At 46.3% G+C, this 262,199-nt stretch overlaps 8 protein-coding genes across 15 annotated transcripts; 5 read left to right on the top strand and 3 right to left on the bottom strand.

Moving 5' to 3' along the window:
- The first annotated feature begins 15,994 nt into the window (after positions 1 to 15,994).
- Positions 15,995 to 28,587, top strand: LSM14B (LSM family member 14B). 3 transcript variants are annotated; one of them, XM_055814262.1, is made up of 10 exons: positions 15,995 to 16,338; positions 20,897 to 21,060; positions 21,412 to 21,547; positions 22,021 to 22,137; positions 23,947 to 24,117; positions 24,239 to 24,319; positions 25,320 to 25,481; positions 25,651 to 25,804; positions 26,760 to 26,978; positions 27,258 to 28,587. In XM_055814262.1, the coding sequence occupies exons 1-9, from the start codon at positions 16,218 to 16,220 to the stop codon at positions 26,929 to 26,931; spliced, it is 1,278 nt and encodes a 425-aa protein (XP_055670237.1). In that variant the 5' UTR covers positions 15,995 to 16,217; the 3' UTR covers positions 26,932 to 26,978; positions 27,258 to 28,587. The 3 variants fall into 3 exon arrangements, with proteins under 3 accessions (XP_055670237.1, XP_055670236.1, XP_055670238.1); XM_055814261.1 differs by lacking the exon at positions 27,258 to 28,587 and having other exon boundaries at positions 26,760 to 27,071; XM_055814263.1 differs by lacking the exons at positions 22,021 to 22,137; positions 27,258 to 28,587 and having other exon boundaries at positions 15,996 to 16,338; positions 26,760 to 27,071.
- A 2,475-nt stretch (positions 28,588 to 31,062) lies between these two features.
- PSMA7 (proteasome 20S subunit alpha 7) lies at positions 31,063 to 37,442 on the bottom strand. Its single transcript, XM_055814354.1, has 7 exons — positions 37,199 to 37,442; positions 35,851 to 35,977; positions 34,272 to 34,396; positions 32,811 to 32,933; positions 32,298 to 32,417; positions 31,678 to 31,740; positions 31,063 to 31,403 (listed from the first exon to the last, which is right to left on the bottom strand). Exons 1-7 carry the CDS (start codon positions 37,292 to 37,294, stop codon positions 31,311 to 31,313), a joined length of 747 nt encoding a protein of 248 aa, XP_055670329.1. The 5' UTR covers positions 37,295 to 37,442; the 3' UTR covers positions 31,063 to 31,310.
- A 132-nt stretch (positions 37,443 to 37,574) lies between these two features.
- Positions 37,575 to 55,861, top strand: SS18L1 (SS18L1 subunit of BAF chromatin remodeling complex). Its single transcript, XM_005243809.4, has 11 exons — positions 37,575 to 38,044; positions 41,724 to 41,800; positions 42,973 to 43,057; positions 43,893 to 44,037; positions 47,631 to 47,828; positions 48,780 to 48,944; positions 49,856 to 49,957; positions 50,364 to 50,456; positions 51,757 to 51,876; positions 53,380 to 53,507; positions 53,698 to 55,861. The coding sequence occupies exons 1-11, from the start codon at positions 37,976 to 37,978 to the stop codon at positions 53,722 to 53,724; spliced, it is 1,209 nt and encodes a 402-aa protein (XP_005243866.1). The 5' UTR covers positions 37,575 to 37,975; the 3' UTR covers positions 53,725 to 55,861.
- A 736-nt stretch (positions 55,862 to 56,597) lies between these two features.
- MTG2 (mitochondrial ribosome associated GTPase 2) lies at positions 56,598 to 62,839 on the top strand. Of its 2 annotated transcripts, XM_055814536.1 has the most exons (7): positions 56,598 to 56,988; positions 58,623 to 58,770; positions 59,399 to 59,514; positions 60,136 to 60,203; positions 60,293 to 60,354; positions 61,843 to 61,981; positions 62,421 to 62,839. In XM_055814536.1, the coding sequence occupies exons 1-7, from the start codon at positions 56,812 to 56,814 to the stop codon at positions 62,770 to 62,772; spliced, it is 1,062 nt and encodes a 353-aa protein (XP_055670511.1). In that variant the 5' UTR covers positions 56,598 to 56,811; the 3' UTR covers positions 62,773 to 62,839. The 2 variants fall into 2 exon arrangements, with proteins under 2 accessions (XP_055670511.1, XP_005243891.1); XM_005243834.4 differs by having other exon boundaries at positions 60,136 to 60,354; positions 62,378 to 62,839.
- Positions 62,840 to 77,222: 14,383 nt separating this feature from the next.
- On the bottom strand, positions 77,223 to 79,978 carry HRH3 (histamine receptor H3). Its single transcript, XM_005243808.4, has 3 exons — positions 79,753 to 79,978; positions 79,277 to 79,443; positions 77,223 to 78,279 (listed from the first exon to the last, which is right to left on the bottom strand). Exons 1-3 carry the CDS (start codon positions 79,961 to 79,963, stop codon positions 77,395 to 77,397), a joined length of 1,263 nt encoding a protein of 420 aa, XP_005243865.3. The 5' UTR covers positions 79,964 to 79,978; the 3' UTR covers positions 77,223 to 77,394.
- Positions 79,979 to 105,636: 25,658 nt separating this feature from the next.
- Positions 105,637 to 144,847, top strand: OSBPL2 (oxysterol binding protein like 2). 3 transcript variants are annotated; one of them, XM_055813276.1, is made up of 15 exons: positions 105,642 to 105,783; positions 106,600 to 106,696; positions 120,192 to 120,354; positions 127,699 to 127,846; positions 128,092 to 128,167; positions 129,883 to 130,017; positions 131,076 to 131,173; positions 131,874 to 132,056; positions 134,931 to 135,038; positions 136,380 to 136,469; positions 137,098 to 137,221; positions 139,131 to 139,259; positions 140,021 to 140,144; positions 140,830 to 140,920; positions 142,103 to 144,847. In XM_055813276.1, the coding sequence occupies exons 3-15, from the start codon at positions 120,318 to 120,320 to the stop codon at positions 142,203 to 142,205; spliced, it is 1,446 nt and encodes a 481-aa protein (XP_055669251.1). In that variant the 5' UTR covers positions 105,642 to 105,783; positions 106,600 to 106,696; positions 120,192 to 120,317; the 3' UTR covers positions 142,206 to 144,847. The 3 variants fall into 3 exon arrangements, with proteins under 3 accessions (XP_055669252.1, XP_055669251.1, XP_055669253.1); XM_055813278.1 differs by lacking the exon at positions 105,642 to 105,783 and adding an exon at positions 106,080 to 106,098; XM_055813277.1 differs by lacking the exon at positions 106,600 to 106,696 and having other exon boundaries at positions 105,637 to 105,783.
- A 198-nt stretch (positions 144,848 to 145,045) lies between these two features.
- On the top strand, positions 145,046 to 153,226 carry ADRM1 (ADRM1 26S proteasome ubiquitin receptor). 2 transcript variants are annotated; one of them, XM_055813281.1, is made up of 10 exons: positions 145,046 to 145,066; positions 146,813 to 147,023; positions 147,283 to 147,399; positions 147,479 to 147,602; positions 148,027 to 148,113; positions 150,281 to 150,362; positions 150,581 to 150,810; positions 151,112 to 151,269; positions 152,208 to 152,310; positions 153,001 to 153,226. In XM_055813281.1, exons 2-10 carry the CDS (start codon positions 146,814 to 146,816, stop codon positions 153,105 to 153,107), a joined length of 1,218 nt encoding a protein of 405 aa, XP_055669256.1. In that variant the 5' UTR covers positions 145,046 to 145,066; position 146,813; the 3' UTR covers positions 153,108 to 153,226. The 2 variants fall into 2 exon arrangements, with proteins under 2 accessions (XP_055669256.1, XP_055669255.1); XM_055813280.1 differs by lacking the exon at positions 145,046 to 145,066 and adding an exon at positions 145,990 to 146,099.
- A 463-nt stretch (positions 153,227 to 153,689) lies between these two features.
- Positions 153,690 to 247,257, bottom strand: LAMA5 (laminin subunit alpha 5). 2 transcript variants are annotated; one of them, XM_055813274.1, is made up of 80 exons: positions 246,900 to 247,257; positions 240,945 to 241,097; positions 207,107 to 207,224; positions 203,142 to 203,260; positions 202,595 to 202,765; positions 202,021 to 202,118; positions 196,911 to 197,026; positions 195,879 to 195,997; positions 194,970 to 195,060; positions 194,083 to 194,217; positions 193,559 to 193,621; positions 192,108 to 192,248; positions 191,579 to 191,716; positions 191,193 to 191,327; positions 190,562 to 190,696; positions 188,572 to 188,709; positions 188,340 to 188,392; positions 188,041 to 188,140; positions 187,509 to 187,561; positions 187,001 to 187,106; positions 186,175 to 186,274; positions 185,821 to 185,977; positions 183,985 to 184,123; positions 181,014 to 181,156; positions 180,806 to 180,912; positions 179,914 to 180,067; positions 179,423 to 179,583; positions 178,756 to 178,864; positions 178,139 to 178,236; positions 177,400 to 177,601; positions 176,873 to 176,999; positions 176,540 to 176,679; positions 175,670 to 175,785; positions 175,168 to 175,379; positions 174,730 to 174,934; positions 174,380 to 174,524; positions 173,680 to 173,820; positions 173,154 to 173,315; positions 172,861 to 172,962; positions 172,692 to 172,775; positions 172,200 to 172,430; positions 171,515 to 171,628; positions 171,100 to 171,227; positions 170,801 to 170,881; positions 170,150 to 170,364; positions 169,476 to 169,576; positions 168,801 to 168,981; positions 168,377 to 168,520; positions 168,143 to 168,294; positions 167,940 to 168,050; positions 166,810 to 166,921; positions 166,076 to 166,249; positions 164,961 to 165,157; positions 164,751 to 164,867; positions 164,519 to 164,673; positions 164,148 to 164,289; positions 163,742 to 163,844; positions 163,544 to 163,657; positions 163,245 to 163,424; positions 162,708 to 162,850; positions 162,279 to 162,464; positions 161,856 to 161,992; positions 161,242 to 161,395; positions 160,967 to 161,100; positions 160,680 to 160,842; positions 160,058 to 160,189; positions 159,714 to 159,865; positions 159,193 to 159,325; positions 158,768 to 158,908; positions 158,414 to 158,544; positions 158,166 to 158,333; positions 157,938 to 158,070; positions 157,647 to 157,804; positions 157,339 to 157,525; positions 156,934 to 157,086; positions 156,662 to 156,821; positions 156,424 to 156,554; positions 156,239 to 156,329; positions 155,241 to 155,360; positions 153,690 to 155,106 (listed from the first exon to the last, which is right to left on the bottom strand). In XM_055813274.1, exons 1-80 carry the CDS (start codon positions 247,182 to 247,184, stop codon positions 154,952 to 154,954), a joined length of 11,085 nt encoding a protein of 3,694 aa, XP_055669249.1. In that variant the 5' UTR covers positions 247,185 to 247,257; the 3' UTR covers positions 153,690 to 154,951. The 2 variants fall into 2 exon arrangements, with proteins under 2 accessions (XP_055669249.1, XP_055669250.1); XM_055813275.1 differs by lacking the exon at positions 183,985 to 184,123 and adding an exon at positions 183,568 to 183,697.
- Positions 247,258 to 262,199: the final 14,942 nt, after the last annotated feature.

Raw genomic sequence — 262,199 nt, 5'->3', positions numbered from 1 at the left:
GCGCGGCAGGCCGCGGCTCTAGGGGCGGGCGGGGCCGGGCCCGGGCTGGCGGGGCGGCGGGGGCGGCCACGGCTCTTTGTCTGCCGCGGCCCAAAATGGCTGCATGTTTCCCTGCTGCTCCCTGCGTCCGGGTCTCCCCCGCCGGCGCGGGTCTGAAGGGCGCCCCACACCTGTGCCAGCTGCGTGTAACTGATCCACCGGCGGCGGGGCGGGGGGGGGACGGGGGGACGCGGCCGGCCAGGCCCCACGCCCAGCCCTGGGCGGGGGCAGCGGGCGAGGAGGAGCAGCCGGCCCCCGCGCCTCCCTCCGCCGCTGGCAGAGGCGGGCTGCCCCGCAGCGCTGCCCGCCCAGGCGGCCGCGGCCCCTCGGCTCGGTGCGGCAGCGGCCGGGCGGCGGGGGCGGGCGGCGGCGCCGTGTGCCAGGCGCGGTCTCCGCAGGCTCCCGCCGCGGCCTGAGCAGCCTGACTCAGCACGGCGGGCCGCCGAGGGGCCGGGGCCAGCCCCGGGAAGCGCGCCCGGGCGGGGCGGGCGGGGCGCTGGGCAGGCCGAGGGGAGCGGGGGAAGAGAGGGAGAGGCCCATTTCGAACGGGCCACTCGCAGCTCCGACTGGAGCCGTGAGGCGGGGGCCCCGCCGGCCGGGGACGGTCCCCGCCCGTGTAGCGGCGTGTGTTACACCCCCGCCGCCGCTTAACCCTTGGGGGGCAGAGCCGGACGGCGGGGCCGGGGGGCTGCCGAGCTCCGGGGGGGCTCGGCCCGCCGGGCGCCGGCCTTACAGTAGGGAGCTGCACTTTGACCCTGTTGTGCAACCATCGGAAAGGAAGTAAATAAAGTAAAAATCCAACCTGCCTTGTAAGAAACGCTCTCTGCTGCCAGGCACTGTTTCCCCCAGAAAACTGAACTATTGGGACAACATTAATTGAGAGAGAAATCGTAGCATGTGGTAAGTTTTAAGGCGTATCAAGCTTAAAATAGCACCTCTTATTTTAGGACTATAAAATAAGCTTTGCTCTTACGTACTGGGAATGGGTGGAATGAGAGGCTGGGACCGCGTTGCAGCAGGATCCGCTCAGCACCTGCTGGTGCTCGGGGTTGCCCAGCCTGGTAGCCGGTGGCCAGCTGCAAAGGTGGCAGCTTGGAAGAGCGAGAGCTACAAGTTAGCTATGAGAAGGGATTGCTTTAAATAGGTCAAAGTCTTCTCTACTTAGGGTTGCCCCAACATGGGTGTCAACGCTTCCTGCATTACGTCTTTGTGGTGATCGTTTAACTTGCACTGTAACATGAATGAAGCTGCTCTGCGGGCTGGCTGCACTGCCAGTGATGGGAACCGGGCTGGAGTGCCATCCCGGCTCGTCCTGCCCCCAGATACGAGCCGGAGTACCATCCCCTGTCATCCTGCCCCCAGATACGAGCTGGAGTGCCATCCCAGCTCATCCTGCCCCCAGATACAAGCTGGAGTACCATCCCAGCTCATCCTGCCCCCAGATACAAGCTGGAGTACCATCCCAGCTCATCCTGCCCCCAGATATGAGCTGGAGTACCGTTCCCTGTCATCCTGGCCCTGGATACACAAATGTGTCTGAGGGAGAAGCTGTTTGCAAAAGCTCACAGGGGGAACAAAGGGAAGGGTGTTTGTTCTTAACATGTAGGCCTCAAAGAAGAAGGCAAGTAAATATCTTTAAATCAAAAATCTTAGAAATCCACAGTTTATGGTGATATTACCATTCCAGTTTCTCATGTCCTCACGCCTGCTTTAACCTGAGCAGCAGTTACAGCGCTGAGCCTTTCCTAAGGCTCTGATCACTTCACCAGGTGGCATCACTGGAAGGGACTGCCTAAGTCCTCTGAGAAGTTTTATATTAATCTTTTATTATTGTTCTCAGGTGTTTTGTACTCTGCAGCTTTTCTCAGTCACCGTTCAAAACTCAAGGGAGAGAAAGAAAACACATTTTCCTTCTCTATGACTTCCATTTTATCAATTTTTGCCGAACTACAATGCTGCAAAGGAGCTGCAATTTTACAGACAGCGTTGCAGGTTGTGCCGCCCGTTTCTTACGAGGCAGGAGTGCAGCTTCAGGCGGGGTGGTCCCTGCCAGTTTGCTACTGCCACAGTGGAGCACTTTGCTAGTTTTAGCTATGGTGAAATTCTATAAGCAACATACCAAAGAACTATCCAGAATAGAAGTCTGGTCGCATTCCCTATCCAGTGGAAGAGTTAATCTACATCAGCTGCTCAAATGATTTATTAAGGGTAAAAAAGCTAGACTTGAGCTAAAACAGCCCGATGGCGCAGAGCGGCTGCCAGTCTGTCTTTCGTGGCATCTACCCAGGAGTACAGCCCGGTGCTGGGCCACAGCGCCCAAGGAGCGATGGAGGGAGAGTGGGTGACAGGGAAGACGGATGAAATTATCAAGTGGCAGCAGTAGTCAGCATGAAGGGTCAGGGCAGCTTATATTCTTCTCCTGCTCCCATTCTAGGACAGCTTGAATGTAGTTTACAGTTGCATACAAAACCAGAAATAAAAACCTAGAAATCTTCATGTCCTTGTTCTAACACTCTCTTTAGTGTACCATATGGCATATCTACCATACTAGGTAAACAACTTTACAAAATTACAAGAGCAACTGAGATTCGTTACAACTTGTGCATTATAAGTGTGTAGCATTCATTACTGAATAATTTATCTTTTCATACTCTCTGCCTCTTGTTTGACATTGGAAGTAACTTTCTAGACTGGAATCTTCAGGACTGGGATTCCAGCTCCTCTGTAGTCCGTACTGCACACCTTCTGTTTTAAATGGTATGGAAGAGCAACTTGCATAAGAATTCCAGTAATGGATTACTGGTAATTATCAGTGTTGGTGTAGTAGTCATCAGACTCTATATACAGTGAATGCTATCTATTTCACCCATCAGCAATTACACCAAAAGATCTTGAATGTTATAGGCACGTATGGATTCTCTCTAGTGTCAAAGAGTAGAAGGTAGCAGGAGCTATACAGGAAAAATCACAGAATGGTTTAGGTTGGAAAAGACCTTTAAGATCACCGAGCCCAACCGTTAACCCGGTGCTGCCAAACCCACCACCAACCCACGTCCCTGAGCGCCACATCTACATGTCCTAAAGGACCCCCCCGGGGCTGGTGACTCCACCACGTCCCTGGGCAGCCTGTCCCAGTGCTGGGCCACCCTCTGGGGAAGGAATTTTCCCTAATATCCAACGTAAACCTCCCCTGGCGCAACTGGAGGCCGTTTGCTCTTGTCCTGCCGCTTGCTACCTGGAACAAGAGACTGACCCCACCTTGCTACAGCCTCCTATGAGGTAGTTGTGCAGAGTGAGGTGGTGTTCCCTCAGCCTCCTTTTCTCCAGGCTAAACACCCCAGTTGCCTCAGCTGCCCCTCATAAGACTCGTGCTCCAGCCCCTTCACCAGCTTTGCTGCTCTTCATGGGACTGTCAGTTCCTTTACGCTGCTCGTTTTAGTATACTATTATTTAAAATACTTATTTTTTTCCCTACTGCACAGAGCCTGTATCTCAAGATGCAAGTGGTAATGCAATTGTCTTTCTGTTTGTTTTCTAAAAATGTAGTTAACCCAGAATTCATTACAGGAACATCTGACAGAGGTGACAGCAGGATGGATTATGGTGATAAGGGACATACCAGAGAAGCCTACAGATGGTTTGTGAGGAGAGTTGCTTTTGGGTGTCTGTATGTAGCTCCTACAAGTTTTAACCAACCAGTCAGAATACTAAAGTCCCATCAATAAATAGATGAAAAACTGATAGTGATGGTTTTGACTGGTAATTTTTTGCTCTCCTTTCCTGCCCCTTTCTCTGTTCCTTACCCAGCGACTGATCATTTAAAATGCTGAAAGTTAGGGTTTAGCCAGTAACACCTTGATTCCACAAATTCAGTCAAACAAAATGACAGAATCCACGCAAATTTTGGTTTTATTCCGAAAGCTTCACTGTCCTTATAGCCAGTATCCCACTTGACCTTTCTGCCTTGTACCCCATTTCCAATTTTTCTTTTTTGCGGAGTTCAAGAGCTCAATGGACAATTTGGTAAGTACAGAGTGTCAGGAGGAGATAAAGGAGTGGAGCCCTGACTGAAGATGATGCAGTCCTATGCAGAAGCTCCCAGCTGGTAAAATTTGAAAGCCTGTGTGCTGATTCTTCTGCAAATGGCTGTCAGTCTGTGCTAACAAGTGTTCAGTGAAAACAGCAAGGCTTCATATGCATCTGGAATACAAAGGTTTGACAATCTGTAGAAAAAATATTCCTGTTTTAAGTATTTTACTTTGATTTTAGTGGTAAATGCAGCCTTAGTACAGACATGCACATGGAGATAAATAAAACTTCAATGTCTCTTTGCAGTCTATGGACTTTACTGTCTTCTTGTTGGAATTGGAAATTACTGTTAAAGTCTTGGTCTTAAAATCATCCCATGTATTTCAGCTGTCCTTAGGTGAATCCCTGAAGAAGTCTAATTCTCCTAATAGTCAAGGATTAATATTCAAAATTAAGTATGTTATGCTCCAGGAAAACGTCTTAATCCTTGCACTGTAAAATAAAAAGAGATGAACAGTAGATTTGGAAAGCAACTGTACAGTCCCTTTTTATTTTAGGATAATCATACCTACCTAAACTCCTATTTCCACTTGAGGACAGGCTATTTCTGCTAGCTACAGAAGCACCAGCCCTTTGACTGCAATTCAGTGTTCCAGACAGAACACCTAGCACAGTGCTGCTATGGAGGAGGTATGGCAAAACTACCCGCTTATTTAAGTGTTTACAGCTGCATAACAGTTACTGGAAGTCCAGAAGAGGAGCAGAGAAACAAACAACTCTTCTTTTCATAAAATATATTTAATTATAGTGAGATATGATTGAAGAAATATATTACGTGACAACTTGAGGGATATCCTCTTTTTAAAAACAAGGTACTTAACAATACCTAGGTATTAACTGGGAAATACATAGAAAATATCTGTTAGAGAGAGACTACGTACAAGCTTGCTTTCCAAAAAGAAAAGTTAGCTGAGCACACAACTGCCTTGGCAATCTTCTCTAGTTTTTATGAGACAGTTAGAAGACTCTGTCACTAATACATACTACATGCAATTCGTATGGGAATTATTTAAGTATGGCTGTACTGAGGCACACCAAAGTCCACACAACTTAACATCCTGTGCCCAAAAGAAGAGGCCCAGAGAATATACTGTGGGATAAAGGTTTATTCTTTAAAGGCCTTCAAGGCTTTACAGTATAAAAGAGCTGTGGAATATTGTTTCTACTTCCCAACTGCTCTTAATCTAATTTATCGGGCTACTTACTGCCTGCCAAGATAGGAAGTATCAATATCCAGACTCATCTGTAAGGGAAGAGCTAGGGAACTTTACTACAAAAAAAAGAGCACTTGTATAAGGAGATGGAAGTTTCCAAATACACATCCTAGCAGCTAGCAGATGGGTTTTTTAAGTAAATCTTCTGAATGGAGATTACTAGCAAATGGCCAGATTTCTGTCTGTGGAAAAGACAAGAAGCAGGCATGTCATCAATGATTTGTGTTTTATCTGTTCTGAAAATTTTCTTGTGCAAGTCTACATGATTCGCAGGAAAAAATATTATTAAAAGATTGGTGGTCCTTCTGGTCACTACAACTAGCTTCAATAATTTCACATATTTTGAATTTAGCAAATTATTAGAACTGACTGGGCAAAATGAAAATGCTTTCATCTCTAAGCAAATTAAAGTAACTTTTGGAAAATTGAATCACTATTTCCAAGTGATACTCTGACAGAATATGTCAAGGAAATGTGCCTACTGATGGGTCTCATTACTAGAAATCCAATTTGCACATTTTACAGTCAGGATTTGTTAGAATATGTTTGAAGTATTTATTTTTAGTGAGAGGTGACTTGGGCAGTTTTTGCTTCAATTGTTCTGGGATTCTTTGTGAGCAAAGTATTACCTTGCCAGGGATGTTTTACCAACAATATGCCCTCAGACAACCTAAGCAGTATACTAATACAACAGATACTCCAGTTCTGGACTCTTTTGTGCCCTCTTGATTCAGAGCTGTACTAGTTCTTCCCTGAGCCTTCCAGCATCATTCAATATCTAACATTCTCTCCACCAGTCCTCAGTGTTTACTTTTTGAGCAGCGCGTATCACTGGTCCTCTTGGTCCTCTTCCTCCTTTACTCTTCGAGATTCCAATTCTCCACCTCCCAGCAATTTTGAAAAATAACAGATAAATCAGCCCGGTGCCTCCAGACACAAGCTTGGTAGCTGCCATGGTCAGAAAGTTGCTTACAGCTCTGTCCAGCTTCATACATGACATACAGTACTGGTCACTCAGGTCACTTTGAAGAGGTATAGTTAGGATGGCTTCACTTGAGATGTAAAGGCCACAGAAAATTTCCTTGTCTATGTCAAGATACTAACTGGTCAAGTTACTAACTTGTCACTGATTATGCTGTATGTGCTAATAATGTGCACTGCTTCCTCCTCTCCCTAATAATCTTCTGCATATCAGATGAAGCCAAGAGACAGAGAAGATGGGAACGTACATGGTGTGATGCTATTGCACTCCCCGTTATGTGCACTGAGAGCAGAGCAGCATGCACTGTTAACACTGGAACTCCTTACAGAACTGAAGACTGCTTGATTTTTTTCCAGTCAATACCATGATACACCATTCTTAGATCATTGCTTTTTTGATCCAACAAAAAGAGTTTTTACTGGACACTTGTTTAACAATTGACCAGTTATGGCAATCAGTGTTATCCTCTTTCTTTATATGCTTCCCTCCACTCACTCACCTTTACAACCACATAAAAAGAAAGAAATGAAAGAGCTAAAGATAAATCTTCACGTTCTTTGTTCTTGATCAGTGCCAAGAACAGGTACAGTTAATGCCACGTCAGTCACGAAACAGCAGTTGCTGTAGTTGAAAACATTTGTCCTATGGAATTTGATAGGCATGTTTTTTATCACAACGCCTAGAGGTTGTAAGTTATGGGAACAGAGTTGGACACATTTTTTGTCCTTATGCCCCTGTCTAAATCATTCAAAAGCCCTATGGCACCCTTCTTTTAAAACAGAGGAGTTACGTAAAAAGAGGATTTTGTGTGTGTGTCTGCATATATACTTTTTAGCTCAACAATAAGAAATGTCAAATGAAACTAACTGGCTGAAAAGTTGCTAAAACTTTCAGCACACATACAATACACAGGTCAAAATCCAGATTCTTGTAGACTTGAACTGGAAGAATAATCACATGTGTAAGCATTTCTGAAAGTCATCTTCAGATGACAAAAATGGCTAAATCATTTTCCCTACTCCATTTCTAGTTCATAGTCTGCCAAATGCTCTTACAAGTCTTAGGAGACAATAGGATTCCTCAGAGCAACCTGACTGATCTTGGTGACATTATAAAAACAGAAACAAAAGACACTGAACTGGAAAGCCAGTGCAGACAGAAGAGGTATGGAAACATCATCATTTAAAGAAAAAAAAAATTAAATCTAGTAAAGGAGGTTTGTTTTGGTTGCAATGAATTGAGATTGTATCTAAACGTTTTGTGGATTTGGAATGCAAAAAGTATGTAAGCGAGATTTTGCCAAGTTATTTTTTTAATGACTTCTCTGTAATAACTGGTTAAAATAAATCATGCTGTAGCTTCTTCATTGAGCTGCTGCAGACTTAATGAAAACACAGCATGAAAGGCTATTATACAAGGGTGTTTTTTTAATTCTCCAGCAGTCTAAAATAGTAGAATATGACTTCAGACTATAGGTTACTTTCTTACACTACCTATAATATATTCTCACTATCAGAGACAGAGTTCAAGGACTTGCCCTATTCCTTTTAGTGAGCTTTTGCTCATTTTTGAAACTCCAAACAAATCAAGTAACTCAGATATGGAATATGTTCCCACAGTTGACAGAGGAAACTAGTACATGTTTTGAAGAAAGTCAGACAAATATTTTATCTCTCAAAATAGAAGATGGGGAAAACTTCTAACCCAAAGGAAATGACACACCTAGATGAAGGGCCAAGTTTTTTATGTTAAGTTGTTCCTTGTTGTCACTTTGGTCTGTATGGTGTTACTTGCAATACTCTTCCATTACCACAAAAGCGAAACAAGGTTGCTGTCACTCTTACTTAATTTTCTAGGTAAGACCATAAACCCATCAATCTGTGTAAAGTAACCATTTATCAATGACCAGACAAAATGGCAGGCAACAAATACCACATCTTATTTAGGAAAGATGATTAGTTAGGGAAGCAATAGACAATGTGTATGGTTTTGTGTAAGAAAGTCAAATTGTTTTTATGAAACTATAAAACTTGTTGGTCTGAATTATTTTCAGCAGACCAAAAGAGGGAGCTGCTTTTGCTGCTCTCTACAGTTTAGTGGGCCAATAAGTTTACTCATTCATTACTATTACTTGACATGAAGCCATCTAAGTAGAATTGTACAGCTTGGCAGCTTGAAGCCATCCCTGCTACACCTTCATCCCCAGCAAGAACCCATCAAACGTAACATCCTTGGAATTTTAAAAGCTATGTGAAGTTGCATATAGGTACATGTGCTGGTATGATTACACAACATGCTAGTTCTTACCCCTGTACTACTACCAGCATTTCCACTGACTTAAAAAAAAAAAAAAGTCTGTGCAGGGCCATGTTGCTCCCTTCCTAAAGTCCTCCTGTCATTAAAAGAGATTGACAGAAAACAGAACCCTTAAACCTTCACTTGCAGTTCATTGTTCTAAATTAAAACTTTTTAATTCAGAAGGATCATCTCTCCAACAGGAGCCACACCACTGTCTTTTATATCTAGATGGAGTAGTGAGCCACCTGCATCACACACCTGCATTCACCCTCAACTCTACTTGGGGTTCTTTCTGCTTCATCAACAATTGAGATTCTTCAGACCAGCTTTTGCTCCCAGCCATACTTGCACAAACCTTTTGCCTTCAAAACATCTTACTAACAACTGCACATCCCAGATAGCCTTTAGAAGTTTGTCACAGGTGATGTCATGGGCCGAGTAAATGCTGAGGATGCTGCTGAGTAAAATGCAGAGTCCAAGATGAAGCTGTGAGGTGGACTGGAAAAAAAATTGAGCATATTAATATGAATTAAGGAAAAAATTGAAGTGCCAAATGTCAAATGTTATTATTAGGGTTACTTTACAGAAGAAAAATGTGGTTTAAAAGTGCACTAACTAATAAAACCCTTGTCACACATAAAATATTAGAGAAAGGAGGTATGAATTACAAATAATGCAAAGGCTTTGGAACAGTAGATGTCAGAATTTTCAGGTGTGTGTGGAATGTGTGTACACAAATACTACAACAGTAAGGAGAAGCGTGAGTTAGAACTGGTGAGCCAGAGAGACACTGCCGTCTTATGTGAAGATTGATTTATAGTTTAGCTCCTAAAATGTGAAGGAGATTAAATGCCAGTTTATTGTCATACAAAAGTAAATTACTTTCTGAAATGGCACTAAAATCCTATCGCTATGAATTACCTTACCGTTCTTGGTATCTTTAACCTCAACTTGAATTAAAACTTAGAAACTTTAAATTCCAAAGCCTGTTTAGTCTTATTTTTAAAAGTAAAATAACAAACATAAATGCAGAACACCCTAACAGATAAAACAATGTCCAATAATTCACATCCTCAAAGACATTCCTGAGGCATGCCTTTTAAAACAAGTGCAAGAACAAATCAAGCTATGAAACTGCAGCAGACGTTATGCAGGGAAAGAACAGCATACTGCCAAGCCCAGGTAAAATGACAAGTTAACCTGGCTGAACAGAAAGAAGCAGAATCTACTAGTTGTTTGTAAAACAGTTAAGGAGAGAGAGATTCATTTCTTTGGCTCAAGAACAGAGTCCACTGTAGAGAATTAATACAAATGAGGTCTCTGAACTGAAATATCTCATAAAGGAGCTCTTTCCTCTATGTTCTCAGCCCAGTGATTTATGTTGACCTATGATTTGATTTGCACTAGCAAGAGCTGGGCAGAAGGGTCTTGGTTCAACCTCATTCAAGCCTCAGTGCCAATGAAATAGCGTGCACTATTGATAGCCAGAATGTGTTCAGTAATTTGTAGAAAGAAAGAAGTAGGGGGAAAAGGAGGAGCTCTTAAAGAAACACTGCTATCAAGCCTTCCGGAATTTTAGCCAAACCCAATTAGTAAAGATAGATTTCCGTACAGGGAATGGCGAGGTTTGCTAGCGTGCAACATCCAGGCATCTGAAATATGCAGTGAATACAACTGGCACTCTCCAAAACATATGACTTTGTTCTGAAAAGACTGTCCACAGAGCGATGTATCAGGCTGTACTCCCATCTGCTCCTCAGCCTCTCTGCTGAGACTACTGTCAAGTGTACCAAGTAGGTCAGTTGTGATAGTCCTGTTGTAACTTGGACTCTCTTCAGCCTAGAAGTGGGTTTAGGTCATTGGTTATCACTGCAGCTCTTGAACCTCTTGGAAAGCTGGGCATGGAGCTAAATACACAGATTCTTATTCTCCTAGTTAATGCATAAACCTGAAACCCTACAAAATCTTTGTAAGCAGAGTAATCCTCTGCAGCATTTCATCCCTCAAAGACAATTTTTTGCCTCCTTTCTCCATTGATTGTCTCCTATTCGCCGTTCAGTGTGCTCTTCACTCCACCTTTTGCTCACTTCATGCCTAAAGAAATACTATGAAATCCCACTCTCATCCCATCCCCTCACATCAGTGCATCTGTGCGCAGGATACACAGAGGCTTGCAGTTCACTTCAGTGCAATGCTACCCAAGAAAAAGCAGCCTATGCAGCAAAACTCAAAAAAACACCAGGCAGAGATTTTTCCTAATGGAACTTTGTATTTTAGGCTATGTTCAGTGCTCCCCACTGTCCTAGATAGACAACTATCTCTCTTTATGCTCTAATTATTTCTAAACTTAGGTCTGAATTCTCTTACTCATTTGAATGGGAGAGAGACGCCTAAACACCTTTTTTAGAATCTAGGTCTGGCTTGTGAGACTTCATCCTTCAATTTTTGTGACCAAACCGCAAACTTCAGCTTCGTCAATCTTTTTTTTATCACATGCATTATCCATTTACCTGTCTTCATAAAAGGATCTCTTAAAATGATCTCCAGCTTCCACACCCATGAATAAATCACCACCTAGTTAGCCGGGATAACTTCATCTTGCCATTTGTGATTCAGAGAGCCTCAGTATAAAAGGTATTTGCATTTGCTGACTGCTCCATCCCCCCATGCTTCAAAGATGGAATGAATCACAACAGCAGACAGGATTTGGTGTTGTGTTCTTGGTCTTACGTATCATACGAAGTGTGGCTCTTTAGTCTCATTTTCACAGCTTGTAAAGTAGACACTGTAGTGTAGTGATGTGAGTATGAAAGAAGTCTGGAATAACAGTTTGTATTCTTTCTAATAAAAGATGTTATGCATGTCCAAGATGTTTCAGTTTTATAAAAATAAGCAAATGTATGTTCCCTCCTTACTCTGTTGCATCAAAAGTGTCCCAACGACTTCTAACCTCTATAAATTCAGGTATCCAAACACAACTTTTCTAAGTAGGCCTTGTAGATTCATGAAGTACAAACAGCAAAGACTGGGGAGGTCAGAACAGCACTGTTGGCTTATTTAAGTGGATATATTGAACCTACCTAAAAAACTAAACTTCTAAAGAGTTTAGAAGTAAGACTGGTCATTTGAACCCCCATATGGTAATTTGAATCTTCCACATGGAAGTGCTACGCAAACAGAAAAATTCTCCAGTATTTTTTTTTTGTAATTTTATCATTGGATTTTCACAAATACAAAAAGAAATTCTCATTTTGTATTATAGAAAAGAACTATCTTTCACTATAGAAAATAATTGATTTAGCAGGGAAAAGAGTAAAGTGACTACAGTATGAAAATTGGTATTGAATGATACATGGGACAAGAAGATAAAAAATACTATTTTAATGTGAGTGTTTTTATAATAAAGCCGATTAAAAAGTATACATTACAAGCCTGTTAAATCTAGTAGGTAACTCAAAGTGCTTCTTTTTGAATCTCTATAGGTAAAGCTTAATCTCAGATAATGACACCATAACTTATAAAGACTATGTATCTGTATGAAATAAGAAGATTGCTTTCAGCCAAACCCACATGAACACTTCCTCCTCTTATATTTGTATTTCATATAGTTAGAGCATTGAAATAAACAACAATGTCCAAACTGTGGTCTTGCTTTGACACTCACAAAATTTGTGGGTCTGTGTAAGAAGCTGAAGCTCTCTGCCATCGCATCCTTATTGGTAAAATATATTTTGTCTTGACTGTGCAACGCACTTGAATTGGTGAGAAATGCAATGGAATAATGCAGATTTATGCTAGTTCCACTAAGTACACAGTCGAGGCACTAATTAAATAAGCGAATCCCACACAAACCTAAAACTATGACATTTTATAAAATATTTCGTTTAAATCCAGGAGTTAAACTGACTTTAAATTTGATATATGGGGGTGGAATGAAAGACATCAAGATTGAAATGTCTGAGGCACAGATTCAAAACTGAGAAAAAGGGAGAGAGGACAGAACAGTATTACAGGTATTACAACCTGTGTATTTATTTCTGGAATAAAAAAGAAAACAATACATATTGTTTTGATGGAGTTTTTTTCAGAAGAGATCCCTCTTTTCCTGAGATACAAGACAGACTCATGTAATGAAGGATGATTTTCTACATACACCATTGTAGTTCTTTTTCTTAGACTGTGGGAAATGGAGAAACTAATTGTATGAAACACAGATTACCTAAATAGAACTTACCAAGTTTTTTATTTTTTCCTACTTACTAATGTTTCTGTCTTTTCCTTATCCCATTCTCCTTCCCTCTCTCTTCCCTTTATTCTAGCTTCCTTCAGTTGACTTTACATGGTATTTTTTCTTTATTCTACTTCTGCTTGTCTTTATTTAGAACAAAAACACTTACATAGATGGATTATTTTTCCCCCCCTTTCTCATCTTTGCATCTTTTCAGTTTCTCCATCTTTTTCTAGTCTCTCCTTCATTGCTGGGCTTTTTTCTACCACCCATTCCTTGCACCACTACAGAGTTGTATTCTATCCTTGGTGAACTTACTCTCCTTCCCTGCAGCTACCACCTTTCCCTTTGAGGCTACTGGTATGTTTTTAACTTTTCTTCCTCTAGGGCTTACATGTTTCTCCCTTCCTTTGTACCATTTGTTTTGTCTGCCACACCCAAATTCAAATCTCTTTTCCACTTTCACTTCCTCCGTTTTCCATGCTAATCTCTCTTCTCTTCTTTGCCACCAACTGCAAACATATCCCACTGTTCCACAGATGCAAGAGGTGATGTTCAGCAGCCAGTGCCTGGCTGCACGTCACAGGTTGCTCTTTAACTGCTATGAAATGTCACTAGCTGTATTGGTGGTGACCATTCCAAATGCCACAAGCTGCATTCCAACTGTCACTGGAGTCTCCTTAGTTCTGGCAACATAGGTCTTCCTGTAAATGGACCAGCCATGTAGTTACATACCCTGACTGTACCCTACCCCCAGTGTCCAAAGACCACAGTTACTGGTGGTCCAAAATGCAGTTCTGTGAAAACTCTGTCTGCTGCTGTCACGAGGTGCCACTCCGTTAAGTTTCTTCCTAGTACCATGATGAACTGCAATTGGCTTCTTTATATGAAGCCAAATATTCCCTCTTCCTATGAAGGATGCCAGGATCGCACACTTTCCATGAATTTACACAGTGAAAGATGCTTTTTCATTCCCCCTTTCAACACTTAATGGATGAAGAACTGTATTTTTTAGCAGAATAAATAACACTAACAGGGCATTTAAAATGTCAGGTGCCATATTTCTTCTTGCTGAACACTTGTTATCTCTGACTGTTGTCAAACAAAAGATACTGAGGAAATTCATTACAATAAGAGTATCTTCCAGAAGCAGGTCAATTTATGGCCATGATGTTTATAACTAAAATCTGATATGTTTGCATATCTCTTCTTACCAGTGTATAGTTCATGACACTTTTGTGTATTCTTCTTTTTCCACATTGCTTTAATTAGTCTGTATCGGTGCGTGTGATTGTCCCTTTCTCCTTCCTGATATTTAAAAAAAAAATTGAAAGGATAAAGTAATCATAATACCTTTTGCTAAATACAGAACAAAATACAGGAACTAGAGGTGCTTATGAATCAGTGACATTTTGGCATGCGTAAAGAAAAAAACTTGAGTTGAACCAAAAAACCTGGAGGCCCATTTAGTATTTCTAAGAAACATCTTAAGAGTGTAAATAAGGAACATTGGGTTATTGTGGAGTTGGAGAATATAAACCAAAAGAGGGAGTATTGCTTCTCTACCTTTGGTTGCATTGCCTATACTGACATCATTTTTTCCCATTCAAAATAATTATCTGTGACTGCCCCAAATGGAGCATTTTATTATTATTATTTCTCAGTATTTTATCTTCACTTGAACTTTTCCACATTCTTAAACTAGACAGTCCTCATACAGGGGAGCTAGATGAGTTTTTTTGTCAGGGAAGTTTCTAACTAGTAATTTGTCCACTAAAGGGCACTGTTTACTGCAGTAAAAAAGGAATCTTTTCTTGCTCTGTATAGGTTATAATTAAGGCAGAGCCTAAAAAGCTAAAAAAAAATGACTTTAAGAGCTGACTTCCTTATTGAAAAATACTGTTTGCTCAATTAATATATACAAAATAATGTATATTTTTTAGCAACTCTCTCCATGCTAGAACGATGGAAGTCTAATGGGAGAAAGACTGCACATGTAAGTCCTTAAGAGAGACTGAGAAGGGAGGAGCCTTCCCTGTTCAGAGAGGGAGATCTGCTCTCCAGGCCGTATAAACAGCATGAAGGGTAGCACCATAAAATACGTAAGGTCACAGGGCAGACAGCTTGGGGCATTTGGATCTCTGAGCCACGGTGTGCAAGGAAGCAGGTTGTCGTGACATGAGGATAAACCTGTGGACTGCATAGTACTGCGTGGCTGTTTTATCGCTGATATAAGACATGTAACCAAGGCACGGGCACACGCAGCTCCAGCAGACCTCTCTACACTCAGACAATGGCTCCTGCTGTACTCTCTCCAGCTGCGGATTTTGAATCTTATTCATTTGCGTCACACAAATTAGCGAGATTTGCGCACTCTGACCTGCTGCCCCAAATGTAACTGCCCTGCCCGATCCCCATCCGCCCTCACGATGGTTAGTGACTTCGCCTCCCGTGACTCTGTCTGCCAGATGCTACCAGTTGTCTCTCACTGACCCGCAGATGGCGGGGGAGCCGGAGAAATCCCAGGAGACCCTGCAGAGACATCATTCTCCAGCTGCGGCCTACCATTGTGGTCCCTCAGCCGCGGCGCCCCTGTCCTGCCTGCTGAACAAAGGCAGGGCACCCCTGCACGGGCAGGCTCCCGGGGCTCCTCCAGCACAAACCCAGGCTGTTGGGCTGCCACGGGCGAGGGAAAGGGGCTGGGGCCGGAGGCGGCCGTTCCCGGGCTGTCAGAGCGCTGCTGCGGCTGAGGCGGCGGGCACCCGCGGGAGCCTCTGCTGCGGAGCGCCGGGGGGCCTGGCGGGCAGCGGGGCGAGCTGAGCGACCCTCAGGGAGGGAAAGCTCCCCTCAGAGCTTGGGGAGGGGGGGGACGGGGGAGGCGACTGCCCCCCCCCGTCGCGCTACGTGACAAGATCTGTGCCACACGGGCGAGCGAGCAGCGACAGTGACAGGGCTCGGTGACAGCGCCGCGGCAGCGCGGGAAGGACGCGAGCGCTCGCCCCGCCCCGCCTCGCTCCGCCCCGCCCGCAGCGCACGTGGCACCCTCGCCTGGGCGGGTCACGTGACGCGGGCACCGGGCTTCCCCCCCCACTCTCGCCCCCCTCCCTCCCCTCCGCGTCTGACCCCGTCTCCCGTCTGGTCAATAGCAGGCGGCGGCGGCGCATGCGCGGCGGGGCGGCAGCACGCCCCCGCTCAGCCTCCCCCTCCAGCCCGTCTCCCTCCGCCCTATATAAGGCGGGCGCGGCGGGGTTCCCGGCTCCGCAGTGTGTGTGGGCGGACGCGGCGGCTCCGGGTGGCGGTGCGGCGACCCGCGCGGCCTCCTACGCCTCCCTCGCCCTCCCCTCGGCCTGGCGGCCCTGCCGCCGCCATGAGTTCGGGGACCCCCTACATCGGCAGCAAGATCAGCCTGATCTCCAAGGCGCAGATCCGCTATGAGGGCATCCTCTACACCATCGACACCGAGAACTCCACCGTGGCGCTGGCCAAGGGTGAGGCGGCGCGGCGGGGCCCTCCCGGGGAGGCGGTGGCGGGCGGGCCTAGGCTGGCTCCGCCGCGGCCCGGCGCTCGCTGAGGGGGCGCGGGGGGGGCCGCCAGCCGCCGCCGTCCGCTGAACAATGAGCCCGAGCTGGGCGAGCGGCGGCCAGAGCCCCCCCGGCCCTGAGGCGCCCCCTCCCCCGCGCTGGCGGCCGGGCGGGGGGCGGCGGGGTTGCAGCCCCGTGCCTTGGCGCCGCTGCCTTTCCGTGAGTCAGCATTCGGGAGGCCGCTCCGCGACGCGGGGGCTTGCGGTGCCCCCCCGGCGGGGCGCTGCCAGCCGGCGGGGCCCGGGATGCTGAGGAGCCCTGGGTTTTCCCGGGAAGTTAGCAGCCCCCTGAGGAGGAGGAGGAGCTGCCAGCAATGCCGGCTCCTCTTACTATTGTCAGAGGCGGAAAGGTGCCGGTGTGGCGTGGCGGGCCGTGGTTTGGTTCCCCCCCTGTCAGCACACGGGTGCCCGGCGGTGCTCGGTGCCTGGCTGGAGCAGGGCCCCAGGCCAGTGGCGGAGAGGAGGGAGCTGCCGTGGATGTGGATGTGTCTTTGTTCTTTTCCTGATCAATAAGTGGCCTCGGCGCAGGTGATGCGGGTGGGAGCCGCTGTGCTGAGCGCTGTGGGCTCTGGGCGCCGGGCTCTGGCGCTCCCGGCCTCGCAGGCTGCTCCGCGGGGCTTTGAGTCTTGTTTCCCTGGAGCAAAAATGATCTTTATCTCCTTAAATGGTGTCATTTGGATTCAGTTGACACCTTCGTTAGGAACTACCGTTTTTACCGTCAGGAAAACGTGTCCTGTTTAGTCCCTCAGACGACCTTATTGCTGTACTGGTTTTAATGTGCAGCTTGGCTACTCTAGCTAATGTGCATCAGCTTTTTCTTTCCCTCAAGTTTTATCTTTCCCTCTTCTGGGAAGTTCACATCTTCTTCGTTGCCTTCAGCAACCCATCAGGATCGTCCACAAACCAAACATCTTTTGTTTTGAAAGACTTATCTGTTGGCAGGAGACTCTGAGTTGCCTGATTCTCAGCTACTCTCAAGGCAGCCTGTGCCACCAGTATTTATCCAGTGTAATGATGTCTGTGTGATGCTGGACATGAGTATTTGACACCAATTGGTGCGTATTCTGAAGTTAAAAATGTGAGTTTTCACAACCTGGGGACATAGCTGCTTATTAAATGTACAAGTGGAGCTATTTATGTTGGGGTTTCACTTGAAGTAATTGAGAGGTTGCTGGAAGGATGCAGTTCCTTTACTGTATGTGCAGGAAGGTCTTCACCTTTACCCAGCAGCAAGTATGAATGGTTTCTCACATAGTTCTGGCTTACACATAGCACTTGCTACTTCAGAGTTTTAAGTGGTGGATTTCAGAGGCATGTATGATTCAAGTGCTTTATGGTGTGAGAATGCACATGCTCTGTATAAGATTTTTGGCATTTTTTTGTATTTATTGGTCTCATAGTGTTCAGTTTTGATGAACTGGAATACCTAAGAAGTAGCTGTTAAATAGATGGAGAATACATTTTTCCCCACTTAAAGTGCTGCACTATAAACTTTACAGTACAAACCCACTTTTCATTTTAACTCAGTTATTTTTTAAATTTAGAGACTTTATATCAAAATTAGTGTCAGAATTAGGAACATAACTACAATGTTGAAGTCAGTGGCAGCAATATTAACCCTGTGCTTAGGAGGGACAGCAGTTGAAAACACTTGATCTGAAGGGTTAGAAGAACCATGAATTGTTGACATGCAGTTGAAGTTGTCCAGATAGCTAGTCAATTATTATTAGGCTCCAGATGTCACTGTTTAAAGTTCAGGCAACTTCAGGATCTCATGTAAGTGCTATTCTCTTGACTTTTATCAGCTGAGTGATATAAAGAAAAACTTAAGTTGGAAGAGACGTCAGGAAGGAATCTAGTTTGGCCCCTTCCTTACTCAAAGCAGGGCTAGCTTCAATTGATTTGTATTTGGTTCCTGTTAAATCTCAACACGTGCACAACATCTTAAACACTGGATAAGGAGATTCCATGTGCTTAATTAAGCACTGCAAGAAAGTTGTCAGTCTTAGATGCTAAGCTTAAATTGCAAGCAAAGGAAGTTTAAGCCCATTACTGTCCTGTTGGCAGTGAACACCAGAAACTTACTCCCCATTCTGTAGAAGTCTGAAGAAGCTAGAGTTTTTAAGCAAGAAGTATCCATGTAAGCTCTGCTTTCCAGACATCCAGTCATTCTTGTTAAGCTTCCTGACCTTTCAGAGGTCTAGCTCAACAGAGCCCTACACGTGAGTATGAACTGTATTGTAAAACGCTAGCTGCAGCGTGGTGTGGAATTGATTTCCTGTTCATCTGTAAACAATAGTCACTGTAACTCTTCATGGGAGACAGCCCTTCGGACCTCCGCTGAAACTTAAAGCTGTACTTTGTGGTGTGCCAGAAGCTGTTAAACACTTCAAATGCAGGAGCAGGCATGCTCAACTCCTAGAACCCTCTCAAATGTCCTTGCTGCTGTTTTGTTTACAACAAGGACCTCTGTTTTCCATCCTTTTTGTTAGAAACCTTGGGACCAGCCAATTGAGGCTCTGCCTGGACAGCTTTGGGCTTGGTGGGTTGTGTTTCTCTATGTGGAAGCTGACAGGCTGATCCTGGTGGTCAGAGATGTGGTGCTTTCCAAGCTAGCTGTGGGATTCTGCAGTAGTCCTTGGATAGCTTTAGTATGTCTTGCCATGAGCTGTCTGCTGTAATAATCTAATCATGAGCAGGGATATCAGTGGTATGGTTCATGTCTAAAAGGCCAAGTCATTGCTTTCAGTTTATAATCTGCCTCTAGTTGACTAGGTTACAGCTGTAATATGATCAAACAGCAGCTGGAGATCTAAAATAACTGGGAGAGGTTATATACTCTGTGAACTAATGGGAGACAGTCCTTCAAAGGAAGGGACTGACAGTTTGCCTTTGTACCAGTTAAGATTCTTTTCCAGTTAGGTGTAAGCTGAGGTGCTAAATAGCATCAGCGTGATAGGGACAAAGTTTGGCATTGACCTGCTGTATCCAGAGCTTCTTGTGAGCTCACATAAGTGTCAGGCAAGTGAAGACTGCTCACAGCACTAACAGCTGCTTGGGCGGGGGGGGGTGGGGGGGTGGGGGTTGCGGAATCCACCTGGATACAGCTGAGAACAGGGCTCTTGATGACTAACCCTGTCTACAACTGTCAACACTCCCAGTAAATTAGTAATGGTACAGTGTACTCGGGGTGCTCAACACTGGTTGAGTGGATCTGCTTTCTGCCCCCCTTTTTGTGGGGAAGCTGCAGTGCCCGCCATCCCCTATCATCCTTGTGGCAGGGCTGCCTGTGCTTAATCTTTCCAGCTGTGCAGTGGGAGTGGCAGCTGGCTGGCATGTCACCACAGGCTGTGACATGGCAGGTGCTTGTGAAAGGTCTCTTTAAGGATGTAATTAGTAAAGGTACTGCAGGAACTGTGGTGTGTCCTGGCAGAGAAGTTGAGTACTTCTGTGGTAACCTGTTAGAAGCAACTGATGCAACTTGAATACAGAACTCTTTTATTAGCAGAAAGCGTACATCAAACCAGTATGTGGTGGTGCTTATCTGAACTGGCAAAGCCTCGTGAAGACAGAAAACTAGACTAGTAAACTGAATGAGCTTCTGTAACTTGTGGCCAAAATGTCAAGCTTTTGTATGTCAAGTGTCTGATGTAACTATGCTACCTATTTTCCTGCACTAACAATTCAGTAAGTCTGAATCTGACCTCTTCCTCTTTAGTGGCTCAAATTAATTTATGCTTCTACCTGGTAGCTGCCACACAGTCAATTGCAGCCATTTTTCCACTCTAATGTGTAACATCACTGGTTAGTACCTGCTCAAGTGTTCCAACAGCTGGGACTCAGTAAAGCCTTAGTAGGCACTGAGGTTTTAGATTTATCACTAAAAGCTTGCTTTGTAGTCAGTGGATATTAATCATAAAACCAGTGGCATGGCGTAGAGAGAGAATTTTAATAGGAAGTTTTTACTGTTGATGAAACTTGACCTCTATCTGTGCAATAAATGTGTGAAACCAAAGGTGCAGATTTAAGCTCTGAAGCCTGCTAAGAGTTTTCCCCTGCTGCTGCAGGGGCCTCTCCAGTGGTCTGTTGCGGTGGCAGTTGTCTCAAGCTAAATGTCTACATGGGACAGGTGCTGGGGGGGAGGGAGGGGGATTACGGCAGTGTAGCACTGTGAGGAAGTCCTCAGCTTTTGAGTAGGATTCTTCACTCCAGCTGGTCTATGGTCTTTATCTTCACAGCTTGATGTAAACAAAACTGTTTATACAGGCTGCTGAAAAGGTTGGCGTTTGAGGGAATAGATGTGTGCAATGAGGAGACTCAGGGTTCTGGAGGTAACCTTTTCTTCTTGTTACGGTTGGCAAGTATTACCAGAGTACTGTTTAACTGCAGAGATCTTAACTTGCACAATGCTGCAGTGGTAATGTAATACTGCTGGACTAACAGTGATCCTTTTTTTAACACTAAAGTGCGATCCTTCGGTACTGAAGACCGGCCCACAGACAGACCTGCTCCTCCAAGAGAAGAAATCTATGAATATATTATTTTTCGAGGAAGTGACATCAAAGACATCACTGTCTGTGAACCTCCAAAAGCTCAACATACTCTGCCACAAGATCCTGCCATTGTTCAAGTAAGTTAGCCTGAAGTGTTGATAGAAAGCTGTGATAAAACATTGGTGATGAAGGACTGGATTTTGGTAGAACCTTAAAAAAATGAAGGCCAGTAAGCGTCTCCAGGAATCTTCAGATTGTTTGAAGCATCCTTAGTTTCATTGTAATGTTTAAAATAGCAGCAGCATTAAAGACTTCAGTCAACAAAAGCCAGAGCTAGCTGAGAATGCAGGAAACTCATAAAGCGGTAAACTAACCCTTCTCAGTATTTAATTGAGCTTTAGTAATGCTGTACATGAAGTAGAGAATCACTGCCAAAGCAAGTTGACTTCTGGACACTGTAAATGGAAATGTACTTTGTCTTGTTACAGTCTTCACTGGGCTCTGCCTCTACATCATCCTTTCAGCCACATGTGCCTTACAGCCCGTTTAGAGGTATGCCACCTTACAGCCAGCTTGCTGCCAGCTCTTTACTTAGCCAGCAGTATGCAGCTTCATTAGGCTTAGGTAAGTAAAAACTTTACTTGCTAGAATAAAGGTACAGTCCTTGTATGCAGCTACTGTGAAACCAAATAACAGTAACTAATACCGAATTCCTTGCCAAGCGTCAGGCTGCAACAAGCAGTGAATAAGTAGTTGACAACTTTGTGTAGTGATCTTACCGCAAGGAGGCCTGCATTTCACTTACATGCGTGCGCACACACATGCACACAGAAGAAAGAAACAAACTAAAGAGCTGAAGTTTCTTTCTGAAAGAAACATGGATACCTAACAGTTGAGGCCAGTTCATTTCTAACCTAACATACCTTACATATACATCACATGTAAAAAGAACTTGTACTCCCAGAGAGAGCTGTGAATAAGCTGCTCTAATGCTGTTCTAGAGATTCTTGTATCTCTTTCCAAGTCCTTCAGATGTTTCACTACCTTGTATCTTATCCATGTATCTTTGCTTTCTCTTCTTCCCTCTATCTCTTTAGAGAAGTTGGTAAGCCCTCCAGCATCAGCAGCTGCTTCCAGCCCTAGTTCTTCTCCGTCTCCACAACCTGTTTCAGAGCCTGACATGTCTTCAGAGCCCCATCAGCTCTCTTCCAAGGGTAACAGCAGTTTGAGGACTCCAAATATTTGGAAGAACTGCATGGCACTTGCAAACACTCTGTTCTTGTTAACCCCTCAGAATGATAGTGCTTATGGGTAATGCTAGTAGAACTTGTTTGTTCTCAGCTGTTTTTGCCTTGTACATGTCTACATGGGACAGGAGTATATGGAGTACTCCTTCTGTCCCAGAAGTATCAGTTAGAGAGACAGCAGGAAGAAAAAGTACAGAACAGTGGATTCTCTTGTGTAAATGTCAGGAGAGGGCTGAAGTTTAGAGGTATTAATGTGCTGTGCCCTCTCCAGGACTGTGTGTCACCTTGGGGACTGGGTGAGGAATTAATTAGCCTTTCCTGGAAAGACAAGCACACTGCTTAAATTGTGGGTGGCCTTGCTGTTAGAGACCTAGGTTAATAGGAAATCCAGGAGTATTGCTGTAATTGAGGAAATGTCAGGATAGGTTTCATGCATGAGGCATTCTACCTTGTCAAGACTCCTGGTTAGTAAAGCATGACTAACAGTAAGCAATTTGAGTTGTGGTAAGCTGAGATAACAGTTCTGGGTGCTTGCTTCTATGTGTAAAACCTTTTAAAGGAGGAGGTTGAGTAGGGATACTAGACTGACCATCCTCAGAGCAGAGAGACCAGGTGCAGCCTGCATTTAAACATGGTAATTAGTTTCATCTGTTTTTTAACTTAAGCATGTATGCTTGTGTTGGCATGAAACTGGTTTTACTCTTTGGTTTTGGCCATCTATCTGTGCATACTTTCTCAGTATTCTGGCTAAGCTTTGAAACTTTCTCACGTTAAACTTGCACAGCAGCTTTGTCCTGCTGAATAATCCTTAGGATATGTCTGTCTTCCTTGCAAGCTTTCCAGGTGTACGTTAGCTGGGAACCTGCATGATGTTACTTACTGGGTATATCTCATGTGGACTTGGGTGACCCAGAAGTGTCAGTGGCTTGGTTTGTGTGTACTCTTCAGCTTTTCACTGTTCTTGCTCTTTAAGTAGATTCAGTTAAAGTTCGCTTCCAAGCAGTTCTTACGCATAACTACATAAACCTGTAGTACTCCAAAACTTCTAATTAAATCTAGAATGCAGTGTTTCTTCTGAGTACTGAAGACTGTCGCTTTTTAATATAATTGGTGTAAGGTATACCAAACCATGAAAAGTATTTACATGTTTTGTAGTGTGAATAAATAAGCCTGGATGGAAGAGCAACAGAAGTCTTGGTAACACTTTGGCCTTGACCAAGAAGGAATTTGAAAGGGTAACTTTGAGATCCTGGTCTGGTTTCAGGTTTTCTTTGTCTGAAAGCTAACAATAAGCAATGAAGTTGAAGGACTTCTAAAAGCGGCTTACAAAATGGGATGTAGTTGAGTTGGTTAAGCTTTTGCTGCAAAACTTCCCTGACAAAGTGGGGAAGCTTTCTTGAGCAGTTTCAAAATGGTGAATTTTTGCTTCAGATTTAATGTATGTAAAATCCTACATAACCAAGGATACACCTAGAAATTAGATTTTTGGTATAAACTGTCTAAGAGACTGAGCTGGCTTGCTTACCTAATGTGTGTCTAACTTCATTTAAGAAATAAATGGGTAGATTTCCTGATTTTAAGGCTCTGGATTTGAGAGCTACAACTTGTATGGCAGTAGTGCCTTACCTAGTGTGTATGCCAATTAAACATAGCATGTAATGATAAACACTCAAGGCTTTGAGTAATTCTTGACAAAACGGTTTCTCCATAGAAGTGGGTAGGGTTTGAATAGCTTTGGCATATTTTGAGGCACTTAGTCATTGGGATTTTTTCCAGGTGCTGGCTTTCCTTCTGTTCACCCAGTCCGCAAAAGCCCCATGGTGGAGCAGGCTGTTCAGACTGGCCCAGTTGACAACATGAATTCACAAAAGCCGCCCCCAGTGAAAGTAACTCCAGGGGTTCAGCGCAATGGGCGGCAGGTTCCGCAGGGCAACGGCAAGACAAATGGTACGTACGCACCACTTTGTTGTTAAAGTGCTGTTCTGAGGCATCCGTCAAGGGTGCATAGCAAGACTAAACTGTTTCAGCTTTGTTCTTATGCTCCTTTATTTTTATCCTTCTTGTTCAGTCGATACAGTTCAGGCAGCACCTGTGCAAACCCAAGGACAGGTGAATGATGAAAACAGAAGACCTCAAAGGAGAAGATCAGGTAGGTTAACCTGACGCTGAACAGTCAATTAGCCTAAAAGGCAAATATTGTTGACTTCAGTGAAGGGTCATCCGATGGAAGACTGAGAGTAAAATAAAACTTGATGAGGCTTTGGGCGTCCAGAGATGCTTCCCTAGCAGAATAAGTTCTGGAGTCTCAGAAGTTCAGGGCATACCAGGGACAGAATTCTAGTGTCTCTTCTAGAAGCTTGAAAGGTATGTGTTGAAATGACACTGTAAGTTGGCAGCAGCAACTGAAGTACTTTTACTGGGAAAGGCAGCCTGTTTAAGAGTCCCCAGAGCTCTTATAACTGAGAGGGAACTATGGAGCCCTCACTTCCATAGTGCAGAGGCCTTATCTTAGGACTGCAGTTTAAGCACAGGTCAAAAGAAAGTGAAATTAAATTCAAACCAATATTTCTGTCCAAGCCAAATAAGAAAATGTAGGAAACAAAACTTCTGACTCTCAGGTCTTCAAATTAATTTGCCTGAGGGCAGCACTGTAGAAGAGGTTAGAGCTTTTCCCGAAAGGAGTTGATAGTGTCTGAGTTGGAAACCAGCAACTATACAAAGTACAAGCTCCCTTTGTGGATGGATTTTCTGAAATCAGCGACCTGCACCTCTTTGCTGTCATGACAGGTTTGTAGACTAATTACAGTACTGTGCTTGCAGATGAGTAGCAGACAGGAAAGACAGTTTCCCCTGCTTCCATCAGCTTTTCTTGGTATAACGCTTGTTCTAACTTCTTCTCACTGGAAGGAAGGTTGGGTATACTCTTAATGCAGGACTGACAACCAGGAATACTTTTCAGAAAGTTAAAAAGTGTTGCTGTAATATGTCTTCTACAGCCAAGCTCAGAAGTTGTTTTCAAAGAGGTTTGGCCTAACCACAGGACTGGAAGCCAGAAACTGCTGAGTTCTAACCCTGGTTTCCTGTGGTCTTGAGCAAAGTCATTTAACCTCCGTGTGTGTTACCAAGCATTTAAACTCTCCTGCTTTCAGGGAACAGGAGAACCAGAAACCGTTCTAGAGGACAAAACAGACCAACTACTGTGAAGGAAAATACAATAAAGTTTGAAGGTGACTTTGACTTTGAAAGTGCAAATGCACAGTTCAACAGAGAGGAACTTGACAAAGAATTCAAGAAGAAACTAAACTTTAAAGGTTTGTGGCTTCATTAAATATGAATTGCTGAGCTAGCAGTAAATGCTGCATAGACAAACTCATTCTGAGAAACTGCATGATTACATCTCAAGTCTTGTTTGAGGGAGCAAGAGAACAGATGGCTCTTCGGTATGCATCAAGGAAGTGTAATATGTTTTATTATCTTCAGATGATAAAGCAGAGACGGGGGAAGAAAAAGGGGACCCTGGAGTGGCAACTCAAAACAATGACGGTAATGCAGAGGAGGACCTTCTGGGACCCAACTGCTATTATGATAAATCCAAGTCTTTCTTTGACAACATTTCTTCAGAACTAAAATCTAGGTGAGTGTTTTCTAAAGGCTTGCTATTTTAATGCAGTTTTAGGTGTAGAATTCTAGATGTAATTGATGTCACATGGTTTAATTCTTTAAAAGTCTTGGCATACGAGACAGTGAGCAAAACAGTCTTCAGAAGGAAGTATTGCTCTATGCATTTGGTTGCTCACGAGTTATATTAACTGAGCTTCATGCAGTGGGATCAAACAAAAGGCAAGGATTTCAACTGATGCTGATACTTACCTAAACCATGATACAGGAATTTCCTGTTCAGTTTCCCAGTGCTGGGTTTGAACCCACTGATTGTAAACAAATTTCTTGTCTTGTTTGTGGGAGGAGGCATCAGGGTCATGCTGTATGATGGTGCAGCTTGCAGACAGGAGCGAGCCACATCTGGAGCTTGGGCAGATGAGGTCAGGTCTGCCAGTGGAAATGCATTAAATTAAAAGTTGGGAATGTTAAAGCTTCATCTTTTGCTGCTGGTGCTGGTCACATCAGTCATCCCTTTAGTGTCAGTATGTGAAATTCCCTTGGTAGTATTTCTGCTTCCCTTTAGCAAAACGTTCTTCGGGGTGATCACAGTAAGGTGCTTGGGTCTGGGCAGGCTTTGCTAGGGAAGAAATAAGCTGGTGCTGTGGAGCTACCTCAGATGTGACAAGGCTTCCTGGGTTTCTGGAGGGGCTGAACTGGAGTCTAAAGTTTGTAGTTTTCAAGTTTGAAATGCTTGTAAGACTATGTTCAGCCCTTTCCTAGGCCCTTCTCTAGTTTTCCAGTATGAAAGTAGCTTTGACAGCCACCAGCTGTCACTTTCAAATCCACACTTAGCAGGGCAGTTGAGTTGGTGGACATGTACACGCTGGTTCTTGTTGCAATTCAACAAAATAGGGTGCTTGAAGCTTCCTAGCTAAATGAGTTGGTGGCTATTTCATGTTTATATTAAATCTGAATGCAGCCTTGTTCAGTTCTAGGCGTACCACGTGGGCTGAAGAAAGGAAGCTCAATACAGAGACATTTGGAGTGTCTGGACGGTTCCTTCGTGGCCGCAGCTTTCGTGGTGGATTTCGAGGTGGAAGGGGTAGTGGAGCAGCGAGGCGAAACCAAACCACTCACAGAGCTGGTACTGGCAGAGTGTAACTTCAGAGGCAAGTTTTTTGCAAGAATAAATACAGTCTCTGAGCCAGGTTTGTCTTGTATTCCTTGTCTGAACTGCCTGTGCAACCTCTTCTGCTCTCCAGCCTCATGGATATATCAAGAATTGTTCCTTCTAAGTAGTAGAAGGAGATTGTTCTGTTGATTTCTTGGGCTAACCTTTCTGAGGAAGCAAGAGCTGCTTGTTTGAGCTGAGCCTTTCTAGCTAAGCATTTGTGTTGATACCTCAGTGTTAACTTCGCTTCTGTTTTTGTTGGGAGAAGATCCCCATGGTACCATGCCTAATTCTATCTACCTTCTTTTCTGAACAGGTTTGGACATCTCTCCTGAGGATGAAGCTGTATATAGAAAGAAAACATCCAACTGCTGCACTAATGTGGGAAAATGGTTCATATTGTTTACTGTCTCAGCTCAAGCGACAGAACTTCATGTACTACTGCTTATATTCTGGACTTATTTTGGACCAGCAACTGTCAGCTGGAATATTATTTGGAAGAGGGAATGTGTTCAGGGGTACCTTCTTCAGGGTGTCTTTTTTCTTTTGTTTGTTTTTTTACGTGCAGACTAACTTACATGGTGGTTCTTTCTGGGTCTCTCAAAGGCTGCTATAGTCTAAGCTTAAAGTCAGACTCCTTTTCTGAACCCTGAAGAAGATAAATCATGCTATTTTAACATGGAACCAAAGCTCACTTGAAATAAACCAGCGATAATTTGTTTGTTCTGAGTAACCAAACGGTGCTGCTGGTCTCGCTGTTCTCAGCAGCAAGTGTGAAGTAGCACTTGGTATCTGGGAGAATAGATTCCTGGTGCTGAGTTATGTATATTGTCACTTGGGAATACTGGATTGTTGATCATGTAGTAGTGTAAATGACTGTACAACTGTTTGTCGGCTGGTACTCGTGTGCGGTACCGCAGGTTTACATGGAACCGCGTCTCTCCCTTGGGCTGGAGGGTGCTGGGCTGGTTCCTCAAAGGATTGGAGCTCCTGACTGGGTCAGGGCAGCATGGGGGGACAGTGTGCTGTGTCCTGGGGGGACAGGAGCAGCAGGTGCCTCCGCATAAAGTTTTTGGCAGTACTCTGCTGTCTGGGAAGGAGATCGGAAGCCCTGACTTCTTGCCTCAGTTTGTACCTCGCTCGTCGGTAGTACCCAATGCAAACAGTTCTCTGTACACTAGTAGACTGTGGTGGAACACTATGGAATGTTTTCATTAAACTAGGGATGGGAGTCCGTATAATGAAGCTTAACAGATGGGCATGTTTAATTTCTTTCCTCTATACCCCACCTACTGTAAATAGTTTAGTTTTTCTTTTGTGGTTTGTTTTTGGTTTTTTTTTTTTTTAAAACTGTATGTGGGGAGAGGGGTTGGGAGGGAGGGGTTACATTTGTTTGCATGACTAAGTGGGTTAAATTGCTATAGGCATGTGTCCCTTTTTGTTTGGTAGGGAATTTTGTTGAAAAAGCACCTTGATGACTGAACCCCTTACATAGCTAGAATTTTTTAGTTATGCATTGACCTAGGTTACTGTAAAAGCTTGGATTTATTTTTGTAGGACTTTATTGCTAAAAATTAGAACATAGCAGTGGGGCTGCTCTTTGGAGTAATGTAAATTGTAATTATAATAAACATGTAAATGTTTAACGTTTCCCTCCTGCTTTGTTCTGCAGACAGCCCAGTAGCAGCAGTCAGTACAACTTGTCGGGCGCTTGTCCTAGCGTGGCTGCCAGCGATGGCAGAGAACCCTGGCGCAGGGGCCTGGCAGGGCTGCGGGGCGCTTTGCAAAGGGCTTAAAACCCCTAATCCAGGTGCTGACCCCCTGTTGTTGCCATTACCCTGTGATCCCGTGCCCCTGTGCTCTGCCTGGGCATTCTGCCTCGTGGGTGCTGTGCCCCAGCCCCCTCCCAGCTGCTGCCTGGCCTGGCTGGGTGTTCTGGGGGGGCAGTGCTGGCCCTGGCTGGGTGTTTGGGGGGGGGCAGTGCTGCTGTGGCAGCCACAGATGCCTTCGGTACCTGGGCTTGTACCAGCATGAGGGGGTGTGCTGGAAGGGCTCCTTCAAAGCTGCTGAAAGCCTGATGTCTCTGCTGGCAAACAGGTGCTGTGGCTTTAAGTGACAGGCAACTGGCTTGTGTGAGGGGGAGAGAGAAATCCTCGTTAACTTCGGTTAGTAATGCGCTTTTTTTCTTAAGGCAGTAATTTCTGTTCTTTCCGCAGTAAGCCTTCACATCTGATATGTAACGTGCAGCCCGTCACTGGGCTGTGTCCCAGCCGATGTGCTGGATGGGAGTGGTGTGAGGGGACTGATGGCTGTGGCTCAGCCCTGGGCTCGTTCCCCGCGAGCCCTCCCAGCCGCGCTCCAGCCCCTTGCTCTGCTGCTGCCCTGAGCAGCACTGCAGCTCTCCGGGCCTTGCTCCGTCCACGTCCGGCTCTGCAGCACGGGGCTGTTGTGAGCGAGTTGCGGTGCTGGGGCGGTGACTGAGCTCCTGCAGGTCCCTGCCAGCTGCCTGGGGTGGCCCGGCCAGCCTGGGCTCCCTGTGGGCTGCTGGGGGCCCTGGGCTCCTGCAGCCGAGCCGGCTCCAGCAGGGTGCTGGGCTGCTTTTGGGTGCTGCTCTATCTCGGCACCTGGGAACGGAGGTGGGGGGGCCGCAGCAGGCTGGGCCGCGGCTCCCGAGGGCTGTGCCAGTTCCCCCCCGGGTGGATCTAAACAGGGACACTTGTACAGCACAGGGGTCCTGTCACCACCCCAAGCAGGGTGTGAGGGCTCGGGGCAGGCCTGAGGCTCCTGTGAAACAGGGGAACATGCCACAGGGCGCCGCAGCCCAGCCTGGGTGACCGACCCTCCCTGCCCTAGGCGCTGGCAGCAGAGCGATGCCCTTTGGAGCAGATGGGATGGGCAGCGCCTTCAATCGCGCTGAGGGACGGTACGGACTGACAAAGCCCCAGCAACAAAAGAAAACCACCGTTTTCAACGTGGAGATAGGGAGCAAGGAGCTGGTGTCACTCCTGCTCCCCGTGCAGCGCCAGGGACAGGGGCTCTGCTCCGTGCCTGCAGGAGCCTCGGCCAGGCAGGGTGTCCTGCTGCCCCCTGCCCCCTTTGCTGCTGCTGTCACAGGCTGTAGCCACCAGCCAGCTGTCACCAGCAGTGGCCTGCAGCGCAGAGGTGGCCGCGGCAGATGAACTGGCTGGAAAGAGCTTTTAATGGCCAGAACGGGAGAGTGGAGACACCACAATGCAAATACTGACCCGAAATAAAATTCCCTACCAGCTCTCGTCTCCTTTGGGCCACCTCCAATGCATCTGAGCAGAGTTGTCACTTGACACCTTCGAACTGATATTCTGCTAAGTTTATTGTTACACATGTTCATGTCTGCAGTGAGTGGATGGCATGGAGCAGACGTGCCTCTCAGCGACAGCAGAGGCAGGTCCCCGCAGCCCTCGGTGTGAGCAATCCCCCTCTGCTGAAGGGAACTGGCTCAGGCAGTTGCTGGGACTGGGGGCAGTAAACAGGCTCCACCAGAAAATGAGCCAAACCCAGAAACTGAGCTAAACCAAGCTCCTGCGGGCAAGATGGACAGAGAGAGCAGCACGAGGGTCAACACAAGGAAGACTGGAGGTAAACAAAAGGAGAAAATGGAGTAGAGCTTTACAGTTTAACCATGTTGTATGTAATACTTGTCATAGGTATTTTTAGCGTTAGGAAGCTACTGGTCTGTAACTGCCCTCGTGGGCAATCACAACCGCAACACTTTATTCTGAAGCCGATGAATCATGCACTGTCTATGTCAGCACCAAGGCACGCACCTCTGCTGCAGTGACACGCCTGCAATGGTCCGCTCCAACACTGACCACCCCCCACCCCCCCCCACATCGCCCTTCTGCAGCAAGCCAAGCCCCACCACCAGCAGGCTCACAGCCAGACCCCAGCCCTTGAAACCTGAAGATACCTGTTAGGGAAGAAAAAGCGTAATTCCGTATTTGCTATGTTCTGCTGAGGCTGTAAAGTACCCACTGAGACACCTACTTAAAAAAAAAAAAAAAAAAAAGGGGAGAAGCCAACAACTGAGACAGCACAGAAAAAATCATTAAACAAAGTGAAGTGTTCAAGGAAAAAAATGGAAACCAAGTTTTTTGTCCTTTAATGGGTCACTACTGCCATTTTGTAGCCAACCAAATGGACCTAGGTGATTAAAATCCAAGGAAGAAACAGATTTTTTTTAAAATAACAGCTTTAAAAAAAAAATCAGTAGGTTTATTGTAGGTCTCGAGGGACACAGTATGAGTAAGTGGAATGCCTACATCATGTCTATACAGAATAACCCATCACTTGGATTAAAAAGAAAGCAGCTAAAGCAGTTGGATTTCATTCATCATGATGTCTTCTTCTGTTTTTTCTTTTCATTTTCTTCCTTTTCTTTTTCAATTTCAGCAACATACTTCTCAATTTCTTCAGGGTTTAGGATCTACAACAGAAACACAGGTGACCCTCAAGATACTAATACAACTCAAAGCCTTTCAATAAGCAGTGCTAGTCCTGACACGGGAGGAAAGTGAACTGGTGTTTATTGGGACACAGGTACCTTGTGCAGACACAACAACATTCCTTGGCCGCTGATAATAAACAGAAATATCTGTCAGCGTGGGATTAAGGGCTAGAGGCTAACGCAGCTCCACAAGGACAGCACCAGCACCAGAGGGACAGGCAACAAAGGGAGAAAAGCAAAACTAAGACCTTACCTTCAGCGGCTGTTCTCGCCTCATAACTGCCAGCTCGATGTTCTTCCCACCAGATTGCACAACCTTAACATGAGTTAGATGGAGGTATTAGGAGCGTATCCATTAATTAATTGTAACAAAGCCCTTCCAAGTCTTCTTAGGAGGAGAAGAGAGGTAGCTGGGAGCGTTTCACTCATTAGCACCAAGCTCTGGGCTCCAGCAGCAGCGTAACTCTCGGGAAATAAGGGTCTTCCTTCTGGCGTCAATGGGCTCGGTGGCTGGTGAGGAACACCTCACTTCCACCACCTGACTTTCGGTATTTTCTGTATCTTAAACTTCAATACAGAAGTGAAATATTCTGCGTATGATTTAGCGCATCTTTGGTGTGCTTAACACCCAGAACTGAGGTCTGTCTTCCTCCCCAGAGAACCACTAGTAAATTCATTTGTGTAACTACGGAAACTGTTACCTGCAATATTCTGAACTGTTAACTTAATCCCACAGCCTACAACAAACAGCTTTCACAGACCCTTTTACGGTACTTCCCTGTGACATGCGCACAGGTTTTCACAGATTCATGTCCAAGGAGTCAGTCCCGAGACACAGTGAAAAGTCACACAAGGGATCTGAACCCCACTCACCTCAAGAAGAGCCTTGATGACAAGTTTAATAGTTAGATCATCTGTTTCAATAGCTTCATCAGTATAGTTTTTCTCCAGGAATTCACGCACTGATTTGGCTCCTCTGCCAATGGCATTAGCCTGGAAAAAAATAACGAACGGAAGCTTAGGAACGGCTCTGTTTACAGAATAAGCAAAAATTACAAGCTGTACAATTACATAATCTGAAACCATTTTGTGATCACCGTGTATCTTTCAGGAGACTGAACATGTTACTTCCCACATGTCACACAAAAAGACAGTTGTCAGGCACAGGTGGTGGTGGGCTTTTTTTGGAAAACAGGACAAGATTTCCCAAGTAAGGCTGAACTGCAGACTGCCATTCTCAGTAAATTTGATCATTAAGGATTTTTGCAGCTGTGAGCCAGCACCATCTGGCCAGTGAGATCTCCTTTCTACACCAGTACCTCCTTAAAGGGGACATTAACTCACAAATATTTCATTACATCTCCACCAGTGACAGAATCAACTTACCTTCCAAGCATGGTATGTACCAGAGGGATCTGTCTGGTACAGCCGCGGGGTTCCATCGAAGTCGAATCCCACGATAAGAGCAGAGATACCGAAAGGTCTGCGACCGTTGCTTTGTGTGTATCTCTGATCAGAAAGAAGAGACACTTATTTCAGAAGTGGTTCTAAAACCATGTTTACAGTGGAAAGCAGGCGTTGTACAAGTTACAACCAGAAGAGCCACCAGAAGTATTTTCAGCAGGCTCTTACCAATCCACCTGTTAACAGTTATGATTCCACCTCTTACGGAAGACCCTAAGCGAGGCAAGGAAGAGGTGATCACTGCTCCACCCCTGCCCCCAACACCCAGGAATTTTTTTTTTTCCTGGAGTTTGCTGCAGGAATACAGCTATCCTGTTGGGAAGAACCTCCCTCGGCTGCTGAGTGGTGCTGAGAGGCAGAGCTGAGCCTGCAAGCCCAGGTGCAACACTCGCTTTGACAAGCATGCTTAGGAAGCCAAAAAAGAGGATGATAACACCTGAACACTAAGTCAAGCTTTCACCAACGATGTGCAACAATTCCATCAGAAAGCATGGCATGCTGTGTGATGCTCAGCGGGCTACAGCAAGGCCCGTGCTACAGCCCTCCTGCCAAGGCTGAGCTAGCAAAGTTGTTGCCACGCCACGCACCAGAAGTGCCCACAAACTGGAGGCCTAGCGCAGCAACATTACTGCAGCGGGAATACTGTGCGAGACCTGTGGTACGTAACCATTTTAGAGAAAGAGTGAGTGTGCCAGAATGAAAGACACAAATGTGAGAGTACTGTACAGGAACAAAGTGAAACTTTGGGAAGTGGTATTCTGCTCGGGCAGGCTAGTGATTGTCACAAGAATTACACTAGTATCATCATCACTGTACTAACATGTCTGACCATAAGTAAATTATACTTTTTCTGTTCCCTACTAGTTGCTGAAAATCAAGTTTAATACACTGGCAAATGAACAATTTTATCACAGAACACAGCTGGGCATATTTGCATGCTGCAGTCCATTTTCAATTCATGAATATCAAACATAAAGCATTAAGTACTGCACTGATTTGCTCCCCTCTTGCCCCTCCCTGCAGTGGCTTAGTAGGAAGAAAAATGAACAGGAGCCACGAAGACATTTTGACAGAAACACGGCACCGTTGTTATGAGAGGGAGTAGATGAGCAGAGTGGTCCTGCTTATACCACAAATGTCATTACCCACTCCTTGCAAGCACTAATTAATTTCTTCATCTTGGGAAAAAAACCAAACAGTAATCAAGCCCCCTCTTCTATTACCACAGCCCCGTTTCCAATGAACGGCCGCAATGTGTTTTGTTACGCTGATTTTTACCAGCTGAGCAGAACAAAGCCAGGAACAGACATGTCACACACTTAAGTCTGAAGCGCGGCTCATCAGGACACACTTTTTTAAGCATCTCTGTGTGGTCCAACATACCTGTTTCAGACTAGCAATGTAACGTGTGATGTACTCCACGGTGACAGGATCCTCCACGGTAAGTCTGTGGCTTTGACACTCCACACGAGCTCTATTTATAACTATTCTGGCATCAGCCGTCAGCCCTGAAACGACAGGGTATTCTCTGATTCATGCTTTATACTGTATGCACAAATAAAACAACTAGCCTTGCCCCAAAAGGCTCACAAGGTCAGTGTCAACAGCAATGAAAAAAGCAAATGAGAGAACAAGCTTTCTCAGGTTTGCTGAGCAAGAATGTAATTTTTCAGGCAACAGAAAGAAGCTCAGGTACCAAAATAAGTAGACAATTTAGTTTACAGCTTTCATGTTGTGAGTTTCATGTTTGTGAGTTAGGTAACACACGCAATTCTGAACCAGGTAATCGTAATATGACTGACAGCATTCCATCCAACAGCAAATTAGCAAAGCAATCTCCCTTCTCACGCACATTGGTTTTATTTCTTACGCAGTCCCCCTAACTATATAAGCCAGCTTTATCTGCACAGCAAATCTCACGTAGTAGATGAAGCTACAGCAGCCTGATGTCAGTTGACAAAAATGAGTATGACCCTTTGAAAAATATTAAAAAGAAATTTATTTCTTATTGTATTTTTTAGCTAATGTTGCCATTTTCAATTTGCTTCTACTGAATTCTTGTTTCTATTAGGCAACTTTTCTTCAAGCTTTTGCACCCACCTGCACGTACCACAACCCCCAGCTAAGGAAGCAAGGCAGCAGAAGCAGCTGAACCTGTCACTCCTGCACACCAAATCCAAAATCCACTATTTTTGCTGGTTAAATCAGATCTCCCCGTAAAGCACTACTGGCAGTGACACAAAGATCCTGAACTACCTGAAGAGAGGAGAAACCTTCTGAAATACAACATAAATGGAGATTAAATGGTTTTTTTTAAATTTTCATGCCTCCTGTTTAAACTTCAAACAATGGAAATTAAGGCATTTGGAACAGGAAGAATGGAGAACTAGAATATTGATGCTTCAAATTCAGAGCTGTTCATGCAGAAGGAGTCTTCTGAACTAGAACAGAGGAGATTTTTCTTTGTTTTATGCAAGGCTGAAAAATTTAGCTTTTTTGGCTCCACGCACATGGGAAAAGGCCCCCGTAACTGACAAGTACCTCTTATAGTTTCTGTAACATGTATTAATATGAATCCTATATATAATATATAAATATATTTTATGGATTAAAATGAAATATTTTAAGTAATTATATAAAAATTAAAATATGTGTATTTAAATAGTATATATCTTTATTTGTGCCAGTGACAAATCACTTCTCAGTACTCATCCTCACGTTAAACCTAGGGGGGCTTAGTAACTTTAACTCGTATTTCCTCTCATTAGATTATTCGCTCTTTCTATATATATTTACCTATATAATAGGCTACTCTTATTTAAAAAAGAATAAGCAACCGTGGAAATATAGTCCTTCCCCACCATCCTCAGCCAGTTGCGCTAAGTATTTTACATTCTCAGAATCCATAAACATACCCAAAGGTGCTCCGATAACTGTCACAAACCCTGACAGAAGCATATACCTGCAAAAGCCATGCAGACATTGTCATCGAGAGCGCAGATCTTCCGTACAGTTCTTTCATCCTGAAGTTTTGCCACAGACTTCTTTTCCACACCAAGAACAACAATATCCTTCCCTCTCACTCCAACCTTGAAGGCATTAAAAGAAGGAGAAAAAGAAAAACATTAAGCTAGGCCCCAAAAACCTAGTAGTTGCAGACTTTACTGAAATGAGTAGGGGAAAACGACATAAAACCCCACACTGTAAACATTATTTCAACTTGAAGTCACTTTTATTTCCTCTTGCCGCAACCTGGAGAAAGGACTGATGTAACAGAAATGGCACTGAATTCCAGGGTGCAGTTGCATAATCCGCTCATACCAATTTACATCCCTGTGGTTCCCCAGAGATATATTCCCCCTCCTCCTCCCAGCGGCGTTTTCCCCAGCTCTCCCCAGCACCAGCATTAGTGTTTCCACAGCCACAGAAGTGGGACCAACAACAGAACTACCACGACAACTAGTCCACTGGTATTGCTCAAGTCATAACCCAAAATACTGAAGATTAGACCAAGTAACACCCACAAGCAGTGGGTCAGGAGCTGGCCGCCTTGGTGTCCCGACTGATCCTTTGAATGTCCCTCTTCTGACAGCAGGGAGGGGATACAAGCCGATCCCTTACATCACTCTGCTGCTGCTGCTCCCGCGGTGATGGGAATCGTTTGGTCTTAGGGGGTAGCCCTGCTGTTAGCCTGTTACGGATGTCTCCAAAAACATTAAACTCAACATGAGACAAGACAGAAACAGATTGTATTGGACGTTCGCTGCCCTTTGACAGTGTTTTACTTTCTGAAAACAATGAAGAGCTTACTTGGCGTTAAGTCTTGTCACGTTTCTTTCCATCCCAAAGGCAGTAAATTTTCTTCTGGGTATTTTATGTGGAAACGACTGTTCGTTGGGTTTTTTTCTTCTCCCCCAAGTGAAAAAACGCTTCACCGAGGGGAAGCTGGGGACAAGCGGAGGGCGGCAGCAGGGAGGTCGCTCCCGCACGGCCCTGCCGACCCCCCAGCCCGACGGGACCCCGCACCGCGCACCCGCAGCGCCCGCGGCACTTCCACCGCACCGGGCAGGCGAGGCCCGGGCCGCCGCGCTCCGGCAGCTCTGCCAGGCCCCGGGGCCCGCCGGTACCGGGCCTCACGGCCGAGGGCTCCAGCCGTGCGACCCCCTCGAGACCCCAGCGCCGCCCGGGCCTGACAGAGGCGCGGCGGCCACGCTGAGGAGCGCGGCGGCTTCCCAGGCCGCTCCGGCCGCTCCGGCCGGCAGCCCCCCGGAGGCAGGGCCCACTCCCCGGCCCGCCCTCGGCTCACTCACCGCGGTGGAGCCCTTCTTCACCGCCTCCTGGGCGTACTCCACCTGGAAGAGGTGCCCGTCGGGGGAGAAGACGGTGATGGCCCGGTCGTAGCTCATGGCTGCCCCCCGCGCGCCGCCGCGAGCCGGAACCAGCCGCCTCCCTCAAAACAGCACACTCATCGCCGCGCGCCGCTTCCGGCCGCGCGCCGCCGGGGCGGCCCGCCCGCAGCGCCCCCTGGCGCCGGCCCCCCGCGCTGCGGCCGCGGCGGGAGGCGGGAGAGGGGGGCGGGGCGCGGGCGCGGGGGCGGGGCCCGGCCGCGCCGCCGGGCGCTGTGGTTGCGCAGCCCGCGTGGCGCGCGGCCGCCGCAGCCCTCCCCGCGCTGGCGCACTTGGCGTACGCGCGGGCCCGACCTACGCAGTTGGCGCAGCCGGCGGCTGCGGGCGAAGGCTGGGAGCCGCCGCTCGGCTGCGACAGGAAGCCCGGCAGCAGGGACGCACCATGTGCGGCGGGCGGGGAGGAGGCGGCGGGGCGCCGGCGGCCGCCTCCCGCCCCCTCCCCAAATCCCCGCCGCCCCCCCCCCGCCCCGAGCCGGCGGCGCGGGCGGCGGGGCGAGGGCGGCGCGTGCCGGCGGGTGGCGCGGCGCCCGTGGCTCATTGCGGGGCGCAGATCGTACCATCTGCGGCGGCCCCCCTCCCCATGCACTGCGGAGAATCCTTGCACGGCAATAGCGGCCAGATAATAACAATATTATTAGAGCCGGGAACCGATATATTATAGACACGTAAAAAAAGCCCACCATGTCGGTTGCCTTTGCTTCTGCTCGCCCGAGAGGCAAAGGGGAGGTCACCCAGCAAACTATCCAGAAGGTAAAAGCATGCTTTTATCCAGGCGGTTCGAGAGGGTTGTGCCGTCCGTGCTCCCGCGGCTGAGGCAGGAGGCTGGTTTCTAGGGCGAGGAGGGAAAGGAGTGAATTTGCGAGGGCTGCAGAGATGGACAGCTGGAGAGAGAGGTGGGGGAAGGAGGAGGAGGAGGAGGTGGAACAAAGCAAAGGTGTGCAGCTCACCGCAAAGACGGAGCCAGAGGAGGACTCGGGGAATAAAATTGGGATGGCACGTTATCCCTGCCGGGAGCGCTGCCCGTAACGCGTTGGGAAATCGCAATGCAATTTGCAAATATACGGTTCATTTCTGATGGTGTGTCAGCTCCCGGCCCCCTCGAAAATCCGACCTGAAAATTGAACTAAGATAAAAGGCTGCGTTTGCGAGGGCTTTCTTTTGTACTGGGGTGCAGAACCGTAATGTCTCAGAAGATAGAGGGAGCACCAATGGCCGGTATTGCTCACAGGCTGCCCTGTAACCGTTTGTGCTGCGTTCGTTGATGTTTGATGACAAACAATGGTTTTGCAAGATTTCCTCCGGAGCGGACACCTCCGCACGGGTCTCCTGTGGAGGCCAACGCAGAGGGCTCCTAGTTGGGAAGTTATTGTTTCCTATTCCGCAGGATTGACGGCAGGGACCGTACACACATGCCCGACGCCCCTTCCTCCACAGAAGGTAACGGTCAGGAACGAAGAGGCTGCAAATGTCAATAAAGAACATGCATGGTTTTACTTTGACCGCTATTTGTCATTTGTACTTCTGCCGTATTTTCTGCATGTTCCCCACCGCATAGGTGTTTTGTTGACGCGGAGCTGTGCGGCGTGGTGGAAGTGAGGCGTGTATGTTCTGGGGGTCCGTTCCTAAACACTGACCACTGAAGTGCCATTGCTAATACAGCAATTAACCGGCCACCCGTGCAGTTTGCAGGCAAACTGTTATCTGGTGCCGATTTATGACTTCGGGGGGGGGGGGGGGGGAACCCAATTCAGTGGAAGACTGTGACAGAACAGGGATTTAAGGCAGAATAAACTGCCACAAGAGAGACCAAAGAGATGACTTGAATCTCAGGAGGCTGTTTGGAAACTAATCCCGGTTTTTTGTAGCTCTTGCGGCACATGTGCCATTGTCAACTGATTAATTTTAAATACAAAAATATTTAGATGCTGTGGGTAAGTTTTTGTCTGACCTCCAGACTCGTTGGGGTTAGGACACAATTTTGTAATTCAGATAGTTTGTACTTAAAACCATGACTGTATCCACAGACAAAGGACAGCCAAAGTATCCTCAGTTTGATTTTCAAGCCCTTTCCTTTTTGCATATTTATAAACTTTATGGAAGCTTCAGAATGTTGATTTCTTTACCAAAAACATGTGAAAACATCTCCCATCTTAGGGGGACATTTGCTGGCATGCTACTTCAGGACTGTTGTTCAACGTTGGGCTGTTGGCAGCGATTTTCTTTTTGCCAAGCAGTGGTGCTGAGAAAAGAGACTTGAGGCAAAGCAACTGGGTGGGCTTTGCAGTGAAGTACAGAAATGGGGTGGTGAGGAAAGGAGCAGACGCTGGGCTGGGAACTCCAAAAATCCTCATTAAAGAGAGCTTTGTAGAACACATGCCAATTTCATTGAAAAATAAGATTATTCTTGTTTGCACCCGTAATATATAAGCAGCTTATTTTTATTTATTAACTCAGTTTTGATAGTCTTTCAAAGCTGTTACTATTCCAGTACCAGCTATTCCTAAAAGATTTCACGTGGAGGAAGTTAGAGCGTTTGACAACAGAGCACTGATGGTGGTGCTTTAAAATAGTTCATCAAGCAGCATTTGCAGGGCAGTACACTTCAATTTCTTCTGTGTAATGGAGATCAGAACTCGGTTCTTTTTTCCTCCTAACTTACAAAAAGAGCTGTTCCTGATTCCTTTTTCTTTCAGCAAGCAATGTGTTCCTCAGCTCATTGCAGAAGCATAGCCCTTTCCTGAGAAAGGTATCCATAATACTGCTTGGGCTTTTGCTGTTGAATACATGTCTTAACTGAATGTGAAAATGTTGTCAGCGATAGCTGTTGTGGAAACAGAAGAGGACAGATTTATATTCTTTGCTAATTCTGTATATAGAATTTCCACCGACATAGGTGAAAATTCTGTATGACAGTGAGTACAGAGCGTGAAACAAAGAGCTGCACTGTGAAGCAGACAGGAGTATTTTCTCTTAAAATGATATGCTGCACCCCGGTTGCCATGTGAGCATAGGCACGCAGGCAGGAGGAACATGGATTCTTGACTGACACAGTTCTGACGTTTCCTGTCAGCATTCGAGAGAGCAGCCTCTGACCTGCTGTGGCAGGCCACAGCGACGCCGCTCCTCCTCAGACCCTCGCTGACTTGAGCTACAGGGCATCCCTGCAAGTTCCAGCAGTCAGAGCCTGTGATGGACAAGGGTGTCCAGCAAAGTTAAGACCAACTTACAAATGACAAGAAGCAGGACAAGCCGATTTCTGTAAGGGAGTGACTAGCTAGGTTGCAAGGGGATCAGAAAGACTCTTTTGCTCGTTTTCCTATAATCTAACCCTTTGCATATGAATGGGTCAAGAATTCGTTCTGATCAGAATGCATAGCTACACAGATCAGTTCACACTTAATGCACACGAAGACATGTTATTCTTTCCCCAAGAGCTCTTCTGTCCTGATGAGACCGTGGTTCAAAGGCCCAGCCCTGCAAGCACTTAATAGCAATGGTACCTACAAACTGTATCACGTAGGGAGTTTTTCCCAGAGGCAAATCTCAGTTTGTAAATACTGTTGTTATTTTTCCATTCATACACCTGCAGAAAGCTTGCCACATTGACAAGAAAGCTGGGGGAAGAGGCAAACTATTGTATTTGAAATTTTAAAACAAATCAAAGGCTATTTTAAGCTTTTAGTTGTACAAGTTCATTAAATGAAGGTCAGTGGTCATTTTGTCCTGCAGCTCTGGATCTTCTTGGAACAAGTCAGTCACTAGAATTTATTGCATGAAGCTAAGCTAGCAGCCACTGATACACATAAATTAACTGATAGATAATTATGCGGTGTTTTCATTTTAAGTCCTCCCTGTATTAGAACTGAAGTACCCCAAAGGACATATTAGGATGTAATTCTCTTAAGTGCAGTTTCAAGTAGATCCAGTAGTGCAAATTTTATACTTCATCAAGTTCAGTAGTCTGCACATGCTAGTCCTGTGCAGGGAAACTAGTAATTTTAAGTTGCTTGCAAGTATGTTTCTTGTTTGAAAGTTGGCATGTTAGTAAAATCTGAAGTTTTGGAAAGGGTTGGGTGGTGTTTTAGAATGAGGCAGAGGTATTTCATAGAGAAAGCATCTTCCTTCTTCAGCATAAAAATCTTATCTGCCATTTAAGGAGGAAAAAAGGTAAGTCCGTTAATTCTTCTGTGTTGGGTATTTCAACTAACTCCTGTAAAGATAACTGTTCATAAAGGAATGATTCGAAAAGCACAATCACGTGGCTCAGTAACATCACTTGTAGGTATTTCGTAATATCCCAAGGCAACAAAACTGCACAAAACACCATCCACTGCCAGGACAGGTGAAGTGAATGTGGAGTATCACAAAAGCACAGGGCTTTAATATGATACTTGCAGTAACGTGTTTTGATCGTATTTCTTTTATGCAGATGCTAGATGAAAATCACCACCTAATACAATGTATTATGGATTATCAGAGCAAGGGGAAAACTGCAGAATGTACTCAGTGAGTATTATGAGTTTTGGAGTATGTTAGAAAATTTTGGTGTACTTATTTTCATGAACAAGACTATGAAAAGTTCTGTTCACGGATCACTGAGAAAATAGACTATATTTTTAGATTCACTTGTATTAAGAAATTTATATTGTTCTTGGAGGTTTTTTTCTGAAGTATTTGAGTATTTAGTATTTACAGTATGTTTAACAGGTCATTTATTCCAATAATTATAAAAAATTCCAGTTATTGGACCACTTGCTCTATGCAGATTCATTACATACAAGTAGAATCAGGTACAACATTAATAACACATTTTCATCAGAAAGTAATTAAATGTTAAGGACCAGCCATGTCATTATGTATGGCTAAAACAATAATGCATGTAGACGTACCAGTTTGTATCACTGCTTCCTATTCCTAATCATGAAAACAAAATGCCTTTATACAGCTTCTGTGTTAAATCTCAGTCAGGAGGAATTGCCAGTCTGCCCCATGAAAGGTCAAGTTCCCCTTATCAGAAGAAAACTAATCTTAAAAAAGCATTTGCATTTTTCTCTTGCCTTCTTGGGACCCTCCCTGTTTCCAAAAGTTTGACTCTTCACTTTGCTCAGTGGCACAGCTGTTAGTTTGCTTTTGCATGCCCTCCTGTTCTTTATTATGAGTTTTTCCACTTCATTGAGAACTGTGAAGAAGCATAAATGGTTCTGGCGGTGCTTACTTGAGTAAACACTCCAGTTAGAGCACTCTTGAAAAAAGTCTTGTTCTTCTCAGCTTGCTGGCAGGGCAAACAGGTTTTGGTTTTTGGAGTTCTGGAATTTCATTACTACTAGGACCCTTGTTAAACAGGAAGAAAAAGTGGCCGATTGTTACAGCAGCTGTCTGGGTGTCAGCACTCAAAGACTGAGGTCCCAGCTCCACAGTTCACTCAAAGTGCTTTCAGTGGAGAGTGGATTTTACCTCCCCCTTCCCCCAAGTTTACCTATTTGTAAAAGAGGTGTTGAACACACTGATCCTTGATGAAAGCAAGATAGCACAGATAAAGGTCATTACTATTGCTGTTTATTAGAACAGATAGAAAGTGGGCTAATGTAATTTAACTAATCATTTGTCATAGAAAAAAAAGTTCGGAATTTTCTGTATTGTTAACCCTTTCCAAATAAGCTTTACTCCTTATTCTGTAGATACCAACAAATCTTGCACAGAAACCTGGTTTACTTGGCAACAATAGCAGATTCTAACCAGAATATGCAGTCCTTGCTTCCTGCTGTAAGTATCAGTGCTACCATCAGATACATTTACTATGCTAGAGGGAAAGGCTCTTTGATTCTGCTACTGATTGCTGTCAATAAACCACTTTTTACTATTTTCCCATCTAAAAGTTTCTAAGTGGTCAAGTAGACCACTAAACAAATCAGAAGTACTTTTACCGTGTTTAAAACACATTCTTTGAGACATTGGTGTTGATGTCTTGTCTCCGTAGCTCAAGTTCTATATACTGTAAATGGTGCAGTGGTACAGATGGGAACAGCCTCTATTTGTTCCAGATTGTTTATTCTTTACCTCTTCTTATTGTAGTCTTTACTCAGGAAAAAAATGCCACTATTTTATGTCAAAAACCTAATTCAGTGTTTGGGCATTGGTTTGTCTTTAAACATCGTGTTATTGTTGCTAAATGGGTTCATTTTGGAGGTATTACACATGACACAAAATACCACAGAGCTTTATGCTTGACAAAGGTCAATTTATCAACACACTTCTGAATTGTCTTTGCTAATGCATATTCCCTCAGCAGTTATGTTCTGACCAGCATAAAATGAAATTCATGTAGAGTACGGAAGAATGGGCACAGAAGCCAGACTCTATTATAAACACAGTTTTAAGATGTTCACTGTGCTGCCTGCCGGCTTCTCTGTATCATGCTGAATGTCACTCACACATAGTAGTCAAATGAAGAAAGGTTTACGCAAGCAAGCCCAAAAAGCAAAGGAAGGACATATTTAGTTGAGGCAATTTCTAGTCATAGTCAGGCTAATTTGGGGCTTCTTATTTTGCTAATTAAAAACCTAACCAAAAATTTGCTTCTCCTCCTTGTTATTTGCAGCCACCAACGCAAAACATAAACTTGGGCCCAGGAGGAATGACTCAGAGTGCATCCAACCAGTCTCTCCATTCACAGAGCAATCTCAGTGATGCAATTGGGACGGGCCTTCCTCCTTCCTCCCTCATGCAGAGTCAGATTAGCAATGGTGAGCTTCGGTCCCCTTTGTGCTGCTTTGCTGTTGCTTGGCAACAAAATCATTAATGCAGAATATACTTACAGAGCTGTAAAAGACCTCTCCTAACTCACCTTTCAGGCATATAGGGATTTCAGGCATATGCTGAATTCGTCACAAAATGGCTACAGTCAGTAATGATGCTGGCTTCTGCAAGGACTCCAATCTGCTTAGTATTTCTACGGGGGAAATTAAAAACATTTTTCAAACAATGCATCCAAGTAAAGATGCATCCAAGTTTTTAGTAAGAAAAATTGTATATTGTGGTATTTTTCTCTTGAAAGTGGTGTGGTTGGCCACAGTAAAATGGAATTGCTTGCATGACTAACTGCACAACCAAACCTTTAGATTGAAAAAACCTTCCAGGATACATGCCTTCTTAAAAATAATTTGGTGTTGCACCAGTCTTTGTCCTCTACAGAAGCTTGCAGAGATTGTACTACATAGCCAAAGAGTTTGCACAGACTTTTCATATGAATAAGATAATATACTTTGTCTGTTTGTTTTTGTTTGTGCAACTAAAGGCAACTAATTTAAAGACAAATATTTTTTTTCACTGTGTGCATTTTACAGTATGAATAATATGTTTGTTTATTTTGTGGTTTGTCGTTATTTAGTTCTTGTTTCTGTGGGTCTTTCCCAGAGTGATAGAGAGAGAAAACAGTTTCTATAAATAGAAATATCTGATTGTAAAATCACAGACTTTGGCAGGGGGACTCAAGAGCAGATGCAAGCCATGAAATTACTTCTGAGTTTTTAAAAATCCGTTGGTGGATTTTTTAAACTTTTAAACTAATAGATGAGGTACCTACTGTAAGTGAACTTACTTAAATTTATCTGTGCCGCCTTTTTGAAAGATTTACTACCTAGTATAACTATTATAGTAAGTCAGTCAAAACATTATTTTGTGTTACTAAGAATCTCCATTTTCAGTGTGGTTGCTGGTTTTTCTTTTTTGCCCCGCCCCCCCCCCCCTCCAGTTCTTTATAGTAACTTGGTGCTGATGGGAAGAGCCAGACTGGCAGTCCTGACGACTCATCTGCAGAACAGAAGCAGCCAGGGCAGTTTACTCATGTTGCCCCAGCCCAGTCCTAAAGCCCAGCCCGAGCTGTGGGCGTCTCAGGGTAGTTCACTCTCGCCCCAGTCACTGACACTCAGTCACCCGGGTAGCACTGGGTAGTTTATCGTGAGAGTATCGATCCACTGGAACCCAGGCTGAGGACACAGCTACACTGCAAAACGAAGGTGTGACGGAGAGTGCAGTAGCTGGGCTCTTCTGAGCAGCCTAGGTACCAGCAGCAGCGATGGCATGTGCTCTGCTGCTGGGGCTGTGAGAATGGGGCCCTCACATCCTTGGCTTTGGGGACACCCCTTGGTTGCCAGTCTCTACTGCTACTGTCTCTGTGCCTGCTAGCATCAAGCTAGCAAAATGATGCTATGTGACACAGCATTCCTGATGTGCAGGTAGACTCTGAGATTGAGAAATTATTTCACATCGGTCAACAACTGTTGGACAGCGTTTTTTGGAAATTAGGAATAAATAAGTAGAAACAATTCAAATGCATGGGCTCTAGTACTTGTGAAAATTTCTTATCTAATGGCAGCAGAGATGAAAGTCTGTAATGAACAGGTACACCATTGCAAGAGAGGCAAGAAAAGGGAAGAAGTCATAGAAGCTACTACACTTTGTTCTGTATTGTCCTCAGTCAGGACTTTACAGGAAACGGCCTACGGGACAGTAACTAGGTAATTCCCTACACACATGGTAACTGTGTAGTGGCAGCTAGGTGAATTGTAATGACCATTCTGTTATTGGGGACAAGCTAAAACCAACCCACTGAGATTTCAAGTAATCAAGTCAGTGAATCTTCGTGCCACAGCCCTGCAGGTAAACCCATTAGATTCAATAAACGAACCAGTGAAACTTGGCTGCCTCCAGACAGAATTGGGCCCAACTGAGAATTTAAGCTGTTCAGAAATCATGAATGAGGCTGTTCAGAGGAAAACCCAACTGTCTTTATACGCATCAGAGTATGAAAGAGGTTCAGTGCTTTGTATGTATCTTATGGTTTAGTGTTCTTTTGGTCATGCTTTCATATTTTCCCTTACGATCACAAATTAGCCAAACTTTTTTTTGCTTTAAATGCCAAGGTTCTCTTAAGTTTTTCCATGCAGATAAGGCAAGGTTTACCAGCACTTGCTACACTCCATCTCTCACGCAAAGCAACTGCTTGCTCTGTTCAGACACCATGTGGCCTTGTGTTGCACAAGTAGAAGAATCAGCTTTACCAGACACAAAAACTGGAGCAAAACACAGGGCCAGATCTCTGCAGCAGTATATTGACCTGGCCCCACTGATTTCAGTAGAGCCGTCTCTTTATCTCTTGTTGAAAATGCTACTTACATCTCTCCATCAAAGGAAAATATAATAATCCACAGCAAATTTTCTCATTTGGATGTCTATAAAAACCATTAAGAGTAATTAATGAGGTTTGTACTAAGAGAATCAGACACATTTTTCAGAGGCTGTAGATGCACTTAATAACTGTGAATTAAAGTATTGTTATCTAAAATTACAACGTAATTCCTTCTCTTCCAGGGATTCTACATGTCTTCCATTCTACCTAAAATAATTTAGATTGGCAACAATACAGCTGAATTTAGGTAGACAGCAGTACACGCTATCACATTTTATGTACTAATACACAATGAAAACAACTTTCCAAATCTCTTTCATAAAAGTATTTACAGCAACAAACAACAAAACCCAAGAACCAGATTCTCTGCAATTTTAGTTACCCAACAGCAATAGAACTGTAAAAAATAAGCATACTGCCAGGTAAGCAGGATGATACAAACCCAGGATATAACTGGGGCAGTCTGATGATTACATACAGTGATGTTGGGAAGGGTGTACTGTAACAACAGGGCTTATTATGGTGACTTGAAAAACTTCTCTTCCGAAAGTCTGAGCTACTTTCAGTCAAACTTCAGGAAAAGGAGAGACAGGCTTGTCCTCTAAGGAGAGGGTCCCTCGGTACTTCGTAAGCCCCAGCTAAGGAGGTTAGTTGGTTATTGAGGAACCAAAGGGACGGAGCAATGTGCAAGCGTTTCTCAGCCACTACTGTGCCTCCCCGTTGTCACCATCTGTGGGGTGAGGGACAAGGAGTCAACAGCAGGACAGGAGAAAGGAAAGAACACTTTTCAGAAGGCTGGGATGTTTCCAGAGTCCATGTATTTTTCTGAATTACTTGAAATTACTGAAATTTGTTGATTCTGCTGCTGGCGAGGAACTGGTTGTAGGGCATTGCTGCTGGTTTTGTTCTTCCTGTCTGCAATTCTGTATAGCCTGGATTTGGCTGCCAGGAAGAGAAAGATCACTCTAACTGTGCAGTAGACAGTTTTAATTTGTCTGTAGATACCAGGGAATTTCAATAATGAGAATTTTTTTTGTTTTGTTTTGCCTTATCGTAAGGTATTTTAGAAAGGCCGTGAGGGCTTTAATGCTCACTGTACGTTGCCAATAATAGCACAGACTTTCTTGTTGCTCTCTTTAATTTTTCTAGGTCCTAATCACGTGTCTATGCAGCAGTCAGGCCAGAACACTATGCCCACGACCTCTCTGAGTATGACTGTCAGCAGTCATGGAACTGGGCCTGGTTATAGCCATACAGTGCCTGCATCTCAGAATGTGCCAATGCAAGGCCAGGGGTCAATAGGCAATTATGTCTCTCGAACAAACATCAACATGCAGTCTAATCCAGGTAAACTCCCTCTTCCTCCTTCTGGGCCAACTTGACTTTTCAGTGACCTCAGAGGTTTACCACACATGAATTTGTTCTGTAAATATTTTCTGTAGACAGCGTCAAACATAGAAGAGGAAAAGCCAGCTTTAAGACATCTCTGAATTTCAAGTTGTCAGGCACTACTGTAAGTCGGAACGGTTTCAGACTTGCTTTAACTTACACCGACTTGCTATGGTTAGCAACGAGTTGGGGAAAGGAGCGTTAGCTAGAAGTGCAGCACCACTATCTGATAGCCCCCAGCAGCAAATCCCACAACTGTGGGAGGGATCTGAGACGCACCTTTATCCTAGCTGAAAGAGCCTGCCAAAGAGTGTTACACATGTACTGCTTGTACATTACTACCCCGTTTTCCTTATTTTATTGATACTTCACACTGCTTGCAGGGCATAGAGAGACTAGCAGACAACTCAGAATTAATCTCTTAATTTGTAAAAATATTTGCTACTGAGTATTGAATGGGATGTCCAATGCTTAAGAATTCTGTCCAACAATACAAAATCTAGGGATCAAATAAATCCTAGAATGTCAGTTAATAATCAGGTATATAATAAGGTGGAATTAGAAGAAAGGATTGATTAGGAAAGAAATGCAGCAATGAATTAGTCAGGAGCCAGAGAGGAACAAGCATCAGTTCTTAGTTCTTTCTTTAATCCTACCGTGATAATGATTACTAGATGTACTTTTAAATATCTGACTGAAGCAAATGGCAAGAACTGACCATATAATAACATCCTTTCTGGATTACAGTGCAGAAGAGTTAAATACATGCAGTAGGAAAACATCTCCCCCTGTGGAGAATTCACAGAATTACCAGGGTGCATGTCAGTTGGTTTTAACTTGCTTCCAAAGAGACTAGGGAGAGAACTGTCTCATCCCTTTAGAAAACAGTATTTCCCGTGTACATTGTAGTCTCCATGATGCACCAGCAAGCAGCGACGTCGCATTACAACTCAGCACAAGGAGGGAGCCAGCATTACCAGGGGCAGTCCTCCATTGCCATGATGAGTCAGAGCAACCAAGGCAACAGCATGATGGGGCAACGGCCAATGGGCCCTTACAGAGCTTCACAGCAAGGTAAAATCTATTAATAGGTTATTCATACTACTATTATTAGATTGATGATATTCAGTCCATCCTGTGGGGTAGGTAAGCCAACAAAATTTCCAAGTCACATTTATGAACAGGGAATCCCATCCGGTAACACAGGACATCTCAAATGGTGGAAGTATCGTGACAATCAGATTAACTTTAATCTGTTTTCAAGATTTATCTATTTAATTATTTCAGATATTTAGGAAAGTAATTCTGTCTAAAAGGGGTCATATATCTCTAAAGAAAAGATGAACAATTTGATATACAGCTCACTCAAGCCACTGGGAATATTTTCAATTCTTTCAAGTGGTACCGGATCAGCCATAACACAGAGCAGTTAACAAGGAACACATTTCCAGAAATAAGATAATAGTGTGCCACCGATTAGTACGAAAAATTAGGCCAAGGAAAGGAAAACACCAGAGGATAACTACTATGCTCTTAAGACCTCTCTGGAAAAGTTCTAAGAGGTAATAAAGCTGCTAGACAGATTCTAACATAAACTGAATTTGGCTAGGAAACAAATTAATACATTAATTAAAATATACTTAATTCTGACAGTGTTCTTGAGCATGGAATAAATTCCTGTGTTTTCTAATAACTCAGATTAGTAGATGAAATGTAGTCATTACTTTTGATATTGTCACGGAAGTGAGTGGTTTTAGGACATGTTACTGTCCATTGCATATTTCAATTTCAACAGCTGTCTCTGAGAATACAGATTTATTTCCTTTTTCTGGTGAGCAAAACATCTTTGAAACTGCTGTCAATGTACATAGTGTGTTTACTTATCCAGATGTAAACACTGTTTTCTTAAAATAAATCAGATAAGAAAAAAACATCCCTTAGGAGTGCGTGGGCTCAGTTTGCTCTCTCTTGTCTTTGCCTTGCAGGTTCCTCACAGCAGTACATGGGTCAGGAAGAATATTACAGTGAACAGTACAGTCATGGGCAAGGCTCATCAGAACCTATGAATCAGCAATACTATCCAGATGGTAATTCCTCTGAGCTGTAGTCACTGTAATATTGATAAAGTGTAGACCACCACCGTGACTGCCACATCCAAGGACATGGCAAAGCCATTACGATGCATTTCCAATTTAAATGATAGAAAATTCTAATCCCAGAAGATGGGAGCCTGGTACGCAAACATATGCATCAGTGCACCCTGCTATCCAAACTGCTTCAAAAAGAGCACAAAGTCTAGTTTGGATTAGTAAATGTGAGAGATTTATCCATAGGTGTGACTTTCCTTGCCACATACTTGACCTCCTACCTAATGGGTCTGTATTTCCTCTTAGTGTCATCTTTGTGCATAAGCAGCTTCATAAGAAATCATTCAACAATGTATCTATAGTTATATTAACAATGTACGTGATAAAACTTTGCAATTCCTTGTAGGACATGGTGATTATGCCTATCAGCAGTCATCCTATACTGAGCAGAGCTATGACAGGTCATTTGATGACTCTACACAACACTATTATGAAGGAGGTAGGAAAATATATTTGCAATCTTTGTAAACCAAAGCTCTAATCCCCTAAAATACTAATGAAATGCTTATGAAAATGTATAATATGACTTGTAATTTCTGCATCACTAACTGCTACTGAGCTATTACTTAAGGAGTGTCCAGGAAATAGGCTTCAGCTATGTATAGCATTTTTTATACCAAGATTATATCAGACTGTATACACAGTATCATGTCATTAACTGTATTGTGTGGCAGTCATGCTGCGCAGCCTTGTGGGATCACTAACTTGTTTGTAGCCTCATTTTCATTAGAAGAATGATCCTCAGTTGTAGCTGAGCCAGGTGGAATTATAGCTATGGATATTGAACTTTTTTTGTAGTAAGAGAAAAGACTTCCAGGATATCAGTATCCTCCACTCTTACAAAACTGTTTCACAAACGTTTTATATAATGCTGTAGTAAAGATTATGCTGACAAAGGTAAACTAATGTGCTGCAGTTAGAAATGGGGTTCAGAGCCAGAAAAAATTGGCAGCCGTAAATGGAAATTTCTCTAAAATAAGACAGCCTACCAATTAATTCCAGGACCAGCTTTTTCTTGATTTACTTAATTCACCTTACAAAGTGTGAAAAACAATGGGTTAAATGAAACTAATCATTGAAAATCATCAATACTGTGAGTTTACAATTCTACCACTAGAAACCTCCCAACAGTAGTACATCAGTAAATTCAGTGATACGCTTAGGGTATCTGAACTCTAAATTAACTGCAAAATATTAACAATTATGGTACAGTGAGGTGGCATTTAGGAAAAGCAATGTCATCTTTATAGTTTCTGTTCGTTTTGTTGTTTCAGGATACTGCAAATGGAATTTCCATCATAGGTGTTTCAAAAAATACCAGTAACAACTAGATAAGTGGTCTTTCTGGGATATATGAACCAACATAATTATCTAGAAGATAAATACAGTGGGAGAGCTTCTTGAGAAACCAGCTATTTACCCTGGCACCTTTATCTTTGTGACTCTTGTGTTTTGCTTCTGAAACACTTCTGGGGTAAAAAAAAATCTTTCTGGGAACAGGGTGCTTGTGTTGTTTAGTGATCTGTATAAATAAACAACTCTCTCCTGTTCAAAAGAACAAAAAATTGCTGAAGTAAACATCCTGATGGGCAAAATACAATCATCTGTTTCTGAAAAGAGTACTTGTCTATGAATTGCAGACCAAGGGTCCTTATACCTTTGTTTTCCTTATGATTTGCATGTCCAGTGAAATACCTGCCTTATCTATAATCATACTGTTTAACTTTTTCCCTCTTTAGGAAATTCTCAGTACAGCCAGCAACAAGCAGGATACCAACAGGGAGCTGCGCAACAGCAAACATATTCCCAGCAGCAATACCCAAATCAACAAAGTTACCCAGGACAACAGCAAGGATATGGTATGAAAACTGTCACTGACTGCTCAAGCGTTTGCAGTACTTCATCCTGGTGCCTCCATTCCTAAGTGAAAATGTGCTGTGAACTATTTCCTTGATTAACTTTGGACATCCACATACCAAAACTAGCCAAAGAGCACAGCATGTAAAGGGATTCTGGGCAGTAACATACATTAGTATAGCACTGCATTCGATACCGTTATGTGAGCATCCTGAAACCCTCTCTCTTTTGAAAGAAACTTAGAAAATACACATTTGCCTCATGTTGACTTCTTGGGAAGTGTCAGCAGGAGGTCACCGCCTGGATTCTCAGGCCTCGTACACTTCTAATAGTTCTGCAAGTGACATGATAAAGTAACATCAACAGTCCAGAGAATCACTACTCCCTTAGATTTCCTGCAACATCACAGGGGGTTTATTCCTTGGTGAGGGAGTGAGGTGAAAGGAGAAAAGTGGAAGTGCTTTGAACATGCAGCTAACAGTGGCACAAGGCTTTTGAACCCTTCAGGTCACCAGTGGCAGAGTGCCCCACTGTTACCAAAAGCATCCAAGTCTGATGGCTGTCTTCCAGTTTTCTGACCGACTGGAGGCATCTTGTATGTCTTCTCAGGCTTTGAAAGAAACTATTTCAGGTTATTTAGTACAAAAACAGGGTCTGGAGAGGTTAGAATCCTAGCTTCAAGGCAAGGGATTTCTGGTGGATCTCCCAGATGTGAGGGTACTTGACCTTGAACTGGCAATGCTAACCAAAGTCAATAAATTGATGTTGATATCAACAGCAAACCCATTTTAGAAATGTGAAATCTCATGAAATAGAATCTACATGCCTAAAATTTTAATTAAATTATTAACACCTGACTCTGCAGTACTAGTAGATAGCCTAGGCCACTAAAACCAGACATATTCTGTGAAATTAAACCCAAAATTCAGTTCACGATGTTAAAATCTGGCCTCTTCTTTTTGAACGTACTCCTTCATAAAAATCCACTGATAATGCCAAAAAATGCACATAGCAGTCTATACACACAATATACAGTCCCAAATAAAGGGAAATCAGGATCCCTGTGCAGCTGTGTGTCTGATTTACACGTGCTTTTAAATTATCTATATATACATGCAAGAGATTTCTTAGGTTCTGCCTGGTCAGCAGTGCTTACGGTGGCACAGCCAGATTAAATAGGAAGTTAAACGTACAATTATTACTAAAATAAAGGCCAGGTAGCTTGCATATAGGTAATAATTGAGCTGTGCCAATACAGGTGTCAGATAAAAGTATATCACAATTTCTGAGCAAAGTTTAAAACCTGAAGTTTACATTGCTGCAGCTAGATCGTTATTAGTATTAACACTTTCTGCTGTAAAGCTAGACGGGAGGTCTAGGCAAAATTTACTCACAGTTCATACCCACAGAGCTTACTTGGCTACCATCATGTTTTATGTTACCTTAACCCTAAGAACTCCTCCTAGTAAATCAAGCCTTAGTAGCAGATTTCACTGTCTTCTCAGGTCCTGCACAAGGAGCCTCTTCACAGTATTCCAGCTACCAACAGGGGCAGGGGCAGCAATATGGAAGTTACAGAGCTTCTCAGACAGGCCCCTCCGCTCAGCAACAGAGGCCTTATGGCTATGAGCAGGTAAATTGTCTAAATCTCTGCTATGAAAAAGCACTCTGCATATAAATCTATCTGATAATTTGGTGCAGGCATATTGGTGATACTTCAGTGGGTCTTTCAAAATTGATAGACCAAAAAAAATTGTCTAACTCACTGTTTGTAAACCTCTGCTATGTTATTCTCCAACATTTTTATTTCTCTTTTTTTATAGGGACAATATGGAAATTATCAGCAATAAAAGAATACGATCCTGTGTCAGATTAATTTCAATAATATCTCCATCTTTTGAACTGGATGTACAGGCAGTTTTGATTAATTGTAATATGTTGGTTACCCCTTAGCACAAAGCAGCGTCTGTATGTGAACAGTGTTCATTTCATGCTGGATATGAAGCAGTGCACTACTGGTAACAAGACAATGCTTTAATGGTTTGATATTTGGTGCTGTGTATAGTACTGTATGTTGATACAATGCAGAAGTTTTTCATTTAGCCCCCCGGCCCTTGCCCCATTCTTGATGTTTCTAAATAGCTTTAGGATCATTTGATCACAGTTGTACCCCTTTCCGGAAAACAGCCAGGTCATTCTGCAGTCTGGCTCAATACAAAGCCATTCAGTCATGTCTCAGTCCAGGGAAGTATCCCGTGGTAGTTGATCTTTTTTTAACTGAATGCATTGGAGATTACCTGCCAGCCTCTGAAATCCACGCCTCTTTACTTCTTAAGTATAACGAGATGGATACATTCCTTACGTGAAGACAGTTCTATGCTGTATGATAATTAACTGCAACTTCTGTAATGCCTACCTACCCAATACCTACCCAAGTCTTAAAATGCAGTAATCTGAGTAAGTCCACATTTCTGTTGTAAGAGGTACAGGAGGATCAGAACCTATATTCAAGAAAATAGTAATTACTAGAGGCACCTTTTATATATCCATGTAAACGAAGGTATTTCTGTTGTGGAAGTAAAAAACAGAAGGGAGCTGTGAGATCTGCAGTGTCAGCCTAATACACGTCAATATTGCTTCATATTGTGCTTAGCTGAGAAAAACATCTGGCAAAAACTCCAGTCTTAAATACGCTACTCCAGATTTTTAACTCGCATAAAATTTTCATGCCAAATTTTGCAAGCAGGTGGCTGGCATCCTTCTTTATTTCTGATTCCTCCCTTGCCCTTACTCAGATTTTCCAGCAAGCATTATAACCATAAATATTGTCAAATTTTTTGGTCTCTTGGTCTTACAGTTCATTGTCACTTTTATTTATCTCTTGTAGCTTGACAAATAGTCCAGAAGTAAAAAATCCATCCAAATTCAGCTTTAATTGTGAAACAATATTATGCATATAGAGAGGGGAATTATTAATGGGGTCAACCAGTGAGAGAATACCTATAGAGGGAGAATTTAGAAATAAAAACTAGTGGTATGTAAAAGCCAGTATGAACAATGTAAGTCACTTCAGTTTTGTATGTTCTTATAAAGTGTTGGAAAAAAGCACTTATAAAGTGCTTATATAAGTGTTGAATGAAGTACCATGTCCAGATTTCTCTGAGGCAAAAGGCTAGGACAAATATGACTATACTCCATAAGCATTTTTAATACGAGGTTAACTCAAACTTTACAATATGAAGTAAATATACCTCTGTAGGACTTTCTCCTTTTCTTTGTCTGAACTGATATATTAATGGGATTTTGAGTTCTAGAACTTCATATTTTGAAAAACGAAGACCACAGGGAAAACAAAAGATGTCTCAATTCCTTTTTTTTCCCTGTAAAGTCTTTAACTGGACAACTAAAGAGTTTACTATTAAATATTGTCAAGCATTGCCCTTGATACATTAATAATTTAAATTACTGATAAAATAGAAGACTTTTTTTAGTCGGTCCTCATTTCTCTCATCTTTCCTGCTGGTGTTTTCATAGTCTGAAGTAACAAGGAACAGAAAGGAAGAAAGATCGTTTTCTTTACAGTATATAAAAATTACAGGTAGCCATTAGAATGCAATATTGCTCTTTGCCAGCGTGAAAATATGCCTTTTATGTGGTTTTTGAAAGTGCTGAAATACTTTTGAGAGAATGAGCAACACTTAAAATGAAACAGCAACATTACATCAATCTGAAATGTCTTACATTAAGAACTTCTTGAATGTTGTGTATATAATGTATTTGAAAGAGCACTTTGGAAATAGTTTGTACATTTATTTCCTAATTTATACATGATTTTGGGTGTTAATATTTCTAATTGTTAATAACAAAATGTTTATTTAATGTGTTGTCCATTTTTATGTATTAATGTGGAAACAAAGTGATGCCAGCATTTTGAATTCTTCCATTAATTGTATCATTTTCTGTTTTGTAATACAGAATGCTTGAAAAATTGTTTAGGTTAAATATTATTTGAAAATGAAATTGGTGGTACTTTTCTTAGAACACAGACTTTTGAATGGAAACAACAAAGGGAGATTCTTTGAGTTGTACTTTCTCCCCTACTTCTCTGATACAATTCATAGATAATTATAGATGACAAAAGCTCTTCCCAGCTTTCAGATTATTTGGTATGTGATGATCAAAGGCCCTGTGTGAGCAGAGCAAGTGGACGCAGGGAGCGCCTCACCTCAGGGGTAGCAGGGCAGGGGACACACTGTCTGGCAGCTCCTCACAGGGCCAAGGCACCCCAGGCCTAACCCTAAACACATACACTCACACACACACACACACACCCATTATTTCAGCTGCTGCAGCCCGCTCCAGGCTCACTGCGGGGACAGCGGCTTCCAGCCCCGTTAAGACCGAAGCGGCCAGGACCCTCGGCACCACCCTGAGCCGGGCAGGACCCTCAGCGCCCGACCGTTCCGCACCGCTCTGCCCCGGGACGCACAGGACTGCTCTTCCACCGCCTAATTTAACCCACACGGCAGCGAGCTGTGTCCGCGATATTCTACGGTGGGCCACAATATGGGCCTCTGTGCGTGCCCACGGCCCAGCCTCGACGCTCTCCCAGGAGTGGCGGCCGCTGCGTGAGGGGGCGGCAACACCGAGCGCGCAGGAGGCGGCGGGACGCGCCTTCCCGCCCTTTCTCCTCAGCGCTGCGCATGCGCGGGGGTGGGGCGCGGCCGGGGGCTGGGCGGCTCCCAGCGGCGGAGCGGGGCGCGGCTGCGCTGCGGCTCAGGCCGGGCTGTCCCGGCGGCTGCCAGCGTCTTGCGGAGCCGTGCTGGGCCGTGCTGTCCCGGTGGTTGCCAGCGCTGTGTGGAGCCGTGCTGGGTCTGGCTGTCCTGTCAGCTGCTAGCACCGTACTAGGCCGTGCTGCCCCGGCGGCTGCCAGCGCCATGCTGCCGCCGTGCTGGGCCGGGCCGGGTGGCCGGCTCCCGTGGAGGCCGGCCCTCCTCCTCCTCCTCAGCCCGGTGCCGGTGAGGGGCCGGCAGCCGACTTTCTCCACAACCTGCGTGAGGTGTTCAAAAAACAGGCGGCTGAGGCAAAAAAGAGTCATTTCGGAAAGGAAACTGGTAAGTGCTAAAGTCAGTCAGCTGTTAGTGGCGCTTCAGGAAGCGGAGGTTACCTGCGCCTTACCGTTTTCTCCTGGCATATATATTCTGATGTGAAGAAATATTTTTCTAAAATTTGATAAATGTGCAGAATAGTGAGGAAATAAGCCTGCCCTGTGACATTATCGGTTGTAGTAGCGGTCCGTGTTGCTTTAGCTACAGCAGCTCTGGGCTGAATGCGTACATAGGTCGAGAAAGCAGAAAGTTACATAGCTTTAAATCTAAATTGCAGTTTTGTTTCTCACTGTTTTCATAGGCTTGCGTAGTAATCAGCTGCCAAACAGCTTTTTGTGTCAGAGAAACTGCGGGGTCCTGGAACTTTTTCTTCACGTTCTTTTTCTAGTTACGCATCTGTGGGAAATGTTATTTTCAAATGATCAGTAAATCGCTTCCCATTTAAAGCCATAGTTTCCTGTCTCGCCGTGTGGTGGTGCCAAATACTTCTCAAAAAGGCACTTTTTAAGAAATCACTGGTCATAGTATAAATTTAATTATCAAGAGTTAGGGGGTTTTTTTTGAGTTGTTTGTCTTGGTATCGTAATACTAGTAAGGCTTTTTCTCTCTCGCATAGTTTGAGCTACTTAAGTGACCCTCATTGCTCATTCTCATTATGAAGTCCCTTAGTGATTGACAGAATTTGAATGTTACTACAGTCAAGGTCAAGCTTTCTCTCTCTCCATCCCAATATGGAAACGATTTCATCTGCCTATATGAATGTATTTCTCTAATATTTTCCTGTGGGGATCTCAGACCACTTTCCAGAGATAGGTAAATACCATCAAACCTACTTTGCTGACCAAAAAGCTGAAACATACTGCAGTGTAATTAGTTTGCCAGAAGTCAAATATGAAGTTAATGTCAAAAATGGAGCCAAGCTCTGGAATTCTCTTTATATTTATTTTTTTTTTTTAGCCCCTGAGCAATTGGTTGTGGCATATATTAAGATTTCCACCACTTCCTCTGTTTACAAATACTTTCTATTCTTTGTCTTTAATTCTTTTCTTAATTGTTAGAACAATGAAGTTTGCCTTAATTTTATCACCTAGTATAGAAAGCAATGAGTCAGTATGATATCCCTCCTACACATGCACTATATCCTTTTTGCAAATTTCAGTTCAATTTAAAGATGTAATCATTGATTTAATTTTTTTAAAAGTTTGGTTTTCATGAGTAGGGACACAATTACTGAGTGAGTTTAGTTTATAGTGTGGTAGCTGTCTCGAGCTACCTGTCAACTTTATATAACTGTTAAAATTATACTTTTCCTGTTATTAGTTTCTTTAAATGTGAATGTTGTACTTCTGGTATCTCAGCTGCTGCATTAGGTTCTATCAGCATAGCCTCAGGCATGTATTTTTAAGGGTGTTCTTAAAAATACTTGAAAAACGAGAACTATTTTATTATACTTAGTATGCTGTATTTAGTTGATCTTTGAATGGCAGCAGAGTTCTGTGGCGTTACTTGGTTTGTTTGGGTTTTTTTACTGTTGAATGGAACTCATCATGACTAAAAGTAGTAGGTCTGCATATTACTAAGTTTTGCAGAACAATCAAGTTCTAAGAAGATGATTCTGATAAACTATACCCTTGTTACAGACACGCTATTTCGTGGATCACCGGAAAGTGCGTGTAGTTGGAGGACAAGGAGGAGGAGGTGGTTATTCTTTTAATAGTGAACCCAGAAAAATATTTGGAGGTCCTGATGGTGGAAATGGAGGTGATGGGGGTCATGTCATTTTGAAAGGTAAGACTCATTAAATCTGTTTTGTTTCATGTTGTCTTACTGCTTAACACCCCACCCCCTAGCAAAAACAGCCTTGTATGTACGGTAGGAAATGGAAAATTTAAATGTCAAAAATATTAAAAATGTTATTTCTGTATGAGATGCTTTTACTTTTTAAGCTTTGTCCTGAGCTGTGGTAACAGGGATGTAAATGACACTGACAGCCTTAGAAATAGTTTGGAAAATCAAGGTATTTTGCAGACACCTCAGTGATTGGTGCACAACTGTGTTATAAGGCTGGGATCTGATCAAATTTTACTCTTAAGATGGGTAAAGCTGCTTCTGCCACAACCCTGCTGCAAAAGCTGCTAATCTAGCAAATGAATTTTCCAGAGTATTTTGTAATGGATGATTTTGGAAATTGACCGCTTAACAAACTGCATGGTTACCAAGCCTAGGCAGATCAGTATAGGCAGCTAAACTTCATCGCAACTTACATTAGTATCAGTCTTCCCTGATATGTTATTGTTAAGACATTAAATATGATATGCATTCATGTAATATTCAAAAAAGAACAGACAAGAGGTTGCTGCTCTTTGCTTGTTCTGTTAAAACAATATGTTAAAAATATGCATCTTTTGCTTTACAGCTGACCAGCAAATGAAATCACTTTCTTCAGTCCTTCCCTTCTATCAGGGTTTTCATGGAGAGAGAGGAGGAACCAAAAACTGTTATGGAGCTAATGGTGCATATATGTATGTTAAAGTAAGTAAATTAAGGCTGCATGCTAGTATGTTAGCTTAGTATTAACATCGCTGATTTTCAAGCTGGTTGTGTGTTTTTGCAGGGAGCCTTGCGTGCTGTCTCTGTTTAGATGCAGCTGGTTGTCACACAGGCAGATCAAGCTGCTTTAAGTTGTTTATAAAAATTAGACTTTTTTGGAAGGTACATCTGGCCAAAACAGATACTGTCACAGTTTACTTTACTTCTGCAGGTCATAGCCTAGAGCAGTCGGAACACAGAACTTCTTAAATAGGAGCAGACTTTTTTCTTTCATACTTTTTTTCTTCAACATGCCTAGTTTTGTGCATATCTACAATGCATTTCTTAGCTCACTATGGTGCTTGGGCTTCTTTTTCTTAAAAGGAGAGAAAGAGGGTTATAGTTCTGTTAAAACTTCAATGAAGTGTAAATGTCTGACAGTACTGTTTGGGTTCAGAAAATGAGCCTCATGGAGTATGCTTCTCTTTTTGGATTCCTCAACTTGAGAATACGGAGGAGTGATTTTCAACAAATCTGAAATCAGCTGCTAAAGGATCTGCTGAAGACAGCTCTGCTGCAGACTTTGAGCTTCAGTGTAATGCTAGCATCTCTGTTCACTTTAAGGTCCCTGTAGGTACGTTGATTAAGGAGGATGGGAAGGTTGTGGCTGACCTTACTCAACATGGTCAAGAGTATGTTGCAGCTTATGGAGGAGCTGGAGGGAAAGGTAATCGCTTTTTTCTTTCCAATGAAAACCGAGCCCCAACGTTATTTACTCCAGGAGAGCCAGGTCAGGAAAGGGTCCTCCATCTGGAACTCAAGACAACAGCTCATGCAGGATTGGTGAGTATTGCTGTGGTTCTTCCAACTTTCTTATCATTTTATGATGACACTTGACTGATTGAAGAAATAATGTTTGATAACATTTTTGTTAGCCTTTTGGCTTGCTTGGTTAGAGATGCAACTCGATGCTTTCTTGCTGTTACTTGGTAGAAGGGTGTCCAAAGTGATTTGCAGAGCTGTCACACTCTTGCTACTTGATGTCATCCTACTTTTGCTAAAATCAACACTATTAATAAAAAAGCAATGTGCCAGATTCGTCGGTGATTAACAGACTCACTGATAACGTACAGCAACTTTGTCTGCTGGTTCTGCAGATGAAAAGTACATCATGGAGAGTTCTTCTAAATTAGTTTCTCTTTTCTTGTTTTTTTTTTTTTAAATATAAAGTTCAAATAATCTTTTATTTCATCCCTGTATTTTTCTTTTTACAAATATTAAACATTTGACTTTGTTAGTTCCAGGTTTAGCATCCTCTGAAATGAAAAATACTATTCAGACATGAATGCTAAGTCAATTTAGGGCTTAAGCTGTGTTCATTTTTAAGTATGGAAATGTGTTAACACCAGCTGGTAAAGCTGTTAGAATTATACTTTGCTGCAGAGTGTTCTTGCTGTAGTTCAGCAGCTGCAGAGCAACTGTCTGGCCTAGCAGAATTCTGTGAATATATTTAGACACTAAGAAAAGAGTTGGCATTGGTGAATCAATACACTTAATTCTCTGACCAGCTGGACACTCTCAATCCACTTCTCACATTTGTAGCAGTAATTTGGAAATCTGGCGTGAATCTGTTTTGTACTTTATTTCCTCTGACAAAAATTCAGAGCGCTGATGTCAGCAAATAGGAGAATCTGGGATTTGATCTACTTTCCTTTGGGGATTATTGGCTGTCTGTGTAGCTATCATATGTCAGCTGTAGGGTATCCCCGAGTAACTTCATTTCTGGGATAGGTTTGTTTAAATTTCTTGCCTTCTCCTCAGGAGGCCAAGTTTCAATTTAATTCTTTGATGTCAAGTCTATGAAGAGCTGTAAAATTTCAAACTTAGAGGCCTTCTTGTTACTTACAGGCCAGACTGTGTTACTGAATCAAGGACAAAGCCAATTCTGAATTATTTTCGAAAATAGTGTATCTGTTAGAAAACACAGATAAAATGGGAAGTGCAGGACAAAGTGTCAAAACATTATTTCAGAGTCAAAGAGATCTTACGGTGTATACCTTTCTGGCGCTGAACAAAGTGAATACTTAAGATGGCACAAAAAAGTTAAGGGGCTTCTATGTTTGATCCATTTAATGTTCATGAGAAAATATAAATAAAACAGGGTTTAGGAGAACCAAAAAAGGGAAACCTGGCTGCTTTTCAGAATGAAGTACACAAAATTAATGTTGATGTATTTATGCTGGAAGAACTTTGCCACATCTGCAGAAGTTTACTTTTTTTTTATAAGGATTAACCTAGAACCTGTGGCTTTAATAGGTGTTTCTATTCCAGGTGGGCTTTCCCAATGCTGGCAAATCATCACTTTTGAGAGCAATCTCCAGTGCAAAGCCAGCAGTGGCTGCCTACCCGTTCACAACCCTAAATCCCCATGTCGGCATTGTCCGCTATCAAGACTACGAACAAGTAGCAGGTAAGAACTGTAGTATGTTTTGTGTACCTTGATAGCAATTTGTGTCACCTGGATTATTCTTTGTAATGCTGTAGAGGTTTGGTAGTTTTTCTTGCTAGTTCTTAAGAACTTCAAACAAAACAACACTGAAAGCCCATTTCACATTCACTTACATGTGCCCTTAATATCAAACTAGCAACCTGTATTCTGCCTTCGCTGGAATAATCTAAATTCAGATGTTTTAAAAGATAATAGCAGTCAAACTTAACATGAGGTATGTTTTAATATTGATGCATTGAAATGTAATTCTAAAAGTACTTGCACTGGCCAGTAAAAGACTGGGGCAGTTTGTTGTTTGGGTGTGGGTTTTTTGTTGTTGGATATGTGGGGTTCACTGTGGAATTTCTATCATTGTAGTTGCTGACATTCCTGGCCTAATAAAAGGTGCTCATCAAAACAGGGGCCTGGGGATCGCCTTCCTAAGGCATATCGAACGCTGCCGCTTTCTCCTGTATGTGGTGGATCTCTCTGTGTCTCAGCCATGGATTCAGCTGCAGGACTTAAAATACGAACTGGAGCAATATAAAAAAGGATTGTCTGAGAGGCCTTGTGTTGTCATCGGGAATAAGATTGACCTTGCTCAGTCCAGGATCAATCTACCGCTCCTTAAAGAACAGATAGGTGAGCGGGTCATTGCTTTGTCTGCGTTGACAGGAGACAACCTAGAGGAACTGTTGTTGCATTTGAGAGAACTGTATGACACTTATGTGGGGACAGAACAATCACGAGGGCAAAGCCCGGTCAAGTGGTAGGAACCAGAAATACTGTGAGTTGTACTGGAAGGAGAGAAAAAAAATAAATCATAATTTGAATAGATTGCATCTGTGTGGTTTTGGGGTTTTTTTTGAAGCAAGGGGCACAGCATGTGGATTTGATCTGGACTGCTGCATTGGAAAGATTTTGTTCATCTTTGAGGTGTCTATGTTTTACAACAAAATTTTTGAAAATTGTAATCATGATGGGTGTTGAATTGGAAACCTGGTTCTTGTTTGGCATTAGGTAGTCCATTATGGAATGAAGAGAATCCTGTCTAGTAGAGAAGATGGAAATTCAGGATCTGTAGGAGATGCTAGCTTGCTTTCTAAATTGAAGTGAAATGACTTCTCAATCTTCACTGATCAAAAATTATGAAATAAAAATAAAGTGGTCCCATGTTTATGTGGTTTTATACCATAACCACTTTCAGTCATCTTCTCTTGAACTTTTCTCCTGTTTTGTTGTTTGTTTTTTCTCAGAGGAGGCACAGATGCTCAGTATTTTTAGGGAGGAAAAGCATAAACCAGCTGTAATTAATGATTGAAATTATTTTCTCATTATTATAAGTAATAAACTATCTTTAAATGCTGGCAGCAGCTATGTAGCTGTATAAACTAGCCAGGGAGCAGTAATTTAAGACTAATTTCTGAGTTCTCCAGTTTCCCTTGAGGAAACGCTCTCAAGCAATATTTTGAGAAATTCTTGCCTTCAGATATTCCAAATAAAAGAAAAATACAGTTCTTCTTCCCTTCCCCCCTTTTTTAAAAAAACTATGTCATTTTGTGGGCAGAAATCTTCATTTAGAACAGTGGGTCTCTGCTGTCTCCTCATGCTCACTGCCTGTGTCTGGAAAGGGTCAGTCGTGTTCAATCTCTAAAGCTCAACTCACACCCTCCTGCTGTATCGGTGTTGGGATCAGCTCTGTGATTATGATTATGAATTAGAACTAACTTTCCCTGTATAAGAAGGCAGGCACATACCTCTTCTTCAGAGCAGCAGGTTTTTGTTCTGAAAAAGTGCAAGGTCAACTCAGATGTCTAAATTATTAAATGAAAATATGGGCCAAACAGGTAATTACCTCTCCTAAACTCACATGCTGAGTATTTCTATCCATGATCAGATATGGAAAGTAATCTATGCAGTGTAAGTGGTGATACTGGCATAAAATATGATCAGGAAAAAAACAAAAATATTAAATCCCAAAGTCGTTCTCATGTTTTGTTTCATACTTGCTTCATTCGTGGCATTTACCAAAACTGAAATAGGTAGAAGTTAATACTTAGTTCTATCCTTGTGTTTGGTTGTGTGTACCATTTGGGGGCTTCACTGTTGATTTTCCTCCTACTGCTATATGTTTTTCAGCCACTTTTAATAAAACCAGGAGAAGATTGCCTGAACACAAAAGCTAGTGCAGCTTCTCTGCAGAACATTTAATACTTATAAATACTTTGTGCTTTCTCTGACTGTATTTTAGTATTATTTTGGCAGTCTTTGAGAATGACAGGCTGTTTTAAAAGCCTCTGTATTCACAGGAGCTTTCACCCTCACTTCTTAGTGTTTGTGCAACCTCAGTTCTCAGAGTGGAGAGTATTTTGTGTACTGATGTGGAAAAAGCACAGCAGGTTGCTATATAGCTTAACAGAATGTCCTATTGATCATTTAATTGGTTTCTTTGTTCTTAATGTTTCAGCCACCTTTTCTGACAGTACCAAGTTTCTAACCACATGCTTATAGGGTTCAAAGAGGCTTTACAAGAGCATGTACTCCTTCATCTGTTGATGAAAAGTGCTAAATAGCTCCAGCTTTGGTGTTGGAACAACTGTTGTAGAAGCTTGAACTTACTGTAGTCAATATACATCTATACCAGCTGAAGTAACCTAATGCTAGAGGTCCCTGTGTTCATGCCAAACAAAAGGCATGGCTGTGTGCTGCTCAGCACAAAACTGAGTGTTTGTAGCTTGGGTCACATTTCTCCATAATGCTCTTTCAGTTTCAGCGTGAAGATCTGTTGCATTCATTATAATTTTGAGGTACAGAATTGAGGAGTAACCTCTGGTTCTGCTCAAAGTAAGGTATGTGTGAGGCTGCAACCTGCTCGAGGTGAACCGGCTTTAGCAGGGGCTTGGACCAGATGGTGTCCAGAGGTCCTTCCCAACCCTGGCTGTTCTGTGATTTGCGAAGGAAACTTGTTTCACGTCTAGGAACAGAGAAGAAAATCAGGTTAAGAAAAAAAATGAATTGTTTCAGAGAAGAATTATGTGCTACAAGATTTCTTCACACTGATTTTTTTTGGCTGAGGTTGGGGCAGGTGGGCTTCTTTTGGTTTAGGTTTTCAGGGGTTTTGGTGTCATTCTTCTGTGTGACTTTCCTTACCTAGCTTTTGGTTTCCTCTGCTGAAGCCTTTGATGTTGTCCTTGCTTTTTCATGTTGACAAGAGGAAAGAAGGGGCATGGATTTTATTTTGCATTCTGACAATTCACATTAAAATATGGCTTAATGAAGTCCAGTCTATATTTCCTAGAGAAGCTTGAGCCATAATTTTGTTTAGTGCCATTTAGAGTTCCAGTACTCAACTTTTTAATACATGATTACACAATATTTTAGTGCTAATTGTGGGGGTTTTGCATTTATTTGCAATCCTCTCCCCTTTTTAAGTTCTTGGTAAATGTAGGTGGTATCAATTAAACAGATAAAATGAAATGTTAATGTAAAAACAACCATGCTTTTTAGACATACTGATATTGAGGACTCATTGCAGTACATTAAAACATTGAATGTGCATGTTTAAGCATGGTATGTTTTGTAATCTGCTTTACTTACATGGTTTTGTAAAGCACTTTTTTTGTATTACATAATATTTTAAAAGGTGAATAAGAATGTGTTTGCAATGAACTGATGTGGCAGCAATAAAAACGAGACCCTTGGTGAACTTGTACTCCATGGTTCTGCTCTGCTGCAGCACCATGCTGGGAAGAGAGCAAGGCCTGCCACAACCACCCTGCTTCCAGTACTGGACAGACTGTGGGGACAGCACTGCTTGGTGCCTCACCACAGGGCAGGAGACGTAGGACGTGACACCAGGTGCTGTGTAACGTCTGCCTGTGTTCGTTCTGGTAATATGTATGCTTGGAGTTGTCGTATTGAAATAGTGCCGGGTCACCAGTTGCTCAAATGCAAGGAGAAGTGAAGGCTGCCAGAAGCATCAGATCCCACTTGGTTTGGTTTTCCATTGCAAGGGAAATTTCTTTCGCTGTTGTAAATGTATTTATTAAGCCTCTTCATAGTGATTTTTATATTTAAGTAGATTTATGGTGAGTGAATAGGTACTCTGACTGGAACACGTTTAAAAACTCATAACTGTTGTTTTTAAACATTGATTCAAATGACAGAATTACAGGAATGGCTATGAACCAGAGATGCTAGTGCTGATTCAACAGGACCTTGCTGTGGTTTGCACGTTTTGTACAAGCTACTGGATGCAGAACACCAGTCTGACTTTGCTGTCTTTGTCTTCCACAGGTTATTGCTAACTGGGCTCAGTGGCTGGCACCTGTAATGTAAGGTTAATGCTGGGACCAGAGGTTAGCTGTGTTACAGGTGTGCAACTTAATGAGTTATTAATTGAATGACAGGTGGGACATAACATTCCAGCAGCCTGTCTGCTCCCTATTTAATGTATTGTTTGAACTGTTAACTCTGCAATGGAAATTAGAAGACAATGAATATATGTTTTGGCTTAATCTTTCTACAAATATTGTTGTGTAAAAATGGATTTTTACTAGTAGCAAGATTACCTTTTTTCTTTGGGAGCTGTCGTTTTTGGGGATGCTGTAGCCCATGCTCTGGGTTGCTGTCTTGCATGAAAGTTACGAGAGATGGAGGTTTTTGGGAGAGGTGGTATATTGTGCCATGTGTGTAGGGAGAATAGTGAAGTCTGGAGCTCAACATCTCTTCAGAAGATCTACAGCTCCATTGTTCATATCAAAGTTATATTTTGGGTTTGGACCACTTCTGTTAATAATGAAGCTCATCACCACTGTGAAAATGGCTTTGATATAAATTAAATCTTCATCCTGATACTGCTAAACTTCATCCCAAGTTAGTGATGTATGCCCGGCCTTTAAAGAACAGCTTTGTTTTCTTGCCTTCCATACTGCAGTTTCCAATGCTGTTCCCCATTAACAAGTTTCCCCATCTTGTTAAATAGGGATTAATTGTGCTTACACTGCAGAGGTCTGGAAAGGCTGACGTTATTAATATTTGGAGGGAAGGTTATATATGTGTGCCAATATGATAAGGGATGACTTTGCAGCTGTTGATAATAGAACAAAGCTACCTTCAGGCTGCACTCTCGATTTTTCTCTATGAGGTTCTGAAATTTATTATGTGGTATGTTTCTGAGACATAAAGCATAGCTAATAGGACAAAAGCAAAGAGATTTTTATCAACCTTGTTTTAATATTGAGATTGTGTTTGTCCTTCATTTTCCCACTGAGAGTGATTTTTCATCTCCTTTTTCCTGGATGAAATAGAATTGTCCACGGAGGCCTTAGCAGTGTCTGCTTTCTTATCCACAGGGTTTTGTTTTTTTTTTTCCTCTGACCTTGTTTATATGAAATATCACTTTGGCTCCTTGAAGTGTGCATTCCTGGCTTGGGCTCTGTTCTTTGCTTGTTGCTATACTGTTAGGTCAGCAAGGTGGAAGTGTTTGTGTATTATGTATGTGTTTCCTGAATGATGAGTGAAGACAAAGACTAGCCACACTACCAAACTAAATTATGGTTTAATAACTAACTCATGTCTGCATGCTCAGTTTCAGTAACACGTGATGGATATGGCTGGTTACTTTGTTACCATCCATTTTATTCTGGTAGCATGCCATTAATTTTAATTGGAGGCACTCCAGCAAAAAGCAGTGGTGATCCAGGCTCAGGTTGTTGTTCCTTTTTTAACCTGGATGTAGCATTGCAGTATAGTCAAATGCTGTTATTTTATGTCATGGTTATTGGGTAAAATAAAACACAAAACATGAAGAGCCTTGTGCTTGTTGACATAAGCTGAAAATGTTTTATACAGACAAAATCACCTTTTAAAATGCATACTTTAGAAATTCACTTAGATCCAGATTTATTAGCACTGATTGAAAAGCAAGACTAAAAAGTAACTGCAGAACAAATTCTCTTTTGTTATTCAAATCCTCAGTGGGTACCTTTTTGTCTTTGTAACTGGAGAAATCGATAGTCAATTATTGTGTAGGTAAGAGTTGATATTTTAGAAAACATCTATGGTTTGGGAACAATTTTAGCATATGGAAAAGCTTGGTGATGGTTTTAAATATTTCTCATTTGATTCTTGACATTTGGTTCCTCACTGCTAAATTACCATTGAGATTAGAACATCACTGTTTTCCAAAGACATGTGAATCCCCACCCAGAACATCCTTTGTACACACACTAATCAACCATTGACAGAAGTTAGCTATTCACTGTCTAAATCTAGATAAATTAATCTTCCACTGAAAGTGGAAAATGCTTATGAAGAAAAATATTTGCATCAGGCAATGTAATTGCTAAAACACTAGTTGTCAAGAAGACATTTGTGATACCGCAGATGAAGTGTCCATATTTTGATTATCTTATTCATGAAATCATACTGGTTTGTGACTATTTATTTCATGTTGTTTTCCTCTGTTACAAATCAGGATGATGAGTTTGGGCAGATAGTTTGCTTTGTCCAGACAGGACACACATCACGTTTAAAAAATAACCTGGTAAAAGGTCACCATATTAAATCAACATTTTTTTAATGCATTATTTTAGAAACCATTTTTCTTCACTCTACCCACCCCCACACCAGACATGTAATGGAAGTTTAAAACGGTAGTTCAAATCAACAATTACCGAAACAGTGAGCTCTGTCTAGAAAAACAAAACCTGATAATGTTTAGTAACTTCAATGCCAGAAGTTGCGGTTTTGAAGCTTACCTATCTATGTGATGGGCTAAGTCCCATGCTAGCTGTGCAAGGTCTTATGGCCCCTGTAACTATAGATGTAAAAAAATGTATTTTATTTTGGTAAGCTAACTCATCTCTGTTTCTATATCAACCGAAATTTTCTGGCTTCATTAAATAATTTATCACCATTAGGAAAATGGCTTTAAAGGATGGAAATTTAATGTGTTTTACAGCTTTTTTTATATATATGTATATATTTTACAGTACCTTATGTTTCAGAGTCATCTATTAACCTTCTTTCACTGGTAGAAACTGAATCACAGGAGGCTCATGTCCAAATCTAGCCATGCTGGGAAAAGCTGATGTCCTACTGAGTTTTAGAAATCTTGAATTTAGGTATCTGTCTGGATTTGGACCTCAGTGAGTTGCACAGTCACAGAGAAATTCTGTGGCAAGGCAGAGAACCTGGAATTTGGAAAAAATGTAGTGTAGTATTAGTCCTGTAACACTACTGTCTTTTTTTCTAGGTGCCTTGTACAAGCGTAACTTACAACTAACTATAGTCATATTTGCATTTGTAGATTCCAAGTGATGCCCCGTTCAACATGCTGCTTCACATTTGCCCTCTGCAAAATCCTCCAGTATCCATGTTACCCCCTTCATGGTATTGCAGTCCATTTTAGTGTTTAGGAGCTTTCCATGAGCCAACTCAGTTAACTATATCTTTTTTTTTTTTTTTTTTTTTTTAAGGTATTCAGGATTTTTTTCACAGTAAGTAAAAACTTGATTTGCAGATTGGTAACAAATTGCCACATGAAACACATACATTTTATTAACTGGTGCTGCTAATTCATGTAAATTAGCAGTAATTAAATGTTCTAAAGATAGTGGTTTTTTAGTACTTATTAAATGTATTGATGTGGCTTATGAAACTGATCAACACAGAACGATTCTAGAACTCTATATTAAGACTAAATTAAGTTAGTGCTACAGACATTAGTTTCCTAATGTATTTAGTCTGGAACAAAACCAATAATAAATTTAACTAACAAGGTGGCTTGGTGAATGAGTATGCAGTTGGAAATTTGCTTTTAGTGAATATTCAAGCTAAAACCCACCTATATTCCCACTTCTGTGCTAGTAAAGCCTGAGTACTTAGATGTTGATGAAGAAAATAATTGCAGAGGGTGACAAATGTAATTGAATAAAGAAGGAACTTGTTCAAATTTTCTCAGAAAAATATTTTATCCTTGTGCTTGTCTTTGATAGTTAATATATGGTTTTCTAAGGCAATTTGGTAGATCCTGTCAGCATGCAAATCCTCTTCAGAGATTGTTGTACTAATGGCAGGGCAGTTAGCCTAACTAACATTTGTGGGTTTGGGTTGCTTTGGTGTGGAGGAGGCGATTCCTCTGTTGTATTACCTCTTGCTTTGATAACTTGTCATAGCACAGCTGGGAGCGATTAATATTGATTAGAAACTTTTCCTATTTACAAACTGTGCTTGAAAGGCACTTCACTAAAGTGGTGCGTAGCAATGGTACTCAGTGAATTAACTGCTGAGGTGAAAACATGGTTATTAAGATGAGTTGATCAATCTGACCTTAAATAGTTGATTTCCCAGTTCTTAGTCTTCTGTTCAGTATTTCAGCTGGGGCAGCCTCTCAAGAGGAGAATGAAGGAAGGTTCTATTTCTAGTTTTTTCAGAGGAAATCGGTGTAAACCCCATGTTCTCAGAAACCGTTTTTGAGACTGTCACTTTGCAGCAGAGGTCAGCAGTGTGTGGGGCTTCTGAGGGGGGATTTCTAGAGGATTTCAGCTTTTTATCTTTCAGAAGAACAGTCTGCGTGAGTTCTTCCCAGCGAGAACTTTAGGAAGGGTATGTTGGGCATTTTGGTCCTTGTTGCTGTATACTTGCGATGAGTCATCCATTTCAGTCTTTCCCTTACTCTGGAACTAGCTGTCAGTATTCTTCTGTCAGCAACAAAGAATCTTCTTGCCACTTCCATGAAAGCTTTTGAGTAACAGCTTAATTCCCAGTTATCAGAGTGCTTAACATAGGCTTCATGCAAATATTATGTATGTTATTTTATCCCTGTATATTTTGTATGCAAGCTGTATCAGAGATACTAAACAGTGCTTTAGCTGTAATGGTCTGTTAAATTTGTGCTTCTTAGAGTTTAAATTATTTTCATAATGGAGGTAATTGCTCTGCTTTGTCAATCCATCATCAATTCATGAACACTGCAGGGTGTATGTGCAACCTCATGTTCAAGGAATTATATATGCAACTCCCATCATTGTTGGTTGTTCAATAAACAGCTTCTAATGATTAAAGCTGCGTGTAAGCTGTTACTTAACAGCTAAAATATTTGCCAGAATTTTCATTGCCCTTCTAGCAGACAGCTTGTTGTTTGTGAATGATCAGAGATACCTTTACATGAGATTAACAACTACTTTGTAGTCAGTTTTCCTTCAGTGTTAATTGTGCTACTAAATTCTAGGGTATTGTGTTTAAAATCATTCAAAAGTCAGTGTTGCATTACAGCTGCATTTTTGTGCTTAAAAGAACAGATACCTAGGTTGTGGGAACAGACTGCCTATAAAAATTGTCATGAATTGTGCATTTACATGCACAGGAGGGATACTGGTGATGTTTGCACACAGGCCACAACTACCTACCTTCATACCCTTTCCTTACAGTGATTACAGCATGTTATGGTAGGGGGTCCTAGGAATTGTTGACAGGTATTTGATGCATAAGAAAAGCCTTTACAATGCAACAGAAAGTCCTGCTTGGTGCATCTGAGTCATTTAAAAGAATGTTTCATGTAGAATTATATAAACGAAAAAATAGTTGTCGTCTTCCCCCACAAATGTGCATACATAGCTCTACCTAAGATGTTTGGTAATTTGATTAATTATCAGTTCCCTTTTGTACCTAGAGTGTGCAAGCAGCTTGTAAATTACAGAGAGAAACTGTGGGGCTTGTAAATAGCTAGTAATAAGTAATACTCATGCATCCTGTACTGTAGCAATAAAAATGGTGCTGATTTAATGAATCATTAGCACCCCTGAGCTCAGAACAAGAGGTTTAGGGACAAACCTGGTTTTCATGTTTTTGAGGTATGTACAAGTCTTCCTCTCCCAGGTAGCAGTGAGTTTGTTGAAGTGAGTTTTATATCTCAATAAAATGATGATTCCAGATTATAGATAATACCTTTTTCACCCTGTGGCATTCCTAGTTGCTTCTCTAAACGCCGTAATTCCTTAATCCTGCAAATACAACTGTATTGGCAGAAAAGTATGTTGTGCAATGGTAAGGAGGAAAGAAGGAGATTAAGGTTGAGGTTAAGGGAACACAGGAGTGCTGTGAGTTCCCTACTATCCACAAGGACATCCGTGAAATCTTTCATGAAGTGTGAGCTTTGTGGTGTTGGCAATCGAGAGCACTTTTCCTTCTTGTGGCACTTAGCTGGGGTGGCTAGCGAAGTGTTTTTATTCTTGTCTGCAATTCCCACATCAGAAGTAAAGATAATGATACCTCTTGTTGTGTCCCATCTATTTGCAGAATGAGTTCTTTAGAGTGGAAAAGGTCTCATACCCTGCCAAGTTGTGCTGGTGTCACTGCATGAGAGGTGGGGATATGAAAAATTAACCCTCCCTCACAGAAATCATGTTGTTAAACTTCTGTCTAGCAAGGATACTTACCTACTGTCCTTCCATCCTGGTTCTGCTATGAAAATCAATGTTCATTTACAAACATGGAAGGAAAACCATCAAATCAAAATACAATCACATCTTCCCGACTTCAAAGCCCACCCCTCTCAGCGAATCTCATTAATTATCCCAGACAGGTGTTTTTCAACAAAAGCTGCTTCTTTCATTCTCTCTTCTTTAGCCTCCTACTTGAGCTAATGAAGCTTCCAGTGATGTCTCTGGAACAATGGAGCAATTTATATAACTGCAGGTTGGAGAGAACAAATAAGAAATGGTAATTGAGGAAGGGCGCTGAAGAGAGGCTGTGGGAGCAAAGTCCCTCTATCTGTGTGAAGAGATCTGTCATTATCGGTGATTAGGGAGGAAGCATTACAGAGCCAAAAAGAAAGTAGCTGCACTGAAAAAGTGTTCTTTGATAGTTTATTGATATGCAGATGCTGCTTTATGAAAGGACCACAAACCTCATTGTGGTGGCCTTCGCATCCTCAAGTAGGTTTGTATGAAGAGCAGGGAACTGGCATTACCTCCGCATAGGTCTTGTGGGAAGTCACTTAGCCTCTTTCTTTAAAAAGCTCCCGGGTGCGATTTAGAGCTGTGTGAATGTTGTTTGCTAACACTCTGTGCATAAACTGGGTCCTTCTCTCTGGAAATAGCTGTTTCTTTTCTGTGTGGAAGCCTATGTGCTTACACAAATATCTGATGCATATTTGGAATTGCAGCAAGTCGTCTTTCACGGTTTTTGAAAACGGGTCCTGCCTGCTTGGTTTATGTCTAGGCAATAGGAATGAGGCTTTTTTTTTTTTTTTTTTTGAGCTGGTACGGTAGCAAAAAATAGACATAGGTGTTCTGCTAGGCTAGTTGACAAGAAGCCCTACCTTGTCTAATGGTAATGTATTTTCACAGTTCATATTTGATTATGCCTAGAAGATGCCTAGTCCCTGCCTCTTCCAAATGCATATAGACATTTACATTCTGAACACTAAAAATCAGCAGAATTCAAATACTCTTTTAAACATATTTGAATTAGTCATCAGCTACTCTCATACCTCAAACCAGCTCATAACATTTTCAGTATGAAAACCAGGCTCAGGTGTGACCTCATGTCCAGGCATAAGTAGTTATTTTTCTTTTATATTTGGCAAGGCAAGAGCTCTTATTTCGAGAAGGAATATAAATATCTTCCCTGCAAAATCCACCAATGAATAAAATTACTTTCAGCCAAGTTTAGGTAAATCTGCCCATGTGGAGGTCAGAGACCATAAAAATACTGCGCGAAAAGCTCACAGTGAAATGTGTCCATTTCTTCACTCTTTAGGAAAGAACTTTAAGACCACAAGTTCACTCTGAGAGCTCAGAGAAAAGTGCCATTAGGACTTTAAAATATACAGGATTACATTGTTGTCAGTAGTGGAACTCCAGGAGAGCATGGTGCTTGTACAAATTGTGTGTGCTCTTCAGGGCAGGTACATCATGGTCTTAACGGATCACTGACAGTAAACCAGTCTCCACCAGCTCCCTGTGAGTATTATGGGTTTTATGAGTGTCTTAAAACTGGGTATTTTACTTACAGCTTTAGCTCTTTGGCTGCGTGAACATGTGAAAGGAAGGAACTCCTAGCCCATGTGCTTGCAAAGTCACCTCGAAATTTAAAGCTGGTATCATCACTTTTGAACAGTTACTATCAGTGGATATAGTGCCTTCAGTACGTAAATACTTAGTCATAAGCTATTGGAATTCGAGGAAGTAACACATACCCCACTCCCCGTCACCCACTTGTCATCTTCCTATTTTGTTCTACTAGAAAGCCCCGTTACCAGTCCCTGCTCAGGCAAATGCCTCGTATAGGAAAGACTGATAAATTATTTGTTCATTTGTTTAATCAGAAGTAACATAACCATGTTATGGAAAGTATTCCTAGGTCTAGTGTGTCAGAAATTCAGCTGTTAACCACAGAAAGCTGTGAGAGTTTGCTTAGCTGAACTGTTTTTTTTATTTTCTGTTGAGTTTCCTCTCTTAAAATGGTAGAAGTGTCTGTGCCAGTAGGATTCCTGGGCTTTCAGTTATGTTTTGGAATATATCTGTGAAAAAACAACCGCCTCAAAAAGGCAGAAGGGAAGGAACCCAGCAAGGTGCGTTATGCTCTAAGCTTAGTTTTGTTAAATAACTGCTGTTTTGACTTTTCAGTAGTTATGTGTAGCATCATACTCATTTTGGTGCAGTAGATGGCACACAATCAACATTTATTTGCAAGCATGCTGAGGACTGGTGAGCAGAAATCAGGCTATCAGAGGGATATGTGCTCCACAGGTACAAGAAATAGAGTTCTGTGTCATGTAGAGGCAAAAGAAGTGGTACAGGAGCAAGCATGGGCATGACTTCAGAGGTTTATAAAAATTTCCTGGAGAAAGCTGGTTCTTTGAGTGACGGAAGACTGCACGAAATGGGGCCTATTTCCCATTTGCAACCAATTTAGTATCGTTTTAACAGTTACTTGGCCTCTACTGTATTTCAAAGGCCTGCCACTTATCCAGTGAAAATCATACAGGGTAATTTTTACAAGAAGAAAACAAAATCCTTTTTCTGGAGTCTGAGAATGTGAAGTAGGTAACCACTATTTAATATCAGGTCAAAAAGTAACAACAAAAAAAAGACACAACAATTTCTCCATCCTTTTCTTAAGGTATAACACAGCTGATAGCTTTTCTTTTTATCAGGCTGAACAATCTCATAGTCCTTACCTCTCTTTATAAACAAATGAAAAGAACCGCAGCTGGAAACAGGTACTTTGTTCACATAATGACTTTGTCACTTCTAGGCGGGCTGGGGATTTTGTAAGTCACGGGAAGAGTTAGTGTTAATATAAGTAACTTTTTCAGATCGAAGTTGCACATGACATGCTCTGGAAAAGAACCAAAGTTGCAAAGAATTAAGTGATGTGCACTCACCACGCTGTCAGGAACCTGCTCATCAGAGGTAAGAGAAACTCAGCTGTTCCAGGAGCTATTTTTTGGTGAATGCATAGGCTTTAACTATCTCCTCAGGCAAATCCATACATGGTTTTTTTTCAGTTGGATTTTATCATTTCCTGCAACACCCTGTTTACCATAAAATATTTGGCAAGCTTCATATGAAAATACTTTATTGGGGTTTTCAGAAGGCAGCAGACACAAGGAAAGGTACAAGCAGACTCAACAGTACACACCGTCAATTCTTAGTACACTTATTGCAAAGGATATATTTTAACCCATATATAATGGCTTGACTGAACATGTCACAAGACTGAAATACCATATACACAAAACAAGACATCATTTAAAACCTGATTTCACATGACAATGCTGATCTACTCAACAAGTACCACTGGAATAAAGTTGGATAGCATTTTATTTTATTCCTAGCAGCAGCCAAAAAGCAGTTTGCTTACAACAGCGAAATGTAATTGGCAATCACAACATCATAAGCTTCTGGGTGCTACTTTGCAGCATTTGGGTTTCTATTTGCAAATGTCATTTTCAGGCTTACAATCTTGAGCTTCCCTGTACAATGCTGTTAAATATGAGCATTTGCCATGGCAACTAATTACGTATTTGTATTATTGTATCACTGAGCAGTGCCAACAGAGATGGGCAGTTGAAGTATTTTGCTTTATGGTCCTATCACCTCCGATCCCAAAGAGGTTACAGAATAAATGCCAAGTATAATGAAGCAGAGATAAAATGCCTAAGAATTTATGTTAAGACTGAGGCTAGAGCCCCATATCTTGAATCTGGTGCTCTATCTGTGGAATTAGTTGACTGCTTCAAAAAATTTAAAAACTAAAAAAGAGAAAAACTGCTTTTGTCACCTGGATTGGCTCAACCCAGGACTCCATTCAAATTATATATTTTAAAAGGAAGCATGCAGAAGTTCTGGAACTTGCTAAAATTAAGAGTTCTGAAACTAACTTAAAAAAAGAAACACAAGATGCAGTTCTCTCAGTGTTTGTCATTCCCTGACACATTCCCAAAAAAGTATTTTGGAGATCCTGCAGAAGAGATTTTAAAATGTCTTTGGGTCATTATGAGGGAGGCCATGGAGAAGGTGATGCTCTGCTGGCGCCTTTCACGGAGCACAGCAGCTCCGAGATCTTCGGGTCTGCCAGGACTCCCAGTCCTGCAGGGCCAGGGACTGGGCTTGCTCCTGCCGCACACCTCCAGGCAGCAGGGAAGCTCCCGTGTGCTGTGGGACCACTGGTTGGTGTGTGGCTGGACGCAAAAGAAATGGGATCGGTTTTGAAGCAGGGATCCAGGGGTGCTCAACAGGCTGCTTCAGAATGCTCAGTATCTCTGAGTCTGGCTGTGACCTCCTTAGGGCAGAGATGTGCCTCTTCCTGGGGGGTGGAGGGGGGATCTCTTGCACCACATGCAACAGGGCTCCAGACTGTGGCTGTAGCTGCTACAGCGATGAAGATAAATGAGGTGTTTTCCTTCTGAGGTTGGTTCTTTTCTTTCTGTATCACCACATACGTCTAATATCTTAAGTGCAAGGAAGAATGCTTCCATTTATGGGAAAAATCAGGTCTGAAAACAGGTAAACTGTAGCTTAGTCCAGTAGTTTTAGATTAGATATTTATTTCTGTTAGCTTTTGTTTTTCAGTTTTTATTTTTATTTTAGCAAAACGCCAGTGCCACTTGGCTGACTAGGTGGCAGCAGAGGTCTTCTGTGGCACCTGGAAGTGGCGGACACAGATTTCACTGTCTGTAGTTAATGTCAAAACCCCCTTGTCCTGCTATTCTGCGTGCTTTTTGTTGTTGATGAACTAGAACAAAATAACAGTGGTCTCAATGCTGCCTTCCTCGCATACCCCAGACCAGTGCTCTCAGGTTTTTCCAAGGAAGCATGCTACTACTTTTCCATAACATGGGTGTATGAAGCCAGGGCTCGTATCCACACACAGGGCTGGCTTCACTTCCAGCAGTTCTGCAGGGGATCGTGAGGTTGAATCTTTAGCTTCTTGGGACAGAAGAGTTTAATAAAAGCTCTTCTGAAGCTGTAGTGGCAGAGAGGGTATAGGACAGGGTTGACAGCCGAGTTGATCCACAGTAGCCAAAAGGAAGTCTCGTACCAGAAGTCAGAAATGCAGTGGCCATGGCAGCCAGCACGGATGATCATCAGGAGTGTGTATGGTGCCCAGCAAATCCCAAAAATGCCCACAATGATTGCCAGTGATTTAGCCACTTTCTTGTCTCTAGAGAGCCTGAAGCGTTGAGTCATGCTCTGGGACGCTATCCTCATCCGTTTCTCTAAGGACAGAGTGGATGCTGAATTCCTACAGCTCTTCTTGTTGCTACACTTGGGCTTGCTGGAGCTCTCGGAGCTTGTTGACAGTGGCTCTTTGGCATCCAGGCTGGTAGCAGAGGCTGCTGCTTGAGCTTTGCTCTTAGAGAGGTCGAGGGTTTCAGCTGGCTCGTTCTGCTCCCACTTACAGCATTTCAAAGAAAGCTTTGCTTCTGGGCTCGTTTCCATCTCTTCAGTGAAGGACTGGTTGTGCACTTCATGGAAAATATCCAGGCGTATTTTGGTACGCTTCTGTATGTTCAGGTAAATGCTCAGGTTGAAAAACATTACACTGATGAAAGGAGTGAAAAACTCCAGCGTAGAGGCTGTCATGAGAAAATACCAGTTGTAGAAAAATTCAGCGTAGCATTCCCCTGTGGGTATGATACTCCGGCCTGATATGTACTCCCAGCTGATAATGGCAGGTCCGTAGAGCAGGAACGCTAATACCCATACCATCACCATCTTCAGCACCGCTTGCTTGGTGTTGCCTTGCTGAGCTCTGTAGGCGACCTGCAATGGGGAAACCTTTTCATAAGTATGGTCACGCACCCTGGCTTGTTGAGGCTCCTCACAAATGACCTGTTAGCGTTTCTGGTAAAGTTGCTAGGCAATATTCCTGCGGTCTAACAAATTCATAGGCCACAGGCAACAGGAACAATTGCTAGATAAATCACGCTCCTGCAGGGTAGACTCACGAACCCTCATCTCGCAGCTCCGAAAGCTGACACGGTGTCTGCTTGGTGGAAATGTACTGACTCGGTTGGAGCCCAGCAGCCTGCTGCACCCCACCGCTTGCCTGAGCTGCCCCCAGCGAGGCTCTGTGACCCCTGCGGAGAGGGATGCCCCAAGCCCTGGGCCAGCCAGGCACACAGCCTGCTGCACGCACGCTTGCCTGAGCTGCCCCCAGCGAGGCTCTGTGACCCCTGCGGAGAGGGATGCCCCAAGCCCTGGGCCAGCCAGGCACCCAGCCCTGCTGTGCTCCGAGCCCCGTCACCCATCCTTGTTGGGTCAGGGGACGAGCAGAGGCAACAGCTCGGATCTGTCCGCAAACTGCTCGACACCTCCTGTGAAAGGCTGAGCGTTCTCTCACCATGAACCCAGAGACCTCGGGGCTGTGCCCTGCCAAAGTCGGTGCCACAATCTACTGCCATGGTAGCCAGGGAGAAGCCGGTGGTCCGACTGCAATCCGCTGCTTTGCCCTGGAGATAATAAGCCCCGCAAGTCAGTAACAGGGCTGCTCTCCTCGCTGACTCACCCGTCCGCTCCTGTTCTGCCATCTGGGAAGGGCGCACCTGCACGATGGGGTCTGAACCTTCAATGATTTAATTACGCCAGAAACACTAATCTGAAACCACAGCTGAATGATGTATTTGTGGGTAATTAGTGCTTTCCATCACCAGGCTGAAAGATTCCTAATTTCTGGAGGATTCAAAGAGCTTTTAATTATTGGCGGGGAATAAAGCAGGAGGAGAGTTATTCCCCTCTCAGCTGCCATGACAGGACTCACCGCTCTTGTCACCGAGAGGAATCTGTCGTAGCTGATCAGCACGATGTTGAAGACCGAGGTGGTGCAGAGCAGGTAATCAACTACCAGCCAGAGTTTGCAGAGGCTTCTCCCGAAGATCCACCTCCCCGTCAGGACATAGGGCACGTACAAAGGGATGCAGAAGGCACCTGCAAGCAGAGGGCTCCGTCTCCATCGGGACGCGGGGCGCGCCCCGGGGGAGCGGCGGCGCCGGGCCGGCTCCTTCCCGCACCCGGGAGCGGCCCGGGGGGGCGCGGGGCTCCGCCGGGGGGGACCGCGGGGTGCGGGAGGGGGAGCTCAGCGCGGCCGCGGGGGGCAGCCCGCGGGGGAGCCCAGCGCGGCCGGAGGGGAGGACAGCCCGGGAGGGAGCAGCCCGGGGGGGGACAGCCCGGGCGCCCAGCGCGCCCCGCCGCGGAGTTGGTGCCGGTCCGGTCCGGAGCCCCGCGGGGCCACTTTACCTACTAGGAAGTCCGAGATGGCCAGGTTGAGGAGGAAGAAGTTGTTCTGGGTGCGCAGGCTGGAGTCCGCCACGAAGGCCAGCATCACCAGCGCGTTGCCGGCCACCGTGACGGCGATGAGCAGGGCCATCAGCGCGCCCAGTGCCGCCGTGCCGGCGGCGGCGAAGCGCCCGGCGGCGGCGGAGCCGTTCAGCGCCCCGCCGCTATCCATGGCCCGCGCCGCACCGCACCGCGGGGCTGCGCCCCTCCCCGCCCCGCCCCCCGCCCGCCGGGGCCGCTGCCCTGCGCCCGGCGGGGCCGCCGCTCCAGCCCCCAGCCGCCCTGCGCCCCCCCGCATCCCCCAGAGCATCCCTGCATCCCTCCGGAGCATCCCTGCGTTCTCACTTCCCCTCTCAGCTCGGCAGCATCCTTGCATTGCCCCAGCGCATCCCTGCACCCCCCTAGAACACAGTCCTCCTTCCTTCTCATCCCGGGAGCATCCCTGCGTTCTCCCTTCCCCTCTCAACCCGGCAGCATCCTTGCATTGCCCCAGAGCATCCCTGCGCCTCCCTAGAGCATCCCTACAGTCCCCCTTCCCCCTCAACCCGGGAATATCCTGGCATTGTCCCAGAGTGCCTTTGCATTCCCCACAGCAGGAACATGCCTGCTTCTCCCCAAAGCATCCCCTCCGAGACAGAGGCCACGGGGAGTGTTTATGGTTCCTGCCCCAGGCTCTCCACCTCAATGGAGAGGAGTGGAGGTCAAGGCTTATCTTTCAACCAGAGGTCAGCCAGGATCGCTCTTTGCGCAGGCAGGGCAAGGAGGGTGATGCTCCTGCCCCTGCCCCTCACTGGCAGCAGGAGGAGGAGGTAAAGCTGCCTGGGAACAGGCAACTCTTTAGCAAGTGGCCCTGCCACTTGTTCTGCAAACCAGGGACTGCTTGCCCACAGCCCCGGGCTCCAGGGAGGGGATTAATGCTCCCTCCTCCCTCCACTTGTTTAGCTTTTCATAGTTAAAGGGAATAACTTTTGTTTGAATGCTTTCTTCATTTGGTGATACTCCCAGATGATGTCTACAAATATCTTAAGGGCGAGTGTCAAGAGGATGGGGCCAGGTTCTTCTCAGTGGCGCCCAGCAACAGAACAAGGGGCAATGGGCACAAACTGCAACACAAGAAGTTCCTTTTGAATATGAGGAAGACCTTTTTTACCTTGCGGGTGACAGAGCCCTGGCACAGGCTCCCCAGAGAGGCTGTGGTGTCTGCTTCTCTGGAGACATTCAAAACCCACTTGGACACGACTCTGTGCAACCTGCTTGAGGTGAACCTGCTTCAGCAGGGGGTTGGGCTAGGTGAGCTCCAGGGGTCACTTCCAGCCCTGACCAGTCTGTGGTTCTGTGATTCTGTGAAGTTACCTACCACTGTAAAACCTCTGTGTGCAGTGCCTGCTCCAGACCGCAGGAGTGAAAATGTCTTCACAGGTGCTGTGTCCCCAGGGTAGGATCAGCTCACCACAGCCACCACCTCTGAAGAAGGGCATGGGGATGTGCAGAGCAGCAACACTGGAAACCAGAGAAGGATACTGGCTGGAGACCCTGGCCAGGAGCCTTTCTTTCTGGGGAAGTCTGGTAAGCTGTGTACATCTCTGAAGAACAGAGATCAAAGAAAGCAAGGCAAGAAAATTGTGTGAACTCAGAAACATGCATGAACTTAATGCCCAGGGGGTTTGCTGCCTTCTGATCACTCCAAAAGCTATTTTCACATCAGGAGTTGTTACAGCCTCGCAGAATTCTGCTTCAAACCCACTACCATGGCCACTGTCTTGATAGCAGATGCTGATCCTGCTGCGAGGAGGCTGAAAGGGCTCTTTTAAAATCATGGTGAATCATTCACAGCCAGCAAAGCCTGGAGGTGAGAGCACCTCACAGCGCAGCACAGGCAGGGAGCCCGCCAAGCACTCCCACAGGGGTGGCCTTTGGTGGCACCCACCAAAGGGTGGCCTCCAGCAAGGACCAGCCTCATCCTGTCCCTTGACTTGCCCAGCACTGAGACAAGTTGCTGGCTCCACGTTTACATCCTGGCTTTTCTTTATCCAGGGGCTGTGCAGGGGCAGCGCTGGCAGGCTGTGCCTGATGGGCAGGCGGCTGGGCAGGCCTGCAGCTGCCTGATGTCCCCTTCCTCCAAGGAGCCAAGTGTCCCCGAGCCACCCCAGTCCACTCCACGGAGGGACCGGCCCCTGCTGCTGCTGCATCCTGACGGAGGATGTCACTGTGGGCTCGTGGGAGCCACGGGTGGGAGAGCAGAGGATGCTGCGTGTGGGAGAAAGTCCTGGTCAGTGGGATAACGGCTGGAAGGTGCTGTGTGCCCGTGCCAGGCTTCACGGAACTTTGTGTGTGACTTCAGCTGTGCTTTGAGGAAGATCAGATTGAGCAACACACCTGACTGAATTCCCAGGAGAGTGTTGAGCAGCCCGGCTGTGCAGCTCTAGCGTGGCCGCAGCAGAGAGGACCTGAATTTTGTGCATATCATCTCAGATGTGATGGAGAAAGGGCTTTTTTATTTCCCCCATGATGTTTAATGAACCCAGAGACCACTTCCATTCTGTCACTGTTTGTGATCTGGTCTTAAATGTAATCTCTAGTTATTCAAACAAACATTAGTATTAATTGAAATGTTTACAAATTCCAAATTATTGTGTGCATGTTGCAGCAGCATTATCACTAGGAGCTGTTTGCCGATTGTTAGCTGTCATTCATTATTCAGACTTTTCACCATCCAGACAGAAAGCAGAAACCGTACCTTGTGCCTAAGGTAATTTAGAAAGTGATTTGCAAAATGTAATGTGGATAAATCTCAATTATTGTTTATCCAGAGTAATTTGCCAGGAATGTTAGATAAATATGAGATGACAGAGCTTAGCAGACTATAGTTTTCCTGGTCCTGATGTTTCTCTCTTGCTTCAGCAGAAGAGCAAATACATTTTTAATTTATTTCAGGAATCATGCTGTCTTGGTGATAAAGGAAACCACCCAGCCTAGAAGGGGTAGTTAAAGCAGGTTACATACAAACATGCAAGCAGATGCTGTGATAACTATTGTTTTGACCTGGCTTACACTGTACATATGCCACAAGTAGATGCCCTGTATGTTTATAAGTGCTTATATACATTCATATAGGGTATATTGACCACCCTGCAGTCAGGACCTGGGGTCCTTTTCTGGGCTAGGAGGCCTCTGGAGACTCAGAGCCTACATACTGCTTAATCCGTGCGTAAATACAGGGGCCAACACGGGACCTTCCCAGAGCGCCAGAGCTATAGCTCAGCTATAAGCTCTCCCAAGCCTGGTTTCTCTTTATTCTAAGGTTGTGACAGAAGCAGGGACTGGTGATGGCAGATGCAGAGGTCCCAGCCCAGAGCTCCCTCCCAAACTTATTCCCGAGGTCTTCTGCCCTGCTGCAGGGACATCCCAGCTGGCTGCAGCAAGGCACTTGGAAGAGCCACAGCTCACAGCCCGGGTGCTAAGGTAATTCGGTGTTCCCTGAACGCACACCCATGGTTCAGCCACACTAGCAGACAAGCCTTAGAAGCCCCTGGGAAGGGTGAAGAGCTTGGGGCACCCTGCTGCCGCTGCTTGCAAAGCAGCTCCTCTCCTGGGGGGTTCTTGAGCAAGGAGTTGGGAGTTCTCTTCCCCTCTCTGCTTCCTTCCCCGCTTTATTTTTGAGAAGCGTTTAGCTTGAACATTAATTCTGCAAAACTTCTATATCTTTAAAAATGAGGCAAGGGTAATATGTGGCTTTTTGAAGGCTGCTTTGTACTAGAAGAGAAGCCTGCACTTGAAAGTCATTTTGCATTCAAGCAGAGAGCAAGAAGTGAATAAACCTCTTGTAAGATGTCTGTTCTGGGGAGTTTCTCTCTGATGAGAAGCCTTCAGACTAAGCGACAAAAAGCTTCTGCAGCCTCCTGGTGTTTAGGGAACTCAAGCTTTGGATGTAATTTAGCTGTTGGCCCTATCCTGGACTTTGGGCGCTGCAAAGCCTGTGCAGTGCCACATCACAGAGAAGTGCCTGAGGACCACCGAGTGCTTCTGGCTTTGCTGAGCCTTGCTGGTGACCATTGCCACTCTGCTTGGTACTGGTTACTGTGGGGAAACAGGCCATCAGTCTGACTCATGGGGTGTTTTGTACATGCTTTGTATGCATATGGCTTTATGCCACTTGCTTCTGTGTCTATTGTTCATTATTTTAGGTTGGAAGTCCTTGAGGGACCAATTTGGAGTTCCCTTTGCACAGATACATTTCCTCTGTTCAGCATCTCATTTATGTTTTCTCCTGTGACTTGTAGAATTGCACATAGGTTTACAAGGTGGGCAGAGGAGGTATGGAGAAGTTCTGTCTTCTCCAAGAACTTGCATCCAAATAAAGTTTCCATGTGAACTCATTATGTTGGCCACTGAAGACACACTGCTGGGATCTGCGCTTCCCAGTGGGGCATCTTCTTCTACAGGTCAGGTTTGATTCTCCTTCTTTCTAAAATTTAGCCTCCTATAAATTCATTAAATCCCCATAATTATGATATTATAAAAAAGCTATGGTTTTATTAAATGTGTAATTCAAGATGTTTTCCTTGTAACACAAGGTACAAGGCATATGCTATAGACCCTGTCAAATCAAAGTCTGTTATACATGCATCTGTTTTGTCTTGGACCACTGTCACTGGTTCCTCATGCATTTATTTGCAATTCATTAAGATCTCGAAACAACATAAGCCAAAACACTGCATGTGGAGAACCGTGCTACAAGACCTGTTTTCAGCTTCTTGGGGCTGTAGAGATGCTGAGATTTTGTTAGATGCTCCTTGTCTTTCTAATGAACCAAGAAATCCAGATGCAAGGAGTTGGAATGCTCCTGGCTCTGGGAGGCATGTCAGCATGTCTGTGATGAGCTAACCATTGGATTGCTTTGTTATTTTTATGTCATCCACTGAAGTTTTATTCCATGAGATATCTTCGTAGCTCTGAAGAGCACATTAAAGAGCTTCTTAAAGATGGCACCATCTTGCCCACAGGTAGCTCTGTTATACAGTCAACCTGGAGCTAGGGGGATATTCCTTTTTTGGTGGTTGATTAAATATTGATACATAATTGACTGCATGTCCCATCTTCAGAGACTGTGTTGTTCTTCTATAAATGACAAAGTGATAATCATGCCTGAGTCATTAAAACAAAAACAAATTTATACTTAATACACACTGTCTCCCTGGAGTTTGTCTTGGAGAGTACATGACCTGAAATCACTTTCACACACATCCCAGTCCAGACCAACCGAGAAAGTCACAGCCAAATTCCATGTACAAATACTCGTGACTCCACGAGGCAGCAGATGGCTGAAAAGGTTAAAAAATTTGCTGCCCCTCTACTCCAGGCACATCAATAATTCAGTGCTTCCACTGATGCGCTTGGCTCCAGCCAAGGAATCACAAAGTGCACTGACATCAGGAACAGTGCCTCCATCGCAGGGCACAGATGTCTGGGCAAAGCATCCCGCCCGTGGGTGAGCTCAGCTGCACCGGGGCACAGATGTGTGCCCATCTGAGCGTTACTCTTGCTTGCTTCTTCGTGAAGGGGAGAGATGAAAGCTCCTGGAATAAATCAAATAAAACCAGTAAATCAGGTGCTAATGACGAGGGGGTTATTCATAATCCATAGGGACAGAAGTAACGTCCTCGGGATGTTGATGGGCCTCCTTCCACCCACCATGGAGGAATTTGCACTTTGGCACAGGTTTAGATATGCATCATTGCGATTACACAGCGAGAACAGCTGTGTGCTGAAATCAAGGGTTATGGAAATCAGAAGGCACATTAGCATCAGTAACATTTAACGGGGAAATGGGAGTGTTCTTGACACCTTCTCTTTGATGTCTGTCTGTCTGTGCCATGAGGGCAGAGCTCCCACACCGAGGAGTTTGCTCTTCCAGGGAGCAGGGCGGTTGTGCAGGGCTGGAGGCAGTGCAAGCTCCAAACCTCCAGGAGAGATGCTGTTATGGCTGTGCATGAATTATGGTTCTTCCATTGCTTATTTCTGTCCCATGGAGCCAGTTTGTCTGTGAAACTTTAAAGAAAGAGTTGATTAAAAAAACTCTTTTATGTTCATGTCTTTAGTGATGAGAATTGAAAGTGCTTTGGCATTCGCGCAAGTATCTGTCACTGTGAAACCCATCCTTTGGTTTATTTCCTTTTCTTCTGCTTTTCACCATGGGAAATCTTTATTGCATTTGGAAAATGCCTTTTTTTGAGATTCTCTCACAAGTTACCAGCACATGTGGGTGAGGGTAAGGGCAGTGCAGCAAAGAAAAGAGATTCCAGAATGGCTGAAGAGGAAATCTCTGGAGCAGCCTTTGAGCTCCTTTGCCAGACCACTGAGCTACTGCACAAACAGGGACACCAACCCTCAATATAAATATTTTACAGGTAGCATCAGAGGATAGGACACAGAAAATGCCATGGGAGCGTTTCCTATTCTAGAGATGCCTTTCCAGTGAAGCGCTACCCTTTGATATATATTTCTATTTTAAAAACAAACCCAACAACAAGCTGTCTGTCAAACCTGGGGAGCTATTAGCACTGAAAAATAGCATGGCAATCCAAACCTGGATGGGACGTCAGGAAATCACTTGTTGGGCGTGCTTCGTCCTGCTGCTCAGCCAGATGTCAGAACAGCTCCTGCTGGTGGCAGGAGGTCTTTTCCTTACCATACTGTAAGGGATTTATAAGTTTGATGTTGGATAAAGATGATGGTGACTGGAATAGTCCTCAGGAATGCTAAGTATCCTGCGAACCACCTTTCAAAAAGGTAGGAAGAGCACTAACGTCCCTGCTCCCTCAAAGCAGCATGTGCTGGGAGCTGCACTGCGCAGCTCCAACGGCAGCAAAGCCACCACGTCTCTGAGAAGGACCACAAGTGCTGGAGAGGAATTGCCCCCAACCTGGGCACAGTGTATGTCCATCTGTGTTCAGAACAAGTCCTACACCTTTTCAGTTCTTTCTTTTCCTTCCTTCTTTCCTCTCCTTCCTTCCTTCTTTCTCTACGTCCCAGCTGTAGCTGCAACCTGCAAATCCAAATTCCCAAAGTGTCCAAAAACTGCTTGTGGTTGGGTCTGTCCCCAGCTGCCGTGACTGGTTTTGCCTTCTTGGGAACAAACTCCTCAAAATGACAAATCACCTTCTCATCAAAGAAAGTCACATTTCTAGTCTTGTGCAAACGAACTGCACTTTTGAAAGCATGGAATTGCTGCATTTAGCTGCCCTGGGGGAGGAAAACACAGAAGAGCAGGATGAGTAATATGGTTAAGTAATGAAGTAACTGTCTGATCAGAATAAACACCTGGTTCTTGTCAAGGCCAATTCAATATTGCATTTTGAAATGAAAACTTCAGAGCACAAGGGGAATAAAACCAAAAGGCATCCAGCATCGGTCAGCTTGGACCAAGATGGTGGCTGCTGTTAAGATCAAGAGATGTTTTCAGAGGCAGCAGGGTCTGACTAACAAGATGTGATATCCATGTACAGCTGCTACCAAGGGTGCTGGAAGCATTGTGGCATGTCGAAGAGCAAACGTTAAAGCTCTGTTGAGAAAGTATCTGTTAAATTTGGTACTTCACCAGGGGAGGGTTTAAGAAGCAGTGCTGGGCTTTGTCCCTAATACTTTTAATGGCAGTAAGCGGTGTAGGTTAGGAGTGATGTGAGGACGTTTAGGAAGGACTAAGCAATTTCTAATTGAAGCCAGTGTTGTTCCCAGGCAGATGGAAAAACGGAGCAGCTGTAGAGAATGAGCTGTGTTTCCCTGGGCTTTGGTGCAAGCTGCAGCACAGTGTGCTCCTTAATGTTTCATCAAACTTTCTAAAACTTCTTGACAGTAAGCAATTAGAGGGGCAGAGTTTCAGCCCATTTGTGGAGTCCATGGTGTTCTTCAGAGCTACCACCAGGTTCTCGGGGGAGAAGACCTACAAATGTCAGCTCCTTCGCTTCCTGCAGGGGCCCGGAGGCGGGCAGCTCATTGGTGAACTCATGTTAATATTTAATAGACTTCCTGGGTTAATTAAGTATATTACTTTATATAGTAACTAACATATCTCTAATATGTATCAAAATTTAATTCCCTTTAATTCATTACCGCCGCTCAACGTGGGCCCAGTTCTCCCTTACACAGATACAACCCCGCTAATTCCTTGTGTGCACCAGGGAGGACAGCGTGGCCCTCGTGCTGCGAGATCCTTTCCAAGCAGAAATAGAAAGAAACTTCGCTCTTGTCTCTTCTCAACTTGACTAAACCAAGAGAGTTCCTTCAGAGCCACGCCAGTGTAGCTGGGAGCAGGAGCTGTCCCCAAAACTCCCATCAGGTGCTCAGTGTCTTAGAAGCTGGAGGGTCCCTCAGGCACGATATCTGAGGGGTGTTTCTCTAAGTCAAAGCTTGGATTCGCTCTCTGGTGCTTATTCCCCAAGCACATATGGTTGCAAAAGCAGCACAGTGTAGAAAGAAAAGTATTTCTCTGAAGAGCAGAAGGCAAACAAGGTCTTTGTTGCTGAGATTAGGAAAATCAGCAGTCTATCTAGCTGTAACTAGATTTTTTTGTTTATTTGACTTCTGCAAAGCCCCTGGTAAGGAAGCCTGGTGCCTCCAGGCTGCTGGACAGTGTCTAGCCGAGAGGGACTGAAGCTTGTTGTTCTCTCCCTCTGCAGTGGCTCCTGTGAAATGATGCGGTGGCACCTGCCCAGGTCCTATGGACAGCACTTTCGTTCACCAAGACCCCCCTCTTCAGGAGAACCCCCTCTCTCACACGGGCAGAGTCCCCTGCGCTGTCCCAGGCTGGGCTGCACCTCTTCAGAGTAGGGGACACTTTACTCGAGCCAGCTGCGAGAGACAGAGGAGGGTCCTGTTGGCTGCAGCCCCTCAGGACGGCCCAACAACGCGCTGACAGAGCCCTGGGGGGGCACACAGCTTCCCACCGGTGACCTCTGCGGAGGGATGCTTCTCCCCCCCGCCTGCCTGCCGCAGCCTGGTCCCTTGTCACCTGCAGACTCCACATCAGTCTCATTTAGAAAGACCTTCATCTGTGCAAGGGTTTTCCCTGACTTCTGGCTTTTCTCATCACACCCTGTCACAACCCCATCCCTGGCTGTCTGTGACAACACCAAGCCTGCCCTTAGATCTGTCTAACAAAGGCAGATGGAAAATGTATTTTATATTGAGCTTTGGTGTGCCTAATGTATTCCCTTCTATTAGCTGTTGCTCTAGGTCCTGAGCTCTGATTCATCATCTTTTCAGGCTTCCTTTTGATGTTCGTTATAAGGCAGCAGGGACTAACAGAGAGTATGTCAGGCATCCAGCTGCAAAAGCATGGGGGAAAGGGATTAAAAGGGACACAGTGACAGGAGGAAGACAAAGCATTTAGGAAGCATCAGCACGCTGCTGGTAAAGATGCAACGATGCTCAGGGTGTTTTTGCTGGTGTTATCTACCATCCAAGCCCAAATCTACATCCCTGGAGCTGCTTTGGCCTCTGGTCATTTGGAATCAGATTTGGGCAAAGAGAAATAGGATGGGGCAAAGGAACCAGAGCCCTCCCGAGCCCAGAGAGGAGCTGAAACCTCCAGCAGGTCTGTTTATTGAACTGGCTTGCAGCAAACACTGTTTTAGCAACAAAATCCATCTCACCCCCAAGCCTGGTGTTTGCTGAGGTTTCTGGCGTGTTCCTCTGTGAAGAGGGGGAGTTTGCTGCTGCTGTAAGTGACGGGATTCTCATTTTCCTGACTGTTTATGAGATGCCTCTTCTTGTGAAACCACCCAGCTCAGCCGCCTTGGGGGAGTCCAAATGCTACGTAGCTGCCACTGAAGGTAACAGTCACTGTGATCTTAGCAGAGTTCAGAACATCCTAGAACAAATCAGGGGGAAAACAGGAAAGCTGAAAGTCCTCCCCTCCGCAATAAGTGATGATGTCCTGCCAGCACTGACTGCACCAAGCAGAGTGCAGCTGTGCTGGAGGTGGGAGGCAGGGTGCTGGGAGAAGCTGTGGACAAGGAACAACGTTAGACACCTCTGATATGAACTGAGGAACTGAATCACACAAGAGCTGTAAGAAAAGCAGATGTGCAGGAGCTGGGTCTTCCTTCCAGAGGATGTTTGCTGTCACCCCCCTGGCTGTTGTCTGCCTCGGGATGGCAGGGTCACGGATCAGATCCTGCCCCTCCAGGGGACGATGGTCAACCAGAGATTTTCCTACGTGGTGTAGTGCAAGAGTGTATAGGAGCAAGGATTTGGGGGATGCCAGGAGCCAGGTCTCCTTTTAGCCTGCATGATAAACCCTGCCTGCTTATCCCAAAACCAGCAGCCACAGAAACTGCTCTTACTCTGTCGCTTACCACTTCCCTGCTGCACCAAGGCTGTGAAACATCGCCTGTTAACAGCGACGGGGAAGCGAGAAATAATTCCCCACCTGTCTCTCTTGTTCTTGCCTTTCTTTCCAAGGGCCTAAGAGGCACAGTAAAGCTTGAAAATTAATGGCAACTCGGCACAAAATTCCATCATGCAATTTTTGCTCATGTTTCTAGCTGATGAAGGCTGGGTAGGTGCTAGGTGAGTGCAGGATTCCTCAGTAATTTCCTTGGGAAAGAGAGGAGAGCAGCAAAAATGCAGCAAAGATGCATCTGGAGTGAGGATATTGAGGTTTGCTGTGGTTATACAGCTCCCACAGAGCCCAGGGGGATCTCTGGTCACTACACAGAGGTGGTTTTCCTATTTCCCAACCAGATGCTGCAGGAGAGAAAAAGCAACAATCCCCCATGAGCAGAAGGGTGCTCCGCGCAGCTGGGGCTGGCTGGAGAAGGGCCATCAAGGCAAGTGGGAACAGAGGAGGGGACTAAACTGGGGCCAGCTGCCTTTAGTATTTCCCTGGTGGCTAAAAGCTTTGGCAGAAAGTGAGGAACTGGGATATTCACCTTCCCCACCTCTCACCAGGTCCCACCATCCTGCCACCACCTCCCAGCCAGGACCCCAGTGCAATTTCTCTTTTAATTCCCCCTTGCCTCACTCTGCTTTAACTCTGCGATGGGTTAGGTGGTTTGCAGGAAAGGCTCTGCCTGTCACTTAGATGCTATTTCCCCTTCTCTGCTTCCCACCGTCTGTCAGCATTGTCTGACGGCATGACATGCTGCGATAATGGGAGGGATGGCAGAGCACGGCGATAAATTAATTGCATTTACTCAGGTACAAGATGAATTGTCCAAACAATTTTGCAAACAATTGTGTGTAGAGGCACAGAACAGTTTTCTGAAATGGAGTTAATAATTCCAGTTGTTAATAAAGCATCACACACAGCTGATGCTCTTCCCAGCGCCCACAGACGGGCTTTGCAGATCCCACTTGTTTGCAGGCAGGTTGGGAAGGAGAGGGAAGCGATTCTGAGTAACATTTTCATGTGACACTTGGCATTTAAGAATATTATGGCACTGTTTTAAAGCACTTCACCAGTTTCAAAGCAATCCCATCTGAGCTTGCAGGTGTAAAAATGTGCTTATGTGTTTGCATGTGTCAACATTATAGGTGTGATCTCCCCAGCCTGTCACAGCCCTTTTTTGAGCATCAGCATACACTGACAGACTTTCACATCCAAATTCATTGTGCAAAGTGCACAGTATTTTGAAAAACAGTTCCTAAATAGATACTTAGTATTAAGCAAGAAGTGAAAGCAATTGGGAAAGTGGATGGGTTGCTATTTACAGCAGCTAGATTTCAAAAAGTTTTAGCAAGTTACGGACCCTCTTGAAAGCACGCAGTAAATATTCCATAAAATTCCTTTAATACAGTTATCATTATTAAGATTTTTTTTTATAGTGATACTAATTTTAGCAGCTCAGACCACCTGAAGTCAGCCTCCCTCTCCCTTCCCTGGCCATGCAGTCCTGCAGAAGCATGCCCTGAAGAGATGATCAAAGCTGATGGAGCTTCGGGGGATGTGCTTCAAAAAGCTTTCCTATTGCTCTGCTCATCATCTTCACAGCTCCGGTCGCTGTGTCAGACTCATGGCAAGTGCGGAGCCGTGGAAAAAGCAGTGCAAGGACGAGGAGAAAGGATTGTGTCTAATTGCTCGCCTGTAATTATCTGCCATTGTGCATTCTGTTAGCTCTTCCTGCTTCTCATTAGCATAGAGCGGGGAAAATATTTAATTGCAACACCGCTCTGTCTATGACATTATCTGCGAGCAGAGCAGATCAAATCAGCCTGCCTTGTGGGGCTAAGGGAGCGATTAGCTTCTGCAGGGCAGCGGGATACAGCTGATGAAGATCAAGAGGCAGAATACAAATCATAGGGTGCTGCGCACCAGCCTGCAGTTGCACAAGTGCTGCCTTGAGCAGGCTTTTCTCTCCTTTCTGCTGATCACTTGGTGGTGGCAGAGTCCCACATTCCAGTCAAGAACCCAAAGCATATTGCAATGTAAGGCTGATTTTGCGAAGCATCCACTTCAGCTTGCACGCTCTCAGTAGGACACGGCTGAGAGCAGAGACACGGAGCTGCAGCGCGGTGGCTGCTAGAAACCTGGGTTTGAGGTGGGCACACACTGCTGTGCCTTGTCACCATGTCCTCTGTGCGGGCATTGCACACTGGCATCAAAATGCAATCCTGGGGTTGCGCAACTGCAGCAGCTGGGTGGCTGGGAGAGGAACAGACCTCTCCTCTCAGGAGGCTGTGAGAGGAGAGGTGAAGAATGCACCAAAATAAAGTTGCATTTGCCAAGAAAGAGGTTCTGTCACGGTGAAATGCAGCTGGTCACAGACTCTAATTTTATTGATGTGCATGTGAAACTACATGCATTGGAGCTGCTTCACACAGAGCAACCAGAAGTGGAGGCAAAACTACCCAAACTTGACCCGCCATCTGGTTTCCAGTGCAGTGAGAGACGCTAAAGCCACACGTTCCTCAGTGCCTGCTCCTTTTGCCCAGGCTGGAAGCTCAGCTCAGGGCCAGTTTGGCTGGGCATGGACCAGGAGCAGCCCAGGATGTGCGGGTACCCAGGTGCCCAGGGCAGAGGTGAGTTTGGCTTTGAGCCGGCTCCATGCTGCAGGGAGACACCTTGGGACCAGGGGATTTCAGAGGCGGCTCTGGCAGGACTTTTCCCTACAGACTGTGCCATAAAGTGAGGAGGTGGGTTTCAAACCAATGCTCTCGGCTCCCGGCCACCCCTTCTCCTGCAGGCAAAGTTCTTCCTTGGCCGTCGGGATCTGTGCTCACCAGCTGATCTGATCAGCGAGGCTGGTAATATTGACGCTATGACTCTGGCGTAAATGTCACCACACAGCTCTACAGGCACCTGATCTCCTGCGCCAATTCCCACAGCCTCCACGCTGCCACGCTGCCACCACGTTAGCCATAACAGCAGACTTCATTAAAGGGTGGCAGCCTGCCAACCTCCAAGAGGCAGAGCTGAGCTGGCTGTGCTGCTTTCAAAGGGGTACTTTTTAAAAAACCACTGGGAAATAGCAAGGCAAGCCCTGCCGCGCCGGTGTCGATGTAGGTCAAACATCTGTTTTGCCTCAGGTCCATCCCCTGGGAAGAAGCACTGCGGGGGGCTCGGCCGGTCCCCGAGCCTGTGGCTGACCCTGCTCCCAGGATGCGACCCTTGCCAGTGGGGTGCACAGCCTGATGTTCAGTCCCACCTCCATCCTGCCCCGCTGGAGAGGGTGATGGAAAAATGGGGTCCCCCATTTCTGTGGGCTGGGGTGGAGGTCAGGGGAGCTCTGGGCTTTCCCCCTGTGTTGCTCCGTGTGTGACAAGGGCTTGCAGGCGATGGCCTCACACTCCAGATGTGTGCTGGCAGGGAGCTGAACATGCAGACCTGCTTCCCTGCCCAGCTTGCCTGCATCATCCTCAAGGCAGTTTGGCCAATTCCTCATTTTTTTGGAGCCTCAAGTTTATTCACTTCTGTGACAAAGTGAGATGGAACAACATATTTCCATAGCTTTCAGGGATCTAAACATCTCCTCCCCAGAGACCCCAGCAGGAGCAATGGATGGTGACCACCTAACTTCGGTCCCAGCCCTGCTGTGGGGTTGTCATGGCATCTGCCCCGCTGGGCCCTTCCCGAGGCCACGTGCCATCTGATAGTGCCAGCGCAATCTTGATGCTGGCTACCCCCATGGATGGATACTCGCTGCCCCTTCTCAGAGGACAAAAGCCTTTTTGCATCTGGAACCGAGTGTGAGCCGTCACACAAAAGCAGGACAGGGACAAACCAACTGCAGGAGGAGAAAGGTAAAATCCTCGGGTACCACTTTGAAGCAGTCAGATCCCTGTGGCACATGTGCTTTGCAGCTCTAGGCAGATAACAGACAATACCCTGATCATGGGAATGCATTTACCATTGTGCACCAAATTGTGTGAACGCCTGGTTAAAGAATAGCTATTCCAACAACAACAAAAAAAGACCAGAGAAAAAGAAATCAGCCTTTGGTTCCTGAGTCATCGCTTTGCTTCGCACTCAGGATTTGGTCCACTGTGTGTCCAGAATAATTATTAAGCAAGTTCTGATGGAAGAACTTTATTTACCCAGCCTCAGAAAGGAAGAAAAGAATCCTTAATAGTTGATTAGATCAAAAAAGCATATTTTATTTTTCAATAAGTGCTTTAGATGTAAGATCAATGGCTTGAGGTTGATTGGTAGGAGCTGTTTGCAAAGACCTTAGATCTAATTGTACGCAGGCAATCACACAGACTTTTTCTTTGACTAGACACCAACCCTCTTGTACTGATGGGGGAGGTACCAGAAAACAGCAATACTTTGCATTGGAGAGTTGCTCAGCAACTGCCCCATATTATTTTTGAGTCGTCCCCGAGTACAGCTTCCCTTCTCTTTGATCTTCACATAATTTTTGTTGCTGTTACTTCTCAAAAAAGACAACATTTTAAAAGAATTGCACCTCTATTTGCCACAGTCTTTTTTTTTTTTTTCCCCAAGCGCAGCCAAAGCCTGATGACACCAGGGAAAGCAGTGCATTTCTTTGCAGAGGGGACGTCAGAATTAAGGTCCATCTACTCTGCTAGAGCCTGTCACGCGGTATTGGGGAACCTGGTCTCCTACAGAGATTTAGCATCTGTACATTGTCCATATATGATATTCAGAGGCAGAATGATGGTGCTTAGCTTGCGCCACCGAGCAGCCACCCAGCTGGGTTTGGGCAGATGAGCTGGTACTAGCGCTCCCATCTTGGCAGTATTTGGTTAAGAAATGGAGATGGGGTGATTTGCCTGGAGAGAAGCCTGCCAGGGCTGGGATTTCTCACCCCACTGTAATCCCAGACAGAGCTTGCAATGGAAGGCATTACTCCATGGTCCTGATCTGGAAGGAGCATCACACCTTGCCAGCCAGTTATTATCAGCCCGGCTGACAAATGCCTTTATGTGATGCAAAACAGTGATCCACTCCGAGCTGCTCATCCTGAACCAGTGCTCCTCCTGTGCTCTGGATGACACAGACCCCTTGTGGGGCCCAGAAGAAAGGAGCTTCTGGTTATTGTGGTGTATCTGATCCTTTTCTCTCTCTCATTTATTTTCTGCTACTGCCACACGCAAGTGGGTAAAAAGAGGTTTGCACCGTGTTTGGTCTCTCCTGGGTACCACACATAGAAGAAGAGCAACAAGTAAAACACCAAGTCCCTGCAATATGAAAAAAAAGCCTCCAAGACCCCTAGAATAGAAAATAACTCATGGATTTAAATGACATTTGCAAATATGAGTTGGGAGCATCTTTTCTGAAATCTCTAGACACCAGCGTTGTACAACTGCTGCTGCTGCAGGGACTAAAGCTGGGATGATTCAGTGAGAGCTAGCACAGTCCCCGCTGCAGGAGGACACACGCAGCTCCTGAGCCAGGTTGCATCCCAGCCGGAGGCTGTCATCAAGGGAAACAACCATTTTCATCATTTCTCTGTGGTCTCAGAGTGACCCCATTAGGCAATCAGTTACCCGGGCAGAGCTGCTGAGCCACGCACGGGGGGTTCCTTCATTGCTTTCCCCAGTGAAGGGTGGCAGAAAACAGCTGGTTTGTTTTGCTGGTGTTTGACCAGTTGCCACCCAAAAGTCTGAAAAACAAACCCCTGAAACATCTCATGCAAATTAACACCCGAGGCAGCAGAAGGAAGCAAATTTCTACATCCAGGAAAAATTTCAGCTTGAAAAGTCTAAAAATAGATTTTCTTGCTTCAGGAATTCTAGCCTTGCCTTGTAACTCGTGGTGCTGCAGATTATTGCATTTATAATTTAAATGTTGGATGGGTATAAAATTACTCGCGTGGGAGTTATTAAATTTCTGGTAAGTACACTTACATTAAATAGCGGCTGCACATACAAAAGATAGGAAAAAGCCCTCCCACTTCTGTTTGCCTGAAGCGGTGAGAACATGCACAGCCTCACAAGGCTGCTGTTGTGAGCAGATAATCTTTTTTTCCTACTGAAAACCTGATAAAGTTCACCACGGCTGAAAAGGCATTTGTGTCCCCTCTCTGACACTTGGCATAAGGCTGCTCTGGACTAATCCCTCTCCGGGCTAGGAAAAACCCCAGCGCTGATCTGAGCGCTGCCAGGGATGGCTCCTTGTCTAGTTTCCAACCATGCATTTTGTCACCTCGGTGCCTGTGAATCTGGAAAGCCCTATTTCACAGTGTCCCTCTCCTGGGAGTGTGTCTATTCCCCTCCACACGCGGATAGAGGGTTGAGCTTGCTGGGCATCATCAGGTGGATCATGTACGGGACAACCCAGGGGAAGGGTGGGTGGCTGCTCCTGTGCTCACCCCTGGTGGGCTGAAATCTCTTCCTCGACTGTCCCCATCACCTGCCTGGCTTTCCAGCTGCCTCTGCGTGTTTGGTTTTGCCTGTGCTCACACAGACGTGTGCAGGAGACCCTTCTCCAGTGCTGCCTGAAGAAACAGCAGTGGGATATCCGTGGGGCCACAGTTTGAGGCCATGCACCCAAATTCATGAGTTTGTATTGGATCGATGGGAAGAGGAATAGACGGGGAAAGGGCCACCTCGCAGCAGGCCCTGGACGAGTGGAGGGTTTTGACAAGGCAGAGATGATGGTGAGTTGCAACCAATCTCATTCCAGCCTTTAATTTGGAGGCAGGAGTTGGGATTCCCTGCAAGGTCCATCCTTCCTGCTGCCTAAAATGCTCCCACATCTCTGCTCAGTGCTTCTGGAGTGGATGCTCTGTGTTTACGGCAACTGGGTTGGGGTTCTTCAGCCTGGAGAAGAGAAGGCTCCAGGGAGACCTTACTGCAGCCTTTTGATGCATAAAGGGGGCTTATAAGAAGGATGGGGACAGGCTTTTTACAAGGGCCTGTAGCTATAGGACAAGGGGTGATGTTTTTAAACTAAAAGAGACTTGATTCAGACTAGATATAACTAAGAAAGTTTTTACAATGAGGATGGTGAGACACTGGCACAGGTTGCCCAGAGAGGTGGTAGATGTCCCATCCCTGGAAATGTTCAAGGTCAGGTGGGAACAGGGCTCTGAGCAGCCTGATCTAGTTGAAGATGTCCCTGCTCCTTGCAGCGGGGTTGGACTAGATGGCTTTTAAAGGTCTCTTTCAACTCAAGCCATTCTATGATGCTGTGATTCATTTGAGGAAATTGAAGGCTCATTGGTTGTTGTTCCTTCCTCACCCCACTCCCTCCTGCCCCAGCCTTCATCCTCTCTGCCCCTGTGCTCCCAGGGAAGGGCTGTTTCTGGTCTGTGCAAAACCACTGCCAAAACGGCAGTGGTGCCATCTGGAAAGCTGTTGTGGGAGGATGGTTCAGCTGGACCCAGCCTGAGCTGCATCGTTGGCAGACCCCAGCTCTGCACCCGAGGGGCTGCAGCAGCTCCGGCACTGCAGCAGCCTGCCAGAAGCCCTGGCCATCCCCCACCGGTGTGTCAGTGTTACTGGGGCACTGGCTGGCCAGGCAGCCTGGGGGGTTCAGTCATTTTTTCTTTTTCTTTTTTTTGGTGATGCTGTTTGAATTCAGACAGTGCCAGCCTACTAATGAATCGCATCTTGGTCAATTAGAAATTTCCTGTGAGTCGTGGCTTCTTGGACATCGCTCATGCCAGTGTAAATGCCATGCTTGGAGACAAAATTGAGCTCCGGCAGCCAGGGAGAAACCATCCCTATGTGTAAATGAGGAGACAGTACCTGCAAAATTCACTTCTGCACGACAGGGCTTGAGAAACGCAAGCGTGCTTTGCACCCCGAGCGGCTGAACACATGTAAAGTGGCTTTTCCTCCTCCTCCTCCTCTCCCAGCCTGGTTCTCACCCCCAGTGAGGAGGAATCAGTGGACATGTGGAAGGTGCTGTGGGCAGCAGTGCAGGCATTGCTGGAAGCCCTCAGCCGGTGGCCAGCTGGCAGGGCTCCCTCCTGCCCGCCGCTGCCCACAGGGCTGCGGATGCGGGCATTCGTGCCCGGCGCTTGGGAAACGGCCAGGCGGGCACCCAGGAGGGATTTCTCTCTTCACAAAGCTCAGTGGCTGTGTTTTCACCCATGGTGAACACCTACCCTCAGCACAGCTCCCTGGGCTGGAGCGGGGATGTCCTTTGGGGTCAGGGCATCATTTATTTTACACAGAAATGGGGACCAGGGGGGATTTTATCCTTCTTTCATCATCAGGGTGAGGGAACGGTTACTTGCCAGCTGCAATTTCAACCAATCTGCCTTCACCATTAGAGATGTCTAATTTGGCATTTAGCTTAGTTAAGGTAAAAAACTCTGTTTTTTCACAGTGCCCAGACTGAGTCCACCTTACTTATGTGTTACCAAATATACACACAGTAATCTAAACGATTCATGGTACTTTAATACACAGCGTAACAGAGCCCCTTCCTCCACAACAGGGTCCTTTCTCCACTTCTGATGGCCATTCTTCCACCTAATCGCTTGTTTTCTCCCGTTCTCTGAAAGAGCTCCCTTGGACAAAAATAATGCTGGACATGTAAGACATCATTGTGAATATCAATGAAGGGGTTTTTTTCTTTTCCTTCTGCTCCCAGTTCCTCCTCTGGGCTAAAAGTAAATAGAGTCAGCTGTAGCTGACACAGAAGCTGATGAGGGAGGCACATTAGTTTCTCTGCCTGTCGGGGATTGCTTGTATAGCAGACTTCAGATCCAGAGCCAAACTTCCCAACTCCATCTGGGACAGCATCAGGGACAGGATCTGATTTCTTTTTTCATGCTCAAATATTCTATCTATTTAATTACTCTTTTTTTGGGTGGAATTTCACAATGAGACCCTTTTAATACTTATTTTTTAAAGCAGTCTCTAAATTGGTGTCATTTGTTTCAGGGAAGTTTAGATGCTAATTTGCAAGCACAGAAGATACTGAGGCGAGATAAAATTAATCTGGAACTTATTCTGATGGATATGTGTGAATTTGTAGTTACTAATTAGTTTGTTCTAGTGGTTGCCTAGGGACCAGTGAACAGGACTTTGTTACTTTTAGTACAGGAGACTGTCCCAGCAAGCAGTATGTGCATATAAATATTTGCTGGATCAAAGGTGCTAGTTTTACAGAGATAAAGGAAATTACATGCTGAATTGATTTGGAACAGTCTATAGTTTATCAGTAAAAAAAACTTACAGTCTGCTCTACCCAGTGGTTTTGGTTTTGTTGGTTTGGTTTTTTTCTTTTTTGCAGGTGTTGCTTGCAACCACAAGTGCTAGGGTTAAAATCCAAGGATTTTTTACAATATTGCAGGGCTGAACTGGCCTGAGCCCATTCCCAGGGTTGGTAGATGCCTCAGCTCCCTGGTACATCGTGAGGAGGTGGTACCCTGGGTGTGATGGCAGTTGTCCTTGTGCTGTGATCTCTGCCAGCCCTGGTGGCTGCTCCCCATGCTGTGAGCTGCAGATGTTGTGCAGGAACACTTGGAAAATACATGTGCATGCCACAGGAAACACTCCTCCGCTGTCCATTCATCCACAAAGCCAGCAAAATGGAGAGGGAACTGGTGCTGACTTGGGGAAACACCAAGCTACTGAATTAATAACATCCAATTCAGTAAAGAACTTAATGAAATTAATTTACCCAGCATCAGCAATACTTCTATATTACCTGGGCAGTAGAAATCTGTTTGGCTTTCTGACTTGGCATGGGGAGTATCCAGAAGAAATTATCCCTTATACTGTGCCCTGCCTCATTTGTGCACACCCATCCTGTTCAGGCGCTGGTGATGCGTGAGACCCTGGAGACAGAGGGAAGTCACTAAGGAAGCACTGGGACAGGTCTCATTTCACTCACACATCAATTCTTATCTTGCATCAATACGTATAGTTAGCTTCTGTTGTCTTGAATTTCCAGAAAGCAAGCATCATGCAAGCCACCAAATTAATCTCTGATGTAAGTACTGCCATCCATAGATAGAAATTTGGTCCAAAGAGCACAAGGGTAACTTCCCATGCCACTGTACACATAGCTAAAACCCCAGACATTGTAATTAATTCTAAATAAAATGCTCTTGTGGCCAAGTTTGACAAATAAACCTCTATTAGGGTATAAAGCATCATTGATTGTTGGCAGATTAACTGGCAGCAGCATGGTGGTGCATGGGCACTGGGAAAATAGAGCGTCTTTAGATCTGCTCCTGAAACAGAGACAGCTGAAACCCAGGGGTACCCAGCCCACAGCAGGAGTGGGTTTCTAAAAGTCGAGCTCCACAGCATCCCCTCTGGTGCTTCCCAAACCCCATACAAGTGGGGGGAGGGAGCACAGCGATGACTCAAAGCTGATCTACCCCATCTTCCCAGCTATGGAGGTGCATGAAAGCCATCGACTTTCATTCCAAGGAGGATGAGACGGGATGTAGAAGTGACCTAGTTTTTCCCAAGTATTTTTATCCTGAGCATGACCTCCTGCTCATCTCTACTCAACTCCAGGAGCGGGAGTTTCCAGCTCCAGAAGTCCTATCTGGAATTAGAAGAATTCAGGGTTCAGCAGAGGGTAACATCTAGACTTTGTGAGAAAGCATGTTTTTTTAAGAAGCTTCTGTGGAAAGCCCCTTGTACACTCAGCCTTCAGTTTTTAAGCTTTCACAACTTTGACCATGGAGATTTTCAAAACTTTATTTTATATTGAAGTGGCTCAGACCCTGAGCTGCCCTCAGCTGAATGGGTGCAGCTCCCAGGGAAATTATCACTGAAGCGGAGGATACAGGCTGTTGTGTCTTTTCCTTTCCGTGCCGTTACAAAGAACATGCTTATTCAGCCTTTTTACAGACTGGCTATTTCTACTTATTCAGCTTTTGCCATGTTCCTCATTATTTATGGATTCCTTTTTCTCTTGAATTGCTTTTCTTCAAGATTCTGGTTAAAATTCATGTGGCTTCAGCATAACCATGTTTTTCACTAAAGCCTTATCAGTGGCTTATCAGTGTTACCAATGTCTGCTTTTTCAATGTTATCACTAAAAACTTACCAGTATTACTAATGTCTGCTTTTGTAGTTTCTTTTTTATATTAAATAAATCTATGTGACCCTAGCTTTTTCACAATATCTTCCCTTTTTTTAGTGCCAGCAGCTCAAAGTACACTATCATGGTCAATAGAATTCAATATGTCTGTCTTTTGAGATGAGACAGGCTATAGGAGAAAATCTTTGTTATTCAGATTGTGGAAGATCTGGATGTTTCCCATTTTGCCAAGTGGTGTCTGCTTCACTTGTATCCGGGGGAAGAGGGAGAGCCTGCCACCGCAAGCTCTTTTAAGGCAGAAGGTTTCTTTCTCTTTTGTGTTTGTACAGCCTCTGGCACAGTGTGACAGGGGTGTGCCATCTTATAATAAGCACAATTAATATTTAACAAGAAAGCTGCAGAGAACGGGACATGAAAAGCACCGTCTCCACCTGGGCTTAGCGTGGCCATCCAGGCTGGTCCCTGTGCCAGGCTGGTGAGCTCCTGCCCAAACAGCCGGTACCACCCGATGGCAATAACCAGACGTGGGCTGTGCTGCTGGCTGCAGACCTGCTCATCCTCTCACCAGGTCTGCTCCCTCCCCACATCCCACTTCCACGGCCACGTCTCCTGGTGGCTGAGGGCTGAAGGCAAACCCAAACCTGTTCCATCCCTGCAGGTGCTGGGACACGCGACCTCCTTCCGTGAGCGCGTGTACTTCCCTTTTCCACTGATTTTGCAATTAGTGATGGTGTGTTTAATCAATTGTTTTATTAACTTGGGGCTTGTTTGCCCAGAGATATTTTGGGATTCCTACTCCGCTTTTAATTCACACCCATCTTTAGTCCAAATTAGCTTTCAAGTGTGGACAAGCCCTGTACTCCTCTGAGGGAGGTTAAGCTGTTAGTAAACAGGAGCGGGAGTGTTTCCAGGCACACTCGGCACAGAACCGTAAGGACAATGCCGTGTCTGAAACGTTGTGGCGGCACGGTGTGCTGGGAACCCCTGCCTTGTGCTGCGGGACGGTTACAGCACGGAGGAGGGACCAAAGCAACACCAAGCAGAAGATGCTGGAGCAGTTGCTAAACAAATGGGTTTAGTTTTGAAGCTCCCTGGCGATGAGTTGCTGTCTGAAAAGAGCTTCTTGTGGCAGAGGTGAGCACTTGCCCACACACGTTGGGACTGAACGGCTGCCTTTGGCCACTGGCTTATTTGGAGGCAGACAGGAGGCGTTTGTCTCTGCCTGCACACAATTTGTGAAAGATGATCGCTATTTTTGCTGCAACATACCACATTTTCTTGCATTATCTCTAGATCACAGGATCAATGTGTTTTGCTTTTCCATTTTGCCCTTCCTTATTCTGTCGCAATTTAGGTTTTGTAAATCTGCTGCAGTGACAAGGTTTTCTTGGATTAGTTTTCTAAGCAGATTGTGTTGTTCTGCAGGAGGGAAATGGTTGGGTTTATTATAGGTGGAGCTGACGGTTACACCTATGCCTGAGACAGTTGCTCAATACTTTCCACTGTAAAACCCTGTTTTAATTACTTTTAAGGTTGCAAAACTTTTGCCAGTAAGGCAAATTTTTCCATGCCATCTCCTTGAAAAGGTAACTGCTCTGTCCCCTCATTGCCAACACAGGAGGGAGACAAATACGGAGCTAGATTCTTCTCCCTGTCCAGTTTTGAGGTTTTGTGATTTTAGATTGCTCGAGAGTGTCCTTGCATAGTTAATAAAGGAAGAAATTGTCAACTAGCCTTGTTTTTGCTAAGCATGGGCATTTAGCCCGTGGAGAGATTAGCCTGGGAGAAGGATTTTATGGCAGGCTCAGAATGCGCGTGCCTCACATTAAGACTGAAAAAGCTACACAAGTTCAGTATTCCTTGGTCATCTAACCAGTGGATTTCTCTTTCTACCATCCTTTTGGAGAACTCTGCCAGGTTTTTTTAAACAAAGGCCTGTTTAGTCAGCAAATAATTTAAATGTATGCTTACTTTCTCTTTGTGGGCCTTCGCTTAAAAGCTGCAGTAGAAATAATTCTGTGCTTCATGTTGAGCCTATAATGTTGAGCAGTCCAGAAGTGGGTTGCTGAATTAGGGCTTACTGGGGAAAAAAAACATCACTCTTCTAGGCAAATCAGGAAAATCTTAAAACCAGATCTGGAGTGATACAAATAATCCTCTACTCCCAAATATTTGTATTGCCTAAAGATGAGGCAAACAGCACCTGCCTTGCAACTTCACCTGGGTGAATGCAGGGGCAAAATAACACGTGGGTTTAGCAAGACTGGATCCAGAAAGACTGACAGACATCCTCAGAGCCAGCTGTGCCCACCCCAAAATCCCAATCCGTGTGAGAAATTCTCAGTGGAGATTTCATTTAAAACCTTACATTTGTGCCAAACCAAGAAGTATTACAATTGTTAATTTGTTCTTGTATATTGTCAGCGTGTGGCTGATGGCCAGGAGCTGTCAGCTCATTTAGGGGTGAGTAATACTCCAGAATCAACAGACAGTGTGCCAGGTAAACTGTTTGGGGAGGGCAGGAGGGAGCCATGCAGCAAAGGAGTGGTTCATATTTTTGCCGCTATGCCTCTGAAAACAGGCTTTATACAAGGGAGGAATAAACCCCATCACGATGTGACCCTTTGCCGTCATTGCTACCTGTGACCACCACCCTTCCTCGCAAGGCTGCTTTGGTGCCTGCAGCAGATAACCAGTAATGAAATGGGTGTCCCTGGCGCTACGCCTGCAGCTGGACTCTGGTCTGTAGCAGGAACCCTTGTGTGCTGCCAAAACCTGGGTTACCCCCTGGAGATGCAGCCACCCCCAGGACGGGTCCATCCCTGCTGTTGTTCTGGTGGCAGAGGTCCAGTGTATCCATGATTTCCCCCACTGGCCTGCAGCCATTCCCCTGTCAAAAACAATTTGCATCCACCTCTGATGAACAAGTTCCATACTACAGAATTAACATGCTAATTCCTTTATTTGCTTTGCATGGAGAAGTGTATCAATGGCAGGAGAAAATAACTTTGAGGGGAAATATTTCTGTGACTCATCTCCCTCCTTTACTCCCAACCATTATTCAGAACCCAGCTCCTCACTCCAGAATGGTTTTCCTTCATTCTTGCACTGGACCCTCCTGGCATGCCACACAATTCCCTGCTTAAGAGGACAAGGTCTTCCTCAGCGATGGTATCACTGGGTTGTTTTTTCTTACTGTATGAGATGTCACCCAAACTTCACCCTCAGGATGGGCGCTTGTCACTGCCGTGGCCAATCTCCCGAAGCACCTCACCCTGTGCATGCTTTACAATCTATTTTCTTATTTTTTTTCTCCTTTTAAAGTGGTTGCTGGATCCACTGAGACTTCATTTGATTCTTAGCTTGCAGATATGAAAAGGGAGAGAAGGAAACAGGACATTTCAGTAGAGAACAGTTTCAAACCTCTGATCATGGAAGAAGTGTAAGTGTATGTGAAGGAAAACACCTTGCAGACTCTGAAATTACTAAAGAGCGGGACGGGTGTAATCTGAGAGAAATAAGTCAAATTAATTTTCAACTCCTGACTCACAGTTTTGATACTTGCAAACAGTCCCGACCGCTCCAGCATGCCAGGAACGTCTCTGAACGGGTCATTACAAACTTGCCTCTGGTCACCTGCCGTGTATGAGCAAATGCAAGTCCAGGGCGAGAGAAATAGAGGCACCTGGCAGCTTCTCTCCCAGCAGGCCAGGGCGCTAACCCGGCAGCTGCCAGCCCATGGCTTTGCTGGCCCTTTCACCGGGCTTTGCAGGCGTTCCCCAACCCGCCCAGCGCAGCGGCGCCGGCCGCGGGAGGGACCCGGGCTGCCGCAGGTAGCTGGGTGAAAGGCATGGCCTGAAAAGCGAACTGCTGCGGCCCGTGGCCAGCGGGTGACACGTCCCAAAGATTGCGACAACATAAAAAAAACCCAACCAAACAAAAAAGCCCCCAAACCCCACAACTAAAAATCCCTGGGCTGAATTCGTGCCGCTGCACAGCTCGGCCCCGCCCCGAGCCGCAGCCCCGCGCTGAGACAAGCACCGACATGCAGGAGAGCACTTCTCCTCTCCCCGCGGCCAGGAGGACATTTCGTGCTACAAAGGTTATGGTGAGCCAAGCTCACGCTCCGAAGCCAATTTACAGTATAAGGGCTCCTCACAGCGCAAGAGCCCGTAGTGGCTACAGTACGATCGTATCCATCGGTGTAGCGGGGACTACACCGTCCCGTCTGAAAGCGCCAGGTGAGGCCCCACAGAGCAGCGGGGGATCCCGGTGCCGCCTATATTTGCATAGTCCCGCCCCCCAGCGCGCTATTGGCCAGCGCTGGCCACAGCAGTAGTGCGTCCCGGGCCGTTGAGGTTCGGCTCCTAATTAGCATCCGCCCCGCCTCCGGGCGAGTGGGTGGGGAGCTGGTTCGTCGCTTCGGCGACGGCGGGGCGCGGCCGCGCTCTACGATTGGCGCAGCGGCGCGTCACTCCGCCGCGGCGAAGGCCGCACTTCCGCCTCGGTGTCAGCGGTGCCGGGCGGGGGGGTGTTGCGGCGGGGCCGTCGCGGGAGCGCGGTGCCAGGTAATGCCGCCGTGTCTGCCCCGGGGCGCGCCGCCCCGCTCGGCCCTCCCCGCCGAGCCGCTCCCCTCAGGGGGCTCGGCTTCCCCCACCTGCCGCAGCGGCGCCCCGCTGAGGGAAGGGCGGCAGCGCCTCCCCCAGCCCCGCCCGGGCCTGGTGCGGCCCAGCCCGGCGCGGGGGTCCCTCCCAGGTGGGCCGCTACGGCTCTCCTCAGCGCCGGCGGGAGCGCGGCGGGGGACCCGGCGGGGCACCGGCCGTCAGCGGGCCGGGGCAGCGCGGCTCGCCCGGCGCTGCGCTCTCTTCCCCGGCGGACGCGGGGTTCGTGACCCGCACGCTCGCTTTCTCAGGGCGCTGAGAGCTGCAGGCCCGCGCTGCTGAGCCGGGAGCGCGTTGGGTGGCAGTGATGTGCCCCGGCCCGGGGGCGGCGGGGGCGGCAGCGCTGGGGGTGCCCGGGCCGGGGGGCACAGCCGCCCTCTCAGGCGCAGGGCCCTTCCCTGCGGGCCGGCCCGGGGGCGGGGGTGAAGGACGCCGCGGTGCACAGCGCGGGGCGCGGGCCGGCGGAGCGCTGTTATCCCGGTGCAGGGATTCTTCTGGGTTCATCCCATCTCCTGATGGATTTTGGAGCTGGGTGCTTCAGCAAGGGGCTCTGCTGACACCCGCTTCCCGAGGTGAATGTGTTGAGCTCAGCTCCGGCGCGATGAGCCTCAAGGGGCCCTTAGGCTACAGCTGAGGTGCAGTGCGCAGTTAGGATTTATTTGAGTTTGGCTTTTTTTAAATTTTATTTATTCTTCAGTTACCTACTCAATGTTTCTCTTACAGAGCTCCTGAAAGGGAGACAAGCAAGATGGGAAAAATAGCAGGAAAAAAGGCTTTTTTTTAAATAACATGCCACCAGAACTTCTGCATGGTAACAAAGGTATAAATTATGTTGCCATTTTTTAAATTTGGGTATTAGTCATGTCTGTGCTGTCTGTATGTTTGGATTCAGGACTTCTTTTGGAAGTGGTTTGTTACGCTGCAGCACTTGCAGGCCAGAATTTCAGATGCGGGTTCAAAATTGCCTTCTGTTTTCGATGTCTGCCATAGCCTTGTGTTTCCTCTCAGAAGTATCTGCCAAAGCATGTTGAATGCAAGCAGATATTGCTTTCATTTACTGTGAATGTTCTCAAAATATATAGCCATCATATATGATTTCAAAAAGGAAAAGTAAAAACGAGGCATCAGATCTGTAGTGTAGATTAGCCTTACTGTACTACTCTTCTCATAGTGTTGCCTTTTTCAAAGCTTGTGTGTGCAAGAAAAAATAAATCTGTTCCATTCTAACTTAACATTCCAAAGTTCTGTAACTCCACGTTCATGTTAACATCTGGGGACAACCACATATATGTCAGCTTAACAGACTTTATACCACTGTGCTCTGGGACCTCACAAACCTCAGGGCAATTTCTGGAAGCAGTGACTTGGGTAACTTCCAAGCATAAAGCACTGCGCCGTGGGATGGAAGTAGGAGAACTGGCTAAACTGGCATGGAAGCATGATATTCTGAGTGGTGATTTTCCCCTAACTAACCCCCTGGGTTTTCAGTTACTGTAAACATGGCTTTTCTTAAAATAGTTGTCAAGTCATACAAATGTTTGACCACGTGACAGAAAGTTGAGGGCAATCTAGGATAAGATCAGGAGCGATCTTAATGTTGCTTTCCTGAACCAACAGCACCTCTAACTTCAGGGAGTGCTTGAAAGGAAACACTGAGACATCTGCTGTCCAGGAATAAATATGCCATTTTTCTCCAAAACTAGCTTTTCAGCCATGCCAATATGATCTTCTATACAGAAGACAAAAATTCAAAGTAGAAAATGATGATTAGACAGCAAACTCTGTGCCTAGTTGTTGAAGTGCCTCTATGCGAGTAGTTGAAGGCTAGATCAGTTAAAGGTTTCAGGTGATGCAATACTGAAAAACAGTGTGGTACAGGTAGTTGGTTGTTTGCTAACTTGTCTGCAAATGTACGTGATTTGGTGACTGATCATGGAGGGTGATTTTCACTGTTGGATGGTTTCTTTAAATGTATTTTAATACTGTTACTGCTTTCTATGATCCATACTAGCTTAAGCTGACAGGACTTGTGATTGAAACTGGTATTTCTTTCAGTCTTTCTTCTTGTGAATTCTACTGTGTAAACTTCACACATGCTGACCTAGAACAAAGGTGGAAAGCTTAGCTTTCTGTTATTTTAATGTTGGCTGGAAAACATACCAGTCAGGCTTTTTTGCTTTGATAAGGCTATATTTTTAGATCACTGTTTGTAGTGCCAGTCAGATGATTCTCTTTTTTGTTGTTGTTGCTGTTGTTTGGAAGCGAGTTTCGCATGCAGGTATGCTGAATTTTTAAGCAGATAATTCATTCACTTTGGTATTTGAAGTAACTTGTCCTTGAACGATGCAATATTACACCATGCTACTTGATAACTAGAACTTTTGTTCAGTAGTTGGCGTTTTCTAGTCTTTCACTCAGCATCAGTTTTGTCACCTGAGTCACGAAGATGCAAAAAATGTCTGTATTTCATGCTAATACGATGTTTTTAAAATACTTAGTGTTTAGTCTGGTCTCCGTGAAATAACTGCAATGTTTGGTTCTCTTACATTTTTTGGAAGAAATGCACAAAATCAGAAGCTCAAAGAATATGCGTTAAATACAGAGAGCTTAACGTCTTGAATACTTTTGCTGAGTTGGAATATGTAACTGATCACAGGGGCATCTTCACTTAGCAGAATAAATTGGAAAGTGAGAGAATGGACAAGTTCTGCCACTTTGGAAGATACGAGATTTTGATGTTTCCTGTTGCAAAAAAATACAGGTTATACGTTACATCAATTATTTTATGGGTTTTATTATTTTATGGAGTAGACCACTATAGAACTTGGAATTAAAGAATACATTATCTCAGTCCTTGAATTCTTGATAATTACTATGCAGAAGAATGTATGATGATGTAATTATTTACTTTGTATTCTTAAAGGCTTATAATAGCATGTTGCATGAGAGCAGTAAGCAATTAGAATGTGTCATATGTGGCTTACCATTACTTTCAGTTATACTCTTCAGAAATTTATTGTTCATTCAGTGCACAAAGATAATGTCTTAATTTTCAGGATCAGTAAGTTACAAGAATAGACTAAGCTTACTTAAACTTCATTTTATTATTATGTTTTTAATACACTTACAATTGGAAATTCATTTGCTGGTCTAGACAGATCCTTTAGATTACTTCAGTATATTTTATTACGCACATAATTTAATGAGACAGATTTTTAGTAAATTACAGCAGCCCTCCATTCAGAAAATGCAGGAGGCTGGACAGGGCTGTCTTCCTGTGGTTGTTTATAAATCCAGTGGGAAGGTGCACAAAAGGTGAATTGTCCCTGCAGCTGAAGAAATAACGTCTAGACCCTTTAATCTTGGCCCTCTTGGTTTTATGGTCCAAACCTTAAACTGTATATTGCTCTGTTGGACACGTAATATCTGTGCTTGGCGTTAGACTGAATGGAAGCCTTGACCTGTGGCATTCCTGTTTGAGTTTGATTCCTTTGCTGTTTAGTTCTAGATGAGACGAGGCTTGTGGCTGTTGGGATGCTATGAACCTCTGGGGTATTACAAAGCAGTTTGCATGCTTATGATGCTTGTCAGGAAATGTGTTTTTCTGAATGGTAACTTCATTATATTTTTGCTAGCATTATTTTTACTCTCTGGAGTTTTTTGTGGGTGGCTTTTTTTTTTTTTTTAGGGCTCCCAAAAGAATCCATTAATATATTTCATTGGGTTTTGATTCTAGTGGTAGTTCAAAGTAATGATGATGTGGAAAGTTTGAAGACGGTAAGTGTTTGAATTCTGAGGTGTCTGTGGTTCCCATTACTCTAGGCCAAACCAGCTCTGGCCACTGAGGTGGCAGAGGCTGATGTAGCCTCTCTTCCCTACAATGTCTCAGTGCAATCAAGTGAGAACGAGAATCCTTTTAATAACTCAATTATAAAAACTTGTACATGCTAAGGCTACAAAGAAGTTAACTCACTTGCCTGTTTAGAATGGTCCATTTAGCAGCATGTTTGTTTACTGGATGAAATGAGAACTTTCTTAGAAGAACAGAACAACTGCCCCATACAGGTGTTCTCTCTAGGTTTTGTACAGATAAGTGAAACTCTTGAAGGGTTATTTAATAGTGAAACAAAAATGCCTTCTGTCTTCAGGCATGCAAATAACTTTATTTACATGGTCTTATTTTGTCTTAAACATAGTTTGAAGTGCTGTGCAACCATTTTATTATCCAAGTGGGTTAATGTTACTGAGCACATAGCTAGGTGGATTCTTTATTAAAACTGAACTCTAAATGGAATTATTTGTCCTGTCTTGAGAAGTCAGTGTTTTTTGGTTCTAGGGTTTTTTTTCCCCTCCCAAATTTCCTGACAACAGCAAACACAGTAACACCCTTATACTGGAATCCATGATACATGGATAAAGCTACACATGTAGCTTTAAAGGAAATTCAACCATAGCAGAAACTCTGACTTACCATAAATTTGCAAAAGCTTTAGAATGACCTCAATAGTCTGCTAGCTGTATGCATGAGCTCGTGCTCGAGAATTCAAGTGTGTGAGGAATTGGTATAAAAATACAGCGTCTTATGCTGCAGGGCTTTGCACTAGGTTAGTCAGCTGTTGTCCTCTTGCTTTATTTGCAATATGATTGTTATCATCATTGTTTGAGAGTCCATGAAAGCGATTTCTAGGATACCTTGAACAGAATAAATGTAAAACTACACCTGCCTAAAGAGAACAGTCTACAGAGACAAAACTTAAGAAGTGCCTTTGAGTAGGAAAATCTGTAAACTTAAACCTGTAACTATTTTTACTGTTCTAGGGGTTTTCTCCAGGGGTGTTACATGCTTTATTTGTCTTCACGTGCATGAACTTACATGATCAATTTGTAAGGGTGGCTACATTATGATGAGAAATACTCAACCATACTTAATTTTACCTTCTAAGTAAGGTTTGGCTTAAAGATAAGTGTTCGTAAATGCTTAATTATGTATCTACTGACACTTGTGTCCAGAGCCAGTGTTCTTGGAGTTACTGATTGCTTCCCACCTTGACTCTTAAACACAAGATAAAACAAATCCTCAGGGAACAACTAAGAAGTAACTAGTCTTACAATACAGTATTGAATTACTTTTTTTTTTTAAACAGTGTGCCTAGAAATGAGCTGGTTTATCAGTCGTGATCAAACGTAGCATTATGCACCGTGGGTGGAGAAGTCATATAAAACAGAATTTTTTGTTCTTTTACAGTTGTGGGCAATCAAACAGTTTTCAAGGGAAGGCTACAAAGTCCAAAGAATGCTGTACCAGATGCTCTCAGGTGGAAAAATGTCTCAAATATTGATGTACTGTTAAGAAAAGAGAACATTTACAGAATTGTGTGGTAATTTCAGTGAAGTGTTTTGCATCAGAAAATAATAACCTGCTGAAATCAAGTTTCCTTGGTCTTTTTGTTTGTTTGTTAGGTTTGGTAGAAGTTCTGCGAGCTGGTATCCTTGGCTGTAGAACAGAATTTTTGGCTGAAGTGAAACTAGGGATAGCCATCAGTTCCATAGGTAATTGAGCACTATACTGTGAAGGTATTTTCTGTCCAGTTTCATCTTTACAATTTTTATCTTCAATAAATAATACTTCTGATATCAGCACTGTAGCTTTGTTCCGGGGGTAATACTTAGTGTGTGGGACAATTATTGTGGCTTGTTCTGATGCAGAAACAAACTGTGTAGCCAGATTTCTAGCGTTTCAGTTGGCTCTAATTCCTGTGAAACATCACCAAAATCTGTATTTCTGAGAGAACAGAATGTGATTTTTCCTGCCATAAATCTGTTTGGCTCATGTTCAAAGCTAAACTTTCAGTTGTTCAGTTTGCTGCCACCATTGTTTCAAGCGCTTTAAAAATAAGTTCAGCTAAACTATCAGCTTAGGATGCTTTGGTGCCTTGGTTCTGTTATGGGTTGACCCCAGCAGGCAGCTGAGCCCCACGCAGCTTCCCCTCTCTGGGGGATGTGGGAAAGAATCTCAAGGGTGAAAGCAGGAAAACTTGGAGTTAGAGACAGTTCAATGATTAAAGGCAGGTCAAAAAGCCAAATAGAAATAAAGAAAAACAAGACATGCAAAAGCTATCAGCTGACCCGTGTCCAGCCAGTCCCCAAGCAACTGCAACCCCTCCAAAACTCCCTTCCAGTTTTATTGTTGAGTGTGACGGTATATAATAGGGAATATCCCTTCTGTCAGCTGGGATCAGCGGTCCCGACTGCGTTGCCTCCCACCCCTGGCCTACTCGCTGCGGTGGCAGAGTGAGAAAGGGAGAAAGCCTTGATGCTGTGTGAGCACTCTTCAGCAGTAAAACATGGGTGTGTGTTATTAACACTGCTTTGGTCACCAGTCCAAAGCACGGCACCATATGGGCTGCTAGAAAGGAAATTAGCGCCATCCCAGCAGGACCCAGTATGGGTACTCAGCTGTCCCCAGGGCATTTAATAACTCCTTGCTACATTAAGGCCTGTAATAGGGGTAGCTGCAGTCTTCAAAGAGATGGAAAAGTGACAGTGGGCCAGGTCTTCAGCTGATGCTCTTCACTCAGCCTTGCTGTGCTTTATGACGCTTGAGATGGAAGTTGCACTTCTCTTACTGTGGGTGCAGAGTGAGTTTCCTTTTGCCAAGACATCTTGGTGGAAGATGCTATTCTATTCAAACTTTCGAGTAAGAAACAAATCTAACTTGGTAAATAAAATCTGGATTCTGCCATCTGTGTAGCTGTTCTCTGGTTGAAGAGATTTTAAGTGCATAATAATTATAGCAGGTATCTAAATTGCCAATTAAATTGACTTCTTGGCTAATTTTTATAGACATTTTAGATTCAGTGTTGTTGGTAACCTAATTTCATGACTCAATTAAGATTCATCCTTGCTGAATATTTAGAGATGAAACACTGCAGTTTTATGCTTTCAGGAGAAGTGTATGAAGCAAAACCACATTAATATTTATCCTGTAGTTCAAGCTATTTATTTTTGCCCCTTGAAGTACTACACCTATGTTTTATTTCAGCTGGCAACTCAAGGAAAGATGGGATTGGCTCTTACTCCACCAGTCATGCTGTAGACTGTTGAGGTTTCTGTTCTTCTTTTAACTTATATATTATTTTTAGTGGTAATATGAAGGGTGTGTATATTTGATCTTCCACTGACTCTTTTGGAGTCTCTTTCTGGACAGAAGGTGCTTCCCAAACTAATGAAATGTTGCTCTTTGTTAACATATGCTGTTAAAGGGATTAAACAGAGAGAGCTTAGAATGACTTTTGCCTTGTATTGAGCTAACTTTAAATTCTGTCAATAGTATTTCTGTTAAATTGAGCTTGTGCCCTTGTGACTCATTAAGGAAAAGCAAAAACTTGAAAACTGAGTGTCTTTTCAGAGTTTGTGAGATTTGCTCCTTCTCTTCCTCCCCCTGGCAATACTTGTGCAGTATTTTTATCATTTCAGATTTGACAGAAAGTTTTCTTATTTCTGTGTGTGTGTGAGGAAGGCCTCAAATGACTTTTTTCCTTTTTTTTTTCCTTTTTTTTTTTTTTTTTGTTCTCCTTGCTTGCTTGCAAGTATTCTCTTTTCAAGTTAATAGACTTAATTTGTTTTAAAATTTGCTACAGAAGTGCACATCCAACAAAAACCTTGTTAGGCATGTGAAAAAGCTGATGAATGTGCTAGTTCATTAATTCTTTGGTGGCACTCTAATTCCAGTGTATTGCACTTCTAACACCCTACCTGCTCATGCTGGTGAACCTCTGTTTATCATGACTGCTTACTTTTTCCGTACTTGGCTTTACTTAAATGCTCCTTGATCTCACAAGTGGACTTCTTGTCTGTATAATGAACATGACCTAGTATTTTATATATGTCTCATAGAGATAGAACATGTGTTTTCAGAGTGAAAACAGGATTTGTAAAGGTAGAAGGATGGTGTATACAAAGCAGTGGCTTTCCAGAATTGCTGCTTGATGTTTCAGGTCTGGAAGAATAAGACACTGCAGCTGTAGTCAGGCAGACAGACTTCAAACCCGATCTTGCTGAACCGCATTCCAGTCAAATTAGCTACTCTAGCTGTAAATGCTTCCCTTTCTATAGAAATGTAAATGTTTCTTCAAGGAGGAGCAACTTGTGGTTAACCAGCTGGGTCTTTGTAGAGGGTTAACAGAAGAACAAGTTAGTATGGAGTAACTAGTTCTGTTGAATAAACTTAAGTCATAGTAATTGCATGTTTAACCTCTTAAAGGTTGTTTTGAAGAGATACTAGTGTTTGGGGTTCTTTAATTGGTGCAGAAGTTCTGAGGATCCAGGATCTTAGTGACACAATCATAACCTTTTTTTTTTTTTTTTTTTTTTTTTTTTCTGTTGAGGAATGGAATTTGAGAAGGAGCAAGCATACGTGGTGACAAATTTGAGGGATTACTAACCTATCCAGATAAAAGATGTAGGAAATTTCAGCTTTTTGTGCTTCGTAGAGCTGTAAGCAAGTGAAATGATGTTATGGATTACCATTACAGGTCATCTCTGCAGCTTCATCTGGCATATAGGTGTGGAGGACAGCTGCCAGAAAGCAGCCTTCGACAGCGCAGCAGGTGGCAGATCTCCACACCTTTGGTTTCAGAGAGAAACTATGAAGGAACCTCATTTTACAAGAAGTGCATGCATCTCTTCTCATGCAGATGCTAACATGCATGTCACAGAATGCATCGAGCAAATTAGATACTTCATGAAGTGATTTGGAAAGTCTTGCACATTTGTTGCCCTGGTTTTAAAAATAAACTCAAGTGGGAGGAAATGGCTTAAAATAGGTGGGAACTGTGCAAAGTCTGGGAGAGATCTTACTGATACCGTATGGGTGGAAGCATTCCCTGTACCCTCCACTGCTTTGAGCTCCTACAGGACCCTCCAATCTGCACAGAGTTAAGCTTTTGAAAGCAAAGCGTGCTATCAGAAGCCAGATCACCTGGTACATGTCACTGTTGAGTTACAGGTTGGACGCAGTGCTTGACGGAACACTTTGTTTGACATTATTCATAACCAGCTGATCGAGGTACGACTTTGTTCTTCCTTTGTCATGGGACCTCAGCTGTTGCTGTAGTGTAGGTGGTATGAATAGTTACATTCTCTGCATCAAGGCTGTGAAGATCACTGAAGAGGCATGTTTTCTCCCGGGACTGAGCCTCTCGGAATAGGTCTTGGTATGCCTTGCAATTGTTGGTGTGCCATGCATGTTTAGGAACAGCCCTTTCTGTTTGTTCTGCCTGTCTGTGACGGGTGCTTCTGCAAAGTGGTATGTCAATCTTAGTAATTCCTTCCTCTCTGTAGAACCTACTTCAAGGTGTGCTGTAGACTCGGTGCTGGTATTTTCTTGTGTTTCTGCAGTATTTGTTGCAACTGCGTGCTTTGTTTCATCTTTTGCCTTTGCAAAACATCTTTGTGTCCTCTAAGAAAAGGACTGTCCATGGTCATCAGTCATACAGGAATGTGTGAACCTTTTCTGATAAACTGAGAATTTAAAGGAGTTCTAATGAGTAACCTGCTTTTGACTTAGTTGTGCAGCACCAATGAGACCTTTTAATAACAAAAGGATAGAACAGTCTTGCTTGGGACAAACACGGCATTTTTAGTTCGGCTTTAGTATCTGCATTTCTAAATTTGTCATTCGACAGCATGATATCTTGTTTAACCTATTTGTGGATGGGTTTACAACATCACCAAGATGCAAAGCTTATTTCAGAGGAACCAAAACGGTGGTCTTTTCATTAGAAGATATCAGAAGCTTTTGCAGGTTTTTGACTTCACATGCTATGTTTAGCTTAACAGTTGCTAGTCTGGTTTTGTATATTGTAGGCGTTGGCATGCAAGTAAGTAAAATGACCAGAAAAACTAGGTTCTGTCCAAATAACTTTTTCAAGATTTGCTTCAATAAATTTTGTTAAGCTTTGTTGTTTTCTGTTAATTGCTTTGACACTCACTTGAAATGTAATTTCAAACAGTAAAATCATGTTGTAAATAGTGGACAACATACTACAGAGAATTTCTCAGAGCAAAATCTAAGGTAATACAGCCTGCAGTACAGATTTACCAACCAGTTATGAAGCTGTACTGTTGTGAGGGTATTACCCTTTTTTTTGGATGTTTTTGTCTGTTGTCTTTCAGTTTGAGCTTCAAAAATAGCATCTGTCCTGTAGGGAAATGAATCTGTTATGAAAACAGAAATAAATGTGGCTGTCCTTACTCATGCACACTAATCCCGTAATAAATCCAATTAGTGTCTACCAACCTATAGCTTTAAAATATGAGGAAATAGATGAACTTTGTTGCTTATCTTGTAAACCACAAAGTATGGGCTGCTTGTGGTCAGGGGTGTGATGTCGTTATTAAATTATGAATTTCCAGTTCTCTTAAGATGCCTCTACTTGCAGCTTTTCCCTGTTATTTATAAAATGATTTATACACAGTTTTCTTTGGTCATCAGGGTGGCAACGCAGCTGGGCTGCAGTCCCCAGGCAAAAGCACTTTTCTGGGTGTCCATGCCTGGAGTATCCAGGCCCAGCCCATTAACACTGGCTGTTAAATTGAAGCTCCCTAATATCATTTCAGTCTGTAAACCAGCAGACCCTGAATGCTGAAATAGTGTTCTGTACAACAAAGAGTGAGTGAAGTCCGGTATGGAAAATCCTTTATTACATTCCTAATGATTACTATGTCTGTAAGAAAATATGTAAATATACTTCTTATTTCTTCTGTGCTCTGGTACTAAAAGATGTGAACATGATGCAACACTTATGCTTTATGTAAGGTTTTTCCAGGATGGTGGTTGGTTGTAAGCTCCTGAAGGTCTGTCAATTTTGATAAAAGCTGTTAACTACAATTGCTAGTGTGTAAGTGAATTCTTTTGGGTACATCATGGACATGAAGCAGAAAAATACAGATTATAAAGGCTGAATATGAAACAAACAGGATGTTTTTGTCTTCTGGCATTTCACCCTAGTTGAAAGGATTTTTTTGCTGTTGCTTTTAGTAAAAGGGCTTAATCCTACCTTTATGGCTCATGAAATCTAAATGCTATTATCATTGTGTGTTTGGCTACGTGCAAATTCAGTTTAATCTCTGCTGAATAAAATAACTGAATGTAAAAGGAGTGATAGGGGGGTTAAGTTATTCCTAGTGTAACTGATGCAAAATGTATCATTTTATTCTTTTGAAAGTGCTCCTAGCACTTTAAGAGAATTTTCAACTATTATTTAAAGTGACTTCTGTGAATGTTTTGGGGTTTAGGTAATCGTTACAAAGCTTGTGTGTAACTTACAGGGATGTGACTGAACTTTCATCTTCAAATAACAATGAGCTTAAGGTGTGGTGCGAGGTGTGTATCAGGGGAACGCAGCGTAACTCTTCCTTTCAGTTAACTCAAGTCTTTGATTCTAGTTACTTCATTTGTACTTGGTGAGTATTTTTTATAGGAAAGCTTCATTGTCTTTGTAGTGAGGCTGCATGCTGTGCGATGGAGTTCCACTTCACAAGTTCTTTTGCAATGCAGTTATTATTGTGCAGGAGCGGGGAGAGAAGCTGGCAGTCATCTGTATGACCTTGTTTAAGGCTCTTCATGATAACTGATGTTTCCTAAGTCATAATTTTTATTTCTTAGTGCCTTCTATACAAGTCTATAGCATGCTGGAGCTGCTGTTCTGAAACATCTCTGGAACTTGCAGGCTCCTATGTGACGTGGCTGTGCTTGGACAGGGACCCTGAGAAAGTGTGCTCTTTGCATTTGCAGTAGATGGGAGTGGGTTTTGAACTAGCTCTTTTTTTTTTCCTCCTTTTTCTGTGTTGCAGATAGATGTAAGGCTGTTTCAGAACAGAATCCCACCACATGAGCTGTATGCAACAGTAGGATGCAAGGGCAAAAAAATAGAGAGAAAACATGTGAAGGGAGGATGCAAGAAAACATGGAAAAAATGAGGGAATTGTGCTGGTCGTGAGAGGGCTGTACCTTGTGTATATACATTGTAGAAACAATGTCTGCTGTTTTGATAGAAGGGTGCAGTACTTTCAGACAATTGAAACCTTAAATGTGCCTTGGAGGGTTAGAGAAGCCCTCTAATGTAACTTACTATTTTGGAAACTAGTGGAGTCATTCCAGCCTGGTGATAATGGCTTCTGGAGTGAACAGTTGTCCAGAGGTGTCGATTTCCTGTTTTCTGTTGCAGTAATTTTCTTTGGATTCCTTCTTTCTGCCCCTGTTGAAAAGTTTACACAGTTGTATCCTCAAGGACAGATTTTCCAAAAAGATATGACATGGAAGCCTTGGAAGAGATAGTTCCAGTTATAATGCTGGTGGGGCTGGAAAGTTTGGAGAAACTGACTGACAGCAGCTTTGGTATGAACAAGTGATTTTCTAGTATTTTTTTTTAGTCAAGGACAGGCTTCCGCTAGGCAAGCTAACAGAGAGGGATAGGTACGCTGACTTCTGCTTACAATACAGTTTAGAGCAATGTTTTCAGTGCTGTTATTTAGTTCACCCAGAAGTCTGAGCTAGCTGGTACTCTTGAACCAATTGTTAGTTAAGAGGATTTCTCCCTGTCTTTGATTCTGAGGCAGCATGGTTGCTAGTGGCCTGAGCTGCCTGTATCTTTTTGTAGTGAAGCTGCTGCTCCTTTCCCTTCCACAAGCAGAGCAGTTGCTGATAGCCTTACACTGGAAGTCTTTGTGTATCTGACTTACTGATGTTTTGAGCTGTTGCATCCTTGCCTAGGAGAATGCAGCACTTTGACAAAAGTGAGTCAGAAACTTTTTTTCTGATGAGCAGGAAAGTTGAAGAAGGTTTAAAGGTCACTGACAGGAGAATGGCACAAGAAAAAGGGAAGGAAACTTATCAGCTGAGAGCAATTGCAACAGCACTGTGGCAACAGTCAAGCAGCTTACAAAGTTTTCTCCTTGTGGAGGTGAGAACTTGTAAATAAGAAATTACTGAGGATTTTGTGGAAGCTCAGATGATCGCTGTGATGCAGAGATTGATGTAAAATCCCATCGTGGCGAGGAAATGGGGCGTTCCTAAGGGAAAAGTGACAAACTGAAATACCTGGTCATGATAGACTTAATACTTCTAAGTTAATGAATGTAGCATTCACCTTGATGAGTTCCGAAATAGGCTATTTTAGCTCCTTCTTCTGAATGGAGAATTGGAAGGACCATGTGTGTGTGAGACATCCAAATAGCTTTTGCTCTGGGCAGTGAGGTAAAAAGACTTGAAACACAGGAGGAGTTGTGCAGTTTGATTTCTTGCAGAGAGGAAGAAGGAATTGCCTTCATACATGGCAAGCTCTTCTGCAAGGGCTAGAGTGCGCTTCTGGCTTTGTTTGTCTTAATTGGAATGGAATTGTGCAAGTTATAATTACTCTGGAAAAACTACTGTCACAAAGGCAGCGGTATCATCAAGGATCATAAAAAATCGAGACTGACAGATTGAGGTTGTCTTGGAGGCGATATTGACGGCATTGCCATGCTGTCATTTATCATTGTGTACTTGGTTCATCATTGGTACCTGACAAACATTTTTAAGAGTGGAAACTAAATTTTCTCATTATTCTCCTTAGACTAAAACTGGGTGAAGTAAAAATGTTTATGTTACACCATTGCCAACCATCTGGAAAAAATCTAATTTAGTCTATCCATAAAGTAGAGCTGGAATGCTTCATAAATCTGTAAGTTATTTGCAGTGTGCTTGGTTTTACTGAGAAAAAAGTTTTTTCTTTACATTCTCCCTCTAGAGGGAAAAATCTCCAGTTGTCGCTTCCAGAGTTCATAGCAGTAGCCTGACAAAACTTCTCCAACGGTCACTAGGTGAAGCCCAAGATTTTTATGCAACAGTAAGATTCTGAGGTTCTCTTGTTCCCAGCTTTCTTGGTTAAGGATGCGTTAAGGCTTATCTTCTTGCTGAAGAGGAGAATTTTTGTTTTGCCAGCTGTCTTTTTCTTCCTTCACTTTTCTGCTTTTTCTAGCTGTACTTGCCTGAAATTTAACTTGCAGTAAAATCAGATACATTTTACAGTAATCTATATGATGTATTTATATAGAGAAAAGTGTGGCATAGCACATCAGCTGTTCTTCTGATAGGTAGCATTCATCTTCAGAATGACTTTGAGATCAAAGAAAGCTGTTTACTTATGAATGAAAAAAAATCCATCTTTTTCCATGGGAAGAAATACGAAAATTAGTATTTGTCAAGTGTGCATGTTTGTACACAAAAAGAAATGTGGAAGTTGCTAATTTTGTTTCCTTGTCTTGTCAAATAGATCATCTAAAGCAGCTGGGTATTTGCAAAAGAAGACTTCGACAGCACACATATTTAATCTCTAAATCAAGTTCAACAATGCATTAGAGGAAGCTGGATTGGCTGTACAGAGACTTCGCACTGAAGGATGAATAGTGAAGAAGAGTTTTATGATGCCGTTACGGGTGAGTGATGGGCATAGTGCCAAGGAAAAAAAAGAAGCTATAAACTGCATTGTGTGAGTGGTGAGGGGCTAGTAATTTATTGCTGTTAATAAATAAATAAAAAGTAAACTTCTGTTGGTAAAACTTCCAGTGCTATCTTCTGAAAAGAAGAAAGGGAGAATAATAACTCAGGTTCAGACTTGGAAATGAGGGTTTTTGTGTTAAAGCTTAATGCTGGCTATGATTTTATCACTATAATGATCCTTTAGTGGCCAAGTCTTGCTTTCATTTTCTGTAGAAAGCAGGTAATTTATTAGCAGCTTGAGAAATAATGCTTTTAAGACCCTTTGAAAGGTGAAATATGTTCCATAGGTTATTTTATTGTCATTTTATTAATTTATTTTAATGGAAAACTTATCCTGAAGAATTGAAGTAGAAAATGTTTTTCTAGTCAGAAACAAATTACTGTAAAAGTATGCTTTCAAGGTAGGGAGCCAAAAGGCTTTGCAATCCAGTGTTGTTTCTAGAAAAGCAAATGTTAATCACTTCACACTTGAGCAGTGTATTAAATAGTACTTTTCTTTGAACTAATAAGGGTGAATGGTTATTTATAAGAGCCTTACATGGTTTTCATGGTGAAATAAAATGCTTGAAGTATATTAATTAAAAAAAAAGAAATCCTTTCAAAGATCTCAAACAATTTTAAAGTCTTCCACTTACATATGTCCTCAGAAATCCTGTAATAGAGGTGAAATGAGAAATGCTGGCAATAGTGAGTGTAGAGTGCTTAATGTAGAGTCGTGAGAATGAAAAGAGAATAATGGGAAGCGTGAAAGCTGAAGGAATGGAAGTAGCATAGTAGATACAAGTGGGTAAGGTAGACTTAGACATGGTTGGTTGGAAACTCATAGGAGGAGTGAACAGAAGGGGTTGGGTGAAGCAATGTGACTAACAGCAGGCTGTATAGGACTTGTCACAATTATGTCACATTGAAGAGAAGGAAATGTGGGTTACATTCTTGCTAGCTAGGAGTGATAGGGGGTAGTTCTCCAAATTCAGCTGTAAAATCAATTTGTTGTACCATAAAAACGTTGAAAACACAACAACGGATTGTTCCTGTATGTCTTTAGTAATCTTTTCAGTTCCAAGAGCTTAGGACTGTGGCCACAAATTAACTAGATACTTTTTCCCACTTAAAAAGGTGAACAGAAACATGCCTTTAAGTATGACATCTGTGTTGTACAGCTTTGATGTCAATGGATTCCTTTGCCTTGCTGCGGAAATACACAGTCCCCGGTGTTTGAGTCATCTGTGTTTGAACACTCTGGTTTTGTCCTCTTTCCTCTTCTTTTTCCCCTTCCCTCAACCTCAGAAGGTTGATTCTCCCTGCAAATGCTCAAGGTGGTAATGACTGCTGAGCTGTTGTGCATGAGGTGTTCTTGTACCTTGCAGTCTTGGCTGGCTCTGCTCAGAAGTGGGATGTTGTGCGTCAGTTGTGTGAGCACTCCTTGTCCTGTCCTAATCTTATTCTTCCACAGGGAAGAGTATGATGGCAGGAGAGAAGTTTCTAAGCAAAAGAAGAGCTGGTGTCTTTATAGGCTCTCAGCACAGCCCTCTGATGGAAAGCTTTTGGTCTGCAGGAGCCACTCCAGGAACTAAAGGAGGCTGAACTTTTTTCCCTTATATATGTTGCCCTGGAGCATGCCCCACAGGTACTTGATTTAAGAGGAGTGCTAAGTTTAGAACAGTTTGTTCAGGATTCTTTCTCCCTAAGGACTCTCTTTACAGACAGGTTTCTCCAGCTAGATGCTTTAGAAGATGCCAACAATTTGATGGATTACTTGCACAAACTTAGTGAAGTCTAGACCAAGTTCTTTGTAGCTGTGTCTTGTCCAAGTCATACATAAATGTGATGCTAAGAAAACTGTAAATAGGTCTTTCTGCATTCATGTTCATCAACTGCTGGTGCCTGCAGCAACTCTGCTTCTGTTAGCACCATGGACTGTGCATCCTTCAGACAGTGGTTTGCTGTATTTTTTTAGGTTCTAATGGGTGCTGATCGTGCCTGCTTATCTCTTAGTTTTCAGATGGTCTGGGCATGGTAGGTGTAGACCCTGTACACTCTAGGAGATCAAGTTTAGAATTGAGGGCCTTTCTGAGCCAAAGTGAGCTTTCAGGTTCCACGGTGAAAATGTCACGATTTGGGGTTCCAAATTTTCATAAAAAAATGAAATGCCCTTGGCAGACTCGTCAGTCTGTTAATTTCAAGGATACTCTCCTTTTAGGTCAGATCAGTAGATGGGCAGAAGCCACTTCTAGACGTGTGCTTGTTATGCTCTAAATCTAGGATTGGGACATGGGTTCTGGGAATAATCACATTTTCAGCCTTGTCTTAACTCCATGTTGAGATGAAAACAGTGTGTACACCATATTCTTCATGTTCCCCTAGAGTCCTGGGCCCTGGTTTCCCCAGAGGGAGCTCCAACGTGTTCCCACAACTTCACTGATTGTAGTAATTGGCAACTGTGGTTTGTGTCCTGTAAGTAGCAAACCAGGCTTAGTGGAGCATGTGAACTCTGTGGGAAGTTACACTTCAGAATTTGGCAGCAGTCTCAGCAGCAACACAAGTAGTATGCTGCCTCCTTTAAGATACTATGAGCTCACTCCTTGAAGAAGCCGCAGCTTTTCTGTAGTTGTTAATTGATGACATCCATTTCTAGAACGTGAATCTACCCTAAGGAGACCCCTGTTTTTTGTTGTGGTGGGTTTAATCTCTTTGGCTGAGAAGTTTCCTGCTCCTGACACACTCCCCATGGTATCCAAAAGACATGCTCATGTGATGGAATTGCGTGCTGTGTGGCTGGGAATCATCTTCCTGGCAGATGCTTTGACCCTGACTGGACGATGATTATACTTGTGAATGTACAGGATGGACTGTGTTACATAGGTGATGAATCCAGTTAGTGACCAGAAAAGAGTTTCCATGGAGAGAAGTTTCTTTGCATTCAGAGGTTATTGGTATTGGTGATTAGCTGGACACCTGACATCCTTACTTCATGAATGAGTACTCCCCTTGGGAATCTCTTGGGAATGTTACCTGTGGTCTCAGTTAATTCTCAACAGCACAGCATCTGTTTTTCCTCAAATACAGGAGTAGATTGGATCAAGTAAAGTGATCTATCCTTTGATGAATTTCAGATTCTTTGAAATTTTATGTGAGATGAGGAGCATATAACTTCGATCACTTGCCTCTAGCCTGTGTCACCTTGGATTTATTAATCCGATCACAGGTTTGTTAGACTGTGTGCCATCAGGTTCTGCTCTGTCAGAACTGTATCCTTCATTAATTCTGTCAGATATCTGTTTACCACTGTGTTTTGTGAAAGGATTGCCACCAAATAGGGAAATGCTTGGCTAGTTACCAGGGTAATTTATTTTTGACAAACAGGAATGGTTTAGTTTTGCCTTTTAAATTATTAACCTGCAGTTCCATGGAAATTGTTCAGTGCCCATGAGGTTAATCCAGCCTAGTGTATTTGTGAGGCTCTTGCTCTTGTGCTTCCGATGGTTTGGCTGTTGTTCACTGTAAAGTGTTGCTTTCACTTGGGGAGGAAGAAATGAGGTATCTGCTGCCAAATTTATATGTTTTCATAATGCCTGGATCAAAGTGAACCAGCGGATTCTGCCATCCTGTTTCAGTATGGCAGAGCTGGTGGAAGGCCAGCCTGCCTCCCGTCGGAGCAGTGCGGTACAGCTGCGTGTTGTGACGATAGCCTTGTTCTGAAAAGTGGAGAACGGTAATTTCTGGCAAAGAAGAAAAATACCTCTTGCTTCACTTGCTATCTACACTTCCAGCGTATTTATCCCTGTTCATTATGCCCTTTTTAGGTCTGAAGGTTCTCAGTACTATGCTATTTTTATTCCCTTTCTGTCTTGACTGAGGAGGCTTAATTAGTATTTAAGGAAGTTGCTGATTGTACGAAAGGGGTGGCCTTGTGCCTTGGTACATGACTCAAAGAGCAGCGTGCGCCTCTGCTGCCTCGTAGGTTGATGTTAATAGCGTAGTCTGAGCGGGTTTGTTTCGTTTGCAGGATGTGGAAGAAGAAGGCTAAGAAAACTAGAGTCACTGGCAAGTCACTTTTCTTTAAGCTCTTTAAATAGATTAATGTCGGCACCCAACTTAAGTGTTTGACTTTGAAAATTTAAGACTCTTTAAAAGCTTTTTTTTCACCCTTAACAGACATAAACTGGGACTTCTGATTAAGCTGATTTTTGATGTTTTATTTTTGTGTGTGGTCTCCTATCCCCCTTTTAAATCCCCATTTTTATCCTCTCTCCCAGTGGCTTTTCACTATAAAAACTGCCCTGTAAGTAAAACATAACTGCTCAGTTTTGCAAATTCAAAGTTTTAATGGCAGCTGGAGAAAGGCTTTTTTTTAACTTATTAAAACTACAACAAATCATTTCAGTAAACTGTTTTTATTCCAGATCGGTACTTCCTCTGTGAAAAACATTTTCTGGATCATTCTTTACAGAACTGTAATACTTAGAACTTAGTTTTAAAAGTTGTTTCTCAAATTTCTCAATGGGCTTGTAGTGGACAAGCCAGCTGATACTTAAGGTTGAAAGTACAGTGATTATCTGTGTACTCTAGTGGGTGGGGGTTTTTTGGTTTTGTACTTGGTGGTTTGGGTTTTGGGTTTTTTTTTAGTAATTAGGTGGAGGTGCACTCTAAGGAAGCAGACTTTACACTTCCGATATATCTTATTATTCTGGAGTAGGGATTTAATTTTTGTTGTTTGTATGCAAGACGCTTGTTTGAATTGGCATTTATTTACTTGCCAATGACATATATTGTTTTCCATAAATGACATATATACCTGAATCTAAGTTCCTGTTGTGCTATACAGAAACAGGGCAAAACAATTCTGAATCATAGAGAAACAGAAAGACTAGTGTGGATAAAAACAATGAACATGTGATAGAATTTGCAAGGTTTCAAGTACAATGTAGAGACTGTAATTCCAGTAACATTTTTCATGACTGTTCCTCCTATAAGCCCGTTGACTATTCCTGTTATGAAGCTTTACTTTTACATTTAGGTGTGCTTGTGTCATTGAAGTGCCTGTTAAATGTGATGCTGTTCCTTACGTTGTGTGCGCTTGATCAGCTTTCTGAGTGAGGGCACATGTACCAGAAAGCTCGTCTGTTTTTTGTCTAACTTAGTCAAACTAATAAAAGTTATTTTGCTGCATCCTACAGTACTTGCCTTTTCAGTTTCCTTCTACTATAACAGGTTCTGAAAAAAGCTAGTATGTGGTTAGAAATGCCATTTTAAAATTGTAAATATTTTGTTGTGGCTTGACTGAAGATAGGCATGCGTTTTGGTTTTTTGTGTGTTTTGGGTTTTTTTGTGTGTTTTGTTTTTATAAGACAGGTCATTCAGGGTAGTCTTCATTTTAATGACCTGAAAATACATATATGACTATCATACTTTCCAATTAAGTCCTAAGTCTGCTAAGGTGTGGTTATTGCTGTATAATTACATCCTTGTGACATCAAAATGTAGGAGATGGTTTAATACATGACGTCACCCATTACACCTGCTGTTTACCAAATAAGGTCATATCAGTGGTGCTTCTTGTGCAGTCTTGAATGTTGTCATGGTCTGTATCCCTGAAAAAAATGTAGCTTTTTATTTGAGTGTATGCTTTGCATGTATTGCTCTAATAAAGTAAAAGCACACTGTTGGAGATGTTAACAAAAATAAAAGTTGAAGTACTACTGGTGATACTCTTTATTTTTAAAAAGTTAATGACAGAGGATCGCAACACTTTATTTAAAATTGAAATAGTCTTTGTCAAAACTGATTTCTTTACTCCATTAGAGTACTTACATGCTTTGTAATACTTTGGAATCTTTCTCTGTCCACAACTGGACTTTGGGCTGTAGCTGAGTGTGATGGTGACTGTCAGCACATAGGGAAGTGGTTGCCCAGATTGTGATAGCTGGAATGAAAGGAATAGCAAAATTATGTTAGTGGATTCCTTACAACTGTGGCAAGAATTGTACACCAGCAAATATGCATGTTTTCATGTTGCTTTTGGGTTCTGATTCTTAAACTGGAAGACTGAAGTAGTCTTGTGGTTCTTGATGAAGAATTGACCATTGTGTCACTCAGAAAGGACTTGATGCTCTTTTGAATTATTTTCAACAAAAATGTTCCTTTATTGCACTGAACGATCAGCAGTGCTTGCTGTTGTGACACCGTGACAGTTGTGAAGGGGGGGGTTGTATTAATGCATCGGTTTAGGGTGATCTGTGTTGATGCTGCAGCTGATCCTTATTTGTTAACAATTGTTTCATTTCTGCAGTCAGTCTGTGTAGCAGCATTGACAAGATGCCTGTTGCTTTTGATAGTGACCAAGTGTGTGTGTGTCTGTATGCATAAAATGCTTTTAAAATTTTCTTATTGAAAGGCAAATGCAGAAATAAATTGTTGTTACTCTAAGTGTGTGGAGGGGAGGTAGCGTGACTTAAAAAGTCAACTAAAACCTTGGGTTGTTGGTTTAGTCCTACTAGTACTTGGGGCTGCCTGATTACAAAAGCTTATCTTCCTGTAGACTCCTGTTGGTTTAACTTTTTTTTTTTATGGTTAAAGCTGTTCAAAGCATGTTGTTACCAGGGGTGCTGGCATTTAGTTACAACTGGGTTTCCAGTAGTTATCTACCCAAGTGGATGGAATTGGGTTATAGGGAATGGAGCCACCTATAATAGGTCATGCTTTGGGTCTCTTGCAGAGCTCAGGGAATGATTCAGTTCATCTTGGTGTCCACATGTTCTTGCTGTAACCATTAGGGAAGTGTTATATGGTTTGTATACATGGATGGCAAAAAAGAAGTTGGATATCCTTCATTTCTGTTGCTCTGGTAGTTTGGATGATTGCAACTGGATTGTAAAATATCCCTTTTCTACCTGCCCCAGCTCCTTGCCTGTTAGCAGTATAAGTAGGATAAATTATTTTTTTAAGGTCTTTGAGGAAAGCTACATAACTGAAGAAAATTACAGTAATCGCACTGCAGCTCTGAAGAAGAGACAATACAGCTAATCTGATTTAGGAGCTACTGAAGAACTTGTAAGGTTCTAAATTGGTTTTATATTCAGCAGTGTGAAAAATTAGTTGAGCATGCTTGATTCTAATGCAATACTTGGCTCTAAATACTCTTGGAAATTAGGTCACTTAATAATGGGTTTTCACTCATATCCTTTAAAATAACTGGTGCTGTGAGAGTTACACAGTGTGAGTGGCACTCTGTGGCATAATAAGGTTCCTAAGAAAACTGTTGCCTTACGGTTTTTATACAGGCTTTGATTCTGACAATTCATCAGGAGACTTTTCAGAAGCAAATCACAAGGTTGCAGAAATGCTTGATCTCGATCCACACCAAAGCAATAGGACTGGAAAGCATAACGGAGAGACAGAGATTCAAGAAAATGGAATTAAGAGACACAGGTAAACACATAGTACTACGTAGTAAATGAGAAGTGGGTATGTGCTGGCTCATTATTTTTAGGGTGTTACTGTCTCATTGGCAAAGGTTAATTCTCTGGAACTGAAAAGGCATTTTACTTGTCCGCATCTGTGTCAACTCTTAAGTTAATTCTTTGCTTCCTTCATAAATTACTTCAGTACCTATGAGTGAAAGTGTCTGGTTGTTTAAGGGGCTGATAATGACAGTTGTTTTCTTCCAATTACAGGACATCATTACCTGCCCCAATGTTTTCTAGAAGTGATTTTAGTGTGTGGAGCATATTAAAAAAATGCATTGGACTGGTAAGTTAGCTTGGGTGAAACATGCCGATGTTAGGTCTCCTAACTTTAGCTAGTTGGTTTTATTGCTTAAACCTTAAGACACAAAATAATACCTGGTACATTTTTCTGTAGGGAACATCACCTTAAATTGCAGCTCTAAATCTCAATGTTCCTTATGAATGGTGCTATTTCCTTACCTTCTTTAGCTGTTGAAGCATGTGGATTGGTGTTTCTAAGGCTGTCCTGTAAGAAAGATGAAGGCCATTAAAAATATATGCAAATACAATATATTTGATTAACACAATGCTTTCTTCTCTGCTTTTTTTTATTCTTTACTTAGCAAAATGTGATTTAGGGCTTTATTTTGGTGTGATGGTTTTGGTTGGGGATTTTTTGTTGTGTTTGTGCACTCCTCTCCCCCCTCCATAATTTAAGCAGCTTATGCCAAAAAAAAAAAAAAAAAAAGCTTTTGTCTGACTGAAGGGACAGGAAACTTCTCAGGAAGCCCACTGTAGGCTTCAGGTATTAATGGTATGATATAATTTGGTCACAAGATTTACTCTTGGATGCAGGGACACAGACCTTTACATTGCTTTGTGTTGTTAAAGGACACTGATGCTTGCATAGTTACTGGCCATCACTGCTGTTCCCTTTTAATCCTTTAAGAATTCAGCCACATGTTTGATTATTTCACTTTTATTAGGAATGAAAATTATGTTCTGCACTGGAGGGCCTTCCTGCCACAGTCACTTTTTAGAAGCATTAAGCAATTACATTCCTATCTAGTCTAGGTCTGCCAGTACAGTCCTTTGTGAACCCAACAGACAAGTCCGTGAGCCCTTCTGCTGGCTTAACTTCTGTCATATAAGAGATACACCTGTGCTGTCAAAACTCCTTTTGTTAGGATGAGTGGCCTATCTGCTAGAATGCTTTGCTTGGACCAAATCAATTTAAGTCAGTTAGGGGTAACATTATTTTCTTTACTTTACTGCCTGTGGCAATGTGAGGAAAATACTGCATCAACTTAATCTGGTGGCATTATCCTTTTTGCTATATTTTAAGCACTGAAATGATGTTTTATTGCTCACTCATGAGTGCAACTTTGTGATTAAAGAGCCAGATTTGCTTGGATATAATAAAAGACATGGGGAACTGGAAATCTCTGTGTGAGCTTCGTGTCTGTCTTGTATCCACATTTGAAATGAGAAAACATCCTGACGCAAATAACAGGTTGCTTAAATAAAGCCAGTAAAATTTGTTAGAGCAATTCAAATACTATTCTTTATATAACTGTTCCTTTCAAAAAATAATTTGTGGTTACTGCAGTAAAATAGTTAGATTTTATGCAAATAGTGTGTGAGGATTTCAAAGGAATGCGTGGTACTTAAATATCAGTAATGAGCTGGTTGGCACATTATTGTTGCTATCTATGGAAATTTTAACCTCTTCTGGTTTATGTAGACCACAGAATAGAAGGTAACATTTTTCCTGAATTTACTAGGTTAGCTGGATTAATTTTTGAAGTTGTTCATTCTTTCTGATTGCTAGTAGGGTTCTACTGGGCTTCTAGCCCCTTTCAAGCTGTAGCAGTTAGAGGTCTACTGTAGGCTTGCCAGATGTCTTTTGGAGAATGCTATAAATAAACTAACCCGCTACTTATTTTCAAAATTCTTGTTGTTGTCAGTTGTTAATTTCTTAGACACGACATTAAGTTAATTTATCCTTTTGTTACCTAGGAGCTGTCTAAGATTACGATGCCTATTGTCTTCAATGAGCCATTGAGTTTCCTCCAACGAATAACAGAATACATGGAACATATATACCTCATTAATAAGGCTTGTAGTCATGCAGACCCCCTGGAAAGAATGCAGGTAAGTAACAGCTACCACTTTCTGGTTAGTTCAGAAGTTTTTTTTTCTCCCAGAGTATTTAAAGACAATTTATCGCTTGAATGTATCTCTTTCTCTGGAGCTATTACAAGAATGCTTGTATTTGTCTAGAAAAGTTTCTTGTTTTGTGGTGGCTGTATCAGATATTTGTGATACTTTCACACCTGATGCTGTGTACAGGGCTTGAACCAAAAGTCTAGTGCAGGAGAGTGCCACAATTGATGATGCCCAAGGACCTGAACCCTTTTAAGGGCTGCTTTAACTGTGTCTCATTTTGTGGTTTTATGTGTTGTGAAGACGCAATCTTGGCTTTAAGTCGTCATAAATTGATTCGTTGAGTGGTTCCGTGATTTTTAAGTTACTGGGTGAAAAATTCCTGTGACAGAGACAAGCTTCACTACTATTTTCTTCCCCAGAGCTGTTTGTTGTTGGGAGTAGGATATGGTACATGGCTGGTCTTGCAACAAGGAACCGAATATGGTGAAACCAGGCCTGTGTACATTAGGTTATACTGGTATTGCTCAGAGCTCTGTCTTTAGTTAAGTGAAACTGGAATATATCTTGTATTCTGTGTTTGTGTAATACATAGATCTACTTAGCAGCCTGGAGGAGCTTCTAAGTGTCATGTGTACCTGCTGGTATGATTCAAGAAATCTCATCTGGGTTAAAGTGATGCTTGCCTGGAAAAGCAAGACTGTTCCCAATGAGCTGAGTGTGGGGGACAGTCAAAATAAAGGAAGAGTAGATTTAAAAAAACCAGGCTCTTCTCTTAGAGGTGGGTGTAGAAGTATGGGGCAGAGTGTAACCTGTCAAAACTTACTATGGAAAATAATTCCTTTTGGAAATGAGATTAACTGCTTCTGTTTCCCCACTTCTGTATCACTTATCCTATGTCATACAAATGTTTTGGCCTTAAGCAATATATAGCACTTTCTTTTTGGAAGAAATGAAATACTGTAATAGGCAATGAATATAATATGTTAAACTTAAGAGTTCTAATATACTATTCTCATAACAATGTGTTCTTAATTTGCTTCTAGGCTGTAGCTGCTTTTGCAGTTTCTGCTGTAGCTTCTCAGTGGGAGAGAACTGGCAAACCATTTAACCCGCTGTTAGGAGAAACCTATGAATTAACCAGGTAATAATTACTTTAAACTGGGAGCTGGGGCTGTCTGTGTTCTTGAGTTAGCAGACTCTTGCACTAGTTTGGTTTTTTATTCAGTGAAATAAATAAAAATTATTAAAATGTATTTGTGAATATAGCTAAAGTTCTTTTCCCCAAACTATCTCAAAATCTTTGAGAAGTTGTTATAAAAGCTAGAATTTTATTTCTAGGTTTAGGCAGAGTATTCTTCAAATTATTCAGAGAAAAATTGGTCTGTGGTCTTCCCCAAAGACATTTCCTGACATTTAATTAATTTAGATAGTGTTTTGCTGGTCATGTCTGATAGAAGGGTTCGTCTGTTAGAACTTCCAGCTTGCTTAAGTGGGTGATATGTCGGCAGTTGGATAAAAGAATTTTCAGTCAGACCTTCTCCTGCTACCCAAAGAGTTTCACTGTTTTCATGAGTTATTTCAGTTAAACTTCTTCAGGTGCCTTTTTGGGTAGAAAGTAATTTAGGTGTTTGAATGTGGGTTGATTTTGGGTATGAAGAGGAAGTGTTCAGAGTACAGATTCTTTCATTTCATTAATTGTAAATGTGTCATGGGACTAGGAAGGGAAAAGTCTCACTTTCAGCTTAACTGAAAAACGCTTCAAAATTTTTTAAAGTATTGAGTAACTCTTTTAACATTAAAAGAAATATTTACTGTGTAATGCTCTCTTTTGTTGTTGCTAGGGAGGATTTAGGATTTAGGTTTATATCTGAGCAAGTCAGCCACCACCCACCTATTAGTGCATTTTATTCTGAAGGCCTCAATAAGGACTTTATTTTTCATGGATCAATCTATCCCAAACTAAAATTCTGGGGAAAGAGTATAGAAGCGGAGCCTCGGGGAACAATTACTTTGGAGCTTCTGAAGTAAGTATGAGAAGTAAATACCTTTTTTATGTTGATCTCCTTAATATTTACTTGAATAAAAAGATAGGTGATAATAATTCTGTTGGCTCTTTGTAGGTGATTACTAAAAAAACTTGCTGAAGAGGTTGTAAGAGTTTTTTTACAAGTTAATTTGAACTGCTTACTTTCAGGACTCTTTTTTTTTTTTTTTTTTTTTTTTTTTTTCCACATTAAATCATAGCTGTAGCACTTTGACCCAGTTTTTCTACTATAAAAATCGGCATTTCTTAAAAATTGAATGCTTCTGAAAGCTAATTCTGTGAAGGCATGTTAAAATTAAATAGAGATATAAAATTCTATTACCGGCTATTCAAGCTAATCTTGCTTTTCAGTGTTATTGTTGGTTTTGATTGTGTGCATATGGTTTTGTGGAAAGAACTGCATCTTCAGAATAGCTGTTCTATGTGATAAAGGCACATGAGAAACTTGTTAGGACTGCGTTGTCACCTCTTTAACACTGCCTGTGTATGATCACTTTCCTATTAAAACCAAGAATGCCTCTACAGATTACTCCCCGACTTGTGGCTAATTGCATATGTCTCATAAATTACATGACTTTCCGTAAGCTGGTTTGTGCCCTGGTGATGCAGAGTCTTGAGCTTTCCCAAGCAGGACATAAAGATGCACTAGATAATAGTTGCAGAAAAAGTATTCTGCAATTGAACACTTAAAGGTGCTTTTATAAAAGCTTTCCTCAGGCTTAAATGAGGTTGTTTTGAAATGTTGCCTTAGGAATCTTCTAGACATTTGGCTTTGATAGAGTCAACTTGCCTGCCGTATCCAAGCATTGACTTTTCCCGTAGTTTCTTTTGAAAGTATAGTTTAATTTTTGAGTTGCTGGCATCTAATCTTCCAAAGCTTATAAAAGTATGAACTTGGATATAAATGGTGATGGAAATAGAGGACATTTCTTCTGAATGTAGAACTATGAATGTTAGTGTAGAACACAGACATGACAAAAAAAGTTTGCTTGAGAGGGAGCCTTTATTTAGAAGACTTATTAAAATTCTTGTTCTACCTAATCAAATTACAGGGCGCAGACTTAAACTGGAATATAAATGATGAAAGCATTTATTTTTAATAATTGCATCAAGCTGGCAGCAGAAGTTGAAATCAAATTTTGAGACTCCCAGTGTTGTGATTCATACTGTTCTGTCGGTTTGAGTAGCCTGAGAACTGCTCAGGGCCAGAGTGAACAAGTAACTGTTCAGGAAGCAAAATTGCAAGTCAGTGTTAAGTATTGCATCTCTGATTACCATGGCCCTGTTTTCAAAACATGCGTTAGAAAACACTTTAATTAATCAGCACTGGCCATGACTGTCTTTTGTTTTATGCTATACAGCTTTTGGTATCAAGTAGTTCATGAATAAAAATGTGTGCTAAGGCTGGTGGGATGAATTTAGGGCGTGCTGGTGAGATTTTTTTTTTCCCCACTTGAAGAGTAGTCATTGTTCTAAAGTATGCTTGAAGACAAGTTGCTATGGAATATGGTCAGATTTCAATGATCTGGTTTTTTTCTGTACTGGAAAATAACAGGCCAGTTAGAAATATTAAATAGGAGTGTGCTTTCCATACTTACTGGAAGTAGAAGTACAAGGCATTTGTTGTGAAGGGGGATGCAGCTTGTTTCTAGTTGGTTTTTTTTTAATATTAAAATAGTTTGCCATCTTTCCTAAGATGGACTGATTGCCAACCGGGTAACTTCAGCATTTCTTTTACCAGCATGGAAAGATGAGTGAGAGTAGATGGCTTTGACTCTGCTGAGCTACTGATAATAGGAATCCTGTTTAACATTTTGACCACTTTTACAATAAAGTCTTCGTAAGGTGTTTAGAATCTGTTAATTCATCAATTTCACAATACATTAAAACCAAAATGAAGCTAAATGGAAAATTCTTCAATTCTAGGACTTTTCCTTCTTAGTAAATCTTTGGGGAAAAGATGGAGTTGAGTAATAAACTGGATTGTTAAATACCATGTTCATGAAGCTTGAATATAGTGCTGTTGTGTCCCAGTGGTGTTAGCCAACCAACTCAAAAAAACCCCAAACCATACACACGCCCAACGTTGACTTCAGTGACACGAGAGCAGGCTTCATATACCAGTGTGGAAACTTGTGGCATATTTGTGGAAGCCAGTTACGCAGTTTGCTGACTCATGTCAACTCTCTTCAGGTTCAAAAGCCTTTTACCACTCAGTGTTTGTAAAATGGAAATTTGTTTAAGAGGGTTATTCTGACTGGTCCCTGGGGAGGAGTGTCTTCGTATCAAATCTTTGTCCAAACTGGTAGTGACTAATCTCTGCTAGAAAATGTAAATATTTATGTTCAGTGCTTTTTTTATCACAAAAAGTTACTCTCTAGATTATGATAGATGTTTACAAGAAGGAGCTTTAAGAAGAGGTTTGCGGTGCTGCTGCAGTAGCCAAATAAAAGACACTCCTAGATGTTAGTTTGTCAGTCCAGTTCTCCTGCAATACTATGTTTTATCACATATAACTTTAAAAGTGCAAATGTAAAAGATGAATTCCTGGACTGCTGTTTATGTTGGGCTGGAATTTGTAATCAAAAGCACAGCAACTGTAAAACTTACTATTTCAACTCTGTGGGAAGCAAGAAAAATAAAGGAGATACCACTTTATTAACTCACACTAATGTTTAGATAGAACACATTGTTGACTTATAAAGAAAAGTCTGTTTCTTTTTGGTTTTGAAGTTAACTTCTGGCTGTTCATAGGAGAGCTAAATACTTTGCCCTACCATGAACAGAATTGAAAACAGGCTTACATTCCATCTCAAACTCAAGAAAATAATTTATTTCTCTGTTTTCTTTACAGACATAATGAAGCTTACACATGGACGAATCCAACCTGTTGTGTACATAATGTAATTATTGGTAAACTGTGGTTAGAACAATATGGAACGGTAGAAATTGTAAATCACAGGTAATGCTAATCATGACACTCAGGGTTGGCTTGTAGGGACTGGCGCATGCTCGCTGTTGTTGCACAGCAGATAGTTTTGATTTTTGTCAGATACCCAGGAAGCTTTCTTTTGTAGGTCCAGTCTTGTCTCTTTTTTTCTTTTTCTTTTTTCTTCCCCCTCCCCCCCCCCCCTCCTTCTGACAAATGCAAACTATTAGTTAAACTGGACTTGGTATCATAATAATGTTAATGAAAAGGGACAAGGCTAAATGGCTTATGGGATGCAAAAATTTTACATTTGTGAGTTACCCATTCAAATTCAGCCCTGTTGGCAGAGAAGAGAAATTAAATTTAACTCAGAACCATTAAATGGAATAATTGTCAGAGGCTTGCAGTGGACCTCCATCATATTGTTTGTGATTTGGCACTCTCTTTAATTTTGATAATAGAGAATGTCTTAAATTAAGGATACAGCACAGAAAAATGACTGCAGAGTAGGGTAACATGAACTTAGAGCATGTCAATTGCTCTGCATATATAAAAGCTTTTTACCTTATATAAAATAAATTATGTCCTGTAATGGTGAGGGAGAGAATTTTGTGACAACTATTAATTCTGCACATGTTTTTCTGTCAGTAAATGGGAGCTTTAATTCAGCAGGGCTGCTGGTTTGATACTTGCCACATCAAACCTACAATCCTTTCTCCCACATTTGCACAGAAGACCCAGGTTGGTCTCTGTATGCTTTGTGCTTGACATAGAAACTTGGCCTGATACCTCCCTGGGAGAGATTATTTACATATGTGTACATATCAATGCAAGGAAGATGCTGGACTATAATACTGGTTTCTGTTTGTAAAATGTTTAGTTCAGAATTTTTGGTAGACAATTTAGAGGTAACTTCTGAATGCACTTAACTAGACTTTTCTGCGTAGGTCACTTGTAAAAGTTATTTCTTGTTACAATTAGCTGTAAATATATATTAATGTGAAATGTGGTGTGTTAATAGTGTGAGTTAAGTAGCATGTGAGACTGCATTCAGTTTTATTCCTAGTACTTTTGATAAATTTAAGACACACATGCAACTCGGAAGTACGGTCGCGTTTTCAGTTGGCTTTCACAGGCTGATGTCTTCATGTGCACCTTGACTTCTTTTTTGTGGAATTTTGAAAGTTGTGTGCCTTTTTTTAATGCCCTTGTCAGACAATAAGCCATAGTTAAAGAAAAATAATGATATAAATAACTACCCCCTAGCTGACTGTAACTATACAACAAAAGCTGAATGAGGTAAAAAAGTAAACTTACTAATACATTTAGGGGCTTGCTTCTTTAAGCAAGCTTATGTACTTATTTCCTCTACAGTACTGGAGATAAATGTGTCCTTAATTTTAAACCGTGTGGACTGTTTGGGAAAGAGCTTCACAGAGTAGAGGGATACATTCAGGACAAAAAGTAAGTGATAAAAGCCTCTTGGCTTCTCTGTTTCTGAGCACTGTGGCATTTCTTCTGCTGGCATAGTGACCACCATTGATGTGATGCTGGCAATGCAGATTGTAACCCATTTCTGTTCTTTGTGTCCGTATTAAACCCCTTGATTCTAGAATGATCATTTTAAGAGCATTATTAGAAAAACTCCAGTCTTTGGAAATAAAGGTGTCCAGGGAAAATGCAGAGTAGTCGCAACTGATTTCGCTGTTGTACAGTCACGATTCCAGTCTTCAGTTTAAAATAATGAGAATATGGTTATTGGAAGGTTTTAATCAAATTTAAACCTGTTCCGTGACTCTGAGTTTCTGTATTGTAAACTGTTGGCTTTTTTGCACCCAGACTAATTTTAACTGTGGCAAAAGCACGTGACTAATTCACGAGTGTTCTGCAGGACTGAATGCCAGAAAGACTGGAATAGGCTGAAACCTTTTCTTTGCATTATCAGATAGCTGGCTTCTAAGAAATCTGCAAAGAAACATAAAATACAGCAAACTAGGAAGCTGGGTATTTAATATAGACCAGAATCTGCATGCCTTTTGCTTCTTTTAAAGCCTTCTAAGCCAAAGCTAAGTCTGCTTTGCTTTCTCTGCAGCAGAAAGAAGCTGTGTGTGATCTATGGCAAGTGGACAGAATGCTTATGGTGCACTGATCCCACTACGTATGAGACTTACAAAAAGAATGAAAAGAGAGGTGGTGAGCAGAAGAAATTGAAGCCGGTAAGGTTCAAGATTCTTTAGGGAGAAAAGATACTGAAATATGAGAAGTGAAAGGAAAACACCTTTATGGAAATGGTCGGGTGGTGGTGAATGGAGGGTTAAAACAGTCTGTGTTTTGATAGGGGTTGGATGCGGGCGCTGTTCGTCCCGTAAGAAGGCATTGCACTTTGAACTCGTATAGCCTTTCGTGTGAGCTGCTGGTGTTGAAGAGAGCCCATAGGAATGGTGTTTGCTGGAGATAATGTCAAGAAGTCGTCCTCAAATACCAGCCCTCAAGCTGATGTTGTCCAGTCCTTGAATGAGTAAAGTGGCTCTACTGCCAACTCCACATGTAAAAATACTAGGATTTGGGCATTAAAAAAAAATCTACATGTTTTCTAAGTCAGTTATGGCTTTTGGTGATGCAGCCTTTCTGAGTTTATGATGTAGTTTTGACAACAAAGGGATCTGGAAACATGCAGGGCTTTTTCATCACATCTGAACAGTGTCAGGTAAGTTACTGCCAAAGCCTCAGTGTTACGTGGAAAATGCAAAATGTTGCATGGTGCAGCAGAGGACTACTGGGTTTTTCCTGATACCAGCAGGGTTTTGCAGACCCTGATTGCTCCTTGAAAATGAAAATAAGGTAAACAGAAGCTAATCGCTTTTAACGTTAAGAGACTCAAACTTTTATTAAAAAGTATTCCCATCAGAAGAATGTAGAGCGACATCAGGCCTTGCTTTCAGCTCTGGAGTCTGTCATGGTACAGGCTTATATTTTGACGACTTTTTTTTTTTTTAATAATAAAGTTCTGTTCATCCTAAAAAAAAAAAAATAAAATAAAATTCAACTCTTTCTTTCCTTCCTTCCTGTTGAATCTATATTTAGATGTGGAAATATCTAACAGTAAACCAGATGTTGATATGGAAAGTAGCCTAAAAGAGTCCTTTTAAATAATGAATACTCAAACCAAATGATTAAAATTAGACTCTTAACCATATGGAGCTGTTTTCTAGTGTATAAAACAGGCCCTGTTTAACTTAATAGGGTATTTTTGAATGAAATAAATGAGTCATGTCAGAGGGGGCAGAAGAAAATAGCAAGGGGGTGTGAGTGAGGGGAGGGATGATACTGACTCTAGGATGTTACTGCCTCAGACTTTCCTTCTGGCTGTTGTGGTTTTAAATGGTTTCTCATGGTGAGATCCTCTGAAATGCCACGGTGTAGCTGTCCTACAACAGTCAGATTCTCTCAGATTCTGAGAGCAGCCTCTTGAAGAGTACTGCATTTGATTTTATATATGCATTATAGCAGTGCATCTGGTAACAAAGGAGCTTTGAATAAAGACACTGTATTTATAAACTCAAGTACATACAGCCTTCACAGGAAATTGGCAGTGCTAATAGTTGTTAGAATCTAGATGGCAGGAAAACAGACTGAAACAAGGGCATAGCTGGGTTTTTTTTAATCATACGTCCAGATCTTTTGCAAATGGTGAAGCACTACCCAAAAGCAGGCATGCCTTGTTTATCTTTGTTATGCCATTATAGGAACTGGTTAAATTGCAGTCTTGGCTCATTTCAATCTGAAGAAGTAGTAGTCAGGTGAAATTAAGCTATGGCATGGGATAGAAGGGAAGCTAAAGACTTACGAAAGACACTAATTTTCTAGTATTGTTTTTTTAAAACAGACAATTCAAGTTGTACATAGGTGGTGGGGGACTATTCAGACGTAGCAGGAGCAAGACATTACGATAAAAATTTGAGGAATAGTATAGAGTGAGGAAAAGGAAATGAGAGGTGAGGCAGAAGTACAGGAGAGTGTTTAGTATCTCAAATTTGAAAAGATTCTTCAACAGTCACTGTAGAACTCCAGATGAAACTGTCCAATTTCCCTTTGTTCCCCTGCCAAATGTTCTCTCTGTTTCAGAGTGAAGATGTTATTAAATCCGAAAACGATGAGGCTGATGATATGCCAGAGGTTCAAGATACAGTGCAGTTTATACCAGGCAGTAAATTGCTTTGGAGAATAAATAGTAGGCCACCAAACTCATCACAGGTAACTGTTTCAATCAGTCTGTGTATTGCTACCACTAGTGACTTACCCAAGAGAACATGAGTGGCATGCAAGGGAAACCTTGTGGAATTGTCCGTCCTTAAGCGTTCACATTGACAAGCTCTGGCGGTTCTTGCTGCAGCTGTAAAATTATACTACAGTAAGCTCTCTGCTTCGTTCCTGTGCTGAAAGCATCGCTGCTGTGTTGAAGTTGGTGGAAAGAATGTGTGCTCTGACTGCAGCTGCTTCAGTGTGAGCCTGGTGCGTTAGGTTAAACTGTCTGTGAGATCTTTGCACTTAGAGTGGCTAAAATATGGATACGCATTCCCTTCTGCTGACCCTGCTGTTAAAGACAGGCTTCCAAAGAATGTGGTAAATGAGCAGCCAGATATTAACTTCAATATTTGCAACCTGATTTTTTTGTCTTTTAGGTGTGGGTGTTTGGGGTTTTTTATTTTTTATTTCGTAAAAATATCACGATGTTAAATATCACACGTGGAGGTTAATCTGTCTTGATTCTCTGAAGCAGACGGCTTAAAAAACAAAAGCTGTGATTTCCATCACCTTCTGCCCTTCCTTGTCTCCCTCCACGCCAACAAAAAAACCTAGTTTTGTATGAACCTAACCTTGCTTTCAGGGTAGCAGGTGGGAGAAGGTTTGACTCTGTAATTTCTCTTGGAAATTCTTTTGCATTCATTCAGTATAGGGGACCCAGTGCCACTTTGCCAAAATAACTTGTATGTTATCTTTAATTTCCTTTTAAGATGTACAACTTCACCAGTTTTGCTGTGAGTCTCAATGAGCTAGAAAAAGGCATGGAAGCAATATTAGCTCCCACTGACTGTCGGCTACGTCCAGATATCAGAAATATGGAAAACGGAAACATGGGTATGTGTTTGCTGGAGGAAATATTTCACGAGTTAAATTTTGAGAGGGGTGACTGAAGGGAGGGTTGGTTGACAGAGGAACGACGTCTTCGGTTTCTCATTCCTAGAGAAGCCTTAACTCTTTCTCATCCTATGTTAGTGAACATGATTTTGAACAATGTATGATGTCTGTTTTCTCCCAGAAAAGTCTGGGAGAGCAGATGCGTCCAAGATGGATCCCAAGGCTGCTATCCTATGTTATGGTGTATTTGCATGTTTGTTAACCTGGGGGGAAGTGGCAGACATGCTCTCTTGCTCTGGAGTTTGTCTGGAAAGACATGTGGTGAACAGACATGCTCTGTTGCTCTGGTGTTTGTCAGAAAAAAACTCATGGCCAAATAGTGAAAAAAAAAAACTTTCTCTGTTATGCCTAATCTAAGTTCTTTCCTGCTGTCTCAGTGCAGTTTCTGGTAGATAAAACATCAAAGTTTCAGTTTTGACTTTGTGTTTGTAGTAGCAGCTTTCCTGAAACGACAGTTTTAGATTTTTGTTGCCTGAGATTTTCATTGTTCAGTGAGATTGTGTACAGCAAATGCTTTCTCGTGCTTAAATGAAATATATTTTGTTTCTCTGCAGTCTTTTCTGTGTTTTCTGTATTTTTGTTTCTATTTCACTAAGCAACCGATTTCTCTTGAAATGTTTGTTAGATGTGGCTAGCAAAGAAAAAGAGAGACTAGAAGAGAAACAAAGAGCTGCTCGCAAGGAACGTGCAAAAGATGAAGTGGAGTGGCACACACGGTAAGGGGGAAGAAGTTGTGCATTTGTTTAATGCTTGGAATGGTTTGGTGTACTGCTTAAAGTGTTCTTATTCAAGACAGTGTGTGTTTGACTTCCTGCATGACAGCACAATTTGTAGTGTCTGGCTGGGTCAACAGTTAAATGCGGGAGCTGGAAGCCAAAATTGCTGATAACTTTGTCCTGGACAAATTATCTAATAATAAATGCTGAAATCTGTCATAATCAACTATTTTGGTAATACTGAGGGTTTTTAGTTTTGTTTTTAAAACCTACAGAGGTCATATTTTTGTTAGAATGAGTAAAACATTAAGCCTCATCTGCCCTTTAAGCAATTCCTGTCCAGCTTTTGACAGTGAAATAAGACTTTGTGGCCCTCTGGGGCCTTTTATTTTCACACTCTTAGGACTTCTTGGCTTGGATACTTCAGAAATTGCTTTTTTGATTGCATATTCAAGTGACTGAGAAGTCACAGAATGCATCACGGAGCAATGTGTGATTTGGCTCCTGCTCCTGCTGGTTGCTTTTCACAAATGCCAATGCTATCCAGTTAAGCGTATGCTCATGGCCAGTTCCTGCAGGTGCTGCCTTGAAAGGCAAGAACTTTGGGATGCTCCCATGATTTCATGAAATTCAGAAGAGAAAACATTCTCTTCCCAAAGCCTGGAGGAGCAGCTACAGACGAATTCCAGTTAATGCCTTTGAAAATCTCTTCCAGAGAATATAAAATAGTTTTCAGTCAATGTGGCTAAAAAGTGAGCATCTGTTAATGTTCTGTGCAAAGTACAGCACCGTAGAACAAAACTGTTTCCTGTTTGGACAGATTTCCAAAAAGGATTGTGTAACTGATTTGGCATTCTTTTAAAGTAAAAAGTAATGTATCTAATCAATGTTTAAACTAGAGTATTTATGTTACTTTTATTTGGAGTAGGATAGCGATTTTAAAATCCATGTCACACTCCTTCTTGACTTTTATGTAAGAAAATTTAAAGATACTTTTCACGGTGTGATAATAGTGTAGGAATTTTAATGCCTTATTTTTCATGTGCAGAGTATTTTTTTTCTGAAAAGAATTCACAGTGTTTTACGAAAGAAACAAAGTAGTTTCCCCCCCGTTAATAAATCTTCACTCTCTTTGCTTTTTTCTTTTATTGTTTCTTTCCTTTTTCTCTTTTATTTTTACAGATGGTTTCATCAAGGCACTAACCCATACACTGGGACTTCAGATTGGCTGTACTCAGGTGGCTATTTTGATAGAAATTTCTCAGACTGTCCAGACATATACTGAAATGACAGAAGCAATTGCTCATCTCATCTGGACATTTAGTTACTAGATTTCATTCCAAGCCAGTTACTCTGGTTTTGTTGATAGCAAAAACCAGCTTTTCTAAGTAAATTTTAACAAAAATTCTATTGGTCAACAATCAAGGATTTAATTATCACTAACGGATTGCCAAATATTTAAATACTGTTGCATTCTTTCCATAAAGCTGCACCTGAAATCATCATGTTTTCACTAATTTTCAAAGGGACCTTTGGTTCTTCATTCTTTTCCCTAGTTTCTTTGTCAGGAAGATACACTGTATCTGATAGAGCACATAACATCCTTGAAAACTGCGTAACTTAAATAAAATAGAGATAATATCCTTGTTACTTAGTACAATAGTGAAGAATCTGAAGTTTTTGGAACTCGGAGTAGGGATGAAAAGCTAATATGGTACCAAGAGGATCAAATCTAGTACTGTTGATACTCCCCGTGAAGAGATGCATGTGAACTTCCATACGGTATGTAGCACGCCGTGGGGGCTGGAGCCCCTGGCCCCTCTCTCGCCATAGGATTCAATACTCGAGAGGCTCGGGGAAACAAAACCCAACCTGAGCTTCTCGCTGTAGTTGTCTGTTACAGAGTCTTCACAACTTTTGGACACTGTGAGCATTAAACTGTATACCTGTGATAAAATTACATAAAGCATACGTTAGGAGAAGGGAAGGGTGCATTAAAAAGTGCACTTTTTCTGAAGTCAAATGCTGTTCTTAAAATACGAGAAGCTTCGGAAGCAAATGCAGGAACGTAGAGGTGGTTCCAATGTAAAATATATCGCTTGCTACCACTTGGAGGCTTAAAACTTCTGCACTACCTTTGGCAGCTTTGGCACTATGTATGCTTCTAGACTAAAATTTTATTTGGAAGCACTTTGGTATGTATATCCACACAGGCTCATAACTTGGGGAAGTTTTGGTTTGCATGTTTTTCATTTTTAGGTCATGTCTGTTTTGTATGTTGTGAAAAAGCAGAATCAATTTAAAGCTTTGGCAGAATTATACCTATTACAAGTTTTCTGTGAGTACGTGATGTCAAAAAGTGGGAAATTTTTGTTCCGTATCAAACCATCGAAGCCATATAATACTGGAAATAACCAATTACCGAATGGACATATTCATTTTCTTTCAAGTGGTACACTTTGGGGGTAAGGGGGGAGAGAGGCTTGAAAAATTAGGTCCAGTAATTAAAACTAATCCTAATGTTGCTTCTTGTTTTATGAAAGTTTTTAACCGAGTAACCAAGCAAAAATGGAGAGTGACTGCATTGCTGTTAAGTTTACAGTGATTCAGAAATTGCTGGTGTTAAGCACCAGCAGCTTGAGGACTTAATGGAAGAGCTGGTCTGATTTATGGACAAAACATCTGTGGTTTCATCCAGAGAGTAGATTTTTGAAGTGCTTCTCTCTCAGCCACAGGATTAAAAAGCAAAAGAAAATTAACATGCTCGTGAAGAAATATTTTTGTATTAAATCATGCATCTAATGATTACATTAAATTTTTTTGGAAATTTAGTTGTTATCTTCACTGGAAAAATAAGAGCAGCTGTAAAACTTCAAGGCAGTAGGGGCCTAATCTGAAGAGTGCTCATGGCAGCTCTGTTCAGTTGCCAGAAATTGTACTTTGTGTTGGTGGCAAGTCTTCAGGACTCACAAGTTCGAGAGGAAGACTTGGTATTACAGGGCAGACAGTAGGGTTGTATTTGTTCCTAGTAAGTGCGTAGACACTTGACTTTTTAAAAATGACATTGCTGATCCATATGGGAAAGCATAAAAATACTTTTTATAAAAAAACTTTAACAACTGTGCCAGGCACTGTAACCCCCTTTTCAAACTTGCTGCAGGCTGTGTAGGGAGCCCTTTGTTGGGTGAGGATTGAAAGCCAGTTTAACGTCTCATGGGAGTTTAAAACTTGCTTAAGCTAAATGGTATGTTTAATGCTGGAGTAGCGTTTTTAAAATAAATACCTTTAATATTCCTATAAATAGGAATTGCCTGAATAGGAAAACTGTAGAGTAATTGCTAAAGAAACTCTTTTTATAAGAAGAACTATACAGGTTAGCATCCCTCTCATCTAAGTTATGATTTAAATTCAAAGATCTAAAGCCTTGGCACTATGTGAAAGCGTGAAAAAATCATAACAATGTGTTTAATCCAAACTTCAGTGTAGAATCTTCATGGGATTTGAAGAGAAACTGGGAAGACTTTTAAAGTGAGAACACTTCATTAGTTATGTCTTTATCCCCTTCTCCCTTTCCTTTAGTGTAAAGTTTTTAGTAAAATTTCAGGTTAGTTCCAAACCCATTCTTCTAATTTATTGTTCTTCATTGACAACACTTACAAAATACTTTCCCCTCACTGCCGACATGTCTGTGCTTGGCTGGCTGTGGGGCTCCCCAGGTGGAAAAGTTTTATTTTTGATGTGGATCTCGCCTTGGTCGTTTACGTGTCAAAGCATTAATAACTTTGCACCTTTTGAAAGAATGTCACTTTTATAACTTGATTAAACACTGTATATAAGATAACTGTGTTAGTATATGTTAATACAGCTATGTAGAGAAACCACCTAGAAAGAAATTATAATAAATACTGAATACCCTTTGGGCCTCTAGATGGTGAGAGGGAGGTTTCTGTGCCAGGGCAGCTGTCTGGTAGGGCTGGGGGGGCTGCAGGTGCCTCTGGCGTGCCTCAGCCGGGTCCTGCCTGCACCGTGAGCTCCTTGGATGAAGATGAGGATGATTGTGACGTCCCAGCTCTGAACGCCTCGGGGCCCTGGAAGCCTTTCCCCAGCCCTGGGGGCCTCTGTTCGGCGGCAGCCCGGTGCCCTGCGGTACGGCGGGTCTGCGGGCGGTGGGGCGGGAGCGGGGCCGGGAACGCGTGTGGCCGGGATGGGGAGCGGGGCCGGGATGGGGAACCGGGCGGGAGCGGGGCCGGGATGGGAACGGGCCGGGAGGGGGGGAGCGGGGCCGGGATGGGAACGGGCCGGGAGGGGGGGGAGCGGGGCCGGGATGGGAACGGGCCGGGAGGGGGGGGAGCGGGGCCGGGATGGGAACGGGCCGGGAGGGGGGGAGCGGGGCCGGGATGGGAACGGGCCGGGAGGGGGGGAGCGGGGCGGGCGCCGTGGGGCCTCCGTGGCCCGGCGCTGGGCTGGCGGCGGGGGGGGGTCTCCCCTGCTTGGGGCGGGCAGCGGCCGGCGCTGTGCAGCGTCTGCGCGTGTCCCGCAGGCAGCGCCGCAGGGCAGCGGGGAGCAGCTTCTCGAGGCGTTTATGGATCGTTCCCGGTGCCCGGGTTACCGAGGACGGGAAGCCCGCAGCCTACGCTCCTCAGGGCAACCACAACTAACTAGCAGTGTTTATTCCTGTTTAATAATTATCAGTAATTCCTCAGTGAATGCTTTGCCGAAAAATGTTTAAAAAAAAAAAAAACAAAAGCAACACTCTTCCCTGAGCAGCGGGCGAGCGGCTCGGCGCCACCCCCCGGGAACGAACCGGCTCCTGGGCTCCCGGGCTGCCTCGGCCGCACGCACCGCTTTCTGTGCCGCTCCTAACACCGCTGCCCGCCGCCGCCGGCAGCCCGGGCCTGTGCAGCTGCCTCGCTGTAAGGCCGTAACGGCCGGGGAGCGTCACCCCGGGGGCGAGCTGGGCCCCAGGCTCCGCCGGGCGGGGCCGCGCCGCCGCCATCTTCCGCCGCCGTGACACAGCAGCGCGTCGCGGGCCGCCGCCCCTGACTGACGGCCGCGCCGGCCAATCGCGCAGGGCCGCGGGGGCGCGCGGGCCGCCCTGCCCCGCCCCGCGGCGGGCGGGGTTCCGGCGCGCGGAGCAGGAAGCGCGGAGCGGCGCAGGGCCTGCGGGCGGCGGCGGCAGGTACCGGGGGCGCGGGCCCGGCTGTACCCCGCGGGCCGTGTGTCGCTGGCGGCGCGCTCGCTGGGGCTGGCCCGGCGCGGGGCGGCGGCGCCTCTGCCGAGGGGGACGGCGCGGCGGCCTGGGAAGGGGCCCGGCGGGGGATGGCGGGCGGGGGGCGGCCGGGGCCGCGCTGGGGCCTGCCCGGTAGCCCTGTGCCGGCCTTGCGTCAGGGGTCGGGCCCGGCGGCCGCTGGCGGCGGGGAGCGGGGCCGGCCGGCGCGGGGGGTTAGGCGGCAGCGGGAGCTCCGCGACAAGTGCCGAGTCACGCAGGCCGGGCCGGGCGGGCCGCCGCCGTGCGTGAGGCCGGGTGCGGTAGCCGCCGGGCTGCGGGGGTCCCCCGGGCCGGTACCGGGCAGCCCGTCCTCCGTGCTGTGGCGGGAGCCCGACGGTCAGCGCGGCGGCGGGGCTGCGCGCAGGGAGCGCCCCTGCGCCTGCGAGCCGGGGGGGGCGGCGCTCCCGTGCTCGGGTACCTCGGCAGGGGTCCCGCGTCGCCGGGGGGTCTGCGGGGCGACCCGGCTTCCCCCGGCCCCCGCGCTGGCTCCTCTGGAGCGCCCCGGAACTGTCGGGCGCTGAGGCTGTGCCCTGTGCCGAGCCGCCCCAGGGAGGCCGGTATTTGGTGCTGAGGAGAGAGAACCGGGGACAGTTTCTCATCGCGGCTGCTCGCTCCTTTCCCAGGATGTCCTCAGGTGCGTTATTTCCAAGCCTGGTGCCAGGCTCCCGTGGCTCTTCGAGCAAATACCTGGTGGAATTTCGAGCAGGGAAGATGTCCCTGAAGGGCAGCACTGTCACCCCAGACAAGAGAAAAGGCCTCGTTTACATCCAGCAGACTGACGATTCCCTCATTCACTTCTGCTGGAAGGACAGGACTTCGGGCAACGTCGAGGACGTGAGTATGGTTTTGTGTTTCAGTGCTGAGGTGTTAAGTCGCGGTCTGTCGTGTTCCGCTGGCACTGCTGAAAGAGCTTCTCCCAGACAAATCAGCATGAGAATGCTGCTGTGGCCTGACAGCCCTGCACTTCCATATTCTCTCTGCTATGAGGAGCAAACGGAAGAAGGTTTGGGGAGGAGGGCAAAGGTCTTTGGGAGGCTAAAAGGAATATTCATGTATTTTCTCAAACATCTGTTCCCGCTGCCACATTTTCCAGGATTTGATTATTTTTCCCGATGACTGTGAATTCAAGAGGGTACCTCAGTGCACTACCGGCCGTGTGTATGTATTGAAGTTCAAGGCAGGATCAAAACGACTCTTCTTCTGGATGCAGGTTTGTGGGAAGTCAATAAAAAGGGTCTTGGAACAAAATATTTCCAGTTTGACTTGTACCAAGAGTAATTTTCTTGCAGGAGCCGAAGACTGATAAGGATGAAGAACACTGCCGTAAAGTGAATGAGTATCTCAACAATCCACCAATGCCTGGTGCTTTAGGTGGAAATGCAAGTGGAGGCCACGAGCTCTCGGCATTAGGAGGTACAGTCCATTCTCTGCTCCTTCACGTGAGAGGCTTTTTTTAAAAAAATATTTTTAGAATAAGCACTTAATAGTTCCCTAGGAAGAAATTCCTGATGGCTGTGGAGGGTGAGCTGGGGACAGTGTTAATACCAGAAGTGTAAACGTGCTTGAGCAAAATAAACTGTGCTGTTACAGTAGGTGCAGGCTGAAAGTTAAGACTGCCAGAAGAAATCTCTCTTTGTTTCCAGTAGATTCTCTGGAGTCTTACCTCCTTATGAAGCCAAGTTGCATTTATCTTTTATGAGCATCATGAATCAGTAAACACTTGAAACTGTTTTTTCCATACAGAATGTGATGCCAATTAATCTCCTGCTGTTTGAGCCGGAGTGCTGTGAAAAAACCTATGTGAATATGTTGTGTTTCAGAATGTTTTTGTTTTTAGGTGAGGGTGGCTTGCAAAGCCTTCTTGGAAACATGAGCCATAACCAGCTCATGCAGCTGATCGGACCAACGGGCTTAGGAGGACTTGGTAAAATGCTTTAATATCTTTATGCCAAAATGGTATTTTCTCCTGCCAGGTTAAGTCTTACCTGACAATATTTTCAAGTAGTGCTATTGATTTAAATAGCGCTGCTTTCACGTGAGAAAGCAAGGCCCTACCTCAGAGATGAGCTAAGGGGCAAAAAAAGGATGCAGGAAATGAAGGGTACCAAATTCTACACGGCACTCGTCTTAGGGCTTGATCTGCAAGGAACGTTGGTTCTGCTCCTTCCTTGCTCCACTGAATCTTCTACTTTTTTTTTTCTGCCCCCACCCCCCACCCCCCCTGTTCTACCCATTCTCTTCCTCCTAAATATTCACTGAAGCAGGGACTGAAACCCAGGGTTTTGTTCCTGGTGAATGTCCCGGTTACCAGGTTGTGGAGTTGCTTGTGTTGTCTCTGATCCAGTGAATATTTGTGTGCAAAGCAGAGTTCAGGAGGAAGGTTGGAGCGTACCCACCCCACGGCACTCTCTGGTCAGAGGAGTAAGGCTCAGGTTAGGGTTTTCTCTCCTGGGCGACGCTGGGGAGAGCTTGAATCGCCACGCTGTTTTTCTGAAGGGGATGAGAGGCATGTTGGAGTCTCTGCTGTGGTCTGTTCTTAATGCTACCCATACTCCAAGCCCATTAGAGCATTTTCTGAGAGGTCAGACCCTCGAGTGGAAGTAGGTACAGGAGCACTGGCAGGTGGCAGCGGCTAAGGTTCTGTGCTTGAGCTCCAAAGTCCTTTCTTGTGGATCTAGCTCGTGTCTTTTCAGCTTCAGATACAAATCTCATGTTAGTGTTGGAAGATTCTGGCTTTTTAAGGTGCGTTTGGAAAAGATCTTCCTTCTTGAAGCTTCACATAATTCCTGAGACTGTCTTCCTCTTCTTCTCAGCACACTGTCTCAGCAGCTCTTCTTTCTTTGCCTTTACATCTAGCTACGGCAGCTTGACATGAAACTCGCTACTATAACGCGAGAAAACCATCTGCTTGCCTCTGCAAACGGTGGTTGTGGTGAATCTGTGTGGATCTCTTCCCTCAGCAGTGTCTTGTTCCTTTGCATCTGGTTTGCATCTCTCTCAGGACTCTGCCTTTAGTGTGGAGCTCCTGCAACACCGGAGCTTTCGTGCTCCTGGTAAACTTTCCTAGCAAGGACAAACAGAGTTGAGTAGTGCGTGGTACAGTCCAGTTAGCTTCACCCAGCTGTTCTGCTGCTGTGGGAAGCTCTGTCATTAGTGAATGGAAGTGTTAAGGGCATAGGTCTATAGGAGCAGGTCCTATATAAAGGAGGGAGTTGGTGGCTGGTGCTCACTCTGACCTCTGCAGCTTCAGGTAATCACCTGTTAGCTAATAGAGCGCTGTCATTCTGTCCTCTGCTTGCAGATAGTTCCCAAAAGGTGGGTGATGAACGCAGATGCTTGTGTAGGGTTGTGTATCTAATCAGATGCGGTACAAGAAACCGATGGATGTGAAGTGTGTGTGGTAAATGGAGCGTTTGGCTGATGCAGCTCACAGGAATTGTAGAGGAGCAGTTTGAGTCACCGACAGCTCCGGTGGACCTAGAAGCCAAGCCTTGCCCCAGCTTTTTTTAGCTGATGTTCTTGATGCTGCAGTAAGTCCCTGATAGTTGGGATGTGTGGATGAAGGAGGCTGATTCTGATTTCTTTTGCACGTGGCAGTTGGCTCAAAGGCCAAGTGTTGGTTTCCTGATCGCTGCTCTACTAGCAGCACTTTGTGCGTGAGGTTGTCTCTGCGTTAGGTTTGAAGCTGCAAAACCCTGGGTATATGAGGGAGATGGTGGTGGTGGTGACTTGAAGACTGTCTCTGTGATCTGCTGAGGGCCTTGGCTTTATTTTAGAGAAAAGTTGGAATTTTGGGAACCAGTAGATGAGAGGGGGCTGTGTTACAGTGATTGTGTATGTACGGCACAAGCTGAAGTAATTTTATCCTTGTGAACATCTAGAAATTGAGTAATTTCTAAAATGTGCAGGTCTCTAAGGCAGTTTTCTAATAGGGATGCAAGAGCTGTTAATTTACAGAAAGGGGTGGGGGGGTTGGTCTGGGGTCTTTCAGAACCTTTCAGGTACAAGAGTGCCCTCTCTGGAGCAGAGAGGTGCAAAAAAACCTGAAGAAATAAATTTCTAAACCTGTTCTTCTTTTATGTTTACGGAAGGTGGGCTGGGGGCACTGACGGGTCCTGGGCTGGCCAGTCTGCTTGGAAGTGGGGGACCCCCGACCAGCAGTTCATCGTCAAGGTAGGCTGCCTGCTCCTCAGTGGTGGTAGTTTTGTAACGTAAAGTTGTGCTTCTGTGGGAGGAGCTGTGGCCTACTGGGCAGGAAATGTGAGGGGAATTAAGACTGCTTACGACCTCTCTGAAACGAGGTAGGGGCCCTTCGTATTGTAAGGGCTTGAAAAGAAGCATTTCAAAATACGGTTTTGGAGGGAGTTAATTATACTAATTGTCTTCTCCAGCTCTCGCAGCCAATCAGCTGCTGTGACACCATCTTCCACAACTTCTTCTACACGTGTAACGCCTGCCCCATCCGTTCCTGCGGCTGCGTCTGTGACCAGTCCGAGCCCCGTACCAAGTTCGGGTAATGGAACCAGCTCAGCCACAAGCCCAACCCAGCCCATTCAACTGAGTGACCTTCAGAACATTTTAGCTACTATGAATGTGCCATCTGGAGCAGGAGGACAGCAAGGTAACAGTGTTCTGACCAGACAGCTGGTGGATCCAGGAGTCCTTCGGAGCTGTTTTACTGTCCTATCGTGCTCCAGATCGGTTTGAAACATCTCTTAAATTTTTTTGTTCGTGTTTTCATTTGAGTGTTGTGCTTGGCTGCTTCAAGAGTCTTATTCTCGCTCCCAAAACAGAGGGAAAAAGGATGTGAGCAGTGCGCTAACTCCATTTCCCTACTCTTCTGACTAGATCGTTTGGCTTACATGAGAAAAACATGAGGTTTTGCGCATGGTCTAACAGCCAGCCCTTTATTTTCTTCCTAGTTGACCTGGCAACTGTTCTGACTCCTGAGATAATGGCTCCCATCCTGGCCAATGCTGAAGTTCAAGAACGGTTGATGCCTTACCTTCCCTCGGGGGAATCTCTGCCGCAGACTGCAGAAGAGATTCAGAATACCCTGACGTCTCCTCAGTTTCAGCAGGTAGATGCCTAACTGTCACGGGAAGTACCGTTCTCCTCCCCTTCTCCCCCGTGCGTCGCCATCGGCCTTGCCCTGCTTTTTCAGGTTCCTGACACCATTCAGAGTAGGAGGTTGTCAGTAGAAGTGGAAGGGAGGAGGGAGATGGTTTAATGGAACACTGTTTCTTCCTGCAGTCACCCAGCACCAGATCAGAATTTTTATTTATTTCCCTTGGAATTGGGCTTTATCTTTCTCTTTATTATAAACACTCTCTGGCAAATGGCAGGAGTAGTAGAAGACTCATTATTCCCTGTCAATGAGTGGCTTGGCAGCAGTTGCCTTAAAGGGCATTTCAAGCGACTGATGGGAAGAGATGCTTGTGATTACAGCACTGCAGCCCTTGTTCCTCTTGAAACACTAGTGCTTAATTCCAGGCCTGTCTGCATGTGATAAAAGCTGATGTATTACAGGCCAGTTTGAGCTATTAGACTGATTGATGGAAACTCGCCCATTTGCAAAATTTCGGTGGCTGAGAGGACTATTTTTAGTTTCAACTATAGCAGCTCTTCTGTGTAGGCAAGACTTGGAAATGAGGGCTGGTTTTAGTTGGCAATTTGATAGAGTGTCTGCGTCTAGGTGAAGATGGAATTTTTCCGTGCGCTAAACTGACTGGAGGTTATGTGGCTGTGGTTTGGGGCGTTGCTCGGTCTAGCAGGGCTTACCAGCTCGTGCTTCCTGGCATCTGGCTGGCCAAGAGCAGGCGTTGTTCCTGATGGCGGAATCTGCGCGGGGCCTGTGCTGCAGCGGCGTTTTGAACCCTGCCCATAGTGCCGGGGTTAACAGAGGGGAGCGGCTGCCTCCAGGCCCGCTCTCCTCGCGCGGTTATTGCGCAGTAGCCACCTGATGCTGGAGGAACACGATGCAAACCTTTTCTTGATGCTGTTGACTCCAATTCACAGGCATTGAGCATGTTCAGTGCTGCCTTAGCTTCAGGACAGCTTGGCCCACTAATGAGCCAGTTTGGCTTACCCGCAGAGGCAGTAGATGCAGCAAATAAAGGAGGTGAGTATTGGTGCTGTTGGGAACAGGATGAAATGGTTGTTTGGGTTTGGTTGTTCGGGTTTTGGTTTTGGGGGGGAAGGCGGGTGTTGTTTGTTTTTGGTGTGGTTTGGGGGTTTTTTTTGCACTGCACACAGCCACTGAACGTGGAATGTAATGATGACCCTCGCACTGTTCCTGCAATGAAAGGCGAGTGGCTCTGGTGTCCCCTGGCAGACACAGTGTGTCAGATGTGTTTGGAGAAGTCGGGGCTCTGCAAAGAGATGTGCTGAGCAGCCTTGGCATAGTTTTCTTGATAAAGGAAAAACCCTTTTGCAGAAGGCTCTGGAGGTGGTGTAGTTGCCTTGTTCAGGAATGCCTTTTTTGTGGGAGTCTTCAATGAGTCATCTTTAAGTGAACACAGCTGGGGCCCGTAGCACTGGTGGGAGGAGGTACCCGTTTTCTCTAAGGAGCTTTCAGGACCCGTTCAGTTACTGAAGTAATCCTGGTCTTAGGCTGCCTCTGCACAGTTAAAAGTGCATAAATGCTGGCGCTGTCAGAGCGAGCCGAATATGTGTTGCAATTTTCTTCCCTGCTAATTGAGTCTTACTAAAGCAAACGTTTACTTCCTGTGTAATGAAGCTTAACCTGGTACAGACAGCGGACTCCCCCCCGAAAGTGCAAAGTTAAATAACCGATGTGTTTAACTTCTAGATGTAGAAGCGTTTGCCAAAGCAATGCAGAACAGTGTCAAGTCAGACCAAAAGGAAGGAGACTCTAAGGACAAGAAAGATGAAGAGGAAGATATGAGTTTAGATTAAGTTATTTGCTCTTCCTTACAGATACTCCTAGATACTAACTTAAGCAACTGCAGTAGGATTACTAACTTCATATTATGCTTATATAAATCTACAAATAAAGGAATTTTCTTTATCTGCCACACTGTTCATTCTCAAGTCTGTTTAACATGCACACTTAAGCAGTACTTGCTATTTTTTTCAGTGGAGTTGCTTACTGTTTGGTTTTGATGTTTTTGCTATCTAATTCTTCTGATTTCCTGTGATAGAGTTGTGGGGCTCAACGCTTTTATGAGTAATGAGCACCTCACGGCCGCTGCTGCCTGCCGTCCAGCCTTGGGCCCGCCAGGTTGTGATCCGCAGGGCTGCCAGCTCACCAGCGCCGTCCCACGCGTGCCTCTGCACAGGCCATCCTGTCCTGGCTGCAGGACTGGCCTTTGAACACGAGGAGGGAGGGTCACCTTCGGGAACACCAGAGCACTTACCGCTGGCGTAAGGAGGGAGCTGCTTGTGGCAAATACAACTGTAAGGTCCCTGTTGTGCCACTTCCCGAGGTGGTGATTACTCCTCTTCCATCGGCCTCATACTTGCTCTTCACCAGTAAAGTGAAAGAGAGTAACGTAAAACTTTATTCAACTCCAAAGTATGTACCAGTGATTTACAAAGACCATCTTTAATACTACAACTTAAAAACAGGTCATAATTACACTTAAGATGGACATGTTAAAAACCCATTTTACAATATTTACCCCTCATAAAAAAACCACAATATCATGATATAAGTTACAAGTCCATTTCAGAAGCAAGATTTTGTCCCCAAGTGGCTAGAGATATATTTATATATACACACACAAATATATATATGACGTGTAAGTGCACGAGTGAACTAGGTGTCCTGGGAGAAAAAGCTTGTTTCAAGTGAAGACTGCGCTACGACAGGCGGGAGTGAGGCTGAGCAGAAGGCAGCAGCGGGCTTGCCCGCCGGACTCAGAGGTAACCTTTCCTTGTTTCTTCCCTTTCAAGCAAGTTTCTTGCTTCACACAACAGCACTTTTGTCGGGTTTATATACTAGCACTGAATGCAACCGCAGAGAGTCAAGAGCGGCATTTGTGTCTTTCTGCTTTCCCTCAGCAGTTCTCCCAGTCTAGTTTGTTCCTTTTGTTTTTCTTACTATTATTCTTATAAATTAATCTGATAAGATGCTGCTAATTCTGTGAACAGAATTTTGTCCAAGCTCCCCCTTGCAAAGCTCTTAGCGTAGCAGTGGCAAGTGACCTGAGACTGCCCTTGGGGGGAGGTTAGATGCGTCCTTGCTTATAAAAACACAAAAGTGACGGAATTAATCCAGTTTGTCCTAATTGCATTTATCATAAAACTGTCTACAGCCTTTAGCAGAAGACAGTCTGTGACTTATTAATAGCCTCAAGTGTTCCGTGAACTAAATATGTGCATTGTAAGTGTGGGGTAAAGGGAACAGGATTTAGGACGTGATGCACGGCTGCCGTGTGCTTCAGCGCACGCTCTGTAGAGGACACTTGCTCTTACCACGAGCAACGTGGCAGCGCGCGTCCTGTTGCAGATGCCTGACCACTGGGGAAGGATGCAGACCCAGACCTGTCTCCACATCCTGCTCCAATTTTTTGGTTCATGTTTGTGAAAGATGTCCTCGAAGTGGCCCCTTCTCCCCACCTGCCTCCCCTGCCCTCCTTCCCCTTGGATTCGTGGCCCCTCTCTGGTTTTGGCCCCAGGCTTGTGCCTGCTGTCACTGGAGATCAAGTATGTCTGACCACGGTTAATGCTATGGAGTAGGTGACGCCTGGGGCGCAGGAGCAGCGCGGTGTTGTGTCGGTCAGGCTGCACGGGTGCACTTACTGCACGGGGCAGCCCTTAAGGCCAACGGAGCCCCTGACAGTCCCGGCTCGTGGCAGGTCCACGTGGTGCCGGTTAATCACCAGGTTCCTTATACAGCCCACGTAATGAGGGAGGGGAGGTGATGGTGACGCTGTGCTGGCCTTGTCTGTCTCTGCAGAAGGAACAAGTAAAAGCAAACGTTAGCCTGGCTATTAACAGGGTGAGTAAGTACCTCTTACGTGCAGCGGGAATAGTATCTCTCTTGGCTTTGGGGTATTCAGTTCTGGAGCGTCTTTCCCAACTCACCCGGCAGCCCTCCCATGTAGAAGGTCGCTCTGGCACTGGGTGCAGAAGGCTGGCTGGGTCCCACGGTGTAGTTGCCTTCTGTGTCCACATCAACCTGGATTTTGTTTTTCCGTTTGGTAACTTTGAAAGAAAACAACAGTCAGTGCCGCTTCCTTACACAGAGAGCAAGTCCACCTCCACCCTCTGGCCCAGAGCAGTGTTGGAGCACAGCAAAACTACCAGGAGGGTCAGAGGACCTGGCCTGGATCTTTGGAAATGCCCAGAGGCTGGACAGTGGCTCCCAAAATCCCAACAGCCACCCAAGCAACACCAACAGCTCTAGCGAAGGGCTGCCCTCTGCCAGCGGCGTGGGACAGCACACGCGCGGCAGGGAGGGGATGAGCTCAGACCAGCTCTGGCCGTGGCTGGGAGGAGGTCCTGAAAATGGCGAAAACGCACCAGGAGCACCCAGCACCAGTGCTGGGCCGAGTAAGATGAGGGCTTAGGATAGAGCTGTGCTGAGATGGGGGCCGGAGCTGTGACCCCCACCCCCAGAAAGGGCTTGATGCAAAACTTCAGCACTTGCTCAATGGCAGCTACGTTAAAGGCTGAGTTTCGCCTGTACCAGGTGTGAATCCTGCAACTCCTCGTCCCAGCGGTGGGCTTTGAGCCCTCTGGACACACTGCACCGGAGCAAGCTGGGGTTTCACTTTCAGCAGGACGTGACAGTCCTGGATGGAGCCAGTGCTGTGGGACATCCCTGGCCTCGCCAGCTGCTCTGTGACCTGGGAAACACCCCGTTCCTCCTGCCCACCAGATCTGACAGCACTAAGAAGATTAGTCAAGGACCCATTAATTGGGAAATGACTTAACGGAAGCTACAATCTCTCAAATTAATTGCACACAGGTGGGAGTTGGTGTTTAAATCCCCAAGGAAGGGCCCCGAGCTTCCCCCAGCTGTAGGCTCAGCAGCAGGAGTGGAGCAGCATCCCAGAGCCAAGTGCTGGCTGTCACCTCACCTACAATGGTGTGCCACTGCCCGTCGCAGAGAGATGGGCACGTCACCGATGCAGAGAACTCATCAGACCCAGCATTCGCTCTCGCAGTGACCTGGTGTGTGAGACAAACCCGTTAAGAGCTGAGCAGGATGAGCAGGAGACGGCCACTGCATCTGCAGCCTGTGGGGAAGCCACCCTCCCGCTACCTTTGTCTCCTCCATGTACAGCAGCAGGTAGAGGCTTCTCCTTGTGCCGATGTGGAAGATGAGGCCAGAGGCGCTGTGGGGACGGACCTCCAGTGTCACCTCCAAGTCCTGCTTGGTCACCACTGCATCAGCTGGAAGAGAAACGCCGCTGGGGAGGAGAAGGACAAGGGACTTCCCGGTCAATGCGTCCCTCCCAGTTGCAGGGCTGTGGGAGCCAGCCCAGGCTGCTGTGGGGTACCTAGTGTGATGGACCCGCCCTCCGCAGCGAAGAAGACCCCACTCTCCAGCACGCCCTCGTAGCACGGTGTCACCCCGAAGGTGCGGGAGGGGGGACCCAGAGGCCTCCCGTCCAGCTGTGGGTTCCTCAGGCAGCCGTCGAAGCTGGAGGCTGACGCAGCCTGTAGAGAGGCCACGGGAGTGAGCACAGAGGGGCCAAAAACTGGCAGGCGCAGCATGATGGCTGGGAACTGGCAGAGACGGGGCAATGCCACGGCACCACCAAACCCTTACCGGGATGTGGGCCTTGGCTTTTCCAGCCAGGACCCCCCCAACATACAAGGGGGTCCGGGCCACAAAGAGTCCTGTGGTGGCCACTGCAGCATCCTGGGCTCGCAGCCCATCAATGACCAGCTGGGCTCGGCTCTGGTCTCTGCTGAAGAAGACCTGCAAGGACCAAAGGTCAGTGCCAGGGCTGGGGGCTTCCTGGGTCAGGAGGAGCCCCAGGGCTATGCGCAGGGAAGGGAGACCTCAGCTCGGAGGTTCAGCCAGCCCTGGCTGTGGTTTTGCTGTCCCCTGTGCGATCAGGAAGCGATGCCCTGAGCAGGGCTGCACCCAGCTAACCCCTGCAGGGGCACTGGCCCGGGGAGGGGGGAGCGATGTGGCTCAGGGGACAGGTCCTGCCGAGACCCCACTCACTGTGTGCCACCGCCGGTCACGGTACTTGTCTTTGCTGCGGATGCGCAGCCGGTGCCCACCGACGTCCACCAAGAAGACAAAGCGCCCGTTGGAGACAAAGAGAGCCATGAAGGTGCCCCGCTCACCAGCCACGTAGAAGAGCAGCCCGCTGGAGGAGTTCAGCTTCACCTCCAGGGAGAAATGGGACCTGCAGGGACAGGGGGCGACGGGAGCACCCTGCTCTCCCGCAACTGCAAGGGAACACCTGCTCTCCAAGCGATGGTCCCCGCGGACAAGCTTGTGTGGGGTGGGCACGGGGTGAGCCTCACCTCTGCCCAAATGAGGGTGGGATGTCCTCAAACTCCCAGCGACTGCTCGGGGTGCCGCCGAAGCGGAAGGTGCCCCTGGCTGCGCGGGGCTGTGGGTGCAGCTGGCAGAGCCCATCCCGATCGTGGCGGCGGTCCTTTGAGGCAGGCTTGCCCAGCACCTGCACAAGATGCACCAGGGAATGGAGTGTGGGGAGCACCCCTGTGGGTGGCAGGGGGCAGAGGTGCTCAGTGAGGGGGCAGTGGTGGGCACCGGAGGAGGAGGATGTGAGGAGTTTTGGCAGCAGCTGCTACCTTGGGTTTCTGCCTGTCCTTCTTCGCAGTGACTCTGAGCTGCTGTGGCTGCTCCCCCCAGGGACAGCTCATGGTGACGTTGATGCTCTCCACATTCTGCTGCAGGTCCACCACCATCTGTGGCTCTGACATCCTACATGCAGGGAGAAGAGGTCCTGGTCACTGAGCCAGCTGGGAGGCGGGAAGGGGCTGAGCCCCGCTCTCTGGAAGGGGCGTGGAGATGCTCACCGCTTGACGAAGACGTTCCCAATGCAGCCGGTGAGGCTGCTGAGTGCACCTGGCTCCGGCGAACCCCCGAGCTGGAAGAGCTGTCGCCCATCCTGCCGTCGCTGCCGCCGGCTGGGCCCAGTGCCTGCCGCAGCGTCCTGCAGCTCGTCGTCCACGTACAGCCGGAGCCTGCGGGGATGAGCAGCACGGGCTGAGCAGGTCCCTGTGGCTGTGGGCACCCCACCCCCACACACTGTCAGGACACGTACCCATGGGCGTCGCTGTAGAAGGCCACGTAGTGGGTCCTGCCATCCGCATAGGCATTTTCAGTGGTGACTTTGGTTTCCAGCAGGTTCAAGGCCAACTGGCCCCTCTGGAGGGACACCTGGCACATCCCCTCCTGCAGAAAGCACCACCCCATTGCTGCTCAGCAGCTGAACCCCAAGGAAGGGCCCGTTTCCCCACTGCCCTTCAGGAGCTCAGGGCGCAGATCTCCCTGCAGATTCACCCCCTGGCCCCACCAAAATCCCCGCCTTTCCCAAGGGGCAGCAGCACCACCCCTAGAGCAGGAGCCAACGTTCCTGCCCGCTGCTGGGATACCCAGGGGGCCTGCGGGTGCCCACCTGGGTGGCGTGCTGGTAGAGCAGCCCCTCGCGCTGGCTCGTCTGGAAGCTGAAGCCGCTGTAGAAGTCCCGCAGCCCTGGCACATCCTTCAGGGCCAGGGTCAGGTAGCCATGGCCGTGGATGCTGACAGAGCGAGCCACCTGTGAAGGACACCACGCAAGCGAGGTGAAAGCCTGGCCCTGGCGTTGCAGGGGTGCTGGGAGGATGACCAAGGTGCCTGAGGTCCTCACTGGGCCTGGCTGGTGCTATGGCTAACTACGCAGAGCACCTCACCATGACCCCTCCGCACTGAAGACCTGGGGTTTTATGTTTGTTTTTGTGTGAACAAGAGGAGATTGGGTCTGTCCTGGGGGGCCTGTGCTCCATTTCCCTCCCAGACCCTTTCTCCAGCATGCTGGCCAGGCTGCCAGGGCTTTGTGCTTACCAGGAGGTCCGAGGTGCACCCATAGCTCACGCCAACAGTGCTCATACGCTTCAGATCAACGTATTTGCCAAGAGCCTTCAAGCCCTTCATGCAGCCCCGGATGGGCCCACCCGTGGGGAAGAGTGCTTTCAAGCTGCAGGAGAAATAAGCAGTGTTATGAGGACAGCCTCAGGCAGGATCCAGCACTGGGCAGGATCTGGCCCTACAGCCCTTCCACAGTGCCTGGGAAGGACCCACGATGGCCACAGGTATGTCCGGTGCCCCAGGCACAAGGCTGCTCCAAAGCACCCAGCACAGCAAAGGATGACTCAGTGACACCCACTGGCACCTCATCCCTCACCAGAGATGGAAATGTCCCATCCTCAAAAACTCATGGTGATGGGCAGGAAGAGGACATCTTCCCCCAGAGCTTCAGACAGGCCCCAGCAGCCTTGGATGTGCTGAGAAAGGGCCAGGGCCACCACCAGGGACACTGGAGGGGAAGATGTGGCCTGTCCCACCTCACCAGGGGCTGGACCCACCTGGGGGGAAGCACAGCTGGGGGCACCCCACCCAGGTAGTAGGAGACGGCGTTCTCCAGGGAGTTCTCCTGCTCCACCATGAAGATGGTGAGGCGCTCCAGCCGCACCAGGATGCGCTTCTTGTTGTTCATTTTGAGGAGGAAAATCTGGATCTGGAGACAGAGGAGAAAAATGATCTGCCAGCCTGGAGCAATTAGGTCCATCACAGAGGGCAGCACGAGGTTCACAGCTCTAGTCAACTTCTTGAAGCTCTCCCCCTCCAAAAACAAGGGCTCAGGTGCCCCCAGTACCCTCTGGATGAGGAGCCCTCCAAGGGAGCTGGGCAGGTGGCTGTTCCCCCTTACCGCTTTGTTCGTGGTGCTGCTGATGGTGAGGGAGGAGGTGTTGCTGCTGGGTTTTGCCATCTCCAGGCCCGTGCTGAAGTCATAGTAAAGCACCAGCTTCCCATCCCGGATGGCCAGACACAGGAACTGCCCCTGGGGGAGGCAGGATGGACGCTCAGCCCCATGTCCTGGTGTCCAGCATGCAGCTGGGGCACTGAGCCCAACATGCCCTTTCGTACGGGTGGAAGCAGGTCCTACTGCCAGTGGCCCCACATGCTGCTGCCACAATTATTGGGGATTTATCTACAAACAGCAGCGCTCAGCTGGGGCACAGAGATAGCACGGCCAGCTGAAAATGCTCCTTGGCCAGTGAACCCTGGCCCAGCTCGGCGGGTCTGTGCGTGGGTGCTCTCCAAGTTCAGGGGAGTCCCTCCAGCACCAGACAAGTGACTGCTGTGAGGTCCAGCTCCAGCCCTCCTGCGTCTTTCAACAATAGTGCAGAAATACTGCTCAAAGCAGCTCTGCCAGATCCAAAGCCCCCTTCTCCCCAGTGTCCTGAACTGGGAATGCCTGCAAGTGGGGCTGGGATTACCCCAGGCCACCAGCTGAGGGGTGAAGGCTCCCCAGGGGAGCAAGCACCTGCCTGGTTCTCCAGGAAGAAGAGGATGCCGTTGTAGGAGACCACTCGGATCTCCTGCTCGAAGCGCTTGGTCGTGCCAAACTGGCTCTCAAACTTGATCTCTGCATAGCCAGTGCCATCAAAGTAGGAGCCATCCGTCAGCCAGGGGTCTCCTGTGGACTTGGACCTGAGCCACACAAGAAGAGGCCCAAGGCATCACTCCAAAGCCAACCGCCATGCTCTGGGGCTGCTGAGGGTCAGGGTAAGTGCCATGGATCAGAGCTGCCCCTGGCCTGGGTGCGGTGCCCTACCTTGCACAAGGCTTCTCAGTGGTGGTATCCAGCTGGAAGGTGCGTTGGAAGTTGTACAGGCTCACCACCTCCTCATTCAGCGTGTCCAGCTCCAGGCACCCGCGGTAGTTGGGATAGCGCAAAGTGGGAGGAGGCTGGGAATGAAACCAGACACTTACTGCAAGTTTGATCCTGGCTTCCCCATAAATTCAAGGGTTCCCCCCCCCCCAAGATTCTCCAAAGGTATCACTGATACCCCCTAAAAACCGTGCCTCCCTCCCTGCTGCCTGTCTCACCGTGAAGCTGGAGGGGTAGCCACCCACGTAGAAGACCACGTTGCGCGGGTCAAGGTTGAGCAGCCCCTGCTCCCCCTTGGCCACACTGTCTCCCTTGGTCTCGTGCACCGTCTGCCTCTCCACGATCACTGACATGTGCCCGTACTGCAGGATCCTGCAGCAAGGAGGGATGGTCAAGACAAGGGGAGACCTTCCAAAGAGAAGCAAACTCTGCCCTCCTTGAGCAAAGGGCCTCCCCACACAGCTCTACCAAAAAGGGGTGCATCTCCCAACAGAGGAGCCCCACAGCAGCAGTGCACTGAAAGGAGTCAGCACTCATGTCATCAGCACTGCCACAAGGCTGAATGGACCCTCCAGGATGAGCTTCACCTTTCCTCTCCTGCAGACACTCTTAGACCTTCCATGACCTGGTAAGACACTATCTCCCTGCTATTTTTTTTGAGGTATCTCAAGGATACCTCAAATGTTGATCATTTAAGGATGACTGGAGATGGAGTCCACAGCACTTCTGCAAGCCCGTGGCCTGTCTAGGCTTGGGCACAGCACTACCCACATCCACTGTAGGGGCAGTCTCCTGCTGAACTTCCTCAGGATGTGTCCCATCGGTCTCCTACCTGTTGATGCTGATGGTGGCAAACTGCTCTCCAATATCCTCGTCAACGGTTAGGGAGGCTGGCTCCTCATCGCCCAGTTTGTAGACCCACTGCACTTTGCGGTCCTTGAGCACGATGCCCAGGTAGTCTCCCACGGCCTGAACGCAGGGAGAGACAGTGTCACATGCTGGCATTTGAGACAGGCGGGAGCACCAAGTGATGCTCTCCCTGATGCTCCCAAAGGCTGCGCTGGCCAAACATCCCCCGTTCCACACCCCATCCACCTCCGGCCAGGCTGACAGCTGCATCCAGGGCCTGTTCGTGTTCCCACAAAGACACTCAGGGACAGGGCAAGGGGAAGACAACCAGGCACGATCCCCCAACATTGATGCTACCAACATAGTCTCCCACTGCCCTTGTCCTGCCTGCATGGCCCCGTCTCACCTCTCGGCTGCCCAGGTACAACACGAACCGCCCCTCCTCTGCCCCATCCTGCCGTCGCTGCCGGCTCCTGGGCTCAGGGTTTTGGATGTAGAATTTGAGGGATGTATAGGCTGCCAAATCCTGCAGGTTGCTGGGCATCCGGACCTGCACACCTGAGCTGCCGTTGAACTTCATGGGGACTTTCACCTGGAGGGAGAGAAATCCAGCCCCACGGCACTGAAACCACCACTGTTGCTGCCTGTCTCATCCCTGCCAGCTCTACCACATCAAAGCATTTTCTGGAAGCTTCCAATGAGAAAGGGACCCTGCCTGGTGGCCCCAGAGTTCTTCCAGATACCCCTCCCATTCTCATGCTGCTCTCAGCTAAGCCCAAATTCACCCCAGGCCCCCAGCACCCTGTGCACAGCCCTCACCCTCCCACGCGACTACCTTGCTGGCAGCGTTCCTCGCCTGCATGATGAGCTGTCGGATCCGCACAATGTTCTCTGACACGGTGGCATTTTTATTCCTCCTGTTCTCCAGGCTGCTCAGCTTCCCCAGGAGCAGCGGGATGGTGCTTTCCAGGCTGGACACTGGGGTTGGAGAGGAGACAGGGTTTTTGAAGGTTGGTGACGAAGGGAGATGTGAAGCTCAGGCAGTTTTGAGACATGCAAGTCAAAGCAGCAGCTGGGAGCACAGTCACAGAATAATCCCCTAAATCTAGCAGCCTTGATGGGGGCTTGTGAAAATGCTCTAGTGAATGCAGTATCCTGCAGTAAAGGTACAGGTGATATAGATGCTGCAGGGAGAGGAAAAAAAAATAAAGGGCCAAGACTTAGAGTACCCACTATTGGCTGCTACCTCCCTCTACTCTTGACCTGAAGCTGCAAAGCACAGCTTCCAAAAGCACAGAGCTCTCTGGGGTCATTTGTCCATGCACTGGCTCGTGCCAGACAGCCCTGGCAGCCCAGCAGGCTCAGCACACACCAGATTTCCTGGCATCCTGGACTGCCCGGTTCAGGTCTTCATTTCGAAGGTCTCCGTACTGCTCTTTCCACTCATCCAAATTCTTCTTCATAGAGCTCAGGGTATCTTCCACTCTTGCAGCTGTTTCATTGGCCTCTGCAGCTGCTGCTTTGGCATTCTGAATCATCTCTTTTGTGTCCTCTGGAAAGAAAGGAGAAAAATCTTTGGGATGACAGGAGCAGGGAGGGAGCACCCTTGGGTTAGAGCCTGGGCATGAGGAAGGGAGCAGAAAGAACCAGTCTAGCTACCACAGAACAAACCTTGGTCCCTGCCCAGCATGTTCTGCACAGACTGGAGCTGGCTCAGGAGCTGCTCCTTCTTCACACGGAGGTCAGCTAGCTTGTCCTTTGCCATCTGCAGAGTGCCTTTAACAACTACAATTAAAGAAATGTGTATGTTGTGTGATGGATCTCAGTCCAGCCTGAAGGACATCACACCCTCCATGGAGCATCCCTCACCCTCGTTGAGTTTTCTCTGCTCTCTCCTCACAGCCTCCTCCAGGTTGCTGCTGTTCCTCTTCAGCTCTTTGGAGATGGCCCCAAGATTTTCTGATATGACGCTCTGTAAAACAAACATGTGTTGCCTGGGAGTCTGAAAAGAAATTCAAATGTCTGGGCCTGACCACACACAGAAATGCTTGTTCAGACAACTACAGTGAGGTGTGCTGCTGGGGCATGATGGAGAGACCCAAATGCCCAGCTTCCAGCCCAAGCTGTGGCAGCAGCTCTGCTCTCTGGCACAGAGCAAAGTGCTCGTGTCAGAGGGAAGGGGCAGCAGAGGCCTACGTGTGGGTGTGAAAAGCTGGAGGACTGTCAAGGGAGCCTGGCTTTTGCTCATCCTCACAGGGCTCCCCACAGCACGTACCATCAAAGCCTCGCCGGCTGCCTCATCAGCGTCATGGGCTGCTCGCTCGGCTTTTTTCACAGCTTCAATGATGCTGGCGTAGGCATTGGAGGCATCGATCGCCCGCTGGATGAAGCCATCCTGGTTTGTGCCCTGGATAATGCTGTGTTGGAAGATGAAGCCATCAAGTCTGCAGAGACCACTCAGGCTAGGCTGTTGCCCATGCCTCCACAGACAAATGTCTTTGGGCTCCTCATCACAACATGTTCTCCAGGATAAAACTTTGGAGATAGCACCCCACTGTTCCCCTCCCATGGTGTGGGGCTGCAGTTTCCCATCCCCAGCTCTGTAGGAGATGGCCTGACTACTGAGTGTCAGGACCAGTGCCTCACCTGGACAGGTTCCTTGCGAGCTCATCCAGGAGCCGGGCGTGCTCCTCCGCCTGCTCCACGATGGGGATCTTGCTGCTGGCTGGGGAGAACTTCTTGACTCGCTCAGTCAGGGGCAGCTTCGCCCCATCCAGCAGGGCCGCCAGCTTCTCATATGCCTGCAAGGACACACGTCACTCCTGAGGGCTGCCACCCCCTCGTGCTCTGCCCAGGCCAAAGCACCTCTGTCACTCACTTCCTTCGCACTCTCCATCTTCTGTAGAAAGTCGGAGACCTGAGCCAGGGAATCCTTGGCCATCCTCAGGGTCTCCTGCACCAGGGCATGCTGCTTTTGGAGTTCACGACTCTTTTGCTAGACAGACAGACACGGGGTTAGGCACCAGCAGGGCTGGGGCAGACTGCCCCTCGCTGCACAGCAGTACAGGACCACCCAGCAAAGGTCTACCTGACTCTCCTCCAGGTTGTTTCGGTTCAGGCTGTTCAAGTCCTCTGTCTGCCTGGTTTTGTTCACAGCCTCGTTGAGGGCATCGCGGAGATCCATCAGCTGGGAGCTGTGCTGAGCCAGCCGGTCCCGGATGCTGTTCACCAGGTCCTGGTTGGACTCCCAGTGGGCATGCAGCTCACTCTTCACCTGATGCAGCACTGAGGATGGAGGAGACGAGAACCGTTGCTAATTCATCCTCCTGTGTCAAAGAGCTCTTGCTGTGCTTGGCTGTGGAAAAGCCTGGTTCTGGTGTCACTTGGCAGGTATCAAGGCCAGAAGTGAACTTCTTCCGTCCCTCCCTCCCTCTTTCAGCCTGGATAGCACAGGATCTCATCCAAGGTTTTCTCCAAACCCCCAGTGCTGGTGAGAGCGATGGGATCTCTTTCAGAAAGACATCCAGCCATGCCTGAAATGCTCCGGATGATGGAGAAACCTCACCTGAAGCCTGTTCCAGTGCTTGATTATTCCTACTGTGAAAAATTACTTATCTCTAGCAAGAAACAGTTGAAAATTCCAGCTTTAAGCTGCTGAATTATGTTTTGCTAATCAGAAGGGCTTGCTTCCTGCAGTGCCAGCGTGCCTGGTTATGCAGTGGTGCTCTCTCCCCTCGCTCCTGCAAAGGATGCCCTCAGGACAGCAGAGCTACCGTGGGTAGTGGGCTGCTGGTTGTTACTCTGAACCCCTTCCCTAGGGGACAGCGAGTATGAAGAAACATGGGGTGACTTACTCACATCCACATGTGGTGTGAATACATCACATAATAATGGTGTGATGTATTCTAAGTGTTTCTAATGTTATAATCTTTGTTCATTGAACAGAACTACCCAGTTAGTACTAACTGCTCTAAAATTTTCCTTAAGGGAAAAGGAACCACAAATGACCCCACTGGAGTGTCACGGGGGACTCTGAAACTACTGTAAAACTTGTGAGTGTGTCTGTTTATTAACAGCATTCTCCAAACGTGTCCATGATGCGTAGCATCCACATGAGCTCCAAGCCAAGCTATCAGGAATGGTTAGACCCAGCAGGATCTGGGTTAGACCCAGCCCTATCCCATGCCACTGAGCCAGACTCACACTTCTGAGCCTCCTCATGCTCGTGCCTTGCCAGCTCTGCCTGGCTGCCCAGACTGCGCTCCTTCATCTCCCGCAACATTCTTTCCACCTCAGCCATCTTCTGCCGAAACTCCTCAGTGGTGGTGGTGGTGGTGGCATTTGCTACCCCAAATCTGGCCATCTGCCGCACCAAGTCTGCAGAAAAATCCAGATCCCCTGTTAGCATTGACCAACCCAGGTCCTTCATAATCCCCAGAGATCTTTCCTCTCTTACATCACAGTCAACAAACTGCAGCCACCTTTCATGGAGTACTCAGGCATCCAAATTGCCTGAGATCACTCAGATGTATTGCCCCAAGTTTCTGCCTCTTCGGCTGCTGCCAGTAACTCATGGTACATAGCCCAAGCATCATTTTGTGGCTTTACCTCCACTCCTAGATCCAGTCACTCCCTATTTGCTAAATGTCTCTTGAAGCTGTAAGTGTAGTCTGCCCCCGTTTTATGCATTTTAATAACATTTGTGCAAGTTCAATGTGCTTTTTCCAAAGATTGTGTTTAACCAAACAGCTAAGACTCACAATAACACTAGTCAAAATAAAAGCCAGAATTGTGCAGGGATTTTAATTTAATTTGTATTTCCCTTGTTTTCCCTGTGGCTTTTTCTAAGTGATGCAATACTTGGTGCTGTTTGAAAGCAAGAGCATGGCATTCCCAGCAGGAAAAAAACCACAAAGCAGAGACCCTTCTTCACCTACCTGCAATACCCTTCTGAATACTTCGGATATTTAGCAGGAGCTGATCTCCCCTCTGATAAGTCTCTCTCACTTGCTGCTCAATACGGTTTGCTTCTCTGTGAGTCATTGTCATCTGCAACAAAAAAACACTGGCTTCGCTGAAGTACAAGATTACTGTTTATGTAATTTCTCACCAGGAAAGATGTTCCCAAAAGGCACATTAAGGCTTGGGAATGTGCAGCTTCTGAGGCCATTGAAACATGTCTCCTCCAACAGCCTGCCCTGTGCTGCTCACCTACAATGCGTTCAGGGATGGTCTTACTTAGCGCCTTCAGAGAAGCACAAGTAATAAAGGCAGCTCTGATGCAACAGGCTCTGGATCCTGAAACTGTCCTAAGACCACAGAGGACAGCACGGTCCTGCAATCCTATCACACAAAAAGCCCCATAGCCTGGAGCTAGGCCCACCTGGGTCCTGACCAGGACGCAAGAAGAGATGGAGGGCTGCAGTGTGGCCATTCAGAGAGCAGACGTGTAGATGTACATATACACAGAGGCAGTTTGTGCAACTGTCTGGGGACGTACGTCATCAAGTAGAGACTTTTCCCTCTCCCTTAGATTAGGAGCAGGCAGTTTATAAATCAAATCTTGCTCAGTTTATCTGAAGACACAACTGATGTCTTTAGACTGTATATAGGTTGCATCCTGTAAAAGCTGTTACTGTACTGAGGCCTCCAAGGATCATTACAATAAAAAGGGTTGACTCATTTGCTCACGGGGCACAGGCTCTCCCTACTACAGCATGGATAACTCCAGGATAGACCTAGATGTTTATGTTCCTTCCTTGTATGCTCCTTCTATAAATGAATTTTTAACAAATTCATTTTTACTGGTTAAAGTTGGAGCTACCCCAAAAGCAAATAATAAATCAAGAAACAACCATCAATATCACAAGATGTTTAACAGCCCTTCAAGGAACACAGGTAATCCAGTTTGGGCATCTAAGTAAGAGACCCTGACACCCAAGCTTAGTGCTGGCTGGGCAGCAGATCCATCCTACCCGAACTAGGGTCCTCACAGCCTTCGAAGCCCTCATTCTAGGTAAAAGGATGGACTCATGCTCTAGCAAAGGAAGATGGAGAAATTCCCTACTTTGTGCTGCAGCGCGTTCAGGTCCTGTGTGAGGTCCACGTTCTCATCCTCCAGCTCATCAGCCCTTTGCCTGACCTTGTTCATGGCTCTCTGGTACTCACGAAGCTGGTTCTGAAAAAAAAAAAAAACCAACCACAAGAGACAAAATCAGGTCAAAGGGCCAGGAAACATGGGCAGAAAGTTATGTGAAACCTTCCACGTACAGCAATAGTGGCCATAGTGCTGTTGAGACCATGGAGGCGAGCCCAGGCAATGGAGCTGGCGTTCAGGTTGACCAGCTGGCTGCGAATGGAGGGGAAGGACATCTCGATGCTCTGCAGATCCTCCAGCAGAAGCAGGACACAGCTGTCGCACACTGCCAGGGGAACAGAGCGGTCAGCACAGGCCCTTTCCTGGGGCTTCCCTCACCTCTTGCCCCAGGACCACAGGATACAGACCTTCACACCTCATGCTGTCTGGGCCGTTTGCCACGGGGATCTCATACTCGTGCACGCAGATGTCGCACTGCTTCCCTGTCAGCCCGTGGGAGCAAGTGCACTCGCCAGTGCGTGGGTCGCAGGAGCCCCCTCTGCACTCACACTCTGCCAAGTTTAATAACAGAGAAATGCCCGTGGCCTTATTTTGTGCTGTTACCACCCAGAGGGAGGGGAAGGAGTGGTTTTATTCCAGCTGTGGAATAAAACCTCTGCTTATCTACATGCCACTGCTTGGGGTTTCCCTGTGCAACTTAGCAACACGCACAGGACCTCAGACAGCAGCCAGTTGTTTTCCACCTTTAACAACTCAACAAGCACGTGTGCCATCAATGCCTTGTCCCACTCCTCCACACGCAGGCCCCAACACCCAGGAAGCAGGACTCACTTGTACAGCCGCTCTCGCTGAAGCCCCAGTAGCCCGGGGCACATTGCTGGCAGCGTGAGCCGCTGATGCCGGGCAGGCAGCTGCACTGGCCAGTCTGTGCATGGCAGCTGCTCCCCACAGCACCAACATCGCAGTCACACCTTCGGCAGCCGGAGCATCCCTCAAAGCCATAATATCCCTCCTAGGGAGAAGTAGGACAGTGGGCACTCTGTTCAGCAAGAGGGCACGCATGACTCCCTCCTGGGGCGCACTGAGGTGACATGGGACCTCAGACTGGCTTTCTAGGAGTGTTTTAACCACCACAAAACTTCGATCAACATGGCAATGATGTGGAGCTGCAACAAGGACCCACACACACCACAGCACCGCCCTACAAACCTGCCCCCACCCTGCAATGCCTATGCTGCATGCACACAGGAAAATGGGGTTTATTGCAGTTTCCCAAAGGATACCACATTACTGCTCAGGCTGCAGCTGAATGCTGCAGCCATCGCTGGCTGCCAGATCTTTAATATTTAATAGGCTTTTGCCATGTATTAGCAGATCATGCAAATCCAGCCTTACCCACCTGGCTGCCAGCACCGCTCTGCTCACAGGCCTGGGAACAACAGAGGGAGCTGTCCCCCATCCCCACACCAAGGACGGGCACCATCCCAGGACACAAGTGGCCCTTACCTCGCAGCGGTCACAGTGCTGGCCTGTCACTCCGGTTTTGCAGAAGCACTGGCCTGTTTGTGGATGGCATGAGTCAGTCCCACAAGGCGAACAGTTGCACTCTACCAGGGAAAAATACACCTAGTTACACATTGAAGAGCCTGCTCAGGCGCTCACAAACCTTATTTCCAACAGGAAATCCTATTTTCCCCCTTATCTATCACAGTCAGAGCAAAGACAGAGCCTCTCTCCTCTTGGATTTGCTTCTCCTGACAACTTAGTCCCATGACACCTGCTCTGGGCAGACTGCCTTTTGTGAGCTGTAATTTGTCTGCTGTTCCTCAGGGGGAGATGAGCAGTGCTGGGAGTGGGCTGCGCAAACCCACATCCCTAGGGAGTGCCAGTACCACCGCTGCAGTAGCTGTCTGGGGCAAGAGTGTTCCAGCCTGGGTGCGGTTTGGCAGCTCGCATTCGGGGGTGGATTGGAGGTTAGGGAGTTGCGATGCTGGAGAGCAGGTTTTTGGAACCAACTTTTTTCTTATTATCGCCATTAGAGGATGCCTGTAACGTGTGCAACCAAGCATGTGACTCACTGGGGCAATGTACCGCCTGGCTAAGGCACTAAACACACCCACAGTCAGTCTGTCCATCTTCCCCCCCACCCCACCCCAGTGCTTGCTGCCTGGCCCACTCACGTGTGCAGTTCTTGGCTGCCACTGCGTCCCCATAGTAGCCAGGGGCACAGACCTCGCACCGTGCACCAGCTGTGTGGTGCATGCACCCCGTGCAGGCGCCTGTCAGGGAGTCGCAGCTGCTGAACAGCATGTTAGGATCGGTATTCCCGCTGCAGTCACAGGGCTGGCATGAGCTGCCGATCACCAAGGGATTGCCATAGTACCCTGGGGCACAACTGGAGAAATACAGCAAGTTAAAACAGTCAGGGCATCAGGAGATCCCCACAGCTCACGCTTGCACCGTGCTTGAGTTGTACAATTATAACAGTGCGAGCATCCAACACTTGTAATGGCTGCAGCCTCGAGGGATCTCAAAGCACTTTCTGTTTTGCCGCACAATATAACAGAAAGGTGCCTTTATCACAGACTGCAAGTCAAGGCAAAGCACAGCTAAGTAATACACCCATGGTAACAGTATTTCAGCAGCGGAGACAGCAATAGGGAAAAGCTGAAAAGGATCGAAAGAAATGCTGCCAGAAAAAAGCACGCTGGGGTCAGACCCAACCGTTTCCTCTGCAGCCTTTACTAGGACAATTTATCTTCTGCCACAGCAGTGGCTGCATGGGATTAGTGTGTCTGAGGCCCCAGACACACGCGTGCCATCACCCTTACCGCTCACAGTTGGGTCCAGTGTAGCCAGGTTTGCAGAGGCACTGCATGTTGGAGCCCTTGTGAACACAACCGACAGCAAAACTGAAACGGTAAAAGGTAAACAGGAAGGTGTAGTTACCCCTGATGTGGTCCCAGGGGAGCTGATCACTCAGTGTGGGCTGCTGGGACCTTGGATAAGAGGCCATGGACATGGTTTGGGGCCACAGACAAGGCTGGCGTTGGGACACCTGCCAGTGCCCCGATGTGGCACAGCATGGTTCCCAGTGGTTAAACAGGCCATCCCATCTGAGGGTGCTTACTTGTTGGAGGCAACTGACAGAGGGCATGGACATCCAACACACTGCAGGGGTTCTTCAGCAGAGTGGCTGCCCATGTAGCCATCCTTGCATCGCTCACAGTGGTCTCCTTCTGTGTTGTGCTGGCAGTTCTGCAGGGGAAAAGGCAGGCTGTGGGCTCAGCACTGACAGCAAGAAATGGTGGGTTGCACAAAGAATTCCCCACCACCTATCTAGACGCATCGACCCTTCCTCTTTCCCAGAACTGTCTCACACCCTAAGCCAACCCTGAGCAGGACCACCTCTGAAACAGCACATGCAGCTAATGCTCCAATTCAGGCACAGTCCTTCCAGCTCATGTAGTATGTGAAGAGCTTCTTAATCACGTGCTACAGACCTTATAACTCCAAAATATCATGCTGCTTTGCGATTTACTTACAAGGCATATCCCAGAGCCTGGCAGGCACTGATCTGAGTGGCCATTGCAATGACATGGGATGCATTTTCCCAGAAAGAGCCCCTTGGTGTCCCTGTAGTAACCGGGAGCACATTCCTGAGGAAGGAGAAAAAGATGAAGATCTGAAAAATAGCCCGATACATTCAGACAAAGCACAGAAACTAATTTAATTCCCATGACAGAATTCCCACAGGGTTGAACTGACGAAGAAGAGATTAAAAGCAACAATGAAGACTTTTCAGTGCAGCTTTCCTGCTCCTCATCACTAGGAGATAATTGGCCAGGCAGAGGGATGTATTTCAAGGTACTGCATGCACGTAATTTTGGTCTGCAACACCTGAACAATTTCCCCATCATGTCTCTTCCAAGACAGCAGATAGAGCCAGTGCACCTCTCCCAGGTGCATTGTGTTGTGGTGGAAGGGGAGCTGGAAGTGGGCTGTCACGGTGCAGCCTGGGAGATGTTCCTCCTGCACAATCCTGAGCTCTAATTTCAACTGAAGCCTGCAGGGGTCAGCTTGGAAACTGGCACTCTGGCACCACTGCTTTGCACAAACATCCAAACCCCGTGGCTGCCACCCACACCAAGCACAAGATGTTGCCAAGACCCAAAACATGACTGTTTGATGCCCCTCTGCTTGGAGCAGCACGTCTGCTTTCACCCTTACCTGGCAGGAGTCCCCCTGGTAGTTAGCAGGGCAAAAGCACAGCTCCACATTGCTGGCACGGATGCCCGTAGCCGTATCTGTTGTCATCTCCAGAACCACGCGGCGCAGGGACACGGATGAAGACAGCTGGGAGAAGAGTGCCCGGATCTGCAGTTGTTCCAGGTTTGCCAGCACCATCATGAGCTCTTCTCTAGACACAGGGTTGTGCGTCTCTGTGTGCCTGAAGTTACCCTAGTGGGAGAAAACCTGACATTACTGGCAGGAAGCACAGGCACCTGAACATCCAGCCCAGCCTTCACAACCCTGCTGCTGGGATGCTTCCCCTTTGCACAAGTGAAACAGTCCTGGCTCTTCACAGCCAGTTCTGCTGCAATAAACAGCACCTAAAATACTGAGCTCAAAGCAATTATCCCTTCTGCCTACATGCTAGTCTTGTCCTTTTAGTAGCATCTGAGCACTTCACTTGGTACACACTTGTGTGTGCAAACTCACCTCCACCAGCTGCAGCTGGCCTTCATGTACCTCCCCTGGGGATGGGTAGGTGCCTTCCAGAAACATGATGCTCATCTGATTTCCCTGGGGAAAGCAAGGAAGGTGTCGGTCACTGCCTCATCCTGCTCATGTGTTAGCAGGGGGCACCAGGGGATTCCTTAGGCTGCACCTTCAGGATCACATCTGGGCGGGACTCCATGGGAATGAACACGTCACCCCTCCGCGGGTCGGAGTGCAGCTCATATCGCAGGTGCCCACCATAGGAGGAAACCTAAGGAAGAGGCAAATTACATATGTCGCTGCAAGTCCACACCACTGAGATAAGGCCAGAGCTGAGCATGTTCAACTGCAGTGCGAGCAATGCCTGCACATCGTGCTTGCATGTCAGGCATGCTGCTGGCACACATTTTGGTGGGTCAGGGATGTGCATGACTGCTTGTCCAGCTGCTACCGGGCTCTTACCTGGTCTCCAAGGTAGGAGCTGGGTGCAACCCAGTAGAGCTCCTGGTAGGCATCTGGGAGGTTCTTGAGATCAGCATGGAGGAGCTGATCCTGCAGGCTCAGAGTCGTCGGCACTTCCTGGCGGTCAGTGCTCAACAAAAGCCACCCATTCATGTCAACAAACTGTGGGAGAAGAGCAACCGTAGAGCTTCCAGTGAAGCTACAGAAGAGCAAGTCCCAGAGCAGCAGAAAGGATGGTAACAGGCTCACGACCTCACACACATCCTGATAAAGCCACTGGAAAACTGAGCACCACCCCTGCCTCCCACCTGGCACAGTCCCCCCATGCCAAGACTTTCCACCCCAGAGATCAGGAAAAGGGGCTGGAAGTGGAAGACGGGCACAAGGAGACAAAGATAACCCTCCTCACAGTGTATCTTCCAGAGGGGTAGGATTAATGCCGGATGGAGACCCAAGGGCAGCAGGGAGCCAGGTGGATGGGAACACAAATGAACTGCAGGCTCTGGTGGCCCCTGGCCCCTCTCACCTCAGCTCGGTGCTTCTCAGCACTGCGGCAGCGATCGGTCGCACCAAAGCAGAAACACTTGGTGCAGCCCTTGGGGTTGCTGGCATCCAAAGAAAATGTCCCCAGGCGGCACTGGTCACACCTCGGGCCCTCCACATTTTCCTGGAAGACAAGCAAAGCTCAACGGCGTCAGCAGCTTCCCATGAGGCCTTAGTGGAGGACAGAGACAGCTGTCCGACTGATCAAAGCACAATGATGTGATGCTGAAAGATGATTAAGCAGTCCTTGAACAGGTTTGCATGCACAGCACCCATCAAACATTAAATTCACCTGGAGAAAGCACTTGTGAGCCCTGCAAAGGGGATGGAGCAGGCAGCTCAGCAGAAGTTTGTGTTACCGTGCTCTCGTGCAGGAGCAGAAGTAGTCAACAAGGCTGGCAGCTTTACCTGCAATGGGCTCTGACACGGGGCTGGACTCAGACTGCCCATCTCCCCGGTGACAGCCCAAAGAGTAAGCCTTCGTGTCCAGGAAAGATGGGGAGAAGGAGTCTTTCAGGGTGCTCTGAACCCACCACCACATGGGGCAGGCTGGCTGCTGCTCAGGCACACAGGCACTCTCCTTCTCCAGCCCTGCTCCCTCCCAGCACACCAGACACCCACAGCCAGAGCAGGAGAGTTGAGCCAAGGAGAAACACACCACGTGAAGGCATCAAAGGACTGACCTTGCAGTGACACTGTCCTGTGACCGGGTCACACACACTTGCTTCGGTGCCAGCCTGGTGACAGTCACACCGCCGGCAGTTAGGGTAGTGGTAGTAGCCAGGGGCACAGAGGTCACACTGTCGCCCGATGATATTGGGCTTGCACCTGTGGGACACAAGAGCTGCAGCTTTAGAAACCTCAGAGCTGCTGGGCTTTCAGAGCTTCACCCACGCTGGCACTGACACAATGACAATGAGGATTTCCCCATCCTGCATGTTTCCTCCCTGCAGCCTGCTGACATGTCCCCTCACTCCAGCAGGGACCAGGGATGCTGCTAGGTGTGCCCAGTGCCAGGACAGGGCTCCCTCACCTGCACTGCCCGCTGTCCACATCGCAACCTGGCTCCGTCAGCTCCTGCACGCCGGGCCGAGAGCAATTGCAGTCCTCGCAGCCGATGAGGGGGTGGCAGCCGAAGGTCTGGGGCTCGCAGACAACACACTCTGGCTTCAGGGTGTGCGGAGGGCAGATGCACTGCCCTGTCACTTCGTCGCAGAGACGTGTCCCACAGTCACAGGCTGGAAGGGGCAGAAAAGGGACTGTGTTTTGGGGAGCAAGACCCAGGCAGCCCAAGGAGAGCACAAGGCAACAGATGCAGAGCTCAACTGCTCTGCAGGCAGCCGGGCTGTTTTCATGTAAGCAGAGCCCTTACAGGGCTGGAAAATGCAACCATTTCCCAAGCCAGCCTCAGCCCTGTAGGAGGCAAACCAGCAAGTGCTGGGAATGCAGAGCGGGAGATGGGACAACTCACGCCTACAGTTGGGGAAGCCCCAGTAGCCAGTGGCACAGCGGGAGCACTCTCGCCCGATGACGTTGGACTTGCAGGGACACTGCCCGCCGAAGGGCTCACACTGGCTGCTCCTTGCGCCTGCCTCGTGGCATCGGCACGGCTGCGCCCCGTTGTTGTAGAAGAGGGAGAGGGAGATGGCAGAGTCACGGCAGAACCTTGATGATGTGCTGGGGCTGCAGGGGAAGGCAGGAGGAGTCACTGTGCTGTAAACCCCTCCAGCCTCCCCCCCCCCCCCCCCCCCAAAATCCAGCAGGATATCCTGCAGCAATGGGTACTGAGTTAGTGGGAGGGATTACCCCAAGACGCTGAGATCCCCCCAAATACCCACAGGCTTGGTCATTAGATAAGGAAAGCCTTAATCAGATCCCTCCCCTGCCATACATGAAGGGAATGGGGTTTTTGCTCCCTGAGGAGTGTGCAGCCCATGGACAGCAAAGCAGCCACCCAAAGCCAAGTGTCTCACTTGATGTAGAAGCTGTTGATGCCACAGCTGCTGATGAAATCATAGGATTTGTCCAGGGGTTCCTCCTGCAGGTACTGAGAGCTATAGCTGTCCTCAGGCACCACAAGGATGTAATCCTGCAAAGCAAGGACAAGATGGGTGAGCCAAGCTCTTTAGCTGAGCCAGATGCAGTTCAAACTAGCTCTCTCAGAAGTCCAAATGCACCCTTCACTTCTCATCAGCTCATCACTTGCTGGGACAGAACATGACACACGAAGTACCCAAGTACTGGACAGACCAGGGGTCACCTCTCTATTGGGAGCAGCCCACACTCACTGGAGTTAAAAAAGGCAGAATACCCCGAAAGGGCAGCATTGGCTGTGTTTCAGCAGAGAGGCATGCAGCCACTGTCATCTTAAACTTCTAGACATGAAGGCACCTGGGTTCCAGTTCTGTCTTTCAGCCATTTATCCAAATTTTGGTCAATGTGCTAGTCCCGTTGCCTGAGGATAACAAGTGCTTCCTGCTCCCATGATAAGACCTGCCTGGACAAACAATGCAATGCAGGTGCAAAATATTGCTGGGGCAGGAATAAGGTTTATTCTGGATTATCACAAGCTACGTATGCAAAGCAACAGCTTCAATTTCTGCCTTGTTTTGGTATCAAAATCACACAGTGAAGGATAACTGTCATATACAGATGCTGTCTATGAATTCTGCCCTCAGTTCTATACCACTGAGGTTAGAGATTGCAACTTTCTCGGGTAGTTCAGAAACTCAAAATTGGGAAACTTTCCTGCAATCACACAGTGACAAAAATCCAAGGACAAGCTCCACCCCTGCTGGAGCCTGGTCTAGCATGCCCTGGGAGCTTCCCGGAGAGAGGCTCACCAGCCACAGCTGCTTGCCCTCTGGCACTCGAACAACCACAGTCAGATCATTATCAGTAATATCCAGGATAATCTGGTCTTCAGAAAGTACCAGGCTCCGGCATCCATAGCCATGTGGGCAGAAATTAGCATTGGTCTGACCTGAAAAGACAACAAATGTATTGGTCCCACATTTGCCTTGCAGTCCCCATTACACCCTCCCAATTTGGAAGAGAGGAGTCGGTCTCGCTTCATCGTTGCGATCCTTGCAGAACCTGTGGTTATCCTCCGGTATGAAACACTTCCCAGGGCTTCTGCCAGCCAATAACTTCCCCCAGATCCCCACTCTTCTCACCTTGCCAGATGCGCCCACCGTTGATTAACACTTCCACAGGGAAGGTGGGGTGATTGGGCTGGTAGTAGTGTAGGATGAAAGCATAGCGTCCCAGTGTCTGGATCCGGCTGTTAAACACAACAGCAGCCTGGCCCAAAACAGAAGAACAAAGAGACAAAACCCGACATCTGACGCCTGTACTCACAGCTGGGATATTTTTTTCTTATTGCACAAATTTTTACTCTTACTGCATGACTGTCGCGTCTTGAGACTTTTGGCAAATCAACCCCCAGTGCCTCAACACTCCCCCCTCTAACTTTGCAGGTGCCACCTGCAAAGCTTTTCTGGAGAACCAAGCAGGGTTAGATGGAGCTAAGACAGGAGAGTCCTCAGGAACAAGTTTAAAGTCCAGATTAAATTCTGAAAATGCCAATTGCTAAATTGCTAATTGCTGAAACTACTCAATAGAGAAGGAAAACTTCTCCCTGCCCCAGGTGTCCAGTGTGACAGCACCAGCAAACTGTCCCAACCCACACCCATGCCGCTACCTGTGGTGGTTGCAGGAGGATGAGCTCTGCAGTGGGGTCCATCGCCGTGGGAGGCCGAGGCGCAGGCTCTACTGGGACCCCAGCTGAGGCCACATGAACAGCCTGAGCCAGGGGGACATCAGGGGCAATGGGCAGAGCCTGAGCCCCCTCCAAAATGATTGACTGAGAAAGCTTCAGGAACCTTGAGGGAACACAGGAGCTGCTGCAAAACAAGGACAAAACAGGATGTAAGACCTCCAAGGACAGAGAGATACTATAGAGTCCTGGCAGGAGAAGCACACCCTGCAACACCTAGCAGATTACAAAATGTGCCTGTCAAGGGAGAGCTTTCTACCGGGACCCCTGTGGCTCTCAGATCTGGGCTCAGGAGGAACAGGAACATTGTGCAGGCTAATTCCTGTGCAAATATTTATCCAAAGCAGCATCAAAAATTGGGATACAGCAAACGTCTCTCACTGTGTGCGAGCAAGCACAGGAAAGCCTTTTATTCAGGATGACACTTGGACTGCCACAGGAGGCAGTGGGGTGTTCAGATAAAGGACCAGCAGCCTGACTTCCAGTCCTTATTCCATTGCTGCCTGCACGGTGGACACAGGCAAGGCACTTCACCTCAGCCAGAGATTTCTTTCTACTGTGTCAAGAACTCAAAAGGCTCCAAACCTGTGGGAAGGGGGGGAAGCAACTGCTTTTGGAAACAGCGACATCCATGCTAAAACCCTGAGGGACCCAAGATATTTACCTGTTGGATGAGAACATGCCATGGACGCTGATGCAATGCACCCTTGGCTCTATGAACTCCATGGTGAACTGTGCAGCGGGTATGAGGTACACTTTGTGCTGCCATATGTGAAAGAGAGACGCTTGGTTACATGACAACCTCTGCCACTGGGAGCCTGCAGCTGTTTCTGTGCCTACCAGCAATCAGGCTGACCACACAAAATACCTCCTTATCAGACACTTCAGCTAATGCATGGCAGGTCAACGCCTCTCTTTACTGCCCCTTCTTCCTTGGCACAAGCCCTAAGGCATTTAGGAGCTCCACATAGTTATGGGATTTTTCTGTCTTTGGCTAAGCAACTGTGAATGCCTTCAAGGTAAAACAGGAAGAGGCACTGCCACAACGCTGCAGAGCTCCCTCTGCAAAGAGCAACTTCTCACTGTGTCCCAAATCCCAGTCCCATGTTCTACTTCAAAACACACCACTGAACACATTCTCCACCCTGGACTGCTCATGACATCGACTAAGTTCTAACATCTAGTCCAAAGAAATTAGAAAACCCCTCTGCAGTCTAGGCACCACTCCAGCCTCTCCTCCTTGCAACCAGCCAGCAGAGCTGCCCTTGTGGGGAGCCTTACCAGGAAGAAGTCAGCCAGATCAGAGGTGAAGCGAATGGTGGCCTCTGAGGTAAGTTCAAAAATTGCCGTACGGCTCTGGGAATCCACAGCAATCCCTCGACAAAGGAAACTGTAAGAGAAACACAGATTTTGAAGCCAGCCTTGAGTAAGGTCATGACCCATTTCTTGTCTTGCCGGCTATATGTCCTGAAGGTATTTACACAAAGTCCCTGCAAATCTTTTCACGTCTTTTCTGGCAAGTCAGAAGAGTTAAGTTTCCCAAGGACACCCCAGACATTTGTTTCCTATTGCAAAGGTTGCAGTCTGAAGTCGGACACTTCTACAGCACAGGACAGGGTCTGACTTGCACCAACAGCTCCAATAAACCTGCCTGTAGGCCATTCCCTCCATCAAGGCCCCTACCAATGTAGCTAGCAGCAAATGGAAGCAACAGATTATCTCCTGGCAGAGGCATTGGAGCACTATGCTGGCACAGGTACGTATTTCCCAGGGATGGCCAGTCACTAAAATCCATGTCCAGCTAGGAGGAGTTTGGATATACACAGCCTAGATGTACAACACTAGGGCATTGCTTTGTTCATGTGATAAAGCAGAAGAAGCTCAAGTAGGGGCAGCCTGTCTTTGCCATGTCAGAGGACGACCGAACCCTTTCTCCATCTCACCATACCTGTAGACACAGGGGTAGAAGATGAACGTGCCCTGCTGCATGGCTAAGTGCGGTGAGGTCACAGCAATGCCCACCATCTGCAAAGCATTGGTGTTGGCGTACTCCACCACCAGCACGTATTTCCCAGGCTGAGCAATAGGCAGGGACAGCTGGACTTCCACCTGGAGGACAGAGAGGTGACTGAGTGAGGGTCTCCTGTCCCACTCCATGAAGTGAGCAAGTGCAGGATGCCCGCGTTACAAACCAGCCTCGTCTGCAGCTGAGGGGACAATGGGACAACTCTTACCACATCCTTGCAAACCCTTTGCATGTGCCTTGAACAATAGGGCATGCAAGCACACAGCTGCAAGGCTCAGGGGCAACAGTGGGGTGTTCACGGGTCAAAGCCCTCCTGGTAACCTGCCCGGGTGCATCTAAAGCACCAGATGGTGGGAGCAGAGGGATGAGTGCTGCAGTGCCCATGCGAGGGATGAAACAGAAGTGCCACTCACATCACTACCGCTGCATGTTGCCATCCGGGGATGGGAGGGGGTGAGCTGCTCTGTGGGACATAATCTGGGTAACCGGTTGTCCAGCCTGCACACCGCATCCACCCCTGACACAGCAGGGAAGCTGTCCACAGACAGGTACTTATACAAGAGGCAGCTAAAAACATTAAGAAAAGAATTGCAAAGTACAGTTGTTACATCACAATTTTAAGAGTCAAAAGCACCCAAGCAGCTTGATCCCAGCAAGATTTGCAAAAGGCTTTGGTTTAACATGAGGGCTCCACTGCCCAAAGGAGCACCTCTGGTTAGTGTGGAACAATGAGTTCAATGAGAATAATATTATAGGACCAGTGAGGGCAGTAACAACAAAAAGCTTCTCCTCTTGCAGTGTGCTTTATGCTGGGGACCACTGCTACAGTGGAGGGGACAACTGGTGCCCAGAACCCAACCAGCCTTCTTGCCGACATGGACAGAGAGGTCCTGCACAGAGCAAACAGATGCAGAGATGCTCTAAGCACTAGCAGACTCCACCCATCCATTTTAAATAGTCCAGAAAGACCTAACTCATTGTAGCCATTTTCCAGAGCTATTGATTGGCATACAGTTCCCACCTGGCACTGGGAACCCGGCCTAGCAGAGGAGAGCGCTATGGTCTTACTGGGTGAGTTGGTCCTCCAGAGTCCTTGAGAACACACAGACTGCCTGTGCCATGGATGAGGAGATCTATGTGTTAGCTTTCCAGGTTCGGCAAGCTTTATGAATGACAGCAAAGTGCTCCACCAAACAGTTTACTGCATCCAGACCCTCACAGCGTGTGGACTGTAAATATTTTTTAACCCCAGGCCAAGCAGAGCTGAGTAGGTCCCACACAGCATGAAGACATGGAGATCCTTACTTCTGGGTGGCTTGTTCAGGGGCTGGCTGGTAGGTACATGGCTCTGTAACCTTTAGCTGCAGTATTGGTGCTTCATAGTATGAGCTGGGCAGCAAAACCAGATAGTCCTAGGAGGAGAGACAGGAGAGTTGGTTACGTTTGGGACACTTGCCCCCAAGGAGCTGCTGAAGCCCCCTGTGGTGTATGGAGCACAGGGGCTGGTCCTTACCAGCAGCACACCCTCTGCTTCAACAACCAGAGACCAGGTGTTGGGGTTGAGTACGAAGGGCTCCCCAAAGCTGTTCTGGGGGACAGTGACGAAGGCTGGCTCCGTGCTAGGAGCAAAGACAATCTGCTTGGTCTGCTCTGTACCTGGAGCGGGAGGGATGAGAGGCTGTGAAAGGACTGGGACGGAAAACCTGGGGCTGCAAATTGGAGGCTACACTCAGGGAAGCAGCTCTGCAGTGCGCTGGGAAGTCCCGGGCTTCTGCTTTCTCAGCGCTGCCATGGGAGAGGCACCGCAATCCCACAGTGTCCTGTAACAGAGACATCCACTCTGAATCTGCTCAGTAGCTTAATGGGAGAAAAAAGAAAAATCACTGCAAACCTTAATGCTAATCCACAGCTCTCACAGTGTGCTCTGCATCCCTAGCCTGCAAAGCATGGAGTATTGCATGCCAAGGAGCGTTTTGGCAGCTAGAGAAGGAAAGAATTAATCTGTGAAGAATTTATTCTGAGACAGACAAAAAGAATTGCCCAGTTATGTTCTTCCTTAGGGATATTCTGACCCCAGCTCCACAGGTGAGATACCTGTCTTCTGGCAAATTCTCAGATCCCCAAGCTGTGCTCCTGCCTTTCTTGCCAGCCACAGATTCTGCACCCAAGATTTAGACGTTAATTTTAACTGACAGAACAGGTTTAAGGCCTGATCCTGCTGCTGTTGAACGTTTCCTTGGCTCAGCTGACACAGTTCCATAACCTTTGAATTCATTAACTTTAGATGCAAGAATGATACAGCACCTAGAAGCAGACTGTCTGCCTGTCTAGCAGTCTCAGGAGTATTTTCAAGAGGACGGGTGAGAGGGATTCACCGAGTATGGCTGCATGGCAAGCACATGAGATGAAAGAGGGAAGTGGGGAATGTGGCACACTGACTATCCTGGTGTGGTACACGGACATCAAGGCATAATGCAGAGGGCCAGAAGCTAAAGCAAGGGCTTGTTCTACTGTCGGGATGGGTCAGCCCCTTCCCATGTGTGCTAGCTCTGCCACATGCCTGGCATCAGCTGAGGCCAAGCCCCTGTTTTCTCAGATGGGAAGCAGAGGTGAAGATGCAAAGAATGAAGAGATTTCCCTGAACAGGCAATGGGGTAGATCCCTTGACAAGCTGAAGCTTCTCATCCCTTTGAGACGATACACAACTCAAACTGAGATGGCTTCTGGATGTGGGGCAGGAGAAACCGGTCTGAAAATCATATACTCAGAAAACGCTTCCCTTTTTGCAATCCACATCCTCCAACTTATTTCCTTTCCAGGCTGCTTTCTTTTACCATGTGAAGCCCATTCCAGCCAGGCAGAGGGTGGCTCAGCATTTTTGGAGCCAATCTGGCCTATCAAGGAAGTTGCCCTCCCATTGTTGGTGCATCAGTCTGGCAGCTTGCCTTCAGCACTAGAAAAATCAAATGCTGCTTCTGAGCAAGGAGGAAAGCACATTCTAAGGGAAATAAGCTCTGCTGCTGGATAGGACAGATGAAATACTTCCTGACCTTTGGTGGGAACCTAAAGCATAAGGATGACTCATGCTTCTCTTGTGTTCCTGCTGCATAGTATGACTGGCCATAAAAATAACAAGCTCTTTTTCTCCTCTAAAAAAAGTAGGATAATAATATCTTGGCAATTCAAACCTTGCATACTACATTCAAAGGCAAAACACCTTCTATGTCAATTGAAGACAGAGGAGAGAACTCCACATACTAATAAATTAGCTGGTGCCCACAGCCTTGTGCTGTGCACATATGGTCTGGAGGAAGAGCTTCAGCAGGATGATGTGGCTATAGCATCAGAAGGAGCAAAATCAATCAGCCAACCACTGACTAGGGCACTTGCATGGCCTCAGGTCTGTCCCCATGCAGATTTGCTCATGTTGATTCCCAGAATATTTGTTGTTCAGTTCTCTAGGCTTGTTCAGCCATCTTCTGGTGGCTCTTCCTCTTCTCCAGTAGCTCATGGCTTGATGAGAAGACATTGCACCAGAGTGCAACGCCTGTGTAACACATGCAATTCCACACCACTTCCAAACCCCACAGCACGTGTGATGCCAGCAGCCTGGTTTGGGAGAAGGTGGGAGAAGTGCAAGGCAAGGGCAGGACTGCCGCATGAGGGCACCTGCGAAATAAAAACACCTCCGGCTGCCAAAGTTTGCATCCAGTTCCCAGCACTTGGCCCATTCTGGTTTTGTGGAAACTCAGCTCATTTCTGCCTGGGGCATTGTGGTGATCTTGTTCCAAGCTGGAAAAGTTCTTTCAAATGGTACAACAGCCTTATCTCACATCAGCCTGGCTGATAACACTCCAGCGCACAGCCCCAGGACTGAGGCCCAGCTTGCTGCTGCTTTGTTAAACAAAGCAGGCTACAACCTCAAATCAGCCTTTCAGTTGGAAGGGCAGGACTAATGGGTAAAGCCATATGAAAAGTGTCTTCTGGAAAGGATGATGCAGAAGGTTGCCTGGGATGGGGAGGAAGTGGCGATGGTGCAGGGAAGCAGAGCGGTCTGTGATCCTTACCTCTCCTTCGTGGCTGATAAGCTGTAATTTTGCCATACACAGTGGCCCCTCCTGAATTAATATACCTCAGGATGACATGGAACAGATAGAGCTCTGCCTCCTTCACGTCTACAGTGACTCTGATTTTATTCTGTAAAAAGCAAAAAAGCACACGGGGCACACATCACTGGGGGCCACCTCCTGACCACCCACCCGCTCTGCGGAAGAGCCTTACCCGCCTGCCTGCCTACCTGCCTGCCTGCCTCTCTTCCCCCTCCCTCGCCATCCCATGGCACAGCTCTGGCTGGCCACCTGAGACGGGCACACTTGGGATGGGCACACCTGGGACGGGCACACCTGGGGCAGGAGAAGGGGCAGAGGAGCAGTGTTGCAGCATGGGATGCTCTGAGTTAGTCTAGAAGTGAAAAATGCACTTACAGTTGCCACAAACATTAAACTTTCCTTCCTCAACGACCGAGACCCTCCCTTCCACACTGGCGGGCCCCCGGCTGACGTAGCGGAAGACGAGGCGGAAGAGGTCGGGGGAGGTCACATTGAGAGTCACCACTACCTTGGGCTGGTGGGAGAGAGAAAGGGGAGAGAAGCAGAGCACACCTTCAATTACCTCCACCGCCGACAGCTACCAGCCCAAGCGCAGCTGCTCGGCTCACTGCTCCCAAAGCAACATGCCACAGCGCAAGGAGGAGACAAGCACACTGGCCCTACTGCACAGTCACGGCATGGGCGCCTCGCGATGCTGTCCCTTTTGTGACCAGCCACCAAGGGAACAATCTGCCTGCGGGAAGGGGGTGGAAAGGCTCTGACCACATCTGGAAGATGCTGTGGCACAGCAGGGTGGAAAGGCTATCCTGAGGCACACACCAGGCCAGAGGAAAGGTTTTAAGAAGTTCTTGCTTTTGTTATCAGCATGTTGCTTTTGGGCTTAGTGTGCCATCACCAGCCAGCGGGTACCAAATGCTGAAGCGCCTGCCCTTGTGTTTACAGGGCTCTGCTCAGATGCCTACAGAGGAGGCTGCAAATTGAGCTGGTGCCTCACCCTTGGGAAACTGCAATCCTAAGGACTAGTGGTGCTAATGGAGTGTGCCACTGATGGGTGCATCAGCCCTCTGCCTGCCTGGACACTAGCAAGACCCCAGTTAAGGAGTTGCTTAAGTCTGACCCATTTCAAACAGATCTAAGCGTCTCCTTAAATACGCTCCTGCCTACAGGGCAAAGCTGGGGTCTGCCGGGGGAGACTCCTAACGAGGGTGTTGTGTTCTTCAAAGCTCTGGTTAGAAAGAGTAGAAGGATCTTGCCGAGAGCAAACTACAGGCGAGACCTGCCAGCAGAAAGCCATGTGCTAGCCCCTATTCAAGGCCTATTTCTATCTCAAACACCAACACTAGACGCAAAACAAAAGCCATGAACTTGAGCATGAGCTCCATCCCTAAGCTTTAAGGCTGGGGTTTTCTCAAGGGAGCCCGCAGGACCTCATTGCTTAGTTCCTACCTACAGATTCAACGGGAAATGGCTAAGGCATTTGGCCCCTCTGTTATTTTACCTAAGCATGAAAAAGTGAAGAAAACTGCAAGTACATGCACCACAGTAAGAAGCATCTTACATAGAACAAGACTGTCAGGGAATCACTGCCCTGCACCCCATCCCCAAACACAAACACAGGTGACACTTCCACAAGGGCCATGCAGAAGAAGAATCCACCAAAGAGAAAAAAGGGTCAACAGATGAAACAGCTTCACTTCTAGGGCTTAGATGACCCCCAAATAGCATAAACCATCGTTACAGCAAACCAGCTAACGGCAAGAGCAGAGGCAGAACGGTAACAAGAGGTCCAAGCTGAACACGGCAGCTAAGAAGGAGCCAGTTTATTTCTGGAAAAGGGAGGGAAGGTTACACAGAGAGTTGCAGGAAAGAGCAGAATCAGATGAAAGAGCCATAAGGAAACCCAGAGACAGTGTTTATAGACATCCCTGTAAGTAATCACCAAGCTACCACCTTTGTCTAAATGGATCAGGATGTCAGGAAATTCCCAGTTTAGGACCTTTCCCCTCATCAATCTCTGCCGTCCCCAGCGCTACAGGAAATATCTGTGCAAACAGGCTATATATATACTGTGCTGTTTATGTTGGCCATCATGTGACTTCGGGGGTTTGAGAAGCACTTGGGGTGAAAGATGCGTGCCAAAAGCACGTTGGTCCTCCACCAGCAGCATCCTCCCCAGGGGGAGCTGCGCTGGGATGGAGACACCAGGCATACCTGGATGGAGGACATCTGTGCATATCCTCGCCAGCTGAAGCCCTCAAACTCCAGGGGGTTGTAGCCGAAGCGCACAGCCCGGCCAGCCGGCGTGGTGCCTTCCTCCAGCTCAAATTTCAAGTGGTGAAGGTCAGGGAAATAATGGTCCCGCGCAGGTCTGTGGAAGAGAAGGAGCACCATTACCTGCTGGGCTATCTGGAGAGGGAGGCAAGAGGACACCCCTGCCAGGCACGTGGCTGATGTGGCAGCAGCCCAGACGATAAGGCGCCCATCTGTGGTGGCAGAGGACACCATCTCCAAGGGAGTGAACGGGAGGCAGTGCACTCCAAGGTGCATCTCCTGCTAGCAGCTTACTGGGTGCAGGTGGGGCCACGTGTGCTCTGCCGGCAGCGACAGGCTCCGCTCCGCTCCTCACAGGATGGACCCAAGGACCCACCGACGTCGCATCGGCAGCCTGTGGGCAGGAAGCGCTTGTTTACATTCCCACCACACTAACAAACTCCTGGTCACTAATCAAAGGCACACCCCAGCAGGCAGGGAGGCTGGGGCCACTATTTTTATTCCATTGTATCCGTTTTCATATTGGCCCCAGCCCCACTTGGATCAGCTCCTCTTCCAGCTCAGCGCTGAGCTATTTCCAGACGGCTGACGGCTGCGGGAGGAACAAGGTCTGCAAGCCCTCATGGCTGGGCGCCGCAGCCCTGCTGCCAGCAGCAGCCTTGCTCCCTCTTCCCAGCCCTGCCAGGACCGCATGGGCTGGCTGAAAGTGGCTCGACCTTCTCTTTTACCTCTTCCCATGGGCATGATGGAGAGCAGCAAACCCCACAAGTCCATGCCCACCTGTTCCCAACAGGAGGAAGGGGTAGAGCTGCAAGGACATAGCCAGCAGCTAAAAGCATGCCAGTTTCTGGCACTCAAGGGGGCACCTTTCCTGGCCTTTCATTCCCCAGTCTGATGGACCTCTGTCCAATGGTGGCAAAAGCAGGAACTTGGGTCTCCAGATCCACAGCAACACCCGGCCCCTGCTCTGGGTCATGGTATGATCAAAAGCAAGAGGCGGGAGATCTCTCACCCCTTCCCTCCAAGGCCAACAGTCACTTGGTATAGGCACAGCTGCCTGCTCCAGGGTCAGCTCTTGTGGCCCCCCCATTCACCCAACACATCATGAAGGGGGGCTCACCTTGGCAGCCAAAGTAATTTGCATTCTCCATATTGAAGTAGCCATCTTTGCACGTCAAGCAGAACTGGCCACAGATGTTCGGCTTGCAGAAACACTGCCCGTCACCCTAGGAGAGAAGCAAGCATGGAAGTTTGTTCCCTCCTGCTGCTCGTCGTGGCTAGTCCATTTCTCATTTATTTGCATCCTACTCTGAGACATTGGAGAAGCATTTTGAGTTTCTTGCTCTACACGGCTTCCTGTGCGTGGGTGGGCCAGATAAGTTAAATTACCCAACAATGGAGGCAAACAAAAATCCACACATCCTGGGCCAGACCCAGAAATACTTAGGTGCCTAATTTATGACAGGTCTTAATCCTACGTTCTCATGCAAGCCCAGATTGTGGTGCAACCTTCGAGAGCTCAGTGTCAGGACGGGCCTCTCCAGCAGCTGCTTGGAGAGATGGAGCTGAAACATTCCCAGCATAGCACGTGGTCAGAGGTGCCTGCAAGCAGAGAGGAGCAAACCCACCTGCTGGCACTCTGCGATTCTGCTCATGGTGCCCTTGGTATCACACTTGCAGCCTGGAGAGAGGGAAATGAACAAGAAATCTGGAAGATCAGTCAGCCCCTGAGAAGAAGCCCTATGGGGGACAGAACCCACCACACCAGAGGACACTGGCTGGGATAAGAGGAGCTGGGAACTGGTCACATAAAAGGTAGTGCTGCACAAGGACACACGTTTCATTTCAGACAGTTACTGTAGAGGACCCAACTACCTTTTCTGCACATTTGGCCATGAAAAGTTAAAATGTGCAAAGTTTGCAAGGAGGACTAAAAACCCTGTGTTTCATCCCAGCAAAAAGCTCCAGGCTCCAGCATTTCCCCGCTCCAAGTGAAGGTTACCCAGACCACTCGGGTTTTGACATGCCACTAGAGGATGAAAACGGAAGGAAAGCCATCACTCCACCAGTAGCGGTTGTCCCCACTGGCTTGGGTTTGGGTCCTGCAGCATTACAGCAGGAAGGGGACTTCTGGGGGCTGTGCAAATGCCATTTGCTTACTCAGGCAGCCATAGGGGTTCTCTGGAGTCAGGTTCCAGTATAAGGGTTTGCATCTGTCACAAGCTGGGCCTTCAACGTATGCCCGACATGCACAGGAGCCCTGGGGAAAGGGAAGGGGAGAAAAGAGCAGGTGAGAATTTGCAGCACAGTAGCTGAACATGGTGTCTGCTACTCTGGCATAGGTAATGACTGCGTTCAGGCTGAGCTTAAGGAAGGACTTGGCCCAATGTGAGAAAAAGGGGATCATGCAAAATCACACAAAAATCCCGCAGGGGCCGGTGGGTTCAGTTGATACTCACCGGGGCCAGCGAGGGATCTGCTGTCACCAACCCTGCTGGGTTACAGGAGCCCACTAGAAAAGAGAGGCACAAGGATGGATTTATAAAGAGATAGCTCACATCCTGGCTCTTCCTAAAGGGGGTTATTTCTTCCCTTGCAAAGCTCCTGGGGGATGAAAAGCCCATTTAACAGCAGCACACCACTGTGTCCCCAAGGCACCAGAGTCCCCTCCAACAGAGAGAAGGGGGCTACCTTCACAGTGCGGAAATCCATAGGCGCCTGGCACGCAGCTATCGCAGCGCAGTCCTGTCACTTTGGGCCGGCAGCTGCACTGCCCTGTTTCCTGGTCGCAGGTGCTGTGCAGAGAGCCCTCCTGGGAGCACTGGCAAGCTGCAAAAGAGGGGAGAGCAACTGCTGGAGCTGCAGGGCACAGGGACTCCTGCATTCAAGGCTTCCCACCAGCAACCTCTTTTGTCTGTCTGACCTTCACCACCATCAAAGCAGCCAGAAACATGGGTTATAAATAACATACACACTTCTTCTTTGCTTTTGGTTAAAAACACGCCATCTTTTCAGAATAACAATAGAAGCTGCAATGTTTATCACACTTATTCGTGTACATTTATGTGTATTCCCGGAGGCAGGGAGAAGCTTTGGTTAAGTAAAAGGAGAATGTGTGATCTCATCCCCAAAAGGTCAGCAGCCAGTGACAGATCAGACCTTACAAAAGCCCATTTCCACCCAAACACCCAAGAGCATTTGGCCATCAGGGTCTGCCCTGTGGATGTTGTATGTGGGCAGCAAGCCTGCAGCCCCGGGTCAGCAACACAGCCTTGGCACTTCTGGCAGCCAAGGGCAAGGCAATGGTTCTGCGGCTTCCTGCGTGACCCGCCTCCTGCAAACGCACATGGAGATTCTGCTGCCCTACCACATGAAGGTCAGCAAGCTGTCAGGGAGTTGCCCATGTCCTCCTTGCCCAGCCAGCACTCCTCAAAACCTTGCCAAAGGGGACTTTTCAGGCTGACACCTCCAGACTGGCTAACAGCAAAACACCGTTCATAAAACAACAGATTCAAAAAATCAAATCAGGTTGTCCTTTCCTTGCTGTGACTCCTCTACAGCTCTGCAATTTGGACACTGCTTTATTAGACACATAAAAAAAGCGACTACCGAACCCCTGCGAGACCATTTCATCTATGCCTCCAGCCTCTTCAAAGGCATATTGCCGGCATCAGCATTTGCGAGCAGCACTCTGCCAGCTGGCCACGGCTCAGGCGTCTACATTTAGTATGGTGCAAGGGGGTGATGATGCTCTTTTGTTGCTTCAGGGAAATTGTATCACAGATTATTTTTTAATGAGCAGTAAATTCTTTCTGGGAGACTTAAGAGTACATCTGGCTTCCAGTCGGACTGCCAACAAGGAGGGAGATGGGGACACGCTGGCCAGGACTGCAGAGGACTATTCAGAGTATCTGGGGCCACAGGCACCTGCTGTAGGCACTGCTCAGCCCTGGCACCAGCAGCTCTGCTCCAGAAGCAATGCAGCACACAGGGAAGTGACAGAATTACAGAGTAATTTAAGTGGGAAAAGACCTTTAAGATCACCGAGCCCAACCGTTAACCCAGCACCGCCAAGCCCACCACTAACCCACGTCCCTGAGCGCCACATCTACGTGTCCTTTAACCCCCCCAGGGCTGGTGACTCCACCACGTCCCTGGGCAGCCTGTCCCAGTGCTGGGCCACCCTCTGGGGAAGGAATTTTCCCTAATATCCAACCTAAACCGTTCCCGGCCCTGGACACGCTCCAGCCCCTCAGGGTCTGTCCTGCAGGAGGGGCCCGAGCTGGGCACAGGGTTCGAGTGGCCTCAGCAGGGCCGAGCCCAGGGGGACGGTCGCCGCCCTGGCCCTGCTGGCCACACCGTCTGGGACACGAGCCGGGCTGCTGCTGGCCGCCTTGGCCACCTGGGCACACTGGGGGCTCCTGCCCAGCCGGCCGGCGACCAGCCCCCCCCCCGGCCCTGTCCCGCCGGGCAGTTCCCCCCGCTGTGCCCCCGGCCTGGGCGCTGCGGGGCTGCGGTGCCCACGGGTAGGGCCCGGCACAGGAAAACTGATTTGTGCTGCAAGAGCCAACTATATTCATATATACCCCTGGGAGAGGGGTTATGAAAAGGAAAACCACTACAAAGCCAGTGGCAGCAGCTATTCCCTTCCCTGCCCTGAGATCTGATGGTGGTTACTCACGTGTGCAGCTGGGGTACCCGTAGAAGCCCAGGGCACACTGGTTGCAGGTGTGCCCCGCAAAATTCACGTGGCATCGACACTGGCCAGCTGGGCTGCAGTTGTTGTCCACCGCACCCCGGGAATCGCAGGAGCAAGCTGTAAGAGCAGGACTCTCAATAGTCTGATAAAACACATGACTCATGGCCAACTGCTGCTGGTGTGAATTGTCATTCAGCCCCACAGAAGTTAACCATTCCCATCAGAACTAAATTAATTTCTTAATTCCCTGTAAAGATGGGCAACATTTTCAGCTAAGGTTACGGCCATACCAGGAAAATGCCACTAAGGGTTTTTTTACAGTCCATTCAATGTTCCTCAGCAGTTTAGTAGGTTAATGCACTAAAAAGACAGATCAAAAAAGGCATAAACTGGGACACGATGTCACAGCAGGGTTGTGATGAGGAAGCGTGACCGATAAGAACTGCTTTGTCTTCCAGGATTTGGCACGATCCATGACCTCCAAAACAAGCCTACCAAATTCAAAATGCAAACCACACGGGGTTTGATTTTGAGAAACACCAAAGTCTTACAGTAATAGGCATGTTTTTCATAACATGACAGACTAGCAAGAACTGAACATTAATGTCCTTACCGTAGCAGTGGGGGTAGGAGTGGTGCCCAGGACTGCAGTGCTCACACCGTGGCCCAGCAAACTCAGGTCTGCAGAAACACCTCCCGACAGAGTCGCAGCCTTCCGGCAGTGTCCCAACTGCGCTGCAGCCACATACTGCAACAAAGGGAAACTGTTTTCCCTGTGCTGGGAGCATGGGGCAAAGCTCATTGCAATACAAGTTTTTTCCTGAAGTTCTCAGATGGGCACTTAGGTGCTGCTCTAAGTGTTCAAACTGTCGATCTCTGCCCATTGCCTATGTCATTCCAACATCTACAAACCCGCTTTCCAGTCCTCCTTCAAAACCCTGCCAGAAGACTCTGGCTTTGTGTGCACCCACCCAGGCCCACAGGAGGACAGATACGCACGCTGGCACAGAGGGTAGTTGAAGTAGCCGGGAGCGCACTGGTTACACAAGTGCCCTTCAAATCCCGTTCGACACAGACACTGTCCTGTCTTGCTGTCACAGGTGCCATCGTACTGACCAGGGCCGGAGCACTGGCAGGCTGGAAAGCAACAAGGGCACTAGTAAATAAGCAGCTTCTTCATGTATTTCCCCTTCCTAGGATCCTAGGAAAGGAACCAGAACGCCTCTTTATCTGGGGTAGCAATGCACTCGCTCGAGAAACCATGGAGGACACAGCTGATAGCAAGCATGCCTGGCCCGTAGCTCACATCCATAGGGAATTTCTCAAGAGCCCCCCCCAGGCTGGGTGGATGCTGGAGGGTCAGAGTGGGGTGGAAAATACTAGCAGAAGTCATGGGAATTTGTCACTTGGAAGTGGGGCTGGAGAATTCCTCCTCCCCAGCGCAAGCGGAGGACAGGGACAGGCACGCTCCTCCCCAGCAGGGAGGCAAGCAAGGCGAGCTTGGGGCCACTAACCCCGAGTTACTCACGCTGGCAGCTGGGTCCATAGTGGCCTGGGGCGCACTGGTCGCAGTGTGTTCCTTGGAAGTTGGGTTTGCACACACACATCCCCACCCGAGGGTCTTTGCGACAGGCGTTGCCTTCTGTCCCACCGGCATAGCAGTCACAGTCTGGAGTGGGGGCACACAACAAGCAATACCACACACAGCTGTCAGTCCATCTCTGCTGCTGGGCAGAGGTCCCACAAGGACAGGGAAGGAGTTGCCATGAAAGGCAATGGCTCAGGCATTTGCCTTCTAATAACCTTCCTACTAGATGCAAATGTTTTCCCCAAACCCTGCTCAGGCAACCTGCATGGCTGGCTCGTGGGGTTGCAGGCTGGTTGGGAGATCTCAGCATCACACAGATGCACGAGGTGCTGGATGGGCAGCAGGGCAACACACAGGGTGAAAAATTCTGCTTGCACAAGCCCAGACAGAGCCGATTTGGTGCAGTATTGGCCCCAAGCTGTGTGGGAATAACCACAGACTTCAGCTAACCAGGGTGGGGTTTCGGCTTTCCCCATGCTTAGCTGCACCCAAGACCTTCCCCCTGCCAGGGCAGGGCAGGTGGGTGCTCCAGGCAAGCAGCATGGGGTGTCGGGCTGGGAGAGGGAAGGGCAAATGTCATCCAAGAACCAGAGGAAGGGAGAGGTGGGGAAATGAGAAGGGAAGTGAGAAATTCCAGCTCAGGAAAGAAAAACCTGTCTGGAAGATACAGACTTTAAAATATCAGAAGGAAGGAAAAGGTTATCTGGAGCGTGCTGGGGAGCATGAGACAGGGGAGTACTCGGTGGGAAAAGAGACAAGAAAAAACACAAGGGAGATGAACGGAGAGGAGTGAGCATGAGAGAGGAGGAAGGGGTAGGGGAGCAGGGATGAGGGCATGGGTGAGCTTTCAAAACAACAAAGTGACACAGAGCAAGCAGCTGCCTGTGCATGCTGCCCAGGCGCCCACAGCAGTGCTACCTGCTGCTCTGTGCAGAGGGGCCATCGGCACAGACCTACTATGCTGTCCGCCACACGGAAAATGCAGGGCAGGCAGGTGTGGCAGGACAGGTTTGTATCTGGACCCAAAGGCTGAGATTTGGGAGAACCCAGCTCGTGCTCTGGCTCAGCCACAGCCTCTCTGTGATCTTAGAGGGGGTTCCTTACAGGGAGGCCAGAAGGGACAACCCCACATGGCCTGGACCCCAGAAAAAAGCCCATAATCACATGGTCACTCTGGGCTAGAGTTTCCCTGTCTATAAAAAGGGCATCATAAAACTTCCTTTCGCTCACTGCTCAGCTGCCTCCTCTCTCAGAACCACTCTGTGTCAGGGCTGCCTCTTACAATGTACATGCCCAGTAAGCTGAAGACCTGACCTTACACTGAACAGAAGATATAACAGAAATAATGGCACTGTGACTGCCAAAGCATCAAGGAAAATTGCACTACTTACTTATTATCTGTCCTGCAGGGAGCACTTGTTCTCCAGTATCATTGCGAGCAAAAGCTGGAATGGCTAGGCAGAGAAAGACACATTGCACAGGTCATCACATACGCTCAAAGAAATCTTGTCAGCATATCAAGGGGTTGATAGTCCCAAAGAACAGGCTGAATGAAAACATGGAACAAAGCGGAGAAATCCCACTAAAAAAAAGATCAATTACAGCCATTTTTAACCTGGGCTCTGGAAAGACGTCTTTCACAGGAGGTGAGAGATGAGACTCCAGCCAAATGGGAAGCTCCCATTGACTCCAGAGAGCCGAGCTCAGTCCAGCTCAGCTCTGGTCCAGCTTCCACCCAAGCCAAATGTGGACTTGACTCCACTTGCAAGAACTCTTCTTGGGACAAAATTGCCATGTGGCACAGGGAAAAGACACCTGGTGAGCAGCCCCAACTGGAGCTGTTGGCCCTTTCTGCACCCACTGGTCTGTGGGGTCCCCAACCTGACTACTCCAGAGTCCCACACCCCCCACTTACGGTAGCAGTGGGGGAAGTTGAGGTATCCCTCGGCACAGGCATCACAGTGCTCCCCGGTATAATTGGGCTTGCAGTAACAGCGGCCAGTGAGGTCCTCACAGGTGCCATCGGTGAAGTCAGACTCACAGTTACAGCCTGCAGAGAGGGACAAGCTGGCAGTGGTTGTCACTGACCAAGACCCTCGCTAGCCATGTGCGCCACAGAAGCATCACTACAATACAGAGCCTCTGTAAGAGACCCCACCAAATACTCTCCAAAAATAAAGAGATTTTGCTTCTTCAAAAGAGGTCTGGTTTAGAGGAACCGCTGCCACAGTATTTGTCCCACTGTGGGGTCCCAAGTAAAGCAGCACAGACCTGACTTGCTTCTCCAGGAGACACCAGCTGCCCCCCAAAGAGGTGGTGGTGGCACACTGCCACGAGGACGCAGTGCAGAACAGACGATGTGTCATAGCTCCCCAAATGAGCTGGGCTCCCCAGCAAAATGGATATAACCCGCTGCTGCCTAGAAATCCCTGTCTTAGGGCATGGAGGCCAATGGCCTGCAATTGCCAGCTGAAAAAGCACAGAGATGACGGCTAAGAATGGATTTCCCTGCGGGCACAGCAGCAGCGAGGACAACACGTTTTTAGCTCATTCCAGCCTTGGAACATGCTACCACTTCTGACTTCATGGATGCCGCAGACACACATAGTGTCTGCATGCACACATACATTTCCATGGGCAATACCAGCTGCAGCAGGAACCATCCACTTGGCCACATCTCTCATGGTGCCAGACTCCATATACCACAAAAATCTCTCAGCCCAGTCCTCCAGATCACCCTCCCCAGTGTCATCAAGTTCAGGAGGGCATCTATCTACAGCCTGCAGGAGAGATCACACTCACGGTAGCAAATGTACGGAGAGTCGATTGGGTGGTCAGGGGACCGATAGTATCCTGGGATGCACCTCTCGCAGTTAATGCCGGTGGTGTGATGCTGAAAGACAGTGGGTTAGAGGGGCATCAGTTCATCTGCCTGCAGGATCCATGTTCATCTGCCAGATTTACTAACAGCTTCAGGGGCCAGAGGAGACAACTCAGGAGTGTCAGCAGACAGAAGACCTAAATCTGCTCAAAATTCCACATACACTGATTTGAAAACAAAGCATTTCCTGCAAACTGTATCTTCCCGTAAATGCAGTATGAGCTTCAGATTCATATCTGACCTCGAGCCCATTTCACTTGCTTCACATGGTAGAATGTCCTGCCTACTTTGCGCTAGGAGGATGGGAGCAATCTGTTTCCTCCCAACAAGAAAGCACAGCTAAAAGTTTCATGCCACTGCATAAATTAACCAGCTTACAGTGACCTTGGGAGCAAAAGAGCTAACTTCCCACTTTCACTGGGAGCTTCAGAGACTGAAGAGACTAGCATTTTGGTGGTCAGAGAGAGATCCAGAGAGATGGCAGCACCTGAGCACTGCAAACCAGGCAGGGACTTCCCAGCGTGCTTGGCACCAACCTGTCCCTCTCAATGCACAGTGCCTCAGCAGACCCAACCCTAAAGCAGCAGAACAGAAAGGTCACAGTACTACACAGGGAACCGCTAGGAACCCAAATGCTGTTTTCATTACTGGTGCACAATCCTTTAATCTACGGCAAAGAGACTAAATTTCCAGGGAAAGACCTAATTATGATAACAGAGGGTATATGAGGGGGTTGGCAGAGCTGCCACCAAGGCTGAACTCCAGGCTGACAGCAGAAACAAACACAAAAACCTGCAACAACTTTTTCCACAGGAGTTCTTCAGGCCTACCTGACAGTCAATGCAAACACCTCCCCCTTCAAACTTGTCTTGGCGACTTTTGCTGGCTTTGTGGTGATCCACCTCTGGGTCATAGTAGCAGTCATAGGCATGGCCATTGCAATTGCAAGCTGAAAATACAAACAGATGTTAGCTGAGCCACCAGCCCACGGAGGTCTTTCAATCACTGGATGGATCTCAAGATAAGAACTCTTCCTGTGGGTTGACATTTCAATGAGGAAAGATGCTTGAATGCATCTGGGGGATTACATGATCACCCAAGCTCCCAGAAGTCTCCCGGTTCAAAAGCACAGAAGCAACAACTCTCTCATAAAGTCTAGTCTGCAACCAGAAGAACGCAGCAGGCACAAAATCAGAAGTGAAATATGTGCAGGCATGTATAGACGAGAAAGAGAAATTACCCAGCTTTGGGGCCTCAAATAGTCTGGTTGAGAGGGCAACATTCTTGCCTCTTTTATCCCATCCAGGATAGAGGTGAGCTGTAAAATTCAGCACCCGGTGAGGGTGCTCTTTACAAACCCACAGGATTAAGATCCAACTGTCCTTTGCTGCCCTGCGTTTGTAAGAGAGCGTGTGATGTAGCTATGCTCCGTGCTCTGCATTCCCAGTGCAGCATAAATTCCTCTGTTGGCATTTACTAAAGGTTTCTCTAGACAAATAAAGATGTCCTGTATGTAAACACATCCAAATGTAATTCATCTTCGAGACAGAATTGAGCAACGAGACTTGCCTGCACAAACCCTTGGACACAGAGGAGGAACTGGAACATAAGCAGAAGCGAAGTCCCACACAGACCTAGTGGGCCTCCCTGTGTGAGCCTTGACTGAACACAATTAACCACTGTGCAAACTGTCCGCTCTGCAGTGCCAGCGATCTCCCCTGTGCCCAGCACCACACACCATAACCCCCACCATTTCAGTGAACAGCTTCTCTGCACTGCAACATCAAGGGGCTGGTGAAGCACGGTCAGTCTGTGCTTTGCAAAACAGCTGGAAAAGGAAGGGAAAACCCAACTTCACTTACGCTGGCATTCATTTGCGCTGTCAGCAGTGGCAGGCTTCCATGGGAACTGGTTGAAGCCAGGGCAGCAGCGATCGCAGGACCCGCCGCAGGTGTTGTGCTGGCAGTCACACTGCAGCCTGCAAGGGAGAGGAACAAGGTACAGCCAAGCCTGTGGTGATGAGCTGCGATGTGTGTGATGGGGAGCCACTGCATAACCCTGTCATGCATAGCTATCACTAGTCAGACCCAAAACCGAGTGATATTTGTTAATCCAAGTATTCTGGAAAACAGGCTTCTAAGGCGTTTTTTTTTCAAATTTCTGAACTGCTGATTGTATTTTTCTGAGCCAAACACCAAACTTTGCTTTTCCAGTGCCATTGTCTCCTTTCGTTTTCCTCCACCATCACTTCTCTGTCCTTCACAGGCAGATAAGGGTTACAGCAAAATCAGTCTCACTGCCTAGCAGTGACAGCTAGAGACAGTAAAATGTGAAATGGTTAGCATTGGTAGAAATTGGAGCTGAAGCAAATTGCTTGAGAGGCAGCAGTGTGGTGCAGGGACACAAAGATGTCCCCACCACCATGCAGGGGCAGCACGAAAGGAATAAATAATAGCCCAGAGCCAGAGAGGGATAGGGTCACACGGGTCCCATCTGCTCCTCCAGGTATACCTGTGCTTGCAGAGAGAAAGCCCATGAAATTTGAATTAAGTCTTTTAGTAGATGCTGGCCCCGCACACTCCCTGTGAAATGCAGCTCTTGCATTTCTCAGCCGGCACAGGCAGGACCAGGCTGGGTAAACAGGCGGCTCCGGAGGCGCCAGGCAAAAATCTCGACAGTTGACCGATGGATCTCATCCCTGCTCGACCGCAACGGTGATTCATTAACTTCAGTGATATCATCTCCAAAACTTCCACTTAGCAGAAGGCGATTCCCATCCAACACAAATGCTTTCTGTTGTATTAGACTTATGGATAATACAGCATGTTCCAGCTTTTATCTGTACAATTACTCATTTCCCCTCAGGGCCAGTCTGCCACTCCCATCTCTCCCTCCTCCAATGCTTTTCCATTCAAAAGCATTTAAAAATAAAAGTAATTTTTTTTAAACATTAGAAACAAATGGATGGTTATTCTGAGTGAAATGCAGGACTGCAGACACACTTTTCCATGGCTGCAGTGAACTGAGTGTCATGGTTTCCACCTACATGTATTTTTAAGATGTGGCACCTGAGAGTATATGGATAGTGAACAGCCAGACAGAGGCAGCAGCATGGGACAAGTGAACTCATTTTAATGAAATATGGGATGATTTGAAAGTTCGAGGGAATGCAGGCAGATCCACACTCAGCACGTTTGCTTCAGCCAGAGGGGCTGAGAGGCAGGAGGTCCCAGCCCTGCTGGTGGTCCTTCCCTTGCAGACACCATGGAATGCTTGGCCACTGTCAGCTCTGTGAGCACTCGTGATGACCCATCCCTACCCACATTCACAGGCTGGGCTGTGGCCAGCAGGGTACAGGCATGAAACCAAGCCCCTGAGAGGCTGGCTGGAGCCTAAGCGGCAGAAATGAGCCCTGAAACATTCACCAGGAACTTTCTTCCCCCCATGTTTTGCAGACCCAAGGGGGAGACTCAATGACAGGCAAACCTTGGCCATGCCCCTGTAATGAAACCACCCACACAGCTCTCACCTGGCTGACTACTACTGAGCAATTCCAAGAAAACCAAATTTCATGGGGTTTTTTTTCCGTGCCAATAGCTGGAGATTAAGATTAACATCCATATACACATGTGTGCAGAGAAAGATGGTCACTGAGTCAGGGAACTTATAAACCTGCTGAGCACCATTAATCTCCCTGGCTAGAGGATGTGGCTCCAGCCACACATCCCAGACCTTTAATGTTCAAGATGTTTGAAAAGCACTGGTTCAGTTCCCAGAATGCAAAAAGACGTCACTCAGTAAGTAAGGATGCATATTTCAGGTGGAGGAGGACTTATTTATTTAGTCTCTGCTGTCTAGAACTAGCAACGACCTCTCAAGAGAGCTCATCTATCATAGTAGCTTTACCACACCTTGTGCCGAGTCCACGCTGCTAATGAGTTATGGACAAATGTGCATGAGCTACAATATTTACATGTTTCATTGATTGAATATATACAAGAAAGAAGAGAGAGCGGCTGTGTTCACATAGCACATATTTCCTGGTCATCCTGCCATAAAAAATAAAATCACAGTCTTCCCACTGGAATTGATGCTCAGTAACAGAGACAATAAACAGTTTCCAGTGAGCGGCTGTATCAGAGCTGAGAGCAGCACACCAGTGCTACAGCATCTTGGATTTGGCCAGGACATCTGAGCAGCACAATCAAGAAAAAAGGGAAAAAAAGCCCCTTCCTTTAACTGCTTCTGACTGTACTGAGGGAAAAAAACACCTGCAGAAGGGACTCACAGGTGGCACAAATCTACCAGAACACATGGTGCTTTCCCTTCCAAAAAGGGAAAGAGCAAGCTAGTGTTCAGGATCCAGCAGTGGGAAGGCATCCTTGACCTCCTCCTGCAGATCTGCTTCTGACCAGCCAGGCTGCTGTTATCTTGCTGGTTATCTTCAGCATCAGGCACAGCAGCAGCAGCTGGACTCTCCGGTTGTCTCCCTCTTGCTTGTGGCATCCATGATGGGCCAGTAAATCCATGGAAACAGTTGCTCTTATCAGACAGATGCAGAGCACTTGCAGGGTTCTCCTGAGCTCACATCAACAGCAGTCGCATGTTAACACACGATTCCTGTCTGGGCTCTCCATCTGCAAAGTGCCAGGTCCCCACTGATGCTTATCCCACTGCTCACAGGGTTTGCCAGGAGAAAGCTTTATGCTTGGTCCTGCTGGTGTTCACTTTTAATCAGCAGAAGGTTCCTTCCCTCTGCTTAATTCAGCCCACCTGATCTTGGGGCAGAGAGAAAGAGTTGTGACAAATGCAAAGACCCTTGAAGAGGCTGTATCTGCCTGCACACTGCAGGCCCCTGCACATACACACTCACATGGGGATCAGCCGTGCTGCCAACTTAACACACAGCTGGATGTGCAGGCTCTGTAACTTGGCACTTCAGAGAAACTTTCCAAAGCTGGATAAACATTATCATTTATGGCCAGGAAGTCAACTCACGAACATGCTCCATCACGTCCTAAAGTCTTTGCCAAGATTTCTAGCTCACCTCACCTCTATCAAAGTGCTCATCCTGCCTTTCTGGGCAACAGACACACGAAACACAGGCATGTACAGAATGGAGAGGGAGACCTCCCAGACAGGCTGAGACATAACTGGGATTTTTAATGGGGTCGGGCCAATTCACATTCCTTGTTTCCCTCTCTTTGCATTTCCTTGCCCTGTTGCTGTCACACATCGGCATCTGAAGAGGCAGGACATGTGCAGAGGAACACACCACACCTATTCAGACGGGTCACACAGATTTGTGAAGAAATGACATGTTTCTGACAGCTGGGGCCCATGACATGAAGGGACAGTGTCAGAGCCCCAGCTGCTTCTGAGATGCTGCCTGTCATGCAGCATTATGGCAGGTATTATTGTGCTGGCTCTGTGCTATGTCAAGGCAGGAGAAGTGGGATGACTGCCCAGCGCTGCCCGCTTCAGCAGGAAGGCCGGACCCAGCTGCTGCTGGAGCCTTGGAGAATGGCAGCATTTCACCAATTACTCATTTTCTCAACTGTAAGTATCATATTTCTGCCGATTTCTCCGTGCTCCTGGGATTGCTAAAAGGGTACAGCTATGTATGAGAAATTCTTCTGTTTACCCAGCACCTTTGTACTGATGTATCCCAGAGGGCTTTACAGATGTTACATGCTGACTGTACAAAGCACCCAAGTAGAAAATGTTTTCTCCTCCAGACAAGTGTGATCTGCTCTGGGTGAAATGCAACAGCTGCTTACAAACATGTGCTGCAACATTAGATCACAGTTTGGGACCAAGAGCAAAGATGCCAAATGCATGCAAATGAGAATGGAGGAGAGGAATTCTGGGAGGCAGAGACAGTCATCAGCAGAAGTGGCATTGAACAAAGATTCCCAACACATCTCTCCTCCCTCAGTTTCCCCCCCATTTCTGGAGAGCCCCAAGCCACCCATACACCCAAGAAATGTCATGGTGTTCCTATGTTAAAGAATCACTTTGCACCATGAAGCCCTTTTGCCCTAGTATACAAGTGTACTGTGCATCCAGCAACACCAAAGTCTAAAACAAAACCAAGGAACTGTACATTCAATTATTTTTGAACTTCCCTTTGTCAGAGAGTTTGGCACACTAAGGCAGACTTGCTTACCAATACATTTTTGTTTTAATACTTAGCAGCTTTAACCTTGGCTGGGACTCACTGGAATTTTATTTTAGAAGATCCAAAAGCTCTACATGATCCTGATGAGAAAGAAATATAAGCTTCCCTCGTCCAGCTGAATCTACCCATCCCTTTCATAAAGGCAACATTCAGGCTGCAAACAGATGGCTAAGAAGCAACACTTTCGTGGTTTGAAGCAGCTCTTTGGCATTTCAAGTTGCCAAGGCAGATGGAAAGAGTCCCATGAGCCAAAATGTAACTGCTTTGCATGCTCTTGTTCTTTTGCAAAGATTAGTTGTTCAGCTACATACATAACCAATTTATGGTTCTTTATGAGAAGTGGGCAGTAAAGCCTCTGGTTTCTTGGAAGTCCATCTATTTATGAAAGCATTGCCCCAAATCTTAAGAAGCCACATGGGAAGCAAGAGACTTCTCTGGACAAGTTCAGAAACCAGCCCTGGGCTTTGACAAGAAACTTCCATGCTCAACAACAGTATCGGCTTTGTGCACCCACCCTCACATTCCAGCACTCTGCTTCCACGGGGATGGCAAAGTTGTGGGCAGGGCACCCAGACCAGGGAGCTGATCTGGCTGAAAAATAACCTAACAAAACTTTTGATTTTTGCTACTTTGGCTGGACCAGTTTCTGATTCATCTCAGAGCAGAGCCACAAACAATACTGCTGGCACAATTATAAGCTCAGGACAGGACACAACTCACACTGGTATCTTTCATTCTTAGCACAACAATTCAAATGCTTTTACACAGAACTGACACTTTGAAAAACATACCTGTATGGGTCATTAGGGTCTTTGGCATCACAGACGTCTGCATGGCCATGGCAGACACAGCGCCCTCCAATGCTGATATCTTTGATGCTGTAGTAATACTGGAGAGCAGAAGAAAAACTGTCCATTAATATATTTATGAATAAGCTTCATAACTGCTGTGCTTGGGATTCAGAAGGGCTTTATCCAGTAAAATGATGTGTTGGGGTATTTCCCTTACAGTGACAAGCTGGACCTTGTAGGCTGCAATATCTGCCTGTGGTAAGACCCACCACCACTAACAGAGCCCATTAGCTACATGTTGTGTCTCCCAGCACAGCCAGAAAGCCACATGTGACACCAGCAGGTGTTTCCCAGTTTCACATTGTTGATGCTAAAGCACTGCTCTTGCCAAGCAGCCTCCAGCTCCAGCCATGGCAGCAGTGGCATCTGCTGCAGACCTTTCAACTTGGGGAGCACAAGTACAGAGAGAAAAAAATCCCCCCACAGGCAACATCCATGGATATCTTCTCCCCAGAGGTAGCACGCACAGCCCTCAAACACTTCCACCTCATTAGCAAGAGGTATTTAGGCTTACCCTTCTTGTGACCGTAGGGTCCCTTAAAGCTTTGCCCATCAGGTGCCCGAGCAGAGTGTTTGTCTGCAGGAAGCGCAGTCTGATGTTTGTGGCTTTCGTGAAATTCCGCAGGAGAGGAGAGTAGGAGAAGTTCATGGCTCCTGGGCGCCCATTTACCAGAGAGACAACAATCTGTGAACGCGAGGAGGGAAAAGACCGGGTTGGATGGGGCTTTGAGCAACCGCTCTAGTGGAAGGTGTCCCTGGCCATGGCAGAGGGGTTGGAACTAGATGATCTTTAAGGTGCCTTCCAACCCAAACCATTCTGTGAAATTTCTATGAAAACAAATCTTTATAATCCTGTGAAGTAGAAGGAAACCTCAGCCAAACCCAAACTCTACCTCCACCTCCCTTCAAGATGACTGAATCAGTTCCCTGCCAGTCTCATTTGGTTTAAGTGAGTAGTTGAAGTGGCATCCAAAAGTCAAGAGGGAACCAATTAACAGGAGTGCCTACAGTCACTGAGAAACTCTGGAAATCTCAGGGGATGAAAACACGCGACTGCTCACCTCCCCATTTTCTAAAGGCACGATCCGGGAGTATTCAGTAGTGCAGATGGCATGGTCGTCCTTGGTGATACGATCCACAGTTTGCAGTCCAAACTTCTCAATGCAGTCCCTCTTGGAAGCTGTTCATCAACCAGAGATAAGGGCAGTAAGAGAAAAGGAACAATTCAGAGCCCTGTATTGATTTTCCCACACTGACAAACAGGAGAGAAAAGTATATACTCTCTGTTAAGCATTTACTATGTACAGATTGCTTTGTATCATTAACTCAGTTGCTGCTAACAGACACGTACTCCACTAAGGGAGGGAGTCACTATGAAAGTAACAGGCATGGTAAGAAAAGCCTCCAAATCACCTCATTGTAGTAAATGAGGAAAGTGAGAATGGCCATTGTACCTACTGTGATCACCTGCAGAGACACCCACCCCTTCATTTGGCATTAAACTCACAGTTTCACCAGCTTGGAATCTAACCCTGGTTTGAATTTGCTACACTGGCACTGTATTTGCTACATTGCTTCTGCTGAACTGAGGAAGGGCTCTTTGCTGCTAGAGGTTCTGCTCCTGATGTAGGAGCTTGTACCATCACGTTCATAAGGCTCCTTAACTTCTTGGGTAAGTCCTGAAAAGTGAACCACACAACAGGAGCAACCATAAGCCACAGCCACCGCTGCGACACCTCCCACCAGGCAGGGTAGACATGCAGGTGTGGGGAGGAGACCTGCAGTGTTTGGAAGAGGCAGAGCAACTACCTGCAGGATGTCTCCTCCCACCTTACTCTGAACTCTACAATGGCTCTTAAACCAGCCCTACAGAACAGAAATGACAAAGTTGCCCAGAACCAACCCCTGGGGACAGCAATCAAGGGCTCCTGCCACTAAGTGGCAATTCCAGGCTGGCTAAAGCCAGGGGACAGGCACCACCACGCAGCCACACTGCTGGTCCTGCAACCTGCTTTGGGGACACTGCAAGACAAGACTCTCCTTGCAGCTGTGGGAACGGCCTGGCTTCCCTGCACAGCTGTTCCTGCAAGTCCAGCACCCTCATCCCTGGGATGTCTGACATCCCTGTGCTGGCAGTGTCAACCAAACCATGGTGAACGTGCTGGGGCAGTTCAGGACTTGATTGTGCAGAGTGGTGAGCACCCGCATCTACCCATGCAAAAACCTGCACAGTGCCACTCTCGGGGCTGTTCCCCCGGGGAAAAGCCTGGGACAAAGGCTGCTGGATCCTTCCCACACCCATTTCACCTGCGCCAGGAGCAATCAGCATAGGTTGCTGCAGTGCTCCTGAGTGTGTTTCCATGGGGAGAAGGTGGAAGAAAAGGCAGCCAACACAACCTGCTGCTCCTGCCAGCCAGCCCTGCTCAGCTTACACAGGAAGCTGATGGGAAAACATTAGCCTAATTCAGGGGAATAATCCTCCAAAATCTGTTGCAATGTGCCTCCAGAAGGCATGCTCCTCACTCCACATGCTGCACTGTATGCTAAGCCAGGCAGGAGGAACAGCAAGCAGAGAGAGCTGCTGCCTCCCCTGGCTTCATCTCTGGCTTGCACCCACCCACATCTCATCTCCAGACGTGGCCTTGGTCCATGAAACACTGTTTTGGCAACAGTAGGAGCTCAGTTGCATCCACAGGAAGATGATGTGGAAACATTTAACATCAGGTCTCTGGCCGCCAAGCTTTGCTTTGCCAGGTGCTTTTTTAAAGCCAATTTATTCTGAAGACCCAGGCGAGGAACCTGTCACCACGGGCTCAAGATGATTGATTTCCAGAGTACTGCCACAGCCAGGCATGGAAATAGGATGCTTAGCAGGAGCAGCTACTCAGGAAAACGAAAGAACTCCTCCAGTTATTGCAGATCTACACAACCGTATGAGCCAGAAGCTGGGAACTCTAAGCTAAAACAAAGTCACCCATCAGCCTTAAACCACAGCAACTCTTTAAGGAAACAGCATACTGTGGAAGCCTACCCTCAGCAGAGCGGACAGAGCCTTGCTCTTTGCCCAGCAAAGCAAGATGAAAGAGGCTGATCCTGCACAACACGATGAGCTGGGGCAGGCAAGGCTCTGTGGGCCTGGATGGACAGCTGGGACCGGGCAGCTTTCACGGCCTGTCCCCATTTGAAACGCTGTGCGGGGAACCCTTCCCGCAGATAAACACCACCTTAAGTCTCTTCCCGGTGTTTCTGCTTCTCCTTTGGTGGCAGAGGAAAGCACGTGCCTCCCCGGTGCAATGCCACGCATTGCCACGGTCCTTCCAGCTCCCTCCCAGAGAGGCCCATCAGCTGCACTGGCAGATGCTTTCCATGACAGTCACTTCTTCCCTCCTCCGGCAAAGCTAAGCCCGAAGGCACTTCAGCAGCCTGGCTGGGAGGCACAGGGCAGCCTGGGGAACTGAACATCTCCCATGATGAGTGGGGCTCGAGGGGCAGCGCTGAGCCCATGGGGACGGTGTCACCCATGGCAAGGCTCACTGGTGTCTCTGGAGAATGCTTACATTTCTGCTGGCTGCTTTTAACCCAGTTACTGAACTGACCAGTGCTTTTATTAGACCACCTACAGAATTCCCTATGCCAAAAATAAACCTCTGCAAAGGACTTCTTGTGCTAGTGAATCTGGCAGGTTTTGGAGCAGTCACCTCTATTTTCATGGGAATTTTCCACTTGACTGTGTCATTGATGTCACTTCTTTGGGGGAAGGGGGGGGCGGCAGGGGGTGGTAACAGGGCCTGATGTTGCAGGAAGGAAAAGGACTCACAACGCTGCAGTGTTGCCACTGCATGCAGGAACAAGAGAGCAGCGCAGTAACTCACTCCCTGCTCAGCCCCACACCATGCAATAATGTGACAGTAACGAGCCCCACGAGAGGCTTCAGAGCTGGAAGAGAAAGTCCCAGAGAAGACAGAGCAGGCAACTTGACAGCAGTAATTCCCCACTAGCACACAGCAAAGGGGAAAACACCCGCACTGGAGAGGAGCTACCACCCTAAGGCAACACAACAGGTAAAATGTCTGCAGCTCTTTCCTGCACAAGAAAAAGCCAGCAAATCTCAAGCACAGGCTAACAGGTAAGTCAGAAATCTGTGCCTTCAGAGGCAGCCCAGGGCAAGGCCTCCGAGTACTCTGAGGTCTCTCCTTGCCAGGTTTTAAGCTCTGGCTGTAGATCTTAATTCACATCATTTCCCAATTACTGCTGCTGCTGCTTCTGGGAAGGGCCGGGGGTTAACAAGTTCCTCAGCATCCAGCTACCCCATAGACCTTTGGGGAGAAGTTTTGTAGAACCAGCTGTTTCCAAAGGGACCAGGTTTTAATCAGAGAATGGGGAAGTCAAATGTGCAGACTAGATCCTGCAGCTACCTTTTCCAGCTGGCTGACTCTGATCCCCGCTTGCACAGCAGCACGATGGTGGTTCCCAGCCCTGCACAGGCTGTATCCAGTCTCTGGTACTGGTAAATGCAAGGGGACTGTTCACTGGATCCAGACTTTTCTGTTACAGCAGCCACTTGGAAGTAAGCCACTGGTTTGCTTCTAGAGGAGCTGAAATATGCCAGTCTGGATGTGGTACAGGGCAGACAGAGAGAAAGAGGAGGGCAGGGAGGACACAATAAGGAATCTCATGTTGCAGACCTAGATCAGCAATGTCCAACAATTTGACACTGGTGCCAGCTTTGGCATCCACATAGACCTGGGTGGGCACCAACGACAGTACTTTAAAAGTTAGATTTAGTCCCAGAGTGCAAAGAATTTCTCCTGCCCTGAGGAGCACCACAACTTCACCCAGCTGCCCTGATCTAAGCTTCAACTCTTGCAGCCTTATTGGGCAGAAGAAACAAAGCACATGTACCACATCACAGCAACGACACAAACATCTCCAAACCCAGCCTCATACTTGCACAAAGAGCCGTCTTCACTGTGGCTTCACTACCTGGCACTAAGCTGCAGCTCTCTTAGAACACTGGCATACTTACAGGCAAAATATTGCCAGGGCTCATAGGTAAGTCCAAAGTCAGTAGAACGCTCCAGCACCCAGAGGTCAGGACGAGGGGAATTGGCAAATTTGATCAGGACGTAGGCTACGTGGAAGAGCTGAAAGAAAGGAACACAGAGTTAGTTGGCTGCATGAAGCATCATGAAAACGAGGGAGAACTTAGTGGGATCCAAGCTGAATAAACGAGCTGGCACTCTGCAGGTCCTGCTGCTCACAAGCAGCCTGTGGAGCAAAATCTTCCACATCTAAAAGGATTGTGATACAACATGGCTGCTGGAGAGAGCCAGATTAGGGAGCTCAGCTCCCACCAGTCTGAATGCAAACAAAACACAGACTTTGTGGCTATGGGCCATGTTCAGGAGCTTGTGCTGGGCAACACCTTACACTTAGCATTGATCCAAGCAGGCAGCACTAAAAAACAGCTACGAAGCTGTTGTAGTGGCTTTTGGGCTGTTCTTAGAGTAACAGGTGACACCCTGGACTGCCAGCCTGGGAACATCTGACTGCACCTTGCATACACTATCACAAAATCCTTCTTCTTTTTTTTTTTTAAAGACTTTCCACATGGCAGCCCTGCTCCATCCATGCAAACCTGTGTTTTGAAGTCAGTGGCAGAAAAACTCCAGCACAATTCCTCTTCCCCAGGTGCCACAGGGAGGGAAGAGCAGAATACCCATTTGGCTTCAGCACAGCTCGAACACTGGGCTGCTTCCATTTGTCTGGACACTGATGTGTGCACACACACACCCCTGGCAAGAGTAAAATAAATGTACTCTTTAAAGAGCTAAAATATCAGCACTAGAGAGAAACAAAAGCCCCAGCAGAATTTCCCTTCCCGGGCTGGCACAGGCTCGCTCCAAGAATCCTCACTCCATCATCCTGTCACAAAGTGATATTTAAGGGCAAATAAAGTTCTCTTATCAGAGAAAATTCCTAACGTCAAAAACAACCCAAAAGGGAGTTTAGTGCCTGAAAAGCAGAGATTTATAGCTCAGCAGTGCCTCCTCATACTAAGCTGCTGCTGTATGAGCATACATCCCCCAAAGACTAACAGGTATCCCGAGGGACACTTCTACCAGGGAAGGAAAAGGACGGCTCTGTGCCTGCCTCAGCCCACCCGCCCCAGCCCCAGCCCGCTGCAGGAGTGCCAGAACAGCAGCCTGCACCTCGGCCCTGCCCCAGCCACACACATCGCTGAGCCAGAGGATGACTATTAATAATAACATGCCTCCAAAACAGCCCTGACGATCCATAGGCGGCTTTTTAAAGGGAAAGAGAGACAATGAAGAGGCATTTAAATCTATCAAGTCATCTTATGGTCATTCAGACAAGGGGGTCTCAGTGCTGTTGTGTGGTTATGGCACAGGACGACAGCTGTAGCCCTGCGGATTGGCACCAGCTCAGTCTCCTCAGAGGGCTGCACAGGCAAAAACTTCCTCAGGCTCCTGCCAGACAGCCCTCCGGCTCCGGGGCAGCCTCTTCTCTACTTATCGAGGATTGCTCTGGTTCCGGTCACAGGCTGGTGGCATCTGAACTTACACCTGGATGTAGGCTAAGGGGGCTTAAGAGAGATGCCTGGGGAGGAGTGACCTAGATCCAGCTGGGAAATCTGCATGATCCTGAAGCACAGCAGGTCAGAGGCCATTCTCTAGCTGTGAAGGGGAAGAAGTGTGGGATTCGTCACCACTCTTGGGGTTGCACTGGTAAGGACTGGTGCTATCCAGAATGAAGAAGTCAAAGCAGGCACCCAACACAGTTCCCTACTGCTAAAAGACTCGAGAGCCCAGTCAAGGGCAAAACAGACATCCTTTTCAAGTTGCTAAAACCTGGGGAAAACCAGACCTACATGCTGCCTCAATTCCCCTCTGCAATCTACGTTTGTCCAGGCATATGAGACTAGGCTTTTTCAGAGAAGCAGCATTTTCCGCCTGCTTACACTCAGCAGATCTGTTATTTGTTAGTGAAGCCCAAGAGGCTTCAGCTCAGACAGATGCCTTCTCTGCAGGACCAGTTCTCACAGCTTAACATCTGCCTCCTGGCATGGGAACAGGGCCAATTACCAGCCAGTGAAGTTACACCTTCCCTCCACTGTAAGTCCTCCTCCAGCTTTATTCTACAAAGAATAAATTAATACTCCTGCTGGAATCTGACACAGCCTTTAGCTGAACAAAATTCGCTGTGGCTCCAGCATATTTGCATCTGTTCCAGTCTCAGGCACTAAGACAGAGCCTCTGCTCTGAACGAACAGCAATCACAATAAAATTAGAAATGTGAGGCATATCTCTATCTTCTGCATTTATATTTTTGCAAAGCCAGCTACAAGTTTATAGTCAGTAAATCCCATGGAGTTTCTGGGGGGGGCCCTCCTCACTGTCCGGTTTCATAATGGAAAGAAATGTTCCTAATTAAATATCCTTGAGTCCAAATTCCTCACACGCTTCTAGCTCTCAGAAGTCCCCTGCCTCTGGAGAGCGTGGGTTATGATCCAGTCAAACTGGTGCATGGTGAGAGGCGGGTTTTGTACAAACACTGAAACTCAATGCAAAACCAAGCCCAGGGCTCAGTGCTTTACAAAGTCAAAACAACAGCCAAAAAAAGAACTTGTGCTGTTGGTTGCAACTACTGTGTCTGTGCTTGCTGGGAGCTCTCTGGAAGGTCAGTCCCAACCCCACTGGCAGGGTTAAATACCCAAGACCAGAGTTAACATGCCAACTTTTTGTCTTTTACTGCTGCTTTTTACAGGAAAGAACAAGAACCTCTGGGTTCTTACTGGATATTGCTGGATCAGCCACAGTATCTCAGCTGAAGCCCAGTTCAAATATTCCTTTCCCGTTGCTGCTCTCAAAGCCAAACATGATTCCTCCACTCCATACCCATCATTAGCGCTACTGCGCGCTGTTAAACTGCTGCTGAATTTTATTCTGGTTGTGACCGCAATTTTAGAACACAAAGAAGTCAGCCAACACTGCACACCAACTCCCCTCCAGCACGTAAGGGTTAGGGTCATTCCTACGCAGGGCACAGAAAATATTCAGGAGTCTGTGACCACAGTGAACCCAGCCCTGGAACAGGACCTACATCCTGGTATTCAGAGAATTTTTTGTCAGATCTTACTCCCCTGTCCCTCCATCCAATATCCTTATCTTGCAGAATATCACAGCCTGCTGGAAAAAAAATAAAGGCAGACTGCCTGCCTCAATTGCCTATGCTGAGAAAACTCAGAGAGATACAAAGATTGAACAGTAGCTCTAAAAATAGAGCTGGCAGAAAAGCCAGACTTTTCATTCCGTGTTTAGTTCCAGTACGGTTCTGCCCAACCAACACTGCAAGAGAAACGGTCGTGCTTTTTTCCAAAGCCTTTATTTAGCTCCTATTATCAGTCAGATGAATAAAAACCTCTATGCTCCCAGCCTCTTAGGCAGTTTTTTCCCCCCTTCTCTATGGAGGAAGGAGGTGAAGCACCAGATCTGATGCACACACTTGTCCCCAGGCAAGCAGATCCCTTGCTCTCACCACTTCTGAAAGTATACCAGGTACAACTCAACTTTTGACCATTGCCTGGGATAAGTTTTCAGCCAGGAAATTCTGAAATTTTAATTAGCAACCAACTTTCTTTGAAAATAGTAACGTCCCTACATCTAGCTGATGTTGCTGTTAGCGGTTTTGAAGCATGTTCCCTAGTAACTATCACTTGCAGCTGTCCCAGTGCCTGGGACAATGGAGCAAGTCCCAGAGCCAGGAGAGGAAGATGGAGATGAGGGCATTTCCTCCATCTCCCACCCACTCCATGCCTTTTGTGCATTTGATGGTTGGTGCTGGATAAAGCTGCCCAAATCTGATGAAAATATAATTAATTCTGATTACTGCTCAGTGTGACAGTGCAAGGATTTGAAGAGTAAAACCAGGATCCAGAGAGGCAAGAGAAAATTGCTTTCAGAACAGCATGTTTGCTGTCTGGCCGTCCATTTATCCTCCTGGGTAAACAGCACACAGTGGCAAACTTGCACATTTCTCCTCTATTCTCTCCCCCAAGACACTGTAGTTTTCCAGCTTTAGGAGGCACATGTGGAAACAAGACAGCAAGCTGGACTCAGCCACACCCTATGTTTCTTCAGTGAGGGCTTTTTGGTGAAGTCTCACTGATGTTCCTCCAAGGTGCCACAACACCATACAGTAACATTTAATAAGCAAAATAAATCTTCGCATTCTTGTAATACTGGCAAGTACATTTTGACAAACAGCAAGAGAGGCCCTTTTTTGGTCCTTTGACAAAAGGTACAAGCCTGTGTGTAGCTCTACTCTCAGCCCCGGAGTGCACAGGAGTAGTTTATATAGTAAACCACTATCTAATTTTCTGTATGACAGATTCGTTACCTTTGGCATTGACTTATTAAAACAGCAGCACCACGTAAAAACAAAACAGTCCATCTCTTCCTAACTGCTGCTAAATATCCCCATGGAGTGTGTCTGTGGACAGCATTACCAGCACTGCTGTAATTCCTGCTTGGGACTTCCTGAACGGATCAGATGGACCAGGAAAGCGGGTGCAGCTCAATGGCACAGTGCATGGGCAACAAATCCCACTCTCTAGCAGCACATGAGGCCTTCCTGGATATGCGCAGCATCACTGGGAGGGGTGGCCAGCCCCAAAGGGCTTCAGCACATGTGGAACAGGCACCTGCAGCATTTTGGGGCATACCACACCCCAGTCTGCATCACTGCACAGCAGCTCCAGACATCCACAAAACCTAGACCGAAGCAGGGAAAGTGGAAAATACCCAGATGAACCATTTCAGAACCACCACAGAAATTGTGTTGGGGTTTTTTTGTTGTTGTTTTGGTTTGGTTGGTTTTTTGGTTTTTTTTTTGTTTTTTGTTTTTTAATTTTTCCCCAAAGCTTTCAAAAGTGATCAATGCTTTTGCTTCCTTCCATGCGCATCCATCCCCCAGGCACTGTCTTCGTCCAACACTGCAGCCACAAGCCCACCTGGAAGACGTGGTAGAGACTGGAGCCTGGATGGGGTTACCAGTCCATAGCACCAGGAAAAGCAGCTCCCTGGGAGCACAGGTCACCTCTGTCCGCAGCCCAGGCACGAACATTCAGGCAAGCAGCTGTCCAGCTACCGTGGACACAGAACACTCACCAGGCTTGGAAATGCTCAGCACTGCTGGCACCATATCTGCTCTTCCTAGCAGTGGCAGGATAGTAAGTGGCTGATAAGTGATCAAGCCTCCTTGTGCACCTTTTCTCTCTGTAAACAATATGCGGAAGGTGAAAAAGCCCTCGAAAGCCAGAGAGCTTCTGACTTGCTTTGAATCTCTAGGTCAGTGATCTGCCCCCTTTTGCATCTTTTGCCTGTAATCACTTATTCTCATTGAAGCAATGGATTTACTCATTAACAGTCTGCCTATCCCCCTGCTGAGCTTCTCCCGTCCTACAGCAGATTTATCTCTTGCCAGACCATACATCAGAATATTTTATTAAAATCTCTCACATTTAGCTTCTGATAAGTATGTGCCTACCTTTCTTGCAACCCTTCTAGGCAGCAAAAGGAGGTGTTTGCCCTCCAAGCAGTATGGCTTTTTATCCAGTAATTTTTTACAAAATACTCAAGTCCCTGAGACCAAACAAACCCCTCACCAAAAAAAAAGCACAAGTCAGTGCTTGAAAGATGGATGTGTACCAACACACACTTTGCCCTCATTTCCTTCTTTTACTCACAGCACCTCCTGCCTTGTTCTCTTATGTCTGCGTGTCACATCTCACTCCTAAAAATGTTTTTCCAAATTATTCATGCAGGGTTACAGGGTTTTGAGCAAGAGGGTCCCCTATGCTTGTATCCCAAGATTTTGATAACCAAGTTTTAGAAACAACCACCCATCCCCTTTCACCATCTGCAGAGTCTGTTGCAACTCATCACACCCATGCACAGAAATTCTTCGCGATGCCCCACGACTCTCCGAGAGAAACCAGAGCTGCCTGCCCCAGTAGGCAGGTTAGCTCTTCATCTTCCCCCACAAAGCCTGGGACAAGGGCAGAGGCCTGAGCCCACAGCTGCTCCAGGAGGCGACAGCCAGCCCTTGCCTGGCCCAGGACACATGCCAGACAGCCAGAGCCCTGCACAGACCCAAGCCCAAGAGGAGAGGACAGAGCTGCAAAGCTGTAGCTATTCAAACATCTCTGCAGGGCTGGGGAGAGAAGCGAGCACTGAGACTAGGGAAAGCACTAAGGAAAGGGACTGAGCTTTGCACCAACCCATTTTCAAGATTTTCTCTCAAAACCTGAGTTTTATTGAAAGGGATCAAAGAAAATGCTCTCTGGAAACCACAGATTCAGAACTACCAACCAGCATGAAACCTGCTCAGTGTCATAACTAACAGCAACAGCAATCCAATGTTCTATGATGTTATTTTCTAAACAGCACCTGTTCCCTTTCTAAGCAGTTTGGCTTAGATGAACAGCTGATAGAGCATTTTCCACAAAGGGTTCTTTTCTTTAAACACCACTTTCGAGAAGGATTTGGCTCATTCGCTAATTTCACACACAGCACTGCTTTACCTTCATAGCATTCTCCTGTGCAAGCTGTCCCTCCCCAGCCGGCACCGTATGCGCCTCCTGCCAAAAATCCTTGGGGGACCAAGCCTTCAGTATTTGGCCCGAGGCAGAACAGAGCAGTGCCATCACTTGTGGCTCAACAAGCCTGCACAGTGCTGAACTGAAGATTTGGATAGCCAAATTTTAGAAATTACCACCAACAGGGTACCAGCCAGAGCCTGATCGGCAGCAGGTTCAGCCAGCTGACACTAAGGAGACAGGCACAGAGGAGTATGGGCAGGACGTGGGGTCTGGGGAGCATCCTGTTAAGTCTGTGCATGCCTAGAGCTGCAAGCAGCAAGTGCCACACAGCTACACAGGCAGCGTTCAAGGGATGCTGACACACCATGAACATGTTAAAACACAAGCTTGTGCTTAGAACCCAGCAAGCAGGGTCCCTTCTGAATTCAGAATCAGCCCTTTCTGTGTCTGCCCAGCAACCACCCAAGTGTCACTTACTGGAGCCAGACATGCCCACGGTGGGTGTAGGTAATTGGAGGCATCACAGCAGAGTGAAATGCAGTCAAGACATAAGGGGGTGGCTGGAATTCCTCGGGATGAGGCATCAGTCACTTACAGATAAGGACTTCCACCACAGCAGGCTTTCACTACACATTAGGAGATATCCTGCATTTGGATGAGATGGCCTTTGCAACTTTCTAGATTGCTGGGAAAACATAAAGTAACCCCTTAGAGACAAGACTTAAATATTTGTCTTTTAGCCCAAACTTGAACTAGCACACCCTCAGGGAAGTGCTCAGTGGACTCTCCTGCCCCCACAATGCAGACAGCCTTGTGCACCCCATAAAGGGGGGCAAACACTGCCCCGTAAGGCCAGCCCAGCCTGGGAGCAGACTGAGGCCACAGAACAGAGAGAAGAGCACATGCCCCAACCACAAGGACCGCAACCCTCTCCAGCTGCTTTAATCCTCTTGCAAACACCAGCAGAAGCCCAGCACAGAGGTGGCTATAAAGATGCCCTTAAAACTTCCTAATGCTTCAGAGATAAGACACAGAGACTATTGTGTGAAAATCTGAAATCCTGACTGTTTACCTTGAAGTGTCAATTGCCTTTGTCAAATACTTCTAGGAGCTTCTGGGAATGTTTTTGGGAAACTATCTGTTCTGGGAAAATTTCTGCATCATAATTAGTTGCTGGCAGCATTAGCGGCAGTTCATACCAGGGGCTAATACTGGTATAGTACAACTTGAAAAAAGGAGTAAGGAAAAAAAAGTGACTCAAAGGAAAAAAATGGAAAATGAACATCAGTCTTTGGGCTCACAGAGGCACACTAACCAGTACACATCGATAGCCCCACTGTGAGGTAACGCACCCTTGTGCCATGCTGTCTGATGCGCAGAAGCAAAGCAGCCAAACTGCCTGCAAGCAGCTTCATGTAGACAAGTAAGCAATGAGCAGATGCCCAAGAAGACTTGGGTTTGTAGAGGAATTTAACTGGAAGTCACTCAAATCCAGGTATCTGAATAAACCTACCCACCTACATGATGATGACTTTGAGCAGAAAAAAATACCACGTGGTTCTTGGGGGTGGTTTTCAAAGGCCCTTGGTCTATTGCCTTAATTCTCCTCCCTTGAACTAACAGGAATTTGTGACTAATTTCAGCAAAATGAAAACTATACCAGCAAAACCTCTACTAATCCCAGAACATACAGGAAAAAGATGCTTTTCTATAAACAGAAAAAAATCAGGGAGTTCCTGCTTGCTAATACTAACTAGCATGCTTGCATCCTAAATCTGAAATTGCTAAGAAAAAGCATGTCTTGAGGAATGTAATATGACAGCAATTATTTGAAACAGCAAGAAGCAGCAGTCTCTTCAGGGAGCTGTCACTTCACACACAGGGCAAGTATTTTTTTTTTTGTGTGTGTGTGTAACTAACAGGGAAGAACTGACTCAGTTTTTAATGCCAGCTAGGCTTCCAGAGGATAAGGCAGGGGGAATCTCCTTAAGTGACTCACCCTACCATGGCAAACTTTAGACAATGAACACATCTCTGGCCTGAAAGGACATAGCCAGTCCCCATGCCCAGGATCAAGGTCTCAGTGCCTCACAGTGCACTCCAGCATGGCCCTGCTCTGCAAATAAACCTTTTAAGTCCACTTCACATTGCATTCGTCTAGGTGATTGTCCAATGCTCCTGTTCACATGGGCAACTTCCCTCAGGTGCAGCTCACCCCAACACCACCTTTGCTCAGGGAACCAACATTACACCAATATTTCAAGAACATCAACTGGCTCTTTGTGAAGGAAGACTTGGAACAAGAGACAATACACACGTATGAAGGAGAGGATGTAACAGTATGTTGCTACAACCTCTTCCTATATGGCTAAAAGACCTCACCTATCCATTACTTCTTGCTGTGCAGAAGGGAGAAGGTCCAACTTTAGAGGAAAACCTGTCCCTCTTCCCCATGACTGACCATCTCTGCACAGCAAGCACGAGCATGGCTGGCAGGAGAGCCCAGCCCAGGCCCCACCTATAGCCAAACCATCCCAGCAAGCTGTAGATAAAGTCTGTAAGGTCTCCCTGGGCATCCACTCCTGGGACTGAGAGAGAACAGGCTTGAACTCAAGGGCTGTAATACTTTTAGTAACAATGGCCCTGCCTGGTACCTCCTGTTTATCAACATGCAGTCTAACAGAGTAGAAACTATGACCCCGAGTACAAGGAAAAGAAAGAATCCCATTAAAAAGACCATGTTAATCCCTCTACCAGCCAAGGACAACATTGCCACGAGAGGATTTCACTAAGGGTTTACCAGTCAGAGCTCAGCGCTGCTCCCAATCTTTCCCATTTCCTCCGAGTATAATTTAACAGCTCTCAGTTAATTTGGTTAACTGTTCACCCAGCTGCATGTGTGCTGAGATGCAGAGAATAAAGTGTTTGCAGTCACGGATTGTTTGCTTTTAAAACATATAGAAGGAATCCATGACTTTGGCAGCAATCACAACAAAATCAAGTCATTAAAACACAGCACATTCCAGACCCAGATGTATGGGCACAGCTGTGAGAAAGCACAGGTCCACAGCCCAGCACAGCAGAACTCAAAGCCTCTGGTGTACTTTGGTCCTCCTGGCTCTGCCCATGCTCCAGCCTGTTCTCCGTGAACCTTCCCGGGAGGAGGCTGGGGAGAGCAGAGGGGCTCTCCTGCACGGCTCCTGATTCCCACTCTTGCAAGCCACCACTGGTTCAGGCAGGCACCATACAGCTTGCAAAATGCAAAGTGTTTGTGTCCTTATAAATAAAAATTCAGGCGAAGCCTCAATGGATTTGGAAGCAGAGGTACCTCCCCCGAGCTGAAGCTCCCACACAACCAAGCAGGAATTTCAGCGTGCACTGGGCCAAAATTCCTCAACTCAAACAGCTCCTCACTAAGAAACCTGGTCTGACCTTTCACACCACTTCACTTCTGCTCCACAATTAACAAGCAGCAGAGCAGTACAGTACAGCCATCAATTTTTGCACAATTTCTGTATGGAAGCAGTGCAGGCCACTGAAGACCACCTTGGGAGTGCTGAAGTAAATCGCTGCGTGGCATGGTATGCGGCACCTACATGGTACTGCTGATGTCAAAGCTTAGCTAACACTGTAGTTAAATTACACCCCAATAAAGATGGAACATCCACCTATGTGGAATCCCTGAAGGCATTTCAAGGCAAGCGAAGAAACTGGCACAGTCAGAAAGGAGAGTCTTCCTGGTTTTCAGTTTGGGTCCAAACTGAGCAGGATAGTAGGTAGCCCAAGCTCTCTCTCAAGCCCCTATAGGATACAATGCTCAGAAATTTTCAAAATCATCCTTCAAGAAAGGACTTTTGCTTGAAAAAAGGTGTCTTAAACCTCTGAAGCCTGTGCAACCCTGCAATCAGTTCCTGTAGCTCATTCTATCTCCCCATCATCGCTCCACCTTCAACACTTTTCAAACTCAGGCAGTTAGAAAAAGAAACCTGCAAGACAGGCAGGAGACCTCTCTCCATTGGATTAACAAATCCCTAACAGTATAATGCCAACTTCCCAACAAGCTGGGGGGGTGGGAGAGTAGAAGATCAAGACAAAATGCACCGTGATTAATTTCTCCTCTTTGTAGAGGTGTCAGACATCACAAGATGGATTTGTGGAACAAGAATGCAGGGGAGGAAGAGCTGAGGAAGGTACATGACAGACCTTGTGATTTAGGTCAGGTATAAGAGCAAAATCCTTTAAATAGACTAAGATTAAAAAAATAGAAATTCAGTGAAGTAATATACATGATATCATACAGCTCTGAACATAATGAACATGTATCTAATGGGTAGTCCAAATTAAACTAGAAGCTGCTTTAGGTACATCACAAGCCAAACTGGCTGTGCAGAGCAGTTGGTGAAAAAGCATCCTGGCTGGCAAGAAGTTTAGATTTCCTTGAACTTTCCAGTCTGCCAGTTCACCCATATTCTCTGAAGTACATTAACTCTGCTTGCAGGGTTTACTCTAGCCATTTACTGTCATCTTATCTCCAGCCTCTTCCTGTCCCAGCTTCAAAAAGAACATGTACATCATAGAAGCATATAAATGAGCTAAAAAAGAAAAAAGAAAAAAAAAACCAAACCAAACATATTCACCAGTCCGAACTTTGGCAACCTGGCTTAAACCAGCACACTTGCAGAGGCAGGATGGGATTTTGCATGCTGAGATGAGGAGAAGCAATCTGCCCTGGCTCATGAGGACAGGGTAATTACAAAATTCCTCCAGCACCTTCAACAAGCTTGCTAAAGCAGTGGTCAAACCAGACTGACCCATCTGCAGCCCACCACAAATCTCAAGCTAGGCAGCATCCACTGGGTTCATGGGAGAAGAAAAAGCAAACATCTCAGCTACATTTGCGCTATGACCACAAAACATGGTCTGCTCTTGGGTATGATGGACTAATTAAGCAGCCTATCTGCAATTCATGTTGCAGCCCTTTTTGGGCAACAACTGTGTAGCAGTTGATCCCTGCAATTGTATTTGTAAGAGTGCTCTGTAAAGTGTTTCCAAGAAGCTGAAGAAAACAACCTTCTCTGTCTGGCTGAGGAGACCATGTCCCAGCGAAGACTTTCTCTATGGACAACATGCATTCATGACTACTGAGAGAAATCTCCATGCCTGTCAGACCAGCGAGATGGGACCTAGGCAGCAGGCAACCCTCTCCCTTGATGGCACAGCAGGATGCACACATCTGCGGGGGCTCAGACCCACAGCAGTAGTCAGGCACCACCGAGATGCCTCCAAATGCAACTGAGCTGCCCCACTCAGTAATGTGCAGGACAACAGGCCCTGCAGCTCTTCTCTGCCAGTTTAAAAAATGAAAACAAAACCAAAAAGACCAACAGAAAAAATCCCACCAAGCCAAAAAGCCCCAAACTCCCTGGCCCCAGTACCTCCCACACAGGCTGTGACTCATAAGTCACAGCATCAACCACAGCACAGCCTGCCACTATGGGATTTTTGCTCAAGCCTGTATCTGCCCAGGAAGAGCACGGTTATGACACCAGAGGTTCCATTCGAGACAAACATAATCTCCCGAGATAAGGCTTGTCTGTGGTGAAAGGAAATTGGCTGCTTTGTTTCAAACCAGACCTCTGTTGTAAGTACCTTTTTGCATACGCTTGCATCTCCTCTGCTAAGCTGCTTGGCCCCGTGGGTCAGCACTGGGGCTCGTGCAACAGCAGAGCCCAAGAATAAATCACTGCAGTGGGCTCCCCGCCAGCACAGCCAGCGGCAGCGAGGTCTGTGGTCTTCTGTGAAATAGCCCTCCCTGGGACAGACTTAATTGGACCCTTTAGACTCACTTCACATCTCCAAGAGAAGCCACTGTTCCCCATCACTATTTGCTCATTGCAGAAGCAAACTCAGGAGTCCTATCCATCAAAGCCTGATGCTAACAAAGACCAGTAACCAATCAGCAACCTCCCAACTGCCTCATCAGGGGTTTGTGAAACTTAGATGTGCTGCAGGGTGTTCACCTACTCTGGCTACAACTGCAAGTCTCTCACAAAGCAGCTTCGAGGTCGCCAGGGCTATTCAAGTTTTGTGTTATTTTTAGGGCTCCAAATTATGTAGGGATATCCGGGAAGACTTCACAGATCTAGTCCAATTCCCACAGAGTTCAAGACCAAATTGCTCACAAACTCATTTTATCCTCAAGGGTTTTTTCTTAATGTTTGGCTTATGCCCTTCTGCTTCTATTGGTATTTTAATTCTTTTTTTAAAAAATCTTATTAAACATTATTTTAAAAGGGAAAAAATATGCTGCAATCTTTGTGAGCGAAACAGATATTTTAAAGCATTTCCCACATTGGAAATGAAGGTCTAGAACATCTGAAAAGTCCCATTCACATCCTGCCTTTCCCATTAGCTTTGGGCTGTTACCACAGAAAACAGGAGAATCAAAAAGGATGGGGACATCTTTAAAGGTACCTAGGAAGGAGAGAGCATGACAGGTGATTTAAACTCCAAGTTTGTTGTTTAGGGTTTCTTTTGCAGAGATGGCAGTTACAACACACATTTGTTAACTTACCCTAGTCCACAGGCAGCATTCACACCCGTTCCCACATGGGTATCTGTCTCCCTACATCCCCAAACAACACATGGGCTGCGTGAGAGCCATCTATCCCAGCTGCAGAACAGGGACTGCACCCATCTCCTGGGAAAAACCTCAGCTCCGTGGCTCAACCACTTTCCTGCCTGCTGGGCTAACTCCTTTCCCTCCTGTCCGAGAAATACTTCAGTTCCACTTTCCAACTCTTTCTCCTTCAATCATCTCATCTCCCAGCTGGGGCTATTGCCAGCTTATCCTCCTTTGAATTTCAATTAGCACATCACAACATTTTTGTTGGGTTTTTTTCCTGTCACACCACAAATTATCTACAGCATCAGCCACTGCTGTTCTGCTCCCAGTGCTTATTCATGGATGCCCCCTGATTACACCATCACTTTCATAAGCTGATTCAGATCATGGGTTGTTGTTAACCACCGATGACAGCCCTTTCTCTCCATTTCTCTGTCTTTCCAAGAAGATCCTCTCAGATCTAGATGCTGCCATTGCAGTCCCCAGCATCACCACCTCTGTAGGACCCCCAGCTAGATACAGCAACTCTTGCAGGTGCCCGAATGTATCTCTTATAACCCCATGCACCTTCTCGACCAAAGAGGGAAGGTATACGCCAAATTTTGGCAACTTAATTACCTAAGATTAGCTGGATTAAGTGCAAGGTGGTGTCCTGCAAACATTCTGTTTGTGGAAGTGCCCTGGCCACGCTGGCCTGGCCAAGATCACTAGAAGCATGCAAGCTGGAGCATCCTTGCTATGAGCAAAGCCAACGCTGGCAGGGAAGGGAATACTCTGCGAAGCTGGAATTCACCTCTCTTCCTCTTAATCCAAAATAGACCCATTGCTGGCTCATCAGGCTGACTCCAGAACTCCACTGCTCAGGGGTCAGACAAGGAGAAAGGAGTCATAGGCTGAAGATGCACTGTGAAGGCAGCAGCATGTTTGCTGAAAGCGGCGGCACTGTAAGGTTAACACAAAGGGGCTGCTAAAAATTGCTAATGATTTCTGCTTTGGTTTTAGGGGTTTTTTTAATTAAGGCAAAACAGCCTGAAGGCAGAACAAGACACTTGACTATCAAAGTGACTGTGCATAGCCTGGGGACAGTGATGTATTAAGGCAAGACCACAGCCTCATCACACCAGCGTTAGCTCCCCAGTGCAGCCAGCTCAGCCTGCTGCACGCTTCTGTGTGGAAAACAAATGATACTAACTCACTTGTCTACAGCATATTATGTTTTGAAATATTTATTGCCACCCTAATCAGAAGAAAGAAACATTACTCTCTTGGACATAATGAAGAACACATTTCCAGTGCTTAACAGCTGGAAGCTGGAAAGGTGGCCAAAGAAAATCCCTAAGTGGTAGGTTTTTGGTTTGAGGGGTTTTTCGGGGTTTTTTTTATTTTTTATTTTTAAAGTAAGCATCTGGAAAACTCATTTGCTGGGGAAGAAGAACCCTACCAAACCAATCTGGGGAAAGAGTCAATTAAATTTGGTCACAATTCACAGGCAGGAGCTGATAAGATCGTATCATGAGTGTGGTATCAACAACATTTTCTGTCTGCCCCTGGCAGCTCAACTCCAATAGGATGAAAAGAGGCTGCTTTTATTTAATGAAATGCAGCAACTCCTCCAGGCAGAGATTTTCAGTATGGTTTCAATCAGCCACTGAAATAGCAGGGAATTCTTTAATCTCCACCCCACATCTCTTCAGCCGATATACTCTGGGAGATGCTAACACATTCCTGGCCCCCCTGGGATGCCAAGCAAATCCTCCTCCACACCCTCAGCTTCAAGCTGTCCCTGGAATCAGCTCCTCCAGCCCAGGTCCATGAACGCACCAAAAGGAATGACGATCAGCACACATGCTTACAAGCAATATACTGCTTTGTCCAGGCCAGACCCTCACACTAACCCTTCCCAAATAACCAGGGAAGGTCTATTCCTTTTCTTCCACTGTTACACCACCGTTCTCTGCACCTTGAGTGCACCCCAAGGTCTGGAGCCAGTCATTGATTAAAAGTCAGAGTAGCAAGAGGGAGCAAAGCTACACTTCATTCGCTAACACAGATCCGTGCCCTTCATCATGTCTGAATTGCAACACCTTACAGCTGGCGCGAAGCTGCCCAAACTTGCCTCTGCTCCAGGCACCTCTGCCCAGGAGGCTACAGCAGACCCTGCTGGATGGGCACCCCCAAGACAGTGCTTCTCACCCCCACACCCCAGGAAAGCCCTGCCGTCGGGCACAAGGATTGCTTTTCCCAGAAGCACAAGCAGCTGACAAGAACATAACTGCTCTGCTTTGGACAGGCGGGCTGGGAAAATGTTTCTCCTCTAAATTTCATGACAGGTTCGAATTCTTTCAGAGGGAGGATTAACATGGGGTTGTTTTTAAACACATGCTGTGTTATTGTAACTAGTAACAGGAAATTAATGGCTCCCTACGTGGTGGGACAGAAGGCAGTCCCTCTGGGGCAGGCTGCTGAGTGTCCCCACCGTGGCCATATCCTGAGTGCCGGCTGTCACTGCTGGCTGTGCAGCAGAGACTGCTGAAAGCACTGGACACCCCTCAAAGGACCAGCAGCAGATACAACGGAAGAGGGAAGGCACAATCCAGAGCCAAAACCTTTCCATGCTCCCATCCAGCGTGCTCTGTCCCCTGTAGCTGTGGGGCAGCTGAAGCCTAAAGCCTTTGCCAGGGTTCGTTGCATCTACCCTGGACACCAAAGGCACATCCAAGATGAAGTGTGCCACCTCCCCTGCCTTGGGGTCAGGGAAAGAGACTCCCCCCTTCTAGATCCCTGGCTGGCACATACCAGCCACTGGGAGAAAAGCTTCAGGCAAATACGAGACATTTCTTTTTGAGAAAGAACTAGCTCACACTGTTTTCCAGCATTCAGTTATCTATCTCAGCAGGCAATCAGGCTCTGCCAGAACAAACAGGACATCAAATAAACAACACATTAAGACGAAGCACGCTGCAGACACGTGCGGTCACTCTGGTCTCGAGCCCCAGTGGCTCCCACAGCTCAGATATCTGCAGCTGCTTTGCTTTGCTTGCTGTAGAGCCCTGCTTTTCTCTGACCTACCCCAGGGCTGCTTTGGAGGTACTTTGCTGCAGAAAGGGAGTCTTGCTGCTGACAGACAAGCCCAGCACAAATGCAACAGCTTCACTTTAGCTGAGGACTGATGCTTTCAACACACCTCCAGCTAACCTCATCAGAAAGGCACGCAGTTTCAGCACACAAAGAGGCGGCAAACTGCAAACAACATTACTTCTGTTAAGTGCTTCTGTTCAGACTGCATTGAGCCAGAAGCAGCACTAATCCACCTGCTCACATTTTTAACACCAAATTTCTGGCTGGTGAGGCATGCACGGGGCTCAGTAGCCAGGACCAGAGGAAGAGGTGCAGTCCAAAACTTCTCAAGCCAAGCGGTGTGCTCCAGGTCATGTTTCTGACCTAGTTTCAAATCCGGGCAGTTTCTATTCGCAGATGGTGGGGAGATGCACTGCAGCACCCAGCCATGCTGCCAGGAACACACCTGTCAGCCCCTCTCCCTTTCAGCAACCGGACCCAGGGCAGCTACGCCATGAATGCGCTCACATCCTGTCCCAGCCCTGGGGACACAGGCATGCAGGGCAGGAACACTGAACCACACCAGGTCTCACTGCTGACGTGAGATGCAGACATTGAGGAAAATAAACTCCAAAGTTTTCCCAACACTGGCACCAAAGAGTGTCCCAGTCTACGTGGCAGCCATCTCATGTTTCCTCCTTCCCAGTGGTGTAGATACATGATAACTGATCAGTCCCACCACTGCAGAAATCCAAGCCCTTATCCCCACTCCCTGCCCAGAAGAGAGAGCATCACTGGGGGTATTTACTACCCCTCAACACAAGAAAAAAGTGGACCGCAATTCAGGTACTAGCTATAGCTACAGCATAAGCACAGAATTACAAACTCAGTGTGCCCTGAACATGTGCATGTCGCCCCTGGAGAGGCTTTGGACCACTAGTACTGCAGGCACAGGCAGCTCATCTCCACCAGGTTTCAGGATTCGGTCTGCTGTTCAGGCAGGGATGATGAAACAGGCAGTACACAGCCACATGTGGAGAGGTGCACACTACCCCGTACTGCTGCTGATCACCACCTGCATCTGTACTGCTCCTCCGAGCCACAGGGCAAGAACGAAAGACACAAGGCTGTTATTTTGGAAGTGGCAGAAGTGTTGTTGTAATGTATCACACTACTATGAGATTAACAAGAAGCTTTTAATGACCTAGTGTGAATACCTTGAAACACCTTCAGAGCAGCTGCAGAGAGCAGCTGTTAAACTTCTATCCTTTGCTGACCACTTGCAGTTCTTCTAGAGGCAGGGTAAATTGTGAGTAGCAATTTAGCATTGAATACAGCACAGTGTATAACGGCGATACAAACACCATGGGGTCAATAATAAGTGGCTGTTGGGAAGAAGTGGTATCCCTCAGCAGGATGCACGTTGACCTGAGCGTGTTTGGCTCACAAGCTGTTAGATAGCTGTACTTCACAGTCCAAGGGAGGGCACTGTACTGTACGGCTCTGCTCCCAAGGGGAGCTTTATAAATATTTTCCAGGATAAACATTTGTAAATAGTGTCTTTCAACTTGTCTGAGACCAGATTCCTGATCTCTTGTTTTCAAAGAGAGTCATCATCTTCAAAGGAGGGGAGGCAAAGCCATTCATACGAACAGGGTAGCTACAAGCAATCCACAGTTTGGCACTCACCTCCAAAGCTGTTGGCGGTGGGTGTTTATACTAGATAGTGTGTCTACCAGGCACAGCCCAAAGCCTCCTGCGATGCCTCCCAGTACCGTTCCCAGGCACGGGGTACATCGTTCTGATGGCCTCCAGAAATCAGATCTGCCTGGAGAAACATGATCGCCTCCATACCTCTGCTGTTGAGGGACAGGGGTCACATTCTGCTAAGATCACAGCAAAGCAGACTGGCATCTGACTCTGAGCCTCACGGTTCATGAAATCAATATGCAGACCGTTGTAGTAATTTCGCCTCCTCTGCTCTTTGAAGAGTTTCCCTCCCTTCCCCCTCTGCTGGCCATGAAACCAGACTCTGGGTGGTCCCTTCCAAGACTGTAAATTGGCTTGTTGAAAGCCTTAGCAAAAGAAAGGTCAGGTGCCTTATAAACTGAGCAAAACTAATAGTGCTATACAACTATTTGCACATTATTCAAAGGATATGAACATCCACACAGCTGCTTGCACCACAGCAGGCATCATACCTCATCCAGATGCACCCATGTTGCACAGGTTCCCCCCAGAACAGCATGTGAAGAGGCAGCTCTTAGCACCATGCCCCAAACCTTCAGCTCTGGCTACAGAATGGGGCAAAGGTGGTGTGAGTTGTGGAGTCGCTGTCCTTCGCTATGGATAGTAAATCCCAGACAGAAAACAAATCTGCTGGGAAGCAGAGCTCAGACTCAGCACTCTCCAAATGAAAGGGTCAACAAGGAAGTAAGATGTCCTTGCAAGGAGCACCCATAACACCCACAGCCTCTTCTGCAGGTTCAGCCACAAGAGGGCAACAGCATATACACACACGGGGACACACGCGCACACACGGCTGATCCCGAGCCTGGGGGCTACCAAGATGCAGTGCATGCTGCAAAGCCACTGCTGAATGCTTACTGTAGGAAAGGGGAGGAAAAAAACCCAAACAAACCAAAAAACACAGAAGCAACTGCAATCCTTCTCATCAGAAACAGTAATTTTAGGAGCTGCACAAGACACCAATTGTACTGTCCTTACAGACAGCATTACATGTGACCACAAGGCACAGCAGAACGCGTGGGGCTGCCCAGCCCAGCTTGGCTGGAGCCACTGACCGCATGGACAGCAGAGCCCTGCCCCAGCACCCAGAGCACACCAGGTTGTGAAGGGGCATATGCTTACTGGTCCTACAGTCTGCCTGGAACCACTGAAAGCACTTCCCAGGACTTCAGAGCATCCTTATTCTGATGGTTGGAAAGAAGGACAAGGCAGAGACAAGGGGACAGAGAGCAGAGACAAGACCATACAGATACTTGACAGTGACCTTCACACCAGTTTTCAGCTCCTTTCCATGAGCTGACATCCACATGAGATACTGCAACTTTGTGCTGCACAAACATGCTGCAAATCCTACTGCCTCAGATGCTGAAAAAGGAGGAAAAAAAAAAAAAGCAAAAAGCATTGCCTTGCAGAAACTCCCACTGCTTAGCAATTTGGAAAAACCCAACTGTCCTACAGGTGCTCCTGTTGCTCTCAGTCTTGCCTGCTGCTGTAAGCTGTACAGCATCACTGCAGGGCACACACACATTTATAGGCTGCTCAGCCCCTCCTGCTTCCCTGCTCCCAGGGCCCAACCCTGGAAAGGAACAGAGATAAGGGGAGTGCTACAGAAAATACAAGGGCTTTAGAAAGCTGTGATTTAGTAAAGATAAAAGGTCTGGGTGTGTAAGTACACACCACTGAAAGAAAGACCACTGCTGAAAGAAGGAAGGGCATGTGCAATGGCATGTGTCCGGCCAGGGTAGGGGCATAGCACAGGTATGTCATTTACTTGGGAAGTTAAAAACAAGTTTTTAAGCAATAGCTGCATTGTCATTCTCCCAGTGCCACAGCCCGATACAGCATGTCCAACTGGCCTTCCATGGAAGTGGCTCTCTGCAGATGGCTCATGGATGCCAGAGCAGCCCAGCACGTGCAGAGAGGCACCCCACAGCTCAAATGAGTGTCCTACTTCTCTGCTCCATGGCCTGGGGTAACCACTCCAGCACGTCAGGAAAAAAAGTAGCAAAGAGAGAAACAAAGCCACATAGGTCTGGCTACAGCACCCATCCACCCTCCTGGAAGCAGAGCTCCTTCTCTGCTGGGCAGGCTACACCACCTGCCTTCACAGGCTGAATTTCCAGCTGCATTTCTCAGCGCAGGAGGCCCAGATGTGCCCTTTGCTCACATTAAAGGTAACATGCATCTGACTCTCAATTTCTTCGTGCAGTCTGATCACCTCCAGGAAATAGTCTCCAGTCCTTATGCTCGTGGTGTGAATTTAATGCACTCTGGATCGTGAACACAATGGTAGTGACTGGGTGCTGGACTGGGGGAAGGAGAGCACTGGTGTAAAACAGAGTGTAGAGCAGCAGCATCCTTTGACTGGGGCTGATGGCGTAATGAACCCAGCCTTGCCAAAAGCTCTCAGCACACTGTTCTAAGAGGTGCACAGGCCTGCTAGCAACATTGTTTGCTATAGCCTTCTTCAGCCAACAAGACAAGCTAACAACAATTACTTATTTTTTTCCCCCACCACTTTAACTGGATAGAAAAATCCAAACAATGCAGGATTTCCTACATCAGGAGGCAATCCCATCTCTGCACCAAGCTCAGAGCTCGGTAGGGAGCATGCTAGAAATCAAACTGCAACAACTGGGGCTCTGCAGAGTCCAAACCAGCTCTATTCTCTGACCCAGTAAACCTGAACCAAGAATTTCAGCTGCTAGCCCCAGGGACAGAGTCAGCCAGGAATAAGACTTCGGTGTGGTCTTTACTCTAAGCACACAATTCCCCAGGCTTCTTCATAAGACATATTAATTTTTCACACTGTTAAGGGGAAAGTAAACAGCTTGGACATTTCTGTTCCTACATTAAGCTCTCAAGCACATTTGCTGCATATCTTATCAGCACAGCTTTAGCAGCCTTTCTAAGCTGTTTCAAGACTTTGGCCTTCAGAAACCTGCAGAGGGGGGTGAAAAAAACCTCTATTCATACTTACCAAAGCATAGCACGTTTTCAAGAGGACATTCCTACCATCCAAAGCAAACAAGCGTTCCCAACTGTACATTCTATGAGTTAAGTTACAGCAAGTAATATCAATCTAGGTTCACGTACAAGACAATTTAAATATTCTTAGGAGTTCCTGGGACAGTTTACAATTGAAATTGAGAAGCCAGACAAAAGTATACTTGTCTCCGCTTTAGACAGCTTGCAGGATGGTTTATACCCAGAGTTTTACAAGCACAGCTACATCAACTAGGGCCACAAGCTTGTTGGGACGGGCTCTCCAAAGCATGCTAGGAGCTGTACAAATCTGTGACCTGCTGCATAACCAGACATTCTAGGCCCTATGGTACTAAAACTAAAAGCACTACTATAAAAGAGCTATAATAAGACCATTTTCACTACTGTCAAAGCCTTGCTGATTTGCTAAGTTTATTCAGGAAGCCCTTGGCTACATCTGGGGCTAAAACCCAAACATTAGAGTCCCCCTTCCACAGAGTAGAAATAGGATTTTGCACTTTAGAAGCTGGATGAGACTTGAAACAGCTCCTGCTCTTTCTGTGGTCAACCGTGAATTAGATGTCTGTGAAATTCCCATAGCTTTCTCAAGAGCCTGGGGCAGTGATGTGACAATCCCACCACAACACAGTGTGCACACAGGTAAATGCCACCTGATCTACCATGACAAACAGAAGTGAAGTCTTCTGTCTCTCAGGGCACAGTAGGCAGAGCAAGGTATTGGAGCATCAGCCCAGGCACCAGCCCAACACACTACCTGCTTCACTGAGGAAGAGTCATCTCACCCTCCCTATACAGCCCATAACCCCAGAGCCCTGGACATCAGTGCTCTCACCGTACCAAGGAGTTAAAACCCTGACACTGCAAGTCACTGCTTTTCTTGCCACCGTCATTACAGCTCTGAATTTGTTACCAAAAGGCCTTCTGCAATCATGGCATGGCTTGGGTTTCATGAAGAAGAGCCTCCAGCTACAACATGCTAAATGGTGCAGGGGCAACCAGCTTAACTACACAACTGAAATCTCCCAGAAAACCCAAGACTGTTGCAAGCTCAGTTCTTACTTCACCTAAAAAACACCCAAGAATGATTTTGACCTTGACGAGGCACAACTTGAATGACTGTGACACAGCAGCTTCCCATCAAAGAGAGGATTTCAGACCCAGCCTGTCTGTAGCTCACCCAGGTCCTCCTTTTCCTTGCATTTATGGGATCATTAAAAAAAATAAAATCCCCATGTCATGCATTTCACTTCCAGAGCTGCAGGAAATCCATTCCAAGTCACAGGCCAGCTTCAGCTCTGAGGGTTTCCTTGGGCTGTCCTTTCAGTGACAAGGAGAACAAAGCAACCTTGGCAACTGGCCACACTACAAGCAAATATTTCCCCCATTCCCTTGAATGGAGTGGATATCCTGTCACAAACCTGCATGCATGGGAAGGGTGAGGAGGGGAAGGAAACGGAAGAGGATGAATTAGCTAAAAATTGGCATAAAGTGAGAGGTCTCAGCTTGCCACCAAAGCCACTGAAAGGCTTTTCATTTTAAATGGCCAAATGCCAAGGACGAATAACTCACACAAACCTCAGAGGAGCCCCAAGCCCTCTGGCATCCAAAAGCAGTATACCTAAATCCTTCCTCCGCTGGATTTGGAAGAGGATATGGATGCTCCAGCTCTGACACCTTATTTCTGTCTGCTTCTGAATCCAGTTCTAGAAGGTGGCAAATGATATTTCCTTTCTCCTCTCCATTCCCTGTCTTCCCTACTTCCACCTTGTCCATTCCCAGGGCCAAGTGGTTTCAGAAGATCCTTTTCCAGACCACCATCAGGCAGCAGCTCCAGGTCCCACACATACAGAGAAAACCCAGCTCCAACAGGAATATAGTCTCCCTTGCACCATATATTAGGTCCCTGCACCAAACCCAACCGAATCAAGCTTCCAAGCATTTCAGCAACATTGCTTTTCTGTAATTCTTCTGCATGGTTCCTGCATGCCTTGACAACACTAGGTTTAAAGCTATAGTTGTTAGCAGATTTCAAAGCCAAACCTGACACGTGCAAGCAGGTTTATTCTTCTAAAAATCTGCATTATAGCCATGCACTATGTTAGCATTTGTCAGCAAGTTTCCCCACCATGACACTGCCATTCATAGCTGGGTTAGCTGACCCAACAGCAGCGCATACCAGGGCCACAGTGGGATTAACATTCCCAATGCCACTGCTAACACGAGCAGAGATCCGCAGCTACAGAGTTTGTGTGGCAGTTCTTGCTGCTGTTTGGACACACAAAGCTCACAAGAACACAGGTTTTGTATTCACAATCCCCCAGGAGCCCCCTTGTATTTACAGTCCCATTTACAGAGACCTGAAGCAAGCCTACTCCAGGGCAGAAAGCAATGACTGGTGAAGAAAGAACAAATGAACAAAACTCATCCTGGAGTCCAGCCAAAATCTTCATGCCCACTAAGTTTGGGTGGATGCAGACTTTGCAAAAGCCTGGAAAAGGATTAAGGAATAGCTTTAGCAAACAGCCAGGACAACAACAGTGAAGTCATGATGAAGCCAACGATACAGATTTCTGTTTGCAGTCATGAGTCTGTGTTTACAGTTTGCAACTATGTGCAAATACCAGAGAGCCCTTCTTTTCCCCTTCCCATCAGGGCCTGGCATCATATGCATTTAACTAGATGCAAGAGATGCCTACAGCAGCACGCCAACTGTTTTTTGGTCACAGGGCATGCTCTGATCCACAGTGACAGGAACTCGTAGGAACCCATAAATAGAGCTCAGCTGAGTGTCTGTGTGCGCGTGAGGGAGAGCTCTGTATCAAAGCAGGCAAAGAAAGAAACAGGAAAGAGCAACTAAATGCATGTGTGAAAAATTGTGGAACTCTCAGGTTTGGCTGTTTACTTGTCACTGCATGGGTTATGCAAACCACCACTGAAAATACTCAGGACGTCAAGCAGAAGATGCAAAATTACTCTTGGGCACAGCACACAACTAGAACAGAGTTACATGCACAGGCTTTGCCAGTAAACCCGCTCCATCAGACATGGTTTTCCACACACACAGGTACAATGGTAAAAGCCAGCAGTGAGATGCAAATCTTCTTGTATCTTAATGCAAATTGTTCTGACTTCCAGATAACTGCATATACCATGCAATGAAGACAAACACATCCCTGCAACAGGAGTTCAGCTAATTTAAACCTGCTGGCAGCAAGTCGCAGCTTCTCAGGGTAAAGGTGACTGGGAACAAGAGGTATGATGCTTCCTGCCAGATCCAGGAGACTCACTCTTCCCATGAATTTTTTTTATTCAACGGAGGGAAGGACAAGACAGTCAAACTACCATCCTAACACTGTCCTCCAGGAGCTCTGACTGACAAGCCCTGGCAAGTCTTGCTGTGGCAGCAATGGCTGGCCAGTTACCTGCGCATCCTCTCTGCCAGAGGCTGTCACCTCTGAGCTGACCTGTTGGGAAGGAGCATGTCCCCATCCCTGCTGCTCCAGAGTCATCTGGCATCCTAGCAGTGGCAGCACTGCGCTGGCAGGCAGTTTACTACACACCCTTGCTGACATCAGGCAGGTGATACCCAGTCCACCTAGAGACCATAACAAACCATCTCAGAAGAGGAATGAAAAGGGAAGTGGATGCAGAGTCCATGAACTATACCAACAGCCCCACCTCTCTCCTCCCTGTCACTGGGTGGCCACTTTTCCACAGCAGCATTCACAGGGCCAGGCTGGGGTGCCTGGAGGAAACAGGCACCAGTGCTTCCTACGCTGTGCAAACAGGAGTTGGCACATCCAGACCCACCTTCCATCAGCAGTGACCTCTTGATAACAAAGGCCTTTTTTGTAGTCATGTTTGGGAAGTCCTTCTATGAAACACAAAATAACGCCATTCCTCCCATTCTTGTCAGAGTCTCTGGTGACCAAAGTAGCCCCAAACCTCTGTACTGTTCTCACCCTGTGCACAGTCATCCATGTGCCGCTCTCAACACCTTGCCCTCCTCCCTGGATCTCCCAGTATGACAAATCCTTGTTCCAACCCCCCTCTCTAACCATCCCCTCAGCACGGCTCCAGAAGCAAAAACTGTTACCGGGTCTGTGTGAATAGGCCACATTTCCCCAATCAGCTGCCACTGATCTTGAATCTACTCATAAGACATTTAGAAAGATTCTTCTATCTCATCACACCAGCCATGTGCCTCTCGCCTTGCATCTTCCTACTAATGTCCCTTTTCTTTTTTATCCAATGGGAAGCAATGTACTATTTATTGCACTGCTTGGCATCACACATAGGAGGGGAGGTCTGGTATTTGAAGAGCACTGAATCCAGAAAACAGGAAACGGCTGAGGATCAAGGGTGGGCACAGCCCAGAGGCCCATGTTTATGACATGTAATAAAAGGATAAGGCAGAGATGAAAGCAGGGCTGAGCCAGGCTTGGTAAAGCATCAAAAGAAAGGTGCAGGGGGCTAGAACAGACTTGAAAGAGCAGAAAAGCTGACTAGGCAGATGATCAGAAGTGTATTTCGCATCCTCCCTGCCAGCCCAGTGGATCTGAGCCAGGACATAGCTATGCCAGAGCCGTGGAGGGCAAGGACAGCTCCCGGAAACCTGTCCCAGGAAGCAGGAATATCCTACTTGAGGGGCTTCTCACCGTGATCAGGACAAGCATCAAGAACTGAACCAACTATGCAATGCCACAGGATGAGTGTGTCTCCCAGCCCACGGCTGGCTCAGGTGAAGAGCAGGACTGGCAGCACCTCCAGGCCCGCAGCCCTCAGCTGCAGCAGCATGCACTTGGGTATATGTTCAGGGCACAAGCACATGGACAACCAAGCACTCTCGCAGTGGCGAGGGATGCTGTCACTTGCTGGAGGAAAACAACGGACAGAAGAGAAAGGCTGCACCAGGCCAAGCCAAGAACTGCCCTGGGGGCTTGACTCAAGAAATTCTCTTCTGCAAATGGTTTTGTACTCGTTGGCCTGGTACTGGGCAGGCTCCAGCATACAGGCTCTGCACACAAAATGATGGAGCCAGACACAGCATTCCCATTTTGGAGATGGGACATGCCAAAGTGCAGAAAATGCTAACCCGCTTACTCAGATGCCGGCACACTCCACGTTGGAGCTGTGAACCTCTCTGGTTCCACTGCATACAGTGACCTTCACAAAATGCTCCCTGTGCAGTCTGCCTGAAGGAAGAAAACACAACTCTCCAGTAAACAGAGGCCTGACCTAGATGGTTCTGGTCTGTTTTAACTTGCCTGGTACAGCCACAAACAGGCTGGACAAAGCTGACCCCTGCAGCACATATCTGCACACATTCACACCCGATTCAAGGCACGCTCTTGTTTACCAGCCCAGCCAAGCAGACACTTTCCAGGAGAACAGCAAGAAATTACAAGGCTTGCCTTCCAGCTATTCATTACAAACTAAAGCCTGCCATACGCCAGCTTGCAGCTTGCCTGACCTCTCCCCAGCTCATGCTTGCCTGAGGCTTTCTCCTAATCTTTGAAGAATCCCAGGGAGCTGAGCAGGAACCGGCAGCCTGGAGGGAAGGGGGAGCTCCATGGCAGGAAACCTCACCATCAGCCTCCTTGTTTCTCATCACGCCAAAATTAAAAATAGGCAACAATATCTACAGACAAAATACAGTTGAAATCTTGCACGCACTTTTTCGAAACGGAGTAATTATCCTTTCATCAGTCATTACCTGGAGCTGTTCTAGGAGGGGAGGCTGAGGTTTATTTTAACACCTGAATTCTCCAGAGCTGGTTCAGGTCTAGGCAGAGCAAGCCCAGCCTCTGGGAAGATTAAGCCATTGAAGCACAAGGGTCATTTGTACACGAGGCAAGGGATGAGCAGAAACACCCTCCCTGGAGACTGCAAAAGGTGCCACAACGCTGAGTGATTTGCCCCGAGCCTCCTGCTCCCCTAGGAACCTTCTTTCTGTGCTCATAGCCTGGCAGATGTGAGGCACAGCAGGTCTTTTGGGAATCAGCTGTTACCAGTGAAACACCACCTACTCATTGCATGAAAACTGATTTTAAGCAGCAATTCATGACTTAAATAAACATAACATACAATAAAAACTCATGTGTCATCCATGATTTACCCAAACCGATATTCCGCACAACTTTTCCCTTACAGCAACCAACAGCCATAACAGAGAGGAAAAACATCTCAGCCTTGGCTGCTCTGGATCCCAGAGAAGAGAACTTGGCATCCAACTTGGCAAGGCTGTTTGAAAAGGAGAGGATAGGTTTGCTCTTGCTGCCAGAGACAGATCTCCACCTGATTAACAATCAGGCACTCCCTTCCTGCTCACCTGAGTGGCTCCCACGCAGCCCTTGGAGCCAGGAATCTAGTGGGAGCTGGCAGAAAGCACAGAAAGGTCAAGAAGGGCCAAGCAAAGGCAAAAATCTCCCCTTATCAGGGCATGCATGACACAGACACACACACACACACACAGAGCTGCTGGTCTGGGTCACGGGAACTGCAGCTCTGAAGAAAACAGAACAGCCTTCACAAGCTAAGTTATTTCAAACAATAAAGGAGAAAATATATTGGGAGAGAAGATCCATACACCAGGGCTCAGCGCCAGCTCCCAGTGCTGCGCACTCTCTCACAGTCACACCTTTTCTGCTTTTCCCAGAGAAGCATTACAAACACACACGCTGCTTCCACTTGCCAGTCATGTTAAAATACAGCAGCACTGAACAGGCTCTGTAGCTAAAGGAGAGCCACAGGCCATTTCAGATTGGGGAGCTAGGATGCTGAAGCCTGCAAACAGAGATCTTGATCGACTTCTGGAGGATTTTATGGCCATTGCAGAGGACTACACAGGAGAAGAGACTAGGCTCAGTTGTTGAAAGCAAAAGGAATTTCTGCTCAGCCTGCTTAACGTGCTTTATTTTTAATACTGCTTTTGCTCCAAGAGCCAGAGAACAATTTGGAGAAAGAAGGCCTTTGTTAGAGATTTCATGCCCCAACCCTTTAACTTCAGGTGCAACAGCTCACAACAGACGTCACTAAGCTCTCCTACCCCTTTCCCACAGCGGTGCCCCAGCACAGTGAAGACCAAGCAGTCCCCACAGTAAAAGAAATTAAGAAAAGTAAAAGTAGGTACAAAAAAACCCAAAACCTTAAATCTTCACCCATTCTTGCAGTGCTCCATGAAAAACACATGCCAAGCAGATAAGGCAGCCTGTGGTCCCAGGAGAAATCAAAGCTGTGTATTTCCCAGTGATGTGTGCTAGGGAAAACAATGCAGAAGACATCCCCAGCAAGGGGAAGGAAAGGAAGAGACACATTTCAAGTTTCCTCCTGTGTATACCAAGAATGAACAAGGATGCCTCAGAGGGAAATGCAGGCAGCAGCTACATCACCCAGAAACAGCAAGAGCTCTCACAGCAACTGAAATAAATGAAGGTGCAAAAGGAAGAAGGTGAAAGAAGGGAGAAATTTATCTAGTCTTCAGCAGAAAATTCTTCTTGGATGACCATGACCCCTATCCCACACCAAGCTTAGGGAAAGCAGCCACTAGGACAACAGCTCCATTCAAGAACAACCATGAGCTTTCTCTTGGGATTTCATGAGTTTACTCATGAAGGATTTTTCAATTAGTTAAGCTAGGGAATAAACATCAAATTCATCTGTGTGCTGAAGGCTTTTGCTGGGGACAGGGAGGTAAACCTCAGCCCATTGGTTTGCAAGGCCTTCCTACCAGCTGCCTTTCAAAAAGGCCTCCTGAAGATCTCCACCCACAGCTTCCATTACTATTTTAATTACATGAAAATGAATAGGAGGCTTGAAACTGAGGTGAAAGATTTCAGAGCACTGTAACATGCAGGGTACTATAGTCTGCTTCAGTGGTGTTCCTTTAGCATTAGGCCAGGTGGCATTTTCACCTGTAGAACCTAGCCCAAATCTGCCAAGGACGAGTAGGAGTTTAACATTCATTAACAAGAAATCCGTTTGCACAAAGAAGATTGACTTGTTCATGCAAGTCTGGCCTTCAGCCACATTTGCAGAACCTGTAAGTGTCCTGTACATCTAACTGTTGTGCAAAGCTGGTCCTGAGAGGCCACGTTTGTGGTGCAAGAGGGAAAGGAAATAGGCTTATGCCCTGGAAATCCACCACAGGAAGAACACCCACCTCTTTTTGAAAGAAGTTTCACACTGGAAGAATAGCAGCCTTTTGGCCATGGGCTGAAGTGTCTAGTGTGTGTTGTGCCAATGAACACCTTTACTTTGGAGCTAGAAGAGCCTGGCAAGCATTAAGTTAAACAGTTCAACAGATGCCAGAAAAAGTGGTAACTCCCATTATAACTATTAGAAAACTCAAAAGGTACTTCTAAAGGCACCCAGGAAGCTATTGATCTACTCCCTTGCCCAGATGTATCTTACAGTGACTACACAACACACCTTCAGACTGGCCCGGGAGCTCAGCTTACAAGCCTTTTCATTTCCTTTCTATCTTCATGAGTTACCAATGAATGCAATTCTTTTTTCCCCCCTTTTAACCCTAAAAGGAGCTGCATTTTAAGCAGTTACAGCCTGGAGCTCTCCAAAGGAAGAGGTTTAGTCTTCTTGGTGGCAGGGGTGAATGGGCATAGGTGTTTCTTGCCAGTGACTAGTGTGTAGGGGAGGCTGTATGCTCTGTGCAGCACTGCCAAATTAAATACCTTTGGGGTGTAAATCAAAACTCCCTGCAAAGCTTCAGTCTGGAATTCTGCTGTTCTCTGGTGTCACCGGGGCCAGCAGACTCTGGGGATGGGGGTGGGGGGAGAGAGGGGGGATGCTATCCAGCCACCTTCTCACCGCAGCAATTAACCTCAAGCAAGCACTGGCACGAAGCTCCTGCTCTTGCATGACTGCAAGCATTCCTCTCCACGGAGTTTATCATAAAGCACCAACTATCCATAAACATCTCTGGGAAGGGCTGGCCTGGGTTCACCTTCATGCAAGGAAGATGTCAGGTTCTGGCCAGAAGCCAGCCATTCATGTTTCTTTAAACCTCCTGATTTTTGTCAGCTCTGACTCAAATGACCTTCTCTGAGAGAATAAAAAAAATTAAAAAAAAAAAGAAAAAGGAAAAAAGAATCTTCCATCACACCCTTTCCTTCCCTCCACCCACTGTGGCACTTAATCACAGGAGAATCACAGGGGACAATTCCCATGGTGGCAGTGAGTCATGGTCTCCTGCCCCTCTGCTCCCTGCACAGCCCCTTTGCAGCAGAGGCACCTTCCCATTTCCAGCTGGTCTGGAGGCTCAGGGCAGGAAAGGAAAGAGCTTGGAGCTGAGCAGCTGCAGGGCAGGTTTAGGAGCCTCCATCACAACACAAGCCACGCAGGATGGCCAATGCTGGGGACAAGTCCAGATTGTCCTGCAATACCACAACACAAAACAGTGTCCTCCCAGCACGTAGCACCCTTTGATTCTTCCACCCCACGAAACCTGAACCATGCTTCATGATGGTGCCATGATGTTGTATTTTGCAGCAGGCCCACACAGTGGCCCATCCCTTCATCCTAAACATACTAAAGCTTTAAGCACATGGTCATGACTAAAAGCAAGAAAAAAACCCCCAACCTTTCCATATTCCCCTCCGCAGCAGCTCCTAAAATCCATTTAGCTTTCCTGCTTGGAGCCATTCACCATATTTCTGGTGCTCAGACCCAGGTTTGACACGGGAACCCTCAAGTGACCCCTCCTCTTCCAGTTTTTGCACCCCACCCCCCCCCACCCCCCCCCCCCAGTTCTGAAAAGAATAATTACTCCTCCACAAGAAGGCAGGAAGACATGGCACCAGCAGGAGCAATTCAGATCAGACCCCCCCCCAGCAGATAATCAGACACAATATCTTCTTCCCATGCTGTGCTGGGAGCTCTGATCTGCCTTGCTGATGAAGCTGTTAAGATTAGGCCACTGCTGGCAGTAAGATAACGTGATGTGAGTGTTTAATACACTCACACCAGCTGGGTGGCCAGCCTAAGCCATCCTTTAACTTATTTGCTGGTTGTGAATATTCCTCCCTCTCTCCTTCCCATAGGATTTTAACATCCCTGTGAGGAAAGCAAGCTCCAAGCCAGCAAAAGCAAAGACCAACAGGCTGCTTAATTAACTGCCCCTCTCCCAGTTGCCACAGCTTGCCAAATGCTGGAGAAATCCGATTCCACCTGGTAATTAAGCACTTATGGCCCGAGAGGGACCAAGACAGCAGGGAAGCACAGCAGGGAAAGGAGGGGATCGACACCATAACCTCCTGTGACAGCCCCCACCACAGGACCATGCCATTAGCACCAGTGCTCCACACACTAACGATCCCCCAAAGGGACAAAAGCTTTTAAATGACCGTCAGTCCCTTAAATTAAATCTTAATTGGTCCAAGAGCTCCCTAGAGGGTTACACAGAGCAAGAGAGGCCTTGTTTGCCAGCCAGAAAAAGCCCTGCTCTCAGACATGCCTTTGAGTGTTACCTGCACTGTTTAACAGGTATCCAAGAATTTGCAAAGCCTGGCTGCCAAGTACTCCAGCCTGATCCCCCACTTGCCCTGCAGACCCTGCTGGGTCCCAAGAATTCTTCTTTTTATCTTCCATCCTTTCAACCAGCCTCAACTTCAAAAGGAGGAAATTAGTGATTCTATAACATTTCATCTTGTTTCTATTGCCCGACGTACCAAAACAAAGGAGGGAAAAACAAAGAACTGACTCTCACCAGGAGCATAAACAGGTTATTATAGCAATTACATACAATAAGGGCACGTATAAAGAGGAAGCCACTAAAAATGGGCTGAAGCTTTAGGTTTGTGCTCCCGTTGAGACCAGCTGGGCAACCACTTTGCAAAGGTAGTAGAGAAGCAGAGGATCTGTGAGCCCAGAGAAACTCCCCACCAGGTGAAGTACGCGTGGTGCTGGTTGCAGTTGCAAGTTCTGCTGCCAGCCTTGCAGAAACAATGGTGCAATCCCACACCCAAGGGTACAGAAAGTAAATACAGAGTCTTGGGAGAGGAGGGCAGGAGAAAGAGGGTAAAACTTACACAAGCTCAGTTTTAGCCATACTGTAGCCCCCACCCTGCATTGTTCCAGGCTCTGGCTTCCAGCACTACAGCTCTGAAGGCTGCAAATCCCCAGGTGAACCAAATGCAGCATCTTGCAAGCACACAGCACAGCTGAGTTAGCTCTGGCCTACAGCCAGAAAGTTGCCACAGAGAATGACAAAGAGGAGAAGCTCTCAAGGAAAGTTAGTCTTTGAAAATCCCCTTCCAGAGCAGCAGTGAGCCATCAGAAAGCTGCACTGCAGGCTGGCCCTTGAATGGAGGAGGGAGTACAAGCAGTCCACCCACCCAGCACACCCCTGCCAGCTGGGACGTTTCTAAGAGACACAGCAGATGCCACCTACGTTGGCTAACAGATCAGCACACTGTGTGCGGCCCCGGGAGGCTTTTGCCCACACAGCTATTATGTGATGCATGATGTGCCCCGGGCGTTAGGAGATATTTTGCTGGTGCTGTGTATAGATAGCTGGCACTCATGGGAGAGAGCAAATTTGTGGAGGGTGTTTGAGAGGCTCCAAGCAAGTGTTACAGTAGGACAGGGAGCAAACCAGAGACAATCCAGGGGACTAAAGCATGCGTTTGAGGCATCCGTCATCAATACATCCCAGGTATCTATAGCTGTAAATCTGGAGTCAGGCGCCTTACAAAGAGCAGAGACAAACAAACCCTTACTCCACCAGAGGGTGAAAAAGCCTCCTGCAAGGCCAAAGCAGAGCTTCAGCGCCCAACAAGGCTTGAAATCACTGCAATGAGTGCAAACTCCCAAACACAGGGGCAGTGCACTCAGCCCCTGAAAGGCTGCCTGAACAACCACAGCAGCCAGGTTTCCAAATGCAAGATGTGAGCTGTCCAGAGCTGCACAACTGTCCTGTCCCACAGACCTTCCAGCGAAGGAGAACCCAAACTTGGCTTGTGGTGCTGCAGGGCTGGTAGCAGAGACTGGAGAAGTGCAGCAGAGAAGGTGAAAGCCCAACCCTACCTATTCACAGGAGCACTTCAGTAGTTAACAGCTAAACTGCCACAGATTGCAGAGCAAATTCCCCATACAGGAAAGCAAATGCATATCTCGCAAGCCCTTCATGTCTTTGGCTTATAAATACCTTCCTGCTTCTGCAGCTTCAGCCAGGACTTCTTTTCTGCTGCTTTCCTCTAAGCTGAGGAAAGTCGGAGGGAGCAACCCATTTCCAGAGGGATAGCTTTGTGGATGAATAGGAGCAGCAGAGGAGGCGTGGGGGCTAGCAGCCATGCTATTACAATGTTAATTCCCTTTGACTTGCCAGCATTAGAGACCAAACACTCCTTGTCATTCTTTGTCTTTCATAGAAAGACCTTCAGCATGGACTTAGAGTTTTTTAAAGAGTTTTAAACATACCAGCATAACCTTAAAATCCTCAGGGCTGTATTTGTGTGTTCTGGGGTGAAGCCTTGTTAACTTTCCCCCTTTGGAAGTCAGGTACCTTCTTTAGGGGAATGGCACCTGCATAGTGTGGTAGGTTTCTGTGAGTGGCTCAACTTTTAGGGAGAACCTACACAGTAACCGCAAATAGCACAGACTGCAGTTAATACTACAGACAGACAACAGGTTTTTGCTTCCATATTTTAACCAGAGCCTCCTGACCTAACATTAAACGAGCAGGTTTTGTCCCACCCTTCCAGCAAGGGCTACTTAAGGAGTTTAGAAGCTGAGGGACAGGTCCTTGCCAGCACTGTCTACAACGTAACCAAGAAGGACTTGGGTTACCTGTCCAAGGTCCAAAGTGACGTTGACCTGGTTGAACTCCAGCCCCCGGGAAAGAGGGGGGCTCTGCCACCAGCGTTCTGTCCCATCAATGGCATTTGTTATGGGGTGAGCCTTGTTGCTGTTTGCAGAGGAGCAGATGTCACAGTACTGGCCCTGTTGGAAAGTACAAAAATAACATTTAATTTTAGCCAGAAAAATGAGGCACCAACCAGATAGGTATCACAGCAATTCAGAAAATATAGGGTGTAAGCCTGCTAATGCAAATCAATATATAAAACTTTTGTTTGCACCAGTTTAGAGCACGGACAGAAAAAGGTACAAGAAAAGACTCAAAATCCCCACAGTAACAATCCAGTGTACAACTGGGCTACTCTAAGAAGCATTCCTTCTGTATTTCAGATATGCAGTAAGCATTGGCAAAGGGGCCCAGCCACAAAGAACTAGGTGCAAGGTGCAGAACAGTACGCAGATGGAGAAGCCACACCACAATGGGAAGTGGTAGCTCAATCTCCAGGGCCACCAGCTCCTCCGCTGAGGCTGCCACTCTCACCCCTGTTGACACCCTGAGATCCTGACCCAGACCATTCAGTCATTCCTATGGACCCAGACTGGCAGTTCTTCTGCCCAACTCCCTGCAATCTGTTTCTTGTCAACCTATTCATTTCACAAGTATAGTCCTTTCAGCCACATTTTCAAGCTTAACAGTCTAGCAGCCAAGTTCCTTTTGCTGTTGATGCTGCAGCACAAGGCCAGAAAGGGACAGCCTCTGCTGTCAGCTGGCCAGGGACCTAGCTGCAATAACTTTTCTGCCTTGCTTTTGTAGCACGGGTGGTTTTGTCAGCTCCATGGACACACTGCCAGAGAAAACAGCTCTGCAACTTTAACAGCACCTCCTGAGCAGGATCAGACAAAGACCTAAGCTGTTAGGGGCAATTCTTTCTTTCCCATTTAATGCACAAATGAATCTGACCCCTCTTAAGGAAACCTGCAAATAGCCCTGAAAATTGGCAAGTTAGTTCTTTTGTGGAGCCACTATTCTGTCACTTGAATTGCTGTTACAGTCGAAGGAAACTCTGTTACAGGCAATTTTCCTTTTAAAGGTGCAGTTATCCCCAGGCAAGCAAGCTGCCCTTGCCTGTCCCAGCTGCTGCCAGCTTTAATAATATATCAGGTACATGATCTCAAGACAGGTAATCTTCCTGCTTACTGCATCTGCATCCCCTACAAGGGCTGAGGCAAGACAGAGCCACCGCAGAGGATGTGATTTTCCAAATGCCCCAAACTCTGGAGGAATCTCAGTGCAAAGGAAACAGATTTCACAGCATTCTTCCCCACAGCCACGTGCTATATTATTTGCAGGTAATTATGCAACACAAGTTGTCCTGAACAAGAACACCTTTTAATTAACTCCTCTAGAGATTTGAAAATAGCAGATGGGCAAGCACAAGGCCAAAGAAAGGGCAGCTGAAACCATCCAGGTAACCCTGACAACCATCCAGGGAGCTCCTGCTGTACAGAGAGGTCAGGACAAGGCTCGTTTGAACGTGCATTGAGCGAGGAGGGAGAGCAGACCAGATAAAACTGACCCAACTCTTCAGCTCAAACCTTTAATGGGAACCGGTGCAACAGGTTGTGTGGAAATTTCTGCTGCACAATACACCACACTGAGGCAGGGGGAGAAGCAAGACAAGATTACAAAATGGGAATAAGTAACAAAAAAATAGTGTTTTCATACTTTAAATTCTTGCCACAGATGTGAAAACCATTTTGAACCCAAAGTTCACACTGATGGGCAACAGTCAATTCAAGTTCAGTATGAGGGAACTAAAAGTTAGGATCAGCTGCTCCACATTTGTAATGCTGCTGTTATCCCTCCCCACTGCTGTGCAGCCTGCATTCGTTAGTGGCCACTGGGCTGGTTAACACATCAACAGCTGAACTAAGTTTGCTGTTAAAAGTGCAATTAGGCCCTCTGATGCACCAGTTGCTCATTAGTTGTCTCATTAGAGCCAGACCTAAACCCAGTGAGAATCACTTCCAGCTATTTGTATTTTAGAGCTACTCAAGCTCCTGCACAGCGCTTCAGGTCTCTACAGGAAAGAGAGAAGTTCTGACATCAGCAGAGGATTTTAATTAAAAAGCAATTGTGAGCTGCAGGCTTAGTGGAGACAGCAGGTTGCCAGGGCAGGAGAGGCTTGAACATCACTAAGGTACACCAAAGAAAGAACTTCAGCAATGCAAGAAGTTGCAAGGCCTTAGAGAACATAAAGCTGCCACTATCAGAACCCTGCAAAGGGAGGTAGATAAGGAAGGAGGTCTGAATGGAGGGCAGCTTCCAGAGACCTGCAAGGCCTGATCGTGTTCCTGCTCAAGTCAGTGGGAACTTTGAAGTTCCCCTGAGCATAAAGACTAGCTCGGCACCCTGCTGGCACTGCTTGCCTCGGGGAAAGCTGACGCTTTGTCCCCGTTTATCTGGCCCTGCCATGACCCAACCTCAGCTCTCCCCACCTAATTTATCCAAAAACAGAGAGAGTGGGGCAGCCTTGGCTGCTGGAGATGAGGTAAGAAGGGCAGGAAATGGGGGGCAAAAAGTCCAATGCTACCATATACGTAAACATGGAAGAGACACATACCGAGAGGTACAGCACCATCACCCGAAGCACAGAGAGCCCTGGGCTGAGCCAGCTTCCCCCATGCTGCACAGCACCCCGCACGAGACAAAAAAGCACCAGGCCAGATGGTCACTGACTACTGCAGGATATCAAAAGAGGCTATCACTTAACTCAGAGACATTCTGGTAGGAAACAGCTTCAGACTTCATCTCTTACCAACACCTGGAAGAGCAAGAGGACAAGACCTGTGGTTACCCCCAACACTACTCTAGCAAGCATAGCTCAGCACTGCAATTCAAAGTGCGAACAAGTGCTCTGCAGCAGCAGTGCTTAGGTGAAGACGGGCTTCAGATGAAAGCAAAAGCAGCACCGATTTGAAATCCATGAGGTTTGTTGCATATTTTTAAATTCTAAGGTCTGTAATTACTTCAATTAATGCTAGTAACTTCCCTTATCGTTATACTACTAATCTCTAATTACTACTAAAGTAATCATCTACAACCCTGTCTCACTCAGGGCAGTGTACAATCCTTGCCAGTTTTGGCAGGTCTCTTGAGGAGCCCCCAGGCAGCTGGATGGGATGGGGAACATGAGCACACAGCTATGCCTTTGCAGAGCTGTCTGTCTTGGAAGACAGCTACAAGCATCTTCAGTAAAGCTTGATCAGAAAAATCAACCTATAATCTCTTTTTTGTCTCATCTTCAAGACATTATCATTAAGGTAGGATTGCCCCTGCTGACTAGCAAGCGGGGCAAGGGAACCAAACCTCCATGGCAAGTCGCTTTCCGCACACCTCAGCATCGCTGTGCATCACATCCTTGCAGACTGAAAAGCCCCCCACAGTTAAAAATGCTGTCTTCTGCCAAACAGCCCTGAATAAAGCAAAGGAAACTCCTTGAAAAGGTTTACAGCCTTCCCACAACCAGTGCCAAAAACACCGCAAGTGTCTTTAGGGCAGCATTATTTCAGAAAGCTTAACAATTATCAACATTTTAAGACTATAAAGTTTTTTTATGTCAATGAACTCCCTTTCCTGAAAGTCTTCTACAATGTCAAATGAAAAAAGCAGAAAACTGAGAACTGACTGAACTCACTGACTAGATGATTGTATTAAAGTTTACACTAGATCTTTAGCCAAGCAAATGTCTCTCCACCACCACAGCATGTGGAAATCTTTTGAGTGTCCCAAGAGGCATTCTTCCAGAATTCCTGACCCAAACCCCCTTTACACCACAGCCACACCATGCACGAACACCACTGAGCAGGTGAATGGAGAAGGGAAGGGACTCTGGTGGGACACGCAGGCAGTGAGGACATACATGTGGAGTTTATTATTGCTGTTTCAGTCTGCTCAAATTGAACACTTCCCTCCCACCTCCCGCTTTGCTTTAGTCACCGGGTGGTGCCAAAACCCCTAAAGGGGATGAACTGGGAACTCTGACCTCTGCTCTGACACCTCCTGTTTCCTCCCCTCTCTTTTAGGTGCTCCCTGTGGTCATGGAAAGGAGCCACTACAAAAGGATTTTTCTAAGGCTTTCAGACTGACCGAAGACTACTGGCCTGGGAAGTGGTGCTCTGATCAAAGTGACCCCGTGCCAGAGCTGCAGAGGAGATGGGAGGATGGGAAGGGGTCGCTGCAGAAACCCACAGCTGAGGAGCCCTGCTTGGCAGCGGGGCAAAGCCAGGAGGATGTGCACACCCTGCGGTGCCAGGAAAGGGCTGCGCTTGAAGGATGAGTTACAACTGTTCCCAAAGCTGGTACAGCCTGAAGGGTTTATTTGAGTCACCAGCATCCTAGTGCAGTGTGCCATGCTAAGCTAGCAGCATGGCCAGAGCACAGGTGTAGAGTGATAAACATGTGCCCACATTTGCTAGCTTTTCCAGGCAGTCTTATCCTCCCAGTTTTGCTTGGCAGATCATTCACGTTTGTTTTCAAGTGCACACAGTGGCAGTCACTTTTTCACCTTTCCTTACTACCTTTACGTCACCGTAGGCACAATTACTACATCGAGGTCCCTGTAAGTCTCCTGCTACTAATACTTCAAGCTTCTTCAAGTTACATTATTTTATAGTGCAGCAAAGTGAAAGCGATCACTTTAACAGTGGCAAAACTCAAAGGAGGAAAAGTCAGCTTTTTGCCATCCAGTAACGTCTTCAACAATTTCTACTACATATGGAGCAAAATTCCATGTCATAATCACACAATAGCCAGAAAAGAATGTGGCCAGAATGAGAAAAATGCTTCACAGAACATCTTATGACAAAGCTGTCCTTACAAAAAGGCCAAGAAAGGCTTGATCTGGGAAACTGAGTTTTCCATGGCTTTTCCTTACTTTCTTTACATACAACACAGACGACCCTGTTGCTCCATTGCAACAGGTGAACTGGCACTGTGAACCTCATAAGCAACAAGCAGAAAATGCTGGCAAGCAGCAGCTGGCAGCTCCATGGCAGGCTTCAGGCTGCAAGAGCATTTCAAATCAGAACTGTTCTTCCCAGACTGGGCTGCCCTGGGAGGGGGCAGTGGGTCTGGAGTTCCTGCAACCAAAACTAGTGTTTTACAAGCACGTTTACAACTGTTCTTTCCTTTTCAAGAGAGCCATAGCTGTTAAACTGCTCAGCAGTTTTTACCATCTGCATTCCTGGCTGCAAGCTCCTTCTGGTCCTCTTAAAATGGGACCCCTGAGATAAGTCACCTGACATTCGCTTGTAAAATTCACCCTCTTAACTTTCTCTTCTGCTCATCCCAACACCACACTGAAGACACAGGGAATGGCGGTGTTAAGACCCATAAAGGTAATTATTACCACATTTATCATAACGATTCCCTGACTGGCAGAGGAGCTGGTTTGCTCAGGATTTCATAAACATAAGGAACCGACAACTCTAAAAATAATGCCGCAGAACTCGGCAAGCCGCATTTCACATGTGCGGCTCCTGACAAGGCACGGAGAGAAAGAGCACGTGCGTCTCATCGCCCCAACTGCTCCAGATGGGCTCCCGGCGCCGGTGCCCAGGCCTAGGCAGGGGAGGACGCCCTGGGGACCACCCCTGCCTACCCTCTGGCCCCCTCTCAGAGCGCCCCCCGCTAACCCAGCGGGCAGGCCGGCTCTGCCCTGCGCGCCCGGCTCGGAGCTGCCCCGCTCTTCGCTGCGGTCTCTGCTCTGCCCAGCCCCGGCGAGACCCAGCTCTGCCTCCTCCCGCACCGACGACTGAACAGCGGCGGGGGAACGAGGGCGCGATGGCCGGGGGAGCACAAAGGGGAGCTCGGCTCCGCCACCCCAGCGAGGCTCCACAAGCCGCCCGCGGGCGGGTGTGTGCGTGCCCCCCCGCCGGCCGTACCTGGATGGTCTGGTTGGGGTCCCCCCCCGCCACCGGCCCCCCGACCAGCTTGCAGTACAGGTCCTCCACGGCGCGGCGGCTGCCGGCGCCCACCGCCTCCTCGCCGCAGGTGGCGGTGGCGGAGATGCGGGTGCCCTCGGCCAGGTTGAAGTAGGGCGGGTGGAGGCTGTGCCCGTTCACATCGCTGGGGAAGGAGGCGGGCGGCCGGGCGGCGGCGGGCAGCGCCAGCAGCAGCAGCCGCAGCAGCCCCATCCACGCAGCGCCCCGCTCCGCCGCCCTCGCCATCTTCACCGAGGCTGCCCGAGCGGCAGGGGCGGGCGGCAGCAGCACCGGCCTCCCCAGTCCCGCCGCCTCGGCACTACGCGCCGCGCCGCCGCGGACGCGCTACTTCTGCCCCGGCGGCGGGGAGGGGCCGCCCGCCCCGTGCGCAGCCCCGCCGCCCTTAACCCCTTCGGGGGCCGCCACCCGCCAGCCCGCCTCGCCCCGGGAACCCCCTGGCCCGCGGGCAGCCGCAGCCTCGTGGGAGGAGAGGCCAAACGGGGTGAAGGGATTCCCCCCCCCCCCCCCCAATATGCAAGGGGGACAGGATCCTCAGGGAAACAATGTGCCTATTGTATCTGCATTGCCTGGGTCTCACCCGCTGGTATTTCAGTATGTTAAACTCCATTAACCGATAGATCGGTTTATGTCCAGGAAAAAGCTCGATTACTAATTAACAAAACAGTAAAAGGCTCCACAAAAGCCATTTTCCTCTCCTCGGGGTATGCTGTTGGTTCTCATTAAGTTTGGACAGGGAAAATTTGCATCCGCTTTCCCCAGAAAGGCTTGCTGTCGGGGAAAGGCTTTGCCTCCTCACCTACGGGGGAAAGCAGCGATAACACAGCCTTCGCCCCATCCCTCCGACAGCCTTCGCCCCATCCCTCTGCTGCCCACGGACCGTCCCTCCGTGGTGCGACTTGCAAGGGCACGCATGCTGCCGGGTCTTTATGTACTGCTGGGGGAAGGCACTTTACAAATAAGAAAACCGAACATACTACAAGAAGTCATACATGACAGTACATAAATTAACTCATCAAAACACTACTTTGATTTTTCTAGCCCAGACTTTTTTAAATCCAAGAATTGCACAATACACACAAAACGTTGTGCCTGAACTGGCCAATGCTGTTTCTTTAAACTAAGAAGATACAGAGTAGACCACCGGAGATTGGGTCTGCACTCCATACAGTTGGATTGCTATGGTATTTGAACCTCGCAGGAAGCAAAACAAGCTCTTAAGCATGTCCAGGTCTTCACAGGCTGCTGCTGGGTATTTGGTAGCTGCCTCACATCATCCTCTTTGTTCCTCTTTTGTGGACAGCCTAGCAGGAACCAGCCCTCTTGGAAAAGTTGGTGTCTTAAATTTGAAAAACTCTTTAAAAAAAAAAAAAGCATTGTGATGTGTGTAGTTAATTCACATATGGCATGTACCTGGAAGGCTATGCAATTACACTCATTTCAGCACTTTCAAGGGACTTTGAAAGATCCCTTTTCCACTAGATCTAAAGCACTGTACGTGGCCTATCGTATAGTGATATATTGTAAGATTACTGTATAGCGAGAGAGGAGCCCTGGTCACTGCAGTGCCCTGTGCTGCAGGTGGTCAGACACTCGTGGCCCTCCAGCCAAGTGGTGCTTGGGAAAGCTGCTTGGTCCCAACATCAGGAGGTGGAGGCCTGCAGACCCACATGCCATCACGAACCAGGGAGCCATCCAGTGCCAGCTGTTTCTCTCCTGGCACTGCAGAGTGCGAGATCCTATTAGCATGACATCAGGACTTGTGAACGAAGGGTAGTGAGAGGTGCCTGGTTCCACATGGCAAGGAAGCACTGAAGCACAGCTGCCAAGCCCATTCAGTTAGAAAGACTTCCTAAAGGGCTTTCAGACATCTTTTAACCCCTTCCTGCTTGACCATCTCTTTGGAGATCTTTCCCCTGGTTTCCCCCACTTAATGTGAGATCTTATCACTCAGCAGATGAATATAGCCTTTAAAAGCTTAATAGAACCTTTCAAGAAAAGAGACTGAGCAGTCTTTGCCCTTTAAACTGCGCTTGAAAATGGGTAGCGTGCTCTGGGGAAAGTGGAACAGCCACCTTTGAAAATACTTGTGCTCTGAAGTAATCGTTAACTAACATGTTTATGTATGGGACACCAATACTCCACAGGACAGGAATTAAGACTTCCTTAAACTTTGTCAAATGCCATATTTAATTAGCTACTTACACCCCATGGCACCTCTGAATACGTAAAAAGAGTTAGCAAGGAAAACTGGTCACAGATTAGGAAAATAACTTTCTTCCATCCCCACAAGAGAGTTACCAGGGGGAGAACACTTAGGCCCGTCTAATAACCCTAATCCCTCTAGTGGTAACTTTGTGGCACGTAATTAATCCCTCCTCCAAAACGCAATTAAGGAAAGTGAAATCACAGTTAGCACGTGGGTTTTGTGGCACTGGCTCAGGAGCACCATGCAGAAAAAAATGACCCTTCTGCAGTCTGAACTGGCCTCTAGTCGGCCACAGAGCTACTTTGCAAAGACAGTTTGAAGAATAAAATAGGCTACTTATACTGAGGGGGTCTGAAGTTTTCCAAGAAGCCATGGAAATGGTTTAAAGAAAGAAGATTCTGAGGTTTTTTTTCCCAGCACAGAAAGAAAGAGGCAGAGAGTTTATAGCTAAACATCCAATTTAGAGGTTAACAAAAGAGTTGAGGTTAACAGCTTAAACTCCTGTCCTAATGCCATCTCTGTTCAGCCACACTCAGGAAAACAAGACATGTTGGCTAATCTGGACTGGACACAAGTCCCATCTAGTCCAACATCTCATCTGAGGGCCACCAGCAGCAAAAATTTCAGGTGAAAACCTCTGTGGGTGGGCAAGGAATACTCTGCTCCCAAAAAAGATGTCCCCTGATCTATAACAGTTAGAATTTAGCTTGAGTACTGGAGCCTTTCTTCCATTTAATAACCATTTTAAGCACTAACTTCAACAGCCCTGGACATTTATCATTCATGTTGTTATCTGCTCTGATCCCTCAGACTTTTACTAGTTTCTTGAGACTAGCAATGGTGCTTCTCCACTCGGCTTCACAAAGCTACTGGTCATAGTGACAGACTCTTAAATAACAGGTGTTAAAGCGGAAGAGGCTGTTCCATTTAACCAATCCACTACCAGTGAATGCGGAAAGAAGAAAAAAAAAAATCCAGCCTGTAGCAATCCTATTCCAATCTTCTCTGAACCTACGTGTAGCAACATGACTTCAGCCATGCTGCTATCCATCTGCAACCATTAAAGGCATCTGAGTTCCACTCTAGTTTTTAATTTTGTCTCCCTAAAAACTGCAAGACCATGAGAGGATTGCCAGAAGATGCCATCAGAAACCACAAGCTCTTTCTTCAAGCAAGTTGCAGGATGACAACAGGGTTTTGGGAGTGTGGAGGGACAGGAGGAGCTTAAGAGAGATCTGAGAACGAATTAAACGTTTGGGCTCCCAAAAGCTTACCTTCATGAGGGAACCCAGTTCCTAAGTCTGAACAAAGATTCAACAGATTGCAGGCAAGAGTTTTCTGATCTACACGGACCCTTTTAACCTACTGCAGAAGTACAGGGAAGTGTCCCACAGGCCTGTCAAGTGAATGCAGACACATTCTGCTTGCTGTGAATAAATTCTCCAGTTTTGTATTGTCTGTTACATAGAGAAATGAAAGAAGTGCTCCTCACTCTGGGAAAACCAAAATATGGCCAATGGAAAAAGACCACTGCCTTCACATGCAGCATTTCCTAGCAAGGTACCACCACAGTCAGAGCCGTCAGTAAAAGCAGTGCCTGAGCCAAGAAAAACAAGTGAGCATATGGCTCTTGTACCATGTATTGTATAGGAACAGGAACATGTTATCTTACAAAAGATTTAATTACTTTCCTACTACCCTGATGCAAGCAGTGTAAAGGAATGAGTTTCCTGAGCTTTGCTCCATGGTGACCTAAGAACATTACACAAAGATCACCAGTTTGATAAGCATTTTGTGTCTTGACACAAATGTGTCAAGAACAGCTACTAGAAACTAAGAACTAATTCCACACGAGCTGCAACTGAACCAACACAAGCCAGAAGAGCAATCAATGTCCTTCAAGCACATCCCCAGCTTTATAATTTTACAAGTTTACCAGAGAAGTCTGTAAAAATAATACTAAAAAAGACGTAAGCAGGTTTTAAGTGAGGCTTGCATTGAGTTTGCTGAGTTCACAGAGGCACGGAAAGGAATTCTCTTCCTGTTCATGCAGACCCCCACACAGATGCACATACAGACAGTTCTGCAAACAGAGACCCAAAGCACATTCCCCCTGTTTGTTCTTCAAACTGACAGCTCAATTACAGCTTTTTAAACCCTTTTGCAAAGGGGGAGCTAGGGCACAGTTTGAATCTACAGTGGGAAATGACTGAAGAGTTTTGTTGAAGGCATGAGGAATTTGACCAGTATCTGCCTCACTTTCTCAGACTGGTTCTTATGAACACATAAAGCCAAAGGTCAGAAGGGATGATCAGGCTCATCACACTATCTCATCTGCTATCTACTACAGGCCATAAACTTGCACCCCACAGTGTTAAACCCAACGCAGCTCTGCTTTTATGAAAATATTCCTGATGCTGTTTTTGCAATGCTAACAGAAATAGTTAAAGCTGGACAAACCAAACCAGACTGATAAGGCGATACAACAGGAAACAACTCTAGGAAAGACAGCGTCCTTTATATCTTTTCAGAACTGAATTACACGCTGTGAAAATGCAAACCACTAAACCCGAAAAGCATCAGATGAGCATTAGCCAGAGCTGAATTAGGACATACCTGGAATTAACAGTTATTTCCCCCTCTCTCTGTAGAATTACTTTAATGTGTCTTATCTTTGTTTCCTTTATAGTGTTCCCCCTTCAACATTTATTTAAATTCAAAAAAGACTGTTTTGATACACAGCTGGTCAGTTTGCCATGTCCAGGCAGCACCTTTTAGTTAAAAACCAAAGAAGGCATGCATCTGTGTTTTGTCTGCTGTGGACATTTTCACAAAGAGATCAAGAAGTTTCATAATATAGTAGGACACGTTACTCTACACCAGAGAATTCAATTCACTTTAAGGTCAGCCTGTACCTTCCCTGTAATCAAATGGTTCCAAAACCCTCCCAAAGCCAGAACAGGTGTTTCATTCATACTGTCTGTCTACCTGGCAAGAACCCAAATACTTTCTTTTAAAGCCTAAACTCTGTATTATTCTGAAAACATACATAGTGCTGTCTCCTAGGCATGCTTCAGGCTTGGTCATTATTAGCTACATGTTTTTCTTTGCACAAATCAAACAGGAACACAGCTGCTTTTATGTTAATAACTAAATCATGCTTTAAATTTATGCCACACAGTTCTCCCTTCAGCCAGAAGGGCCCTGCAGTTTTAATGAGCTGACATGTCAACAGAGATCAGTTCACCCACCAGAAAAGTGCAGCTACTTCTAGGGCGAGACATGGTAGCTGTTCAGCACTGCAGGAGAATCAAGACTGCTGTGTCCAGTTGAAGCCACAGAGAAAGCAAGGGGGATGAGCAAATGTGCTCGGCTTGAAAACCAGTGCAACGATGGGATTTAATGCACTTGCTGGAGCGTGAAAGAGCTGCCGGGGCAAGCTAGAGACACATAGACAGAACCTACTTTTACTTCTTATCTGAAAGGTGGGACATACCCAGCACTGCAAGTGGGAGACTGACTCAAGCCTGACTCTGAGAACAGGATTTTCCTACTATGTCATTGTAACTTCTTTGAATACCGGGAAGTTCATTCTTCCAGTTTTGTTTCTATACCCTGTGGCTATGTGCACAAATATTCTTCAGGCATGGGGTCATGACAGATACTTGCTGGCTTTCATGAACATCACATTGCATTTTCCAAAATATAGCTGGAAATTATTAGTGACAAGGATCAGGGATTTCAGAAAAAACAGCACTGCTAATGCAATTCACACATGGCTTTGAAGCTGGGGAAGGAATGATTCATGCCAATAAGGACTGCTTGGGTTAAGTCATCCACTGCGTTTCCATTCAAGGGGTTTCTTTTGTCCTTGCCATTCTTGAAAGCTGTTGCTAATGTCACAAATAACTCTGAAAACAATAGTTCCTGGAGAAAGTTACTAAGTAACATGGCAGAAGGAAGACCTCACCTGATCAGAAAGGTAAAACACCAGCTGATGATTGCCCAGGTTTGCCTCTGCCTGCCTTGCCTTTGTAACTGCGCTCTCCTTAACTGTGCATCTGTTCAGCTGGAAAGCTGCAGGTTTGCTTAGACAGGGATATGCTCTGATTTCATTAGTGCTACTAAACCAGCACAAAATGGAGCTTGTGCACTGTGTTTGGTGGGTAACATGGCGCTGATACAGATATACCTGCCCCCCAGGCAAGCACAGAGCACCTACTACAAAAACAACTTCTACCTTTGAACTGGTCTTTTGGCAGTAACTTTTGTCACTTACACTTAGGGACTTTAAGATCAGACTTTTCCTTTCCTATAATCAGATTGATCCAATGCTATTCTTGTGGTTTTGTACGAGAAATCTTTCTACTCATAATCTAGATTTAACTGTAGTCACCAGATGGTGAGGCACACACTCAAATACCCAGTACAAACGTAAATGGTTACTGTTAGGGCTAATTACACTATCATATCATATAGAGCCAATTTCCCTGGACTGATGAGACCCAAGTCATGCCTTAAAGCCCCTCCACTATCAGTTTCTAGTACATGGACTTCATGAAAGGATGATCTCTGCCATACAGGGTAGTAACATTGGCATCTTCCTATGAAGTCCTGTTTCTTTAATGAGAAACATAAATACATAGTTAATTAAAAGTTTAATTAGGAGCAAGCATCAGACCCCAGCAACATTACAAATGCCAAGCTGGCCCCAGAGGAAGGATCATCTCAATAAATATCTCACTCCAGCAAGTGTCCTTTGGTTTTCATGTGCGTTCTGCCAGCTGAAGGGAATGCCCAGTCCAACACAGAGTGGCTGTGGCTCCCCAAAGGAATCAGCAACAGCTCTTGTGTCAGTCACTAGGGATACAGGTAGAGGAAGGTGCACAGATCCAGAAACCCAACAGACTTATTGGACTTAATGGAACAAACATTTAACATTTGGTATTTCCCCATTATCTCTGATGTGCAGTTTAGCATGATATTCAAAAATGCACAACACTGAATGAAGCAGCGGATACATATTCCAGCCATAAAGCTCCAGGTTTTGCTGCTCCCCAGAAGCTTTTCTAATTGTGCTGCACGTGTTTTCCCAGCTGAAATGAGAACTGTGGGTCTTACAAAGCGTGCCAGCTGGTAAAGAGGTTAGATGCAAAGTTTGGTGGGGGGCAGGGCATGGGGGAAGTTAAAAATGAAGGGTTTCTTCCCTCATCCCTTTCAAAGCAGTTCTTGAATATGGGAAATAACCTCATTTGCCACGTCCAGGAAGTTGAATGGCCAATACCAGCAGCACTGGTACAATGAGTATGTGGGGCCTCTGCCGCACAGGCAGGCTGTGCTGGGGTCAGCAAGCAGCCACAGGGTTTCGGCTGCAAGACAGGAAGCAAAGACCAGCCATCCACGCCCCACTATCTTGCCTCACGCATTACTTGTCAGAATTATAGACTGAGATCATTACCAGAACTTTCTGTATACAAGCTGTCAAGGCAAAAACCAGTATCAATGCACAAGTTTTGTGTTTTCTTCTCACTTCAGACATGGCAAGGGTATCAAAAAATGAGGGAGAGGATAATTCCCTGGAGTAACAAAGATCAATGTGAACAAACAGAAGGAGCTGGTTTCCTAGGTATGCACCAGCGACATTAAACACCATCATGTTTGCATTATTTGATTTAAGCACATTAGGAGACACAAATGTGGTACCACTAACTCTACCCAGTATTCCCTATTCTTTACCAGGACAGAAGCTGCAATACAAAGAAAAAAAAGTCAACAGACATTCGTGTGCAATGCATCAACACCCATGACCAGAAAAGGTCAAACAGCCTCTGCTTGGCGTACCCCCCCATGCTGGCACTGGGGACATTATTCCAGCAAACACACTGGTGACAGCCACAGCAGTCCGGTGTGAAGTTGGCCCGTCTGGAGTGCCCTGGCCCTTCAGTTTGAGGGCCCCAGCTTGTACTGGTGCAAGCTGTACTGTGGGCACTCTGAATGGAACCTGGCACAGCACTGCTGCAGGGTGTCTTTAGCATCATGTCAACACAGATGAGGATGAATTCATACCTGTGTTTTCTACTTATTTCAGAGCTGGAAAGAGGGAAATTAGTTACTACCCCAGGCTCTCCACAGGGCACAAGGCAGTGCTGGACAACAGAGCTTAGCTCCAGCTGCTCATTGTGTGCTCTGCCTATGGGGAATACTTTTTTTTTCCTCTTGGATATACTCAATCCAAACACAATATTGACAGTAAACTCTTCTTTCTGAGACTCCCAGTCCTAATCCGTGGGACTTGCAGAGGGTGAAAGCATTGTAATGAAATATTAGCAAGAGTTGCCTTGGTAACTGCCCAGATGAAGCCCTCTTATATTCACTGAAGTTCTCCCAGCGTGACTAATACCTCCTGGGCTGTAGTTACACCACTCTGAACGTCCTGAATGCATGACCAAGTCAGCAGAGCAAACACACTCAAGCCCCATTTATACAGTTATGGCTTCATCTGATTATTTTGTAGTTTGACTGAGTGCAAGCGAAATTTGTGGAGCTTCACTCTGCAGTCATTACCACTTTTACCTTGCCCCTCTTGATAATTCAAGCTAGGATTTCCTATTCTGCATTTTCTAAAAGAAAAAAAAACAGCAGCCTAACAGCTGAGTGCAAATTGCAGTCATCTGTTAAAATGCATTTGGTAACATTTTCTTTATCCTGTTAACCTTATCAGTGAGCGTAACACATGGGGAATGTGGAGGGCCTTCATGCAATGCAAAGCAAGAAGCACTCCATGTACAGGCCTCTCCAGCCCTTCTGCCACAAAATCCAGATCACAATTTGCAGCAACTTAAAATTGTCAGTGTGAGAGGATATCAGCAGAACCGTGGAACACAGGGAAAGGCACTGACAGAGATCCTCACGCCATCTGAGCAAGCTTTTTGCCCCCATCATTCCTCCCCCCTCAAGCTCCCCAGCACTACATGCACACCATTCCCCTTCTGCTGGGTGGAATCTGAATTGCTTAAGTATACGCTCCTGACCATGTACAGCTTAAGGCTTGCACAGAAGAAAGATTTTCTTCTGCTTGAGCAGGGGCTTGCAAAGAAAGCCCTGCTGTCCCCAGGAAGGCTGGCACCATCCCACCCACAGGACTGTGACAGCAGAGGAAGTGTAAGTGGTCCCTTTGTAAGCTGCAGCTGGCAGCAGCAGAGTACTATCGTTTCTCCATACTTGGGCTCACTCCTTACGCTGGCTCCCTCTATCCCAGCTGCCCACCCAACCCTTAATTTTCTTTCTGCAAAGCTCCTTTCACTGCCAGGACTAAGGATTTATATGTCCCAGAGAGAACGATTCAATGTCCTGATCCTCCCTACTTCTCACTCTTCCTCTTATTTCTAGGAGTACGATTCATTTCCCTGAGTGGGATCAGGAGCAGAACGCCTTCAGGAAAGGAAGACTTGCAAGATCAAGAGTTCTTATCTATTTCAGACTTTTTGGCAATGGACAGAATAATTTCCTGTGACAAGATAATCTCAGAATTCAGATACCCCTATTTCTGTCCAGCAAACCAAGCTCCCAAGAATCCTGCTTTAGATGCGAGAGATGGCAATTGCAATATCAGAGACAGAGGAGGTCAGGGTGACAACGTGCACTGTGACATTTCCCCTTCAGTTAAATGAGGAGGGATGCTAGTAGCTGTCCAAGCATTTGAGCTGAAAGTCTGAGCACAGCTCAGCAAGAACTGTGTAGTTCCTACAAGGTAACCACTGAGCTGTATCTTATTGTGGCTACAAGATCAGTTGGTTCTCCATACCTGCCTGTGAGCTTTCATCTCCAAGTGGGACATAAGCCATAACCATATCCTCTGCAGGGATCAGCCTCAGCCAGCTAAGGCCTTGCTTTCCTGGTGAAAGCAAAAGGTCACAGAAATTTTGGATCTCCTTCCTATAGTTCAAGGCGCACAACAAAGTGCTGCTGCGAGTCTGCAGCTGTGGTTCCTGCAGATGTACCTGGCTTAGCTCTGCAGCAAGCAGGTTCACTAACAGAACAGCCGCTGCAGGGCAGAGCTCCTTCCAGGCTGCAATATTTGCCTGACCAGCCGGTAAAAACCAGGACAGCTGTACTGCATGGGGTACTCAAACCTCCTGGTGCCTGCCCCGGACTCTGATCAGCATAGCCTATTCCTGAAAAAAGGCTTCTTTAACAACAAGGGAAACATAAATGTAGCAGCACAATCTCTCCTGGCACTAGGGACTCATGGTTTGATTTTGTGCTGCACTAAGTTGCATATGAACCAGCTTTTAAGAGTCAATTTATAGAGGATACAGGAAAACATTATTTCCCACTCTTAAGCTATTCACCAGTGCCAGCTAACTCATTCTCGAAATGCACACTGCAGTTGGGGTGCGCTGTGGTAAGAGAGTTCTTGATGCCTTTCATTAGCATTTGTCCCTTGTGTGCAACACAAGCAAGTTTTCACACCTGTGTCTGCCATAGATACGAACTAGCCATGGTTTGGGCTCCATATCAGGAAAAGATTTTACATATTTCCATTGTCACAGCCATTAATCTGAAATCTAAATTACTTCCTATTCGGGAAAGCATCTGATTTTTTCCATGCATTATTCCTACAGTAGCTTAACAGGAACAGCTAGCTATTTTGTGCTTAAAAATAATTCCCCCCAGGAGGAAGATAGCAAATAGGAAAATAGGTACCTTCTCCAAAATAGAAGAGCTGTGAGCCTGTTTCTAACACCACAGAGAAAGATGGTGCCACAGCCAAGAACCTATGGTTGAGGCTCAAATCCTCTATTAGTTTCCTGCCTGACCTTGGACACATCACTTAACTTTCTCTTTGCCCCTCCCATCAACTCAAAATAAAAAGCAGCAGCAGTCATGGAGTATGATGAGAATAAAAGCTGTGAGATGCTCAACCATCAAATGTAGGTGCATTTTTAAGTTTGTAAAAAATTGATTTAACAGCTAAACCCTACTTGATTTTGTAGGTCAAATAAACTTCAGTGAAAATCACACACATTCTTCACAGCCTCTCCACTTCTCCCTCCAGGAGACTAATCAGCAAGCACAAAACCTGACAGATTTGTCAGGATTTACACAATTCAGAAACACAATGGTCCCTAAACTCAGCTCCAAGGGCTGGTGGATGGAAAAGCCATCACCAGCTCTCATGCACTGGGCAGCCCGAGAGAGTCTCCAAAGCTATGAACTCGGGGCTGTGGCAGGATGCTACAGCAGCCTCTCTACAAGCAGCCCTGCCAAGCGGCAGAATCTGAGTTCATCCCAGAGGATGAGCTGGCATGCAAAATGGCTGCATCCCTGGAGGTCAGAAACCCTTGTTTATATGCATGGGGAAGCACTCTGGGATCTTTCAGTGCAACATTTTGAGTGAGGTTTTCCAACTATAACACTTCAAATAAGGTAGCTGGAAACATAACAGAAAGTTGTCCTGGGTTAGTCCTTTGACTACTGGTTTTCAGTATGAGATTTTCCTCCATCGCAATAACCTCCAATTTCCTCAGCACTTTAAAGAAGGTTTGCATCGTGCATAACCTTTGTACAGTCATCCAGGTAACCAAAGAAATCTTATTTAATGCAGAATGGCTGGTTTACTGGGATAGATCCTGCTACTGCTTTTAAATACTTTGCATTAATATCAAGTATAATATTTTAAATAAAGAAAAAAGAAACCTCCTAACCAGAGCTGGGCTATTTGTGGGAGGTTTCTCCTCAGTTTCCAAAGATCCTTGAAAAACTGGCAAGGAAACCAAAAGCTATTTTATTTTCTTTGGGAACACTAAAGGGAAAAAGGTACTTTGTGGATTAAGAGATTAAAATTACAAATACACTGTCTAGTAATTTTATAGTAATTAAAGTCATTAGCTTGATTGTATATGCCATTTCATCTGGTTTGGGCTTTTAGAATTTTATTTAAAGGAGCCACATTACTAAAGAGCTTCAGATGTGGAGTTACTGCTGAAAGGTAACCACTCTGGATTGATCCATAGCTCTGAACATTTAAGGACTCCCAAGATGAAAGCCATTTGGAAACTCCTTATGTGATTTATGCATATAGTGCCTGACATCCTCATCTTCATGCTAGGGGATTTATTCCTTCCCTAATGAGGAGAAGGTCAGGCATGCCATGCTCGTTCTGGAAATGGAGAGGGTATGGGCGTGTGCCCATTGGCATTCTTGCCTTGAGCTCTGCACTTCAAGCATGAGGTATGAATAAAGGAATTTAATTAGTTCTTGCCTGCTTCTATTAAACTGCTCTAGAGGGAGGGATGCAGAGACAGTGTAATAAAGAGGGTATGTGATTTGCATGCTAATAAAGGAACATATAATTTCTCTGGACAAGCCTTGACTTGATACCAAGATTAGAACTTGCACTAAACCCAACTTTGTTCCAAAGTGAGTCCCACACAGCAGCAAGAGTTTCACAGTGTTTTAAAGTTAATTACAATCTATTCTGCTTTTGCTGTCTAATGTCTCTCTGGCTGTTCCCTGGTTTGCAGCTCACTGAAAAAGCAGATTAAATGTTTTGTGGTATTTATCAAATCCTTATTATTACAGGCACTCACTGGCTTTGGGAGAGGAAGTGTCAGATTCTCTCTTGCTGTTTGTTGATCATGTTTAGGGCTGGAGAGAACGGAGGAGACCTGCTACTCACACAGGAGGGACCGAGGCTGTGGTTTGACAACATGTTGTCTTTGGCGGCAGTGTTGACCTAATCTGTTTCTGCCCTCTTTCCCCTTCTGGTTGGGCCAACAGAATGGTTTGTGGAATCAGGCTGTGAACCAGAATAGGGAACTGACCTGGCTCTAAAAGGGGTGTAAACAATTTTTATTTTTTGAAGCTATCTTAAGCTATGTAAGAAATAGCCCTCCCTCTGAGACTGCACAAGTCATGCATCTGGAAGCACAACTATTTTTGTACCAGGCTGTTAACGTAGGTAAGCACTAGAAGTTGTTGAAAGGGACATCTAGCTCTTGGTGATTTAAGACAGCAGTTCCTAATATTACGAGCAACGATGTATAGCAAAATGGGGAGTCACTAGGCCAGAAATGAAAGTGACCCATCCATTTCGTGGGACAGGAAGACAGGTCAATGTACTTTTAGCAGAGTTGTTAATTCTTGGAGCATGCATAAACTGTGCTGTTTCAGCTAGCCTTACAGATCTTGTTAGGGCAAAATCCCAAATGTTTTGCTAAAGTAGTCTCCAGCCAAATCCAGATTTGCAATAGGGATAGCAGAGCTAGTCAGGAAAGGTACATCAGCTGCAGTAACCAGTAGCAAAGGAGAAAAAACAAAAATATTTTAAATGCTTATCTGGGTGCTGGATTGAGTCCTTGATTTTCATGAGTTTTCTATGTGGTCCTGGAAGAATTGCTTGCCTGCATTCCAGTTCCTGGTTTCCCAACTGTAAGACAGATACAATAATACTGCAGATACAGCAGATGAAATGCTAGACACTGAGGTAAAACACTCTCCTAGGATAAGGGTAACTGGGGGGAAGAAGAAAAAAAAAAAAAAAAGAAATGAGTAGCATAACAGCACATGGTATCAGCAGAGGACAGGCAGCTTGTACCCACTGCAGGCAGGCACAAGGTGGCAATGGGATCTCCTGACAGGAGTTTCAAAGCACGGCCATGTTTTCAGGGAGAGATCTGGGTGGTCTCTGATGCAGCTTGCATTGGTAATTTGCAATAAAACACCACCTTGGCAACATACCACAAACACTTTCCTACTAAATGAAAGCCCAACTTTGTCCCTGGAGCGTACTGTTCAACCTGACACAGCTGCTCTGAACACAGTCCAAAGGCCCTGCAGAGGGTGGGAAGTACATGGGAAAACCCTGCAGAAGTGTAGATGAAACAACCTCCTCTCGTTTCCCCCAGATCCTTCAGATTACAGCCCAGGCATGGCTTCTGCATCGGTCATTTAACCACACCACAACTGCTCGATGGGTTCGCTCCCAGCAGACCTTCTCTGCCCCACTAAACTGCCTGCACCAGCGGGACCTGGGACCTTCACCCCCTCCCCGCTCCACCCCATCCCCAAGGATGGCAACATCTCTCTTGTTGAACTGCATCCAAAGCCTCCCCAAAGCAGAGCTCTGTGAAATGACAAGCTTGGTGAACGGTTGCTGGCGATTTGCCCAGGACCCCCATTGAGCTCTGCAGTTTCCACCCAGGGAACAGGAAGCAGGAGCCAGCCAGGGGTTTAGCTCTTCTGTTCTAGCGCTTGCAGTGCATTAGCAATCAATCATTAACCTCCTCCAATCTATCACAAACCTCTGAATCCACTATTACAGATGGAGCTTAAGACCGACAACACCCTAACTCACAGGTGTGGGTAAAGACCAAACTGAATGCACTTCCCCCTCCTCCAGATGACAGTAGCATCATGAGTTAGCAGAAACTTAACTTCAAATACAGAAAATCCACCATATGTGCAATGGGCTGGATTTTTCAAAGGCTGCAGCTGTCATAACCCAGTTCCCAACTATTCAGTGTTTGGAAATATCTACCTTCACACTTTTAAAACCCAGAGTATTTTACAAGGTGTACTAAAGGATCAAGGTTTTGGGGTTTTTGGTTGTTTGGTTTTTTCTTTTTGAGATGTGAATTGCAATCCAAACTTGTACACTGTGAAATGGTTATGTTTTAACATAAACCATCAAGACATGCTACACCAGGCACTCAAGATCAATAGCTGTGTTCAAAAGTGCTGCCCTGCAAAAGTTTAGAAGAAAAGGATCCCACATGAATATGCTGAAATGTATGGAACGACAGAGGGTTCTCTGCATAATAATGATGCTTCATGGTCAGAACTCCTTCCCTGAGAACACCACAGCACCATCCCAGCCAGCAGTAAATCCCCAAATTCTTTGACAAGTACATACATCCCGTTACCCTGCTTTACAACTGCAGAAATTAAGGCAAACAACGGTCATGTCATCTACACAAGGTCACAGTGAACCCATGCCAAATTTCTTTAGAAATAGTTGAAAATCCCCCATG

This window comes from Falco peregrinus, chromosome 9, assembly GCF_023634155.1.
Source record: "Falco peregrinus isolate bFalPer1 chromosome 9, bFalPer1.pri, whole genome shotgun sequence".
NCBI lineage: Eukaryota > Metazoa > Chordata > Aves > Falconiformes > Falconidae > Falco > Falco peregrinus.
Note: the sequence above shows the minus strand (reverse complement) of the source record. Positions and strands in the feature narration are given on the sequence as shown.

Bases quoted from the DNA above. Each gene is read 5' to 3' on its own strand.
- LSM14B (XM_055814262.1), top strand. From the start codon at position 16,218: ATGAGTTCGGGGACCCCCTACATCGGCAGCAAGATCAGCCTGATCTCC. The intron at 21,548-22,020 runs GTAAGTAAAAAC...CTATCTCTTTAG, and splicing joins TGCAGCTTCATTAGGCTTAG to AGAAGTTGGTAAGCCCTCCA. The intron at 25,482-25,650 runs GTTTGTGGCTTC...TATTATCTTCAG, and splicing joins GAAGAAACTAAACTTTAAAG to ATGATAAAGCAGAGACGGGG.
- PSMA7 (XM_055814354.1), bottom strand. From the start codon at position 37,294: ATGAGCTACGACCGGGCCATCACCGTCTTCTCCCCCGACGGGCACCTC. The intron at 35,978-37,198 runs GTGAGTGAGCCG...AATGCCTTCAAG, and splicing joins TGAAGAAGGGCTCCACCGCG to GTTGGAGTGAGAGGGAAGGA. The intron at 34,397-35,850 runs GTATATGCTTCT...CTGTCGTTTCAG, and splicing joins TGTCTGCATGGCTTTTGCAG to GGCTGACGGCTGATGCCAGA.
- SS18L1 (XM_005243809.4), top strand. From the start codon at position 37,976: ATGTCGGTTGCCTTTGCTTCTGCTCGCCCGAGAGGCAAAGGGGAGGTC. The intron at 51,877-53,379 runs GTATGAAAACTG...CTGTCTTCTCAG, and splicing joins AGGACAACAGCAAGGATATG to GTCCTGCACAAGGAGCCTCT. The intron at 53,508-53,697 runs GTAAATTGTCTA...CTTTTTTTATAG, and splicing joins GGCCTTATGGCTATGAGCAG to GGACAATATGGAAATTATCA.
- MTG2 (XM_005243834.4), top strand. From the start codon at position 56,812: ATGCTGCCGCCGTGCTGGGCCGGGCCGGGTGGCCGGCTCCCGTGGAGG. The intron at 59,515-60,135 runs GTAAGTAAATTA...GTTCACTTTAAG, and splicing joins GTGCATATATGTATGTTAAA to GTCCCTGTAGGTACGTTGAT. The intron at 60,355-61,842 runs GTGAGTATTGCT...TTTCTATTCCAG, and splicing joins CAACAGCTCATGCAGGATTG to GTGGGCTTTCCCAATGCTGG.
- HRH3 (XM_005243808.4), bottom strand. From the start codon at position 79,963: ATGGATAGCGGCGGGGCGCTGAACGGCTCCGCCGCCGCCGGGCGCTTC. The intron at 79,444-79,752 runs GTAAAGTGGCCC...CTCTGCTTGCAG, and splicing joins CATCTCGGACTTCCTAGTAG to GTGCCTTCTGCATCCCTTTG. The intron at 78,280-79,276 runs GTGAGTCCTGTC...TCCCCATTGCAG, and splicing joins TCCTCTCGGTGACAAGAGCG to GTCGCCTACAGAGCTCAGCA.
- OSBPL2 (XM_055813277.1), top strand. From the start codon at position 120,318: ATGAATAGTGAAGAAGAGTTTTATGATGCCGTTACGG. The intron at 137,222-139,130 runs GTAAGGTTCAAG...TCTCTGTTTCAG, and splicing joins AGCAGAAGAAATTGAAGCCG to AGTGAAGATGTTATTAAATC. The intron at 139,260-140,020 runs GTAACTGTTTCA...TTTCCTTTTAAG, and splicing joins GGCCACCAAACTCATCACAG to ATGTACAACTTCACCAGTTT.
- ADRM1 (XM_055813281.1), top strand. From the start codon at position 146,814: ATGTCCTCAGGTGCGTTATTTCCAAGCCTGGTGCCAGGCTCCCGTGGC. The intron at 147,024-147,282 runs GTGAGTATGGTT...CACATTTTCCAG, and splicing joins CTTCGGGCAACGTCGAGGAC to GATTTGATTATTTTTCCCGA. The intron at 152,311-153,000 runs GTGAGTATTGGT...TTTAACTTCTAG, and splicing joins AGATGCAGCAAATAAAGGAG to ATGTAGAAGCGTTTGCCAAA.
- LAMA5 (XM_055813274.1), bottom strand. From the start codon at position 247,184: ATGGCGAGGGCGGCGGAGCGGGGCGCTGCGTGGATGGGGCTGCTGCGG. The intron at 173,316-173,679 runs GTGAGAGGGGCC...CTTCTCCCACAG, and splicing joins CTGAGAAGCACCGAGCTGAG to TTTGTTGACATGAATGGGTG. The intron at 155,361-156,238 runs GTGAGGTGACAG...TTTCTTTCAAAG, and splicing joins GCAGTGGCACACCATTGTAG to TTACCAAACGGAAAAACAAA.